The sequence below is a fragment of the Oncorhynchus tshawytscha genome, linkage group LG06 (genome assembly GCF_018296145.1).
Source record: "Oncorhynchus tshawytscha isolate Ot180627B linkage group LG06, Otsh_v2.0, whole genome shotgun sequence".
Lineage (NCBI taxonomy): Eukaryota > Metazoa > Chordata > Actinopteri > Salmoniformes > Salmonidae > Oncorhynchus > Oncorhynchus tshawytscha.
Genome location: NC_056434.1, coordinates 63,817,142 through 64,091,159, shown reverse-complemented (window position 1 = coordinate 64,091,159; position 274,018 = coordinate 63,817,142). Strand labels below are relative to the sequence as shown.

Below are 274,018 nucleotides of genomic sequence, written 5' to 3'. Positions count from 1 at the left end.
TAAGAACAAATTCTTATTTACAATGAAAGCCTTGGAACAGTGGGTTAACTGCCTTGTTCAGGGGCAGAACAACAGGTGTTTACCTTGTCAGCTCAGGGACTTGATCTAGAAACCTTTCGGGTTACTGGCCCAACACTCTAACCACGATGCTACCTGCTCACAGCGAGGGCACGTCTGCATGTTGCTGATGAGGGGCCCCTTGCTGGTCTTCTCCATGCTGTATGTTCGGCTGCAAACTGGACATCTCTCAAGCAACTGCAGCAGGTAATCTTATGAGGTGGTCTAGACTGGGAGGGCCTGTGACAGGGTGATATGATAGACAGTGTTGGTAAACTGCATTTTGTTTAAACAAAGCTTTTTGCTAATGCACTTCATAACTAAAATGACTCTATTGTTGTATCTGCTCAGCTAGGGGAATTAGCCGGCTATTTTATCAAGCTGGTTATTTATTTATACAACTTTTCACATAACGCACATTACCTGTCGTTGTTGATGAAGCCGTCTGTGTCATCAGGGCAGTAACTAAGGTCGCTATCAGAGGCTTCATGATGGCGTGTCCTTTTCATAGGAGTTTGGGGGTGTCTGTTGTATTGGTCACTATTCAAATAAGCCATACATTTAACAAAATGAAATATTCTGCTCAATATTTAATCAGTTCAACCTTTAATAAATTACAAATGCAAATGACATTAAACTCCTGACCACTTTTATTTCCAGTGTCAGATGAATCCCTGGACAAAACAACTTTTTGTTGGAGTTAAACTTGGCCTTTGACTTGAAGCATGGAAACCAAGAGTTCATTAAAAGGGGAAGACTTACTTGCCCCAGGGAAACAGAACCAGTCAGTCATTTTTCTCATTCCAGACATACTTAAGACTGCAGCAGTCCCTTTCTCTGAAGCGGTGCTTTTTCAGCTGAGTTTAGAAGGGGGAGAGAGAGGATGGAGGGAGAGAGATGATACAGTGACGTGTTGCGGAGAGAGAGAGAGAGAAGAGTTTGAGAATGAAAGATGGTCTACTGTATAGTTAGGCCTAAACATTCAAGGCTTACTGCAAGAAAGAGATGGGTCGAAACAGTTATGGAGTTACCACTAAGGGTGCATGAGATGAACTGACCGCTGAGTTGTGTGTAGGGAGTTTGGGGTCACTCTCCGGCCTCCTGTCAAGCCCATTTAACCTGCCATTATCTCACGCTCCACTGACCACATCACAGCACCTTTACGTAACTCGTCTTCAGTAACCTCGCACACACTCAAACTCCTCTACTCATCACAATAGTAGGATGGGGAGATTCCATACTATACTTTGGGCCAGGGGTTTTTCCTCTTTCCTGACCCTGTGAACTGAACAGGAAAAGCTCCTTGCCAGGTCACATGTTGAGAAAAAACTCCAGATCCTCTCTGTACTGTTAGATGGTCTGAAGCTGCTAGAAGGCATTCTGGCTCTAGTGTCTCCCTGTCTCTGACAGCCAAGTGTAAAGTTCTCCTTCTGCAGTGCAGGGCCAGTGACTCAGCCTGAGACAATGACAATAATGAGCTTTCTTCCCAGTAGAATGGAAAAGGACACGTACGCAGCTCACCAGCGAAAAAAAGAAGAAGCACTGCTTGGATGATTAACATACTTTAATGACAGTGAGACCAACTTTGCTGAAAGGCCAAAGGACACACAGACACTAGAGGGTGTCATGTGGGCTAAGGCACCGAGAAGAACACACACACACACACACACACACACACACACACACACACGCTCTGGCAGCAACAAGGAAAGAAACACTGTTTAGAACGCCCTTGAAATTGGACAGGGATAAACACACTATGCACGTTTGCAAATACACCAAACAACGAGTGTTTAAAAAAAGCAAGTGCAAGGCCACAGAAATCACAGCTTTGCCAGGGTTATGTTCCATGTGAACACCATAGGGAGGAAAAGTGGCAGTTTGCAATGCCAGTATGTCTGTAAAAATGACAAGTGAGCTGAAAACCACAGTCAGGCTCTGCCCCTCTGTACCTCCTGTTGGGGCCTGCAATGCCCTACTGAGAATCCTTCACTACTATAAGGCAACATTTTCCCACAGTGCACTACTCCCCTCAACAAGACTAGGGGCAGAGAGGAAGAGGCAAAGCAAGAGGTTTTACTCTGCCCAAAATCTGTCCGCGTAAATAAGGCCACGAAGTAAGGAATTTTTGTACGGAGGTCAATGAGAGAGTCTCAAATTTGTTTAACAAAAAATGTAATTGCTCATTTGCTACGTGTGGCTGTCAAAAACACTATAATGGCACAGATACATAGATTAGTCCTCATACGCATATCTGCCCTCTCATTGGTTAGAATGGTCCCACCTGATCTCGCCTCATCCAGCCGGCCTTCCATCTTTATTTCCATTACTAGAGCAATCGAAGGAATTGATTTAACCGACCTGGAAGACCAGGTGTGTTGACTTTAGGCAATCTCTGAACTGATCAATTAGCTCAGTTGGTCGGGTGTGGTGACTAGTTGGAACAAAATCCTGCAGTACCTGCGGCGCTCCAGGAACAGGGTTGCCTACCACTGATGTAGGCCCTATATAGGCTGGAGAGGCTCTATTTATGGCCAGGTTATCTGTAGCGTTGAGGTCAGCTTGACCCAAGGCACAGTCAGTCATCTGCTCTGACCACACCCTTTTATATATTCTAACATAGATGGTTGGTTGTTTCATAACAACTATTGGGAAAAACAGACGGGGTTGGCTTAGATTTTTGACGACATGTCATTTATATTTAGTCTCCAAACGTTTATTGAAAACATACATGCATTTGCACGAGCACTTGTTGTCTCCAAAACACATCTGTAGAGTTGCTGGTTAGCTAGCTAGCGAATGTTGCCATAATAGCATTGACATGAAATCAGTCAAAACACCTCAAGACAAGACATGGTCTCGAGAACAAGATAAAACTAGCTGAAACAAGCAACCTACAATTCCCCACATGAAAGCTTCTTGTCATTGCTGCTAGCTATCTGACCGTTCAGAATCATAACAAAGCACATTTTTTGTGACATTGTCAGCCAACCTGTCTATTAAATAAAAATTGTAAAAATTGTTACTGACACTTTCGGGTGGTGTGCTACAGAGTGGTTGCACATGGTGGGTGGGGGGTGCAATGTTTCTGAAACTAGTTGTACAGTATCGAAGAGAAATGGAAATGAGGTGGAATGTACAGCGGTTAAAGTGTGGAGTGTCCAGGGTAGAATCACAGTAATGAACTTTTACAACCCATGCCGCTGGAGATTGGGGCACTTGATGAGATAACGGCTGCGGTCAAGGCTTCTGTGATATGATTGGGGCGTTTTAATGCAGACAACCCGCTTTGAGGTCGTGCCAATATGGATCGGAACAGGAAAGTTGTAACCACGGATTAGTCTGCAAAAACAATGGAGGTGATTGGGTTGTCCCATTCCGAGCTCTTTTTTTTGCCCCACTGTATAACAAATATTTAAAGAGTAGCTTTTTTCCATGCCATTGTAGTAGCTGTCAGGGGCACTGGATTGAGTGTGTTAAGAACTGCAACGCTACTGGGTTTTTCACACTCAACAGTTTCCTGTGTGTATCAAGAATGACCTGCCACCCAAAGGACATCCAGTCAATGGCAGGCTAGTGGTCAAAACAGCTACCCAGCACTAAATAAACTTCAGCTAGTGCTAAATAAGGTTGCTAGAATCTTGACTAGAACCAAAAAAGGTAATCATATTACTCCAATGCTAGCTTTCCTCACTGGCTTTCTGTTAAGGCTAGGGCTGATTAAGGTTTTACTATTAACCTAAAAATGCTCCAGAGTGGCGCAGTGGTCTAAGGCACTACATCTCAGTTCAAATCCAGGCTGTATCACATCTGGCTGTGATTGGGAGTCCCATGGGTGGATCACAATTGGCCCCGCATTGCCTGGGTTTGACTGGGGTAGGCTGTCAATGTAAATAAGAACGTAGTTATGAAGAGACTTGCCCAGTTAAATAAAGATTAAAAAATGACATGGACTTGCTTCTACCTATCTCTCTGATTTGGTCCTGCTGTACATACCTACATGTGTGCTGCAGTCACAAGACGCAGACCTCTTTACTGATCCTAGAATTAATATGATTGAGTGTAGTCTGGTCTAAGGGTGCGAAGGTGAGCGGCAAACCATTGGAGTGACAAACCACCCTTGCCATCTCTTTCTGGCCGGCTCCCCTCTCTCCAACTCGGATTCTTTGCCTCTGACCCTATTACGGGGGTTGAGTCCCTGGCTTGCTCGTGCTCTCCCATGCCTTCCCTAGGGAGGTGTAACAGTTCTCTTGTGGTGAAGGAGAGGAGGACCAAAACGCAGCGTGGTGGTTATTCATGTTTCTTTAATGAAGACGCTATACATGAATAAACTAACGAAAACAATAAACGTGAGAACTCAAAACAGCCCTATCTGGTGCAAAAGACAAAGACAGGAACAATCACCCACAAACACACAGTGAAACCCAGGCTACTAAATATGGTTCCCAATCAGAGACAATGACTAACACCTGCCTCTGATTGAGAACCATATCAGGCCAAACACAGAAACAGACAAACTAGACACACAACATAGAATGCCCACTCAGATCACACCCTGACCAAACAAACATAGAAAGCAAACTATGGTCAGGGTGTGACAGTACAGTCAGTCTAGTCACCAAAAGTGTGTCACTATTGGAATTTGTACATGTTTAGAGTGTAGTATACAATATTATACATCTTTTAGAAAATGCCACCAGAGGGTGTTAGAGTTTAAGAGGATATATACATCATCCCACTGGGCACACGCTGGTTGAATCAACGTTGTTTCCATGTCATTTCTATTAAATTACGTTACCAATGTTGAAAAGACTTTGAACTGACGTCTGTGCCCAGTGGGATATAATTCGAATCAAGATTGATGATATTAATAATAATAATAATAATAATAATAATATTAAGTGATAATTATTAATGTTCCACAAAAATACCGAAATAATGTTTTAATACATTTCATTTGTTTGAATAAATGAAGTTTAACATTAAAATATTGAAATGACTCATGTACTCTCATTTCTACTTCTTCACAATAAAGAATTAAGTGTCCCGCTTTGCCAATCAAGGTGTCCCAATTTGCCAGTATCAACTGAAAGAACAATTTGTGTTTGAAGAAGTCATCTATCCTATGTTTAATATTTCTTTATTTTTGTTTAGTAGAGTTCCTAAGCTATTTATCATGCACCATGCTGGGGTTAAGACAATGGGATGATTCTGTAAGGTGTTCCAGAAAGCACATTTTCAGAAAGTATCCCGCCCCAGTTAGCACAATTAGATCCTTGGAAGTTGTGGTAATGTACATTTTTGGTTTCCTATTTGGTATTCTATTAGGATCACCATTAGCTGTTGCAAAAGCAGCAGCTACTCTTCCTGGGGTCCACAAGAAACATGAAACATGACACAATACAGAACATCAATCGACAAGACCAGCTCAAGGACAGAACTACATACATTTTAAATTGGTTCTGGAAATGAAGCCATATGTTTCTTGACCAGTAAAAATGTAAGGTTTTTTAAACATTCTGAGAATGGAAGTGAACATTTTGCCTGTTCCGGTAATGCAAATTCTTAAGTTGCAGGGAGGTTCTGAGAACATTTTACTATGGTTCCCTGAAAGTTTTCCTGGGAGGTTTTAATGTTCTGAGAACGGAAATTGTAGGTTATTTGGTGGTTTTTGAATGAATATTTCAATAAGACTTTTAATTACACTGCTAGCTTAGGTTACCTGTTTTGAACTCAAGCACACATAGGACACATGTACATTTATTTGCTTATTTAAACAGGCACCGTTTCAAAGGAAACAAGTGCTCATTTAGATCAGATGTGGCCAATTAGTGGGCGTGGCCAACGCACCAGAACACACTAAACAAGATGGAGGATGAAGAGACTTTAAATTGACACTGAGAATGGAATGTATATGTTTTTAAATAACATTCTTAGAATAGTGTTATTCCCACAGAAGAACATTGTTTCTTAATGTTCTCTGAGCGCTCTGAAAACATGACTTTATAGAGAACCATGAGGAAACGTTATGCTGAAGTACTGAAACTCCCACCTAAGATACTTATGGTTCTCAGAACGTTATTTGCTAGCTGGGTATCCTGCACCCTTCCCAGAACGTTGTGGGACGGTTGTATGCAGAAAAACCATAGTACAACCATGCTCTGCCAACTCTAAGAAACTTTTCCTCTTCTCTACTCTCCTGCATGATGCTGACCCTATATCTCCCCCCTCTCTCTCTCCCTTTCTCCCAGTGGTGGAGCCAGTCCCTGAACACTGCAACACATCTACTGTAGTCCCTGTAGCTCTACACAGAGACGGATGGTTCACGGATTAGGCCCTGAAATGGCTGTCATATAAACACTACAATGGGAATCCAAAAATGGACACCAGGACTCAGACATATCCATCTGTTCTTGTGTAGGAATTTGGCGTGTCTTTTGTCTATTTTCAGAAACACTGCTGTGTACTCCAGTACTTTCCCTCAGTCATATTTTTACTTTACAGTGACCATTAGGAAGCGTAGTCAACTCACTATTTCACTTATCTTCACCTCCTTGACCTGACTGTTAAACTCATCAGCCTCCCTTTCTCTCTGTCTCCATTTCATTTATGGTTCTCATTCTCTCTGTCTTTTTCTTGCACCGCAATCTCTCCCTCTTTATCTTTATCCTCTCTGTGACTCTCACTCCCTCTTTCCCTCATTCTCTATTTCTCTTCTTTCTATTTCTCAATCTCTTCTCTTGCCTTGTCTTCTCTCTCACTCTCCCATTCCACCCCCTCACTCTCTCTCTCTCTCTCTCTCTCTCTCTCTCTCTCTCTCTCTCTCTCTCTCTCTCTCTACCCCCCTCGCTCTCTCTCTTTCTCTGTCTGTCTCTCTCTCTCAACCAGTGTTAGGGTTACCCGTTACGTAATCGGATTACTTTTAATGAGTAACTAGTAATGTAACTTTTTTAAACTGGGTAATGTAATTATAGTTACTTTTTCAAGTAATGGATGAGTTACTTTCAGAATCATATCTCTACCCGGAGCATGTTTCCATGATCCGATGTTGACTTGTTTCCTCATTTAGTTCTCGAGTGAGCGGGAAAAGGGTGTTTGGAGAAATGTCATGACAGCTGCAGTCCCTAAAAATGTATAGAGGGCACACCTTTGATCTTTGTCATTGATCGCTTCTACGATAGCAAAGCCCATAGAGGGCTTCCCCGTCTAGTGGCAAGTGTGCACTCTATAGATCTCTATTGATCTGTGTACACACAGTCTAACCACAACCTTTCAGTGAGAGAAAGTAATATAATGTGCTACGTTTGTTAAATGTAACAAGTAATATATAATAACTAATTCCAACACTGATCATGAGTTCCGCTTTGCTCTTTTAATCCAGAGTACTATCCTCTTTCTCCTTCCCTCCCTCCTTGTGTGCTTAGCTCTTCTATTATATCTAGTTTGCTATCTCTCCCCCTCCCTCTTCGCTCTGTGTTGACCTGTGACCTGCTGTTGACCCGCGGTGACATCTGTGTGGAGGCTGCTGGGTAGGGCCCTGCTCGCCCCAGAGTCATGGCTCATGTTGGCATTCCTGGCATGGCTGCTCTCTCACTCCGACACCCCCCACTTCCTGACACGGCTCTGTTTATGTTCCAGCGTCCAGTCTAGTGTCTGTCAAGACATACAGTACTCACTCAGCTGAAGCTGTCAGCATCATTCAAAGTGGTGTTGAACTCAATGCCGTGTTGTATTTTCACAGGCAACAGGTTTCGATTTGACAACCGACCTTTGCATTGTCCCAGAGTGTTTGAATAAGGAGCGATATTAGTGCCACCAGAATTGAATCTCTCACATTTTGCTAGAAGGTGTGTATGTGCAGGCATGTGTGTCTGTCTGTCTGGAGGGGCGGAGAGGTGAACGTTATAGGTGGGAGGGTTTATCGGTGGGCTCGACTCAGGGCTCAGGGCTGATGGGCCTGATCTGGGAGAGTTGGAATTCAGCAGCAGGCTGTAGATCATTGCCTGGGATGACAGGTCAATCCTTAACCCAGGGGCCCTGCCCCTCCACTCCTCCAGTCATCCAGGCCTGCACCATGTACTATGCCCCAGCTCACTGACACAGTTCACATCCAGCAGCAAGGCTCTATAAAGAAATAAACACAGGAGGAGTTTAATGAGTTCAATACACACAGAGAAAAATTGCACATAGACACACACTAAAACACACACACACACACAAACACAAGCATTAGGTGCATGCACACACACATACACTATCCAGCTAGCACACTTGGTTCCTTTGGAAGTTGTGGGAACATACCTTTTGGGTTTCCCATTGGTTCTGGGAATAAAGTGATACGTTTCCTGACCCGTAAAAGTGAACATTTTTGTAAACGTTCTGAGAATGGAACTGAGACTTTGCCTGTTCTGGGAACATAAATTGAATGTTTCAATAATACTTTTAATAATACTGCTAGCTTAGTTTAACCTGTTGAGTGTAGGGGGCAGTATTTTGATGTTTGGATGAAAAACGTACCCAAATGAAACTGCCTATTTCTCAGGCCCAGAATCTAGAATATGCATATAATTGTCAGATTAGGATAGAAAATACTCTAAAGTTTCCAAAACTGTCAAAATATTGTCTGTGAGTATAACAGAACTGATATTTCAGGCGAAAACCTGAGGAAAATCAAACCCGGAAGTGCTGTTTTTCCTGAAAGCTCTCTGTTCCATTGCCTGCCTTCGCTCCGTTTAAAGGAATATCAACCAAATTCCTTTTCCTATGGCTTCCACATGTTGTGAACAGTCTTTAGACATAGTTTCAGGCTTTTATTTTGAAAAATGAGCGAGAAAGATCACATTGCGTCATTGAATGGCTGGGTGCCAGCAGTGTTTTGCATGCGCAACAGCTTGGAGCAGACATTTTCTTTCTCTCTCCTATTGAAGAAGCTACAGTCCGGTTTAAATATTATTGATTATATATTGTAAAAACAACCTGAGGATTGATTATAAAAACGTTTGACATGTTTCTACGAACTTTACGGATACTATTTGGAATTTTCGTCTGCCAGGTCGTGACCGCTCAAGCCTGTGGATTTCTGAACATAACGCGCCAACCAAATGGAGGTATTTTGGATATAAAAATAATCTTTATGGAACAAAAGGAAAATTTATTGTGTAACTGGGAGTCTCGTGAGTGCAAACATCCGAAGATCATCAAAGGTAAGCGATTCATTTTTCATTTTATTGCTTTTCTGACTTTCGTGACCAATCTACTTGGCTGCTAGCTGTTTGTAATGTTTTGTCTGCTGAGAGAGATGTCATTACATAAACGCTTGGTATGCTTTCGCTGAAAAGCTTTTTTGGAATCTGACACGCCAGGTGGAACAAGCTAAGCTGTGTTTTGCTATATTGCACTTGTGGTTTCATGAAAATTAAATATTTTTAGAAATTTAATTTGAATTTGGCGCTCTGCAATTCAGCGGATGTTGACGAAAATGATCCCGCTAACGGGATGGGTGCATTGAACTCCAAGGACAGATAGGACACATTTATTTTTAATTTTGGCATGGCATCAGTGAGTTTCAAACTTATGATCTTATGTTCTCTATCCATGAAATTATGCCTCTGCGCCACTAGGTTGAAGCACGGCATTCAAAGCTGTTCAAACAAGCACTCATTAAGATCAGGTGTGGCCAATTAGTGGGTGCAGTCAACACACCTAATCACACTTAAATTCTTAAGGCTAGGGGGCAGTACTAGATCGAGGATAGAGAGAGTTTTGTTGACGCTGAGAACGGAATGTATACTTTTTTAAATAACATTCTCAGAACATTCTTTGAACGTTACTAATGTTTTCTTGTGTGTTTAAAGGAATGTTTTCTTAATGTTCTGAGGACATGACTTCAGATAGAACCATGAGGAAACCTGTAGTAAACATTACATTGAAGTACTAAAATTCCCACAGAAGAATGCTGTTTCTTAGTGTTCTCGAAACAATTTGAGAACATGACTTTAAATAGAACCATAAGGAAACCTGTAGGAAACGTTATGCTGAAGTACTGAAATTCCCACAGAAGAATGTTGTTTGTTAAAGTTCTCTGAACTATTTGAGAACATTCCCAATGTCAAACAAGTTGGAGAACATTCCAGGAACATTACCAAAAAGTAAATGAAATGCAACCATGTTTGAACTAGGTAAAGTTCTGTTAAAGTAATGAAATACCAAGAAAATAACAATATTTTGTCAAGTCCCTTAAATGTGCTGAGAATTCTCCAAAGCCGATCAACTATCCTGCACCATTCCCAGAATGTTGTGGAAAGGTTGTATTCAAAATAACCATAGGACAACCACACTCTCACCAAGCTCTAAGAAACATATGGTTCTCAGAACGTTATGTGCTAGCTGGGTAAACACTCCTCCACTGCCAGCTCGCCTTTTGTTCACACAGCCTTGATTTAACCTTTGTCAGTGCTGGTATCTGCTGTTTTAAAAAGTGCTGGAGTGTATCTCTCCGCTGATAGGGCCTTTCCAGAACCTCTGAGCCTCCACTGCCTCTCCACAGTGTGAATGAATAAAACACCTAGGCCACAATGGCCTATGGGGACAATAATTTGTGTATCTTATCGTTTGGGTCCACATCTACAAGGGCAGAGGAAAGAGGAGCAACCTTCACTATGAGACAGGCCTTGGTTCCTCAGAGAAAACAGGCTCCATGCTAACAGAGAATCTAGCAAAATGCACTGGGAAAGATGGTTAATCGGGAAATAAGGAATATCACGAGTCAATAGAAATAAGTGAAATCAAAGGAAAGTTGAATGGATAATATTTTTTTTACTAAATGGAGAATGTTTTTTGTTGAAACCCAACATACCGTATGTAAGTGTAATCCCTATGATTCCTCCTCCATGATTCCATACTTGGATACTGTGTTCATTTCTAACTGACTATCGTTGTTCTTTCTATTTTTTCCCCACACTTCTCCACTACCTCTGACACCAGGAAGTGTGTAATTTAAAAAAGGTGCTGACACTCGCCGCAGGATCTTCGGTGGACTGACAGGTGTCTGGAGCCAAGATGTTTGAAAGAGAGCGTCTCTCCAGTTGGCCTGGTCTGTGACTCAATGACAACCAGTGGCGATTTTAGCATGGAAATCTTGGTGGGGCAAACAAAAAAAGATTGGGGGGATGCATGCCAGCAAAGCCACTACACAACACAACACTAAACAATACATTCATTGCACTATAACAGTGACAAACTGTGCCCACAAACTGTTAGGGCCTATATAAGCTGTCCCAACAGGAGAGCTTTCTTTTCAGCATCATGTAGTGAATCCTTACCACTGCTACATCTGGTTATCATCGGAGCCTTGTCTGGCAACTAAACATTTAATTCAGCCTCATTTACTGCCTTTTATAAAACATAGCTGATATGGCTGACTTCCTTAAACAAATGTGGATTCTACTGACAATTGAAATGTACAAACTATGGCATAAGGGAACAACGAGCAATAAGAGGCAATCTGTCATTTCAATTAAGACATTCATGAGCGAGCTAGGAAGGACATAGTCAATATGAACTTTTGAAATGTACAGCGACAGAATTCAGAACATGGGCCATTCTTACAGTTTTCTCTCTGTACACCCAGTCAAAACTGTAGGAGAAATAAAGGGGGCATATAAGCAGACAGTGAAAGCTCTTACAATATTCGATGATGACATTTCTCTAAAACAGGCTGTAGGCTACATGTGCACCATCAAGTCAGAAAAATAGGCTAAGTTATGCGGGAGGAAAGGGATCAAATTATTAGGGTGAGGCACATGTGCTACTAACAGCTTACTACACAACATACACTTTCTTGGCTACAGTATACATATCTACCTGGCATATTACATAATTTATACAGTCAGACCTAGTTTTATCCGAGTTCCCAGTTGTCTTGAACTCACTGAAGTCTGAGATTTCCCAGTTCTGAGTTTCCAGTTGTTTTGAAGGAGGCAGAAGTCATGCTAGATTGACTGCTCGCTTAACCCGGAAGCCAGCCGCACCAATGTATCGGAGGAAACACTGTCGAACTGACGACCAAAGTCAGCTTGCAAGCGCCCATCCCACCGGGATGTTGGTAGAGCACTACGAGACAAGGACATCCCGGACGGACAAAACCTCCCCTAACCCGGGCTACGCTGGGCCAATTGTGCGCCGCCACATGGGTCTCCAGGCCGGTCATAGCTGGCTGTGACACAGCCTGGGATCGAACCCGGAACTGCAGTGGCACCTTAGCACTCATTGTTGAATTTGCGATTTCCAAGTTGTTGTGTAATGTTTATGTCCAATGGCCGATTGAGGTTTATCTCTAATTTCTCTTCATATGACAAGGTTTGAAAATGATTTGCCAGTAGATTGTTGACTTGACGCATGATGATGACTGCTTTTCTAGCTTTCTAGCTAAGATTTTGAAAGTACGATGTTGACATTTTCTGTCCAATCAAAGCTACGGTAGATGTTACGTGATTTGACGTCATTTTATCTGTGGCCAATGACCTTGAGCCTTCTTGGATGGGCACTTCTAATGTAAGTCTATGGTGGCACCCGAGGGGCTTGAACTTTCGAGCTCTACCCGTAGATTCTGCCCTGCCCTGAATGACGCGTCGCCACTGATGCCAACCAAGACAGAGTGAGAGTCAAATAGACAGGTAGAGGGCTCTCTAGCTGCTCTCTGAGAGTGTAGAAGAGAAAGCAAGATATTTTATTTTTTATCTTTATTTAACTAGGCAAGTCAGTTAAAAACAAATTCTTATTTTCAATGATGGCCTAGGAACAGTGGGTGAATTGCCTGTTCAGGGGCAGAACGACAGATTTGTACCTTGTCAGCTCGGGGGTTTGATCTTGCAACCTTCCGGTTACTAGTCCAACGCTCTAACCACTAGGCTACCTTTCCGCTACCTTGCTGCCCCAGATAGACAGAGAGAGTGTGAGAAAGAGGGGGAGAGCGCGAGATAGGGAGATGGAGAGAGAAAGAAAGGGAGAGGCAGCTCTCTCGCTCTCATGGACAGGATATGAGAGCGGATGGAAAGACTCCTGAGTGTCTCAGTGGGCCCAGCCTGTGACAGAGAGCTGTCAACTCTGTGTCTCACACACCCCTGTTTCCTCTCTTCCCTCTCCCAGAGAGGGCCACCAATCTGATCAAATGTCAACCTTTCTACCCAGGAACCACCTGTCCCCTCCTGTCTACTCTCGTCTCTTCTCGTGTCCCCTGGGTTTTCAATGGAATCTTTGGTTAATGGGATGGCACATCCGTGAATGAAGTGGTTTTCCAAACTGCACTCTTTTTCCAATGAGCCCCCGGCCGACAGCAAGGAGGAACAGGGAGGGAGTTTTTCATAGTCATGTTCCTTCACGTTGGCCCCCAACGGGGCCATGAAATAACAGTCACTTGTCAGCATCTTGCAGCCATCCAAATCAGAGCTGGGAGCTACTATCATCAAACCTGCCTTCCAGACTGTGTCACACACACATGCACATAGTACAGACTCACGCACGCACACACACACACACACACACAATAAAATCACGCACACAAACATTCACAAAAGCACACACAGACACACACGCGCAAAACCAGACTCTCTGTCTCTCTGACACACACACACACACACACACACACCCTAAGCCAACAGTGTGTTATGTTTGCCCGTTTGTGCTTGTCAGTCAGCCTGCCCATGGTTCCCACGCAGCATGATTGGAGGCCAGAGAAGCACAGCCAGTCTGGCTAATAAACAGGTGCAGAATGTAGCCCCACGGTGATGTCACTTCCTGTCTCTTCTGCCATAAGGCACCTCTTGGCCCAAGTGCTCCAACTCTCATTCTCTCCACTCTCTCCACTCTCAGCGTCACCTTCTGCCATCCTTCCTGTCAAAAGCACATTCATATTAAATATTGCTCTCCTATCTGGCCATTTTCCTGTCTACACAAATAGGAATGTTTATGTTGCTGTCATTTTACCAGTGAGTATTTTGATGGAAGTTGAGTCCTGTCCAACATTGCGTTGGGATTTGATCCCAGCGACAGATGTTGGTTCCTTATCAGTGACCTGGTCCCATATCAGCTGGCCTACATACTGTATGAGGAATCAGGAGACCCAGTGTGTGTGGGGGGGTAATGTTTCCCAAAACATAAAGTGTCTGAAACGAAGCATGACAGGCTGTTTATCTACTACAACCAGCAGCGATGCGTGGGTAAAATCACTGGCGAAGCCCAGCCCCATGCAGAGAGACAGAGGGGCGCTTTTTCGATTGCTCGGATGGTTTCTCCTGTGAGATACATTCAGCCTCTTGCTAATTGTAGGAAAATTAAACACAGAGAGACAAAAGATAAATTATTTTATATATATTTTTTAAATTGTATTGATCATTTTTGGGGGGGAAGCCTAACTTCCCTAAGCATTCATGAACACAACAGCCCATAACCTGATTCAACTATTTATTTTATCTTTATTTAACTAGACAAGTCAGTTAAGAAGAAATTCTTATTTTCAGTGACAGCCTAGGAAAAGTGGGTTAACTGGTCTAGGAACAGTGGGTTAACTGGTCTAGGAACAGTGGGTTAACTGGTCTAGGAACAATGGGTTAACTGGTCTAGGAACAGTGGGTTAACTGGTCTAGGAAAAGTGGGTTAACTGGTCTAGGAACAGTGGGTTAACTGGTCTAGGAACAGTGGGTTAACTGGTCTAGGAACAGTGGGTTAACTGGAACAGTGGGTTAACTGGTCTAGGAACAGTGGGTTAACTGGCCTAGGAACAGTGGGTTAACTGCCTTGTTCAGGGGCAGGATGGCAGATTTTTACCTTGTCAGCTTGGGGATTCGATCTTGCAACCTTTCAGGTTACTAGTCCAACTCTCTAACCACTCCCTAAACAATGACTATGACATATAATCAGGAAATAATCACAAGGGAGGATAAAGCTTCTATTATTCTCTTAACGAATATGAGGCGGATCAGGAATAGTGTCCACATTAGGATAGCCTCAGTCTGATGAACTCCCGCTGAGACTAACGCTGTCCTAATATCGGCACTGTACAAATATGCACTGGATGTGATGGGGGACAGTCAGACATCCTCCCTCCCTGTTAAAGCACATAGCCGGGGTAGTCACATAGTCTCAGCCCTGAGGGCAAAGATGTTCCCAAGTCTGGTCTGGGACTGGACTATCCACAATACAAACAGTTGTCCAACTCAAAGTCCCCAGGGAATGGGTTTTATGTCCCAAATTGGCCTCTGTGGCACAAGTCATAGGCCTCGAGTCCACGGGAACACCCTCCATGAGGTCATGACAGTGTCAAAAAATACAGACACATAGACACACATGTACGCATGCGCACACACACAGAGGCTGCCTGTGTGTGTGTGTGGCACCTTAATTGTGGAGGACAGGCTCATAGTAATGGCTGGAACGGAGCATGTGTTTGATGAGCCTGTCCTCCACAATTAAGGTGCCACACACACACACACACACACAACACACACAATTCTCTAAAGCTAGAATGAGAGAAATCAAATCAGAAACATAAAGCTGAACTGACATCAAATTGTTTTGTCTCTGCTTCCTCTGTAGCAATGACTCCCACATCCACGTAAGATATGTTCCATTAACCAGACACATGAGTATGGATAATGTGGTGCAACAAAAATGATAATCATGCATCGTAGCAATACATGAATAATTTAACAGATTACGAGTGTTGGAGGAGAGGGTCAGACAGGGACAGATAGACCCCAGACTAACGCTGTTGGAACACTGCGACGAATACTGTGGAAGCTTGTCTCGATCACTGAACTCCAGACAGGTCCTTCTGAGGAAGCCTAGGCCATGTAGGTGAAGAGGTGACTTTTTGGTCTGCAGCTGTGCAGACGTACACACAACCGTACAGGATGAGATGAGTCAGAGCTGAAAGGGCTAACCACGTCAACTCCCCCCTCGACAGTTTCAGTGTGTGTTGAACGCTAACACAACCCAAACACACATGTATATGAATAGACCTGTCTGACGTCATGCCATGTCAGACACTGCACAGACACGGCTGGTTAACACGTCATGATGGGGAAAGGGTGGGAAATGGGTTTGCATAACACAATTTCTCTTCTCTCTATCTCTCACACACACCTTTATGCACACACACCAGTGGAGGCTGCTGAGGGGAGGACGGCTCATAATAATGGCTGGAATGGAGTGAATGGAATGGCATCAAACACCTGGAAACCATGTGTTTGATGTATTTGATACCATTCCACTGATTCCACTCCAACCATTACCACGAGCCCGTCCTCCCCAGTTAAGGTTCCTCCAACCTCCTGTGACACATTCACATATCACCACCACAAAGATGATTTCTTAACTGAAATGTTCTTATAGTAGAATATGCTCACGCACACGCACGCGCGCACGCGCACACACGCGCACACACACACACACACACACACACACACACACACACACACACACACACACACACACACACACACACACACACACACACACACACACACACACACACACACACACACACACACACACATGTTGCATGACCCATGGGTCAGTGACAGGGGTAATTTCGGGTCGTAGTCTAGATATGGGGTCTATGATCACTAGCCTGTCTTTGTACTGGAATGCACCACCCAGTTAAAACGATTAAGCACAGTGTTCACCAGTGGTGTAAAGTACTTAAGTAAAAATACTTTAAAGTACTACTTAAGTCGTTTTTGGGGGTAGCTGTACTTTACTATTTATATTTTTGACAACTATTACTTTTACTTCACTACATTCCTAAAGAAAATAATGTACTTTTTACTCCATACATTTTCCCAAAATTACTTGTTATATTTTGAATGCTTAGTTAGCAGGACAGGAAAGTGGTCCAATTCACACACTTATCAAGAGAACATCCCTGGTCATCCCTACTGCCTCTGATCTGGCAGACTCAATAAACACACATGCTTCGTTTTTAAATTATATCAGAGTGTTGGAGTGTGCCCGTGGCAATTTTTTATTTTAACAAGAAAATGGTGCCTTCTGGTTTGCATAGCCCTTTGCGGCAGTCAAATGACCTAGTGGCCTCATGGGTGGAATAGTATTCATATTTTACATAATTTCAAAATGTATTCAAATAAAATAGAAAACGCTGAAAATCCAGTGTTCTTCGTTTACGGTTTTGTCATATTTCAGTCTTCTGTGACGTATTTAAAGTGTGATATTGGGATGCAACACAAAATGTAAATCATTTGAACTCTATATCTGACATGGTACAGGTGTTTTTAAGCCTATAGCCATGTGTGTGAGGTTTATACTTTTGTTTGAAAGTAGATTTGTTTAAGAATACCAAAAATACTTTGTGTGACCCTGATTTAGCCCACTGCAGTAAAAGGTTATTAATATAAGGAATTTGAAATTATTTATACTTTTATTTTTTGATACTTAAGTATATTTTAGCAATTAAATGTACTTGATTTACAAACAAAAATACTATAGTTTACTTGGAATACTATACTTCACACTGTTGTATCCCTCAATCGTGTGTAATACTTACTATTTAGTTATGTAGTATACTGTAGAACACTATACACTGTAGTATACCTTGATCATGTAGTGCTTACTATAGAATTGTGTAGTATACTGTAGAATAAGTCATTATCTTCAACATTGTGACCTTCCATTATAGAGCTTTGCGTTGGTGTGGATTTAGGCCAATAAGGTTTTTCTACATTATATTCACCTTTACTTATTTATACTGTGGATTGTGTTTCTGTGCGCCAATGGAAAGTCCACAAAACTATGAGCAAACCTTTGCATTGAATGCAGGGAATTCGATTGTGATCCTGAAGGAATAATATTCATTTGAGGTGGATTAAATTGTTTGGTGAAATATGCATAAAAGGAGAGTAATTGGGATGAAAATCTGCACCTTTGGATAGTTGTACTTCCAATTTTGATCATCATCATTTTAAAGAAAATGTATTTATCTACTGGGATTTTTAAAACACAGACTAACTTTCTGTTAAGAGAGAAGTATGGTTACGTTAACCGTTTTGCAGGCGGTCGACTTCTTGATGAAGAATGTATTTGCAATTTTGATGGTATAATATCGTTTTTATGAAGGAATTTATGTTTCGAGAAGGCAATTACATTTTGAAAACGCATTTGCTGTTTTGCAATATACCACAGTTGGGTGTCTTGTCAAATAAAATCAAATGGAATTCATCACACGCTTCATAGACTACAGGTGTAGGCTAACAGTGAAATGCTTACTTACGGATTTTCCAACAATGCAGAGTTAAAGATAAAAATAGAAAATAGAAATAGTGACACAAGGAATAAATTGTGAACAACTAATAACAATAATGAGAGTGTGTGTTTGTGTGTGTGTGTGTGTGTGTGTGTGTGTGTGTGTGTGTGTGTGTGTGTGTGTGTGTGTGTGTGTGTGTGTGTGTGTGTGTGTGTGTGTGTGTGTGTGTGTGTGTGTGTTGGGGTGTCTGTGTAAGTAGAGTTCAGTGTGTGTGCGCACAGAGTCAGTGTAGGAGAGTTAATGCAAAAAAGGGTCAATGCAGATAGTTCAGGTAGCCAGTTTTCTTGTCTTGTTTAGTAGTCTTATGGCCTGGTGGCACAAGCTGTTCAGGGTCCTGTTGGTTCCAGACTTGGTGCACTGATACCGCTTGTCATGCGGTAGCAGAGAGAACAACAGTCTGTGGCTTTGGTGCCTGGAGTCTGACAATTGTTTTGGGCCTTCCTCTGACACTGCCTGGTATAGAGGTCCTGGATGGCAGGGAGCTCGACCACCATGATGTACTGGGCCGTGCTCACCACCCTCTGTAGCGCCTTGCAGTTGGTTGCCTTGTAGTTGCCATAACGAGCGGTGATGCAGCCAGTCAAGATGCTCTCAATGGTGCCGCTGTAGAACTTTTTGAGGATCTGAGGGCCCATGACAAATCTTTTCAGCCTCCTGAGGGGGAAGAGGTGCCCTCGTCACAACTGTGTGGGTGTGTGTGGACCATGTTATTTCCTTAGTGATGTGGACACCGAGTAGTGGACTTTAGAAGATCGACGTTGTTCCTAAAAATGCTTGTACAGACAAAACATTTTTTTTGTAGCACTTACTATACAATTTTATACTACATTGTAATAGACTGTCCCTTAAGAAATGTTACCATAGTATACTATAGTATGTACTATAGTTTACTACAGAATAACTCGTAAAAAATGATACCGTCTTTTTTAGAATGTTAGGCTTACAAATAAATGTGTGTACTATGATAACTTTGTGAATAATGGCATTTATTCATCCATATTGCTCTAATGTGCAATGGCCATCATGTACACAAGTAATGTCATCACTAATGTGTTGACCTTAACAAGGGCCCCAGGACCAGTGGATGCAAAATAGTCCCATAACATCAAAGATCCACCACCATATTTTACAGTAGTTATTGAGGTATTTTCTACATGCATGTGCATCTTTCTTTCAACACCAAACCCACCACAGAGGGTAGTGCGTACGGCCCAGTACATCGCTGACTCTGTACCGGTACCCCCTGAATATAGCCTCGCTACTGTTATTTTACTGCTGCTCTTTTAACTTATCTATTTTTTATTTAACACATGTTTTTTCTTAAAACTGCATTGTTGATTATGGGCTTACGGGCTTGTAAGTAAGCATTTCCCTGTTGTATTCGGCGTGGCCAAAGAGCTCTCTTGTCATCTGACCACAGCACCGCCTAAAGTTTGATAAATGGCATTGGCACTGGAATTGGAACCGGTGCTATGGTCAGATTACATGAAGATAGAGCTCTTTGTCCATTTACACCTGTGGGCTGACACTTGGCTGCAAGTGGATCTTCCAGCAAGACAATAACTCCAAGCACACATCAACATCCACAGATAAATGGTTAATTGACCACAAAATCAACATTTTGCAATGGCCATCAGTCTCCAGACTTGAACCCCATTGAAAACCTGTGGTTTGAATTGAAGAGGGCCGTCCATTAGAGCAGACAAAGATATCAAGGATCTGGAAAGATTCTGTATGGAGGAATGGTCTAAGATCCATCCCAACTTGTTGTCCAATCTCATTAAGCATTTTCAAAACAATTGTGGCCCCTATCGTTTTTAGATCGTTTTAAATAAAAATCTCTTTCTCTGAGCAATAGTATTAGTATAAAATAATACAATATCCATTTTATTTTGCATACAGTTGTAGTGGGGTGCGTAATTGGCGGCAGAGAAGTCAGGCACAGGAGAGCAGAACTGAGTAATAACCAGAGATTTATTAAGCAAAACCAACGGCATCCAGAACAACAAGATAAATGGGCACAAAAATAACCTGGCGTGCGCTCACGGGGAACGTGCACAAGTACTACAATAAACAATCCCACATGGGGGGAACAGAGGGTTAAATACACAACAAGTAAATGAGGGAATTGAAACCTGGTGTGTGGAAAAACAAGACAAAACAAATACAAAATGAAAAGTGGATCGACAATGGCTAGAAGACCGGCGACGCCGACTGCCGAGCGCCGCCCAAACGAGGAGAGGACCCGACTTCGGCGGAAGTCGTGACAACAGTATAGCTCAGTATTTGCATTATTAATTTTTATAAAGTATTCATCTTAATCTGACTGTATATTGACAGTGGGCTTGTTGTTACTTTTAGATGGCCCCTTTAAAAGCTACATTCAGGTTGGCAACAAGGCACTCTACACAGGAGATTTACAGTATGTCTGCTGATTATATATATAATATGACTCTGTTGCATGTTATTGTCTATCCTCTTTGGGAGCAGTGCAGGGAGTCTGTGTGTAAGAGACCAGGAGACTAAAAGTCTAATGGGTTTATAACACAAACTAAATCTATTTTATAATCGGTGTCCCTAACTACCTCCCTAACCTCATTCCCAGAGACATTTCCAAATCATTACATATTTCCCTACAAAACCCAGATTCGTCTGTTGGACTGCCAGATGGTAAAGCGTGATTCATCACTTCAGAGAAAACGTTTCCACTGCTCCAGAGTCCAATGGCGGCGAGCTTTACACCTCTCCAGCCGACACTTGGCATTGGTGATTCCATGCTCGACCATGGAAACCAATTTCATGAAGCTTTCCGATGAGACGTTGCTTTCAGAGGCAGTTTGGAACTCAGTAGTGAGAGTTGCAACTGAGGGCAGACCATTGTTACGCGCTACAGTGCTTTGCGAAATAATTCATCCACCTTGGCGTTTTTCCTATTTTGTTGCATTGCAACCTGTAATTTAAATAGATTTTTATTGGATTTCATGTAATGGACATACACAAAATAGTCCAAATTGGTGAAGTGAAATGAAAACAAAATACTTGTTAAAGGAATTCTAAAAAATAAAAAAATGGAAAAGTGGTGCGTGCATATGTATTCACCCCCTTTGCTATGAAGCCCCTAAATAAGATCTGGTGCAACCAATTAACTTCAGAAGTCACACAATTAGTTAAATAAAGTCCACCTGTGTGCAATCTAGGTGTCACATGACCTGTCACATGATCTCAGTATATGCGGCAGGTAGGGTAGCCTAGGAAGGGTAGCCTAGTGGTTAGAGGGTAGCCTAGTGGTAGCCTAGCTGTCCGGTCATAAATAGTATGACATTGTTGCAGCCCATAGCGTTGAATGCAAAGGAAGCCAGTGTGCATTTGGTCTCCCCGAATAAAAAAAGCATAAAATAGCCAATCAGCGTTGAGCTAAACTGAGTGAGCTCAACTGTGAATGATCCTGGAGCACCCAAAAACAATTGTCATAAGGAAGCCAGCTCAGATTTGGCTTCACTCCAATCACATTGCATCAAGAGAAATATGTCATTGACAGAAACAACTAGAATTGTTACATCTCGTTGTGTTGCTGTCCTCCGGTGGCTAGCTAGCTAAAATTGTCCCTTTCCTAAATTAGCCATGGATGGAGAAAGGGATTTGGACTTGTGGTTTTACTTAATTCTCTGTACTGCCCCAATGATTATAACAGCGATTCTGATCCAACCATAAATTCATACTGTGTCCCTGGACTGAGAGGATGTAAGTTCAATATGTACCTAGATGTAGAAAGTGTAGACATTGCCCATGAAAGCAGGTTAGGCTAGCGAGCAAGAATTTTATCCTGGTAGCCTAGGACAGAGTCATAGACCGTTTCGTCAACATGAAAGAGAGGATAACGGCATTGGCGTTTCTCTACAAGTAGTGTGAGTCTACATGCTTTTTCTATTTGGACAAACACACGCACACACAAATCAGTACCATGGACAGCCACATCATACTTAGCTTACGTTGATTGGACTAAATTGTTTTGGTGTCTTTTAATTGTTACTGTATTAGACTAAGCATAGGTGATTTGATGTTAAAATGTTGAAGTTGAAATGGTGCTGGAATAGTGGAGGCAGCTTGTTTTCGTTGCGACTTGGGGTAAGTCTCTGTGGTTCTAAATCAATAGTTGTTTAGTAGTCTGTAAATACTCGCTTGACCATGCTGTAGGTCATGTAACTGTTTGTTACACGCAATATGCTTTGTGGACTTCACAGGTCAGAGGTTGCTCTCCGGTTTTGTGATGAAACAAAGGTGTGGTTGAATGTATTCTGCCACTGCGTCTCCTTATTGTCTCGGCCTTTAGGCCTGTATACATTATCACGGCGTTAAGGCATATGAACTAACAGGGTATAGAGCAAACAACACAATTATCACCACACACAGGTTGTAATATGGCTTGTTTTCTGGCTTGGCTTCCTTCGTGATTTTACCCACACGCCACTACTGAATGCACTAAGGCCTGCTGTTCCTCCAGCCTGACCCCTCCTGTGTTTCCATGGTCTCATGATCAATTAAAACACAGTGGGCCAGAGAGTGGTGGCCTGGCAGTGACGTCCACCCTGACATGGGGTTGCCACGGTAACGGCGGGGCGCAGCCTTTCATTTTTTTTGTTGTTGCCTGAACGGCGATTGAGAGAGGTTGAACGTTGAGCCGTGCTGGCTGCTTAGTCAGAGGGAGGGAGGGATGGAGAGAGAGAGAGAGAGAGAGAGAGAGAGAGAGAGAGAGAGAGCGCTCTTCACAGTATCCCAGGTCCATGTTTGCTCTGCGTCAGCCAGGGTGGTGTAGATCATGTGCTTGGTGTTTATGGAGAAGCGTTGCGGTCAAATGATGTTCAACACCTCTTTATTCAACAGAGCACCTCACCTCTCACTGACACAACAAGCTCCATTGTGATACGGCCACCCAGTGTTACATCGTTCCCCTTATCGTTATACTGTGAATTCTAGCTTTTCAGAGTGCAGTCAGCAGTTTAACCCATTCATCTATCTCTCATAGATCCCATTATCAAAACAAAACATGTTTATTTCTCATCTCTCCCTCGCTGTCCCTGTGTCTGCCCTCATGATGTTCTCTCCCAGTTAGGCAACAGCTTGGTTGTCTTAAGCTGTTCCTCAATGTTTGTCAATGTTTCCTGCCTGCTGAGAAAAGAAAGGGGGAAAAGAAAATGTGTGTGTGTGTGTGTGTGTATCTTGAGGTGACTAAATTGCTGTGTGCAGTGATCAGCTGTGGCCCTGTGGCTAGGAGGAGGAATTCCTCTGAGGTTGAACAGCTCTGCCTGGCTGCCCCTCTTTTTCTTTCTCTCAGTCAGATGAACTCTCTCACCTCTCTCACGCCACTGCGGCACGTCACAACGCCACGCAGGTTCCTTGGGGTGACAACGTGGCAGCAAGGGGGACTGAGGTGACGTGGAGTGGGCCCCTATCAGGTGGCAGGGCCCCTGGTGGAGGTCTGGGGTCTGGAGGGGTTCTGGAGGTGGTGGCTGACAGGCTGGCTAGATTCCAGAGACGACGGTGTTTACCCGGGATGCACCAGGCCTGGTGTTTTTATAGTGGTGACAGCTGCATGGGGTCTCCTGTTAATCCACTTCTTTGAACCCTCTGAAATACCACATGCTGCCTGCCTCTCTGACGCGAATGGAAAGTGTGTGTGTGTGGGTTTGTGCGTGTGTTTGTGTGCGTGCGTGCGTGTGTGTGTTAGCCACGCAAACCATTTAGGGACTGGGTGCCCATTCGAACTAAAATAACACATTAACACCACATTGCATGATTCATGCAATTCTCTGTAACAGCCATTTGTTCTACTGCAGGAACACTTAATCTTGATGGTCCCATGGGCAGCGGTGGACGGAGAATGCAGTGTCTCCCGGTGAATAAACAGGATGGGTCCTTCTGTGCTCAGGCAGCTCTCAGACACAAACCAAGTCTCCCAATCTCTCTCTTTCTCTGCTGGCTCCGTGCTGCAAACTTCCTTCCCCCGAAGCTGCACTAACCAAAATAAAACGCTGAGAACAATCGCTGGCTCTGACAACACTGGGCGCCTCTGGGAAACGTTTCATTGTCCATATGAGCACAGGGCCGCTGTCAACTGTGAAATCTCCACAGATAGGTGGAGAGAGAGATGTCCCCTTCAAGTGATGGTGACACCCAGTGGTCCCGAGGACATTGATAAGTAGATTTGTAACATTAAAGACGAAGATGACATCACCAAGTGAGGGAATTGGGTTAGTTCCCTGATAAAGAAAATGACAAAAGCGCCGGTAAACATATGTTTGGGATATGCATGTCACCCTCCTGATTTCCATAGCAAATTGTAAACCTAGTGTAGAAAGTAAAACAACTACAGTACACAAATACAGCACGAATACGGCAATGTAGCCAATTCTATTTCTAATGGATAACGTACAGGCAGATGTATCTGGCTAGTAATGGCATGGAAGGGTGCAGCAAGGCTATGGGTGAGAGGTTAGGGTCAGGGTAGTTGTTGTGACGTTAGAGAGACAGGATAGTGTAGGTGTGAGGGATGGGGGCGTGTCTGCAGATGTTTCCATCTGTTCTTGTTCCCTACCTGGTGCCCATTTGATTGGGGGAGGAGTCAGCCTAATGACACACACACACAGGGCCTTGACATCACAGGCGGTCATTTATCACCGACGCCCTGGCTTATGTTCTCTACTCCTGCACACACATATTTGTACGCTCAAATATAACAAAGACATAGACACATAGACACATACACACAAAGAGAGACTGCAGGGTTTACATAGGTTCAGATGAAGCTCCTCAGGTCACTGGCTGAACAACACAGATCCTGTGGTGAATCACACATCCCACTCAGACATGATGCCCTTGGGTTCGAATCCAGGCTCTGTCGCAGCCGGCTGCGACCGGGAGACCCATGGAGCGGCACACAACTGGCCCAGCGTCTTCTGGGTTAGGGGAGGGTTTGGCCGGCAGGGATGTCCTTGTCCCATCGCGCACTAGCGACTCCTGTGGCGGGCCGGGCGCAGTGCACGCTGACACGGCCGCCAGGTGTTTGCTCCGACACATTAGTGCGACTGGCTTCCGGGTTAAGTGGGCATTGTGTCAAGAAGCAGGGTTATGTTTCGAGGGGACGCACGGCTCTCGACCGTCACCTCTCCAGAGTCCGTACGGGAGTTGCAGCGATGAGACAAGACTGTAACTACCAATTGGATACCACGAAATTGGGGAGAAAAAGGGGTAAATAAATAATAAAATACATGATGCCCTTAAACCAGTCATATAGTGGCATTTCACAGATAGCATGTGTATGTTTGAGCACTCAACTGTGTGTGTGTGTGTGTGTGTGTGTGTGTGTGTGTGTGTGTGTGTGTGTTTACCATCAGAAGGAATGTACAATATTTGGTAATGTGAAAAGGAACCTCAGTGGTTGAGGTGCGTACAAACACACTCAGTTTTATGGGATGGAACAGTATTTCCAGTGAGCACACACAGGCGGTAGTGCCAGAATTGACTTAGTACCCTAACCCCCAGTCCAAGTCCTTCACATTCAGTAGTATTGGGCATGTACAAGACTATTGCTATTTGGATGTTGCCGTGTTATCTTTAGATAACTAGGCCTATGACTTGAGGCAAGATAGTAATATGTTTGTCGATATTGAGATGAGATTTTCACTAATCCATCCATGGGAAAGGAGATAACAGCTTTATCTCCTGAGGTATTATCCTGTTTTTCATTAATGACAGATAAAGTACAACGTATTTGCAACCTGACTAAACACAAACCTGAACTGATGAGAAAAGAATGAGTGTATTTGTATCCAGTACATAGTAACTTCATATCTTCCAATTCAATCATCTGAATTGATGCAGTACGAGAGCTCCTGTGTAGCCTTGTTATTTCTCGGAGTGCCTGGTCAGAATGGGGTTGTGTGTTGGTTGTGTAATGTTTACTATTACTACCTGTCAGGGCAATGAGATTTTGACTGTAACCTCATAAATATCTTGACATTTTAATTGATGACGGCCTCTCTTTGAAATTGCATATTCAACAACTTACAAAAACAATGAAGCTGAAGTTGGGATTGTATTTTAGGAATAAGGCCTGTTTTCCTTTTGAAGCCAGAAGGAGGCTAGTATCAGCTACATTTATGCCTTTACTAGACTATGGGGATATTGTATTTATGAATGCTTCCGCTCAGTGTTTGATATCAATTGACACCCTTTACCATGACACTTTGAGATTTATTTTAAACTGCAAAACCCTTACGCACCACTGCACTTTGTATACCAGGGTTGGCTGTCCTTCTCTAGGCACTCGTAGGCTCAGGCACTGGTATACTTTTATTTACAAAGTCATTTTGGGTTTACTACCATTTTATTTTGGAATTTTTATTGTTCAGAAATGTGGTGGGTACTCTCTTTGTTCGCAGGATTTTATCCTGCTAACTGTTCCAAATGTCCAAACTGAATTTGGTAAAAGGGCTTTTATGTACTCTACGCCATCGTCTTGGTACGCCTTACAAAATACTTTTCAACTGGAAGAACTTGTTCCGATTGGTGTTTTTAAATCACTGATGAAGGATTTTGAGACCGATTCCCTGACCCGTCAATGTTTATGATTTTGTTATACTCTTGTGAATTCTATGGTTTTTACTAGATTACTTGTAGTTTTTCATGTTGTATGTCTGTAATTGTGTAATGACTTGGTGCTGCCTATCTTGGCCAGGACGCTCTTGAAAAAGTGATTACAAATCTCAATGAGCACTTCCTGGTTAAATTAAGGTTAAATAACAGAACATTAAAAAAAGACCTATCCTCTCATTAAACCTGATAGAGGGAGCAAGAAAACAACTTGACCAGTTCTAGTAGAAGGCCTGTCTGGTAGATCAGAACAGGCCCTAGAGCTGCTCTCTCTTTCTCCACCGTGGGGAAAAGTAGGTCAGTGTCGCAACCCCCAAGGTCTAGCTGCTGCAGGTGAAATATTGGCACAGGGATGAAGACGGGAACTCACTCAACAGGTAACCTGGTTACCACACCGCTCCAGGTTGTCAGGGCAACGTACATCATGAGGCGAGATAATCCCTCTAAATACCACATGGGAGGGACAGAGATAGAGAGAGACAGAGAGAGAGACAGACTGAGAAAGAGAGAGAGAGACAGATGGAGAGAAAGAGAGAGAGAGAAAGAGAGCGACAGAGAAAGACAGAGAGAGAGAGAGAGCAAGCGAGTGAGCACGAGAGCGAGAAGACACGGCAAGAGAAGAGACAGAAATAGAAAGAAGAGAAATAGAGAATGTGGGAAAGAGGGAGTGAGACTCACAGAGGAGAGAGAAAAAGAGGGAGAGGGTTCGCGGTGCAAGAAAAAGACAGAGAGAGAATGAGAACCATAAATGAAATGGAGAGAGAAAGAGAGGCTGATGAGTTTCACAGTCAGGTCAAGGAGATGAAGATATTTGAGATGGTGAGTTGACTACTCTTCCTCATGACTCACACAGTGAACTTGTTCACAGATCATACTGTTTTCCCTTAGAGACCAATGTGCTGACAACCAGGCCTCTTCTCAAACTAGGACTATGTTTTTCCCCTTCTCCAGGAGAATAAAACTCTGTAAAGCCACTGCCATGGAAACGACTCCCATGAACATGACTCTATATCTGAGATATTTGACAGGAATTAATGTTGACCGAAACCAGCCAAAACACTCCACCTGTAAAGAATCAGCTCATATACTTTTCCAGAAATAAAAAAGCAGGAGCATTTTCGTAAACAGTTTATCTAACTCTTCTCTCATAAACACCAAACTGAATGGCAAACTGAAGTACTTCCAGCCTTAAAATGGAAGTAATCTGAAATACATCGCTGGGGCTCGACAGCAGTGTAACGTGCCGTTAGAAAAACATACTGACAGGTTGGAACTTATCGAGGGAGAAATCTCAACCTCTCATTTCCTTAGGCGCCTCAGGAGTCCTTTCGGACCAAACCACTGGGGAAGAAGGGGGGGGGATCAATCAGGGGGAATTTTGGACTGAACCACTTTGAAAACAAGGGGGCAAGGTAAATATGCTTTTTGGCCTTCGGTTGAAACTGAACTAACTCTGTGGTTAGAAATGGTAGTAGCCTACAGTTTAGTCATTGTTACAATGTCTTACAGTGTCTGCTTTGAACAGTCGAGACACTTGACTCCTAGCTGACTAAGGCCATTAACTTCAGTGAGTAAATGGGTTATAGACTCTAAAAACAGTCTGCCAAGCAATTAGACCTTACATACGGTCTGGCTGTAGGTAAATAGACCATGCACTGTACTGTACACGGATACAAAATGTGAGAGATCCTCTGATTCAGGTCAATACATCTGTGAATCACAGTCTAACATTACCACAACGTTAAACAAATGTTCCAAAACCCCTCTTACTCAGTCGGCCTGGCGCAATACGATGGCTGTGAACATTTCCCAGTAACCCCTAAATGATGAATCAAACAAGTCTCGTTCTCAGCCCCCAAGGTGAAACAGAGGAGCACTTCTTCTCCAGAAGTGATGTAACGCGAGAATACATGGGAGTGTATGTTAGAAGGGCCACGCGGCACTGTGTATTTGACCCACTTTGAGCCATCAGAGATCAGAATCTGTCCTCTTGAGGAGAGGGTGAGGGTCATCTTTACTAAAGACTAAATGCACTCTGGACCTCCCATTTATTAGAACGCACAGTGGCACACACCCGTTGGTCAAGGACCCATATTGTACATGCTACATAGACATGTTGTAAACTGTCTGACATCGCAGTGGTATGAGAGAGTACATGTAAATGTTGAGGGGAGTATAGTTTGTTTTAGCTATTGAATTTCACTTTTAATGTGAGTTCTGTTTTCTAAACGTAACGCATCTTTATTGACAGTATAGTTCTGTGATGCTAGTGTGTGTCTGGTTGTGTCCGTGCGTGTGTGTATGTGCGTGTACCACTGAGAGTGTGCAAGCAGCTAAAGGTGGGCTGAGTTCGAGTCCACAGATGGGGGGGTTTATTTGCTCGGTCCACGGCCGGGTGTGTGTGAGCACACAGAGGCCGCTCAGAGTGTGCGCGCCATGGAGTGTGTGTGTGCTCTCCTGCACTGCCATGAATGAGCGGCCTGAACGTGTAGGATAAAGGTGGTCTGTGCCTGGACTCGGCCCCTGGTCCTCTGACCCTTAAAGGCCTTATTGATGGAAGTGCAGCAGTAAGGCTAGATGAGCTGCACGGCCAAGGGAAGACGGCTCCATGTAAGGGAAGAAACACTGTCTGAACCACACAAACTAGAACTAGTCTTGACGTCCCAGCCAGAGGCGGTGGTCGTGTAATACCGGTAATATCTGTGTAATAACACAACGTGTGTGATAGACACAGTCCAAAACGTGACTCAGATTGTAACAATCTGGTTAGTGGTACGGTGAAGGCAGAATGGTGACACCCCCCCACCCACTATACCGATGCTGACTCGTGCCCTTCTCAAAATTCAACACACTTTATATTGTGCGAGGGTAACTCACCCCTCCACCACCAATGTGTAGCACCCATTTGGGCAGAGGTGTTGTAGAGGGTAGACACTTCTCCAGGCACCACTACACCACTGCATTTGGGTGATGCAAAAGGCAGCCATAGTTCACCAAAACACTCACCACATTGTGGGTCCAAAGATAAATATTAGTTAGGCGGATATGGATTTTCCAAATCCACAGACCTGACCACAAAAAAAATAAAAATGTGTTTATATGAATGCTCAACCAGTGTGTGCATGGGTATGCAAAAGCCTAACATAATACTAGCCTACACGTGTGGTTCGGTAGAGAAATGGGACATACCAAAGGAAAAACAGAGGGGAATTAGGAAGAAATATAACATCATTAGCATGTACAAACAGTCATTTCCTGCCCTCTGTAAAGAGATTGTATCAACACAGCCTTTGTTTAAAACCCAGTGATATGAAATATGGACGTGAGTAAAAGCACCGCCCTCTCTCTACCAAGCAGTCAGCCAGTCTCCCCAACCAACATCCGCCTGTAAGACGACCTTTGACCCCTTTAACTTCCTCCCAGATGCAGGTAAAACCTCAAAGGCTGTCTCGCCCCTTTTTATAGAAGCGTCTCTCTGTGGCCCTCGTAAAATATACCTTTCCAGCTGCATGACAATTCCACACAGCCTGCCTGGGTAAATCACTGAGCGGGAACACTTCTTCACGACGAGGCTCTCCTATACCACACCACCCATCATAGCTACACTATTTGTACAGTATAAACATTTTGGATGATTATATGTAATTACTAGCGATGCATAAACACACATCCACGGATGCACGCGAGCGCACAAACACACACACAAGGATTTCTGTTCCATGCTACGAACTCTTTCTTCAGTACTATCGTTTAAGTGAAAGGAGTCATGGACTTAAACGCTGCCAAGAACTCCCCCATATGAACACCACTCATGAAATGTTTTCATACTAAACACTCTCACTTAAGGTGCTATTCCATAATTCTAGTGTGTGTTTGTCTCAGTGTGCTCAGTCCACAGCAACCAGAGTCAGGTTTAATTTACTGAAACAGCACGAATGACCTACATCCTGTTCATTGCGGGCCTAAGGATGCGGGCCTGAGGATGCGGGCCTGAGGATGCATGCAAGATAATGATCATAAGTGGATCCTACATTCACACTCACAGTGACATTCCTTTATAGACCACACACCCAGTCAGCTCACTGACACCTGCATATGGCCATGCTCTCAGGTGTCAATCACGTGGGAGCCACAACCAATCGACGTGAAGCTTCACTGAGGTGGATAGGCCATGTCACATTTTACAGCTTCACCAAATACCCAAGGCCATGACCCTCCCTTCTCTGTGGGATTCACACATACCCATCATGTTTGGCTGTTATGTGTACATGTGTCAAGACGACATGAATAGAACACAGATAGGGGATTATTTTACATTTACTCTCTTATTGGGTCTCCATACAGCGAACGGTGCTGTCTAACTCATACGGGCTATATCATTTGGACTGTTGGGTAATCTGGAGTACTGGTAGCAGAGGGGTGGTAGAGAGCCCTTTTAATCAGCTATGAAAAGCCAACTGACATTTTATTCCTGAGGTGTTGACCTGTTGCACCCTCGACAGCCACTGTGACTATTACTATTTGACCCTGCTGGTCATCTATGAACATTTGAACATCTTGGCCATGTTCTGTTGTAATGTCCACCCAGCACAGCCAGAAGAGGACTGGCCACCCCTCATAGCCTGGTTCCTCTCTAGGTTTCTTCCTAGGTTCCTGGCCTTTCTAGGGAGTTTTTCCTAGCCACCGTGCTTCTACATCTACATTGCTTGCCGTTTGGGGTTTTAGGCTGGGTTTCTGTACAGCACTTTGTGACATCAGCTGATGTAAGAAGGGCTGTATAAATACATTTGATTGATTGATAATAGTTTCATAGCGGTCCTGGATGTTGTCAGCGCTCGATCTGCTCCATCCTCAGTAAACACTACCCTCTCTCAGATGTTCTGGAAATAAGTTCCATGGTAATAGTCATGATGTGGCTCACGCCTTACTGAGCATGACAAAAACAATGCCAGGACAAGCCAAGCTGCTCTCAAGCAACACACTGTTGCAAAAATAGGAACCTCTAGAAGCAGCCATCCCACCGACCCGGTCAGAAGGGGGAGAAAAAAAGAAAAGAAAAAAAGGGTTCGCACAGCAGGGGAGGCGAGGAACTGGCCTCTTCCTGCCGTAATCAGAAGTCCGAGTAGTTCCTGTCATTGTAGGAGCATGCACCCACCCCACACACACAGGTACGTGAACCCTACTTGGCGCAGGCATCATGGGCCCTTCAGCTCTCTTCTTCATAAACACTTCATTATGAAAACCTGAGGACTCTGTAAATATTTGCTCAGCCTTTATCACCCTCCCGTATCTTGGCGTGAACTTTCCGCACTACACAGCTTCCAGGGCTTTATTTTCTTAATGACTTTGTGGGTTCTGATAACTTCCCAGAATCGACAATTGAAAATGGGTGGAGAGTTCCTTGAGGGGCTCCTGAAAAACAAATAGTGCTGCAATAGCTTTTAAAATGGGTTAACAACTCTCACTTACCCTGCCCGTCTGACTTCTATCTACCTGCTCCAGACCTGGCAAACAGGCGTGAGACCTCTGCAGATTTATTTCAAGACTAAATCATAACAGGAGGTTATGGCTACTCTCATCCATACAGATGAAACATACAATGTGGGGATGACATCCACACCTGGTATGATCATCCTAATTTGGTATCCTATTAGTGAAGTCTGTATGGAGACTGCTTTATCACTTAACACTACACCCTACCTACTTACAATTCAGATTTGGTCCAAGATCTGACAAGTATAATAAAACGAAATCACATAAAAAAAGGTAGGTTCCTCAGCCTCACCTCCCACTAGTGTTGGGGTTGGTTGTTGTGCTGTGGAGGGTCTACTCGAGTCAACACAAAGCCCCATTGGCCCCTAGCCAAGACAAGATCAGAGTAGGCCTCTGAGGATAGACACTTGATACAGCTATGCCAGAGATGGGTGCGTTCACTAATGACTCAGGCCTTTTCCCCTCAATGATGCTGGGGGAGGTGATTTATAACTTAGTGTGTTTTTGTTAGGAGCATGGCAAACCTGAACATGCTAGTATCTTTAGGAGGCAGTATCCTTCCTGTATGAATGATTGAGAGGGTGTAGTGTTGAAAACAGATGACACTAGAGAAAGATCTTCCCAGAAATACCAAGACACTTGCTTCATTCTTTCTGTGAAGGATAAGACCAAGCAGCACAAAACTATTTTCAAAATCATTTTATTGGGAGAACTACAAAAGAAAATGTACAGTACAAAGTCTCACACTCAATTTGTAGTGAACTGACTCTCCAAAAATAATTATATTACAACTCAGGTTGTCTTTTTGTCCGTTTTAGTTACATTCAAAAAGCTTTACTTCTGATAAAAGTAGTCAAAAAAATACATAGTGCGCATCCCCTGAACTAGTCAATATCAAACAAAATCAAAAGTAGAGGAATGAGGAATAATAAAATAGTATGGTTGTCCCAGGGTCTTATGATAAGTGGTAACAACCTTCAAAAGTAATTCAGCTCCAACACTACATTCAATTAAAGTTGTGGAAAAGATATGTAGGAAAAATACTTTATTTGGTTAATATTAAGGCATGTAAAGATGGTGAACCCTGTAGGCACTACACAATAATACTGGGGCACAAGGGATTGCTACATTCTTTAGCGCGTGGCTGGAATCACAGTGTGACCTCGTACAAACAGAACACAAAATACTTTTTTGGTTAATTTATTTACTTGGGTTCTTTGTCACCGAGTCTGATCTATGGAGAAAAATAATATATATATGCAAGGCTAGCTCAGGTTTGGACGGTCTGCACAACCACATTGTTTATACATTCTACAGAAACATCTAGATAAGGATTCTCAAAACACCTTCCACAGCTCTTACAAGCAACCTCAGAACAGCAAATCACGCAAACTTTTGTTTTAATAAACGTAAACAAAATTTAGGAAATAAATATCACATACGTTCTCTTAAATTAAGATTTTTTTTTTTTTTTACTAATTTACAATAAAAATAACCAAGTGAAGTTACAAAAAGGAGACCAAAAACAATATATATTACTGTGAAAAGGACATACACTCCACTTTATGCAGATTAATAATGGCGATCATAATTTAAACATAAAAGAATATAGATCTATTGCTTCATCATACTTGATAAATACAGTATGGACAAATTACCAACATATAGCCTACACTTTTCACAAGATAATAAATAAGTTAAATATTTCATAGCCAGTTACGCACTGCTATGTAATCACTCAAAACAGCTAAAAATATATAAAATATATTTTCAACCTTCTGCAGTGATTTCCCCAAACAAACCTAACTCCGACTGCTTCAACTAAGCAACAAACTATACTACTCAAACAAACCACTGCGTGGCGCTGTGAAAAAAAAAGATTAAAGTTCTGGAATGGAAGTTTAAGCTTTCAGAAAGGAACACATACTTAGAAGAAAAAAAAAATGTACATTGTGTCAAGGCATTTCTTGGCAGGATGGAGGAAATATGAATCTGCTTTACAGTCTCGTGTCAAGTTTTGTACACATCTATCCCAGGGAAGTGTGGCTTGCCTGAGACAAATACTGCCCTTACTTGCAGCGCAAAAGTGTAAGTCACCGATGGAATGCCTTCTGTTGATATCTACTTCTATACAACCCTCATTACAAAAAGGAAAAACAACTCATGCCATGTCATGGACAAATTTGATCCATTGAAAATAACATGGGATGTCTAGTCATCAGAAATCGACAGCCTGCTGAAGATTGGCAAACGTTTCCCAGCATCCAAACTCGGAGACTCAGAGCCGCTAAGACTCCCAGAAGAGCTGAGGGACCCGCTCGCATAGCTCTCCCGGTCTGAGAGGGAGTCGGGCGGGCTAGGAGGGGAGTCGAACACCGGTGAATCGTTGAGGCGGCACAGGGACTGCAAGTGGCTCATGTTGTATGAGGGGGGAGAAGGGGGGCACATGTTGGCTTGAATGTTCCCGTAGTAGGCACCATTGAAATGGTTGTTGCCATAGCCGTTTTGCGTATGCAAGGCCAGGGGAGCAAGTAAGGCTTTCAGGTCATGTCCAGGAAAACTGAATGCACTGTTCACACAAGACATGGAGTTGGGAGACCGTACGTCCTCATAATAGTTGAGAGAGCAAGAGGAGTTTGAGGGGGGTGGTGGTGTGCGCGACGTAGGGCTCTCGAGTAGTGGCGACTCAAGTCCGTGGTGGCTGGAAAAGCCTGAAAAACTCAGGCTGTGGTGAAGCTTTGGTCTGTCCCGGTTGTACCCAACTTGCTGCGGCACGTCGCCGTTTTGACCATAGCCGCAGAGCTCGCGAGCCGATTTGGGTTCCCCCTGCACGTTGGCGTTGCTTGGAGCGGGTCTGCGCTCATCCGCGTTGTGGATAAAATGACAGCGGGGACCGTAGGGGCAGAAGCCAATAGTGTGGAAAGTGCGACAGGGCTCGGTTTTATACTTAGGGTGACGAGACAAATTTCTCAGCTCATGGTAGCCGTGCGCGAACTGGCATTTCTCTCCGTATTTGCACGCTCCGTTCTCCTCGAAGGGTCTGCAGAGTTCGGTCTTGTAGCGAGTGGAGTTGATCTGAGAGCCTGGCTTCTGCTGCACGATCTGCAGCTGCTGGCTGCGGTCCCCATTCTCGCTGTATGTCCGGTCGCGGAACTTGTTCTCCTTGTTCATAATGGCAGTGCTGCTGCTCGTTGCGTTCTCCATCAAATTACTGTAGGAGTTGGCAGAGTACTTGTTGCTATTGTTGGTCATTGCTTCCATGTTGGTGGTCGAGCTTCTACGGAAAAATCCCGGTGCGAAAGAACTATTGGAGCTGTGTGTGGTCACTGGAGGCCCCACCGCTTTCTTGTCCAGTATGCTATTGATGTGATTCACAGCGTTCATGTTCATATCTTGCTGTTGAGAGAAAAGACAAATTAGCAATGCATTTCCAATAACGCGGTTTTGGACGAACACATGCATTCTCATTAAAGCAAAACTGCAAACGTACTTTGTTACAAGTAAAAACTGCATGCGCGCGCCAGCAACACGTTATTGCAACCTACTGAAAATAAGTGTGTGCTCTAAGTTAGCTAGCCACCAGACTTGGTAAAAAAAATATTTGCCAACTCCAAACAATGGGGAAACATACCTTGTAAAGCATGTCGATGTCGTAGAAAGCGGACAAGATGGTTGCAGACATCTCTTTTTCGGAAGTTCTGTCGCAGTAACGTTACAGTAGCTCTCATAGAGGACCGACCAGGATCCTTCAATGCACGAGGCAACGGTTATAAAATGGTGCCACGACTGTTTTTTTTTTTTTTAGAGCGTTAGAAGGAAAAACGAATGTGCAATTCCAGCGATGGAGAGGAATCAACAAGTAGGTGAAAGTTCCTTGTGTGTTGCAGGTTCTTCCTTAGAGAAGCGCCGAGCCAGACTGCTTCACTAACTGCTTTCCCTCTGCACATGGATATAAATGCTTCGCGGTGGCTCGCGTGGGTGGAGTTTTCTGAAGTTGTAGCAAAGTTTTCTGCAGGGTACGCCCCCGGTATTCAATCGTCTTCCAGTCACTGGTTGGCCGCCTTGAAATTGTACCCCTCCACAATTCTATCACACCACGAACTTGTGTAAAGTTCCATAGAATTTGTCGTCAGAATACTAATACTGGGAATTAAATAGGAGCTCTATGCTTGAATCTAGCAATAGCGTACAGTAGTAGTTGCTGGAAAAGTTATTTTTTTTTGTACACGTTTAGGCAAGTAAACTGTAAGGACCACTGCTCTCTCGCTCTCTCTCGGTTTCGCACGTTTGAGAGGGACAGCAAGTGTTTGGGGACATCGTATGAATGAACGCAGCATGCCTTTTGGTTGTTGTTTAGGTTTGTACCCGAGTGGTTGCATAATGATAATCCACACCCCCTAATGTATGCCCTAGATCAGGGCTCTAAAACCATGTTCTTGGAAAACTATTGTCCCATAGATTCACTCCATCGCTAATTTCTAGGGCATCCGATTCATATAGCGTGTTGATAAACGGAATCAAGTTAGTAACAACTGGGGTTGGTGCGAAAACCTACAGCTCTCCGGGAGCAGGGTTGGGGAAGCCCTGTGCCTGGTCTCTTATAAAATATTATTTTCCACTCCAACCTGGTGAAATAACCGACTTATTACAACAACTAAAAAAATAGACATTGCATAAAGTTGAATTGTTGTGCAGCACAGTTCATTTACACATAAGATGGCTAATTGAAATATAACAAGGACACACGAGTTCAAAGTAGCACTCATTGAAGCCTCTCGTTAAACACAGAGCGTTCAACCATCTATTCTATACTGTGGCTCAACCGCACACAACCTCAGAATACTGCACCGAGACTTGACTGAAGGAATGTGAATCTCTGTAAAAGAAAAAAAAAGCAGTGGAACACTGCCCCCCCCTGAGAGCAACGCCCAAAATGATTTTACAGACTTGAGCGCCACCTGCTGAGGTGCAAGGCATGATTTAAATTTAAAATAGCCTATTTTGTCAGTGTGATGTAAAACACTAACACCATCCGAAAGCTATGAAAGTGTGAGAATGAAAATACTATAATTTGGAGCTGAACCAAGTTCACAGCCACACCATACAAAGACTGCATAATTAGCAATGAGGATCAGAGCAGCATGGCTATACAAGGGTCCCACAAGGGATATATTTTTGTTTGGAGTATGTTACAATTCTGTAGAAAACGTATCACCAAAAATGGCAGGTTTCTGTGACACCAGTTACCATGTCTTTCCCAATTGCCCAAATCTGAAAGTGCATTGTGCTTCATTCAATAGTCATACTGTGAGTAGTTCAGCTGCTGAGAGCTGGGTATAAAAAAGCCAACTAGCAACAGCCGAAACCAAATGACAACGGGTTGGAATCTGCTACTACGAACCTTTACATTTGAGCTCAAGCGTTTATGATAAATAGTCTAATGACAAGGCAAGCCTCGTAGTTTTGAGAAATCCCTTGATCATGTCCTCATCCTCAAAAACAAAAAACTCCCCCATCACAGTGCTGTTTTTATTGGGGGGTGTTCCAAGCGTTCCAAAAAAAACATGACAGAATTTTTACAGTAACAGGGAACGTTGCCAGTACTACAGAGCGAGACTGCCCAGCTGTCTGCACGGGTCGCAGGCACGGGACAGTGGACCATTGTATTGCCCTCCTAATTACGTAACCTAGGACACAAAGGGGGCATAAAAACCTGGAAAACATGTTAAATATATGAAAATGACCTCTCTTACAACATATCCGAGGACAGCTGTAAACAGAACAAATTGAATTACGAGTGTAATTTAGGGTAAACATCTGCGTTAGCAACCCCATGCATTGTCAACAGATTTACTCCCTCCTCCCCATTAAAACCACACTGTTGGTGCTTCTGTTTTTGAGGACCTTATGACTCCGGGTGTTGTGTGGATTTTATCTAAATGTCCGAAGTGCACAACATCCTTGGAGGCAATGTTTATGTAGGGTAGAGTGCACTGTATACATGTCGCTGGTTCGAATCCCCAAGGCCGGCAAGGTGTATACATTTGCCGTTCTGCCCTTGAGCAAGACAGTTAACCCCCCCAACAACGACTGCTCCGCTGGCGCCGATGACGAGGACATCGATTAAGGCAGCCCGCACCTCTCAGATTCAGAGGGGTTAGGTTAAATGCAGAAAACACATTTCGGTTGAATACATTGTTGTGCAACTGACTAGCCATTTCCCTTTCTCTGTTACAGTGTAGTGTATATGAGAACAGTGCATGAAGCGTTCTTTTTCACATGTAGAGCTAAAGGAATACTATGTCCCAGCACATAGGTTGAAGCCTCAGTGCTCAGTCCTGTTGTACAAGGTGCTGTGAGGACACATACATACACATAACGCCCTGTGGTTGTTTTCAAAAATTACGAGGCACATGAAATAGGCATCTTTAATTTGAAAAACAGAAACAAAACTCGAACATAAACACTTTCCGCAGTACATTCCCTTCTAAAACAAATACAACCGCCGCTAATTAAAATGTTAGTCGTTAAAATGTGTACTGCTTGCATAATTGTTCAAATCAAAATATGTATTGGAGTAGCGAGACCGTTGATGCATTTCCAGGCACTAAGTGATGTCTCATAGCTGAAAAATGTAATTCCATAACTGTGGTTAATAGATCATACTCCACCCCCTTTTCACCATCAGTTATCTTAACAAGTGAAGACTTGACAGAACTCCAACCTGAATATCTATCGAGATGGTTCAATCTACAATACCAAATCCACCTTTACTCTGGTCTTGACCCCGGAAACCGACCAAGAATGTTAACTTACTAGTGGCTATGGTGTCTTAGACCGACATTGATCTTCCCTGGTCCTCAGCCTGACAGACCAGTCTGTCTCAGGGTCCCCAGTATAGCCAGAACCAGTGTGGCCCTCTCCTGCTGTAGGGCCAGCCGGGCATGCTCTATGGTGCAGGAAAACTGGGGCAGGGCTGGGAGGCCCTCTAAAGCCTGCTGGGTGGCCAGGGATAGGGCCTCTGCCTGGGATGAAAGTCTGAGCAACTCTGCCTGGTTCTGGTTCAGAGCCGTCAACCCTGGGGCCTTGAAGAGGACACCCAGGTGTCTGTGTAGTAGCCGTGCCCACTGGACAGGCTCGGCCCAAAGGTTCAGATCGCCCTTCTCAAACAGGAAGTCCTCTTCATCCTGAGCAGAGGAGATGAGTGAATGGAAAATGAGAACTATTGTGTTCAAATGGAAGAGGGTAAAGAATGGATTCAGATTGAATGAAGTACATTTTATTCTTTAATGCATTTCAGAGATTGGGATGGAGAAGATACTCTGCCAAAGGGCATAGACGTCAACTCTCCATTCCAACTAATCTTATCCAGTCGAATCCCAAGTCTTCGGGAGGTGTGTGTGTGTCTCCTTACCAGGCCAGTTGCTTCTGCTGTGGCTGTCTCTTGCTCCTGGTCTCCCAGCAGCCACTCTGTCAGGGTGAGGATGCCCATTGGCACCTGCCCCCACAGCTGGAACAGCTGGCATAGCAACCCCACACCCATGTCCAGGGCAACAGGTGGGCACACCGAGACACAGGCCACATCTAGGGACACAGGGGACAGAGTCAACAACATGAGGTCGGGGTTCACATACCTACTTTCACTCACATTCTGGGAATCTGGAGAGAAGAGACAGGGGTAAGTATGGTTCAGAGAGCAGGGGAGTCTTTAGGGGTAAACAGGCACCAGAACGAGAAGCACTGTTCTAGTACAGCAGCACTGACAACGCTACAATGTGGATGTTCTTTTGGTTCACAGCATCCGTCACCATTAGGCCCAAAGAACACTAAATAAGGAGCAGGAGAAGAAAAAATGAAGTCTGCTCCCAACCTGTTGCCTGACACAGGATCAACGCCAAGCTTATACACAAGATTGATGCGCTTCTGTCTTTATGTTCCAGACCAAGTGTGCGTTCTCTTCTGAGCCTGGAACCTATTATGGGAAAGACATTTAAATAAAAACACACACCAAGGATTGAGCTGGGAAAGAGTATGGGAGAGAGCACAGGAAGAGCGTAAGTGAAGAGAGAAGAGACGGCACTTTAGACGGGAGGACATGACAGTATTAACGCTCATCCAGCAACAGCCTCTAGCCCTAGATGTAACGACTCCACGCATCAATGTGAAAGCTCTCCGCAACTGTGTGTGTGTTTGTGTCTTATTATCCCTTGACCATGCCCAAAGGGGGGTCACCTTAACACCCATCAACATCCCCACACATCATCCCAAACCACTCCTTAACCACCACCACCACCACCCCAACAGTGCTGGGGATAGTGGCTGTTCAGGAAGATTGGTTTTCCCTTCTAAAAGGGGGTGTAAAACCAAGGACTTGAGATTCATGGAAACCCACTCCGAACCTAGGAAGATGGTAATTGTACGGTATTATCAGGGATTTTGTGTGTTGAGCCGGAGTGGCATGTTCCTTTCTCAAACCAAAGTGTAGTGCCGCCCCCTCTCTGGGTTGTCCCAGCTCTGGTGTCATCCCAGCCATTCATCCCAGAGGGGGAGAGAAGGTGACAGGCTTCACCGCTGGACCTGGCCCAGCATGCTTCAAAACACAATCAGCCCCAAACATTAAGGCATAATAGGAAACTAGCCACTTTTCAATTGATGAGCTTTTGGGAGGTTTCACACTTAACACGATTTCCCCTGGTCTGTCCTCGGCTTACAGTACTCAACATCCACTACAATCCTCTCAGGGGATTGGCTTTCCCCTGCTATTAGTCATATGTGTGTGTGTGTGTGTGTGTGTGGTGGGGCAAGAGTGTCGGTGTTAGAGTGTGTTGTTTATGTGAGTAATAGTGTTTATCAAACAATCTTATCGGAGAGAAGACGGGGCAGTGCCACCATCTTCCTGTTGGTTAATGGGGCTGGCAGGGAGTGACTGACCCACCACTACAGTTGGCACACTAAGCCTGTTGGCATTCAGTGGCTAGAATAGAAAGAGTGTAGAGAACAATCCAGGAGTATACACGACAAAGTATATGGAGTCCTACAATTAAAAAATCTCATAAAACCATAACATGAGGAAAGGTACTGTAGGGCATTGTATGAGCTACAGCTGCACTGGAAATAGATTTAGACTCATTTCAGAGAGATCAATGCCTGTTCCAAGTACTGCCCTTCGGTCACGTCAACGGTATTTCGGGGGGTGAATTTTTCCCATCCGCCTCGTTTCTGCACCGTTACGCAGCCAGCAAGCTCTGTGCCATGTTTCGCTATGAAACAGAGCCAAATTCCGGCGGGAAAGGAGGATGCTTAATTCCTGAAATCAATATGTGGTGCGAGTCTTGGGCTGGAACTAATTAAAAAAAAAAAAAAAAAGTTTGGACATAAGGAAAGAGAGAAGGGAGCTTTGGTGTTCCGCAAATCCGGGACATAGTTTCTGCAGCTGGGGGGTGTCGGGTGTACCAATGACAGAGGAGGGCTGTAATGATAGTGGTAAAATAAGAGATATTGGTGGACCCTCCTGCCTTCCTGGCGTCATCATACGGTGTGTTGGAGTGTGAGGGGGGGAGTTACACGTCCACGCTCCATTCAGCTGCTCAGCCACCCACATCAGAGAGATAGGGGGCCACAGTACACCACTTCTATGCCCAGTTTTAATCCACCTGGACCCCTAACCTTGGGAACACACAGGCCCCTGCCCCAGACCCCTCCACCTGCATTTCTAACAAGGCCCTGCTTAATCTTTCACTCCTCACAGATCAGAGAAACACATTTTGAGTGCTGATACACAAAATGGCGACAATCTTGGTTTACGACGGTGTAGGCTTTTGTATACCTGTACCTATATGCTCACACACATTCACTGGCAGTAACACACACACCAGGGATTCGTGACCGAGAAAATTTTAATTTACCGGACCCATATATACATTGGGTGTGTAATCCATTAGAGCATCCACCCAAGGTGCTCAGAACGACAGAAATTACACACTTAGATTATGGTAATCTTCACAGAACATGCAACACCTGTAATGAAGCTGCCACTAAAGTGTCATTTTCAAACATTTGCCAAAATGCAATTCACAGGGAAACACAATTTTAAACAGCGCACCTGATGCAAGCGGTTCCATATGTGACAGAGATGAAAATCTGTTGTGAATCTAAAAGACTCATCAACTAGGATAGTTTGCAAATATGACTAGGGTTGTGCTTTTGGCTTCTGGACAACGAAAGAAAGTTGATACGAAAACCAATAGAACAGGAGATACTGGTTATGGCATATGAGGAAGTCTTTATGAAATAATTGCCTCCAGATTTCAAAATGGTCGGATTTTGCCTAGGCTACTTTGAAGCAAGGTAAGACACGCTTCATAATATGAAGTAAAACGTTCAGGTTTCAAACAATTAAGTATCAGTTCTCAAAATGCATGCCTCCAGATCACTTTGCAAAGGGGTGGGTGACGCGCTGATAGCCTGCCTACCGTTGCCTATGTACATGAATGGTGAATAGAGGCCGCTTCAATTACCAGTTGAGAAATAAAAGAGCCATTTTTACAATAATAATCCATTTAGAATTGCTGCGCAATGACTGGGATAATATAAAAGCACGTTTCACTCCAGCAGCAACGAGGTGAGGAGCTGCAGCAGCAGCACTCACTGAGGTGATATTCCTCTCAGAATAGGCTCTTTATATTGTGCACGTGTGACAAATAAGATACACTACATGACTAAAAGTATATGGACACCTGCTGGGCAAACATCTCTTTCCAAAATCATGGGCATTAATATGGAATTGGTCCCCCCTTTGCTGCTATAACAGCCTCCACCCGTCTGGGAAGGCTTTCCACTAGATGTTCGAACATTGCTGCGGGGACTTACTTCCATTTCGACACAAGAGCATTAGTGAGGTCGGGCACTGATGTTGGGCTACGAGGCCTGGCTCGCAGTCTGCTTTCCAATTCATGCCAAAGGTATTCGATGAGGTTGAGGTCAGGGATCTGTGCAGGGCAGTCAAGTTCTTCCACACCGAGCTCAACGAAACCATTTCTGTATGGACCTCGTTTTGTGCATGGGGGCATTGTCATGCTGAAACAGGAAAGGGCCTTCCCCAAACTGTTGCCACAAAGTTGGAAGCACAGAATCGTCTAGAATGTTATTGTATGCTGTAGCATTCAGATTCCCCTTCACTGGAACTAAGGGGCCTAAGCCGAACCATGAAAAACAGCCCCAGACTATTATTCCTCCACCAAACTTTAGTTGGCACTATGCATTGTGGCAGGTAGCGTTCCCCTGGCATCCGCCAAACCCAGATTTGTCTGTCGGACTGCTAGATGGTGAAGCGTGATTAATCACGCCAGAGTCCAATGGCGGCGAGCTTTACACCACTCCAGCCGACACTTGGCATTGTGCTTGGTGATCTTAGGCTGCTCTGCCATGCAAACCCATTTTATGAAGCTCCCGACAAACAGTTCTTATGCTGACATTGCTTCTTCCAGAGGCAGTTTGGAACTCGGTAGTGAGTGTTGCAAATGAGGACAGACGATTTTTACACACTACGCGGCTCAGCATCCCTTTCTGTGAGCTTGTGTGGCCTACCACTTTGCAGCTGAGCCGTTGTTCCTCCTAGACCTTTCCATTTCACAATAACAGCACTTACAGTTCACCAGGGCAGCTCTAGCAGGGCAGAAACCTAACTTGTTGGAAAGGTGGCATCCTAAGACAGTGCCACGTTGAAAGTCACTGAGCTCTTCAGCAAGGTCATTCTACTGCCAATGTTAGGCTATGGAGATTGCATGGCTGCATGCTCGATTTATACACCTGTCAGCAAGGGGTGTGGCTGAAATATCCAAATCCACCAATTTGAAGGGGTGTCCACATACTTTTGTGTATATAGTGTACATGTAGACGAACTAAAATAAATGCACCAATTTAGTTCCACTGAATTATGCAAATGACCGATAAGCATGACGTCAAACGTATTTACATCGACTGGTATGTCCATTAGTAGCTAGGTTTCTATCCAATTGGGCGACAGATTTTCATGCGAATATTCAAAAATCCGAATAGAGATGCATTTCCATCAAATTGACTTGTGGCAGATAAAAGGCTGTGTGTGATGACGTAGTGCACATAAAAATACCTTGTCTGATTACATTTCCATGTACCCTTTTCCCCTCATCATGTACCAACTAAAAAATACAAGTTAAACAGATTTCCATCACATTTAACTCTACTGATGGTTTTCTCACAAAAAAAAGTGCGTTATGTAGCGAGTACACTCTGGTATTGGTACATCCACTCTAGCCAAGAGCGCACTTTATCTGTGCACAGTTGGCTAGAGCGCACATTTAGCCTACTCGATATGACGGTTATTATATCAATATTTGTCCACCAACATAATTAATTAATTTTAGACACAAAAAGGTACCAACTTGTCTAGTGTATTTAGTTTGATTGACATTTGGAAGGTTTACCTAAAAATGTCATCAGGACTTTATCCGACACGTACTTCACCTGCATAAAAACGTTAGATGCAAACTTGGTTAATTAATTTTAAAAAAGCATTATTTTACAAATGGCAGTGTTTTTTTCTCCCGCTCAATTTGGCCGGCAACTATTAAAATGTATCGGCTTTTCATATAAGATTTTGCTAAAAGCCATCAAGGGAAACCCTGACACACACTGGAGATTGTGCAGAGGTGCGGAGACCAGGACGTGTTGACGTGTGTGTGTGTGTGTGTGTGTGTGTGTGTGAGAGTGTGTGTGAGAGAGAGAAAGAGAGAGAGAGAGGTGTTGGTGTGTGAAATAAAAACACCTTGGAGCCCCAACTTCCTCCTATAGCTCAACGAGAACCAGTGTGCGAGAAAGACTATAGCCTCGCAAGAAGAGCCTCTACTCTAGTAATCAATAACAACAAATCACAACAATCATGAACATATAAAAGTCGGTTGTACTACGCCAGTGCTGGTGGGACTATCTGGCCATCTCCAGACCAGTCTAAAGTAACAGTGACACTCAGGAGTGATTTTAGTTCTAATTGTAGGTGATTTTCTCCGCCTTGCGGTGACAACTACAGAATATTACTTCACCTCAAAGCTTTTTCTTCAGTCGTCGTCAGTAGACTAAGCTGGGCCTCAGATTTGACAGAGGGTGCTTCCAGGCTAAAAGGAGACTTGATAGTTACATATTGGGACGTTCATTTTTATGATGTGTTGTACCATTTTGACAATATACTTATTTTGCTAGTTGGCTTTACCTGAACCAAAACGCCAGGATTTATCCTTCATAGCTTGTTCTCATTTTTCTTTTAAAATAGGCAGTCAATTCGTTTTCAGCACCTTTATTTCCATGACTGATCAAAACTAGGTTGTCATGGCTCTCTTGCCCCCCTGCAGCAGACATATGGTGAGCAATTTGTTTGAAACATCGAGTCGCAAATAAAATCAGTGTCGAATCGCAATACATATAGAAAGGGGACGGGGATACAGTCAGTTGAACAACAGTGCAGTCGGGGGGCTGACTTAATAGATATGCACATCATCGGCCCCCGGGGAGAAGTTGGTGGGGGTTAACGGCCTTGCAATACATATCGTATCGGCACCTAAGTATCGTGATCATATCGTATCGTGAGGTCCCTGGCAATTCCCAGCCCTAATGCATGCTCCATTCATACACTACTAACCCTGGTTTAATGACTGAACGATTCCCAGCCCTAATGCATGCTCCATTCATACACTACTAACCCAGGTTTAATGACTGAACGATTCCCAGCCCTAATGCATGCTCCATTCATACACTACTAACACTGGTTTAATGACTGAACGATTCCCAGCCCTAATGCATGCTCCATTCATACACTACTAACCCTGGTTTAATGACTGAACGATTCCCAGCCCTAATGCATGCTCCATTCATACACTACTAACCCTGGTTTAATGACTGAACGATTCCCAGCCCTAATGCATGCTCCATTCATACACTACTAACCCAGGTTTAATGACTGAACGATTCCCAGCCCTAATGCATGCTCCATTCATACACTACTAACCCAGGTTTAATGACTGAACGATTCCCAGCCCTAATGCATGCTCCATTCATACACTACTAACCCAGGTTTAATGACTGAACGATTCCCAGCCCTAATGCAAGCTCCATTCATACACTACTAACCCTGGTTTAATGACTGAACGATTCCCAGTTAAAACAGAAAAAGTGGTTTATAGGTGAAAAATCTGCATATCCTCCTACCATCATGCTGCTGTAAGTGCGGCACACACACACGACATAATATTGAGGTTAATATTGACATAGGCTGAGAGCGTGGATTCAATGATGGTTCATTGAGAATGGCCTGACAGGTCAGCACAGCCCATAAGACCACTACTGTTGATGCTATTCAGTCTGCAGAGAACCACACTTTATATCTGAACTATAAGGTTGACAGTTCAATGCCACTCAGCTAATAGGTAACTAAATGCTGTACATTCTAAATGGAATAAACAATAACATCCACAACTACAGTTGTCACCATAATTAAGTAACATAATTAAAAGGTGATAGAGACAGGATTTTTTGCATTGTAATTTCAGGAAATGTCTATGATATATCTGGCGCTAATAGTGGAATGATAGTAGCTCACTGGTAATACTGTGAAACACAATGCACAGTACCAGTCAAAAGTTTGTGTTTTTCTTCAATCTTACTATTTTCTACATTGTAGAATAATATTGAAAACATCAAAACTATGAAGTAACACATATGGAATTATGTAGTAACCAAAAAAGTGTTAAATCAAAATCGATTTTATATTCTTCTGGTCAATGCGGTCATCAAAGCAAAAGGTGGCTGTTTTGAAGAATCTCAAATATAAAATCTATTCATGATTCCATGTGTGTTATTTCATAGTTTTCATTTCTTCACTATTATTCTACAATTGAATGAGTAGCTGTGTCAAAACTTTTGACTGGTACTGTACATCCACAAAGAAGAAACCATATAAAACTGCAACGCCTCTTCTCCTGTGAGTTTGGTAGTCCAGTGAGCGATTAAGTGTTGTAGTAGATTTACGTTGTTTGTAGCTAGTGTAATAATACCCGCATAGTACTGTAATAACCACAAGGAACGGTGTTACGACTCATGTGTGGCCCAATCATTTGTGGCCGAAAAACAAGAAGCAAGCAAGCTTTGAAGAAGTCGGGAACAGTTTGTCCGGTTGAAGCGAGTGGATTGGAGTATGGGAACCGTGCGCACGGTTACTTATATGGGGTGCTAATTTCAACCCAAAAGGACTTCGATGGCTTAGTTTAACCAGTGGAAAGCAGGAATCGGAATGAGACTGACTGAATCCAGGTGCTAAGCTGAGTGTGAATGTGAAGCCTGTGACATCAATTTCCTACGGACCTACTAATACATTGCGAGTGTCAGCAGTGATGGAGACAAACCGGGTAAATTCAATGTGGATTTACCTCACTATATTGCTATTGGATTAGCTAGCGGACTCTCACTCTGGAGGACGAGTCTTGGCTCTTTTTTCACTTCACTTGGTAGCTAACTCAGCCGTCAGCCTCTATACTTTCTATCAGCTGTTTTTTGGTGGGTTCCTGCCTGTGCTAGACTAGTTGTTAACCGGCTTACTACTTAGCTATGTCGACATTGGTTGTTGTCTAGCTGGCTAGGCTAGCTAGCAGTATAAAAAAAACTTCAGCTGGCTTTACACAGTTGAAGTCGGAAGTTTACATACACTTAGGTTGGAGTCATTAAAACTAGTTTTTCAACCACTCCACCAATTTCTTGTTAACAAACTATAGTTTTGGCAAGTCGGTTAGGACATTTACTTTGTGCATGAGAAGTCATTTTCCAACAATTTGTTTACAGACAGATGATTTCACTTCTCATTCATTGTAATCACAATTCTGTTGGGTCAGAAGTTTACATACACGAAGTTGACTGTGCCTTTAAACAGCTTGGAAAATTCCAGAAAATTATGTCATGGCTCTAGAAGCTTCTGATAGGCTAATTGACATCATTTGAGTCAACTGGAGGTGTACCTGTGGATGTATTTCAAAGCCTACCTTCAAACTCAGTGTCTCTTTGCTTGACATCACAAAATAGATGGCATCATGAGGACGGAAGGTTAGGTGGATATATTGAAGCAACATCAAGACAGTCAGGAAGTTAAAGCTTGGTCGCAAATGGGTCTTCCAAATGGCCAATGACCCCAAGCATACTTCCAAAGTTGTGGCAAAATGGCTTAAGGACAACAAAGTCAAGGTATTGGAGTGGTCATCACAAAGTCCTGACCTCAATCCTATATAATATTTTGGGGGCAGAGCTGAAAAAGATTAGGCCTCCTTGCTCGCACAAAACCTGACTCAGTTACCCCAGCTCTGTTAGGAGGAATGGGCCAAAATTTAACAAACTTATTGTGGGAAGCTTGAGGAAGGCTATCTGAAACGTTTGACCCAAGTTAAGCAATTTAAAAGGCAATGCTACCAAATACTAATTGAGTGTATGTAAACTAATGACCCACTGAGAATGTGATGAAATAAATAAAAGCAGAAATAAATAATTCTCTCTACTATTATTCTGACATTTCACATTCTTAAAATAAAGTGGTGATCCGAACTGACATAAAACAGGGAATTTTTACTAGGATTAAATGTCAGGAATTGTGAAAAACTGAGTTTAAATGTATTTGGCTAAGGTGTATGTGAACCTCTGACTTCAACTAAGTATTCAGACCCTTTACTCAGTACTTTGTTGAAGCACTTTTGGCAGCGATTACAGCATTGAGTCTTCTTGAGTATGACACTACAATCTTGGGACACCTGTATTTGGAGAGTTTCTCCCATTCTTCTCTGCAGATCCTCTCAACCTCTGTCAGGTTGGATGGGGAGCGTTGATCCACAGCTATTTTAAGGTCTCTCCAGATATGTTCGATCGGGTTCAAGTCTGGGCTCTGGCTGGGCCACTCAAGGTCATTCAGAGACTTGTCCCGAAGCCAATCCTGCGTTGTACTGGCTGTGTGCTTACGGTCGTTGTCCTGTTCGCCCCAGTCTGAGGTCCAGAGTGCTCTGGAGCAGGTTTTCATCAAGGATCTCTGTACTTTGGACCATTCATCTTTGCCTCGATCCTGACTAGTCACCCAGTCCCTGAAAAACATCCCCACAGCATGATTGTGCCAGCACTATGCTTCACCATAGGGATGGTGCCAGATTTCCTCCAGATTGACACTTGATATTCAGGCCAGAGAATCTTGTTTCTCATGGTCTGAGAGTCTTTAGGTGCATTTTGGCAAACTCATAGCGGGCTGTCATGTGCCTTTCACTGTGGAGTGGCTTCCGTCTGGCCACTGTAAAAATGACTAATTGTTGGAGTGCTGAAGAGATGTTTGTCCTTGTGGAAGGTTCTCCCATCTCCACAGAGGATCTCTAGAGCTCTGTCAGAGTGACCATTTGGGTTATTGGTCACCTCCCTGACCAAGGCCTTTCTCCACAGATTGCTCAGTTTGGCCAGCTGGCCAGCTCTATGAAGAGTTTTTGTGGTTCCAAACTCCTTCCATTTAAGAATGATGGAGGCCAATGTGTTCTTGGGGACCTTCAATGCTGGAGAAATGTATTGGTACCCTTCCCCAGGTCTGTGCCTCGACGCAATCCTGTCTCGGAGCTCTACAGACAAATCCTTCGACCTCATGGCTTGGTTTTTGCTTTGACATGCACTGTCAACTGTGGGACCTTATACAGACAGGTGTGTGCCTTTCCAAATCATGTCTAATCAATTGAATTTACCACAGGTGGACTCCAAGTTGTAGAAACATCAAGGACTATCAATGGAAACAGGATGCACCTGAGCTCAATTTCAAGTCTCATAGCAAAGGGTCTGAATACTTATGTAAATAAGGTATCTGTTTTTTGTCATTTTTGGGTAGTGTGTAGATCGCTGAGGAATTTTTATTTATTTATTTTTTAGGCTGTAATGATTCATAATGTGGAAAAAGTCAAGGAGAATATTTTCCGTAGGCACTGTACTTGCGAAGTATGTGGACACCCCTTCAAATTTGTGGATTTGACTATTTCAGCCAGACCTGTTGCTGACAGGCGTATAAAATCAAGCACACAGCCATGCAATCTCCATAGACAAACACTGACAGTAGAATGGCCTTACTAAAGAGCTCAGTGACTTTCAGCGTAGCACAGTCATAGGATGCCTCCTTTCCAACAAGTTTGTTTGTCAAATTTCTGCCCTGCTAGAGCTGCCCCGGTCAACTTTAAGTCCTGTTTTTCTTAAGTGGAAATATCTAGGCGCAACAGCTCAGCCGCGAAGTAGTAAGCCGCACAAGCTCACAGAATGGGACCGCAGAGTGCTGAAGTGTGTAAAAATAATCTGTCCTCGGTTGCGACACTCACTACTGAGTTCCCCAACTGCCTCTGGAAGCAACATCAGCACAAGAACTGTTCGTCTGGAGCTTCATGAAATGGGTTTCCATTGCAGAGCAGCCACACACAAGCCTAAGATCATCATGCTCAATGCCAAGCGTTGGCTGGAGTGTTGTAAAGCTTGTTGCCATTGGACTCTGAAGCAGTGGAAATGCTTTCTCTGGAGTGATGAATCACGCTTCACCATTTGGCAATCGGAAGGACGAATATGGGTTTGGCAGATGCCAGGAGAACGCTGCCTGCCCCAACGCATAGTGCTAAACGTAAAGTTTGGTGGAGGAGGAATAATGGTCTGGTGATGTTTTTCATAGTTTGTACTAGGCCCCTTAGTTCCAATGAAGGCAAATCTTAATACTACAGCATACAATGACATTCTAGACGATTCTGTGCTTCCAACTTTGTGGCAACAGTTTGGGGAAGGCCCTTTCTGGTTTCAGCATTACAATGACCCAGTGCAGTAGCATAGCTTAATCATGATGGGCCCAGGTGCCCAAACAAATTACAGGCCCCCATCCCCACCCATATTTCCCTTAAAATGTAACTAATTTTGCTGGTAAGGCTGTCTGGTAATATTACTAAGCATTGTAACAGCAGAGTAGAACCTAATCTAAGGGCACATTTGAAGCAGTTACCAGAGAAGCCGCAATATAGCCAATAAATTCAGCACCATGGACACTGTCAGAAATTAACCCATATAAGTCGATCAGCACCACAGAAAGCACCAAGCGGTCAAAAAACACCCTATTTTATCTGTTAGTTAAACATAGAATAGGATGACAATGAAATGGCTCAGCGGCTGTGCACCACAACCTGGTTTCCAAAGACAGATCAAGCATAGTCATAGATTGACAAGCAATGTAAATTAATCTCAATAAAGCTTGATTTATATAGGCTGTCTGGGTAGCCTGCCCTGTAACAATATAAGCTATACTCACTCATTTGATTGGCATTCGACGGGCCTTGCGCTCTGCGAAGTTGTTGATTATGGCATTCAAATCTATGGCCCTGGTGTTTTCAATGGACAGAATGTAAAACCCACGCACTCTCTCCTGTCCCATGCTGCTGCTCAGGTATGATTTCATTGTTGTCCGTTTTGAAAAGGAGCGCTCGGCACTGGCTACCGTTACAGCGATGCTCCTTTCTATAACTGCCTGTAACTACTTTCCCAAATGTAGCAGTGACTGAATTGTAATCCACAATGAGCATCTTGGCCAGGTCTCTAACTGTAGTGTGCTTTGCTATTTCCTCCTTACAATAGGCCCTGAAAGAGAGTAAATGGCCAGGGAAGATGTATCTTTGCTGTAATGTTCAGCCAGCCGGCTGGCGGTCTCGTAGAGTTCATCATCTGCGTTGGCCAGGGTAGTGGGATGGATGGAGTCAAACAGACTCAACGTTGCCCGCTGACTTTTAAATCCGTTTGACAGCTGGTGGATAACGATGTCAAGGTTTGCATTAAAGACGTAGACTCTAAAACTACTTTCCCCATCAGACAGTCGCTCATCCTCGCATAGCTTATCAAAATGACGCCTCGCCTTCCTTCTCAGAGTGTCTTCAAATGTGCGCTGAGCTCCCCATTTGTCGGCAAGTGTTTTTGCAGTGACTTTGTCCTTCTCAAAATCCTGTCCGGCCAGGACCCCTATGTCCTTGTGTAGACTGACTGCTCTGTGCAGGTCTGCATTTTTGGCCTGTAGCATTTTGGAGACGACGTTCCCACTTTCTAAAACCTTAGTCTGCAGAACAACAAAACAAAATGTCAGTGCTGCTGCATCCTCCCTCTCGTTCTTCTTGTCTCTTAAAAGCACAATATTGGTGAGGTCCTTCATTACGTCCACATATCTGTATCTCAGGGTGGCAAGGGACTCCTATCTAGATGACCAGCGGGTGGGACACAGGCGTTTTAGTGTTACATTTTCTTTTTCCTGGTGCAAAATCAAATATACCACTCAACATTGATCTCTTTATGCTATGCCCGGAGAAGGTGTATAACAGTTCAACTGTCTCATAAAACTGTTTAAACTCTTGACACATTTTTGACAGAGACATTGAGCAAGGTTAAGATTGTGCGCTACGCAACGCACAACAACAAGCGGCTCTTTTTCAGATATTCTGGCCTGCACACCCGAATAGACCCCGCTTATGTTAGCAGATCCATCATACCCCTGCCCAGGACATTTGGAAATATCCCGCCCATTATCCTCTATGCTGCCCAGGACTTTAAATTGATGCTCAGCCGCTGATGTGTCAGCAGCCTCCAGAAATCCTGAAAACGACTGACGGTCAGATCTGTGGCGACATTATCAACATCCCTTATCACTCTCACAAAGCGATGAACTTGGTTTAACTGGTCTACGTTGGATACATCCAGTGTCCATAATAATAGAAACAAAAAAATGGGGCATCCTGCATCTCTCACTGGATGTCACACTTCATTCGCTCGGTTAAGATATAAATCAGCTCGTTTTGGATTTGAGGACTGAGATAGTTAATTAACAGATCCTGCGGGCCGTTCTAAAAGTTCAGAACTGGGTCGTAAAATGACAGTTCAATTATACTGAGACGATTCCTGTCCCAACTATGCGGTGCCCCTCACGGTGCCCCTAACTATGCGCTCAAACAAATGTGCTGCATTTCTGCATCAATAGCGCCATTGAGCTTCCATTGCTCATATACAAAACAGGCACCCATGTGAATCTGGGATGTCTCATGACATGCTATTTTTTTTTATTTTTTTTATTTTGTATGTTAGATGGCGCCAATCTCTCATCCCATTCACCCATTCATCAGAGAAGGGGCACTCCGATCTCCGAACAGCCAGCAAGGCTCACAATACGCCCAATCTAGCCTGGCCGAATAACATAGCCATGTACGTGGTCATTTGATTCCAGACTTGGTTGTTTTAATTTTTTAAATTTTATTTGACCTTTATTTAACCAGGCAAGTCAGTTAAGAACACATTCTTATTTTCAATGACGGCTTGGGAACAGTGGGTTAACTGCCTGTTCAGGGGCAGAATGACAGATTTGTACCTTGTCAGCTCGGGGGTTTGAACTCGCAACCTTCCGGTTACTAGTCCAACACTCTAACCACTAGGCCCTGTAGTGGTGTAATACGACTCGGAAAAACACCGCCTTTCTTCATCTCTTGGGAATGGGCCAGTAGGCTTACACGGGCCTAATGCAATAACGTGCCGTTTAACCTTTGCATCCATATTTGTTGCATAATGCCCCCTGTCAGTTGAATAGGTTAAAAGGCCATCAGCCCCACTTCCACCTGTTTCCTCAGCCGCCACGATTCTAGCCTTGCCCTGCTCCTCTTCCTCCCTGCCCGGCCCAGGGATAGTCTGGCTTGTGCTCAGGGTCATATCCGCCGATACCTGACAACCTGTATCCTCCTCTGTCAAAGTTGCCGTTTCTGGCATGATGGAACAGCTTTGCCTTGGCTCACTTGACCTGCTAAAAGCTGCTGCTGGCGATGACAAACCTACATCCTCTACTGGTCCCGCTATATTGCTTGTGCTAGCAACGGCTGCACTTGAACTGCATTTGAAAAAGGAATCTAATTTAACAAATTTTGATACCTCCTTTGCTTTCTCATTTTTGGCCTTCCTCTTTTGGGCTCCACTTTTGTGTTGATACATAGCTGATTTTTAAATCCATAATTTTCTATTCTCTACTTAATTTTTCCCCCGGCCATTGTCTCTTGATAGCTAGCTCAACTGTTGCTTAAAACAATGACAGAAACAAGGCTTTGGAGAGTATTTGCACGATGAATCCCAGAATGCATTTCACTATCTTAACATGGTATTGAAACTATTGAATAATGTGATTTATTTAGCAAATTAATTTGTCAACTATACACTAAAATATCATGCTGACTTTTTGTTGGTGAAACCATCAGTGGGATCATCTATCATATAGCCTGTGTTAAAGAAAGATCTTCAACATATCTTAGAGTTGATGGACCCACGTCAACAATTAATACTTGAGCATGGTAGTGTGGTATTCAAATGACAGAGGGGGCCCGCGGCTCCACAGAGCCGGGCCCACTGGCTGCAGCTACGGCACCTACCCCGTGCACAAAGCAAGATCCATATAGAAATGGTTTGTTTGTGGAAGAACTTGACTGGCCTGCACAGAGCCCTGACCTCAACCCCACCGATTACCTTTGGGATGAATTGGAACGCTGACTGCGAGCCAGGCCTCATCGCCCAACATCTGTGCCTGACCTCACTAATGCTTTTATGGCTGAATGGAAGCAAGTCCCCCAGCAATGTTCCAACATCTAGTGGAAAGCATTCCCAGAAGAGTTGTCTGTTATAGCAGCAAAGGGGAGCCAAACTCCATATTCATTCTCATGATTTTGTAATGATATGTTCCCTGAGCAGGTGTTCACATACTTTGTCACTTAGTGTAACTGCATATACCGATAACATTATTTGATAACTGGTTAGATGGTGTTAAGTATTTCCAACACATTTTAATTTGACATTATAGGGAATAGGCTGGATAACCAGGCCCTCCATATAACGTCACATCCCCTAAATGTTTTTTTCCCGGCATGACGTCAGCATTCTTTGGAATTCTGATCAGTTTTATGAAATAACTCCAACAGAAAAAGGAGTAACTTTGCATTGGGACTTTTGAATCATAATCTAATAGAAATCCGTTGTAGTGGGCGTGGCCTATGGCACGGTTTTAGATGCCCTCCTCTTGGCCGCCGTTACAGTTTTAAAAGTTAGTTTCCTGCTATTCTACAAATTTTGCCATTGGGCAGAGAGAAACATTCTAGTTTCAAAGCTATCTTCACGCAATTATACACATTTCGCCATTGGCTTGCGCCTTGTTCTATCGGTTTTGGAATTTCATATTCTCCCTGACTGTCAAATTTTTATTTTGGTTATTGTTAGTTCTCAAAGATGGTCTTATTAAAAAAAGATGTGATGTAGCAATGCATCTTTTCTACATACTTTATCTGGTTTTAGTCGTCCGAGTTTACACTGAAAACATTTTACCATCCTGATTATTTTGTTTTCAGTGGCGGCCATGATTTATGCATATAGGGGAAACACATGGCTCCACTGTAGTTCAGCCTTATCAGGCTGCAAGGACTGTATAATACTATAGAACAAAATGTTGAAAGGTTGTTCTCTCTTTCATACTTCTAAATGCATAACTAACTTGTAGAAGAAAAAAAAGGAGGGAAGTGCTGCTAGGATACAAAATAGTAGATCTATGTAGATAGAGAATGTGCTCTTTGGTGAATGGATTAATTGATCATTTTAAAAAACGAGGACATGACTAACTTTCCAAGTCAATTGACCATCTACTGTGGTTGACAATCTACCATACCATCTATTGTACTACATTGTAAGTACACCCTATGTTTTTGGGGTACTAAGTCAAGCCCTCTTCCTTTATATACCACCCCTACGTTGAAATACGTCTGTGGATATGAAGTAGAGGTAGAATACCTACTTGGGTCTACTGGGGTGAAAGGATGGAGTCTGATTCACTTCCATATCAAAAGGCAGAGAGCTGGTCATTACATGGCCTTGGCTTGACACCACCACTACTTTACCCTGCCACGTTAGGTCGTAAACATGCCCCCATCCCCATTACAGTACTCTGTAGGCAGACACGGTGGCTGAGCTGAATGTAGACAGGACATCAACACACAGTGTCCCTTTGGACAGCAGAATAATGTATGCTCTGTAGAGTCCATGAAGAATTCTGCCGCCCACACATCAGGGTTGAACTCTCAGGAAATGACTAGTGTGGTGAGGAGGGAGAAATGACAGGGGATCCCCAGGACACACACACACACACACACACAGCAATTATGTTCATTTTATTCCCATCCTGTTGTAGAAAAAGCATATCAGTCTTAGTCCTCTGGTTCGTATCTGACCCTGCTCGGCCCCAACGTACACATTGATGTATAGACATGGATGTTCTTTTTATTAGAGAACAATGAGGTGATGTTATCACTGGAGGAAGATGCAGCGACAATAAGGGTGGCTCCTGTGTTTTCACCAGGAGAAGAAGCTGGGAAAATAAAAGAAGTGTGTCTTGAGGAGAGAAAGTCACACTGAGCAGACAGATGTCAATACCAGAGGTTGGAGCTGGTTCAGGGAACAGAACAAAACATATTTTTTTGAGGAACAACTGATAACGAAAGTGATCTACACTGTTCGGAACAGAACAGTTATTGAAAAAGCATGAAAACCGGTTAATCTTTTTAAATTGAACCTTTATTTAACTAGGCAAGTCTGTTAAGAACAAATTCTTATTTACAATGACGGCCTAACCCGGCCAAACCTGGACGACGCTGGGCCAATTGTGTGCCGCCCTATGGGACTCCTAAACACGGCCGGATATGATGCAGCCTGGATTCAAACCAGGGACTACAGTGACACCTCTTGCACTGAGATGCAGTGCCTTAGACCGGTGTGCCACTCGAGAGCCCCGGCTAATAACGTTATTTTACGGTTATTTTTTTTTTACCCAGTTCCACAAAAACAAAACAAAGTGCATATGTAAACCCTGACTGTCACTCAGAAACATATTCCAGTGTCTGCCTGCCAGCTGAAAATCTTCACCAGTGTGTGTGTGTAGGCTACCTGTTCCTCCCCTCCGACCGAGAAATGAATGGTCTACTGTAGCTACTGACGTTACAGGCATGATTCAGAAATTAGGGAAAGAACATTTTCTTAAGAGACAACGAATACACTTTTTTCAATGCTAGTTAATAACCCTTTAGAACCCATTGCGGCTGTCGACGGCCTTTCTTTAAAATTAATATAGCGGCTTCGAAAGCCCTTGTTTTTCTAACAATTTTCTAACATTTTTGCCCAGTCTCTTTCTTATAGTTGAGTCATGAACACTGACCTTAACTGAGGCAATTGAGGCCTGCAGTTCTTTAGATGTTGTTGTGGGTTCTTTTGTGACCTCTTGGATGAGTCGTCGCTGCGCTCTTGGGGTAATTTTGGTAGGCCGGCCACTCCTGGGAAGATTCACCACTGTTCCATTTGTGGATAATGGCTCTCACCGTGGTTCGCTGGAGTCCCAAAGCTTTAGAAATGGCTTTGTAACCCTTTCCAGACTGATAGATATCAATTACTTTGTTTGTCATCTATTCCTGAACTTCTTTGGATCGTGGCATATCTTGCTTTTTGAGATCTTTTGGCCTACTTCACTTTGTCAGACAGGTTCTATTTAAGTTATTTCTTGATTCAACAGGTCTGGCAGTAATCAGGCCAGTAATCGTGAAATTGAACTCTGCTTTCAAAAAAATGTGATTAACCACAGTAAATTCATGATTTAAAAAGGGGGGGCAATTACTTTGTCACAAGGCCATGAATACTTTTTCATGAAATAATTGTGAAATACTTTTTCACAGCACTGTATGTTTGATGCAGTCGATGTTTGATGCTGTGAAATTTGGGGAACAGGTGTCGTGCAGCTGTCACGTTAGGGTAAATGCCCGCGCAATGGAGCTCATATGATAAGTTGGATATTTGTTTACATAGCCAGCTAACAAGTTGCTTGTTTTGTCCCGTTTCTACCGACGCAATTCATTTGGAAACTGTCGTAAATAATCAGCTAACATTGGCAAACTCTGTAGTTAGTCTGTCAGGCGAGAAAGAAATCGTTGATTTAAGGGGAGAGAAAGAGAAACGAATGGGAAGCGTGTAACATTTTAATATGGAAACCCCTTGTTAGGAAGAGTATGTGAATGGTTGAGAAAAAGACTGTGAGAGGGAGATGGAGATCATTTTCCACCTACAATTGTATCCTATTTGTTGCTCCTCTCCCTCTGTTACTCAGTTCCTCTGGGTCAGTGAAAGTGAGGGACGTGATGTGGAGAGTCAGGGCTCAGGAGCAAACGGCAGGGAGGAAGAGGAGTTCGAGATGATTGGAGGGTTAGAGATGTGGAGGAGGGAGGGGTGGAGCGAGAGTGGAGGGAGAGAGAAGAGGAGGGAGAGTAGAGGGAGAGAGGAACATGGAGAGGAGGAAGAAGAGGGAGGAGGAGGGAGAGGGAAATAGAGGAAGAGGCGGTGATATTGAAATATTATTTCTGTTCCAGAGCTTGCAATGGATTATAACAAGAAAATGGGTGGGGTTGACCATCTTGACCAACTGAGGAACTATTACAATGTTGGACGCACAGTCAGAAATTGGTGGAAGTAAGTGTTTTGGGGGATGCTCAACATTGTAATTATAAATGCATTCATTGTGTAGGGGACCCTGCAAAGGCTCCTCCCAGAAACCTCAGGCATTGGTCCCCGAAGGCATTCAAAATGCAGCTTGTGCATTCACTTTGTGATAATGCTACAGTGGCAGGAAGAGGGGAGCCAAGACTGTGGCACCAGGGCGTGTGAACCGATATAGAACTCATTGGAAAGCAGGTGAAGTTTGAAGGGCACAAGAGAGGGTGTGTGGTGTGCATCCAGAGGTGATGCTGCAGGTCAAAGAGTGGGAGATGTTTAAGAAACCTCCTTTGGGTGCTCTTTGTGTCTGTGCCACTTTACAGGAGGGGGCAGTTCTTCCAGAAGTTCCATGACATGTTGTAAGCTAAATGTAAGCCATCTTACATTGTAGGAAACAATGTAAGATGGCGCCGACAGACATGGCAGCTCTGCTTCTAGCTCCTAAGCAACTTTGTTTTTGTGTGTGTTATTTCTTACATTGTTAGCCCAGAACGTTTTTTTTGTGATATTACATACAGCCAGAAAGCACTTTTGGATATCAGAGCAGCTGTAACTCAACAGCATGACGACCAAGAATACGACTTCTCCGAATTGCATCCTTAGTTCGTACCCTTCAGGGTAATTTAACTTATCCCAGAGGCTGCTCCATGATGCCACCGGCGGAGAAGAGGTATTCGAAGTTTACTTCTAGTCCGACTCAGGAGGCGTGCACACCATCCACCGCTTCCGAGTATATTACTTGCTAATTCAGTCTCTGGACAATAAAGTAGACGAGCTCAGGGCGAGGATCTCCTTCCAGAGAGACATCAGGGACTGTAACATGCTCTGTTAAACAGAATCATGGCTCTCTCGGTCCCCGTCCATACAGCCAGCTGGATTCTCAGTTCATTGCGGAGACAGATTTTTTTTTTTTTTTTAACTCTCCGGGAAGAAGAAAGGTGGTGGTGTATGTTCCATCATTAACTTCAAGCTTCCCCCTACTTTTTCTGAAATTCTGTTAAAAATCGCGCAACATTTTGGCGTCCTGCTACTCAGGCCAGGAATATAGTATATGCATATGATTAGTATGTGTGGATAGAAAACACTCAGACGTTTCCAAAACTGTTTAAATCACGGCTGTGACTATAACAGAACGTCTGTTTCATCGAAAAGCGCAGGAAAATCTGATCACTGGAGATGGAAAAAAGTATCCATGCGCCACTCCCATGAATTGTTAAAGGTGAACCGTAATATATTTGGCCAAGCTTGCAGTACCTACAGCTACCACAGGATCTATAGAGTCTCCTCATTTGAATCTGAATTGATTCTTGGTAGATCCGCCAGGGAACCGATTCTCTCCGACCACCGACCCGAGGCATTGTCTGCCTTTTTCTCCGGACATTTTCCACACGGCAGGCTATCGAATTTACATCATGATTTTTATAGCTTATTAACGTGTAGTTATACCTAAAGTTGCATTAGAAAGGTATTTCGAAGTGTTTTGTAAAAGTTTATCGTCGAATTTTTAACTTTTAAAAAATGACGTTACGTTATGAAACGCTCTTTTTTCCGTTTTCCACACAGTCTTCATAGATCGATATCTAGGCTATATATGGACCGATTTAATCCAAAAAAAGACCCAGTATTGATTATGGGACATCAAGGTGTGCAAAGAAAGAAGATGGTCAAAGGAATGTTTTATATTTTATTGTGCGGTTTGTGTAGCGCCGACTATGCTAATTCTTTTGTTTACATGCCCTACGGGTCTTTTGGGGTGTTGCATGCTATCAGATAATAGCTTCTCATGCTTTCGCCGAAAAGCATTTTAAAAATCTGAAACGGTGGCTAGATTCACAATGACTGTAGCTTTATTTTAATACCAAACATGTGTATTTTAATGAACGTTTGCGTTTTAACTAATACCATTAGCATATAGCGTCGCGCATGTGCATTTCTAGAGCTCTAGGTGAGACGTCTGCGTCTCACTCAAGAGGTTAACTACTCATGGTGTGATAACATACAGAAACTCAAGTCCTTTTGTTCACCCGACCTAGAATACCTCACAATCAATGTATTACCACCCAAGAGAATTATCTTCGGTTATAGTCACAGCCGTGTACATTCCCACTCAAGCCGATACCACAACATCCCTCAAGGAACGACACTAGACTTCATGCAAACAAAACCACATATCCTGAGGCCGCAATTATTGTAGCTGGGGATTTTAACAAAGCAAATTTGAGGAAAACACTACCGAAGTTCTAGCAACACATTGACTGTAGTTTTCGCTCTGGAAAACCCTAGAAAAGCAGTGTGGGGGGGGGGTGTTATCACCCTTTCGAGATGCCTACAAGGCCTTCCCCCGCCCTCACTTCGGCAAATCAGATCAAGACTCCATTTTGCTCCTCCCCCTTCCTATTAGGCAAAAGCTCAAACAAGAAGTACCCGTGCTAAGGTTTATTCAGCGCTGGTTTGACCAATCGGAATCCATGCTTCAAGATTGTTTTGATCATGCGGACTGGGATAGGTTCCGGGTAGCCTCTGAGAATAACATTGATGTATACATGGACACGGTGACTGAGATCATCAGAAAGTGTATAGGGGATGTTCCCACAGTGACTATTAAAACCTACCCAAACCAGAAACTTTGGATAAATTGCGCAAAACTGAAAGTGCGAACCAAGGCATTTAACCATGGCAAGGTAACTGAGAACATGGTTGAATACAAATAGTGTAGTTATTTCCTCCGTAAGACAATCAAACAGGCAAAATGTAGGTACAGAGACAGAGTGGAGTCGCAATTCAACGGCTCAGACACGAGAAGTATGTGGCGGGGTCTACAGACAATCCCAGATTACAAAGGGAAAACCTGCCACGTCGCGGACACTGGCGTCTTGCTCCCGGACAAGCTAAACACAGTCGCCCGCTTTGAGGATAACACAGCGCCACCGATACGGCCCGCTCCTTAGGACGATAGGATCTCGTTTGCCTTGGCCCCTAAGACCCTCACAATTGAAAGTATCACTGCCTGGTACGGCAACTGCACCGCCCGCAACCGCAGGGCTCTCCAGAGGGTGGTGCAGTCTGCCCAACGCATCACCCCACTATCATCCAGAAGGCGAGGTCAGTACAGATGCATCAAAGCTGGGACCAAGAGACTGAAAAACAGCTTCTATCATCAGACTGTTAAATAGCCAACACTAGCCGGCTACCACAGAGATTTGTATAAACCTTGCTGTCTGTCCAACATTGTTTCAATATTGAAATTCGGTCGCCAGCTGGTCCATAGTAATGAACGCGTCGGGAGACGGGACGAGACAGACAGCCAGTCGAAATCATGAATCAGCTGGGATCATTTTTATGGATATAAACAATGAAATGTCAATAGAAAACAGGTACAATGAAATGCAGATAGTTTGCAGTCTTTCCAGCTTCAGTTTGAAGTGATTGTGTTAGCTGTGTTGTTGGCTAGCTCCTCTGAACAAGTCTCCTGACGAGAGAACACATTTTCTATACCAGGCGAAATCACGCATCATTAGATCATTGTTATGGCTGTAACTACAAAATAGTAAGATGTTTTAATTTTAATATTGGTGCCACTCTGCACACACAAGCTTGTTACCAAATAAATGTCACTAGAAAACAGCTTAAACTAATGCAGCTACTTTGCTGTTATTCTGGCTGCATTGTTTGACGTGACTAAGTAAGCCGTATTTGGCTGGCTAGGGAGCAAGGGAAAAGAATGTTGCCAGCCAGTATGGTAATTGAACATTTAGAACGAACGACTGGGTCGTGTCTCTGACTTGTGGAAGTATGAAATAGTATGAATAAATTCACCAAAATAACATTATTTGAATAGGTTGGTAACCCGTTGTATAAAATTGATAATACCCTCGAAGTCGGTGTTGGCTGGATATACTGGGCCTAACACCAGTGCCAATATATCCTCCAAACACTGGCTTCTCTTGCATTATCACTTAAACAGTTACCACGTTTCACATTGGATTTATTAACTACAAAATGGTAAGATGTTTTGATTTTAATTTTGGTGCCACTCTGCACACACAAGCTTGTTACCTAGCTAGGTTGTTGGCTAGCTCTGGTCTAGCTCTCAAACTCTAGGAGGCATTGTGTAATGTGATGGAACTGAGAGTCATGATCAAGGGCTAGCGCTGGTCCAATGTTAAGACAATTCTCTGAAATTAAAAGACATTCAAAGTTCCTTCATAGAAGCCGCTCATCCGCAGGCCTAATTCAGATAATGCATGTCATAACAACAGCTTGCCAGCGCTCTCCTCACCAGCAAAGATTTCAGCAGCATGTCGCACTCTACACTACACTTGTCTCTCCAATGCATGTACATAGCTTTGCCTGTTCCATAAAGCTGCTCTATCGACTGGTGAAGTAATTTCATGTTGGGATAAATGTGAAATAAAAGAAAACATTAAGACGTTTTGAAAAAACCCCAGAAAGGAATAATATAAACTGCTAGTTTTTTGTGTGTTTTGAACCGGTTGAGAACTTTATTCTGCTGGATGGAAAAGTGGAACTGTACACCAAAAAAGTGGTTCTGTTCACAGCGAACCAATTGGAAAATAAGTTCAGCTCCAAACCCTAGTCAAAACTCTGGTGCTATGAGTGCCTGCCTGCGTGACAAAAGAGGTGTTTTTGAGCGGTCTCATATTTCAGTGAGTGGGGCAGCGTGTGTGTTAGTTTGAGAACGCAATGTGGAGGCGAATGAAACGCACACCTGTTTAGGCGAGGTGCTGGCTATCAGAGTAAAACACTTGAACAACGAAAGGAGAGCCGCACACTCTAGGAGCTGAGATGTAATCATTTAATAACCTAATATCCAACGTTTCACCTGATGAAGACAGCCCGTCTGTCGAAACGTTGGATATTAGGTTATTAAATTACTGCATCTGAACTCCTAGAGTGTGCGGCTCTCCTTTTCAAGTTTGAGAGCGCATCCATGTCCCAAGAGCTGGAGTCACAAAATACTTTGCAAAACAAAGAACAAACGCTTCAGAGCTATGATGAATCACCACACACACAAATGATACCCAGCACCGGTGTAACCCCCCCGCCAAACTAGATTTAGCACCCCTCATTCCGGGAACCCTCCCCAATCTTAGCGAGAAACAGCGTCAGTGCCCCTCCCCAACATGTGTGTGTGTTTGACACTGTGACAGAGACGGTAATAGAAAGATTATGGAGTAACTGTATATGACCTCGATATCTAATGTATTTACAACACATCCACTAACTAAACATGATGTAGCAGCTGAATGTAGTGCTACTCAAGCACTAAAATGTTCGATTTCGAATCAGATGGAATTTGGTTAAGCAGCACTTGTGTGTGTTTTAGTGCGTGCGTGTCTGTGCTGAGGTGGTGAGCGTACCTGGGTTCAGTAGGTGTGTAGGGAGGTTGGAGATGAAGTCAGCAGCTCTGTCTCGGACATCCTGGTCCTCGTCCTGCAGTAGAGTGAACAGACCTCTCCACAGAGACACTGTGTGGGACACACCTGGCACAATCAAAACTTCATTAGGACACAGAGAGATGTATGAAAATGCATTAAACTACATTCGCATTTGTCATAGTCCGTTTCTGCCTTAAAGTTCAACTTATCTATTTTTTTTATGGACGGGTTGCATATGCACAAAGGTTTTTTTGGCGGACAATAATCACCGTTGTCCAGCATCCTTCCGCGGATGACTCAATTCTTTTTTTAAAGCATTGTCTACCTGTAATTTTCATACACACAATCTTTGTGGCTGTGTCCTTAAAATCACAACCAGAAAATACCAACACAAACCAAAAACAAAACAACTGTAGCTCCCACAAATACATTCAACTTCCATATAGACCTACTCACCCAATGGTAGGTTGGGGCTGGTCAACAAGGTGGGTGTGGCATTGACCAGTACCTCTGCAGCCATCATCTTGACCTCTGCATTTTGCTCCACACCGCAGGACTGAGACACCAGCGCCCCCCAGCGCCCCAGACACGCTACTGCAGCCACACCCTGATCGGAGAAGGACATAAACATAGACAAAACTTATGTCACTGCAGGGCATGGTAAACGCACACAATTTCCCAGCTGGATCATTGGTGGTTCTTACCTGAGGGTCACTGTGTACTAGGTGCACCACCAATCTAGAGGCCAGGGTCAGGGAAGCACAGTGCAACTCCACACTGGAATACAACACACACAACAGTAAAACACAAGGACAGTGTGAGATCTTTATCAACTCAATACTGCAGTAACACACTGCACAAAGAAAATGAGCCCCTACACAACACCATTCAATAAAGCTGTGTGTAAAAACATTCACACAGAGCTAACGTATCAAATATGTGTCACATGCGCAGAATACAACTGATGCAGACTTCACCGGGAAATGGTTGCTTAAGAGCCCTTCCCAACGGCACTGTTTAAAAATAAATCATAAAATAGTAACACAAGAGGAATAAAATGAAAGACACTGAACAAAAATATAAAACACAGCATGTAAAGTGTTGGTCCATGTTTCATGAGGTGAAATAAAAGATCAGAGAAATATTTCACATGCACAAAAAGCTTATTTCTCTCAGGTGTGGCATATCAAGAAGCTAATTAAAACAGGATGGTCATTACACAGGTGCACCTTGTGCTGGGGACAATAAAAGGCCACTAAAGATGTGCAGTTTTGTCACACAACACATTGTCACAGATGTCTTAAGTTTTGAGGGAGCGGGCAATTGACATGCTGACTACAGGAATGTCCACCAGAGCTGTTGCCAGAGAATTGAATGTTTATTTCTCTACCATAAGCCACCTCCAATGTCATTTTATAGAATTTGGCAGTACGTCCTTCAAGCCTCACAACCGCAGACCACGTGTATGGCAGACCACGTGTATGGCAGACCACGTGTATGGCAGACCACGTGTATGGCAGACCACGTGTATGGCAGACCACGTGTATGGCAGACCACGTGTATGGCAGACCACGTGTATGGCAGACCACGTGTATGGCAGACCACGTGTATGGCAGACCACGTGTATGGCAGACCACGTGTATGGCAGACCACGTGTATGGCAGACCACGTGTATGGCAGACCACGTGTATGGCAGACCACGTGTATGGCAGACCACGTGTATGGCGTTGTGTGGGCGAGCTGTTTGCGGATGTTAATGTTGGGGTTATGATATGGGCAGGCATAAGCTACGGACAACAAACACAATTGCATTTTGTCTACGGCAATTTGAATGCACCGGGATGCCGTGACGAGATCCTCATGATTCTGCATGATAATGCACAGCCCCATGTCACAAGGATCTGTACACAATTCCTGGAGGCTGAAAATGTCCCAGTTCTTCCATGGACAGCATACCTCAGACATTGGGGATGATCTAGATCGACGTGTACGACAATGTGTTCCAGTTCCCACCAATATGCAGCAAATTCACACAGCCACTGAAGAGGAGTTGGACAACATCCCACAGGCCACAATCAACAGCCTGATCAACTCTATGCTAAGGAGATGTGTCACACTGGATGAGGCAAATGGTGGTCACACCAGATACTGTGATCCACACCGCTACCGTTAAAAAAAGAAGTTCTGTATTCCCAGTCATGTGAACGCCATAGATAGGGGCCGGATACATTTATTTAAATTGACTGGTTTCCTTATATGAACTAACTTAGTAAAATCTTTGGAATTGTTGCATTACCAATCAATGTGCAGAGGTATGAAGTATTTGAGTTACAGTGCCTTCAAAAAGTATTCACACCCCTTGACTTTCTCCATCTGACACTTGTAGCCAGAAAGCTGTCTAAGAGCAGGTTTAACCTCTACTGTTAGAAAGCCAGATCAACTAAGAATACCTAAGAGTGAATTAAACTATTTTGAAAACGCAATTAAGGGAATTAACTGGAATGATCTCGTGTCCTATAGAGACATGGAAGCTGATAGTCAGGTTTTTCTATCCACAATAAATAGTTTCCTAAAGAAAATCAAATCCAAACCTGGCCAGAACAGCATTCTTCCTTGGAGAAATCTGGAAATTGATGAAAGAACGTGATTATGCTCTAAAAATAGCCCTAAGACCCAAATTAGAGCAGGACAGACGTAGGTTTACCATGTTGAGAAATCAGACAGGCCAAGGCAAACTTTTTTATGAACATAATTGGTGAAGCAAAGGGAAATTCTAAACTGATCTGGGAGAATCTAAAAAAGTGAAACAGGGAAAGACCATAGTAACACTGCAAAAAGACTAGAAATCATGGTGAATAACAATCTAACACAGGATGCAGTCGAAATAGCAATAGCCTTCAATTCCTACTTTACTGACTCTGTCAGGGTACTGACACAGAACCCCTCCACTGGTTTCTTGGGCTCAGTGCTAGTAAATGACACTCAACCTGTCTTCATCATAAGGGAGGTTTCTGAGTCAAAGGTGAACAAGGTGATTAGCTCACTAAAGAACTATAAATCCAAAGATGTTTGGGCTGGACTCTACCTTTCTTAAAAACTTCAAAGAGTCACTCATTGGCCCCATTACTAAGGTCACCAACACAACTATTGTCTCGGGGTGTTTCCAAGGGTATCGAAGTCGACCATAATAAATGGCCATCTTAATGACCCTGCTGACGTGAGTAACACCTGTGGTGTCAAAGGTTGTTGAAAAGTGCGTAGCAAAACAACCGATTGCCCACCTCAACAACAGCCCCTTCACATTACACTCCATGCAGTTTGGCCTCAAGAGCGAAACACTCCACAGAAACAGCTAACTGTTTTCTTCTGGAAAATGTGAAGTCCAAGATGGACAAAGGGGGCGTTGTTGGGGCTGTGTTTCTGGACCTAAGGAAGGCTTTTGATACTGTTAACCATGAGATTCTCATCACAAAATTGTCCAACTTCAACTTTTCCCCCGATGCCTTGATGGCAGAACTCAGAGTGAGCAATGAGCTGTTGCCCACTCTTAGCTATGATAATAATGTATGCAGATGATAGTGATATATGTGCATGCAAAGAGCAAACAACAAGCTGCACAAGAACTCACTACTGTAATGGTCCAAGTTACAAAGTGGCTCAGTGACTCGTGTCTGCATCTCAATGTGAAAAACAGTTTGCATGTTCTTCACAAAGAGGGCAACAGATGCTACTGAGCCAGATGTCTGTGTGTCAGGGGAGAAGCTCCAGGTGGTATCTGATTTTAAGTACCTTGGCATACTTGATTCCAACCTCTTTTAAAAAGCATGTGAAAAAAGGTAATTCAGATAACCAAATTCAACCTAGCTAATTTCCGATTTATACGAAATTGTTTGACTAGAGGTAGCAAAACTGTACTTCAAATCTATGATATTCAACCACTTAACATACTGCTCGACTAGTTGGGCCCAAGCTTGCTGTACAACATTAAAACCTATTCAGTCTGTCTACAAACAGGCTCTCAAAAGTGCTTGATAGGAAGCCCAATAGCCATCATCACTATTATATCCTCAGAAAGCATGAGCTCCTGAATTGGGAAAATCTTGTGCAATACACCGACGCATGTCTTGTATTCAAGATCCTAAAATGGCCTGGCTCCCCCTCCACTCAGTACTTTTGTTAAACAGAAAACCCAAACATATGGTAGCAGATCCACAAGGTCTGCCATGAGAGGTGACTGTATAGTTCCCTTAAGGAAAAACACCTTTAGTAAATCCGCTTTCTCTGTGAGAGCTTCCCATGTCTGGAATACACTGCCATCAGACACACATAACTCCCCCACATATCACACTTTCACAAAATGCATGAAGACATGGCTAAAGGTCAATCAGCTTTGTGAACATAATCCCTAGCTGTGTATTGCCGCTTTCCATGTTGTCTGTTGCTTGTGAGGTGTGGAAACACTGTTGCTTTTATGAATTTTGTCTTGCTGCTTTTTGTTCTATGTTGCTCTGTCTGTATGCTACGTCTTGCTTGCCCTATGTTGCTCTGTCTGTATGCTATGTCTTGCTTGTCCTGTTGCTGCTCAATGATGGTCTATATTGTAATTGTTTTTAATATCCTGCCCAGGGACTACGGTTGAAGATTAGTCGGCTGGCTAAAACCGACACTTTTACTGAAACGTTGATTAATGTGCACTGTCCCTGTAAAAATAAAATAAACTCAAACCTTTGTGTTACAGCCCGAATTTAAAATGGCCTACGCACAATACCCCACAACGTCAAAGTGGAATACTATTTTATTTTTTACAAATTAATAAATAATGAAGAGCTGTAATGTCTTGAGTCATGTATTCCAAGTATACCCCTTTGTTACGGCAAGCCTAAATAAGTTCAGGAGTAAAAATGAGCTTAAGTCACATAATAAGATGCATGGACACACTGTGAGCAATAACAGTATTAAACATTATTTTTGAATGAATACCTTATAGCTGTACCCCCCCACACAACTATCTGTTAGGTCCCTCAGTCAAGCAGTGAATTTCAAACAGATTCCACCACAAATACCAGGGTTGTTTTCCAATGCCTCACAAAGGGCACCTATTGGTAAAAAAAAAAAAAAAAGCAAGACATTGGATATCCCTTACAGCATGGTGAAGTTATTTATTACACTTGGATGGTGTATCAATACACCCAGTCACTAAAAGATACAGGTGTCCTTTCTAACTCCGTTGCCAGAGAGGAAGGAAACAAGGGATTTCACCACAGTGACTTTAAAACAGAGTTGAATGGCTGTGATATGAGAAAACTGTGGATGGATCAACAATATTATAGCTACTCCACAATACTAACCCAAATGACGGAGTGAAAAGGAAGCCTGTACAGAATACAAATATTCCAAAACATGCATTCTGTTTGCAACAAAGCACTAAAGTAATACTACAAAAAATGTGGCAAAGCAATTAAACTTTTGTCCTGAATACAAACATGTTTGAGGGCAAATCCAATACAGTACACTACCAATCTCCAGGTTGCATCATGTTACAGGTGTGCTTGTAATCGTTAAGGAGTTTCAGAAAAAAGAAAAAAAATGGAATGGAGCTAAGTACAGGCAAAATATTAGAGGATAACCTGGTTCAGTTTGCTTTCCACCAGACACTGGGAGGTTAATTCACCTTTCAATCATGTCCAGCTTGTGTCGGTCATAGCAGACGGTAGCAGCAACATTATGTACAAAATTAGTTAAAAACAATGCGAAAAAAAAATAACAAAATTACACAGTTGGTTAGGAGCCCGTAAAACAGCAGCCATCCCCTTCAGTGCCACTATTATAAGCAGGACAATAAGCTAAAACACAAGGTGAAATCTATACTGGAGTTTTGGTAAAAGTTTATTTATTTTTTACCAGAAATATCACAGTTACAGTATTCAGACCCTTCTCAGTACTTTGTTTTAGCACATTTGGCAGCGATTATAGCCTCAAATCTTCTTGGGTATGACGCTACAAGCTTGGCAGACCTGAATTTGGGGAGTTTCTCCCATTCTTCTCTGCAGATTCTCTAAAGCTGTGTCAGGTTGGATTGACAGTGTGACCGCTGAACAGCTATTTTCAGGTCTCTCCAAAGATGTTCGATCGGGTTCAAGTCCGGACTCTGGCTGTGCCACTCAAGGACATTCAGAGACTTGTCCTGAAGCCACTCCTGCATTCACCCCAGTTTGAGGTCCTGAGCACTCTGGAGCAGGTTTTCATTAAGGATCTCTGTACTTTGCTCTGTTCATCTTTCCCTCGATCCTAACTAGTCTCCCAGTCCCTGAAAAACATCCCCACAGCATGATGCTACCACCACCATGCTTCACCGTAGGGATGGTGCCAGGTTTTCTCCAGATGTGACACTTGGCATTCAGGCCATAGATTTCAATCTAGGTTTCATCAGACCAGAGAATCTTGTTTCTCATGGTCAGTCTTTAGGTGCCTTTTGGCTAACTCCAAGTGGGCTGTAATGTGCCTTTTACTGAGGAGTTGCTTTTGTCTGGCCACTCTACTGTAAATGCCTGATTGGTGGAGTACTGCAGAGATGGGAGAACCTTCCAGAAGGACAACCATCTCCACAGAGGAACTCTGGAGCTTTGTCAGAGTTCTTGGTTCTACATCTGCATTGTTTGCTGTTTGAGGTTTTAGGCTGGGTTTCTGTACAGCACTTTGTGACACCGGCTGATGTAAAAAAGGGTTTTATAAATGCATTTGATTGATTGGTCACCTCCCTGACCAAGACCCTTCTCCCTGATTACTCAATTTGGCCAGTGGGCCAGCTCTTGGAACAGTCTTAGTAGTTCCAAACTTCTTCCATTTAAGAATGATGAAGGCCATTGTGTTCTTGGGGACCTTCAATGCTGCAGTCATTTTTTGGTACCCTTCCCCAGATCTGTGCCTCGACACAATCCTGTCTCAGAGCTCTACGGACAATTCCTTCCGACCTCATGGCTTGGTTTTTGCTCAGACATGGATTGTCAACTGTGGGACCTTATACAGACCAGTGTGTGCCCATAAATTTAATTTACCACAGTTGGACTCTAGTCAAGTTACAGAAACAGGAAGGATGATCAATGGAAACAGGATGCACCTGAGCTCAAATTCGAGTCTCATAGAAAAGTGTCTGAATACTTATGTAAATAAGGAATTTGTCTAATTAAAAAAAAAAAATGTTATAAAATGTTTTTTTTAAATAGTTTTTTTTGTCATTATGGGGTAGTGTGTGTAGTAGATTGATGAGAAAATGATTTCAGCAATTTTAGAATAAGGTTGTAATGTAACAAAATGTGGAAAAAGGTGTCTGAATACTTTCAGAATGCACTGTAGAATGCACTCTATTGAATGTGCGTCACTGCAAGATAGTCAGTGCAGATTATTTGGGTAGCATTAATTGACTATTTAGCAATCTGGGTATTTAGCAGTAGTATGGCTCTGGGGGGTAGAAGCTGTCTCTGAGCCTGTTGGTCCGAGAACCGATGTCCGGTACCATTTGCCAAACGGTAGCAGAGTGAAAAGTCCATGGCTTGGGTGGTTGGCGTCTTCGGCAGTTTTTCTGGCCTCCCTCTGACACCACATGATATAGAGGTCCTGGATGGCAGGGAGCTCGGCCCCAGTTATGTACTGGGTAGCCAGCACCTCCCTCTGTAGTTCTTTGCGGTCAAAGGCGGTGCATTAGCCATACCAAGGGGTTTTGCAGCCAGTCAAGATGCTCTTGTTGGTGCAGCTGTATAAGTTTTTGAGGATCCGTGCCAAATCTTTTCAGACTCCTGAGGGGAAAGTGGTGCTGCTGCGCCCTCTTCACGACTGTGTGGGTGTGTGTGGACAATGTTAAGTCCTTAGTGATGTGGACGCCAGGGAACTTGATGATCTTGACCCAATCCACAACAGTCGCTGTCCGTCAGCCACAACATGCTTCGTACAGATTGTGGCCTGGCCATTTTATTATATATATATATATATATATTAGAGGCAAGTCTTTGTAACCCAATCGTTATTTTCCACTCTCATTCTCTCACTGTTAAAACAGCGGTGTGTGTGTACAGAGGTGTGGGGTGTCCCACAGGTACTGGGAGGGGGACACAATTCAATCCCATTCAAAATCCTATTTTCCCTAACCACTAACCCCAAAACCTAACCCTAATTCTAACCTTAACCCTAAACTTGGAAATAGCATTTGACCTTGTGGGGACTAACAAAATGTTGTCAGTTGGTAAAAATGTTGTTAATTTACTATTCTTGTGGGGACTGGTCCCCACAAGTATAGTTAAACACGTCAACGCACACACACACGGATGAACACACACAGTCGGACAGAACTCCACACCTGTCGCCAAGTGCACGGGCCAGTTGGGCAGCTAACATAAGACCCGGAGTGAAGGGAGTGCTGGGTAAATCTATCTCCTTAATCCAAGGCTTTGGCTCCGAATACACAAATGGCATCCTCACAACCACAGGTATGTGGGTCCTTTCATAGACGGACAGAGAGAGAAGAGGGAAAGGAGGGTGGCTGCACGTCACCTACTGTTCTCCCACCTCTCCATTCAAGACTGTACATCAATCATGGATGGCTTAGGGCCGTTTTGACAGCCGGTTTTCACTGCTAGTCCACATCTGTTGTTTACAAAGCATGTGACAAATAACATTCGATTTGAGGACAGGGCCCCATTACCAGCGGCCATTTTGAGGTCATTCCTAAAGTTCCCTCACCTCCCTCTATTTCCCAACCTCCTCATAACATACAGTGCCTTACAAAAGTATTCAGATCCCTTGGATTTCTTCAATGTTATTGTGTTACAAAGTGGGATTAAAATTGATTTGTCATTTTTTTGTCTTCAATCTACAAAAAAATATATATTTTTAAAAAGATGAATAAAATTTGATAACTAAAATAGTCAACCCCTTTATTCAGGCAAGCCTAAATTAGTTCAGGAGTAACATTTGGCTTAAGAAATCACATAAGTTATATTGACTCGCCGTGTGAAATAATAAGGGTTGACATGATTTTTGAATGCCTAATCCTTCCTCTGTACCTCCTACAGTCATCTGTAAGGTCCCTTAGTCAAGTATTTATTTTAAAAACAGACTCGGCTACAAACACCAGGGAGCTTTTCGAAAGCTTCATAAAGATGGTGATTGGTAGATGGTTAACAATAACAAAATCAGACATTGAATACAATGAGTGTACAACACATTCGGAACACCTTCCTAATATTGATTTGTACCTCTTTTGCCCCGAGAACAGACTCAATTCATCGGGGCATGGACTACAAGGTTGTCGAAAGCCTTCTACAGGGATGATGGTCCATGTTTACGCCAACGCTTCCAACAGTTGTGTCAAGTTGTCTGGATGTGTTTCGCGTGGTGCACCATTCTTGATACACACGGGGAACAGTTGACCGTGAAAATCCCAGCAGCGTTGCAGTTCTTGACACACTCAAACTGGTGCACCTGGCACCTACTACCATACCCCATTCAAAGGCACTTTACTCTTGTCTTGCCCATTCACCCTCTGAATAGCACACATACACAATCCATGTCTCAACTGTCTCAAGGCTTTAAAATCCCTTCTTTAACCCTTCTCCTCCCCTTCATCTACACTGATTTAACAAGTGACTTCAAATAAGGGATAATAGCTTGCACCTGGAGTCACCTGGTCAGTCTATGTCATGGAAAGAATTCCTAATGTTTGTGCATTCAATGGATATCTTTAAGCATGGTCGAGTTAATTATGCTATGGATTATGTATTAAACCACCCAGACACATCAAATATGGTGTTTATTCTGAACAGAGCTACAGGACAGCAATGAAACTGCTCAGGATGTTACCTCACCAAAATTGGTGATTCTCAAACAGTTCCCGTGTTCAATGGCTGTGATAGGAGAAAACGGAGGCTGGATGAACAACATTGTAGTGGCTCCACAATAACGACGTAAATGACAGAGTGAAAAGAAATGTACAGAATACAAATATTCAAAAACTTGCATCTTGTATGCAACAAGGCACTAAAGTAATACTGCAACAAACAAAAACACAGCAAAGGAATACTATTTAAAAAAATCTTAAATGCAAAGCCTTATGCTTGTGGCATATCCAACAACCCATCACTGAGTAACTGCCTCCTTATTGTCAAGCATTGTTGTGGCTGCATCATGGTATGAGTATGCTTGACGTCGGCAAATAGTGTGTTTTTCAGGATAAAAAGAAAATGGGGAGGCGCTAAGCACATGCAAAATCCGAGAGGAAAACCTGCTTCAGTCTGCTTTATACCAGACACTGGGAGACGAATTCACCTGAGCAGGACAATAACCTACAACAAGGCCAAATCTACAGTTGTTGCTTACCAAGAAGACAATGAATGTTTGAGTTACCAAGTTACAGTTTTTGACTTAAATCTGCTTAAAAATCTATGGCAAGACTTGAAAATTGCTGTCTAGCCATAATCCCCAACATCTTGATAGAGCTTGAAGAATTATGAAAAGAACAGGCTAATTTTGCACAATCCAGGTGTGTAAAGCTCTTAGAGACTTATCCAAGAAAACTCACAGCTGTAAATCGCTGCCAAAGGAGACAGCGACTCCACTGCCCGCAAGGTACTACAGAGCGTTGTACGCTCATCCGAACACTGCCTACCCTCCGGGACACCTACAACACCAGGTGTCGCAGAAAGGCCAAGCAGATTGTCAGGGACTTCAGCCACCTGAGCCACAGCATGTTCTTCCTGCTTCCATCACTCAGACGTGGGCAGTACAGGAGCATCATGTCTACAACAAACAGACTGGCCAATAGCATCTACCACCGGACCATCAGGCTGTCAAATAGCCACCACTAGTCAGCTACCTGCTCCCCTTGCCCCCCCCCCATACACTGCAACTACATCTGCAAACGTGTGCGTTTCATTCTAAGGTATTTTCTTTTCTATTGACTCAGGAAGCTGAATACTTATGCCATGACAAATTTCTATCCAAAATCTAACCTTCCACTTTGACAGAGTATTTTGTGTTGATTGTTGACAAAAATGTACAATTAAATCCATTGTAATCCCACTTTCTAACAATAAAATGTGAAGAAATCCAAGGGGTATGAATACTTTTTCAGGGCACTGCACAGCTGGAAGAGAGTGTGACCTATGTCACAACGTCTCACAGGCTGGACTGGGAGAAGTTCAAGAGCACTACGCCTGATATTGAAAGTAATGGAATCGTAGTAATGGAATCTTAAGCTGATAAGAAGAGAAAGCACTCAATGACTCAGTGTTGTGGACGTGCTGAGGCTTACTGACGGAAATCCTAACCCATCCTAAACTCGACTTTTGTGAAGGACTGTGCGGGTAGACCTGATTCACACTAGCGTGCCGAGTCCGCTGACCTGAACCATTACTGTGCTGGTTTTCCACATTGCCTTACAAGCATGGCTTCAACAACTGTGGTGGTGGATGAGCAACCAGGCCAGCCTGGGTTTGATTGGCTTGACTCAGCTCAGTAGTGTGAAAAGGATAATAGTGTATTGATGTTTCAGGCCCTTGGTGGCTGGGCTCACCTGTGGGCAAAGCCTTCAGCCAGAGTGAGAACCCGCTCCAGGACCTCGGTCTGGGTCAGATTCCGCAGACCGTCCCTCCACAGCAGGTCAGAGTTCACGCTGAGGACAGACAGCACCTGCAGCACCTGAGGAAAGAGGGATGGAGTGGGAGAGAGAGCGAGAAAGAAAGAGAAGGAAAGAAATAGAGTAAGAGGACTGAGCAGCACCACATCTGAGTATTAAAATACTTGATTCAAGGTTTGTATTCGATTACTAATAATTGAATACACGTCATCGAAATTAATGGTTCAATCCCAGGCTGTGTCGTGACCGGGAGTACCATAGAGCGGCGCACAATTGGCCCAGCGTCGTCCGGGTTTGGCCGGGGTAGGCCGCCACTCTAAATAAGAATTTGTTCTTAACTGACTTGCCTAGTTAAATGAAATAAATAGAGGTGAAGTGAGAGCAGGATTTTTTCCTGACTAATGTCTAGTCTTGAACATGAACTACTGGGTCCTAGCTTCAAGCCCACAGCTCTGGTGTCTGTCCTGTGTGAGTTGGCACTCTGCCCTGGAGATATTTTTACCCCTCTGGACGTTCAGATCCTCCCAGCTAACCCAAACCACGGGCACACAGCTGACACACACACATCCTGTACCTCTGTGTGTCTCTGGCTTTCATCCCTTTCGCTCACTCTCTGCCTCATCGCTAGATCTGTCAACCCGTCTGTCCTTCTCTCCCTTTCCCCTTATCCACTTTCCAGGACCTGACTACATCTACCTTCCTCCAGTCCCACCTCAACCTGAGGAATCAGCCGAGCGAGTCGAGGGAAGAAGGAGTTGTTTTCCCTCAGAAACCCCAACACCTGTTGACATTCCTCCTGCATATTTCTTTGATGATCATTTATTTTTAAAGTATGGAGCTGTTATTGAAGCTTTAAAACAATCCCTGTATGGGATTAGAGGGATAGCAGTGAGAGTGGGTGTCAGTCTGGACGGGACGTGAGCAGGTTCTACGGCTTCTGTGTCCCTCAGCTTGTGACAGTGCTGCAGTCTCAGACAAATATTAAAGTAGTACGATTTTTAGCCTCTGGTCTCTCTGCTGCTCCTTGGCTTTTCATTTTTACTACCCCCTTTAATGGGTTCCTGTCTCAACATGCCCTGAAATCACACACTCCTAAAACACACACAACAACAGACAAGCTCACAACCTCCCTGACACACACTAGGGATGTGCACGGTTATTTGAATATCTGAACAGACGTTAGTGTGAGTACTTGGGGTCAAATTAAAAATAATAAACATAAAAATGAACACGTTTTCTCCAAATGCAGTTCTGATCTCATCGCTGCAACTCCACAACGGGCTAAGGAGAGGCGAACGTCGAGTCATGCGTCCTCCGAAACATGATCCGCCTAACCGCGCTTCTTAACATCCACCCGCTTAACCCGGAAGCCAGCTGCACCAACGTGTTAGAGGATACACCGTTCAGCTGACGACCAGAGTCAGCCTGCAGGAACCCGACCTGCCACAAGGAGTCGCTAGAGCGCGATGAGCCAACTAAAACTCCTCCGGCCAAACCCTCCCCTAACCCGGACGACACTGGGCCAATTGTGCGCCGCTCTTTGCGACTCCCAGTCATGACACAGCCTGGGATTGAACCTGGGTCTGTAGTGGGGCCTCAAGCTGCGATGCAGTGCCACTCGGGAGGCCCTTTATAGGCCTATTTTAACACTGAAACGGCTTTTTCTAAATGAAATGAAAATATCCATGTGACACGGATACATACAGTGGGGCAAAAAATTATTTAGTCAGCCACCAATTGTGCAAGTTCTCCCACTTAAAAAGATGAGAGTGGCCTGTAATTCTCATTATAGGTACACTTCAACTATGACAGACAAAATGAGAAAAAAAAAATCCAGAAAAATCACATTGTAGGATTTTTAATGAATTTATTTGCAAATTATGGTGGAAAATAAGTATTTGGTCACCTACAAACAAGCAAGATTTCTGGCTCTCACAGACCTGTAACTTCTTTAAGAGGCTCCTCTGTCCACCACTTGTTACCTGTATTAATGGCACCTGTTTGAACTTGTTATCAGTATAAAAGACACCTGTCCACAACCAGTCACACTCCAAACTCCACTATGGCCAAGACCAAAGAGCTGTCAAAGGACACCAGAAACAAAATTGTAGACCTGCACCAGGCTGGGAAGACTGAATCTGCAATAGGTAAGCAGCTTGGTTTGAAGAAATCAACTGTGGGAGCAATTATTAGGAAATGGAAGACATACAAGACCACTGATAATCTCCCTTGATCTGGGGCTCCACGCAAGATCTTACCCCGTGGGGTCAAAATTATCACAAGAACGGCGAGCAAAAATCCCAGAACCACACGGGGGGACCTAGTGAATGACCTGCAGAGAGCTGGGACCAAAGTAACAAAGCCTACCATCAGTAACACACTACGCCGCCAGGGACTCAAATCTTGCAGTGCCAGACGTGTCCCCCTGCTTAAGCCAGTACATGTCCAGGCCCGTCTGAAGTTTGCTAGAGAGCATTTGGATGATCCAGAAGAAGAAACCAAAATATAACTTTTTGGTAAAAACTCAACTCGTCGTGTTTGGAGGACAAAGAATGCTGAGTTGCATCCAAAGAACACCATACCTACTGTGAAGCATGGGGGTGGAAACATCATGCTTTGGGGCTGTTTTTCTGCAAATGGACCAGGACGACTGATCCATGTAAAGGAAAGAATGAGTGGGGCCATGTATCGTGAGATTTTGAGTGAAAACCTCCTTCCATCAGCAAGGGAATTGAAGATGAAACGTGGCTGACAATGATCCCAAACACACCGCCCCACATCACCCTCGCGCAGCAGTGCTAAGGTTAAAACCCTAAGTAAAAGTAACTGAACATGTATTTTGAAGATCCAGATATGTGATTTTGAAAAGTGGAATTATTTCAACCCCCCACACACACACACACCTTACTCAGCAAATAGCCGTTCCGTCTGAGACTTTTAAAGCACTCTAAAGCTGTAAAGTGAGAGACTGGGCTGAGGATGATTGCAGGTCAGTCTCACAGGAAGCGGAATGCCCTGCTCCCGCTCTTTTAAAGGCCAACAGATCCAACCCACAGAGGAAGTCAGGCCCAAACACAGTGTTTCCTTCCAGAATGCTTTACTGGAGCAGAGGGCTAGCCATGGAAACGGTGTCCTTGGCGCGGAGAGATGCGGCTTAACGGACCGGCTGGTTAAACATTAACGGCTGGGCAATAAAACAGCTTTCAATGAAACACACACATGCGCGCACGCACACACCATTCCCAGTAGTGACAAGTCCTGTCAACTCTTACACAGCTTAATGATAAAAATGGCAGGGCAAAGATTTGGGTAATGGATGGCTGTCCAGTGTTTATGAGGAATTGAAATATGATTCTAGCTGGGATAAACAGGCTGCCTTTTCACTTAAACCTCCACCGTGGTGCAGGAGGTGCTGCCTGGTGGAGGAGTGGAAAGTTACCAAACCTCAGAGGGACCGAGGAGGGAGGGAGGGGTTCTCTTGGCGTAGCCATATGGCGCTTGAAGACTCTCACGCAATAATAAGGAAAACAGATTACTACATGTAATTGATTTGTTATAATTGTCTTGAGTTTGTCACTGGGGAGCGGGAGGTTGAACACAATTGAGATGGGTGGAGTTGTAGGTTTGATCCCCCCCACGGGCTTCATAAAACACCAGCTACATGACCAACTACCAAATAACCATATCAACATGTTTAAGAGCCCTGGAGTTTATACTTAAAACATGACCAGACATGAGGGAAAAACTATGGTCCTAGTGGCCCTCCCCATGGTGTCTTACCTTGGCCAGAGACTGTGGGTGGGCCTCATGCAGGGCCAGGGTAGTGAGGTTTGAGATGATGGTCTTCTGGGGCCAGTGAGAGCTTCTCTCCCCCTCCCCCTTCTCTTCATCCCTCTCTCTTTCCAGCCTCCTCAGGACCTCTCCCAGGGCCAGTTCACGGACTTCGTAGTGCGGGCACTGCAGGAGACACCCCAGGAGCAGGGGTCCTCGCGATGTGTTGCCATCCTCCTCCATGCCCCACAGCAGTGGGCTCTCCACGCTGGCGCTGAGTGCCAGGCGTGCCAGGCTGAGGAGATACTGGGTGGTGCCGGGGGGGCCACACACAGCAGAGGGGCCTCCAGGGGTCACCAGCTCAGAGGCCATCAGAAGTGCCAGCGTTTCCTCACGCAACTCCTTTAGCTCGGAGTCTAAGGAGAGACGGAAAACAGGTAGAGAACATTCGCATGCACACAAAGACACACACACACTTGAGGGAGGTGCTGCCAACCCTCTGGGGTGTCCAGGTGACGGATGTACCGCCTCTGTTGTACTCTGTTGGCCTGGCTCCTCATTGTGCCAGTCACTTCACACCACACTCAGTCCGTCTGTCCTGTCTTGGCTCCAGTGGTTGATAGACGTACAATGACCACACACGTACCCACACCAGTTCTCCCTGAAGCACTGCTTTACCGCGCTACCAGGAAGTTTTTTGGTAACCAAATATCTTTCTGTAGCTACATTCCCAACCCCCTCCCCTGCTACAATGCTACAATGCTCCAAAATCCAAGACATCTTCAGAGGGCCTCCTTTCACAGCCAGCTTAATATTAATACACACCACCTCCTCCACCCCCAGAAAGAAAAAGTGCAACTCAACCTGCCCCCCGAGCACCACTCAACATGAGCCAGACAAAAAGGAAGGGAAATGCTGCATTCCCCGGGGACGGTCTAGGGTTACCACGGAGATGGGCCGGGTTACCGTGGAACGAGATCCTCAAAGAGTCCGGCGGCCAAATGAGCGGCCCGTAATGGCCATAATGGGAGGACAGGAATGACAACGGGACAAGAGAGAAGGGACCGGTGGGATGAGGATGACTGGAGACAAATGGGAGCTTGTCACACAGAGAGCGAGAGAGAGAGAGAAGGGCAGCCTGTCTGCATTTGGGGGAAGGACACTGCAACCCTATCTGGGTTGCCAGGCCTTTCCTCTCCAGTTAGACCCCATGTAGAAGTATCCACACGTGCACAAACACTCAATCTAGATCGTACAAAACTGCACCGTACCAGTGTTCCACAACTCCAGAGGCCGGCCGGAGCAGCAGGGTGACAGCAACAACCCAAACAGAGCTGGAGGGAAGTGAATCAAGTCAAACAGGGAGCAGCCCAAACTCCTAACTTCCCTTTCAACTAGGCCAGGAAACTGATGTTAGGGAGAGGGGGAGAGAAATAGTGAGAGAGGGAAAAAATAATTAGGCTGAGAGCAGAGCTGTTTTTATAATGGCATTCATCAAAATAGCCGGGATTCAGTGGGGAAATTAAAGGCGGTCCACCACAAACTGGCTGTGTGTGTGTGTGGACACTGGATGCCAAAGGCCAGTATCTCTGTGTGTGTGTGTGGACACTGGATGCCAAAGGCCAGTATCTCTGTGTGTGTGGACACTGATGCCAAAGGCCAGTATCTCTGTGTGTGTGTGTGTGTGTGGACACTGGATGCCAAAGGCCAGTATCTCTCTGTGTGTGTGTGTGGACACTGGATGCCAAAGGCCAGTATCTCTGTGTGTGTGTGTGGACACTGGATGCCAAAGGCCAGTATCTGTGTGTGTGTGTGTGTGTGTGTGTGTGTGGACACTGGATGCCAAAGGCCAGTATCTCTGTGTGTGTGTGTGTGTGGACACTGGATGCCAAAGGCCAGTATCTCTGTGTGTGTGTGTATGTGGACACTGGATGCCAAAGGCCAGTGTCTCTGTGTGTGTGTGTATGTGGACACTGGATGCCAAAGGCCAGTGTCTCTGTGTGCACTGTGTGTCTCTGTGTGTGGACACTGGATGCCAAAGGCCAGTATCTCTGTGTGTGTGTGTGGACACTGGATGCCAAAGGCCAGTATCTCTGTGTGTGTGTGTGGACACTGGATGCCAAAGGCCAGTATCTCTGTGTGTGTGTGTGGACACTGGATGCCAAAGGCCAGTATCTCTGCACTGGAGTATCTCTGTGTGTGTGTGTGTGTGTGTGTGGACACTGGACACTGGATGCCAAAGGCCAGTATCTCTGTGTGTGTGTGGACACTGGATGCCAAAGGCCAGTGTCTCTGTGTATGTGTGTGTGTGTGACACTGGATGCCAAAGGCCAGTATCTCTGTGTGTGTGTGTGTGTGTGTGTGTGTGGACACTGGATGCCAAAGGCCAGTATCTCTGTGTGTGGACACTGGATGCCAAAGGCCAGTATCTCTGTGTGTGTGTGTGTGTGTGTGTGTGTGTGTGTGTGTGTGTGTGTGTGTGTGGACACTGGATGCCAAAGGCCAGTATCTCTGTGTGTGTGGATGTGGCCAGTATCTCTGTGTGTGTGGACACTGGATGCCAAAGGCCAGTATCTCTGTGTGTGTGTGGTGGACACTGGATGCCAAAGGCCAGTGTCTCTGTGTATGTGTGTGTGTGTGTGTGGACACTGGATGCCAAAGGCCAGTGTCTCTGTGTGTGTGTGTGTGTGTGTGGACACTGGACACTGGACACTGGATGCCAAAGGCCAGTGTCTCTGTGTGTGTGTGTGTGTGTGTGTGTGTGTGTGTGTGTGTGTGTGTGTGTGTGTGTATGTGGACTCTGGATGCCAAAGGCCAGTGTCTCTGTGTGTGTGTGTGGACACTGGATGCCAAAGACCAGTATCTCAGTGTGTGCGCGCGTGTCTTTCTAACGACTTGACACATGACCAGACAGCAGTCAGAGGAAACACAGTCGGTCATACAGAAAAACCACAGTACGACAGTCGACTCAAAACAGCCCCGGGGCACATCGACTGATCACTGGTTCTAAAATGACTCAATAGCCTGTCCAGTTTGGCAGTGGGTCTTACAAATACTAAAACATAACACAATATAACCGAAATATCCACGATACGCCAGCTCGCAATTGTAAATGAGAACTTATTACCAACTTTCCTACCTGGTTAAATAAAGGTGAATTTTTTTATTTTTTTAAAACACCATTTTTCAAAATAATGATTTTCCATCAAAAACTTGCATTGACAAACCTGAAACAAACTGAACGTGGAAATGGGAGAGTTTTTGAGAGCGAGTACGTGAGAGAATTATATCGGCACTATGTGGTGTGGGTCTACTCAAAACACGTCAAATATTTAAACAAAAATGAAACCACATTTGGTTTAAATAAACTTTGCCGGGGTAACACTGCACTGCTTTAAAACGTGTAAATATCCATCCGGTGTATTTAGATTAAAAGTAAACAAACTTCTCGCTGTGTAGACTTTCATAATCCAATCCAAGATGTATCGTAAACGCCCAGTCCAACTCACAAACCATTTCCTTTCGCTCCCTCTTAGAAAGTGTCTGTGTGAGAGCAAACTTGTGTGAGGCTTGGAGGTTATACGTGTTTGTTATGTTATGCACTGGGAAGGTATGTGTGTCAGAATAAATTATTGTGCTGGTGTGTGAGTGTCTGTGTGAAATATATCCTGATATATGCAAGCCCACTATGTAAGAAAGAGGTGTGTGTGTGTGTGTGTGTGTGTGTGTGTACTGCTGGAGTCATGGCCCGTGTTGACCCTGTCCAGGGTGTGTATATACATTAGAGCCTAGTTAAAACAAAGTTAAGGGTAGAGTACCGTGCTGACCCACTCAATACGTGTGTGTGTGTGTGTGTCTAGGTATGTCCGTACTTCAGTTTCTTAAGTTTACCAGTACACATTCACAGCTGGATTTTACATCATGCTCCCCCGTCATTACCCAAACTGTGAAAAACAAAACCCCAGACGGTGTGTGTGTGTGTGTGTGTGTGTGTCTGTGCTGCAGATGTGCTCTTTCCCATGATGGAGGAGCCTGTACAACCTGCTGGCATCACTCCCTCTAATTATCTTACAGGCCCTGAGTGGGTGGGTGGGTGTGTGTCGGAGCATGTTTTTGAGACTGTGTGTCTATGGGAATGTGTGTGTTGATGTTGATGATTTGTGTGTGATGGACACAACCCTTTCCAGAAAAGCCAAATCCTCTAGTAATACAAATACATGTGATTCAACACTAGGATCAGCTCCAGATGGTGCTAACGACTTTGTGTGTGTGTGTGTGTTTAACTGAGATCATTTAAGGTGGATTGAGTCAAGTGAATAACCCATCTGAGAGGTAAGGATAGTGCTGGCCATGGAGTCAGTGGGTTTGGATTTCAGAGAGAGAGACAAAAAGCCAGAGAGCTCCTACAGATGGAGACAGAGCCAGAGAGAGAGAGAGCTCCTACAGACGGAGACAGAGAGAGAGAGAGAGAGCTCCTACAGACGGAGACAGAGAGAGAGAGCGCTCCTACAGACGGAGACAGAGAGAGAGAGCGCTCCTACAGACGGAGACAGAGAGCGCTCCTACAGACGGAGACAGAGCCAGAGAGAGCCAGAGAGAGCGCTCCTACAGACGGAGACAGAGCCAGAGAGAGCCAGAGAGAGAGAGAGCTCCTACAGACGGAGACCGAGCCAGAGAGAGCCAGAGAGAGAGCTCCTACAGACGGAGACAGAGCCAGAGAGAGCCAGAGAGAGAGCTCCTACAGACGGAGACAGAGCCAGAGAGAGCCAGAGAGAGAGCTCCTACAGACAGAGACAGAGCCAGAGAGAGCTCCTACAGACGGAGACAGAGCCAGAGAGAGAGAGAGCCAGAGAGAGAGAGAGACAGCTCCTACAGACAGAGCCAGAGAGAGAGCTCCTAACTCCAAAATGTGCTGCTGCTGTTTTTACTGGCTTGGTTGGAGCAGAGGGGAGAGGTGGAGGGAGGGAGGGAGGGATCAACTGTGCCGCCGTCGAGCCCCCCCCACCCTCCTCCTTCACCCCTCAGAGATGTGTTGGTTACACAGCGATGTGAATGTCTGCAGGAACTGCCCAATGCATTTCCAGTTCCTACTTAGTGGATGATGCCAGTAAAAGTGAAAAAGGATGATTTCTCATCAACCCATGCCCCCCCGGTAAATGGCACTCTAACCCAACAGTCTAAGCCAGGGGAGGGATATTTTGGGCCTTACTGCTATTAGCCCATAAAAACATACTGAATAACAGATTCACTACATGAACCAACAGATAGTCCAATACAAAAAAACTAAAAGATTTTATGGATTTTTAAAAATCATTATGCAAAAAAAGGTAGAGAAGGACAGAGGGTTAGGGCAAAGTTGGGCTGAGAGGGGTTCAGAGGCTGCAGTGTATTTGTTATGCAAGGTTCCAGCGGGCAGGCTGAATGCAGACTTGTTTTAAAAACAGCCGTAAACGTTTGCACTGGCCGGGACATGTGTTGAGCACATGGACCAAAAACACACACAACACCCCTCCTCCTTTAACTGGGTCACAGGCACAATCCCGCCATCTGTCAGAGGCTCGCCTTCGGTTTCACATTCTTCCTTTGTGGAGACCCTGAACACGCAGACGAACACACACACGCGCGCACCCACTTCCCTAAATCACCCAGGCCACAAACCAACCAACAGTTCTGGGAATCGGTCAAAATGGAGGACAGTTGGACAGGCCATGCCAACACACGTCAGTTATTATCATTAAGAAAATGGAGCGGTCATGCTAAGTAATCGAAGTGAACTCTCCAGACCAGAGAGATAAGCCAGACGTTTGTTATGGCACAACATTCACCAGGGTATAGAAATCACCTTCAGAAAAGGCTAAGCCGAAAATGTGTAAACCGCATTTTACCGCTATTTGTACTCTAGGGTTTTCTTATGTCCTTCCCTCCACCTCAAACCAAAGTTGTTTCCATATCAAACCAACTCAAATGTGTTCCATGCCACACTTGGAAGGGTCACATTCAGTTGGCATCAAACGAGAGAAAACCATTAGAAAAGGAGGCAACTGTAAAAACCTGGACTTGAAGCACTTCTCCGTTTTCTCCATTGTCTTGCCTAATGAAGGAATAGGGAGGCAGTGCAACACATCAGTTGTCTGTCTGGTTCACTTACCTCCAACAGGAGCAGCCAGGGGTCCACACACGGCCCTCAGCACGTCCACAAACACCGCTCGGGTCACTAAACACAGGTTCTGCCTGGAAACAGGAGGAAGATATTGAGGAGGAAGGGGATGTGCGAGAGGATGGAGGGAGGAAGGAGAGAAGAGACCGAACAATCAGGTTTCACTGTTCTTTGACTTGAGGCGTATTTTCTGCTTGATTCAAAAGATACCCATAACAAAACAAGAGGCATCTGTTGACAAAATTTAATTCTCACAATCAGTTGTCTTGACAAAGGTGAGCGTTAGCACTGAGCATTGCGCTAGACGTGAGTCACTGTTATTTGGATAAAATATTCAAAATTGTTACTTTAAGCTAATTTATGACATTGCTGGGAGTGTGTAAACTTACATTTTTTTAATACCATATCATTTTTTTACATTCTCCATAGTTATGTATTTAAAATGTATTAATTGACCAATTCGGCACATTTGGGCAAACGTGATATAACATTTTGAACAATAATGCAATGGTTCATTGGATCAGTCAAAACATTCTCTCACACACACACACACACACACACACACTGCTCAAAAGAATAAAGGGAACACTAAAATAACATCGTAGATCTGAATGAAATATTCTTATTAAATACTTTTTTCTTTACATAGTTGAATGTGCTGACAACAAAATCAACAAAAATTATGGAAATCAAATTTATCAACCCATGGCGGTCTGGATTTGAAGTCACACTCAAAATTAAAGAGGAAAACCACACTACAGGCTGATCCAACTGATGTAATGTCCTTAAAACAAGTCAAAATGAGGCTCAGTAGTGTTGTGTGGCCTCCACGTGCCTGTATGACCTCCCTACAACGCCTGGGCATGCTCCTGATGAGGTGGCGGATGGTCTCCTGAGGGATCTCCTCCCAGACCTGGACTAAAGCATCCGCCAACTCCTGGACAGTCTGTGGTGCAACGTGGCGTTGGTGGATGGAGCGAGACATGATGTCCCAGATGTGCTCAATTGGATTCAGGTCTGGGGAATGGGCAGGCCAGTCCATAGCATCAATGCCTTCCTCTTGCAGGAACTGCTGACACACTCCAGCCACATGAGGTCTAGCATTGTCTTGCATTAGGAGGAACCCAGGGCCAACCGCACCAGTATATGGTCTCACAAGGGGTCTGAGGATCTCATCTCGGTACCTAATGGCAGTCAGGCTACCTCTGGCGAGCACATGGAGGGCTGTGCGGCTCCCCAAAGAAATGCCACCCCACACCATGACTGACCCACCGTCAAACCGGTCATGCTGGAGGATGTTGCGAATTTGCCAATCTTGGTGTTCTCTGGCAAATGCCAAACGTCCTGCACGGTGTTGGGCTGTAAGCACAAACCCCACCTGTGGACGTCGTGCCCTCATACCACCCTCATGGAGTCTGAGCAGACACGCACATTTGTGGCCTGCTGGAGGTCATTTTGCAGGGCTCCTCCTGCTCCTCCTTGCACAAAGGCGGAGGTAGCGGTCCTGCTGCTGGGTTGTTGCCCTCTTACGGCCTCCTACACGTGTCCTGATTTACTGGCCTGTCTCCTGGTAGCGCCTCCATGCTTTGGACACTACGCTGACAGACACAGCAAACCTTCTTGCCACAGCTCGCATTGATGTTCCATCCTGGATGAGCTGCACTACCTGAGCCACTTGTGTGGGTTGTAGACTCAGTCTCATGCTACCACTAGAGTGCAAGCACCGCCAGCATTCAAAAGTGAAAAAAACATCAGCCAGGAAGTGTAGGAACTGAGAAGTGGTCTGTGGTCATCACCTGCAGAACCACTCCTTTATTGGGGGTGTCTTGCTAATTGCCTATAGTTTCCACCTGTTGTCTATTCCATTTGCACAACAGCATGTGAAACTTATTGTCCATGTTGCTTCCTAAGTGGACAGTTTGATTTCACAGAAGTGTGATTGATTTGGAGTTACATTGTGTTGTTTAAGTGTTCACTTAATTTTTTTGAGCAGTGTATATGCAGTGGGGCAAAAAAAGTATTTAGTCAGCCACCAATTGTGCAAGTTCTCCCACTTAAGATGAGAGAGGCCTGTAATTTTCATCATAGGTACACTTCAACTATGACAGACAAAATTAGGGAAAAAAAAATCCAGATATTCGCATTGTAGGATTTTTAATGAATTTATTTGCAAATTATGGTGGAAAATAAGTATTTGGTCACCTACAAACAAGGAAGATTTGTCTCTCACAGACCTGTAACAACTTCTTTAAGAGGCTCCTCTGTCCTCCACTCGTTACCTGTATTAATGGCACCTGTTTGAACTTGTTATCAGTATAAAAGACACCTGTCCACAACCTCAAACAGTCACACTCCAAACTCCAATATGGCCAAGACCAAAGAGCTGTCAAAGGACACCAGAAACAAATTTGTAGACCTGCACCAGGCTGGGAAGACTGAATCTGCAATAGGTAAGCAGCTTGGTTTGAAGAAATCAACTGTGGGAGCAATTATTAGGAAATGGAAGACATACAAGACCACTGATAATTTCCCTCGATCTGGGGCTCCACGCAAGATCTCACCCCGTGGGTTCAAAATGATCACAAGAACGGTGAGCAAAAATCCCAGAACCACACAGGGGGACCTAGTGAATGACCTGCAGAGAGCTGGGACCAAAGTAACAAAGCCTACCATCAGTAACACACTACGCCGCCAGGGACTCAAATCCTGCAGTGCCAGACGTGTCCCCCTGCTTAAGCCAGTACATGTCCAGGCCCGTCTGAAGTTTGCTAGAGAGCAGTTGGATGATCCAGAAGAAGATTGGGAGAATGTCATATGGTCAGATGAAACCAAAATATAACTTTTTGGTAAAAACTCAACTCGTCGTGTTTGGAGGACAAAGAATGCTGAGTTGCATCCAAAGAACACCATACCTACTGTGAAGCACGGGGGTGGAAACATCATGCTTTGGGGCTGTTTTTCTGAAAAGGGAACAGGACGACTGATCCGTGTAAAGGAAAGAATGAGTGGGGCCATGTATCGTGACATTTTGAGTGAAAACCTCCTTCCATCAGCAAGGGCATTGAAGATGAAACGTGGCTGGGTCTTTCAGCATGACAATGATCCCAAACACACCGCCCGGGCATGAAGGAGTGGCTTCGTAAGAAGCATTTCAAAAGGTCCTGGAGTGGCTTAGCCAGTCTCCAGATCTCAACCCCATAGAAAATCTTGAGGGAGTTGAAAGTCCGTGTTGCCCAGCAACAGCCCCAAAACATCACTGCTCTAGAGGAAATCTGCATGGAGGAATGGGCCAAAATACCAGCAACAGTGTGAGAAAAGACTTACAGAAAACATTTTAACTCTGTCATTGCCAACAAAGGGTATATAACAAAGTATTGAGATAAACTTTTGTTATTGACCAAATACCGTATTTTCCACCATAATTTGCAAATAAATTCATAAAAAATCCCACAATGTGATTTTCTGGATTTTTTTTCTCATTTTGTCTGTCATAGTTCAAGTGTACCTATGATGACAATTACAGGCCTCTCTAATCTTTTTAAGTGGGAGAAATTGCACAATTGGTGGCTGACTAAATACTTTTTTGCCCCACTGTGTGTGTGTGTGTGTGTGTGTGTGTGTGTGTGTATATACTTAAACACAATGTAACTCCAAGTCAATCACACTTCTGTGAAATCAAACTGTCCACTTAGGAAGCAACACTGATTGACAAAAATGTCACATGCTGTTGTGCAAATGGAATAGAAAACAGGTGGAAATTGTAGGTAATTAGCAAGACACCCCCCATAAAGGAGTGGTTCTGCAGGTGGTGACCACAGACCACTTCCCAGTTCCTATGCTTCCTGGCTGATGTTTTGGTCACTTTTGAATGCCTACGGTGCTTTCACTTTAGTGGTAGCATGAGACGGAGTCTACAACCCACACAAGTGGCTCAGGTAGTGCAGCTCATCCAGGATGAATCATCAATACGAGCTGTGGCAAGAAGGTTGGCTGTGTCTGTCAGCGTAGTGTCCAGAGCATGGAGGCGCTACCAGGAGACAGGCCAGTACATCAGGAGACGTGGAGGAGGCCGTAGGAGGGCAACAACCCAGCAGCAGGACCGCTACCTCCGCCTTTGTGCAAGGAGGAGCACTGCCAGAGCCCTGCAAAACGACCTGCAGCAGGCCACAAATGTGCATGTGTCTGCTCAAATGGTCAGAAACAGACTCCATGAGGGTGAAATGAGGGCCCGACGTCCACAGGTGGGGGTTGTGCTTACAGCCCAACACCGTGCAGGACGTTTGGCATTTGCCAGAGAACACCAAGATTGGCAAATTCGCCACTGGCGCCCTGTGCTCTTCACAGATGAAAGCAGGTTCACACTGAGCACATGTGACAGACGTGACAGAGTCTGGAGACGCCGTGGAGAACGTTCTGCTGCCTGCAACATCCTCCAGCATGACCGGTTTGGTGGTGGGTCAGTCATGGTGTGGGGTGGCATTTATTTGGGGGGCCGCACAGCCCTCCATGTGCTCGCCAGAGGTAGCCTGACTGCCATTAGGTACCGAGATGAGATCCTCAGACCCCTTGTGAGACCATATGCTGGTGCGGTTGGCCCTGGGTTCCTCCTAATGCAAGACATTGCTAGACCTCATGTGGCTGGAGTGTGTCAGCAGTTCCTGCAAGACAAAGGCATTGATGCTATGGACTGGCCCGCCCGTTCCCCAGACCTGAATCCAATTGAGCACATCTGGGACATCATGTCTCGCTCCATCCACCAACGCCACGTTGCACCACAGACTGTCCAGGAGTTGGCGGATGCTTTAGTCCAGGTCTGGGAGGAGATCCCTCAGGAGACCATCCGCCACCTCATCAGGAGCATGCCCAGGCGTTGTAGGGAGGTCATACAGGCACGTGGAGGCCACACACACTACTGAGCCTCATTTGGACTTGTTTTAAGGACATTACATCAAAGTTGGATCAGCCTGTAGTGTAGTTTTCCACTTTAATTTTGATTGTGACTCCAAATCCAGACCTCCATGGGTTGATAAATTTGATTTCCATTGATAATTTTTGTTGATTTTGTTGTCAGCACATTCAACTATGTAAAGAAAAAAGTATTTAATTAGAATATTTCATTCATTCAGATCTAGGATGTGTTATTTTAGTGTTCCCCTTATTTTTTGGCCAAAATCTAAATTGCGCCTGGACTCAGGAAAAAAAGAAACGTCTTTCATAACCCCATCTTTCATAGATCATTTGTAAATTTCTGAAAACATCACAGATATTTATTTTAAAGGGTTTAAACACTGTTTCCCATGCTTGTTCAATGAACCATAAACAATTAATGAACATGCACCTGTGGATCTGTCATTAAGACACTAACAGCTTACAGATGGTAGGCAATAATGGTCACAATTATGAAAACTTAGGACACTAAAGAGGCCTTTCTACAGACTCTGAAAAACACCAAAATAAAGATGCCCAGTTTCCCTGCTCATCTGCGTGAACGTGCCTTAGGCATGCTGCAAGGAGGCATAAGGACTGCAGATGTGGCCAGAGCAAAGAAATTGCAATGTCCGTACTATGAGACGCCTAAGACAGCGCGACAGGGAGACAGGAAGGACAGCTGGACATCCTCACAGTGGCAAACCACATGTAACAACACCTGCACAGGATCGGTACATCCGAACATCACACCTGCAGGACAGGTACAGGATGGCAACAACTTCCCAAGTTACACCAGGAACACACAATCCCTCTATCAGTGCTCAGACTGTCCACAATAGACAGAGGCTGGATTGAGGGCTTGTAGGCCTGTTGTAAGGAAAGTCCTCACCTGACATCACGGGCAACAACGTCGCCAATGGACACAAACCCACCGTCGCTGGACCAGACAGGACTGGCAAAAAGTGCTCTTCACTGACGTGTCGCGGTTTTGTCTAACCAGGGGTCAAGGTCGAATTCGCGGTTACACCGAGGACTGTACTCTGGAGCGAGATCAATTTGGAGGTGGAGGGTCCATCACGGTCTGGGACGGTGTGTCACAGCATCATCGGACTGAGCTTGTTGTCATTACAGGCAATCTCAACGCTGGGCGTTACAGGGAAGAAATCCTCCTCCCTCATGTGATACCCTTCCTGCAGGGTCATCCTGACATAACCCTCCAGCATGACAATGCCACCAGCCATACTGCTCGATCTGTGTGTGATTTCCTACAAGACAGGAATGTCAGTGTTCTGCCATGGCCAGCGAAGAGCCCGGATCTCAATCCCATTGAGCACGTCTGGGAACTGTTGGATCGGAGGGTGAGGGCTAGGGCCATTCCCCCCAGAAATGTCCAGGATCTTGTAGGTGCCTTGGTGGAAGAGTGGGGTAACATCTCACAGCAAGAACTGACACATCTGATGCAGTCCATGAGGAGGAGATGCACTTCAGTACTTAATGCAGCTGGTGGCCACACCAGATACTGACTGTTACTTTTGATTGACACCCCCTTTGTTCAGGGACACATTATTCCATTTATGTTAGTCACATGTCTGTGGAACCTGTTCAGTTTATTTATCAGTTGTTGAATCTTATGTTCATACAAATATTTACACATGTTAAGTTTGCTGAAAATAAACGCAGTTGACAGTGAGAGGACGTTTCTTTTTTTCCTGAGTTTATAATGGCCTCTTGCATTTCAAAGGTGATTAAAAAAAAGAAAGCAAGTTGTTTTCTTTGTATTATCTTTAACCAGATCTAATGTGTTATATTCTCCTACATTCATTTCACATTTCCACAAACTTCAAAGTGTTTAACTTCAAATGCTATCAAGAATATGCATATCCTTGGTTCAGGTCCTGAGCTACAGACAGTTAGATTTGGGTATGTCATTTTAGGCAAAAACTGGAAAAAAGGGTATCCCTAAGAGGTTTTAATCGCTACAGAATAGCCACATGCCACAGAATAGCCACATGCGCACTCCCTCAAATCGTTTGGAGAAAATATCATTTCTATTTCATTCAGCTTTGTTCATTTGTATTCTTCGTACTATAAAACAATATAAAATGAATGCCATGGAATTCTAAGCAAATCTTGTCTGCTAAATGAACTAGTGTAGCCCACAGTCATATGGCATAGCCAGATCAGGGCCTAACATAAGGACAACTCAGAGTATGCTATTTTGTTCTTCTGAAATAGGAAACATGATATGAAGAAAACTTAGTCTGAGACCAGTCTATTGTGATGGTGTAGGCTATATTACATGGATTTAGACTTTTAAAAATGGAACATCAGCGGCTTGTTGGCTATACGTGGAAACCAGGAGAAGCTAAATGTGTTTATGTTGATTAACAGTCAATTACCGTGAGAACGGCAGTTATTTGCTTGACAATCACCGGCTGATGAAACTTGGTGACCGCCACATCCCTATTCATGAAGATGAAAAATCCCAGGATAGAGGCAGTCACATGAGATGCCAAAGGGCCTACAGAGTCCCATCATCTCCATGGTGTGTGTGTAATATGTCAGTGAGTCACCAGACAGACTTCTGTAAATATACATGAACGTAACTGTGTGTATGTACAACAGACACCAGAGCAGCTTGTGTGTGTGAGAGAGTGAGAGTGAGAGTGAGAGTGAGAGAGTGAGTGAGTGAGTGAGTGAGTGAGTGAGTGAGTGGTGAGTGAGTGAGTGAGTGAGTGAGTGAGTGAGTGAGTGAGAGAGTGAGTGAGTGAGTGAGTGAGTGAGAGTGAGTGAGTGAGTGAGTGAGAGAGTGAGAGAGAGAGAGAGAGAGAGGGGGTGTATGTGTGTGTGCTCGTCAAGCGTGTGACCACAGCGTTCGACCTCAGCGCTGCGAAAGCCCACAAGCGCGTGTGTGAGAACAAGGGGGACAGTGTGTGATGTTGACGTCACATTTTCATCACTCGGATATTAAACACACACACAGGAAGAGAAGAGTGAGGTTTAAGTTAGAACAGATTTGTAAAGGGATGAGCCTCATCCCAACCTGGCTGTTCCAGCACTGTGAAGCTGTATTTAAGATCCTGAAGTGTCAGGGTCCTGGGTGAGGCAGCGGTCAAAAGCACTGCACTGCAGTACTGGGGCACCACTGACGGGACCGGGAGCCCCCATAGGATGGCAAACAATTGGCCCGGCACTACCCGCGGTAGGAGAGGGTTTGGCCCGTGGCTTTCCTCGGCTCATCATGCTTTTGCGACCCTTTGTGCCAGGGTCGGGTGCCTGCAAGCTGACTCAGGTAGTCAGTCGAATGGTGTTTCCTCTGACACATTGGTACAGCTGACACCCGAGGTTAAGCGAGCAGTAAAATAAAAAGTAGGAGGCTAGGTGGGTCATGTTTCAGAGGACACGTGACTCAACCTTCGCCTCTCCCGAGCCCATTGAGGCGTTGCAGAGGTGAGCCAAGGGATCTAATTCAGGAAGATCCGCTTGTGGCCATACCAAACTGAACACACCTGTTCAGGGTCGGGCCTCGATCCTTAGGCATTAGTAATGGCCACATCCAGGTAACTGCCCCAAAGAAGGCAACACCAACAAAGTGTCTTCATAGGGTGTTGGGTCACCACTAGTTAGAACAGCTTCAATGCACCTTGGCATAGATTCTACATATGTCTAGAACTCTACTGGAGGGATGCAACACCATTCTTGCCTTATAAATTCCATCATTTGGTGTTTTGATGGTGGTGGAAACCGTCGTCTCAGCCGCCACTCCAGAACCTCCCATAAGTGTTCAGTTGGGTTGAGATGCGGTGACAGACGGCCATGAAATACGGTTCACATCGTTTTCATGCTCATCAAACCATTCAGTTGCCGCTCATGCCCTTTGGACGGGGGCATTGTCATCCTATCAGGCCATAACCATGGTAGCCAAAATAATGGCATGCCCAGCATTAATATACATGACCCTAAGCATGATGGGATGTTAACTTCAGGAACCACACCTGTGTGGAAGCACCTGATTTCAATATACTTTGTTTCCCTCATTTAAGTGTTTCCATTATTTTGGCAGTTACCTGTATGAAGACACTGGTATGGTGAACCATTAAAAAGTGTGTTAATATGGGCCTCTGTAGTCAACGTTGAATACACTGGGAGAGCAGGCAGCCATTTTGACGGTCAGTAGCCTGATGCCGACTCATTCTAGCATATGAAAACTTTTGTGACCGCAAGCCTAAAAAATTGGAGGATAACAACTGACTCAAGCTAGAATTCAATGGTTATGCACTCATACATTGACATCCTATGGAATTGTTTTACTGTGTGTGCACTTAGGGCGTTTTCACACAGTTTTGAGCTATAAATTTGACTCAATAGTTATTTGTAACATTGTATTAAATTAACCAGAGTCGCGCATTAATACTGTTTTTTTGACTGCAAGCACTTTGAGATGCACGCAGCATCATTACTTGAGACATTCTGTGAGTAGCTTCATGATAATCATAAATGGATTTAAATGTGAGCGTGAGCATTTTTGTCCACTAAATAAATGACTTGCATGACTTGCAAGTGGTTTTGTCTAGGAATTTTTGTTTGTTTTGACATTTGGCAATGTGAAACCAACCAGACGAAAAAACAAAAAACAAATACAATGCTACAAATAGTCAAACTGATTCGACCTATAGCTCAAAACCGTGTGTGTGAAAACGCAAGAGTTGTTTGCAAAGTTTGAATTCCTATTTGACAATGCCCACATCACATTCGCTAGTGTTAGGTAAAGGATGCTTCAAATGAGCTCAGTTGTAGACTGCCCCTAGGACTGTTTCCACTAGGGGTGGGGGGAGTAGAGTCTCTCTGCCCCACCGCGTGCGTCCTGTATCTCTGCAGGGGGTTGTGAAGCGGCAAGCGATCAAACGGACAGATGGTGCAGCGCCTGAGCGAACAAGAATCCACCTCGGCATCTTAATAAGGAGTCACTGGGACCAAGCACAGCAAGCTAGCTAATCCCCTACACACCCCTCTGTGCTATCTCCTGCTTACCTGGTCAGGACCTGGTATGGGGCAGAAAGACTGGTGGTTGTGGTGGGGGGGTTGCTTCCTTTGAAATGGAAGCCTGTGTGGGGTGTGAAGGGAACTCAGCCAAAGAGAGGATGGGCAGTGGAAAAAGAAGCTATTCTTAATATCAGCAACGGATGGTTATCTGTGTTGCGGTGTGTGTGAGAGAGCGAGCAAATGAGTGGTGACCTGGAGGCGAGCCACAGTCGTGGGCGCAGGGCTTGGCTGATGTCACTTCCTGCCGCCTGGGGTCTGTGTGTATCCGTCTGGTAGGAGCGCAGCAGGAACAGCACCTGGACCACACACACACACACACACACACACACACACACACAACCATTTCAACTGGTTAAGTAATAACCGTGTGTGTAGCTGAATGACTGAGGCGTGAAGTGCCGTGCGTTCGACAAGGCAAACAATCGCTGAGGTTCGGAGACGTTCACAAACAAAGTCTAAGTAGTTTACATTGGTCTGAAAAACGTTGTGTGCAGTTACCATGTGGCTGTTTGGGACCAAGAAAGACATAACGTTTTGTTTCGTGCATTACAAAATGGCCTAATGATAATATTACTTGGTTGAGATTAGGGATGCACATTTTGGGGAATATTCAGAGGTGGAAACTTTCCATGGGAATTCACGGGAATTAATATTAATACCATTTAAATGTAGATGTTTCCGGCATTGGATATATTTAACATATCATATAGAGACAGAAACATAACACTTTTACCTTGTCATAAGTAGACATAATTGCAAATGATTAAATCCTTCCAATAGAAATAAAAACATTAATTTTGTAATGAATTGAACTTAAATTAAATGAGTTGACTCTTCACATGGGATGATTTCACTGAACAAAATAAAAGGAAATATTGAATGATCCATCGCATCTCCCAAAAACGTTTTTACAGATCTGTAAAATTATAGTCTAGAAACTAAAGCTTTGGTTGTCTTCCTCTCAGGCTTTCATGTCTTCTCCCTGGACTTCCTCAATGTCCACCTCTTGAACATCAGACTGAGGCCTCATCTTCACTGTCACTTTCCAACCTTGTTGAGGATGGCTCGTCGTCAGGCTCAAAAAGCCTCAAATTTCCCGGATGGCCAGCAATTTTTCAACCCTTGTATCGGTCAGCCTGTTGCATGCCTTAGTGTGTGTGTGTGTGTTCCCAAACAGGACCAGTTGCGCTCTGAGGCAGTTGATGTTGGGAGGATGATTGAGGCAACAGGGGAAAGAGTTTCAGATACACAAAGTCCCTTCCACCAGGTGGCTGATGCAATATGGCAGTCGTGCCAACATATCTTATCTCCAACCCAAAGCTCTTGCTTGGAAGTGTACTTCAGACTGCCAAGAACCTTGCCCTCATTCAGGCCAAGGTGGCGAGACACAGTAGTGATGACACCACAGGCCTTGTTGATTTCTGCACCAGACAGGATGCTCTTGCCAGCATACCTGGGGTCCCACGCTGCGGCATGTATGGGATTCAGGCAGAAGTCGTCACGCTTTTTGATGCATTTCAGAACTGCAGTTTCCTCTGCTTGGAGCAACAGTGAAGTGGGCAGGGCAGTATGGACTTCTGACACCTGCAGCAGTCTGAACAACAGACAGGATGGCATTGTCTCCCTCAATCCATGTAATGGCTACTGCTATAGGTTTCAGGAGTTTCAGGCTGCTTACCACTCTCTCCCAAAATACATCATCCAGGAGGATCCTCTTGATGGGGCTGTCAAATCAAATATTGTATTTAATATTTATTTTACCTTTATTTAACTAGGCAAGCCAGTTAAGGACAAATTCTTATTTTCAATGACGGCCTAGGAACAGTGGGTTAACTGCCTTGTTCAGGGGCAGAAAGACAGTGTTACCGTGTCAGCTAGGGGATTCGATCCAGCAACCTTTGTCACTAGTCCTACACTCTAACCACTAGGCTACCTGCCGCCCCGTATATTGGTCACATACACATGGTTAGCAGATGTTAATGCGAGAGTAGCGAAATGCTTGTGCATCTAGTTCCGACAAGGCAGTAATATCTAGTTTGATTATCTAAAGTAATCTAACAAACTATAGTTTTGGCAAGTCGGTTAGGACATCTATGTGAATGAAAAGTTATATTTCCAACAATTGTTAACAGACAGATTATTTTACTTATAATTATTACACAATTCCACAATTCCAGTGGGTCAGAAGTTTACATACACAAAGTTGACAGTGCCTTTAAACAGGTTGGAAAATTCCAGAAAATGATGTCATGGCTTTAGAAGCTTCTGACTAATTTACATAATTTGAGTCAATTGGAGATGCACCTGTGAATATATTTCCTGGCCTACCTTCAAAGTCAGTGCCTCTTTGCTTGACATCATTGGAAAATCAAAAGAAATCAGCTAAGCAATTTCCAAACGCCTCAAGGTACCATGTTCATCTGTACAAAAATAGTATGCAAGTATAAACACCATGGGACCATGCAGCCATCATAACACTCAGGAAGGAGACACGTTCTGTCTCCTAGAGACGAACATACTTTGGTGCGAAAAGTGCGAATCAATTCCAGAAAAACAGCAAAGGACCTTGTGAAGATGCTGGAGGAAACAGGTACAAAAGTATCTATATCCACAGTAAAATGAGTCCTATAAGCGACATAACCTGAGGAAAAAGGGGGAGGCTTGCAAGCCGAAGAACACCATCCCAACCGTGAAGCACGGGGGTGGCCGCATCATGTTGTGGGGGTGCTTTGCTGCAGGAGGGACTGGTGCACTTCACAAAATAGATGGCATCATGAGGGAGGAAAATTATGCGGATATATTGAAGGAACATCTCAAGACATTAGTCAGGATAATGGCTTAATGACAACAAAGTCAAGGTATTGGAGTGGCCATCACAAAGCCCTGACTTCAATCCTATAGAACATTTGTGGGCAGAACTGAAAAAGTGTGTGCGAGCAAGGCGGCCTACAAACCTGACTCAGTTACCCCAGATCTGTCAGGAGGAATGGGACAAAATGCACCCAACCTATTGTGGGAAGCTTGTGGAAGGCTACCCGAAACGTTTGACCCAAGTTAAACAATTTAAAAGGCAATACTACCAAATACTAATTGAGTGTATGTACACTTCTGACCCACTGGGAATGTGATGAAAGAAATAAAAGCTGAAATAAATCATTCTCTCTATTATTATTCTGACATTTGACATTCTTAAAATAAAAGTGGTGATCCTAACTGACCGAAGACAGGGAATTTCTACTATGATTAAAAGTCAGGAATGGTGAAAAACCGAGTTTAAATGTATTTTGCTAAGGTGTATGCAAACTTACGACTTCAACTGTACCTTTATTAAGTCAATTTATTAAAGTGGCCAGAGATATGAGTATATACAGGGAGGGAAAAAAGTATTTGATCCCCTGCTGATTTTGTACGTTTGCCCACTGACGAAGAAATTAGTCTATAATTTTAATGGTAGGTTTATTTGAACAGTGAGAGACATAAAAACAACAAATACAGAAAAACACATGTCAAAAATGTTATAAATTGATTTGTATTTTAATGAGGGACTCTGACAACATATCCCATTGTTACAATCTCTGATGTCTCTCTGGAAGGCAACTTGTGCCCTAATTTTGTCCACCTTGTTATCTAGAGATTGGACATTGGCGAGTAATATGCTCGGAAGCGGTGGACAAGCGGTGTGCTCGCCTTCTGAGTCTGACGAGTAGGCCGCTCCATTTGCCTCTCCTGCGGCGACCGCGTTGTTTTGGGTCGGCCTATGGGACAAGATCCCATGTCCAGGGTGGAGGTCGGAACAAAGGATCCGCTTTGGGAAAGACGTATTCCTGGTCATAATGTTGGTAAGATGTCATTTCTTTTATATCCAAGTTCTTCCCGGCTGTATGGAATAAGACTTGAGAATTCCTGGGCTAACAATGTAAGAAATAATAAATAAAATACATAAAAAAATAACCTAAAGCGAGGCGACCATCTCTGTCAGCGCCATCTTGTCCATATCGGCAGACTGTGATATGGCCATTTCTTGGAGAGACTCCTTCCCCTCCAGGAGACTATCAATCATGATGACAACACCACCCCAACGAGTGTTACTGGGCAGCTTCTTCTCACTTTGCTGCTATAACTTGATGACTCACATACCTAACCATTTCCTTGGCTCTCTTGTAGAGTGTATCCATTGTTTTCAGTGCCATGATGTCCTTGAGGAGCAGATTCAATGCATGAGCAGCACAGCCAATGGGTGTAATGTGATGGTAGGACTTTAGACCAAGCAGCCTTCATGTTTGCAGCATTGTCTGTCACTAGTGTCTTCAGCTCATCTGCAATGTAGAGACCGGTGTGTCTGTTGTCCCTTGTGTCTGTGCTCTTGTAGAATACTGGTTGAGAGGTGGAGATGTAGTTAATTATTCCTTGCCCAAAAACATTCGACCACCCATCAGAGATGTTTGCAATACAGTCTGCTTTCTCTATAATTTGCTTGACCTTCACTTGAACTCTGTTGAACTGCAACCAGCAAATGAGTAGATAAAGCATGTATGGTTGGAGGCGTGTATGCTGGGCGAAGAACTTTCAGAAATCACTTCCAATACACATTGCCTGTGAGCATCAGAGGTGAAAGAGTTGCATACACAGCTCGAGCAAGACATTCATCAGGATTTCTGACTACATTCCTCCATTGAGTCAAAAAACTTCTGATTCCAGGAGGACCATGAGCTGTTGCTATCGATAAGGTGTCGGATTCATCATTTTCACCTTGAATAGAAGTAGAGGGACTTTTGTCAGAGGTTGATTGTTGTGAGCGCTGAGGGAACTTTATGCACTTGGTCAGATGATTCTGCATCTTTGTTGCATTCTTCACATATGATTTGGCACAGTATTTGCAAATGTACACAGCTTTTCCTTCTACATTAGCTGCAGTGAAATGTCTCCACGCATCAGATAGTGCCCATGGCATTTTTCTGTAAAGATTAGGAAAAAAAATGAGTAAAAAAAACAACACAAATACAATTCCATGTACAGATAAATAGTTAAGCAGTTTAAACAACTAATTTGTAAGATTGATGTTTTAAAATGAAACATGTTTGGAAACAGGTGAATTAACACTCCTCGGTTATCAGGCTCAAGCAAGCTAAAACCAACATGGTAGCAAAAACTAACTAGCAGAAATTGTTAACAAGTTAGAAATGATTTAAACACACTTTGCTGTAGGCTACTATTTACTAGTTAACAAAAAAATAATGTCATATAAAATATATATTCGCCCCACCCAGTATTGTACTCAAAACTTACCAGAAAGCATGTCGTCCTTGGCTCAGACAGTGTAATAGTGTGGGCTCAATAGCATCTCATTAGTGTGCAAGATCTTGAGAATCAGCTGTACATGTGATGGAAGAGTAGAATGCACTGTGCATGCAGAGGGTTGCAATTCCATTGAATTGGGGATAGTTTAACCAAAATATGCCACAAGACGTAGAATTGCCATGTGTATCACACAAAAAAGGTTCACGGTCATAAGCTAACTTTTTAAAAATGAATTTAAGCAAAATTCCCGGGCTTAACTTCCCATTGAAAATTTCCAGAAAAATTCTGGAAATTTCCTGGAAAGTTTCCGACTCTTGCAAACCCTAGTTGATATATTGCCGATGCTACAATGGAGAGACCGATATTCTGAGGCTAGGTCGGATGATGTGTAGTCTGTATAGGATGTATTCTGACGCAGGGCCTGTGTACTCGGCATCCTCGGTCCTCTGTGTACTCTGTGTATTCTGGGCCCTAGTAAGTATACTCTTTAGCTGGGCCACAGCCACAGTGGAGGAAGCCATTCATTACACCATGCAGGGAAGGCAACAGGGGAAAACCAGGCAGACCACGTAGCACCAGACCTGGCTCCCAGCCAACGCCCACTGGCCTTCACAAACAGCCCCCACCACACCCCTCTATTCTCCCTGTCGCCGTCGTTCCCTGCCCCCTCCAAACTCTGAACTGGGAAGTCCCTAGTGGGAGTCTCAGCCGGATTAATCCGGACTCGATCCGAGGAAACAGGAATATTTATAGAACCCAAACCGTCCTACAAAAAGCATGAGACTGAGCAAAAACCAGAGGCGGGACGAGAAGGGAGATGGGATGAGACGGAGCTAAAATAAAGAAGCCCCAGTCAGATGAGATCCATAAAGCAGAGGGGTCATGGTCCGATGTTTTAGCCCAGGAAGGAGAAGGGAGATGGGGGTGAGAGGTCACTGTTGTGTCCCTGCCTGGAGATGGAACCGTGGTGGAGGTGGACCTATCGTTTGACCTGTCGTTTTGATGAGGGACACCACCTCTTTGGGGAAACTTTATGGGAATGGTTTGGCAACGTTTGAGATGAATACAAAACAAAATCAAACTCTTTGTAAGGTTTGTTTTTTTGTGAGGCGTTTTACAGTCAGTGTTGAGTGTGTGTGTTGGGTGAGTGTGTCACTTTTAGCCCGGTAAAAATAGTGGTGGTGTAGGAGGACTCTTCAGAGCCTGTTATCAGGCTGCAGTCCCTCCCACATCCACAACCAGGGCCTGACCACAGGGCACGGCTAGACACACACACACAAAAGTACAGCCTTATGCAAGGACCCACCAGAAAACACAAACCACACACAAAAACTTACTGAATAAGATGCTTACAAAAAAAAGCATACCCTCTATTAATTTTGTCACATTTACACACAAGCATCCAAACGACACACAAACAAAACTCAAAACCAATGATAAACATGGCACCACCGACACACACACACACACACACACACGCACACACATATATATACACAAACGTTCTGAGACAAACAAGCAAGCCCAGACAAACAAGCCCATCATCAATCATCAACTGCACCCCGTGGACGTGTTGTTTATTTCCATTTGTGCAGACGGTGGAGAGACATGAGCAGTGTGTGTGTGTTTGAAGGGTCCGAGCAGACCTGAGCAGCTGGGGTCGTTGTATTAGAACATTGAGCCAGAGAGAGCATGGAGTGGTGACCTGTGTTCTCGTTCATCAGTCACGTAAGTAGGCTTGGGCGGTATCTAGATTGTCATACCTTTATACCTACTCCACACGACCGAAAGTATGTGGACACCTGCTCGTCAAACATCTCATTCCAAAAATCATGGGCATTAATATGGAGTTGGTCCCCCTTTGCTGCTAGAACAGCCTCCGCTCTTCTGGAAAGGCTTTCCACTAGATGTTGGAACATTGAATGGAATCAAGTCCTCGCAGCAGCCACAAGAGCATTAACGAGGTCAGGCACTGATGTTGGGTGATTAGGCCTGGCTCGCAGTCAGCATTCCAATTCATCCCAAAAGGTCCTCGATGGGGTTGAGGTCAGGGTTCTGTGCAGGCCAGGCAAGTTCTTCCACACCGATCTCAACTAAACCATTTCTGTATGGACCTCGCTTTGTGCATGGGGGGGGCATTGTCATGCTGAAACAGGAAAGGGCCTTCCCTAAACTGTTGCCACAACGTTGGAAGCACAGAACCATCTAGAATGTCATTGTATGCTGTAGAGTTAAGATTTCACTTCACTGGAAATAAGGGGCCAAGCCCAAACCATGAAAAAATGCCCCAGACTACTATTCCTCCACCAAACTTTATACTTGGCACTATGCATTGGGACAGGAAGCATTCTCCTGGCATTCGCCAAACCCAGAATCGTCCGTCGGACTGCCAGATGGTGAAGCGTGATTCATTGTTTCCACTGCTCCAGAGTCCAACTGCAGCAAGCTTTACACCACTCCAGCCAATGCTTGGCATTGTGATCTTAAGCTTGTGTGTGGCTGCTCGGCCATGGAAACCCAAACTCATTTCCCAACAAACAGTTCTTGTGCAGACGTTGCTTCCAGAAGCAGGTTTGGAACTTGATAGTGAGTGTTGGAACTCTGTAGTGAGGACAGACTATTTCTACGCGCTACACACTTCAGCGGTCCTGTTTTGAGAGCTTGTGTGGCCTACCACTTCGTGGCTGAGCCGTTGTTGCTCCTAGACATTTCCACTTCACCATAACACCACTTACAGTTGACCGGGACAGTTCTAGCAGGTCAGACATTTGACAAACTGACTTGTTAAAAAAGGTGGCATTCTATGAAGTTGCCACATTGAAAGTCACTGTGTGCTTCAGTAAGGACATTCTACTGCCAATGTTTGTCTATGGAGATTGAATGGCTTAGCGTTCAATTTTATACACCTGTCAACGAGTGTGGCTGAAATAGCCGAACCAACTAATTTGAAGGGGTGTCCACATACTTCTGTATATATAGCGTACATTACACAATACCGGGACATTCGGTAATACCGGCACTGAACACAAGGGCTATTTTCAAACCCCACTGAATCTTTGTAATATCAAGATTAGTAACGTTAATAAGTATATGTAAACATATGTGAACCCTTTGGAATTACCTGATTTATGCATAAATTGGTCATAAAATTTGATCTGATCATCTAAGTCACAACAATAGACACAGTGCTTAATTAACCTAATAACACACAAATTATTGTATTTTTCTTGTCTATATTGAGTACATAATTCAAACCTTCACAGTGTAGGTTGGAAAAAGTATGTGAACCCATAGGCTAATGACTTCTCCAAAAGCTAATTGGAGTCAGGAGTCAGCTAACCTGGAGTCCAATCAATGAGATGAGATTGGAGATGTTGGTTAGGGCTGCACTGCCCTATAAAAAAACTCACAAATATGAGTTTGCAATTCAAAAGAAGCATTGGCTGATGTGAACTACGCCTCAAACAAAAGAGATCTCAGAAGACCTAAGATTAAGAATTGTTGACTTGCATAAAGCTGGAAAGGGTTACAAAAGTATCTCTAAAAGCCTTGATGTTCATCAGTCAACAGTAAGACAAAGTGTCTATAAATGAATAAAGTTCAGCACTGTTGCTACTCCCTCTAGGAGTGGCCATCCTGCAGAGATGACTGCAAGGGGCGGCAGGTAGCCTAGTGGTGGCAGGTAGCTTAGTGGTGGCAGGTAGCCTAGTGGTTACAGCGCTGGGCCAGTAACGAAAGATCGAATCCCCGAGCTGACAAGGTAAAAAAGCTGTCGTTCTGCCCCTGAACAAGGCAGTTAACACACTGCTCCTAGGCCGTCATTGTAAATAAGAATTTGTTCTTAACTGACTTGCCAAATTAAAAAGATGAAATTGTTTTTTAAATATAAAAAGAGCACAGCGCAGAATGCTCAATGAGATTAAGAAGAATCCTATAGTGTCATCTAAAGACTTAAAGAAATCTCTTGAACATGCTAGCATCTCCGTTGACGAGTCCACGATACATAAAACACTAAAGAATGGTGTTCGAGGGAGGACACCATGGAAGAAGCCACTGCTGTCCAAAAAAAAATAAAAAATTGCTGCACGTCTGAAGTTCAAAAAAAGCACCTGGATGTTCCACAAGTGGATAAATATTCTGTGGACAGATGAAACTACAGTTGAGTTGTTTGAAAGAAACATAAAATGTTGTGGAGAAGAAAAAAAAGGCAGAGCAACATCAAAACCTCAACTCAACTGTTAAGTACGTTGGTGCATCATGATTTGGGGCTGCCTCAAGGGCCTGGACAGGAGAATGTATTCCCAAGTTCATCAGAAGAATGGAAGGCTATCAAATGTGTGCAGGTACAGAGTCAATGTGCGGGGGCACAGGTTAGTTGAGGGAGTATATACATGTAGGTAGAGTTAAAGTGACAATGCATAGATGACAACAGAGAGTGGCAGTGGTGTGGAGGGGGGGGGGCAATGTGAATAGTCTGGGTAGCCATTTGATTAGATGTTCAGGAGTCTTATGGCTTGGGGGTAGAAGCTGTTTAGAAGACTCTTGGACCTAGATTTGGCGTGCCGGTACGGCTTGCCGTGTGGTAGCAGAGAGAACAGTGTATGACATGGGTGGCTGGAGTTTGACACATTTTCAGGGCCTTCCTCTGACACCGCCTGGTATAGAGGTCCTGGATGGCAGGAAGCTTGGCCCCAGTGATGTACTGGGCCATTCGCACTACCCTCTGTAGAGCCTTGCGGTCGGAGGCTGAGCAGTTGCCATACCAGGCAGTGATGCAACCGATGGTGCAGCTGTAGAACCTTTTGAGGATCTGAGGACCCATGCCAAATCTTTTCAGTCTCCTGAGGGGGAATAGGTTTTGACGTGCCCTCTTCACGACTGTCTTGGTGTGCTTGGACCATGTTAGTTTGTTGGTATGTGGACACCAAGGAACTTGCAGTTCTCAACCTGCTCCACTACAGTTCCTTCGATGAGAATGGGGGTGTGCTCGGTCCTCCTTCTACTGTAGTCCACAATCATCTCCTTTGTCTTGATCACGTTGAGGGAGAGGTTGTTGTCCTGGCACCACACGGCCAGGTCTCTGACCTCCTCCCTATAGGATGTCTCGTTGTTATCGTGATCAGGCCTACCATTGTTGTCATCGGCAAACTTAATGATGGTGTTGGAGTCGTGCCTGGCCGTGCAGTCATGAGTGAACAGGGAGTACAGGAGTGGCCCAGTCAGAGTCCTGACCTCAACCCGAGTGAGATGCTGTGGCATGATCTCAAGAGAGAGGTTCACACCAGACATTCCAAGAATATTGCTGAACTGAAACTGTTTTGTAAAGAGGAATGGTCCAAAATACCTCCTGACCGTTGTGCAGGTCTGATCCGCAACTACAGAAAATGTTTGATTGAGGTTCTTGCTGACAAAGGAGGGTCAACCAGTTGTTAAATCCAAGGGTTCACATACTTTTTCCACCCTGCACTGTGAATGTTTACACGTTGTGTTCAATAAAGACATGAAAACGTATAGTTTGTGTGTAATTAGTTGAAGCAGACCGTGTTTGTCTATTGTTGCGACTTCATGTCAAAATCCAGGTCATTCCAAAGGGTTCACATACTTTTTCTTGCCACTGTAGTAAATTAGCAAACCAAATGTACAACTGCAGAGCATTGAGCACATTTTAGACAGCTAACTGAATAGCTATAAGATATCCAGCTGGCAAACATTTAGTTGTGAATTCCATACTCTAACTAGATCACCTGGAGAGGGCTGCAAAACATTGAGTGACTCACAAGGCTCCAGTCTATCGTCGTTGTGTGCTTGTAAACAAACACCACGACTGGATACTACCGGTAAGCTTCATAACGAAACATTTCGACAGCTGAAACACATTGCACAAGTTAACTGCAGGTATTTACTTCAAAAGTAGCTACAAATATTCAAATGTATGAACAGTTTCAAAAGGTATTGAAAAACGATCCAGTGACTATTTCCAAATACCCCAGTATAAGTGGTATACCGCCCAAGCCTACATACATGTACGACTCACTACAGACCCTGTCCAGCGACAGTACAGCCTGGTCCCAGATCTGTTTGTGCTGAACTAGTACTACTCCCTACAGACCCTTTCTAGCTATAGCCTGGTCGCAGATCTGTTTGTGCCGTCTTGCCAACTAACCAACTCCATGGTCAACCATAGGACTTGGTAAGACAGCACAAACAGGCCTGGGTACAGATTTCCGTCTCCTACAGAATAGCGCTGAGGCTACAAAAACCTTTAAAAAAATAATAATAATAAAAATCCATGAGAGAGTCTAGAGTTCAACTCCGGATTTGTGATGTGAAAATACACAAAAGGATTAATTCCCCACCGCACAACCTCAAAACACTACTGACCGCGCCAGGCGTACTGGGTAGACAGGCCTACATGGCGTCACTGGAGCGTGCAGGAAGGGACGTCGTGTTCTGTTAGTGCTGGTCCGCCTGTTTCCTCGCTAGGCAGGTCCAGGGGAACCCGGGTTGCGTCAACAGAAACGTACTGGGTAGACCGGAGCGCTGCTGGCGAACACGGTGTTCTGTGGTGCTTTAATCAAATACCCATCTCTCCAATAAACTCTAACCTGCCTGCTGATGCACGTTTCTCTGGGGACCGTCTCCTGAGGACACTGCAGGTCACACAGCTAGGGGTGTGGGAGAGAAAACCGGCAAGAGTGGGTCAATGTACTAGTAGTGGGTATCGATGGGTCTCGGCAGGTATGCTGTGTGCACTGTCGATGGAGGTGAGAAGGGGCATTCTGGATAGCAACATGTTAAATCTTCAAAAATGAAAGCCAGGAAGGTTTTTCCAATAGGGAAGAAGAGTCTCCCACATCTGCTACACACACCAACTGACTCCCTGACAGTGGCCAGAACCCATTAACATACATTAGCCATACCCTGCAGCTGAACGCACTGTCCTCGTCATTTCAGCAAAAACAGGCCCGCAGTATCTCCGCTATCTAGTGGGCCCTGGGTGATGCTCCGGTCTACACGTACGCTCCGACTATCTCTACCTCTCTCCTCCACAGTGTTTACGCCTGCATACAACCACGGCCCTCCCCCCCAGCCAAACACGACCCAGCATATCCAAACACTCCAGTTTATCTGGGGCGCATCACGGGAAAGACACCCCTCCGCATTCAGATATACGAAGCGGGACCTGACACGCTGCGTTCCTGCCCAGTCTATATCTGTGGTGCATCGTCTGAAGTGAAGTGCCTGGCTGCAAAGAGGCAAGAGCAGGCACGCAAACAGATAGATGTGGGTATGTAGCCCATCGCCGCTCTCTCCTCTCTGGCCACAGAGAGAGGGCTCCCCCTGTCATCTTCCACAGAGAGAGAGACACACACAGAGACAGACAGAGAGACAGCGAGAGAGAGAGCGAGAGAGCGAGAGAGAGAGCGAGAGAGAGAGCGAGAGAGAGAGCGAGAGAGAGAGCGAGAGAGAGAGCGAGAGAGAGAGCGAGAGCGAGAGAGCGAGAGAGAGAGCGAGAGAGAGAGCGAGAGCGAGAGAGAGCGAGAGCGAGAGAGAGAGCGAGAGAGAGAGAGAGAGAGCGAGAGAGCGCGAGAGAGCGCGAGAGAGAGCGCGAGAGACAGAGAGAGGGCTCCCCCTGTCATCCTCCACAGAGAGAGACACACAGAGAGAGACAGAGAGAGAGAGACACACAGAGAGAGAGAGAGATCTGTGGAAGCTCCACATATGACCACCATGACATGAAAGAAAACAAACCCTGCTCCTCCAAAGCCTCACATAAGCCTCTGGGAGTGCACTTCCCCTGCCATCCCTCACTTTCCATCGCTCTCTTTCTGGCTCCCTCGCGCCCTCTATCTCCCGCTCACCCCCCCTAACAGTTTCCATCGCTCTCTCCCCATTCCTCTCCCTCTATCCCATAGACCTCCATGAAACCCAGCCAGTATTGAATACAAGAAACCACTATCAAATCGTAACTGTCAGATCACGGAAAGAAAATACTAAACAAAGCTGTTCATTCCTCCCCCTGACTCTGCACCACCCCTGATTTGGGCCACACTGTCCCCCCATGTCCCATTAGGAGTGAGCCCAGCGCCAATGACTCATCAGTCTGTGTTGATATTACTGTGTGAGTGTTTGGTTGTGTTGTCAGAATGTGTTGATAGTACTAAATATGTATTTACCCTGGACTGTCACAGTGTGATAATGGGGCTGATGGGATGTGCACTGTGTTGACAGGATGTGTTGAGCGCTGTGAGTGTGGGTGTCTTTTTTCAGTGTGTCGCCAGTATCAGAGAGCGGAAATGGTTCTAGACCTGGAGCAGGATTCCGTGGATGTGGTTCTGCTGGGTTCTAGGCCCGGCTTCCAGAGGCAGGTCCTCCAGTAGAGTCTGGATGGTGGAGGGGACCTGGGTTACCATGACGAACGGGACCAGGGCCCGGGCGGCCATCTCACGGGTCCGGTAGACCGCAGAACGACCACACCTGGAACAAACAGGGCAGGTTAGAGGAGGAGGATTCTATAAAAAGCCATACTAACTGCCCACACACACACCCCTGTGTTTGGGTGAACAGTATACTGTATGAGAATAACTCCAAACCAATGAGTGGATTGATGTTGGAGACTGAATAAACATCCGTTATCTAGCTCTCAGGGAAGCAGGACGACCCTCTTTCACACACACGGTCCTCTTCTGTGCCGTGCATGAGAGGTGTCAGGGAATGTGGTCCCTGTTCAGTCACCCTTAACACCTGCTAAAATTAGCCTTGTTTACTAGTGACAGTCCGCCCGTCCCTCTCCAATGTCAAAGCTTGCATGGAGGCGGCGTGGGCGGGACATGGGTGAGACGTGTGAGGGAGGTGGGTATGAGGGCCTTTCGGTTGACTTTTGAGGACCGATTGACAGACTGATTGACTTACATTTAACAGACAGACATGGCCCCTCCATGCAATGTCTGAATGGTGAGAAGCAAGTCTCACTGGGGCTTTTTCAGCATCTTGTGCCCCAGCCAATATGGGGGGGGATTAAGAGGTGAGGGGTAGGAAAGACAGGAGAGTTACGGGGTAGGAGAGTTAGGGGTAAGGGAATTTAAGGGTGAGGTGACTGGGAGCTACTGCGACGTTGGCTGTTTGTAGCCAGGGCCTGCTGCGTCACACTGCGTGTGTGTGTGTGTTTACGGGGCCGCAGAGGAGCCGAGTGCTTTACGAGCGGCTCAAGCCAAACAAACAGCCTTTCGCCATGCCGCTCTGGAAACTCCAGAGGAGCGTCCATCCATCACCGCGGCGGCTTATGGAACGAAATGTCTCAATTAAGACGTTCTGCTGCTCTGAGAGTTAGCTTGGCCTGGAATATACGTTTCCAAACCCCACAACTGTCCCTCCCCCTCATCTACCCATACACTAGAATCACACACACATACACTGTCAACAAATGGCCCTCCACCTGCTGTGTCATAACTCGCAGACCAAAACAAGAGGCCCTGTGTCAAACAGATACAACAGTTATAATTCCTCTGCTCTGAACTGTCTCTCACACACACACAGCCTAATGAACAACCCCTCTGCCTGCCCCCTACCTCATCAACCCCCCCAGCCCCATATGTTAACGATCAGTGCTAATTTGTCCCATTAAAACTCTGTAGAGGAAATGACCGTTTGGAGGGGTGTAATTTTAGAAACAGGGCCGTCCGAAGCCGTCTCCAGGGGGTCAGGACACAGACTGGGGACGGGAGGACTGAGATCTGCTCTAAACACCAGCCAAGAGGGGGGGAGGGCCGTGGGGGCATCTGGGGCTCATTTGGGTCCTGGCAGTCCAGTTTCCTCCCTAGTGACTGTCTCTGTTAACACTAAACTAGCTCCACTCTGAGCCTTAATGGAGCCCGTTAGGGAGGAATGGATACTGACTGTTACAGTGAAATGAGATCGGCAGAGGAGACCACAGCGAGAAAGAGAGGGAGGAACAGAGGGAGGGAGGAAGGACATGCAGAGTCAGAGACGCTTGGTCTGGATAGTGGAAAAACAATAAACGGTATCAGGTTAGTCAGAAGCAGTGCCAGTCAGCCAGGGGCACAAAGAGAGGGAGAGAGAGAACGAAAACAGTCTGTTCATCTTCCACAGATGGAGGGAGTCACGGGTAGGGAGGGATGGGGGAAATATTGCGACCCAATCACCCTTACTGACGAGGGCAAGGCTGAGCCGATAGAGGAACGCAAGAGATGGTGAGATCGGTCAGAGAGAGGCAAATCAGAGGAAGGGAGCTGGGGATGAGACGGATGGCGGGAGATCGGATTGGAAAGGTGGATTAAGACTGCTGGGATAAGAGTGGAGATAAGTCCTGGAGGTAGGGGAGGAGGTGGCAGATCGTTATCACCCTCCCAGACACATCCACACGCGCCTGGGGGAGAGAGAGAGAGACAAGGCCTGAACCAGAGCAGCCAGGGCCCTGCTATATTTAACATCCTCAACATGTGGGTTTCATTTGAGGGGGATGTGCACTGCATACTTCCACTGACAAGAACCAGCCAGCCAGCACTCTGGCCTTGGAGCGGTTAACCCCCACTGTACCAGACCAGCAATCCTCTATCCATCAGGCAACATAGGGAGTTGAGCCAGAGAGGTGACTGAGCACAAAGCATACATTACGTCGAGGGGGGAAATAAATTGGGGTTTAAATCTTTCAGGACAAACACCATAAAACATACTAGAAAACAAAGTGAGACCCTACTCACAGAGTAAAGCAGCTTGGTCAGTGTCCTGTTGCATAACATCTTAGAGGGTGTCATTATGTCTTCAGACAGCTTTTTCTCATTCAGTGGTTATTACAGTGGAACTGTGTGCACTTGGGAGTGTGTGTGTGTGTGCGTCAGCTCCTCCGCTGAACGTTATCTGGCCGGTCACAGAGCATTCCAACCTCAAGGCCCTGTCCTCCCTGACCCTGTCCTCCCCCTGTCCCAGGCACCGAACACACAGCCCTCCTCTCCTCGTCCTCCCTGCCTACTTATGGTCTACGGCAGTGTTTCCCAGCTCCAGTCCTGGAGTAGACCCAACAGCACACATTTCTGTTGGAGCCTGGGACAAACATACCTCATTCAGGGCTGAAGGAGAAGTTGAGTACTTTTGGGGTTACACTGGTCTAAGGGAGTACCTCTTCAAAAGAGCATCTTAAATAAGACATCTGTCCCCCAGCACGTAAAAACATCGACTTGCACTTGTATTTTCATACTAGTACAGATTTTGCTGAGTACTACTTTATTGGTGGAAAAATACTTCATACGACTGTGATATGGATGGGCGTGGCCTCCGGCTCCTGGGCGGTTTGCAGGTGCTGCGGGGGAACATGTTCCAATAATATTTTTACGCCTTTTCTTCCAGCTCCAAGAAATGAGAAGAATGTGCGAGCCGATCCGCAGTTTCCCATGAGTCTGCCCCCCCCCCACACACACACACACACGACGCGGTCAGAGCAGCAGCGATAAGGGAGTGGGAATCTGGGAACGCCGTGAGACGTGGCGAGTACACGAGTACCCTCACACATGCATCCTTTGGCACACGCACACACGCACGCAGCCTCCACACCCGGCTAAACACCGTCATAAACACTTTATAGACCAGAAATTAGGTCTATTCTTGGCACCGTTAGGGTTGGGGACAGCTATGGTTGGTTAGATGTAGATAAGACATCGTTCCGGTGTGGTACCGTCTACTCACATATGCCAAATACATACCTTATTGTGTACAGTATCAACGAAACACAGTGGCCCATGTGTGATCCAAAAGAGTATGACTTTAGCTAATCACAGTGGGAGGACAGTGAAAGACAGTACCTCATGTGAGTTCTAACATCCAATAGCTGTGAGTGTGTCCTTACCTGATGATGAAAGGCATGAAGGGGGCTAGGCCCAGGGGGGAAGAAGACCCGTCCATGGGCGAGGGGAAGAGACGCCCCAACACCAGCAGCAACAGGAACAGGCTGGGGTGCAGAATCACCTGACCCCTGTCACTGGAACAGACGAACAGAGAGTTTCAGTTATTATCCGCCATCTGTAATACTTGGGGTACGCGGATTTAACAGCATTTGGTCTCTCGTGACTGAAACATAAAAATGTTATGTCTTATCGGGCTGTGATCATCAAAGATGATTCCGGTGTGCTGGTTTTGAACTGGTTTTGAGATGTCACAGAGGTGCCCCCACAGTTGAAAGGGCTTTTTTTTGTTCTCGTTTTTTTGTCGTCACTCGCATTAGTCCCAAAGTAACATCCTCCTGTCCCAGAAGCAAATCCAGTATCCAGACGCGAGGATTGGTTTTGGCTTGCCGAGATTAAACATTCGACTTCACCTTCATGCAAGAAAAAGGACGGGGTGGGGTCATTTAAAAAAGAGAGCAAGGAAAAACAAGGAAAGGATCCCCTAGAATAAGGGGGGGCAGAAAGTGGGAGTCGGTGAGCTTCATTGTAATGCTTTACTTATCAATGACCCATCTGGGGTGACGGGCTCATTGTGCAAGCATGCTATTGTGTTCAGACAACCTTTACACACACCTCTATTGTAGTTTCTTCCCATTTCAATCCATCTCTCCTACTAGCCCCTGTATCTCTTCCACTCTAATCCTACATCTCCCTACGCTCTCCTCGACTCCGAATAAAAACCGTCCCTGTGAGCCAGTGGTAACTATTTCATGGTTGGCAATGTCAATCTGAAACACCTAGAGAGAGAGAGAAAAGTGGATGAAAGAAAGCAAAGGCCATAGAAGGTCCCAAACCAGAACCCCTTCCACCCCACTCTGCCAGCTGGGCCTTATGCTTTTCATTATTCCATTCAACAATACAACCCCCTCCCCCCCACCGGCTCCTCTGGGAAGGCCTGGCCAAGCATTAGGAAATGTTACAGTCCACTAATTACGGCCCTGCGTAATGTGTTTAGCATCCGATTTCAGTCAGGCACGGCCACGAGTGATGTCATGTAGCACCAGAGAGGAATTGTTAACATATGAAGCTCTGCTGGAGACGGAGAGAGAAAGAGAGAGACCTGCTGCCACAAGAAAAGAGCAACCAGTGAAGAACAAACACCATTGTAAATACAACCCATATTTTATGTTGATTTATGTTCCCTTTCGTACTTTAACTACTTGCACATCGTTGCAACACTGTAGAAAGACATATGACATTTGAAATGACTCTATTCCTTTGGAACTTTTGTGAGTGTAATGTTTACACTTCATTTGACTTTTGTTTATCTATTTTCACTTGCTTTGGCAATGCAAACAAATGCTTCCCAATAATGCCATTTGAATTGAATATAGAGAAAGAGTGGTTTAGTAATTGTTTTTACATTTCGGTACTAATTTGTCTCACAGAGCAAGCCTGTCAACCCACGCTGCCGACACCCTTACTGTGGCCCGCACCGTACCGGCTCCACTTACTCATTACTAGCCTCCACTGGGATTCTAGGCTGCATCAGGTTAGTTCCCTACTCATGCCGGACTAAGTTAACACACTTGAACAACTTGACACGGCACATCGCTAGGAAACGTTGAAACCGTTAATTACTGTGCGCAAAACATACATGGCCATGGAGGCTAGAGAACTTTACAACACAAGAAGATACAGCTGGCTTCAGGCTTTGCAGGCTAACTTCCCTTGCTAGCTGACAGATAAAGCCAATTCACATTATTAATCCACTTACTCGGTCTCTCTCACGTCTCTCCCAAAGATTATCAATTGTCTTAGCCAACTGACTGCGCTCCGACATCATTACTTGTTACGAGACATCATTTATTTTTTTAAAGTCCCAAATGGAAGGGAAACGCATTGTTTGTAATCTGTAGCCTCATGAAAATCAGACAAAAACAAAGTCAATTTATCAAGAGATTTACCAATACAATACATGATTACCATTTTTGTTGTGTAGTTAGATTGGTAAAAACCACATTGATGGTATAAATGTATAATTGATTCATTAATGCATATACAGCTGTCTGAAAAATGTTGACAAGACAATTCAAATGTAATTGAACAGAGCAGCTGCCGAGTTTCTGTCTGGATCAAGTGCCATTCTGTGACTTTGGCTAAAGTGGCCTCTTTTTTCTATCGTTTCAGCATCGTCGTGGCATCGAGTATTATGATAATAAACCTGGCATCGAAGTTAAAATTCTGGTGTCATGACAACACTACAAGAGATGGAGGGATTGAGAGGGCCAGAGAGAGAGGGGGAGTGATGGAGATGGAAAGGTAAGGGGGATAAAGAAAAAAAGGGTAACAGGAAATGAGAGGAAAGAGAAAGGGTAGGGGTAGGGGGTAAAAGAGTTCACGAGCCTCGCAAATTACCCTGATGTCAGAGTAGGACTGACAAGCAGGCAGGTTAACAGAAGAGATGGGTCTGGATGGAGTTGGGCCTGGGAAGCTCTGGTTTGTCACGCCTCTTACTGTGAAGCACTGCACCGCGCCCTGTACGGGCTCCACAGAGCAGACGACCCAGCTCTGCTCCATCACCGACTGTAATATATGACCTAAACAGACGGTACACATCTGAGAGAAGTTTACAGTCCCGGTCTTTCTATTTGGAGGTTGAGGGGGCCGAGGGTTTAGTTTCGTGGGAAACTTAATGACTTCTACGAGAGGCAATGGAGGTACTGGGAGTGAAAGGTGAGAGTGATAGAACAAAAGAGAGAACAATATAGAGGGAGGGAGGAAGAGAGTCTGAAAAAGCATCCAATTCATTTGATCCATGTTAAGATAACATTGACTGGAGAGCCTGTTCACAGTCCAAAAGCTTTTAGGGGGAAGCTAACTGGTAGAGATAAGAAGGCCAAGAATCTTCCAGAGAGTGGAGGAGTCTGCCCATTCCTCCTCCGAATCGCTCCATCTCTCCCAGGAAACTGTCCATCAGCCCGGCCAATAGCCTTAACGAGCTTCACGGGCCTAATGAAGCAAGGGTTTCATTTAGGGTCCCACAGAAACCAGAGGAGGGTGAGAAGAGGAGGAGAAGACAAGGCTGCTGTGCTGTCCAATGGTGGGGGGGGGGGCTGTCAGCTTTAATTTGAGGGTATTTTCATCCATATCAGGTGAACTGCTTAGAATTTGCAGCACACTACACCAATTTACACCAATAATTTATGTGTATTAAAGTAGTAAAAAGTTCAGTATTTGGTCCCATATTCCTAACACGCAATAACTACATCAAGCTTGTGACTCTACACATTTGTTGGATGCCTTTTCGATTTGTTTTGGTTGTGTTTCAGATTATTTACTGTCTTATCAGAAATAAATGGTAAATAATGTGGAGCTCACAGTATACTGTGCTGGCTTGTATATTGGATTTTATTTTCCATCAAATTCAAGTAACTTTCTGGTGGATGTGGAACCAGGCCAGCACAGCTCAGCTTGTCCTCTCGGCATGGCTCTGTAGTGTGAATCAGACATGAACCTTAACTCTCACCTGTCCACCGACGCTGCAGCCTCCTCCAGCTGGCTCAGGAGGAAGGGATAGAGCGCCGGGAAACGAGTGAAGAACTCCCGGCCCGTCATCCTAGGGAGAAGGAAAGAGGGATGAGGAGGAGAGAAGTTGTACAGGAGTATTTCAACTGATGTATCTGTGTACAGTAAAACATCTTCAGCCACATACTAAATACATCTGTCTTATTTGAACAGTTGTGTAACATCAGCAGTGGGTGCACCCTACCCAGCTCTGTAAACCATTTGATAATTACATAAGTTCCCTGTGCAGAGAAAAGCAAAGGAGAGAGAGAAACACACTTGTATAGAGAAAGAAAACAACCTCTCCAGCGCTGTCTGGCTTCTAAACCACTTCCTTCCATTTCAAAGCATTACAAGCCAATAAAAAGCTAATTAGGAGCCGGCCAGCAGGGTCGGCTTCTCAGGAGGCTCATGCCAACTAGCAACCACCCCAGACCCAGAGGGAAACACACTTCATTTCAGCCTGCATCGTTTGTTTATCCCCAAGACAGGCAAGGCAAGCAGCGTGTCTGGAAATAAATGTACTGTGGACACTAGTCTGACTTGGTCACTTTATGTGCGTGTTTGGAGGGGGGGGTAGTGTGTGTGTGTGTGTGGGGGAAAAGTGTGCGTGCCTGCATGTGAACGGCATTCTATGCATAAACTGACAACATTGAACTTTGGCAGTGTAATCTCCAAAAGCTAAATGCCACCATTCACGTCAAGCCAATATTTTTTTGTAAAAGCCTAACGTCTAAATCAAGTGCCATGAAACGTAAGGGGACGGAACAGTTAGGTTAGCCTGCAAAGCCAAACAGCGTAACCCAACAACGTAAAGAGCAGAGCTCACATAAACTTCCGCCAAAACTGCGACAAATACACCCCCCCCCCGAAAGGGATACACCCCTCCTTTCCTCCCTCCCTCCCTCCCTCCCCACCAGGCCTGGTCCGAGTGAGAGCCGGGGCACCGTCGAGGTAACGAGGTGTGTCTGTTGTGTCGGTGGGGCCCGCATGTGGCGGCAGCGTCAACGCGCAACACGGAAAACGCTCCCCCGATTGCGACTGAGGTGGGCCAACGGGGTAGAAGTTACATGTTGCACAAAGACCTGTATTCTTTCACTTAGGGTTAACGTAGTCTTCCTGCCAGGCTGAACGGCATGAACACATAAAACGGTAGAGCAGACGAGGACATGCCTACAAAACCGGTCGATTGCAGGCCTCTGACCTATTCACGTAAATCACCTTTGACCTCTAGACACATGCACAAGCACACACGGCTGCGCGAATGCACACACACTAACCCCTTACAACAGTACGACTCGTCTTCCTTCTGTAAGCCTTGAGGCTTTTCTAAGATGTCAGCTATCTCACAGGGAGATAAAAACCCGGCTACCTACAACATTGACTTGCACTTCTAAGTATTCGAAGAAGAGGGCCTTAGAGATGGCAGAGGACTAACAGTAGACAGACAGGCCTCTCCTCTCCTCCCTCTCTCCCTCCATAATGAGGCCCTCTCAGTGGGACGTCTCACTCCTCCACTCGACCCTTCCATGGGGTCAGAGGTTAAAGGTCATGTCTGGGCAGATTAGCCAGGTCAGGGTCAGTGGGGGTGAAGGTGTCTGAGGACAAGCTCCATCTCATCTGCCTGCCAGGGCCAGCAGGCCTCACAAAATAACAATGATGACTTAACAAAAGCAGGAGAGAGAAAGGGTGAAGACTGAGAACACGGATATATTGTAGCTGTTGGCTTGGGTTTGCAGACAAAAGTCTCTTTATGAACTTTGAGGAGTGTTTTCCAAATAAAATCCAGACGCGGAACGGATATAAGAAAAAAAACAAAGAAATAACCATATTATAAAACACAACAAACAATCACCTTCAGATTCAAACGTCGTACAAATAAATCTAACACACACACAGGCCAGTGGTCAGCTGGCCTGACGGGTCTGATACACTTCACCTCCACTGGAGCCATGGGAGCCAACCCAACACACACACACACACAGCAGTCTGACCAAACAGACCAGCAACCAGCCAGCCATTGGAGTGGACAGCCTGTCACATCGCATCGACTGTAGCCAGAACACACAGCCAAATAATCACAGTAATAACACGAGCCAGACCCAGAACACAAGAGTAGTATAGACACAGCACACACACACACAGAGACACACACACGTCTTTCTCGCTCCCACACATGCGTGCACACAGCAACATGAGACAGACTAACATACAGCGAAAAAGTAAATAAAAAGCCTCCAAAAACAATTGACTTGGCCCGGAGGGATCAGAAGGCTTCTGGCCACACAAGCAAATTAAACTAAATGAAAACAGACTGTGCGGTTGGACGGGCTAAAACGACCTTGATTGGACTTCATCATGAGAAGGAAAAAAATGTCTTCAGATCAACTCCTCTGCCCCCATGGGTACCTGTCACTGTGGATAAGAGCTCAAAATAACCCTATCACACACACAGCATCTACACAGGAACGGGCTTTTAACCCAGGACTGTAAGACTATCACTGTAAACAAGCAATCAAACCCTTTCCTCTAAGCCTCAGCAAGTCTCTACCTACCCTTTTGCTCTCTCTCTCTCTCTCTCTCTCTCTCTCCCCCCCTCTCTCTCCCTCCCCCTCTCTCTCCAATCTCCACTCACTCAAAATGTGAGCTCTCTGTCCATATCCACAATGCAGTGTTCTGACGAGGCACTCGCTCGGAGCTGTCCTCGGCGGCTAATCTCGCCCTTCACAGGACAGAGTCGAACGAGCGCCCCCCCCCCCACCATCTAAGCACTGCATTGTGGGTATGGACAGAGGTCACATCTGGAGTGAGTGGGGATTGATGACAGTCGAGTAGGGTGGAGGGTGAACAGAGTGAGCGCTGCAAGGGGTCCTGTCAAAGACTACCCTCCCCCACACAGTAACAAACACACACAGGTCAGAAGTGAAGGCCAGTGGAGCAATGACTGGAGAGCACGTAGGGGTGCGGGAGGTCGGTGCTAGACAACAGGAGCTTTGCTGTCAACTGGTGGAGGTGTAATGCTGGGGGGAGAGAGAGAGCATGTCTGTTTTGTGTGATTGTGTACCACTGATCGTGCATGTCCATCTGTAGATGGGTGTACAATGTAGCCTACATGCACTAGACTTGATTGAAACAAAATGTCAAAATCCTTCCAGAGCCAAGAGTCCTGGATATCACACTGAGAAAAAGCATGAGTGTGTGAAAGAGCAGAACGGGGGTAAAAGAGAAGGAAAGCAGAAGGGGAGTTGGAGAGTGCAGAGCATCTATCCTCTCTGAAGACAGTGTGAGAGTCTTGCAGCGAATAGCAGCATTCAACTATGTTCCTGCCATATTCTTCAAGCAAAGAGAGAACGAGAGAGTAGAGTAGGCCTGAGGACTTTTGACCTGGGGCCTGCCTGGCGTGGACACACTGCCCCCTGCTGGTACGGTAGAGAATCCACAGGGCAGAGCACAACATGCCAGGTAGAGATCAAAGGTCATAATCATAACTCACAATACCCTTTGGCTTTTGTGTATAAACCGTGCATAAATGCCAATGGGAGATTTGCACTAAAATATGTTAGCGAAGGTCCAATAGAGAAGGACTGATGGTGAGCAAGCAGGTGTGGGATACTGCTGCTTTACTACGGCAGTCAGAACTGTTGTCTAGGAGACTCTGTAGGGATCCAGACCTGTTCTCTTTGGAGTGCTCGTCCTTCCCTTTCTTCACTCCAAAGATCCTCGTGATCAGAGTGCTGAAGAGCAGGGTGGAGGAGTTCCTCACCTGAGACGGAGAGAGAAGGGGAAGAAGAGAGATGACATTCAGAAGACTATCATCTTGCAGGACAGTCAGACGAGGGATGACGAAGAGGAGTGGGTGGTATCGTCTTGCAGGACAGATTCAGAGTGGAGAGAACGGGGGAGGGGGGGGAAGAGACTCACAGCCCAGACGGGGGAGGTGAAGCCCAGGACAGCAGCCTGCATTCCCTCAGAGACAAAGGGAATGATGTTCTCCCCCAGACGAGTGTCTCTGTACAGAGCCCTCAGGATGTTGAGAGCATGAACCTAGAGAGACAAACAGGGACGTCACTATACTGCACGTGCAATCATACATGTAACCGCTGCAATGTATATTATGCAATTTGATATTTAGCAGAGGCCTTTATCCAAAGCGACTTAGTTATGCGTGCATACATTTTCCGTGTGGGTGGCCCCAGGGGGAATCGAAACCCACAAACCCTGGGATACAGTACAGGCACTTAGCCTATAGTTACTGTACTGAATCAGTGCTAGGCTCAGAATCTCAAAACAGTTCAAAATGTCACCCAGGGAGGATTCCAAAATCGACAAGCTCAGGTAGAGCCGAAATCAATTACAACCACATTGTAACGCGTGATCCCTCCAGTAATTGTTGCCTCAGGTGACAAACTGTGTTCAGCAGTAGTGTTTAGTACCTGAGGGACAGTGGTCTGGTCAGTGGCTCTGTCAGGAGAGGGCATGGCCAGGGCGGTCAGCTCTCTCATGGTCATCTTCAGCAGGCCGCAGCTGGACGACTTGGGCTCGGATGACAACAGGGCCTGGACAGGAGACAAGACCGACACAATGAGGTCAGACAGGCCACAGATGGTGCGTCAGCCTGCATGCCAATAGTCTGGACTATAAAAGCATCCTTTCCTTCAGCAGCAGCACTAATCAGGAAGTAACTGGTTCATGGAATAGCGGCCCTCTGACAGATCTCCACTGTGTTGCCATTGGTGCAGAAGAGGGAAAAGTGACAAGGAAAATAAGTCACTTGGGCTACGTTTACACAGGTAGCCCAATTCTGAACTTTTGTAGCACTAATTGGTGTTTTAACCAATAGATCAGCTCTTTTGCCCTTAAATTAGGCAAAGGATCAGAATTGGGATCACTGCCACTACAGTCATTAAGTAACACAAGCCTTTGTACAAACATGGCGTGGTGACATCATCCGCGTGCTGGCCGGCTGTGGGTGCTGATGAGAGACAGCTGTGTCTCTGGCCTGTGGGCAGAGAGTCTGGGCTGGTTCCTGTGACGTCTGTCCCAGGCCAGCAGCACACCGGCCAGCCCTTTCTGGATTTCACCGCAGGAATGGAATGCACAAGCCTGCCAAGGTGCAGAGATCAGCCTCCTCTCTTTACCCTCTCCCTAATATTGCCCTCTTCTCTTGCTACCTCACAGTACCTACTTAATCTTCAATCTCTCTCCCTTCCTCTCCCTCATTCTCTCCCTCCCGACCACCGCTCTCCCTAAAGTATCCCTCTCCCCCCTCTAATATGTGATAATGACAGACAGACACAGACAGAGAGACAGAGAAGGATGACTGCTTTAGTGGCATGAATGCTTTAGAGGCATGCCAAGAATTTCCTTTCCAAACATAAACACACACCTGGATGTAGAACGGGATGCCTGCGCTGCGGCGCGTGGCACACAGTTTGGAAGAGGGGTCGCTGGACTTGACCTCCTGTAGGACCTCCGTGAGCCAGCGACCAGGCAGCTGCTGCAGGGTTCTGCTTCCACTCCTAACAAAAAAATAAAATAAAAATCTCATTAGAGGCTCTTAATTAGCCACGGCTGAACGGCGATGTCAAAAACATTTACAGAACACACGCACGAACACATAATATCTTGCAAATATCCTGTATGTGGCATTAAGCTGTATAATGCACACACAAAAACATTGTTTCACTAAAATCCTAACAGCGACTACGTTGCGGTTCTTTAGTCATGTAACTCTCTCTGACAACAGAGTGTATTGCTGTTCCAGAATAGTTTCAGACCTAACATTAAGTCATATCATGATAAATGTCACTATTTTGTATGATAACAAAACACAACAAAAATGTTTAACGGACAGTTAGTTAATATTTGCGGCAGGGCTCTAGACACATTTTTCCAGTGACAAGTTAGACAATTCAAATGGCAGCCTACGATTCAAAAAGTCAGCTATTTCATCCAACACATCCAGGTAATGCATGATTGATATTTTGATGCTCGACCTGTCAAAACAGGACCCAGAATGACACCATTTAGGCTCGACTCGTCGACATATTTGTGCATACTGGCCTATAGCAGGGCTCGCCAACCTTTTCTAGCGCGAGAGCTACTTTTAAATTAGGAAACATGCCCTGAGCTACTTATTCATTTTCCCATAGCTTTCAAATAGGCACTCTGTATTTTCCCGAGATTCTGTTTTCTCCGTTGTATTTTTCCTGGTTTTGGATGTTTTTGTTTTTCACTCTAAAAATGACAATTATTTACAGAGGAACAATTCCATTTCTGAGCCCATGTCAATGCTTAAATAACATCAGAAGACAATTTGAGGGCAAAATAAATTGAAAAATAACCCTTTAAATTGTGCATTTTGCAAGAGTTTGAAAACAAAAACCCACCTGAATGATACAAACAAACGTGATATTATTCTGCCAGGTACTTTGCAGTTGACATGTAAATTGAGAAGGTTTTGGGGAAAGTCTGTCTACCCTGAAGACAGTTAGTGATAATGCTAACAGCCTACACAAAGTAAATGATAGACAAACTCCAACCACACAGACATACAAGTGAAACAGTGCTAGAAATTAATTGCCAGATGTTTTACTTTTTAATCCAATTGTGCTTAACTAGGGTTGCAATCATGTCAACGTGGATTTGATTGGATAGTAGGCGGGAGCTTAAGGTGTCTGATACTTGTGATATTTGTTCATGACAGTTTGCGGTGGAACACGTGAAGTAAAAAATGTTTTGCGAGCTGCTCAGGTGGGCTGCGAGCTACTCGTAGCTAGTGACCGATCTGTTGGGAGACCCCTGGGTATAGGTTATATTGTTAACCACCTGAGGAAGTGGGAACTTAAGACAATTCACTAGATTTCAAACGCTAAATACATTGCTGCTAGCCATGTAGGCTTAATTGATTAAATTGATCAGTAAATGTAGATCTTTCCAGCTCTTGGTCGAGGCTACTTGATAGGCAGCAAATGGCGCATTCCGCTCGGCGGGCGCATCAAATCTACACTTACTTCAGCCTACTCTGGTTGTAAAGTGGTGCCACGCACTCAACATTAAGGAGGTGAGAAACACATGACATACTCACAGAAAGCTGTGACTCTTTTCTGTAACTAGAGCAGTAGTTGCTTTGAAAACGATCTTTTAAGCATTTTAAGCAATATGCTTGCGCTTCTCAGAACGCATCTCTCCCTCCTCCGTGCGCACAGTGAGGAGAGGGAATTTGTATTTTTTATTTGACCTTTATTTAACCACGTAAGCCAGTTGAGAACAAGTTCTCATTTACAACTGCGACCTGGCCAAGATAAAGCAAAGCAGCGCGACAAACAGAGTTACACATGGAATAAGTAAACATACAGTCAATAATACAGCAGAACAAAAGTCTATATACAGTGTGTGCAAATGGCGTGAGGTGGTAAGGCAATAAATAGGCCATAGTAGCAAAGTAATTACAATTTAGCTAATTAACACTGGAGTGATAGATGTGCAGATGATGTGCAAGTAGAAATACTGGTGTGCAAAAAGTAAATCAAAACAATATGGGGATGAGGTAGTTGGATGGGCTATTTACAGATGGGTTGTGTACAGCTGCAGCGATCAGTTATGTTTAAAGTTAGTGAGGGAGATAAGTCTCCAACTTCAAATTGGTTCCAGTCATTGGCAACAGAGCTGGAAGGAAAGGCAGCCAAAGGAAGGTGTTGGCTTTGGGGATAACCAGTGAGATATACCTGCTGGAGCGCTTGCTTCGGGTGGGTGTTGTTATGGTGACCAGTGAGCTGAGATAAGGCAGAGCTTTACCTAGCAAAGACTTGTAGATGACCTGGAGCCAGTGGGTCTGGCGACGAATATGTCATGAGGGCCAACAGACGAGAGCATACAGGTCGCAGTGGTGGGTGGTGTATGGGGCTATGGTGACAAAACGGATGGCACAGTGATAGCAAATTGGATGCAGTCTGAGTAGAGTGTTGGAGGCCATTTTGTAAATGACATCGCCAAAGTCGAGGATCGGTAGGGATAGTCAGTTTTACGAGGGTATGTTTGGCGGCGTGAGTGAAGGAGGCTTTGTTGCGAAATAGAAAGCCGATTCTAGATTCCATTGTGGATTGGAGATGCTTAATGTGAGTCTGGAATGAGAGTTTACAGTCTAGCCAGACACCTAGGTATTTGTAGTTGTCCATATATTCTAAGTCAGAACCGTCCAGAGTAGTGATGCTAGTAGTGCGGGCAGCGATCGGTTGAAAAGCATGCATTTAGTTTTACTTGCATTTAAGAGCAGTTGGAGGCCACGGAAGGAGTGTTGTATGGCACTGAAGCTTGTTTGGAGGTTAGTTAACACAATGTCCAAAGAAGGGCCAGATGTATACAGAATGGTGACGTCTGCGTAGAGGTGGATCAGGGAATCACCCGCAGCAAGAGAATGAATCAGCAGCCGAAAGCAAAACGGGGACAGGCAGATACTTTCATGGCAGGAATCAATATAATGTATAGTCTATTACTGATGACCAAACTACGGTTTTAGAACAATCTACAGGACCGTTGTGTAGCTAAATCACCGGAAATTACAGACGTAAGTAAGCCAGATGCTTCGGAAAGAGGAAGGCAATGTCAGTGTCGGTCATTTTACATTTTTTGTCCCAGCTCTATTCTATTCGTTTAAAAACTGCTCCCAGACCAGATCTCCTATCGGTTCGATTTTCTGCCATAGAGCGAAGCCCTGAACCTGAAAAGCTTTGGAGAACATCTTGCCCTTTCAAAAGCGAAGCGCATATGCTGAATAAATACATCTAAGGGGAATGTTCTTGTAGGTTGGTGTCAGAACAAGGGTGTGTGTGTGTGTGTGTGTGTGTGTGTTGTGAGCCAGAGTGCTAGGGTGGAAACAGTAGTCTGGATTAAATACACAGAATAGGGTTTTGGGGTTGTTGGTTATGGGGTGCCTAACTGCCCAGCTTTTGAAGCTCGGTTTTGTTTCTGGGTTGGTATGTTCTACTGGGCTCTAGGATATGGCAGGGTGTGTGTGTGTGTGTCTTGTCCTCCGCCCATCCTACACAGTGGATTGGTTTGATCTGGCCAGCTTGGTCCACTGCCCCTGGAAAAACAGCAGCCCTTTTCACAACAGGAGGGCACATTCCTCCCCAGCTGCACCTCCCAAGTGTGCGCTTTGGTATTGATGTAGATAGAGCGTGCACACAAACACACAATCTGTCTCTCTAACTCACCTGCGCAGCATGTCGGTGAGACGTACAAAGCCCACGTAGGCCAGCTCAAAGGCCCCTCGGTGACGAGACTGGAGGAGCTGCTGACGGAAGTACAGGCCCACCCCCTCCACCTGGGATAGGAGAGCGGTATGGAGCGACAGCGAGGTAGAGCGAGAGTAGAAGGGAAGAGAGGCATGAGAAGAGAGAAAGAGGGTGTGGCGTATGGAAACATAACATTTCTTCATTCCTCTGGATGATTTAAAGTGGTTTGGTAAACAAACACAGAAGTTAGTCTTGATTGACATTTCACTAGCATTAAAACAGATAAGTCAGTGATTAGCTACAACATAAAATGACATGTGGTCATGTAATTAACTAAACCGTCATAACATTACAGCATATCAACACAGCCCACACGTGTTGGTGTAGTTAGTCAACATATGGGGGTAAACCAGGTGAGGTAGAGCAGGGTGGAGCAGGCTGAGGCCTCCTCGCCCTGTCATTACACTGTCTCTACCACAGGCTGGACCCAGGCACTATGCAAGCCTGGGGTGGCACAGAGGGCACAGGGAGAGACGGAGGGGTGGGTTTGGGGGGGGCGCAGCTAAGCTGTGGTGGTCATGACAATTTTGTCAGCCGGTAACTGTCACGCAAATACCTGCCAGTTCTCACAGCAATTGACCTTTAATTAGCATAAATACGTTTAGCACTTTCTGGGTCCACGCATAGCCTACACTGATGTGGTCGTTTGGAAACCTACATTTAAAAGAAGTCAAATGAAACCATTTAATATGGCCTACACCATCACAAAAAAATCCATTCTTTATTTCAGGCAAATCTAAAGAAACATGATATGAAGAAAATGTTTCCTATTTCAGAAGAACAAAATAGCATATTCTGAGTCGTCTTTATGTTAGGCCCTGATCTGGCTATGTCATACGTCTGTGGGCTACACAACAAAAAAATCCATGCGGTTTCTTACCTTACGCCTCCGGTCACACCTACAGTGTCATTGCGCAAAATAGTACGCAGCATCTGGATGTGTGTGCAACAATTGTTCAACAATCACCTTCTGCTGCCAAGCCGTCTATACATACAGTTTGAAGCATACGGTCGATAAATCCAACGTATGGACCACACAGAACGCAACTGCCTCTGCAACGCAACACTGCAAGGCAGACACAGCAGTCCATTGGAAATGAATGTACTTCTGGTGTACCAAAACGCAACGACGCTGCAGAGGTGTGAGAGAGGCACGCGCTGGGCATCATTCACAAGTGCTAATATTCTCACCCGTCAGACTATTCTCAATGTAATCTCGTCTTTACATATACTAAATGATGTGTGTGAAATTCGTTTTGATCATGCACCGGTCAGAACAGGGGCAGGTGGTATAAAAGACTTGGCATCTGCATGCACTTGAAAAGCGAACGGAGGACGCTTTTCCCACGGTCAATTTTCATGCCAGCCAGGTAAGCTACTTCGGTTGTAAAGCGAAGCAATGTGGTTAATATTAAGGAAGTTGAAAAATAAATATAGCAAGCCTGTAGAAAACGGATGGGACCCTCTTTTTAATAGAGACCATCAAAACTGTTTTCTTACGCAATTGCAAAGCCTATGGAAATGTTGCGCAACATGGGCTTGGGCTTATAGAAACACTTATTTCAATCTATTCAGCAACCAGCCATGAAGAGCTGGATCTCGCTGCAAAACAGCCGATCCTATTCAGTTCGAACTCTAAATGCTAGGGCTCTCATGAAATGTTTGATTTGATTTTTGATTGCATTGATGTCTGATCGATTAGGGGGACAAGAACGCTAGTGGCCTGGTACTCAGCGACTGGCCTTTGCAAGTTTGGTAGGCTACTAATGACCATCCGCGGCATCAGAACGCAGTTTTGGAGAAGCCCAGTTATAATGACTCAACGGCGACATGGAATTTGACTGCGGTCATGACTCGTGACCGCCAGTGTGGCGGTAATAGTATCACCATACCAGCCCTAGGGGCAGCTCTGTGGGAATGAGAACGGGGTACTTCTAGAATTCCACACACAACCTGGTTGGGATTATCGCCTCTAAAGCCAGAGATTTGGACAGGCATCTTTTAGCACTGCCCCAAATAAGGACCCTAGTCCTCTCTCATTTTCACACGTTTATAAAAATCAGACCCACTACAAAATAATCCCCAACAACATCCCAGGCCAACTTGTTTTTCAAGTGCATTTTAAAATGCCACATCTCAACTGTAATACACTAAGTTTCACACATATTTTACATCCTAGTTTAATGGAATGAATAGTACCAATTCTGCTCTCTCTCTGGGATGAAAGCTCTGTGACCTGGTGTTGGTCATCTACACAACAGCCCCTATGGAATTTCCCTGAACCTTGACCCTGACTTAAGTTGTCCTGCGGTCAACATTGTATGTGGTGTAGCGGATCGCCAAACCCACGGTTCGGTACATATTGCGGTTTTGGAGTCACGGTTTACGGTTACGGTAAAGCGGAAAATTGAAATTCCAACAGTTACTGTAATATTTTGTTTATTTGGCAAATACGACCAATTTAAAAGCATACTATTTGTGGCCCAAAAACAGTTTGTGACATTATTCACAATGTTCCTGGCATTGTTTGTTGTGACAGGGACTGTCATGTTGGGCCTCAAGTAGAGGTTCAAAATGCCGAAATGGACCTGGGGATTTCTGAACCGGACAAATATGCACAACACACATTTTTCAATATAGAGACCCGTTCCGAACGGACTCGAGGACGACCAGTTCCATATATAGATGTGGTCGGATAAGATTGAGGGAAGCAGCAGAAAAGTCCATTTGTAAGATATTCGATTAACCATAGCCAATACAGGACGAGGGAGGTTGCCTTGCGGTATGTGTACTGTGAGCGAGTGAAACAGAAGCCAAAAGGGAGGGAGAGGTAGCAACCAATCCGACTTGCGCTAGTAGACTAACTTCTAGCTTGTCATAGCTCGGATATTTATCATCCAATATGATAAAGTAGTACACCCGTCTTGACTGCATCAAACCTGGAGAAGCGAATTGGCTAAAATAGCTATCTACGCTAGCTAGCCAAATTGAGTCTGCATGCACTTTCTTCCTCTCCTACAGTTAAACAACAATACCTTTATTCAGATTTTTAAATAGCAGCATAACTGTTGGTTCTTGTTCGTTGTAGCCTAGTTATCATAAAACATTTTATTCCAGAATTTTTATTCTAACTTGCTTTGCCACACACGGAGGCCAACAACAAGCTCCACACGGCACTCTGCAGAGGCTATTCTCGTTGAGCAGTGGAAAACATGCTGTTAACTTTTTATCCACAATCTCTGTCAATCGCAGTTGTAATCAACTGTGAAGCCAAAATGTTTCCAAACTTTAAACGATGGTTTAATCGAACCCCGCCACCTACAAAGTTCCCGGGCTGCGCCTCACACAAGGACAGTTTGAAATCGCCAGTTAAGATTAGAATTTTGATTACATTGTGTGCATAGGCTGTACTTGTTTTAACGGAATAGCCTTCAAAGTTGCTTTTTTCAGCTCAGATTTACTGACGAGGCAATAGCATACAACGCAGTGTAGGCGGAGCCTACAGGCCTAGTGTTATGTATTCATTCGGGTTTCACAGTGAGAACAGAGGTCCCCGTACCGAACGATTCAATACCAATATACGTAGCATTACAGCCAATGTCAACGTTGAGTATTTCTATGGTCTTACTTCCTTGATTGCCCCTGTTCTCTTAGCCTGTTGCATAATCCCCACGGGCCCTGCAGTCAATGGCATCAGATCAACAACAGTAGCAGTAGCGCATCAGCAACAGTTTTCCCTCCTTAAGGCTCTCATACCCACCGCCAGTCCAGGCCCGGCAGCCTGCCCAGTCGTCAGGGGGAAAAGCAGCTATTTGGGTCACTGATACAGCCCTGTGTAATTAGGACGTTGGGAGACAAGGTTAGCTTTTCTGAGAAATGGGCCCGTTGCAAACAGGAAGTGTCCCATCTAAATTAAGGTCCCCCCCACCAACCAGGAACCCCAGTGGAAATGTAACGATTACACAAAACGCCTTGCACCTTAAATAGCTGCCCCACTCTCGGCCACAGCGAGGGCCCAGCTCAGCACCGCACGGCGGTTAGGTCACTGCCCTCCCTTAGTGGCTTTCACTAGAGTTTTACTGCAGTGAGGTCAGCTCTGTCCTCAGGTTGCACTCTAGACTCAGAGTTGTGAATGAGCAGATCTGATGGGACACTCATTGGATTGGTACTGCAGTGGTTACATTGGTAATGCACTGCTATACAGCAGGGTGTAGGATCACAGTTTGGGGCAATGAGGTCAGATGAGTTGATGGCACATTCTTGTATTGGGTTTGTCATTCTTGGGTTGGGTAAAAAAAAAAAAAACATTTCAATGAATGCGCATGATGGAGTATATGCAATGCTTTAAAACTATGTCTTAGTGTGGATAATATCCCACCAACTCTGTCCACAACACTTCCAGGAAAGCAATGATCCATACTCCCACCCACCCTTAACCTTGTTCCTGACCCTTACCCTTGTTCCTGACCCTTACCCTTGTTCCTGTTTCAATTTTTTTTTAAAGGTGTCTGGGGAAACATGAGCCACACAATAAACAGATGTTATCAGCAATAGTAAAATGCTAAAAGAGAGAACGAGGGGAAGTGTCACAGTCCAGAGAGGCCGCATTGTTGGCTGTGTCTCCACTGAAGACCAAACGGTCCATCTATTCCAGGCCAGGACAAACAAACACTCCAGCTGTAAAACCACGAAGGACCTCAGATTCACACCGGCACCAAGCACACAGAAAGACGAGCAGTCACATCGCCACCAGGGTCCCATTCCACTCTGTCTCACAGAACACATCTCTATAGAGTACGGGGGCCTCCCAAGATGGAGACGTATCCCAGAATGCTCCCCAGGGTTTAAAACGGTCCTGGCTCTGTGGACCGTCTCAGTCTACCATCTGAAGCCCAGGCAGTCCCATGAATATGAAGGATTAAACACCATCGGCCAGCCACTGTGACTAATGTTTAAGTTGCTATGGCGCCGACCAGGCACAGAAACATCTGCCACGTCGCCATGGCAACCGGAACGCAAAACAGTGCGCTGCCGTAGGCCAGGGGAGGTTGACTACACGTGTTAGAAAGATGTATCACACACACACACAGTAGTATTGACTGAGCGTTCCAATCTCTGTGGCAGGTTAGACAGGGTTCTTTCTGTCTGCGCAGACAAGACCCATTCTACAAACAAAGAAAACTGGATTGATCCTAAAAATCTAGATTTTTTCAAACTTATTGGCAATATTCGCTCTCTTGGCTGTCCTTGACTAAAAATATCTTGGTCCACCAAGAGTCGTCCCGTTCTTGACAGCGAGTGCCTGTGTGACTGGCGCATGTAGTCTCCCTCTCCTCCCTACTGCAACAAAAAGGCACCACAGCACAGCTAGTGTTTATTGCTCTGTCCGTGCTGAAGCTGCTACATCAAGACTAAACAGGACGGGTTCTTAGTCCTACAGCTCAAGGGTGGTTATACAAGGATACTATACCAAGCCTACTAATGATAACGACTGACCTTCATGTCTTAAAGTAATGGATGGACTGTCGTTTCTCTTTGCTTATTTGAGCTGTTCTTGCCATAATATGGACTTGGTATTTGACCAAATAGGGCTATCTTCTGTATACCCCCCTACCCGTCACAACACAACTGATTGTCTCAAACACATTAAGGATAAAAGTCCACAAATGAACTGTTAACAAGGCACACCTGTTAATTGAAATGCATTCCAGGCGACTACCTCATGAAGCTGGTTGAGAGAATGAGAAGTGTGTGCAAAGTAGTCATCAAGGCAAAGGGTGGCTACTTTGAAGAATCTCAAATTAAAATATATTTTGATTTGTTTAACTCTTTTTTGGTTACTACATGATTCCATGTGTTATTTCACCATTTTGATGTCTTCACTATTATTCTACAATGTAGAAAACAGTACAAATAAAGAAAAACCTTGAATGAGTAGTTGTGTCCAATCTCTTGACTGGTACTGTATATTTAAGCAATAAGGCACGAGGGGGTGTGGTATATGGCCAATATACCACGGCTAAGGGCTGTTCTTATGCATGACTCAATGTGGAGTGCTGCATCACATGACCTGGCCTCCACAATCCCCGACCTCAACCCAATTGAGATGGTCTGGGATAAGTTGGTCCGCAGAGTTAAGGAAAAGCAGCCAACAAGGGCTCAGCATATGTGGGAACCAACTGTTTGAACAGCATGCTAACCTGTCCACTTCAGATGTCAAAATCAAGTGGCCTACATGTGTGGAGGTGCCAAATCCTTATATAAATGTGTTTTATACTTACTGCACATTTATAAAACACTGCTAAACACTAAAATGCTGCTAGCGGTAGATGGAACCGCAATGCTGCGGACGTCAACCTGAGCATTCATTTTCCAGAATCAATGTTCATTAAAACTCGTTTTAGTAGTGTCTACGCTGCGCACTATTTGAGTAGTTGAGACAAACAGTTTATCCTCTCATCTATAACAGTAAAATAATGCCTCAATGTGTTTCAGGGTCCATGTGACCGACTCTGTTGGACCAAGCCTCAAATGCAAGTAGCGGGTTGAAACAGCTAGTCAGAGAGGAAGAAGTGACCTTTCAACTTTGTTGGCGTGAGTGGCAGGGGGAGGGACTTGGTGTGTGTGTGTAAACAGAGGAAGAAGCAAAGCGAGACGTTTCTCTCGACCAAAATCTGTCTGAAATAAGCCCAATGTGTTTCTATGGGCTTGTTTTGGAACTAAGCTCGCCCCCTGCATTCCCGCCTTTGGGATGACTCCCATTGTTAGGACGTAGACATGAGCATATCTTCATTATATTCAGATCTCTGGTGTAAATGGGAAGGTGCACATAGCACAGAAGGAGACAAGACCAAAAAGAGACAACATGAGATCAAGCGGACATAAACACTACAGCCTATTTGACAGTGCTGGCCTGGGGTAAGGGAGTGAGGTAGGGGGTGTCTGAGCACTGAGCAGGCTGTCTGTTGGTGTTTTGCTATGTGGCCAGAGAGAACAGGGGGGGGTGTCGGATTGTTTTTGGCATTTATCTATTCAGGAGCGGGTCGGGTGGTAATGGAAGTGATTTGGAAAGAATGCGAGGAAAGTTGGGAAACGAGGCAATCGTGGCCGTTAAACAGGAGGTCGTCCTAAAATGAAAGCGTTCCGCTAATGAGGGCGGATGCTAATTGAAGATTTTCACGACAGTAAACATGCGTTGCTATCCCCAAACACGACCTCCAGGCCCACATCCATGCTGGGAAAAGCGGAGTGTGTTGGCGTGTGTATGTGTCTGGATATAAACAACAACATACAGTTAACTGGGATTGTGTGTTCTACTGGTATTTTGTTCAAGCGTGTATCCACTGGGTGTCAGGCTGTCTTTACATATTCGGGTAAACGAGATGGCATTGAGTTCACATTTAAGTGTGTGTCTGTCTCGCACCTGCTCCTCGGTGATGAGCCCCTGGTCAGAGTGTTTGCTGGAGGTCTGTAAGGGGAGGCTCTGACACACTTGACCCAGCACCATGGACACCTCCTTCATACTCCTCCAGCAGCACACCAACACCATCTGAGCGGTCACCCTGTAGCCCTCACCACTACCACCTACAACACACGCAGATGCACACTGAAAATACACTGGACACCACAGCACACGACCCACCCAAAAGCTTTCTGGAATGGGTAATGACAAATTGTATTTTCACTGTTGTATCCACTAATAGTGCATAACAACTGTCCCAGCAGGTGAGGGGTGGTGAAACACAGATGGCTGTAGTATCGGTTCTGTCCTGACGGGGTCGGTGTTTCACCCCTCATCTGCTGTGTCTGAGGAGTCTGATAGAACACAAAAGACACAGCAGCAGCACAACATGACATGATATATCCTAGTTCAGTGAGTGAGTGGAAATGTGTATTGCTGACCTGTGCTGTCATGCTGTGGTCTGTCTGTGGGGGCCGCAGGTCCGTTCTCCTGTCCAGACGGCTCGGTGTCCAGTTCTCTGACGCTGGTGAAAAAGTCGTTGGTGTCGCGAGGCTGTATCTCCTGCAGGATCCTCTGCAGACCAGCGGACGTTTCTGAGAACAGGCACACACTGTTAATACACCATCTGCCTTGTGCAGGGTCAGGTGTTTTTCCCTTACCAAAAACCAACTCTGGGCACTAGTTATGAGGCATCATCACTCGCTAATCTAGGCCAGAGGTGCTGACCTGAGTCGGTATCCATGGGGATGAGGCCTTCGGGGGAGGAGCTCTGGACGACAGGTGACACTACGTCAGACATCCTATAGGACACTGTGATGAGCTCTGACATCACATTCCTCCACTGGCCTGTCAGAGTCAGACACCTGGACACACAAACGCAGGGCAACAAACAAGATAAACAATACACACAGACTGACTAAGACAAGAGTGTGTGTGAGCACGCGTGTGTCCTCACCCGGTGTTGAGTTGCTGTAAGGCAGCAGTGATACAGTGGGCTCGGCCGTAGAGAGGGTAGGAGGCTGCCGCCAGCAGGAGAGACGACTCTGCCTTCACCACCTCAGCCTTCAGACACAGCAACAAGTACTGCACCACTGAAACAAAACACACAATCACACCACAGTATAGCATGGTCATGTCAATTACTGCAAGTGTAACAGTACAGACTTTACGCCCATCCCCTCGTCCCGACCTGGACGCGAACCAGGGACGCTCTGCACACGTCAACAGTCACCCTCGAAGCACCGTTACCCATCGCTCCACAAAAGCCGCGGCCCTTACAGAGCAAGGGGAACCACTACTTCAAGGCAAGTGACGTCACCGATTGAAACGCCACTAGCGCGCACCAGTGCTAACTAGCTAGCCATTTCACATTGGCTACACAAGCACAGAGCCATATCTGTGAGATGAGGAATATAACAGCCGGTGCAGTTAAAATAACTTCAATGCAACCCCATACAATGTAAAGTGCTTTGATTTTAAGAAGAGAAACCAAATCAATATCAGCATTACCTGCCAGAGTGTTCGTCTCCAGGGTGAGGGCCTCAAAAGCCTGGGTTAGAGCAGGAGGCTGGAAGGAGAGTCCCTGCTCCTGGGCACAGAGCAACAGGGCCTGGGGCAGGGCAGGCTGGCGAAGGAACAGGTTGAAGAGGTGGGCAGCCGTGACACTGTCAAAAGGCTTGGTGCTGGTGCTGAGGTCCAAAGCTGCCTGGAGCAGAGTCTGCATCCTGCCTGGCTCCTATATGGGGGGGGTAATGGATAAAGCAGCCATTAGTACACCACAACTTCAATCTGACACACACATTCAAGATCTCCAGTCGGCCAACTCTTTGATTAAACCATCTCTAAGTTTAGAGGTACAGGTTAATGTCCCACTAACCACACTGCAGTGTGAAGGTGTATGTGTGTACCTAAAGTGAGATATAGCATAGAGTACACAACTCTGCACGTAGAGTGACCAAGTGCAGGTCTACGGAACCATCGAAGCTCGTCTCACTGACCTGCAGCCCCACGGCAGACGGAGGGAGTTGCCGTAGCAACGCGGAGGCCAGCTGCTTGACCTCCAGGAAGTTGCTGGCGACGCAGTAGAGGACATTCTGCGCTTGTGCAGGGGTCACCACCTCTCCCAGAGCAAACACATCATCAGACCCTGAGCACGACAGACAGAGCGGTGTATGATTACAGTGATAAGAATGATAATGATGGAGAAGTAATTGATGATGAAGATGATGTAAAGTGTGTGTACAGTACCAGTGTTGAAGGTGAAGAGGTGGGCCAGCTGGCACAGCAGGTGGAGGGCTGTCAGGCAGGTGGAGAAGGAGGCCCCGGGGAGAAGCACACCGAACAGGCTCTCACACAGCCAGCACAGGAACTCCTGAGCACACATTTACACACGTTGTATACAGAGCATTTTAGGTTGAAACTCTCCCTCCCATCTCCCCAAACATTGCCATCAGTGTCTTCCCCACTGAGGATACATGGTACAGATCATTGAGCCCTATATAACTCAACCCGTGATCAGTGTACCTTGTACGTGTCCAGGATGTGTTGGTCTCTGTCCTTCTGTCCCTGGTCTCTCTCCTGGACCAGCCTCTTCTGCAGTGACTGACCACTATCCTTCACTCTGCACAGCAGCTACACACACAAATCAATAGATATCTACTTGTCAGTCTACACCTAGACTAAAAAGGACTTTCAATAGGCAATTCATTGAAAGTACTTTAGTCCAGGAGCATGCGTAATCTCAATCTGGGTCTCTGCAATGCCCATTAATGTATAACACAATGGATTAAAAAGCAGTGTCTGACCTTTTTGAGCAGGCTGACAGTCAGCTGCCTGACTCCTGGCGATTGGCTGTTTAGACTGGAGGGCAGGAAGTGATGAAGCAGCTCCATTTCCTGCGAGGTCAGAACCTCTGTGCGACGATGACTCTCGCACAATAACCCAAGAGCGTCCATTCGCACCTAAGACAAAGAATGACGTTATTAACACACACACACAGTGTATATGTACGTATATATAGTTGAAGTCAGAAGTTTACATAAACAAGTTTTAATGACTCCAACCTAAGTGTATGTAAACTTCTGACTTCAACTGTATGTATGTATGTATGTATAAATATACACACACAGCTCTCTCCTCACCTGGTCGTGTTTGTGAACAAGAGCCTGACGGAGCAGAAAGAGGGGTACAAGTCCACCCCACAGCCCCTCCTCTGACTGGACCACCCCCTGAGCACGTGCTGCACGCAGACACGTCATCAGAGCACCCAAAGCACCCCTACTGCCCGGAGGTCCTAAACATACACCATGACAAAAATTCTATCAATGTTTCAAAATGTTGTGTATATATAGGGATGTGTGCCTTTTCAAAACACAGACCAACAGAATAACCTTTGTTATAAACTATTTTTTGGCTTAAATAGAGTAGTAAGGGGTGTGCGTCTATAGTTTTCCTTCACACAAAATACATTAAGCACAACACATTCGGCAGAAAATCGTTTTCAACAGATGACAACAGAAGTGCAAAGCTATTTGGCTAGCAGCCACACAAATGTACTTACGATGAAAAAGCAAGGTATTTATTTTTTGCAAAAACGATTAATGGCCATCATATTTCTAATGTTTATCATAGAAAGAATTTAGCCAGCTGCATTTCCTGATGTTTTGGTTGAAGTTACCTGCATTTTAACTTGCTACCCAAGAAAAACTACACCGGAGAAAAGTAGCATAGAAAAGTATCCTACACGTGATGAGAGCTAATATATTTCATCTCTGTGGAGAAGTGCAACTGAAGCATGAAATTAGTGCTTCTACATTTACGATGGGGAGTGAACTCTGACTGAAGCCAAACAGAATTTACAATAAGAAACATTTTATATTTGCGTTTATAAAAACACAGCAACATATATCTTTCCCTTTGAGTGAAAAACACAGAATCCTGCATTAACACGACCCCTGGTATGCGTGCATGTGTACATTTATATCTACCTGCACTGCAGGGTGGGGTGACCTGTAGGGCCTGTACCATGTGGGCCAGACTGGAGGGGGAACAGCGCAGCAGCTTGGGAAGGAAATAATCCAGGATATAGGTGGTCTGGTCCAGCCTGGCTCTACACAGCACCTGAAGCAATGGGGTCACCCAGGTCTGGTGCCACCTCTCCATGCCCGCCTCTGTGCCCCCTGTGCCACCTTCCTCAACCAGCTGGGCCTTGTGACTGACAAACAGCCTCTCTAGCAGGTCGCTAGCGTAAGGTGCCAGGGTCTGGTCCCCCATCAAGCCCAGGAGACGTGAGGGCAGCTGGGGGTCCAGAGCCAACAGGTACCCTGCCCCTAGGAGCTCCACCAGGCAGGCCAGAGAGCCATACTTCCCTCTCTGGTGCCACTCCAGGCCCAGCAGGTTGTGGGTTAGCTGGGTAAAGTATGGGTCCCTGTAGGGGTCAGAAAAGGCTAGAGGGCTGCTGTGCTGGTGCAGGAGGAGGAGGTTCTTGAAGAGGGCGCGGGTCTGGTGGCGGACCCCATCCAAGGGGTGCTCCCAGTGGGTGTAGACGTGCTCTAGCAGGTGCCCCTGGAGCTCTGAGCCCCCGCGGAGGGAGTCGTGAAGCAGGCCTGGGGGAGACGACAGCCCACCCTGCAGGCTTTCCAAGGCGGCTCCGCTCCACAGGGTCAGCACGCGGGCTACCACCATGGCTGTGCTGGACTCCTTTACACTACAAACACACACAGAGACAGACAGAACAATAGTCAACCAAAATGACAACCATTTGGGTGTTAGCAATCGCACAAGTGTGAGTACGTTTGCATACGTGTGTGTCTGTGCGGCGTGTCTGCGTGCATGTGTCTAACCTGGTGTCCAGCGCCAGCAGTGTGTGAGGAACCAGCAGCAGCAGCTGTTCCCTCTGTGGCCCCTGGGTTGCCCCTCTCCAGTTTAGCATAGCCAGGGCCCCATGACAGAGGTAGAGGGACACACCCGCGGGACGGCCACTGTCATACAGCCCCGCACAGCTCTGTGTCAGCCACACGGGGGCGCACTCACCACTCTGCTCTGAACCTTGCAGGAGACCTGCCACCTGGACAGGCAGATGGACGGAAAAAACATACAGAAATAGACAGACAAAAAGTTCCATCATTCTACATCATGGCCATTACTAGTATAAATGAACAACCCAAAATAATTAATTCAGGGTACTTGTGAGTGTTTTGGGTGTAGGGGTCACTCACCACTGCAGCCACTCTATCTCCACTCCCCATGACAGACCGGGTCAGCAGGACCACTGCCATGCCAGCCGTGCTCTGCACCGCCTGCAGGAAGTTCTCTGGTGGGGGGGGGGGACAGGACAGACGAGAGAGAGAGAGAGAGGGGAGATAATGAGATATGGAATGAGTCGGATGCTCAGTGCCCAGACTTTGAGCTGATGTTGAGTAACGAGGGCTGTATTCATTCAGACCAAGCCACAGCAAACAGTTGCAAAACGTTTTTCAACAGAAACAGTTTACTCCAAACTGACAACGTTTTGCAACGAAAACGAGTTTATTGTAAAAATTCAGGTAGGTCCCTCCTTGTTTCGTTCTGTTGGCTTCCGTTTGGTTCCTTGTGAATAAACCCCTAGTGTAACACGGTCCTCACCATCTGTGAGGATGTGTGTGTAGCAGTCCAGTAGGCCACTGAGGGTGAGCTGCAGGGTGCAGTGAGGATGAACTGCCTGTAGGGCGGCGCTGATGAGCTCCTGGGACCTCTGCACCACCAGCATGGAGGCCTTCACCGCAGCCAGACACGAGTGCATGAGCTGGGCCTGGACCACATGGCGACCTGCTAGACCACTGAGGAGACAGCAGGGGGCGACAAGCACACATCAGTCAGTCAGAGGGCATGCGCTACGTGTGTGTGTGGGGGGGGTGAAGGTTTTGGTGTAAGCCCAGCACTAACACAGCTAATTTAACTAATCAACGAATTAAGTCCTTTATTAGTTGAACCAGGTGTTTTCGTACCGGTCTGGAAGGCAGGTCTGCCGTCCTGTGGGATTTAGCAGCACAGCCGCTCTTACCTGTTGAGTTGGAGGTATTCACTCAAGGCCTTATGGAGGAACGGTAACACTGGGGAGAACAGGAGAGGCATATTATCCAAAGACATCAACTACGTTTCTGTGTTTGAGCTCACCGTCCTGAGCAGGCTTGATATAAACCTAAAACTGATCCACAAAGCACTCACCCTCTGCTAGCAGCCTGTGTATACACCTCTCACCTGAAAGGCAATAGAGCATTAAAACGCATATCTTATTCAAATTATACCAAACACAAGAGACAGAGTAAACGAGGGGATTCCATACGTACCGAGAGGGAAGGCATCTAGACAAGCTGTGATAGAGTCTATTAGGTGCGAGTATGAGCTGTGGTCTGAGCCCACAGTGGACAGACTGTCCGACAGGCACGCGGACAGACAGATGACAGTCTGCTCCTGCAGCCAGTCCGGTACAGAGCTCAGGGCACTGCCGAGAGAGAACAAGTAGATTCCGTGTTTACGTTACTGTAGCGATTCTATACCTTGTTTGCTAGTCTTCTATAAAAATAAAAGTAGATCCGTGTTCACAATAGTTGGTCCTGGATATGTGGGCTTTTGTCCCACTTCCAACCCAGCACTAACACACCTGTTCAACTCATTAAGGTGTTGATCAGCAGTTGAATCGGTTGTGGTTGTGCTGGGCTGGAACAAAAGAGTGCACACCCTGTAGCTCTCCAGAGACTGAGGGAGAGGAAGATGTGCTGAGGAGAGGAGGTGTACCTGGCGCTGGCCCTACGGAGGGGGTTCTTAGCCAGCAGGGAGGTGTAGATGAGGGCCATGGTGTGCAGACAGGCCTGGAGGAGAGGCCCACGGGAAGTTTCCTCCTCACTCAGCAGCTCCAACTGAGATCCTGCCTGGAGAGAGACACACTGACATGACTAGACCAGCCAGGAGAACCGGGAAGGGGTCGACAAACATGCAGAGATGAAAACACATGTGCAGGAGTTAATTGGATGACAGTATTCTAGGCCTAATGGTCTGTGTCATGTAGGACTTGTGGTTGACAGTCTCATCTCAATATTGGCGTCTTCTCTGTTGCAGTGCAGGTCGAGTTGACCTGTTGACCAGTTCTCACATCTCTGCCTGTTTATGTCAACTCAACCCACAGACTACCAGAGGTGTGACTAGGCCTGTGACGATACTACTATTAAAATATTTTCTTCATGGCAAAAATGAAAACAAAGCAGACCAAACTATTTGGTCCTTTAAAAAGCAGCTGCGTGTAAAATATTATGCGCTATAGCTTGGAAAATAAATAAATACTGCCCCAACAGATCCACAGACGACGCAATCTCTATTCCACTCCACACTGCCCTCTCCCACCTGGACAAGAGCAACACCTATGTGAGAATGCTGTTCATCGACTATAGCTCAGTGTTCAACACCATAGTGCCCTCCAAGTTCATTGCTAAACTCAGGACCTTGAGACTAAACACCTCCCAATGCAACTGGATCCTGGACATCCTGACGGGAAGCCCTCAGATGGTGAGGGTAGGCCACAACACACCTGCCACACTGACACTCAACACAAGGGTGCATGCTTAGTCCCCACCTGTTCACCCACGACTGCGTGGCAGTGCACAACTCCAACACCATCATTAGGTTTGCTGAGTGGTTGGCCTGATCACCGACGACTATGAGACAGCCTGCCATCCAAGAACTCTATACTAGGCGGTGTCAGAGAAAGGGCCTAAAAATTGTCAGACTCCATCCACTTAAGTCATAGCACTACACCAAGTCTGGAACAAAAAGGATCCTGAACAGAGTCTACCCCCAAGCCATAAGACTGCTAAATATACAGAATAAAAATATATATAAAAACCATTTCAAAGATTTTATTGAATTACAGTTCATACAAGGAGATCAGTCATCAGGCCCTAATCGATGGATTTCACATGACTGGTAATGTAGATATGCATCTGTTGGTCACATACCTTTAAAAAAAAACAAAGTAGGGGCGTGGATCAGAAAACCAGTCAGTATCTGGTGTGAACACCATTTGCCTCATGCAGCATGACATCTCCTTCTCATAGAATTGATCAGGCTGTTGATTGTGGCCTGTGGAATGTTATCACATTCCTCTTCAATGGCTGTGCAAAGTTCCTGGATATTGGCGGGAACTGGAACATGCTGTCATACATGTCGATCCAGAACATCCCAAACGTTCCTAATGGGTGACATGTCTGGTGAGTACGCCGGCCATGGAAGAACTGGGACATTTTCAGCCTCCAGGAACTGTGTACAGATCCTTGCGACATGGGGCTGTGCATTATCATGCTGAAACATGGTGATGGCGGCGGATGAATGGCATGACAATGGGCCTCAGGATCTCGTCACTGTACGTCTGTGCATTCAAATTGCCATCAATAAAATGCAATTGTATTTGTTGTCTGTAGCTTATGCCTACCCACACCATAACCCCACCATCGGGAACTCTGTTCACAACATTGACATCAGCAAGGCGCTCGCCCACACGATGCAATACACATGGTCTGCGGTTGTGAGGACGGTTGGACATACTACCAAATTCTCTAAAACGGAGGTGGCTTATGACACTTCACTCAGTACTTTGTTGAAGCACCTTTGACAGCGATTACCGCCTTGAGTCTTATTGGATATGACACTACAAGCTTGGCACACCTGTATTCTTCTCTGCAGATCCTCTCAAGCTCTGTCAGGTTGGATGGGGAGTGATACTGCACAGCTTTTTTCAGGTCTCTCTAGAGATGTTCAATCGGATTCAAGTCCGGGCCACTCAAGGACATTCAGAGACTTGTCCCGAAGCCACTGCTGCATTGTCTTGGCTGTGTGCTTAGGGTCGTTGTCCTGTTGGAAGGTGAACCTTCGCCCGTCTCAGGTCCTGAGCGCTCTGGAGCAGGTTTTCATCAAAGATCTCTCTGTACTTTGCTCCATTCATCTTTCCCTCAATCCTGACTAGTCTCCCAGTCCCTGCAGCTGAAAAACATGCTTCACCGTAGGGATGTTGCCAGGTTTCCTCCAGACGTGATGTTTGGCATTCAGGCCAAAGATCAAATTATATTTGTCACATGCGCAGAATACAACAGGTGTATAGTATACCTTACCGTGAAATGCTTACTTACAAGCCCTTAAGCAACAATGCAATTAAGAAAATATTTACTAAATAAACTGAAGTTTAAAAAAAATGTAAAATGTAAGAGCAACAATAAAATAATAACGAGAGTCAATGTGTGGGAGTACAGGTTAGTCAAGGTACTTGAGGTAATTTGTACATGTAGGTAGGGGTAAAGTGACTATGCACTGATAACAAACAGCGAGTAGCAGCAGCGTAAAAAAGGGGGGTGTCAATGCAAATAGCCCAGGTAGCCATTTGGTTAGCTGTTCAGCAGTTTTATGGTTTGGGGGTAGAAGCTGTTAAAAAGCCTTTTGGACCTAGACGTGGTGCTCCGGTACCGCTTGCCGTGCGGTAGCAGATAGAACAGTCTATGACTAGGGTGGCTGGAGTCTTTGAAATTTATTTAGGGCCTTCCTCTGACAAAGAATCTTGTTTCTCATGGACAAACTCCAAGCGGGAGGTCATGTGCCTTTTACTGAGGAGTGGCTTATGTCTGGCCACTCTACCATAAAGGCCTGACTGGTGGAGTGCTAGAGATGGTTGTCCTTCTGGAAGGTTTCCCATCTCCTCAGAGTGACCATTGGGTTCTTGGTCACCTCCCTGATCAAATTATGCCCTTCTCCCCTGATTGCTCAGTTTGTCCGGTCGGTCAGCTATGGGAAGAGTCTTGGTGGTTACAAACTTTATCCATTTAAAATGGAGGCCACTGTGTTCTTTCAATGCTGCAGAAATGTTTCGGTACCCTTCCCGAGATCTGTGCCTTGACACAATCCTGTCTCGGATCTCTAAGGACAATTCGACCTCATGGCTTGGCTTTTGCTCTGACATGCACTGTCAACTGTTGGACCTTACGTAGACAGGTGTGTGCCATAATAAGTTGCATGGACTCACTCTGTGTGGGCTGTCCTGTGCCTTTTACTGAGGAGTGGCTTCTGTCTGTGTGCCCTTCCAAATCATGTCCAATCAATTTAATTTATCACAGGTAGACTCCAGTCAAGTTGTAGAAACATCTCAAGGATGATCAATGGAAACAGACTGCACCTGAGCTCAATTTCAAGTCTCATAGCAAAGGCTATGAATACTTGTATAAAAAACAGAAATACCTTTTTACAAATTTGCAACCATTTATAAAAACCCTTTTTTGCTTTATCATTATGGGTTATTGTGTGTAGATTGATGAGGAAAAACATGTATTTAATACATTTTATAATAGGGATGTAACGTAACAAAATGTGGAAAAAGTCGAGGGGTCTGATTACTTTCCGAATATATCAACCTCCATTACCTTGTACCCATGCACATCGACATACCTCGTGTATATAGCCAAGTTATCATCACTCGTTGTGTATTTATTCCTTGTGTTATTATTTTTCAATTATTTATATTTTTTCCTCTGCATTGTTAGGAAGGGCCCATAAGTTTACACCTGTTGTTTACGAAGCATGTGACAAATACAATTTGATTTAATAAAGGTGACTGGATAATGATGTGTTTCCAACATTCGGGCTGTTTTCCTAAAGAAGTTAAATACGCTTTGTGTTTTGTTTCCTTGCCACGATACTAACGAGCATCAGCATATTGGTATCGACCCGGCCCTAGGTGTGACCCAAATCTAAAATACCAAACACTATCAGTTAGTTGAGGTAATGAGAGGGAGAATGGACACAAACCTTCTTGACCAGTTGGATCTGCTGCATTGGGTCAGTCAACGCCAGACAGTCCTGCAAGGTCTGGGCAAGCTGTCTGATCCACTCATCTCCTCCATCCACAGAGAGAGACACTGAAAAACACACATACAGAGAATCACTTTACACAGCAGAAACAAAACACCACCACAGTTACAATAATCAGTCGCTAACACCAATTCCATCATCTCACCTATCAACTTGTCACGCCTGTCCTTGTCCAATACCACAGCCTCCACTTTCACCGTTTTCTTCTTTGTCACCATGGCTCCCCTGACAGGACAACCAGGTGAAGAATGAAACAGACAGCACAGTGCACACTCTGGATGTAGCTCTCCAGGGACAGGATTGGTGACCACTGCCATACATTGGAAATGCACCCAGACACTTGCTCGAGAGCGACTATCCTGGTGAATAATGCGGTGTTCATAACCAAGTGGGAAGTTGGTATTTACCTCATACAAATGGGAAAGATAAATCCTCATTCACGCCCCTCCAACTGGTAATTATTAGTGGGAAACGTATCTATAATTCCCCGAGCCCTGACTTCTCCCACATGCTGACCTCTGACGTCAACTACTAAGGGAATGATCTCAATAACAGCATTTTTTAAAATAAAAATCCATCTATTATTACGGTTTCTGAAGACTGTCATTTATTTACAAGCATGATAGTTGTACTTTCATTATGGTTGACGCAGCTTGTTGACCATTAGACAATCCGCGTTTCTCAACCGAAAACAAACAAAGCACGTGAATGCATTCAACTGGTATTTAACGCTTCACAACTTGGAATTACCACCTTCCCACAACGTTATAAACGCAGCACAACTAGCTAGCTAGCTAGCTAGCTAGCTAGCTAGTCTTCTTAATTGCAAGTATAGCTATACTTTTCCGTAACATGTTATAGTTGATAACTTTAAAAAAAACTATTGTCGTTAGATAAACATAGCTAGCTAAATTATGCTCAATGAAACATACATGTAAGTTCACTTTACCCATGAGCTAGAGAGGTAACGATAACGTTACACGTTAGCATGCAACAAGAGAGGGAGCTACTAAAGCTAACGTAGCGTAAAATAACGACTCACCAGAATTTGAGTGATTTCACGTTTAGGGAAGGACTTTTTAATAAACATGCAAAATTGCAATTAACAACCTGATAACACAAATAATATTTTATGTAGCTTCTCTCAGCTGCTGCTAGCAACCATCATGCTACACGTGTATAACGTCAATTCCGCAGTTTCTATAACCCCGCCCTGAGGATTCTCTTATTGGCCAATAATTTTGTTGGAACAAAATTGATAGCGTTCATTGGTTGAAAAATATGTCGATCATATTGGATACATTACTTGTTTAAATTTACATGGCCACGCTTTTACAACATTCGATTGGACGAAGTTGTTGGAAACCACGCCTTGGAGCCAGAGCCAACCCTCTTTCAACTTAGTGATGAAATGAAAACTTGGAAAGGAAGAAACTCTTCGATTTTATTTCGTAATTAGGATAATACGACATGAACAACAAGGGGAATATGGATGGAATAACTAATATGGAGTAACATCTCTCTCACCGTCTGCTTTCGTCAACCACTTTCAGGGTAAGACAAGAATGTAGAAGAATATTAATGCTTTTTTTCTCTTTATTGGAGAGATGGAGGGAGAGCTATCAATCTGAGTGTCATTTGCTCTCTAGCTATATCTGGCATTGTAGAACTGTACTGTAGGAATTAAGTTTTGACATATTTATTTTCATGATCACAATATCATTAATTCTAATGAGAATTATGTAGTGCCTTCAGAAAGTGTCCATAACTCTTGACTTATTACACATTTCTTTGTTTTACAGCCTGAATTCTAATTGGTAAAAAAATATATATATATACATATATATATATATATATATACACACACATACATTATCACCCATCTACAAACAATATCCCACAGTAACAAAGTGAAAACATGTTTTTAGAAATGTTTGCAAATGTATTGAAAATGAAATACAGACATATGTCATTTATATAAGTATTCACACCCCTGAGTCAATACTTTGTAGAGGCACCTTTGGGGGCGATTACATCTGTGAGTCTTTTGAGTAACTCTGTAAGAGCTTTGCAACACCTGGATTGTACAATATTTGCCCATTATTCTTTAAAAATACATTTTCAAGTCACTTGAAAGTACAGTTTCAAGTGCCATAGATTTAAGCCAAAACTGTAATTAGTCCACTGAGGAACATTCAATGTCATCTTGGTAAGCAACTCCAGTGTAGATTTGTCCTTGTGTTTTAGGTTATTGTACTGAAAGGTGAATTCATCTCCCAGTGTCTGGTGGAAAGCAGACTGAACTAGGTTTTCCTCTAGGATTTTGCCTGTGCTTATAGCTCTATTCCATTTATTTTTATCCCCAAAAATTCCCTAGTCCTTGCCGATGACAAGCATAACCATAACATGATGCAGCCACCACCATGCTTGAAAATATGAAGAGTGGTACTCAGTGATGTGCTGTGTTGGATTTGCCCCAAACATAACGCTTTGTATTCAGGACAAAAAGTTAATTTCTTTACCACATTTGTTGTAGAATTACTTTAGTGCCTTGTTGCAAACAGGGTGCATGTTTTGGAATATATGTTTTATTATGTACAGGCTTCCTTCTTTTCACTCTGTCATTTAGGTTAGTATTCTGGAGTAACTACAATGTTGTTGATCCATCAGTTCTCATATCACAGCCATTAAACTCTGTAGCCGTTTTAAAGTCCCAATTGGCCTCATGGTGAAATCCCTGAGCAGTTTCCTTTCTCTCCAGCAACTGAGTTAGGAAGGACGCCTGTATTTTTGTAGTGACTGGGTGTATTGGTACGTTACACATAAGCTAAATTAATAACTTCCATCAGGCTCAAAGGAATATTCAGCATCTTTTTCTATTTTTACAAATCTACCAATAGGTGCCCTCGTTTGTGAGGCATTGAAAAAACTCCCGGGTCTTTGTGGTTGAATCTGTGCTTCAATTTCACTTTTCGATTGGTAGGTTGGTTGGTCGATAGGTAGGTTGGTTGGTCGATTGGTATAATTGTATGTGTGCAGTACAGAGATGGAGTAGTCATTCAAAAATCATGTTAAACATTATTATTGAACACTGAATCCATGCAATTTCTGTAATTTGTTAAGCACATTTTTATTCCTGAATTTATTTAGGCTTGCCATAACAAATGGGTTGAATAGTTATATTGACCTAAGACATTTCAGCTTTACATTTTGTATTAATTTCAAAAATGTTCGACAAACAAAGTTCCATCAGTGAAAAAAATAATCTAAATTTAATCAATTACAAATTCAGGCTGTAATACAACAAAATATGGAAAAAGTACGGGTGTGAATACTTTCTGATGGCAATGTATAGCACTGAAGCTGCCGAAATGTTTAAATACCCTAAATCAAAAGTGATTTGACATGACTAAGTAACTAAGTAACTTTTATTTTTTTTTTTAACTGTTTTTAATTGGGTTTTGCTCGTGTTTTATGACTTACTGTAGGATGCCCTATGGATTCAATATAATAAAACGCAATCCAATACAAAATGATTGTTCACAATCATTAGATAGTCATCATAGTCAGTAGAGACAAATGTTATTCTGTAAATATTATTACATGATACTTAAAATTTAAAAAACGTTGCCGTACAGAGAACGTTCTTCAATGACATCTTGGATCAATGTAAGCACCAGATCTCTAACTGAAAACTACGAACAAGGCCTCAGTATGTGCACCGATGTCACTAATGGTGTACTACATCATCACTTGTCTTTCTCTGGGCTGCTCTGGCTCTCCTCACAGGAAGCGAGTGGAGATAGAGACAGCTCTCCTCCCTTTCCCTGGGGGCCGAGGGTCAACTGTCCTTTGATGTCCTCCGCTCCCCACATCACCTCATCACACACATACACGCAATGTGGAATTGAACGAGGGAGTGAACGAGAGAGGGAAGGAGTAAAGGAGAGAGGGAAGGAGTAAAGGAGAGAGGGAAGGAGTAAAGGAGAGAGGGAAGGAGTAAAGGAGAGAGGGAAGGAGTAAAGGAGAGCGGGAAGGAGTAAAGGAGGAGAGAGCAGCGGGGAGTGAAAGAGAGAGGGAAGGAGTAAAGGAGAGAGGGAAGGAGTAAAGGAGAGAGCGCCAGGGAGTGAAAGAGAGAGGGAAGGAGTAAAGGAGAGAGCGCCAGGGAGTGAAGGAGAGGCAGATTCAGTGAGATGCTGATGGAGAGGAGGCAGACATATGGAAGACAGATTTGTGATGTGAGGCCAGATATGGGAAGCAGATATGGGAAACGTCATAGCTCTTTGGGGAAATGGGCTTATCAGGCTCATCAGAAAGTATTACCAAGCGAGAGCCATGTGGAGGCCAAGGATTATTATGGATTGTTTTAAGAGGTGCAGGCCTATGAGAGAATAGGATTTAGGGTTTTCTGTAAGCGCTTTTAGGATAATGAGTTTTTAGATGTTGGTAATACACACTAATTGTTCTTCTTTGATACAGAATAACAGAAATGGTATGTTATTCTTCTTTCACTGGCACATTACGTTGTTTTCTTTCAGACTGATACAGACCCAAAGTCCGGGTCTTAGTCATTGTTTACCACAACATACACCCAACAAAAACAGCCAGTGGAAATTAGTTAATTGCCTTCCACACATGTTTGTGCTCCCTGTGTGTGGAGCCCAAGGCTATAAAGAGAGGTTATTATAGTATAAAAGTTAGTCTTTCATACTCACTCTCTCTTTTTTCTTTCTTTCTCTCTTATTCTCTCTGTCTCCCTCTCTTGCTCACTCTCTCTCAATCCCTCTCTTTCCCTCCCTTGTTTATCCCACTAACATGTGTTTTTCATGATAAGGGTATTTCCATCGAAAAGGACCAATGAGCACCAACATATGATATGCTTCTATGAACTTCACATCGGGTGTCAAATTAAAGCTAAGAGTCAATGTTTTTGGAAAATGAAGGCGTAGTTACATTTTTCAATAATTTCCCATCTTAAAAATGTGATATAAGTAAAGGCTTTGATTTCTGGATAAATACTGTAGATGGAAAAGGTCTTAAAAGTTATCAGAAATACATCAAAACACAATAATGTTGACTTAAAGACCCCTGCCAACTAATATCAAAATGTATATTTTATTTTTGGAGAAATTTTTTATTTGTGTAAGTTTAAAAAACATTGCCTTGTGCCTTGTAGTTCCGTTACCAGAAACCCACAAATCTTTAATATATTATTTTGTTTCTCTCCCTCACGAGGAGAGAGGATAATGAAAGTTCACAGAAGTAGCACATAGTGGTACACCTACCAATTAGTTAGTGATTTTACTGATATCAATTTTGTTTATGAATTATTAAAACTCGTAATTCCGTTACCAAATTGGTACCCCCCCAAAAAATCAGTAACGAAATTACTGCAAATTAATTGTCTACAATGGGAAATCCTAGTAGTCACATAGCACAGTTAGGTCACCTGCTACTGTCTTACATTCCACTGGTTAATGTTAATCTCCATTTTCTTTGTCTTTGTTGTCTAGTGGTCAAACCAAGAATGTTAGTCTGATTCTGGACAACCCCTCCCTCTCTCACTCTCCAGTGAATGTCACCTCTCCCAGCTCTTGTCATGCCTACCTCTCTTTCCACTTACTGTAACCAGCATCCTCACCCACTGACTGGCACTGGATGTCCATTGATGTTGAAAAGTATTGGCAATTAGACGTATGTTTCGCAAGTTTGGATTAGGGCTGGGCGATATGACCAACATATCATATCATGGTATTTTTCACATTTCTGCCTGTATTTGACGGTATGTGCTTTATGAGTAGTGCGTGACCCTAGGGTGGCAACACATATATTCTAAATTATTTCAATGGGTCTTTCTCCATTCCAATTGTTTTATACTGTTCAATTCAACTTCAACCTCAAATTATTTCCTGCATTTCCATCCATTTCTGCATTTCCTGCACTCATTTGAGATCATTTCCACACTGCCATGATATGGGGAACAAATACTGGGCCTTATTTTTAACCAAATGTTGCAATTGCGAACACTTAGGTGAACTTTTGGAATCATTGAAATAGAATGTTTATTCTATTTCTAAAGTTAGAATATAAATAATAGTGGGTTCTTTGAATACAGTGTTTGACATGACAACGAATGAAAATGCCATGGACGAGTTATTGTGACAGGGTAGGAACCAAAGTGATGTTCCGTGTTTCCTGGGGGACCCTATAATCTTTGGCTACATTTCATCTATATCCATGTAGGCAAAATATTGATGCTTCGGCTATTCCTCTTTGATTTAGAAGATACTGTTGCACAAACATGCAGATTTAAGCCCCCACCAGTATTGGTATCAGGCTGTATTAGATAGCGACATTTGCGACAGTCCTTTTATTAGCTAGCGAATAGCATTAGTGGCTAACACGATTTAGCTTAACTTGCTAAGAAAGTGCAAACTAGCTGTTTGCAGATGTAAGAAACACAAACTAATATTGTAATTATAGAACGCTTGTGGATTGATATTAAGATCAAAGTAGAAACAACATATTTGTCATCAACGTTGTTGCATGTGCTGCACTGAACATGCAGACTGAACGAAAGTGTCTCGTGGTGGAGCAACAACAAATGCTCTTGTGGGACTAGGTCTGTGGAAAGCGGCATGGAGAGAGCGGAGGGATGCCTTAAGTAGCGGAGTAAACTATACAAATGGACCTTACACACGGCGTCTCACATTTAATAACAAACCAAACATTTAAATACAATTATAGAAGATAAAGTTAAAAACCCAAACTGGTCAGTGCATCAATACCGGTATATAGTAAAATACGGTATACTGTCCAGCCCTAATGTGGACAGTACAATACAGAACAGTGAGTTTAGCACAGTAGAGTACTATAAAGTGAGTACACAGTACTATAAAGTGAGTAGAGTCTGCAAACATGCTGGATGATTCAGAATCCATTGAAGAGCATGAACGATTAATTGACGAGAGATACTTGAGAGCTCAAAGAAACATGTTGCTGGTTTCAGAGGATTCAAGAACTGTTAAGGACAACAAACCCAAGTCAACACACCAAAACCAAGTTGGCCAAGCGGTATCAACGATGGCATCAAACCTTCCCCAAACAAGAGGGCGCGCGTGGGGAGAGGTTTACAGATATGGATGTTGACTTGTTGAAATCCATCAATGAAAGGCTTGCCAAACTTGATATCTTGGATATACTACGAGAGGACCTCAATGCATTATGTGCCAGTCTAGAATTCAGCCAATGTCAGATTGATGATCCAAGGAAAGAGAACACGGAGCTGAAAGGGTACTGTAGACTCTATTCATGGCAAGGCGGAGGTGCTGAAAAGGTACTGTAGACTCTATTCATGGCAAGGCGGAGGTGGTGCAAAGGGAGAACAAACAACTTAAAGAAACCTTGCTTGATGTACAGTCGATCAATCAGGGATACTGGAGAATGACAACAGCCGAAGCTGTGAGGACACTGCCCGAGACTGTCTCGACTCAAATAAAACTGCCCACAGATGTCGTGCGTAATGTCACTTTCTCCAGAGTCCATAGAATAGGTAAGGCCTCTAGAAATAGGCCACGGGCTATTATTGCATATTTTGACCATTTTAAGTAAAAGGAAATGATGAAGAGCAGGGGCAGAGAACTCAGAAACACTGATTTTGGAATGAATGATCCCTTCCCCACTGAGATCAGTGAAAGGAGAAAAAACTGTATCCCATCATGAAGGAAAAGCGTTGCCTGAATCAACGAGTCTCCATGGTGATGGATAAACTTTACATCAACGGGCAACTGTATCGGGACTCTAGAGTACCTCCCTGGCTATTTTAATTTAATGTTGAAATCTGAGTTTGTGTTGTAGTGAATCATGACAACTTCAACTATAATGAATACATGATCTATTGATCTCCACTATAATTATTACATGATCTATTGATCTCCACTATAATGAATACATGATCTATTGATCTCCACTATAATGAATACATGATCTATTGATCTCCACTATAATGAATACATGCTCTATTGATCTCCACTATAATTAATACATGCTCTATTGATCTCCACTATAATTAATACATGCTCTATTGATCTCCACTATAATTAATACATGCTCTATTGATCTCCACTATAATGAATACATGACCTATTAATCTCCACTCGACAAGGAAAGGGTTGCATATAGCTCAGGTTAATGTATGTAGTCTTCCTAACAAAATACATGAGGTCTTTAACTTGGTCAACATAAATAATATTAATATTTTAGCTTTGACCGAAACACATTTGGATGCATCTGTAAATGATGGGCAAATGAACATTCATGGATATAGTCTACTTAGAAGGGACAGGAATGGTGGAATCCTATATCTTTTTAGAGGAGGGATGACCTTAATGTAGGTCAAATAGAGGCACTATGGGCTCAAGTACAGCTGTCTCACCAGGCAGCCATATTGGTATGATGTGTGTTTTGACCTCCTTGCTCTAAGGTGTCCTATCTGGGTTTGAACAGGCCACAGATAGTAACCGATATGTATTTATCTTGGGTGATTTTAATATAAATTGGAAGGATCATAATAATGATCAAATATAACTAAATTGATGAGATATGCCGAAGGCTGTGATTTGAAACAAATGGTTAATGATACTACTAGATCACAAACTAAGTTAGTACACATGCATTGATCTGACCTTCTGTAATGTACCATTGCAATGGTTAAAAGCCAGATCAATGCCAGTGGGCTGGACAGACCATAATATTATGACCATAACCATAAACACCAAGGTTCCAAAGAAACCCCCAAGGATTGTGGTCAAGATACATTTTTAAACATTTAATCATGAGCTATTTCTAAATGATTTGGCTGCTGTACCCTGGGAGCTGATTTATCTAGAGGATTATTTAAGTCACGCAACAGAATGTTTTATTGATTTGCTCACTGAGGTAATGGACCATCATGCACCAGTCTGAAAGAGTACAGTTGGGGCTCATCCATCTTCATGGATTGATGATCAACTGCATGATAGAGGCATTTTGTCAAAGAAATCTTGCAAAAGTCTTAGCAGCCAAATCTAAACCAGAAAATGATTGACAGAATTGTAGAACACTGTGTGATCATGCAGTTAAATTCAATCGTTAGGGAAAAAAAGTACTTTTTTCAAAATGCTTTTGATTGTCAAGGGTTTACTTGGCACATCTATTTCATCATGCCCATCTAATGTGGAGGTTGACGGGAGAACAATAACAAAACCAGCTGATATTGCCAATCATTTAGCTGATTTTTCTTTCTTTTTTTTTACAAAGAAAATGAATTGACTGAGCGATAATGTAAACACCCATTCTTCCAAACAAGCTATTGTCCAATAGATTGATCATATTATGAGCAACAACAACAACAAAAAATGTTCTTTTAGTCTATAAACAGAGTCAGTAGAGGAGGTGTTAAACCTATTGAAGGCATTACCCGATGGTAAATCTACAGGTGATGAACTTATGATCTTACGGACAATGTTTTAACTTCGCTGTGCTGCTCCCCAAATTGCAGCTCCACGGAATATTTCATTGGTCACTGGAAAAGGGGACATTTCCAAATGCATGGAAGCATGCTAAACTGTGTCCAATCCCGAAAGACAGCAAAGAACCCATTACTCCTGCCAATAGTCGACCAATTAGTCTACTCCCTTCACTCAGTAAGATATTTGGAAGCTATTGTGAGTAGACAAATATGGGAGTACATGGAAAAGAGTAGTCTGATGGCAGCCAATCAGCATGCTTATCGCAAAAAAAAATTCTACTACCATTAAATTGGTTGACACGAGTGACCAGTGGCTCAATGCTATAGATAACGGCAGGTTTGTGGGTGAATTATTTTTTGATTTTAGCACAGCATTTGATTTAATGGATCATTTAAATGATTTTGAAAAAAATGATTGCGTTATGGGTTTAAGGAGGCAGCATTGAATTGGGTACAGTGATATCTAACAGTCAACCTATATCAATGGGTTCTTTTCTTCCCCTCATGCTTTAAACTGTGGAATACTGCAGAGCAACTGCCATGGGCCACTTCTTTACTTAATATATACAGCTGAAGTCGGAAGTTTACATACACCTTAGCCAAATACATTCAAACTCAGATTTTGCCACAACTTTGGAAGTATGCTTGGGGTCATTGTCCATTTGGAAGACACATTTGTGACCAAGCTTTAACTCCTGACTGATGTCTTGAGATGTTGCTTCAATATATCTACAGAATTTTCCTACCTCATGATGCCATCTATTTTGTGAAGTGCACCAGTCCCTCCTGCAGAAAAGCACCACCACAACATGATGCCACCACCCCCGTGCTTCACGGTTGGGATGATGTTCTTCGGCTTGCAAGCCTCCTTTTTCCTCCAAACATAACAATGGTCATTATGGCCAAACAGTTCTATTTTTGTTTCATCAGACCAGAGGACATTTCTCCAAAAAGTACGATCTTTGTCCCCATGTGCAGTCGGAAACCGTAGTCTGTCTTTTTTTATGGAGGTTTTCACACCAAAGTACGTTCATCTCTAGGAGACAGAACACGTCTCTTTCCTGAGGGGTATGATGGCTGCGTGGTCCCATGGTGTTTATACTTGCGTACTATTGTTTGTACAGATGAATGTGGTAACTTCAGGCGTTTGGAAATTGCTCCCAAGGATGAACCAGACCTGTGGAAGTCTACAAAAAAAAAAATCTGAGGTCTTGGCTGATTTCTTTTGATTTTCCCATGATGTCAAGCAAAGAGGCACTGAGTTAGAACGTAGGCATTGAAATACATCCACAGGTACACCTCCAATTGACTCAAATGATGTCAATTAGCCTATCAGAAGCTTCTAAAGCCATGGCATAATTTTCTGGAATTTTCCAAGCTGTTTAAAGGCACAGTCAACTTAGTGTATGTAAACTTCTGACCCACTAGAATTGTGATACAGTGAATTATAAGTGAAATAATCTGTCTGTGAACAATTGTTGGAAAAATTACTTGTGTCATGCACAAAGTAGATGTCCTAACGGACTTGCCAAAACTATAGTCTGTTAACAAGAAATGTGTGGAGTGGTTGAAAAACGAGTTTTAATGACTCCAATCTAAGTGTATGTACATTTCAGACTTCAACTGTACAAACAACCTTCCTTATGCCTGTGTTATCCAGACAGAAAAGAGAAATAGGCTAACATTTAGATTCTGAGCAATAAAGAAATTGAATAATTTATCTGAACAAACCAGAAACCTTTCAATATATACATTCAAAAAATACTTTAGAACCATTTAAATATACAGTTGAAATCGGAAGTTTACATACACTTAGGTTGGAGTCATTAAAACTCGTCCCCAACTTATTGTGGGAAGCTTGTGGACGGCTACCCAAAACATTTGATCCAAGTTAAACAATTTAAATGTAATGCTACCAAATACTAATTGAGTGTATGTAAACTTCTGACCCACTGGGAATGTGATGAAATAAAAGCTGAAATAGATCATTCTCTCTACTATTATTCTGACATTTCACATTCTTAAAATAAAGTGGTGATCCTAACTGACCTAAGACTGGGAATTTTTACTAGGATTAAATGTCAGGAATTGTGAAAAACTGAGTTTAAGTGTATTTGGCTACGGTGTATGTAAACTTCCAACTTCAACTGTAATACATTGGAAGGTTGAGCAGGACTATGGTAGATGAAGGAATCAGTCTATCTTTTCAGACTGTTAGAGTATTCATCTGGTCAATATGTCAGTGTATTTTGTCTGTTTGTAACAGTGTGTTATATGTGAAAATGTGATCATATTATAAATTGTATTTTAATGTCTAAGGACTCCTGGAAGATTCGTCCAAATGAGGACTAAAAGAGATCCTAATCAAATCACAGTAGAGTACAATACACTACAGTACTGTGAGTAGGCCACCGTAGAGAACAGTCTAATACAGTTGTACGGTTCAATACAGTACAGTAAATACAAGTAGTGTAGAGTACAGTATATTGTACTGAATTATCTACTTTACTGAACTCTACCGTACTGTACTCTACTGCACTGAACTCTACCATAGTCTGCTCTGCTGTATTGTACTACACTGTACTCCACTGTGCTCTGCTGCATTGTACTCCACTGTGCTCTGCTGTACTCTACTGTGCTCTGCTGTATTGTACTCCACTGTGCTCTGCTGTATTGTACTCCACTGTGCTCTGCTGTATTGTACTCTACTGTACTCCACTGTGCTCTGCTGTATTGTACTCCACTGTATTGTACTCCACTGTACTCCACTGTGCTCTGCTGTATTGTACTGCACTGTATTGTACTCCACTGTACTCCACTGTGCTCTGCTGTATTGTACTGCACTGTACTCTACTGTGCTCTGCTCTATTGTACTCCACTGTACTCCACTGTGCTCTGCTGTATTGTACTCCACTGTGCTCTGCTGTATTGTACTCCACTGTGCTCTGCTGTATTGTACTCCACTGTACTCCACTGTGCTCTGCTGTATTGTACTGCACTGTACTCCACTGTGCTCTGCTGTATTGTACTGCACTGTACTCCACTGTGCTCTGCTGTATTGTACTGCACTGTACTCCACTGTGCTCTGCTGTATTGTACTGCACTGTACTCCATTGTGCTCTGCTGTATTGTACACCACTGTACTCCACTGTGCTCTGCTGTATTGTACTGCACTGCACTCCACTGTGCTCTGCTGTACTCTACTGTACTGCACTGTTCTCCACTGTGCTCTGCTGTACTCTACTGTACTGCACTGTACTCCACTGTGCTCTGCTGTACTCTACTGTACTGCACTGTTCTCCACTGTGCTCTGCTGTACTCTACTGTACTGCACTGTACTCCACTGTGCTCTGCTGTATTGTACTGCACTGTTCTCTGCTGTATTGTACTGCACTGTACTCCACTGTGCTCTGCTGTATTGTACTGCACTCCACTGTGCTCTGCTGTATTGTACTGCACTGTACTCCACTGTGCTCTGCTGTACTCTACTGTACTGCACTGTTCTCCACTGTGCTCTGCTGTATTGTACTGCACTGTTCTCTGCTGTATTGTACTGCACTGTGCTCTGCTGTACTCTACTGTACTGCACTGTTCTCCACTGTGCTCTGCTGTACTCTACTGTACTGCACTGTACTCCACTGTGCTCTGCTGTATTGTACTGCACTGTTCTCTGCTGTATTGTACTGCACTGTACTCCACTGTGCTCTGCTGTGTTGTACTGCACTGTACTCCACTGTGCTCTGCTGTATTGTACTGCACTGCACTCCACTGTGCTCTGCTGTATTGTACTGCACTGTTCTCCACTGTGCTCTGCTGTACTCTACTGTACTGCACTGTACTCCACTGTGCTCTGCTGCACTGTAATGTCCAAAGTTGTGAAACATGAGGAGAATGACATTTATTTGCATAATTCATCATTTCTGTGTAGTACAATCAGGCACCCATGATGTAATTTTGTTCCCATAATTCCGTTACCAGGTGTAAATCCACTTCACTTACTGTAGTTCAATAACCAAAATAGATGTTTTCAAACTCAAGATGCCATGTCATAGCTGAATATCTGACCTCCCATTCTTTCTGCAGACATCTGTGAATCTTAATTCAGAGCAGATATTTAACAGTTTTGGGAAAATATGGTCGCATAAAAACCTGAGGGAGATTTTACAATATTTCTCTTACATATGTTCTGTGTTGGACTGTGATGTTATTCCTTTCATAAACTCCTGGTATGTCTGCACCCTGACACAAGGCCATTTTGTTCCTGAACTGTTGCTTGTATAAAATAACAATATGATTGTATGATCACCTCCCACTATATAAGGGACATGTGACCATTTACTCTTGGAGTTCTTCCCTGTGAAACCAGAGATACTGTAGATCTCCCTCGCAGCTGCCTGATTTAAAGAGTTTTCTACTATGCAATTGAATAGTCTCTTCCTTAATCTTTGTATCAAGTTTTTTTTTGTTGTTAAAAGTAGTCCTTTGTTTGGTGTACATTTTAAATTTGAAGAAAAAAAATGGAGTCAAAGTGTAATTCTGTTGGAATTGCCCATACACGTTTCTCTCACATTGCTCTGTTTGACTACCATTTGTGTCCAGTCCAGCCTAGTCAAGCCAAGCCTTGGAACATTTGAGGGGTGCCAGATGGGGAAATACAGTTACAGTTTCAAAACAACAGCTACTCTGTGTCTATCCGTCTCAGCTGCATGCATCTCATCCACCCTCTTATCAGAATTCCCAAGTAACAATACTAAATAGACGTGACCGCACCATTGTCATTCATGTATCTTTCTCTTGTGTTCCACAGGGGCTGGAGGGGGCAGGGACAGGGGCCATGGCAGAGGCAGAGGAGGCTCTGGGACAGGAGGACTGGAAGGAGAAGTGTTTCGTCCTGGAAGCCCTGCTCATGAAGTTTCGGGTGCAGATCATCAAGATCAGAGAGCTAACGGCAGACAAGGTTGGTCCTAAGTAACAAGTTGTATCAAATTAAATGTTAAATGATCCCAAGTAGCCTTACATCCCAGGCTCTCCTATCGGAAGCAAACTAAAGCAAACACACCAGCAGTAACGCATTGGCTAAAGAAGACCGTAACACTCTCAACCCCCCAAAAACAGTCATCTGGAATATCATCCTTTACCATTCCAAGCAGCCAGTCCTTCATCCTTTCTCATTAGCACACTTAACTGACCGTTTCACAGCGTATCTCATGCTGACTGAGCAAAATATTCCATCTCAACCACATTCCCTCATTTGGAGCTGTTATTAACTGTTACTGTTACAGAACAAGGAAGTGGTTTCATCCACGGGTTTCCTCCCACGTTGGAGAGGCACATCCTCTTGCCCGAGGATCTCTGTTCGGAGCCTGACTCTAAATGAACTGCCACCTCTATTAAAGTCAGTCAGACTTGAAGCGTCTGTTGAGTGTCTGCTGTGGGGAAAGGTCAGTTGGGAGAGCTGTTCTTTCCTAGGCTCTCTCTCTCTCTCTCTCTCTCTCTCTCTCTCTCTCTCTCTCTCTCGTACACAAACACACTCTCTCCATCTCTCTCTCTCTTTGTGTTGAAGTGCAGGATCTTCTTAAACACCAGTCCATGTATGGTGTGGAATAGTGTTCTACTATCTAGGTTATGGAGTGGTGGGGTATGGTTTATGTGTGCTTGTGTGTGTGCAGTAATGTAGAACTGTGAGAAAGGTAGAGGGAGAGAGAGCAAGAATGAGGTAGGATGACGAAGACTTGGCTATGTGACAGGCGGCAAGGCTGTGTGTGTGTGTGTGTGTGTGTGTGTGTGTGTGTGTGTGTGTGTGTGTGTCATTCCAGGAAGCCATGACACCCACCATCTCAGAATGTTCTGAAATTGTTTCTATAGTTAGAAACAGATAAGATTAGCATTCCTGCGACATTATTTTGTTGAAATATAATTTAATATCTGAGATTGGTTGGAGCCAAATTGGCCATTTTTAATTCATAGGATTCATATGATAGTCAAATATTTTAACATCTGATTTGGACCAAACTTTTTCTTACAATGAGTAAGACACAAGGAATTCAAAGAAGTTGTAAAAAGCCACCCACGGAAACCCCCCACGTCAAACCAACAGCAACCTCCCAAACCAACAGCAACTAGACCGTATCAATTCTCTATGTCTGACTAGTAGTATGGAGCTGTGGCTCGGAATATTGTTTGTTCATCCTATGTAATGTAGTGAATTTGGTGATGTTTTTTTCCCCCACCTGTTCAGAGAAATTTGTCATTGAGATTGTTAGGTTTATGTCCCATTCTACATGCTGATATTACCAGGTTCTGAGCACTAAATGGTGATGTTCCTGCTATTATGTGTTTGTTTTTTTAAGAACCCCCCCCCCTCAATGTTAAAGGGATAGTGTACCCAAATTAGTTTCCTTCAAATGCGAACGTTTTAGCCTTTATCTAATCTAATTGTATTTGTCACATGCTTCATTAAACAACAGACGGTAACAGTGAAATGCTTACTTACTGGTCCTTTTCCAAAAATGGGGTCACTTAGAAATGTCCTTGTTTTTGAAAGAGAAGCACATTTTTTGTCCATTAAAATAACATAAAATGTATCCAAAATACAGTGTAAACATTGTTAATGTTGTAAATGACTATTGTACCTGGAAACTGCAGATTTAAAAAAACAAAAATTAATATCTACATGGGCGTACAGAGGCCCATTATCAGCAACCATCACTCCTGTGTTCCAATGGTATGTTGTGTTAGCTAATCCAAGTTGATCATTTTAAAAGGATAATTGATCATTAGAAAACCCTTTTGCAATTATGTTAGCACAGCTGAAAACTGTTGTTCTGATTAAAGAAGCAATAAAACTGTCCTTCTTTAGACTAGTTGAGTATCTGGAGCATCAGCATTTGTGGGTTCGATTACAGGCTCAAAATGGCCAGAAACAAATTACTTTCTTCTGAAACTCGTCAGTCTATTCTTGTTCTGAGAAATGAAGGTAATTCCATGCCAGAAATTGCCAAGAAACTGAAGATCTGGTACAATGCTGTGTACTACTCCCTTCACAGAACAGCACAAACTGTCTCTAACCAGAATAAAAATGGAAGTGGGAGGCCCCGGTGCACAACTGAGCAAGAGGACAAGTACATTAGAGTGTCTAGTTTGAGAAACAGACGCCTCACATGTCCTCAACTGACAGCTTCATTAAGTAGTATCCGCAAAACACCAGTCTCAACGTCAACAGTGAAGAGGCGACTCTGGGATGCTGGCCTTCTAGGCAGAGTTGCAAAGAAAAAGTTGTATCTCTGTCCAGTGTCTGTTCTTTTGCCCATCATAATCTTTTATTTTTATTGGCCAGTCTGAGATATGGCTTTTTCTTTGCAGCTCTGCCTACAAGGACATAAACCTATCAACTTCAATGAGTAACTCTTCTGAACAACAGGAAAAAAACATGACCAAATTCACTGAGAATACATTACAGAGGATAAGGAAACAATACTCTGAGCTGCATCTCCATACTACTTGTCAGACAGAGAACTGATACTATATACTTGTTGGGGTGGGATATGCGTGGGGGGGGTCCGTGTTTTTTTTTTGTTGACCATTCCTTATGTCTAACTCATTGTTAGAAAAATGTTAGGAACATTAGGAACACCTGGGTCCAGGTGAAAGCTATGATCCCTTATTTGATGTTGCTTGTTGAATCCACTTTAATCAGTGTAGAGCAGGGTTGCCCAACCCTCTTCCTGGAGATCTACTGTCCTGTGGGTTTTCAGCCCAACCCTCTTCTTGGAGATCTACTGTCCTGTGGGTTTTCAGTGCAACCCTCTTCCTGGAGATCTACTGTCCTGTGGGTTTTCAGTGCAACCCTCTTCCTGGAGATCTACCGTCCTGTGGGTTTTCAGTCCAACCCTAATTTAGCACACCCGATTCTACTAATTAGCCACTCAATAAGACGTTAACTAGCTGAATCAAATATGCTAAATTAAGGTTGAACTGAAAACCTACAGGACAGTAGATCTCCAGGAAGAGGGTTGGGCAGCCCTGGTGTAGATGAAGGGGAGGATGCAGTTTGAAGAATGAATTTTAAATCTTGAGACAATTGAGACATGGGTTGTGTATGTGTGCCATTCAGAGTTTTTTTTTTTTTTTTTTACGGTACAGCCTTATTCTAAAATTGATTAAATAGTTTTTTCCCCTCGTCAATCTACACACAATACCCCATAATGACAAAGCAAAAACAGGTTTTTATTTTTGGGGGAATATTTATAAAAAAATAAAAAACTGAAATTACATTTACATAAGTATTCAGACCCTTTACTCAGTACTTTGTTGAAGCACCTTTGGCAATGATTACAGCCTCAAGTCTTCTTGGGTATGACACTACAAGCTTGGCACACATGTATTTGGGGAGTTTCTCCCATTCTTCTCTGCAGATCCTCTCAAGGTCTGTCAGGTTGGATGGGGAACGTGGCTGCACAGCTATTTTCAGGTCTCTTCAGAGATGTTAGATCCGGTTTAAGTCCGGGCTCTGGCTGGGCCACTCAAGGACATTCAGAGACTTGTCCCAAAGCTACTTCTGCATTGTCTTGGCTGTGTGCTTAGGGTCGTTGTCCTGTTGGAAGGTGAACCTTCGCCCCAGTCAGAGGTCCTGAGCGCTCTGGAGCCGGGTTTTCAAGGGTCTCTGTACTTTGCTCCGTTCATCTTTCCCTCGATCCTGACTGGTCTCCCAGTCCCTGCCGCTAAAAAACGTCCCTGCAGCATGATGCTGTCATCACCATGCTTCACCGTAGGAATGGTGCCAGGTTTCCTCCCGACGCTTGGAATTCAGGCCTCAGTTTGTCCGGGCGGCCAGCTCTAGGAAGAGTCTTGTTAGTTCCAAACTTCTTCCATTTAAGAATGATGGAGGCCACTGTGCTCTTGGGGACCTTCAATGCTGCAGAAATGTTTTGGTACCCTTCCCCAGATCTGTGTCTCGACACAATCCTGTCTCGGATCTCTAAGGACAATTCCTTCGACCTCAGGGCTTGGTTTTTGCTCTGACACTGTCAACTGTGGGACCTTATATAGACAGATGTGTGCTTTTCCAAATCATGTCCAATCAATTTAATTTACCACAGGTGGACTCCAATCAAGTTGTAGAAACATCTCAAGGATGACAAATGGATGGAAACAGGATGCACCTGAGCTCAATTTCGAGTCTCATAGCAAAGGGACTAAATACTTATGTAAATAAGGACTCTGTTTTTTTTATTTGAAAAAATTCTAAAAACCTGTTTTCGCTTTGTCATTATGGGGTATTGTGTGTAGATTGATGAGGAAAACATTTAATCTAATCCATTTTAGAATAAGGCTGTAACTTAGCAAAATGTGGGAAAAGGGAAGGGGTCTGAATACTTTCCGAATGCACTGTAAGTGCCTTTTGAACTGGGAATGGTAGTAGCTGCCAGGCCCACTGGTTTGAGTGTGGGTTTTTCACGCTCAACAGTTTCCCGTGTGTATCAAGAATGGTCCACCACCCAAAGGACATCCAGCCAACTTGACACAACTGTGGGAAGCGTTGGAGTCGACATGGGCCAGCATCCCTGTGGAACGCTTTTGACACCTTGTAGAGTCCACGCCCTGACGAAATGAGGCTGTTCTGAGGGCAAAAGAGGGTGCAACTCAATATTAGGACACTCAGTAGGACACACACTACTATTAGGACACACACTACTTATTGAATAACCTGTCAATTAAAATGGCCAATTTGGATGCAATCTATTTGCTTCATTTCTCAGAGATCAAATGATATTTCAACAAAATAATGTTGAAGGAATGCTAGCCAATCTTATCCGTTTCTAAGAACAGAAACTATTTCAGAACAATCTGAGATGGTGGGTGTCGAAATTCTCTTTCTTATGCTTTTGAGGTGGAACGACCCAGAGAGATACAGAGTGAGCGAAAGAGAGAGACGGCCCAAGCCATGGTCTGGTCTGGCCTGCATGGTGGGGTGGGCCAGCTTGGCCCCTGTAGTTCGCTGGCCTAGTTCTGAGGCCTGAGGTCTCCAGGGAGGCCTGATTAGAGGTTAATGTAAACAGCAGCCTGACCACAGGGCTCCATCATGCAATGCATTCTGGGATGCCACTGACTTTTTATTGAATTACAGTTACCGCTCAGTTGTTGAGCCAAACAATCTTTAGGAAAATGATTGTGCTTTTGTTTAGGCCTATGGTGTATTGAAGTTGATTGGGTGCATTTTGAACAATTTAACTATTTGAAAGAATGATATCTTTCCCATATTTCATCATTAACCATGTAATATACAGTGGCCTGCGAAAGTATTCACCCCCTTGGCATTTTTCCTATTTTGTTGCCTTACAACCTGGAATTAAAATTAAGGGGGGTTTGTATCATTTGATTTACACAACATGCCTACCACTTTGAAGATGCTTTGTGACATTTTTTAAGATTTATAAGATTTTTAGTGAAAACAGACAAGAAATAAAAAGGTTCAAAAAAAGAACATTTTAACCTTCATAACTATTCACCCCCCCCAAAGTCAATACTTTGTAGAGCCACCTTTTGCAGCAATTACAGCTGCAAGTTTCTTGGGCTATGTCTCTATAAGCTTGGCACATCTAACCACTGGGATTTTTGCCCATTCTTCAAGGCAAAACTGCTCCAGCTCCTTCAAGTTGGATGCGTCCTGGTGATGTACAGCAATTTTAAGTGATACCACAGATTCTCAATTGGATTGAGGTCTGGGCTTTGACTAGGCCATTCCAAGACATTTAAATGTTTCCCCTTAAACCACTTGAGTGTTGCTTTAGCAGTATGCTTAGGGTCATAGTCCTGCTGGAAGGTGAAACTCCGTCCCAGTCTCAAATCTCTGGAAGACAAACAGGTTTCCCTCAAGATTTTCCCTGTATTTAGCGCCATCCATCATTCCTTCAATTCTGACCAGTTTCCCAGTCCCTGCCGATGAAAAACATCCACATAGCATGATGCTGCCACCACGATGCTTCCCTTTGGGCATGGTGTTCTCGGGGTGATGAGAGGTGTTGGGTTAATGCCAGACATAGTGTTTTCCTTGATTGCCAAAAGCTCAATTTTAGTCTCATCTGATCAGAGTACCTTCATATGTTTGGGGAGTCTCCCACATGCCTTTTGGCGAACACCAAATGCGTTTGCTTATTTTTTTCTTGAAGCAATGACTTTTTTTCTGGACACTCTTCTGTAAAGCCCAGCTCTGTGGAGTGTATGGCTTAAAGTGGTCCTATGGACAGAAACTCCAATCTCCATTGTGGAGCTTTGCAGCTCCTTCAGGGTTATCTTTGGTCTCTTTGTTGCCTCTTTGATTAATGCCCTCCTTGCCTGTTCCATGAGTTTTGGTGGGCGACCCTCTCTTGGCAGGTTTGTTGTGATGCCATATTCTTTCCATTTTTTAATAATGGTTTTAATGGTGCTCTGTGGGATGTTCAAAGTTTCTGATACTTTTTTTATAATCCAACCCTGATCTGTACTTCTCCACAACTTTGTCCCTGACCTATATGGAGAGCTCCTTGGTCTTCATTCATACCCCTTGCTTAGTGGTGTTGCAGACTCTGGGGGCCTTTCAGAACAGGTGTAGATCATGTGACAGATCATGTGACACTTATATTGCACACAGGTGGACTTTACTTAACTAATTATGTGACTTCTGAAGGTAATTGGTTGCACCAGATCTTATTTAGGAGCTTCATAACACCACTTTTCCATTAGATTATTTTTTTGAAGTTATTTTTTTCACTTCACCAATTTGGACTATTTTGTGTATGTCCATTACATGAAATCCTAATAAAAATCAATTTAAATTACAGGTTGTTAATGCAACAAAATATGAAAAACGCCAAGGGGGATGAATACTTTTGCAAGGCACTGTATATGTAATGTAGGCCTCATAACAATGTAGGCCTTATAACTTCTTAATTGTAAATACGATTTTTTACTGACTTGCCTAGTTAAGTAAAGGTTAAATAAAAATGTAAAATGAAAACACCATAAACGTACGCCAGGGTTCAGGGGTAGGGTTGAATATCGGATAACAGGTTAACGAGATATACCAATATTTTCCCGCCCAAACCCACTCCCTTTTCCCCGGGATAAATAACAGCGAGAAACTGGTAAATTACAATAAATTATTTCTATGAACAGCATAATGTGAAATGGAACTGTTAAATTATATAAAATGTCTAAATCTGGCTTCTCTACAGCCTTCTTTTTGCATGATCAATCATCAACGCTGAGGGCGGGACAGACAGCTTATCTCAGGCGGAGCGCAGTTCACAATGCATGTTTCATCTCGTGTTTTTTTCTTGTGACAGGTACGCCTATATTTGCTGCAAGTACTTTTTTTTCTTCTCCACTCGAATATAGTTGCTTTAAATCAGTGCATACGGTATTTGGTATTTTATTAGGGGGTCCACACAAAACATGACATAATACAGAACATTAATAGACAAGAACAGCTCAAGGACAAAACTACGTAGATTTACTGGAGCACGCTCTCGCAGTCTCTCTCTCTCTCCAACAATTCCATTCCAACAATTCCATTCAGAATAGATCATCCTTTTCATATAGATGTCCTAGCCTACCCCTTTCAGGTAATTCATTCAATGCGGTATTAGCCATATATCGAATGAATGATGGGCTATGCATAGGTGTATAGCCTCTGTCTCTTGTGCAATATGCACCTGTGCACCGCTGGCCTTAAAAAAAATGCTCCTTAGCTCTTAGTCCCACGACAAGCTAGACGAGAATAGTTTGCTGGAATTTGTTTGTGTGCCTTTTATTATATCCTACTAAAAGGCTATTCGAAAAAGGATGCAAGCTCTTGTTTTCAGCAGCCAGTAGAACTCATAGGGAGAAGAGCAAATGCGTGATGGCTGTGTCAGTTATTTATTTAGACCCGTCACCCATAACCATGCAATCTTCGTGAAGAGAAGTGAAAGCCATCTGCATCTGGTTCTAGTCCTAGTCCTTAATTATTCACGCATGTCATTACGACGATGAAAATGAGGACCACGAAACTTATTTCATTTAACTGTTAAAAGCGATGTCGCACAGTAGGGGAAATATTATGAAAGGTGCCGTAGATATGCGTCAGCCTACTAATTATACAAATGTAAAATAGGCCCTATTATATTTCCAAATGAAATCAAATTTTCTAGCCTTATAATTGTAACTTTGTAGGCGCATGTCCTGCACCATCTTTGCATGTTCTCTCCCAGCTTGATGGTTTGGACGAGGTAGTAATTTCAGTCATATAATACAGTACAGTAATACAGTCCACCTTCAAATAGATTAGCCTACTGGAGTTTGTATCATTTATTTACCCAAGAGAGCATAGCTACATCTATGGGCTTCTATGTTTTTCTGTTGTATCTTGTGTGTGAAGTGTGGTAGCCTATATATTATAGGCAATGTAGGCCTATTGGATAATGGCACAATCATTTGGGCTTTTTTGGGCTTGGACTCATAAAACATATTTAAATGTATGGCTCAGGTAGCATCAGGCTTGAATTTTCAAGCTGACAAAAGCTCAAATCAAAACCCAGATATATTTATATGCTTTAGAATGACACTTGGTTTTGGTGGGAAATACTGGGTTACCCGGGGGGGGAAAGTGATTTATTCTCGGGATGGAACATTTGTAAATTATCAGGGAAATATTCAATCAGCCCTAGTCAGGGCTGACAGGTCACTCTCACTAGTAGAGTCTGACCTCATTATCCTCCTTCCTTCCCTCTGTGGTCTGGCCCTGAGTGGAGTCAGCCTGGTTTTCCTCCTGTGACCTTTGACCTCAGTCCTACTGGATTTCCTACTGTGGCGAGATGAGCTCATCAAGTGAAAATCCCCATGCAGTCATCCCAGTGTGTTTTTGTTCCTCTGTACTGGGCTCGCGGTGCGTCAGCGCCTGTTGTTTTAAACCATGCATCAGTGTGTGGGGGTGCACGTATACCTCAAAGAATCTCATTAATCTCCCACTTTCTCATCTGTTTGGTGAATTGCAGGCACCTAAATGGTGTGTATGTGTGTGTGTGTGTGTGTGTGTGTGGCTCTGCATTTTTATATTTAGCAGACACTCTTATCCAGAGTGACTTACAGGAACAATTAGGGTTAAATGCCTTTTCACCTTTTCCGACCTTTTCACCTTGTCAGCTCAGAGACTCTTATCCTGTGACCTTTCGGCTCTAACCGCTAGACAACCTGCCACCAGGTTGTGTGGGGGGGGGTGAGCTAGTTTGCTGAGTGGGCAGTGCAGTATTATTGTGACCCATGCCGAAGGTGTGTTTCTTTTTGTGGTACAGTGCTCTACAGTTGTGTTAGCGAGACGCGAGTAGAGTTGAGCTTTTCTCTCGTTAATAGAGGACTTGAGATCCGGAGTGGTGTGCTGGGTAGGTGAAACGAGATGAAGCATCAAGATAAAGAAAGACCACCAACCACACTGATGTCATCACCGCTACCAGAAAGCTCTGAGTATCTCACTAAGGGAATAGAGAGAAGGTACAAATTTGTAGGAAAACCTGGGACGTTGGTCAAGTAGTAGAGAGTGAAGGTAAAGAAAGAGGGAACGGAGAGACGGAGTAGAAATAAACGCTCTTGTAATCATTTGGCGGCCCAGGGGAGGAAATTCCTGGGTTTGTAAACAGAGAGCGTGTTGCACAGGAAGTGACCGAGGCAGAGAGAGAGACAGTCTACACTTCTCCATGTTTGGAACGATGGAAGGATGTGGGTCACAACTAGTTTTTCTCTCTCTGTCTCTCTCTCTCAGCCTCCCACACTTACGTTTTCTTCTCACTCTATTTTGACTCAACTTTCCCTCACTCTCTCCCTTCTCTCACTCTCTGTAATGGTTTCCTTTCACCCACACCTTGCCTGTGGTATTTTGGGGAGGTAGTGGAAGGCTAGGTGGGGCGTTGGTTTTGGCCCCTGAACTAGCCAGCTGGAACAGTGGTCCACACAGCTCATACTGGAGACAAAGAGACCATGTGTGTTTTATTTTCCCAGGATGCTGCTTTGCACCCTCTCTCCCTACCCCCTTCAGTCTCTCTCGCTCTCCGCTTCTCTCTTGCTCCCTCTCTGTCCCAGACTATTTTCCTCTCATTCTTTCGCTCTCTGTCTCCTATACTCAGTCTCACTCTCACTCACAGGCCCTTTTAATACTACTCGTGCTGTCGCCTTTTTACTGAGTAAGTCCACTCACCACTACAGTAGAACCCTGAGCAGTAGAGTCGACACAGAAAGGGAGGATGAAGTATTTGGGACCTGGACGTTCAGTGGCCTATTTTTATGGTCCAGATCCCCCCACACACACACACACACATGTTAAAAGACAGGAACCACATTTGGGGTGGAGAAATGTGCTCTGGTTTTAGCGTTCCCCCCACTTCCTGCCTTTCACTCCCAGATTGATTCCACATTTATGTGGGTGGTGGCCTCCTGTGGGGGTGTTGGGGTTAAATGTCACGTGGACCAATCATCTCTCTGACAAGGGCATGTCAATCACACGCAAGGCTGTGAAGTAAGTAGAGTGGACCACCATAGTTTTACCTTACCGATGGCCAGACTGTTGTACTTACAGTAGGATGGCAATAGCATCCGCAAACTCAGTGGCAAAAGAGTAGTCTGTTATCGTAGGCACACACATTCACACGCACACACATATAAACAAACATGCACACGCACTAACACAAACACTCAGAGAGAAAAGCCAGTTGTATCTCTTTAGTAAGACTGTGCTGCCTCTCCACACCCCCTGCAGTGTTCACACAGACATATGCTTCCGATTTCAGAGCAGGCCCAGCCGCCACCAATCTCAAGATGGGATTCCGCCTACGTCTCTAACCTTGAGATATTTGCTTGGTTCTCCACCGGTTTCCTCCCCATGACGTGTGTGTGTGTGTGTGTGTGTGCGTGTCTATGCATGTGTGTATGTCTATGCATGTGTGTGTGTGTGTGTGTGTGCTCGAATGTGTGCGTGTGCAGGCATATACTGCATGTGAGCACGGGCGAATATATGAGCGTGTGTGTGCAAGTGTGTTTGTGTGAGCATATGACGTGTGTGTTTGTAGGTGACTCAAAGGGGCTCTGTGTCTGCTGTAATCACTGAGATGTGTGTGAGGGCTACAGTTCCATCCCTTCAGCACAAGTCTCCCTCTCACCAGTAGTCAAGTGTCTGCTGTGTGGAAGGACTCTATATCTGATGGAGCCACTGCACGGAAATCAGTTATTACCATTGCTTTACTGTAGTGTTCAGCTGCTGTAATGTTGAGCTACTGCGGAGTAAATATATAGGCCTGGTGTCTACAGAGGGAGGCTTTGTGAGCTGGTTAGGCTGTGGATGGAGGGTTGTGTGTGTGTGTGTGTGTGTGTGAGTGGGGAGGGTGTGTGGGGTGCTGGTTGGCTGGCCACAATGAGGCAGGCCCGGAATTCCAGGAATGGTAGGCAAACTGGAGTTTGGATCCAGTGAGGATGTAGAAGGGTGGAATGATGGAGAGATGTTAGGGGTTATGTGCATTGACATGGCTTCTGTTGAGTCCTTTTTTGAGTGTGTGTTTCAAGTGTGTAAACATTGTGTGTTCATGTTATTTCGACGTTGTCATTCTAGCTGTCTGACTGGGAGTTTATTTCAGGGACTTGGTAATGGACCATAACACAGATTACCACAGTGTAAATTCCAGTAACAAAGTCCCATTAGAGCTGCTCAGGAAATGATGGACAGTGATGTATCCTTACACACAAGTGTGTGTGTGTGTGTGCGTACAGTACAGCTGTACTCGCTATATGGCCTGGGCACATCAAATTAGGTGTCAATCAAATGAAAGCTAAGATTATTTTTTTTTTTAAGGCATATATAAATTCTTCAACCATGTTCCATCCTACAGAAATCTGTAACAGACTGACTGCAACTGAATTGACTACAATGGGGAGTCATAGTAGTCACAAACCAAAGTGGGTTCACCTGCTACCAGTGTTGTAGGAGTCCGGTCTCAAGACCACTTTTGAGGGTCTTGTCTGGGAGCCAGGCGTGTTGTGGCAGCCCAACCAACCCACAGAGAAAAGGAGTCCCCATCGTATGTTCGAGTCTAGGGTGAGATGGTGGGTGGAAGAGCACGCTTGTTTAAAATGGAAAAGCGTCACAGTAGCTTTTTGGAAAAAGAAGAACCTCAAGACGAAGCAGCTGCGTTATAAGTGGGATGCCTTGTTGAGCGCTACATCCCAAAGGGTTCGTTCTGATTGTACAGAGATTGTGACAGCCAGTTAAATGGTGTCCCTTGAGAAGCCCAGAACAAGATTTATCACAGGAGAGGTGCAGTATTATCATAAGGAGACGTATACTTGGAGTACAGTGGAGGAATGGACGGGGAAAAGAGAGGCAGAGGAGGTCTAAGAGAGAGAGGGAGGAAGAGAGAGTGAGCTTGAGTCGGTTAAAAATGGTGGGGGAAAAAGGTAGATGTTTGTTAAAGAGGAATGGTAGAAAGTGTAAACTGAGTGAGTGAAGACAGGAGGAGAAATGGAAGTGAATGATGTTTAAGTATTGGACGTGGTAGGTGTGAGGAAGTTCTCGAGCCCGAGGCTTGTACCGAGGGTCAGGATAAAGATGAGCCAGTGACAGTAGGAGTGAGGTTTTTGGAAAAAGTGGACCCTTGGCTTTTGGCTGATCCATTTGTGGTTTCAGGGTGGGTGAAAACAAAGTTGGGTGCTGTGGAATCGCTGAGGGTAACCAGAAGTGGTCTTGTAATAATTGTTTGTGTTTCTGCTGGTCAGAGGAAGAAGGCGCTCTGCATTAAACGAATGCGGGCAAGAAATGTGAATTGTTTTGCGCTCAAGAAAATGGCGCCATTGAAAGAAGTGATTACTGGGGTAGCAGTAAATGTAGAAGTTGACCAACTGAAGGGGAAGATTGCCTGTGTTTGTTTTGCTCGTTGTTTGGTGTGGAGCAGACAGGGTGGCGTGAGTGGTGAAACAGAAGAGTCATTGTCTGTTCTTTTGAGTTTTGATGTTCTTAGGATATATAAGTTATCCTGTATGAGCTTTTGTGCCGAATACGTTACATTGTTACAGGTGTCAAGCTTATGGGCATGTGGCAGCAGTGTGTAGGAGGGAGGTTCCTAGGTGTGAGAAGTGTGCAGAAGGGCATGAGACAAAGGAATGTGTAGCATTGGGGAAAGTAGTGGTATGTGTTAATTGTAGAGGTGCCCATGTGGCTGGTGATCAGAAATGTTCTGTGTGAGAGAGGCAGGTTGAGATTTCCACGGTTAGAGTAGTGCAGAAGTTGTCATATGCTGATGCAGTGAATTTAAAAATAATAATAATTGTACCTTTTTATTTAGGCAAGTCAGTTAAGAACAAATTCTTATTTACAATGACAGCCTACCAAAAGGCAAAAGGCCTCCTGCGGGGAAGGGGGCCTGGGAATAAAAATAAATAAATACAATATTTATTTGACCTTTTATTTAACTAGGCAAGTCAGTTAAGAACAAATTCTTATTTTCAATGACGGCCTAGGAACAGTGGGTTAACTGCCTGTTCAGGGGCAGAACGACAGATTTGTACCTTGTCAGCTCGGGGGTTTGAAATTGCAACCTTCCGGTTACTAGTCCAACGCTCTAACCACTAGGCTACCCTGACGCCCCAAAATACAGTGCCTTGCGAAAGTATTCGGCCCCCTTAAACTTTGCGACCTTTTGCCACATTTCAGGCTTCAAACATAAAGATATAAAACTGTATTTTTTTGTGAAGAATCAACAACAAGTGGGACACAATCATGAAGTGGAACGACATTTATTGGATATTTCAAACTTTTTTAACAAATCAAAAACTGAAAAATTGGGCGTGCAAAATTATTCAGCCCCTTTACTTTCAGTGCAGCAAACTCTCTCCAGAAGTTCAGTGAGGATCTCTGAATGATCCAATGTTGACCTAAATGACTAATGATGATAAATACAATCCACCTGTGTGTAATCAAGTCTCTGTATAAATGCACCTGCACTGTGATAGTCTCAGAGGTCCGTTAAAAGCGCAGAGAGCATCATGAAGAACAAGGAACACACCAGGCAGGTCCGAGATACTGTTGTGAAGAAGTTTAAAGCCGGATTTGGATACAAAAAGATTTCCCAAGCTTTAAACATCCCAAGGAGCACTGTGCAAGCGATAATATTGAAATGGAAGGAGTATCAGACCACTGCAAATCTACCAAGACCTGGCCGTCCCTCTAAACTTTCAGCTCATACAAGGAGAAGACTGATCAGAGATGCAGCCAAGAGGCCCATGATCACTCTGGATGAACTGCAGAGATCTACAGCTGAGGTGGGAGACTCTGTCCATAGGACAACAATCAGTCGTATATTGCACAAATCTGGCCTTTATGGAAGAGTGGCAAGAAGAAAGCCATTTCTTAAAGATATCCATAAAAAATGTCATTTAAAGTTTGCCACAAGCCACCTGGGAGACACACCAAACATGTGGAAGAAGGTGCTCTGGTCAGATGAAACCAAAATTGAACTTTTTAGCAACAATGCAAAACGTTATGTTTGGCGTAAAAGCAACACAGCTCATCACCCTGAACACACCATCCCCACTGTCAAGCATGGTGGTGGCAGCATCATGGTTTGGGCCTGCTTTTCTTCAGCAGGGACAGGGAAGATGGTTAAAATTGATGGGAAGATGGATGGAGCCAAATACAGGACCATTCTGGAAGAAAACCTGATGGAGTCTGCAAAAGACCTGAGACTGGGACGGAGATTTGTCTTCCAACAAGACAATGATCCAAAACATAAAGCAAAATCTACAATGGAATGGTTCAAAAATAAACATATCCAGGTGTTAGAATGGCCAAGTCAAAGTCCAGACCTGAATCCAATCGAGAATCTGTGGAAAGAAATGAAAACTGCTGTTCACAAATGCTCTCCATCCAACCTCACTGAGCTCGAGCTGTTTTGCAAGGAGGAATGGGAAAAAAATTCAGTCTCTCGATGTGCAAAACTGATAGAGACATACCCCAAGCGACTTATAGCTGTAATCACAGCAAAAGGTGGCGCTACAAAGTATTAACTTAAGGGGGCTGAATAATTTTGCACGCCCAATTTTTCAGTTTTTGATTTGTTAAAAAAGTTTGAAATATCCAATAAATGTCGTTCCACTTCATGATTGTGTCCCACTTGTTGTTGATTCTTCACAAAAAAATACAGTTTTATATCTTTATGTTTGAAGCCTGAAATGTGGCAAAAGGTCGCAAAGTTCAAGGGGGCCGAATACTTTCGCAAGGCACTGTATATATATATATATTAAATATAAATATAGGTCAAAACACACATCACAACAATAGAGACAACACAACACTACATAAAGAGAGACCTAAGACTGCAACATAGCAAGGCAGCAACACATGAAAACACAGCATGGTGGCAACATAAGAACAACATGGTAGCAGCACAACATGGTAGCAGCACAAAATATGGTACAAACATTATTAGGCACAGTCAACAGCACAAAGGGCAAGAAGGTAAAGACAACAATACATAACACAAAGCAGCCACAACTGTCAGTAAGAGTGTCCATGATTGAGTCTTTGAATGAAGAGATTGAGATAAAACTGTCCAGTTTATTGAAGAAAGTAGAGGAAGATGGGTCAAGGGGGAGGGATCCTGAGAGGAGTGGTGTGAGAAGTATATCTGTACCAGTACAGAGGGATAAACCAACAAGTGATAGATGTTTCAATAAGATTGGATTTTTAGCATTTATAGCAATGGTTATCAACTGTACTGCAGGGATGGAACATAGATCGCAGAAAATGTAGGTTGTGGTGGCAGCAGCAGAGAGATGTTTGGGTGTGCGAGACTTGACATCAGAATAGTTACAGGGTGTGTTGAGTGGTGGTGTCCCTTCCTTTCAGGTTGTTGGCCTGTGGTAGGTCTACGTAGATTTAAATAGTGGAGTAGGATGGTTTCTAATCTTTACAGGAAAATGCCACGGGCATTATCTGATGTGTGGAGACATTTCACTGCAACTAATGTAGAAGGAAATGCTGTGCACCTTTGCAAATACTGCGCCAAATCCTATGTGAAGAATGCAAAGACGCAGAATCATCTGGCCAAGTGCATAAAGTTCCCTCAGCGCTCACAACAAGCAACCTCTGACAAAAGTCCCTCTACTTCTATCAGAAGTTTTTTTGACTCAATGGAGGAACGTAGTCAGAGAAATGCTGATGAATGTCCTGCTCGAGCTGTGCATGCAACTGGTTCACCTCTGATGCTCACAGGCAATGTGTATTGGAAGAGATTTCTGAATGTTCTTCTCCCAGCATACACCCCTCCAACCAGTCATGCTTTATCTACTCATTTGCAGGATGCAGAGTTCAATAGAGTTCAAGTGAAGGTCAAGCAAATCATAGAGAAAGCAGACTGTATTGGAATCATCTGATGAGTGGTCGAATGTTTCGTGAGCAAGGAATAATTAACTACATCATCTCCACCCCTCAACCAGTACTCTACAAGAGCACAGACACAAGGGACAACAGACACACCGGTCTCTACATTGCAGATGAGCTGAAGGCAGTCATCAATTACCTTGGGCAACAGAAGGTATTTGCACTGGTGACAGACAATGTTGCGAACATGAAGGCTGCTTGGTCTAAAGTGGAGGAGTCCTACCCTCACATCACACCCATTGGCTGTGCTGCTCATGCCTTGAATCTGCTCCTCAAGGACATCATGCAACTGAAAATAATGGATACACTCTACAATAGAGCCAATGAAATGGTTAGGTTTGTGAAGGGTCATCAAGTTATAGCAGCAATTTACCTCACCAAGCAAAGTGAGAAGAATAAGAGCATCACATTGAAGCTGACCAGCTGTCATGTTTGACAGTCTCCTGGAGTCTCTCCAAGAAATGGCCATATCACAGTCTGCCCCATCAAGAGGATCCTTCTGGATGATGTATTTTGGGAGAGAGTGGTAAGCAGCCTGAAACTCCTGAAACCTATAGCAGTAGCCATTGCACAGATTGAGGGAGACAATGCCAACCTGTCTGATGTTCAGACTTACACGCCGCAGCGTACATGTTGGACACCAAGTATGCTGGCAAGATCATCCTGTCTGGTGCAGAGATCAACAAGGCCTATGGTATCATCACTACCGTGTCTCGCCACGTTGGCCTGGGTGAGGGCAAGGTTCTTGGCAGTCTGGCGAAGTACACTCCCAAGCAAGGGCTTTGGGATGGAGATGCAATTTGGCAGTCATGCCAACATATCTCATCAGCCACCTGGTAGAAGGGACTTTGTGGATCTGAGGCTCTTTCCCCTGTTTCCTTCATCATCCTCCAAATCCCACCAACATCAGCCCCCTCAGAGCGCAACTGGTCCTTGTTTGGGAACACACACACCAAAGCACGCAACAGGCTGACCAATACAAGGTTGAAAAATTGATGGCCATCCGGGCTAATTTGAGGCTTTTTGAGCGTGACAATGAGCCATCCTCAACAAGGTTGGAAAGTGACAGTGAAGATGAGGCCTCAGAGTCCGTTGTTTAAGAGGTGGACATTGAGGAGGTCCAGGGAGAAGACATAGAAGCCTGAGAGGGAGACAACCAAAGCTTTAGTTTCTAGACTATCATATTGCAGATGTATGTTGAAAACATTTTTGAGAGTTGCGATGGATCATTGGGGCTCATTCAATATTCTCTTTCTTTTGTTGTTCAGTGAAATCATCCCATGTGAAGAGTCAACTCATTTAATTAAAGATCAATTCATAAATAATTATTAACTTTTTTTTATTTTGGAACGATTTAATCATTTGCAATTATCTACTTATGATAAGGTAAAATGTTTATATTTGTCTCCATATGATATGGTAAATATATATAATGCAAATAAAATCTACATTTAAATGGTATTAATATTCATTTGCATATATTTCCGCTAATTCCCTTATATTCCCGTTAATTCCCACGGAAATTTCAACCTCTGAATATTCCCCAAAATGTACAACCCTAAGTATAATAGAGAAATCATGCACAGAGTAGCCTACACAATCGCAAAGCACGTGAAATATATTCAAATGCGTTCAGCACACACAGTCTAGTTTCAGCGGCATGTCATCTGCTGGCAGCAATAGTGTTTGTCGAATTTAGCAGCTCACAGAAGAATCACATCGGTAGGAAAGACGTTTCACCCTATGATATCTACCAGTAAATGCTAACTAAGGCAACAATGGCTATGGTATTGAAACCAGGTATTGAAAAATATTAGTCCTTAGTCTTGGCTAGTAGTCTATTTGAAATGTGCAATCCAGTCATCATGCCCTGTTTGCATGAACATTTCTAAAGGCTTTCCCAAAAAACCTTCCCAATGAAATGTTGACTGAAAATGTAGGCCTACCTGTCAGAATGATATAATGCTGATTTGTATCAATGGGGAGGGAATTTGTTTTGCTCAATTAAAAGGGCAACTACACCCTCCCAGACATTTCTTCTTTTTGTTCTCCCCCAGACGGTCTGCTGATGTGGTTTAAGCATGGTTGTGGACTTAGAACTTAACATTTTAGTATATTTTTTAAAGTGTGATTTTTGAGAATGGAAATCTGACAAATCTAAAGGAAAACAGCATTTTTCACACAGGGTGCCATTCCTTCACACAGGACCCACTTCTCCAGGCACCACTACACCACTGTATAGGGCCGATGGAAAGACATCAGTCCATTAACTCTGACATAATAAGCCAGTAGATCCCAATCAGAAGAATACAAAAACACAACCAATAGGCTAAGCATTTCCCAATCGAAATGTACAACTATTACTTCCCGTCGCAAAAAAACATTTCACGTTTAGCACACAAAGTAACCGGTGATCTAGAGTTTAAATGCAACAATGTTTCACACACAAGTTATTTTCAAAGAGATGTGAGCTCCAATAAGAAATTACAGTTCCACTCACCAGATGATGATCATTTGAAACTTAACTTTTTGTTGAAAGTTATTCTTGAAAAGGGAGAAGCTAACAAATTAGCAACAATATCCTCTTCGATAACACCTGCTGCAGCCGCTGCAAACTAGCCGACAACAAAAGCTAGCTAGCTGGACCGTGGGAAAACAAACTGCTCCCTATTGCACAATTACTTTTTGGCCTTCGACCTGTTGGCCTTTAGAAGTCAATGTGATTGGTTGATTCCACTGTCGCTCTAAAATTTTCCCCATATACAGTTGAATGATAGATGCCTTCTATCAAGCTTCTGATGGCCTAGCCAATGGCTAACTTAGCTAGCTAAATGTATCTACCCAGAGACTGCCAAAGAAAAATTCTGGTTGAATATTTTTTGTCTTCAACGTTGACCTTTTCCTTTCTAACAAAAACTGAAGAGATTAAATCAGAACATAATTGAAACGAATAATATATCATTCTAATTATTTGTATTATTTTATAAATCCTTAGCCTTAGCCCCCCTCCAGTCTTGTCCTGAATCGGTCTCACTTTAGATGGTCTCGAACACAACACTGCATCCTACTGTCCTGCCTTCCACAGGGATACTGTTATTTTCAGCTCATAACGGTTTTCTTTCTCTTTCTGTCACATGGTGGTCAAAGAAAGTGTGTGAAAACAGTTTGAACAACCCCTCCCTCTCTCTCTCCATGTCTCTCTTCTCTTCAGTTAATGTCACCTCCCCCGGCTCTTACTGGCACCTACCCATCAACCCTCTCTCTTTCCATTCACTGTAACCAGCCCTGTCACCCACTGAGCACCAACCAAAACCAGACGTCCATGGACATTGAAAAGTAGTTGACATTTGGTCAACCCAAATCTGAACCAATCCAGGACTTCTTTTTCACAAGTTTGGACAGCGCAGTACAATAGAGTAAAGAAAATGATAGCTTAATACAGTATAGTACAGTACACTAGAGTAGAGTACAGTATAATTTATTGTACAGTACTGAACTATACTCTACTGTGATGTGCTGTACTGTGCTGTACTGTGATGTCCAAGCTTGTGAAACGTAGACGTCTATGATTGGTACAGATTTGATGCCGTCCGGACCAACCAGATTTGGTCTTGTTTTGGGGGAGAATAACACCAAAACATGCAAAGGAGGATATTGCATTTTTCTATGTTTGTGTACCCATTCAGGATACATCACCATGAAGAGACATGAATTGACATTCATAATTATGCATTTGTGTATGGTATAGATCAGGGAGCCATGGTGTCATTTTGTTACCAGGTGTTAATCCACTTCTCCTACTGTAGTTCAACCAAAATACATTTTTAGAAACGTATGTCATGTCATAGCTGACACCCCATTCTTTCTGCAGACATCTTTGAATCTTAATTCGGTGTAGATATTTAACAGTTCTTGGAAAACGTGGTCACATAAACAACTGAGGGAGATTTTCACTGGAAATTGTTAAAAGCAGTGCTTGTGCATGGAGTTGTGTGGCTCGTGCATGGAGTTGTGTGGCTCGTGCATGGAGTTGTGTGGCTCGTGCATGGAGTTGTGTGGCTCGTGCATGGAGTTGTGTGGCTCATGCATGGAGTTGTGTGGCTCGTGCATGGAGTTGTGTGGCTCGTGCATGGAGTTGTATGGCTCGTGCATGGAGTTGTATGGCTCGTGCATGGAGTTGTATGGCTCGTGCATGGAGTTGTATGGCTCGTGCATGGAGTTGTATGGCTTGTGTAGCCCTTTATACTCATACCCATATACGACTTGAAAATGGCAGATTTGGGCGCTGATAAATGCAGTGGCTGTACAGTAACATGCTATACATGACACCAGTGCTCTGACTGCGCTACACAGCGCTGGATGGGTTTTGACTGACAGCTGTTCTGAACTTGAGCACCTCGTGCGTCAAGAAGTTGCCACCATCCCTCCCGCTAATTGGGCAACTTTTGCACGTTTTGTTGTCTGAGTGAGGAAAATGCTGTAAATTAAGAGGATGTATTTTAAAAGATGAGACATTGTGGATCAATAAATACCGATTTGAAGTCATGCAAGCAAGCCAAACACCCGTGAGTCCAAATGTGCACTTCACATTTCCATATCATGAAACTAATGTTATATACAGTGTCAACGTTTATGATCACCATGTGTGATGTAGAGTTACAAGATGACATGGCGTCATACCCTGCGTTGTTCTGAACAGAATGAGCCTATGTTTGTCTATTTGCGAAGGACATTTGCTGAATGCAGTCACGTCTTCATTCTATATGCACCAAAATGTTGATCTGTTTCCCTGAATTGCATTGTGAAAGCTTAACACTTTGACATTGTTTTTTAAATAATTTGACAATAGAACAGGCTTTTTGGAGAGGTGTGTGACCACTTGGAGACACCAGTTAGTCCTTTCACTGAGAACCCTTGTAATTATTTTGTCTTTTGTTGCACCTACCCCACATTTTCCAGGAATATCCTTATCATGTTACTGAATGTATCCAGATTATTTTCTGATTTCTTTATCAACAAATGCAACGAAGGGTACAGTAAAATTGTCAAATGAACAAAATCAAAAGTGTAATTTTTGGATTCGGTCTTGTGTCAGGTGAACTGTTGTGTTCTCAACTTTTGGTCAAATAATTTTCCTATAATCTCGAAACTGTTCCTTTTCAATTGCTACCATGTTTATGCATATGCTTTTTATATTTATTCTGTAAGAAGCATCTCAATTTAGCCCTTTTGCATATCGGCCAATTCCCACGAGTGTAAAGGGTTAACTTTGCAATCGATGGTTTGTGTTTGGCGTACTTTTAAAGTGAAAAATCAGAGTCTCAGCCTCATTATGCCACCATGGAATTGCCTGCCTGTAATTACAGTTCTATTCTCTGCCTGATGCTATATCTGTGCATTGAGAGAAAGCTGTGGGTTGTCATTTGTGGACGGCCTTGGGTTCTGGAGAATCCTTCCTAAGAAGGTGTGTGTGTGTGTGTGTGTGTGTGTGTGTGTGTGTGTGTGTGTGTGTGTGTGTGTGTGTGTGTGTGTGTGTGTGTGTGTGTGTGTGTGCCTGCCTGCCTGCCTGCCTGCCCCTTTGTGTGCATGTGCGTGTCCATTTGTATGTGTGTGCAAGACTGACCCTAAGCGAGATTTGGTTGGGGGGCCTCCAGCTAGTGGGCAAAACATTTAAGTGGCACCCCTCTTGACAAAGTTTTAGCTTTAATTTCCTGCAATTCTTCATATTTTGTCATAGGGCATGGATAACATTTTGCACTTTTAAAGCAAGTTTTCTGAAGTTCTACATATTTTGCCATGGGGTGGGAGAACATTTAGCAAATGTATAACTCATGTCATGCAATTATACTCTCTATATACTCTATATCTAGATAAATGAGCAGTTTTACATCCAATTTCCTGCACTGGGGAGAAATTGTTGAAGTTTTAAAGCTAATTTCCTGAAATTTTGCCATAACTTATGCCATATTAATGTGATATCGGAGTGAGAATGACTAACAAAATCATTCAGGGCCCCTGGAGATTAGGGCCCCTGAGCACGTGCCCGGTCTGTAAATCTGCCATGATTACTTTTAGATAGATAAATTAATCTAGCCAGCTATCTAAAAATGAGTTGAAACCCTGACCGAGTAAAAATAAGTAACAAAAAAAAGGATGTCGCTTATGTCCTGTGTGTGTGTATGGTGCCGTATTGGAAAGGGGAAAGGGTTCAGTTGCACAACTCAATGCATTCAACCGAAATGTATCTTCCACATTTAACCCAACCCCTCTGCAGGTTTCATGTGTGTTTTTGATCTGAACACACCCTTTGGTCCAGCTGGCACACCACTGGCCACAGTTAGGGTAGTGTGTGTGTACAATTGTGTACAGTCTGCCCCTGCTGTGAATAGGCTCCAGGCCTTCCTTCCCTCAGCCGGAGTTGGAAGACAGAGCAGACCCGACTGGTTCAGACAGGATTTGCTGTGTACCACTGGCTTCACTGACTGCCCTTTTTAAAATATTTCACTAGGCTTTTAGGTCTACTGAAATATCCATAAAACAACGTCCTTGGTTCTTGCTCCCTATGTACACACACACACACACACACAGAAAACCCATACATTACAGTTTTGATCCACATGGCGATCCACAAACGTATTATTCTCCTGCAATGGAAACTCTGAGTGTGTGTGTGTGTAAGGGCATAGCATCAGCTAACCTCTGGGTCCGGCTGGGCTGGATCCATTTCCCAGTTACTAGAACTAAAGGGAAACACATTGCTGAGTAGAACCAGTGCCAGAGCAATGAGAGTCAAACAGCAACTCTGGAGCCAGCTCTCCAGTCTATACAGGCTCCACTATAGCCTCAACATGATGTCATGATCCCAGAATACTGGACTGTGTGTGTGTGTGTGTGTGTGTGTGTGTGTGTGTGTGTGTGTGTGTGTGTGTGTGTTTGGATAGAATGCCGCTGCTGTAATGGGACTTTGTTGCGGCACATTCAAAGGCCGTGTTTGTCAGAGGGCTTGGGATTCTTTGTGTGCCTCCTCAGAAGACATTGGTTTCTCTGCCACTTCCGCCACTTTGAGCTGAGGCATTTGACAGGAATGCTACTCATAAGTTCTTCCACATTCCCCGTTCCCACAAAGCTGTGTCTGTGTGCGCGTCAATGCGTTCTTTCCTTTGTGTGTGTGTGTGTGTGTGTATGCGTGCCCGTGCGTGCGTGTTTCCACTGTAATTGTGACCAAGTGGCGTGCGAAGTGCACTAGATCTGTTTGGCGTCTCGTTGCAGTGTAAACAGTGGTGTTCTCTGGTATTAATGGCGCTCTCTGTGTCTCTGTGGTTTAACACGAGCCTGACAGCTTTCTTAGAGTCCTCTCTGGTCAGGGCACACAAAGGGCCGGCTGTAACCGTGAGACTTGTCACCCGTACACTTTCACGTCCAACCAGACTTCCGTGTAACACACTGTAGCCGTAACCAAGAGGGGCAGTACAACAGGAGTCAAGTCTCACATAAGTAGGTCTTTACTATACAGGTTTAGTGATGACATAGATGCATTTTTGTTATTAGTCACATTTAAAAAAAAAAAATCGAATACAAAAGATATTTGACAATGGATGCTCAAGGCAAGAGCATTTGGGGAATGTAACGGTTCCCTTTTCCATTTAGGAACATAAATCAGGATGTGTTATCAGTAATGACACTCACTATGTCTAGTATGCACCACCTCCCATTCTTTATTTGGATGTAGTTGTTGCATTTGGGCTTGAGCGGAGGTTGATATTTCTCCTCTAAGACTGTATAAACATTGTTTTAATGTGCTAGACCAAGAGGGGAATGAAAGGTCTCGTTCACATCATTCAGTGCAAGTGAGGGGAGTGGGACTGAGGATGTAGTCAGTGACTGTGTATGTAAACATGGAACATAAGCATGTCGTCCATCATTCTCCCCCTTACAGATTCAGCAGCTGGAGACGCAGGTGGTAGAGGCAGACAAACGTGCCTTCAAAGCTCACCAGCAGGTAAATGAGGTGTGTGTGTGTGTGTGTGTGTGTGTGTGTGTGTGTGTGGTAAATGAGGTGTGTGTGTGTGTGTGTGTGTGTGTGTGTGTGTGTGTGTGTGTGTGTGTGTGTGTGTGTGTGTTACATGTACAGGTAAATGAGGTGTGTGTGTGTGTGTGTGTGTGTGTGTGTGTGTGTGTGTGTGTGTGTGTTAAAATAAATGGCAACACCAACAAAGTGTCTCCATAGGGTGTTGGGTCACCACTAGTTAGAACAGCTTCAATGCACCTTGGCATAGATTCTACATATGTCTGGAACTCTACTGGAGGGATGCAACACCATTCTTGCCTGAGAAATTCCATCATTTGGTGTTTTGATAGTGGTGGAAACTGTCTTCTCAGCCGCCACTCCAGAACCTCCCATAAATGTTCAGTTGGGTTGAGATCCGGTGACTGAGACATGGCAAATGGTTTACACGTTTTCATGCTCGTCAAACCATTCAGTGACCACTCGTGCCCTGTGGATGGGGGCTTTTTCATCCTATGGGGCCATAGCCATGGTAGCCAAAATAATGGCCTGCCCACCATTTTTATACATGACCCTAAGCATGATGGGATGTTAATTACTTAATTAACTCAGGAGCCACACCTGTCCTTTTGACATACTTTGACATACACCTCATTTACTCAGGTGTTTCCTTTATTTGGGAAGTTACCTGTATATTTCTTGAGCTCATTCTATTATGTGTGATGTGTGCATATGCATACTCTTTGTAACAGTGTGTGTGTGTCTCTCTCAGGTGCAGTGGATGGAGGAGAAGGAGAAGGCTCCAGACGGTCAGTCAGGTGACTCTGAGGTGCGGTTGTTCAAACGCTGTCAGGACCTACAGTCTCTCCTACAGGAGAAGGATGATGTCATTACCCTGCTGGAGACACAGCTGGAGGAGCAGGTAAACAGTTGTCCCTAGACTTTCTCCCTTAATGGTTAAGTTTAGGATTGTGGGAGGGTAAGCTGATCCTAGAACAGTGTTTGTGACTACAGCTGGAGGAGTAGGTAAAGAGCTGCCACTAGACAGTGATCTAAGGTCAGTTTTGTTCTTTCCCCCCGTAATGGTTAAGGTTAGGATTGTGGGGAGGGTATGCTGATCCTAGATCAGTGTTGATATCTGTCTCTCTCCCTTACCAGAAACAGATCCGAGCCCAGGATGCTAAGACTGTGGAGGAGAAAGCAGCGAAGATCAAAGAGTGGGTGATGCTGAAGCTGTGTGAGGTACAGTACATAAAGTGTATGTCCTCACAAGGATAACAAAACAAGGAAAACATTTTGCCAGTCTCCACAAGGAAAAATGCTATTTTAGGCTTAGGGTTGCAATTAGGGTCAATAGAAATAGGACTTTCAATGGGAATCAATTGTTTGGCCACCACAAGGAAAGTAAATCAAGCGTGTGTGTATTTGTATAGTATTAGTGTTGATGCTTTTTGGTGTTACAAGAGTTTGTGCTGTTCCCAGTTTGAGGTGGAGAATGCTGCTCTGAGAGAGACCAACATTCAGCAGGAGGCTCAGATCCAGGAGATACAGAAACAGATGCAGGGTAAGGACCACAGGAAAGACACACACACACACCCAAGTCCCCTGGCTAGACATTTTAAAGTCTCCGTCTCATTGTATGTGTTCCAGCCCTGGAGCAAAAGCGAGGAGTTGGTGTCCAGTCTAAGCCCGGGGAAGCCCAGCGTCTCAGCAGCCTGACGTTTGGCTGTTTCCAGGTACGAGGGAAGAACCCCCAGGTCCTAACAGGCCCCGAGCCCGTCCAGAGGACCCTCAGAACCCAGCCCGAGGCCGAAGGGGGGAACAACACTGGTCAGTCCCTACCTCCTCATATCTACTGGATGACCATCACTGATAATTTCTATGACTCAATGTCGTACTGCAGATGTAGGATCTTCATTTGAGCCTGTTTTCTACAGCAGGAAAATGATCCTGCAGCAACAGGAAATGTGAATTATAATTCATGGAGATTTTTGTAGGTGTTGATACATTTTTTGTTAAGGCAAATCATGTCTGACATTTAAGTGGAAATTACAAAGTTTGAAAACCTTTTTAAACTTTGAATATACTACACGTTTGCATTTCCTGCTCCACAGGACAATTCTTAGCATCAGAAGACTGATCAAATTAAGATCTTACATCGTATGTTCTTCACTTCTGGTCCAGGAGAACCACTAGTCCAGTGTATAGGTGAAATGATTGTTCCATTTTATGATACAAGTATCAAACTTGGTACATTAATACTAGATATCTTAAGGAATATATTAAAGATTGAGGCTGTCTGGGAAGCCTGTCAGTCAATCAGGGTGGCCATTTTAATAAAATGACTGCCATGGGGATTTCCTGGTAGAAGAAAATATGGTAATATCATGCCAAACTAATGTTATCTACCAACTAAAAAAAACACAGATAATATAGACAATTCTGATTGTGACCTTTAATAGGTGTCATTTTGACCATAGTCCAGCGGCTACATATTGTTATTTGTCATGGAGCCACCAAATTGAACACATCTGTCAGCACTCTGACAATGGCATCGGAGGGGATGGCTGCCGTTTTACAGGCTCCTAAACAATTGTGCTATTTTGTGTTTTTTTGCCATTATTTGTAACTTATTTTTTACTTCTTTTGTACATAATGTTGATGCTCTTATGACCGAAAAGAGCTTCTGGATATCCGAACAGCAATTACTCACCTCGAACTGGACGAAGGTATTTTCTTTAATGAGTTGGACGCAAAGGATATAATGGCCTTAATCCCCGTCATTCACATGAAGGAAATAAAGGGGGCGGAGATCAGGGTGCCTTGTGAGAATTTGTTGGCGAGTGGGTAACCCACCTGTACCGTCCGTTCTATTGCTAGCACAGACTAGAATATGGCATTGAGGAGTATACCACCTCAGTCACCGGCTTCATCAATAAATGCATCGACGACGTTGTCCCCACAGTGACCATACGTACATATCCCAACCAGAAGCCAACATTCACAAGGCCGCGTGTTTACTCCCCTCCTGTACTCCCTGTTCACCAACGACTGCGTGGCCAAGCACGACTCCAACACCATCATTAAGTTTGCTGACGACACAACGGTGGTAGGCCTGATCACCGACAACAATGAGACAGCCTATAGGGAGGAGGTAAGAGACCTGGCAGTGTGGTGGCAGGACAAGAACCTCTCCCTCAACGTGAGCAAGACAAATGAGATGATCGTGGACTACAGGAAAAGGAGGGCCGAACAGCGCCCTTCACATCGCCAGGGCTGTAGTGGAGGGGGTTCAGAGTTTCAAGTTCCTTGGTTGCCACATCACCAACAAACTATCATGGTTAAACACATCAAGAAAGTCATGAAGAGGGCATGACAACACCTTTTCCCCCTCAGGAGACTTGATTTGTCATGAATCTCCAGATCCTCAGAAGGTTCTACAGCTGCACCATCGAGAGCATCCTGACCAGTCGCATCTCCGCCTGGTATGGTAACTGCTCGAGTATCCGACCATACGGCCCAGTACATCACTGGGGCCAAGTTTCCTGCCATCCAGGACCTATATAGTAGGCTGTGTCAGAAAAAGGCCCAAAAAATTGTCAACGATTCCAGTCACCCAAATCATAGACTGTTCTCTAATGCTACCGCACAGCAAGCGATACCGGTGCACCAAGTCTAGGTTCAATAGGCTCCTTAACAGCTTCTACCCCCAAGCCATAAGACTGCTGAACAATGAATCAAAGGGCCACCTGGACTATTTGCAATTACACTCTGCTGCTACTCGCTGTTTATTATCTATGCATAGTCACTTTATCCCTATCTATATGTACAAATTACCTCGACGAATCTATATCCCTGCACATTGACTCATATTATTTTATTGTGGTACTTTTTTTGTTTTTGTTCCAGCACAGATTTTGTCCATATTTATTAAATTACTTGTGGTTGGACATGGTAAAGTTGCATTTGTGTGTGGATCTGCAACAAAGGAGAGACCTTGTAAGCAGGTTGCATAACGTAAAGGTGATGAGGATGAATCTATTAAACCAATATATCTCAAATAAGGAAATTACATGACCTCTTAATGTTATAACTTAACTAAAATAGACATGGAAAATAGGAAACAAACGTACTCTTAACTTGGACGCACACAACTGGAAAGAAACCTGAGGAATGGCTTGACAGGATTTAAATACCAACTGAAGGTGAATGAGCCTGTCAGGGCAGGCCTGATAATTAGTGACAGGTGTGTGGCATTGAGAGAGAATCAACAGGAGAAATCGACTTGGTTGATCAAGTTCATCTCAGTAGTATGCTGCTCCACTCAGGGCTTGTGTACAGCTGCCAACCAGCTGCATTTGGCCATATTGGAAAAGATTCACAAAGCAAAGCCATATCTCCATAAAACTCTACTCAGCAAACTGGATGTAGTCTGTCACAGTGCCATCCGTTTTGTCACCAAAGCCTCATTTACTACCCACCACTGCGACCTGTATGCTCTCGTTGGCTGGCCGTCACTACATATTCGTCGCCAAACCCACTGGCTCCAGGTCATCTATAAGTCTTTTCTAGGTAAAGCCCCGACTTATCTTAGCTCACTGGTCACCCAGCAACATCCGTAGCACACGCTCCAACAGGTATATTTCACTGGTCGTCCCCAAAGCCAACACTTCCTTCGGCCGACCTTTCCTTTCAGTTCTCTGCTGCCAATGACTGGAACGAATTGCAAAAATCACTGAAGCTGGACTCTTATTTCTCCCTCTCTAACTTTAAGCATCAGCTGTCGGAGCAGCTTTCCAATGGCTGTGTACAGGTACAGTGAATCTGTAAATAGCACACCATACTACCTCACCCCCATATTGTTATTTATCCTATTGCTCTTTTGCACCCCAGTATCTCTACTTGCACATTATCATCTGCACATCAATCACTCCAGTGTTAATGCTAAATTGTAATTATTTCGCCTCTATGGCCTATTTATTTCCTTACCTCCCTAATCTTCTACATTTGCACACACTGTACATAGATTTTTCTATTGTGTTATTGACTGTACGTTTGTTTATGTGTAACTCTGTGTTGTTTTTTTGTCGCACATAAAAACAACAATTTGCAAATAAAATCATTAAAAATCCTACAATGTGATTTTCTGGATTTTTTTTTTCTCATTTTGTGTGTCATAGTTGAAGTGTACCTATGATGAAAATTACAGGCCTCTCTCATCTTTTTAAGTGGGAGAACTTGCACAATTGGTGGCTGACTAAATACTTTTTTGCCCCACTGTATATATAATTTGTACCAAAACAGTGCTTGTATGATAAGTAATGGTAGCCTTAGTATCGTGTCCCATACATTCCATTCAAAAAGGTAGAGTTCTATTAGAATGGCTTCATGTCAAAAGTTTGGGCACACCTACTCATTCAAGGTTTTTTCTTTATTTTATAACTATTTTCTACATTGTACAGCTGAAGTCGGAACTTTACATACACCTTAGCCAAGTACATTTAAACTCAGTTTTCACAATTCCTGACATTCAATCCTAGTAAACATTCCCTGTCTTAGGTCAGTTAGGATCACCACTTTATTTTAAGAATGTGAAATGTCAGAATAATCGTGGAGAGTGATTTATTTCAGCTTTTATTTCTTTCATCGCATTCCCAGTGGGTCAGAAGTGTACATACACTCAATTAGTATTTGGTAGCATTGCCTTTAAATTGTTTAACTTGGGTCAAACGTTTCGGGTAGCCTCCCACAATAAGTTTGTTGAATTTTGGCCCATTCTTCCTGACAGAGCTGGTGTAACTGAGTCAGGTTTGTAGGCCTTCTTGCTCACACATGCTTTTTCAGTTCTGCCCACAAATTTTCTATAGGATTGAGGTCAGGGCTTTCTGATGGCCACTTCAATACCTTGACTGTTGTCCTTAAGCCATTTTTCCACAACTTTGGAAGTATGCTTGGGGTCATTGTCCATTTGGAAGACCCATTTGCGACCAAGCTTTAACTTCCTGACTGATGTCTTGAGATGTTGCTTCAATATATCCACATAATTTTCCGTCCTCACGATGCCATCTATTTTGTGAAGTGCACCAGTCCCTCCTGCAGCAAAGCACCCCCACAACACGATGCTGCCACCCCCATGCTTCACGGTTGGGATGCTGTTCTTCAGCTTGCAAGCCTCCCCCTTTTTCCTCCAAACATAACGATGGTCATTATGGCCAAACAGTTCTATTTTTGTTTCATCAGACCAGAGGACATTTCCCCAAAAAGTATGATCTTTGTCCCCATGTGCAGTTGCAAACCATAGTCTGTTTTTTATGGCGGTTTTGGAGCAGTGGCTTCTTCCTTGCTGAGCGGCCTTTCAGGTTATGTCGATATTGGACTCGTTTTACTGTGGATATATATACTTTTATACCTGTTTCCTCCAGCATCTTCACAAGGTCCTTTGCTGTTGTTCTGGAATTGATTTGCACTTTTCGCACCAAAGTACGTTCATCTCTAGGAGACAGAACGCGTCTCCTTCCTGCGTGGTCCCATGGTGTTTATACTTGCGTACTATTGTTTGTACAGATTAAAGTGGTACCTTCAGGCGTTTGGAAATTGCTCCCAAGGATGAACCAGATTTGTGGAGGTCTACAAAAAACAATTCTGAGGTCTTGGCTGATTTTCTTTTGATTTTCCTATGATGTCAAGCAAAGAGGCACTGAGTTTGAAGGTAGGCCTTGAACCACATCCACAGGTACATCTTGAATTGACTCAAATTATGTCAATTAGCCTAACAGAAGCTTCTAAAGCCATGACATCATTTTCTGGAATTTTCTAAGCAGTTTAAAGGCACAGTCAACTTAGTGTATGTAAACTTCTGACCCACTGGAATTGTGATACAGTGAATTATAAGTGAAACACTCTGTCTGTAAACAATTGTTGGAAAAATGACTTGTGTAATGCACAAAGTAGATGTCCTAACCAACTTGCCAAAACTATAGTTTGTTAACAAATTTGTGGAATGGTTGAAAATGAGTTGTAATGACTCCAACCTAAGTGTATGTAAACTTCCGACTTCAACTGTAGAATAATAGTGAAGACATCAAAACTATGAAATAACACATATGGAATTATGTAGTAACCAAAGCTGACATGAAGGAAAGGATGGCTACTTTGAAGAATCTCAAATATAAAATATATTTGATTTGTTTCACAAATGTTTTGGTTACTACATTATTCCATGTGTGTTATTTCATAGTTTTGTGCTAACACACCTTATGAAGCTTAACTAATCATAATTCAAAAGACTGCACAGCATCGTCTGTGCGTCCACAGTACCAGGGTTGAAGAACATTGACTTGGTATGTTATTTGGTACATGATATTGACACGGAGTGTGTTTGTTTACTTTGACAGATAACGGCACTAACCAGACATCATACTCCTCCGGGGCAGAGAGTGGAGGCCACAGAGCAGCGGATGCTACCTCAGAGGAGGAGTCTGAGAGTGTGTGTGAGAGCGCTGGAGGGCCAGAGTTTCGCTGTGTGTCCTCTGTGCTCTCCAATGCTGCTTCAGAGGGCGAGGGTGGACGTTTCAGTGAGGGAGGGGGGTGTCCTCTGAAGTACAGCCGTCCCGGCAGCGATACCTACCTCACGGCGTCCGATGACAGCAGCTCTCTGTTCGATGATGACATGGAGCGTACTAAGCGCCCCCACTTCCACCTGCCGGGGTCTGGGGAGGGGGGGCTGGCGGAGAAGGACGGGGTCAGGGAGAGGAAGCTTGAGGACTGCTCCTCGGACGAACTCAACAAACGCTTCCAGTCCCAGAGACTAGACTCTTCGTCCTCCTCCAGTGACCCCTCCAACACCCCTAGCCCCATCCTCACCCCCACCCTCACCCCCAAGCGCCCCACCTCTACCCAGGACTCCAGAGACCTCCCTGCCTCCCCCAAGCAGCCCCGCCTGCGGACAACCGCTGGATTTGGAGTGATGAGCGTGGCCCTGGCCAAGAGACACCTGAGCCAGCCGCCAATCAGCACGGAGGCGGCTCATGGACGGACACGCAATGCCATCAGCATGCTCCGCCCCCTTAGGCCCCAGGAGACCGACCTGGATCAGGAACAGGAGGTCAGCATGGAGACAAGTAGAGACACTCCACCTCAGCCAGCCACCAAGCCAACCTTGAGCACCTCACCAGCCTCACTCGCCACGGACGAAGAGGAGCCCCCAGAGAACCCAGACCCCCCTCCCACGGTGCCAGGGAGCAAACCACCAACACCCCCTCTACACAGGTTCCCCTCCTGGGTGAGCACTAAGTTCTATCTACCTTTTATTGTACATACTTTGAGTGTTTTATGCTTTGCTTGTGTTGACTGTTACTTTAGGAAAGCCGGATATATGCAGTGGCAAAGTCTGGCATCAGGCTGTCAGAGACCTCATGTACAGACCAGACAAGCAAAGGTGAGCGAGAGAAGACGAAATTACTGGGTCAGTACCGTTCTGCCATTGGCCCTGTGTTTTGTAGAAGGCTCTGTGATTGGCTGATTGAACTGTCATTTCTGTTCCAGACCCCTCCCTCCAGTCCTCATACCCTGCTTTTGTGCTCTACACATCCCTCATCTATAAGAACATGACCACGCCTGTTTACACTACGCTGAAGGGGGTAGGTGTGTGCATGTGTAGGTGTGTACGTGTGAGTGTGCAAATATACTGTGTGTGTGTCACCCACAGAAGTCCTGTTTTTAATGTGACCCTCTAGTGTGTGTGTGTGTGTGTGTGTGTGTGTGTGTGTGTGTGTGTGTGTGTGTGTGTGTGTATGTGCGTGTGTGTCAAGCTGATGGTGTGTATTACCTTCTCTAGAAAGCCACTCTGCTGAGCAGTAGTCCATTCTCAGAGTCGTGCAGCTCAGAGTCGTCGTCCAGCTCAGAGGAGTCGTCCAGCTCAGAAGTAGAGGAAGCATCTAAATGTAGCTCACACCCCTCTAGATCCGGCTCCCGCAAGAACAGCAACCCCGGCAGCCCCCGCTCCCTCAAGAGAGGTACTGCGCACACACACAGACTCTTCATAAATACGGACACACACGGTCAGACACCTCACACACATACACACACACCCACTACAAGAAAACTCACACAAGAGTACGCATCTCACATTGCTTCATATTAAAACCAAATCCATACGTGTTTATTACCATGTTCTCATGACTGTTTGTGTTGCCCCTGCTTGTCCAGCAGTGTCCATGTCGTCCATGACATCAGAGAGTGACTATGCCATTCCTCCTGATGCCTACTCTACTGACACAGAGTGTTCTGAGCCAGAGCAGAAACTGCCCAAGACCTGCTCCAGCACCCGCGACAACGGCAAGAGTGTAAGAACATTGTCTTTTTGTTGAGCACAAGCCACGTTTCTCTCTCTATAGTTAGGTTCTGTCTGGCGAGAGATTTTCATTCCAATATTCTAAAATCTACATGATACTATACGCCACCAGAGGGGTGTTTCCATCAAACTGACTCGTTGCGGATAAAAAGGCGCTGCGTGATGACGTACTGCACATAAAAAACACTTTAGCAGTTAAGTTCCCATGTATGTACCAAATTAAAAAATCAAAGTTATATGTGTTTCCATTGCATTTTCAACTCTACCGATGGTTTTGTCTCATCAACTGTTCCAATAATACAGCGAACTTGCCCAATCTGGTTTTGGCGCACGCTCTCTTGACAAGAGTTTGCTGATAACGTGGACAGGTTATATGATGAAATTATGGATAATCATTTTATTTGATAATTGGCAACCAAGCACCGATCATCATGTCACCAGCAATCAAATAATAGCCTACCCTCGATATTTAGCCTATTGAAGATTTGTATGATCAACTATATTTAATCACCATGTGAAGTCCATAGCTTTTTTTCCATCTGCTGATAAACTTTTCATGCGTTTCCACATCATGGTGGTAGGCCGACTCCTTGTGGCGGGCCGACACATTGGTGCAGCTGGCTTCCGGGTTAAGCGAGCGGGTGTTAAGAAGCGCGACTTGGCGGGTCATGTTTCGGAGACGCATGACTCGACCTTCGCCTCTCCCGAGCCCGTTGGGGAGTTAGAGCGATGAGAAATTGGGGAGAAAATATTTTTTTCTATACAAAATAGATATGTAAATAAGTTTTATTTTATTTTATATATATAAGTATTCAGACCCTTTGCTATGAGACCTGAAATTGAGCTCAGGTAAGGGTTCCACCAGGGGTAGCTGAACATTGACGGAAGACCCGAATGAGTCCTGGGTCCAAAATGTCCCGGGCCAGAACCCAGGAACGTTCCTCAGGCCCGTAACCCTTCCAGTCCACGAGATACTGAGTCCCTCGCGGAACTGACGACTGGAGAGGATGCGTCGCACCGTATAGGCTGGCTGTCCCACTATCATGCGAGGCGGAGGTGGAGGCCGAGTGGCTGGAACCAGAGGACTGAACACCACAGGCTTAAGTCTGGAGATGTGGAAATTAGGATGAACCCTCATGGACCGGGGAAGATGATAGACCACTGGATTGATGCGCTGTAGAACCTTGAATGGCCCAACGTACCAGAGAGCCAACTTCCTAGATTCCACACGTAGAGGCAGATCTCTAGTAGACAACCAGACCATCTGGCCTGAACGCAGGAGGGGACTCAGGCGGCGATGACGGTTGGCCTGTCGTTGAACCCGAGCTGAGGACCTCAGGAGCGCTGACCGAGCCCTCTTCCAGGTCCAGCGGCAACGAGAGATGTGTCGTTGAGCGGAAGGAACCGTCACTTCAATCTCCTGATCTGGAAACAAGGGGGGCTGGTAACCGTACAACACCTGGAATGGTGACAGGCCAGTGGAGGAACACTGGAGAGTGTTGTGTGCATACTCCACCCAGGGAAGGTGCTGACTCCAAGTGGGGGGGTTGGCGGACACACAGCACTGTAAGGTGGTCTCCAGATCCTGGTTCACCCACTCAGTTTGACTGTTGGACTGAGGGTGATAACCCAAGGACAGACTGGCTGATGACCCCAGAAGAGTACAGAATGCCCTCCAAAGTTTGGAGGCAAACTGGGGGCCCCGGTCGGAGACTATGTCCAGAGGAAGTCCGTGGAGGCGGAAATAATGCTGAATGGCAAATGGAAGCTTAGGCAGCGGAATGAAATGTGCCGCCTTGGAAAAGCGGTCCACAATGACCAGGATGACCGTGTGTCCCTCTGAGGATGGAAGGCCCGTGATGAAATCCATAGAGAGATGGGACCAGGGTCGAGAAGGTGTTGGCAGCTGATGAAGAAGCCCCAGAGACTGCTGACGAGAAGTCCTGTACCGGGCGCATGTCGGACAGGCAGCCACAAAGGTCTGAGTGTCCGCCTCCGCCGAGGACCACCAAAACCTCTCCTCAAAAACTCTAGCATTCGCTGCCCTCCCGGATGAGAGGTGAAACGCGACGAGTGAACTGAAGTTCCTTGGACCGTGCCCCAAGAGGAACAAAAAAGTCTGTTAGGTGGACAGCCGTCTGGAACTGCCTCCCTACCTTGCGCCTCCCTCACTACAGTCTCTATACACCAGGACACCGGCGCGAGGATTAGCAACCTGGGAATGAGGGATTCAAGCGGCCAATCCTCACTGGAACTGGCGAGAAAGGGCATCCGGCTTCACGTTCTTAGACCCCGGACGGTATGATAACATGCATCTGAACCAAGTGAAGAAGAGAGCACAATGAGCCTGTCGGTGGTTGAGGCGTTTAGCCTCCTGGATATAGGCCAGGTTCTTGTGGTCAGTCCAAACCGTAAAAGGATGTTCCATACCCTCCAACCAGTGTCGCCATTCCTCCAAAGCCAGTTTGACCGCAAGAAGCTCCTGATTAACGACATCATAGTTCCTCTCCGCTGGAGTGAGATGCCTGGAGAAGAAGGCACAGGGATGAAGCTTGGTCTTTCACTGAGACAGAACTTCCCCCCCACGCCAACATCAGAGGCATCCACCTCTACCACGAAGGGGAGAGAAGGATCTGCAAGAACGAGAATGGGTGCAGGAAGAAAACATCGTTTCAGGTCCTGGAATACCTTCTCAGCAGCAGGGTCCAGCATACATGCCCAGCCGAGCCCTTGTTGAGCGTTGTCAATGGCGCTGCCACAACACTTAAGTTTGTCACAATTATCTGGTAGAAATTAGCGAAACCCAAAAAAGGCTGAACTTCCTTGACCGTGCTGGGTCACGGCCAGTTGACCACCGCTCCTACCCTTTTGGAGTCCATCAGTACACAGCCCTGAGACACAATATACCCAAGGAAGGAGATCTGAGGAATGTGAAACTCACACTTTTTGGCCTTCATGAACAGGTGATGAGCGAGGAGTCTTTGAAGAACCTGCCGGACATGTTGGACGTGTTCAACCATGGACTTGGAGAAGATGAGGATGTCATCCAGGAACACAAACACGAACTGGTGAAGGAAGTTGTGATGCACATCATTGTCCAGGGCCTGGAAAACAGCTGGAGCATTAGTAAGTCCAAACGGCATGACCCGGTACTCATTATGTCCATTAGGAGTGTTGAACGCTGTCTTCCACTCTTCTCCGTCTGATGCGCACCAGATTGTATGCGTTTCGTAAATCCGATTTAGACAAAACCGTAAATCCGATTTAGAAAAAAACTCCCTGGAGCCTCTCAAAAGCTGATGACATAAATGGAAGGGGATAACGGTTCTTGATGGTAATATTATTTAAACCCTGGTAATCGATACAGGGACGTAATCCCCAATCCTTCTTCCCAACAAAGAAAAAACCCGCTCCTGCAGGTGAAGTGGACAGCTGAATAAAATCAGCTGCCAGCGCCTCCTCAATGTAACTGTTCATGGCTGCAGTCTCTGGACCTGAGAGAGAATACAGCCCTCTCTGAGGAGTGATGGCGGACAAGAGGTAGATGGCACAATCATAGGGCCTGTGAGGAGGTAGTTTGCTGGCCCTCTGTTTGCTGAAGACCTGACCCAAATCCCAGTAATCCTGAGGTACGCGGGAAAGATCAGGCATGTCATTCCCAGCCAGAGGAACAGGAGGATCAGAAGTCTCCAGACGAGCAGGACTGGAAAGGTGTGGAGAGAGTTGCTGGCAGGTGAACTGGCATGAAGGATTCCATCCCAGAACTCTTCCCGAAGGCCAGTCAATTTGAAGATTATGGGTGGAAAGCCATGGATGTCCAAGAACCAGGGGAAGCTCAGGAGAGTCCACCAGATGTAACTGGATAAGCACCACATGGTCATCCAGAACTTGTAGCTGAATAGGCATGGTGAGTTGTTTCACCTTCCCAGGCCCTAAGGGTTGACCATCTAGCACAGTGACCGACAACGGAGTGTCCAGCTTAGTGAGTGGCAGCCTCTTTTGGCGAGCTAATGTGCGAGGTGCGTACCGTATCAGTTGTAAGAGACTGTATCTGACTCTCCAGAGCGGAAAGTGTGGTGCCTCCCAATTGCATTGGCTCCTCTGAAGGAGAACCATAGCCAAATTGAGAACCCTGTCGTGGACAGGCTCAGCATATGGCAGTGGAACAAATGAAGAATCGACTCCCTCAGCAGAGCCCGAAACACTGGAACCAACTCGGGACCCCTCCATCCGCTCATGACGACATTCCCGAAGCCGGTTGTCAAACCTGATGGCCAGTACGATAAGCTCCTGTCACAAGTCAGGTTTTCTCCCTTGAATGTACTACCTGTGGTTGCCACTGGAGTGGATCCCTGGGTTTCTTCTAGTGTCCAGGTGACCCTAATTGGGATCACCTGCTGGATGACTATTTAGGTTCCTCTGTGGACTGGGCCAGTGGCTCAGGTCTACTGTGATATTAGGGCTAGTACGAACTTGGACCCAGGCGCAGAGAAACACTGCAGGCAGAGGTAAGGGTAAATCCAGAATATTTACTTAAGGTCTTCATAGCAAAACAACAAAGCAAGGGCACACGAGAACATTGAACAAAACATGAGAACTGAGCAACTGGCACAGTCCACAAAGGAACCTAAATAGTCATCCAGCTGGTGATCCCAATAAGCCCAATCAGGATCACCTGGATACTAGAATAAACCCAAGGGTGCTCTTCAGTGGCAACCACAGGTAGTCCACTCAAGGGAGAAAACCTGACCTGTGACAATCTGGGGAAGGGTACCAACACATTTCTGCAGCATTGAAGGTCCCCAAGAACACAGTGGCCTTCATCATCCTTAAATGGAAGACTGAGCAATCGGGGGAGAAGGGCCTTGGTCAGGGATGTGACCAAGAACCCAATGGTCACTCTCACAGAGCTCCAGAGTTTCTCTGTGGAGATGGGAGAACCTTCCAGAGAGTGGTCAGGCAGAAGTCACTCCTCAGTAAAATACACATGATAGCCCACTTGGAGTTTTCCAAAAGGCACCTAATGGACTTTCAGATTATGAGAAACAAGATTCTCTGACCTAATGAAGATTGAACTCTTTGACCTGAATGCCAAGTGTCATGTCTGGAGGAAACCTTGCACCATCCCTACGGTGAAGCATGGTGGTGGCAGCATCATGCTGTGGGGATGTTTTTCAGAGGCAGGGACTTGGAGACTAGTTACTCTTGGCATTCAGGAGACTAGTTACGCCGGGAGACTAGTTACGCTTCTAAAAACCTGTTTTTGCTTTGTCTTTATGGGGTATTCTGTAGATGGGGGGGAAACTATTTAATCCATTTTAGAATAAGGCTATAACATAACAAAATGTAGAATAAGTCAAGGGGTTTGAATACTTTCCGAATGCACTGTATACCCAACAGCTGATACTATACTCACACACCACTCCCCGCCTTGTGGGTTTCTAGGAGCCCATGGAGAAGTCAGGGTACCTCCTGAAGATGGTGAAGACGTGGAAGAAGACATGGAAGAGGCGCTGGTTTGTCCTTAAAGATGGAGAGCTGCTCTATTACAAGTCACCGGTCAGTTAAAGAAAGTCACACAGTCACACACACTCGCTCAAATCATGTATACCAACTGTCCTCAAGAGTTTGCTTTGAAATGAATGTGGACTGACACTGTTTGGATCTGTTATTTATGGGTTTATATATAGCTGAGGTTATATTTAGTGTGTGCTTTTCTGCCATGTCTCCTTGTACAGGCTCAAGTCTACAGAAAACAGATCTTAATTTGAGCCAGTTTTGCTCAAATAAACCTGTAGCAACAGGAAATGTGAATTATTATGTGGATTATAATTAATATACATTTTTTGTTGAAGTCTGACATTTTAAAGTGGAAATTACAAACTTTAGAAGCCTTTTTATTAAACCTTGAATACAATACACGTCAACAAAAGAGTGATCAAATGAAGCTCTACGTCTGTAGCTCTCATGACTGCTCTGATGATTTGGTTTAGCGAACTGTAACACTCACTTATGTAATTTACTGAACAAGCCCATGTGATTGGTCTTCCCAGAGTGATGTCATCCGGAGACCACAGGGTCAGATTGAGGTCAACGCCACCAGTAGCATCGCCCGCGGTGACGGGAAGCAAGTGCTCCAGGTACTTGTGTGTGTGTGTGTGTGTGTGTGTGCGCGACAGAGAGAGCAAGAGTGTGTTCATGTGGATATTTGCCTGCACATTTTTAGCATTAACTATCATTTCCTGTATGTGTTTGTGTGCGTGCCGTGCATGTGTGTGTGATCTCAGATTGTTACAGGGAAGAGGGTATACTATCTGAAGGCAGACTCTCCCAACCTGCTAGAGGAGTGGCTGAGGGTTCTACAGAGTGTTCTGAGGGTCAAAACAGCCAGCCCACTTTTTGCTCAGCCTGAGATACGACCCGGGATGAAGGGCCACCTCATTAAGGTTCTGACTTACATCACTAAATATCCCTGATAGCCATGAACTTTAAAGGGGCTACATCCGTTTTGTTACTTTTTAAAATTCATAATATATATCTATTGGTTCTTGAGGAATATAACTTAGAAATGCCTCATGAGCTTAGTTCAACTGTCTAACCCAATCAGAACCTGAAATATAAGCTTTTTTTTACTCCTTTGTTTATAAACAATGTCATTGTAAACAAACCTTGTACAGCCTCAAAATGTTGTTTAAACTAGCATATAATGGATGATCAGCCCTTGCATCCATAGCTCTGTCTATACATTTTAGAGTGGTTACATTTCTTCAGCCCTACCCCTCATTTCTGCATCGCTGTTTACCAAAACAGTGGCCAGGTGAAGGCTTTGTTATTGTTTGAACTGCAGATTGACCCTTAAACTCTCTATTTGAACGATGACTCTATCAGTTGACTGTTGACATTTGGTTGACTAAGGTGGTTACCAATGACCAGTGCCTCATTGAAGTGAAGGTAACTTTTTTTGTATCTCTGTCAGGTGAAACATGGCTACTCCAAGCGGGTGTGGTGTGCCCTCATCGGTAAAACACTCTACTACTTCCGCAGTCAGGAAGACAAGGTATACAACTCATTCACTAATACTCACACACTCTACTCTCCTCTATCTTCCCATTCACCATACCAACGCACAGTGTGCATGTGTGCGTGCTTGTGTGCCCCATCAGTTCCCCCTAGGTCAGATCAAGCTGTGGGAGGCTCGGGTGGAGGAGGTGGACAGGTCACATGACTCGGATGAGGAGCTGAAGTCATGCGGGAGGGGCTTAGAGGCCCCGCCCCACACCATAGCTGTCCATCCCCAGGAGCAGGGCCCCACCTACCTGCTCATTGAATCCCGACATGAGAAGGTATGAGAGGAGCCAAAATCAGTATGGATGCATGGTAGAGAACATCCCATGATAAAAAGCCAGTACAGTATGGTCACACAGACACAAACATTACCAACAGTGAATACATTTTAGTACGTGTTCCACATGCTACAATTAAACCCACAACTGAGGTGTTGCAAGCACCATGCTTTACCCATGCTTTAAGTGGTAGATACTGCTAATACTGCCGTATTTAGCCAATATACTGTACAGTGCCTATCGTAAGTCCCCCCTCGCCCAGATTTCTTAACATTTTATTGTGTTACAAAGTGGCCCTTCTTTGCCAGGCATTGGAAAAGCTCCCGGCCCTTTGTGGTTGACTCTGTGCTTGAAATTCATTAATCAACTGAGGGACCTTACAGATAATTGTATGGGTGGGGGTACAGAGATGGGGTAGTCATTCAGAAATCATGTTAACCACTATTATTGCACACAGAATGAGTCCATGCAACTTATGTTGCTCCCAAGTGGCGCAGTGGTCTAAGACACTGCAGCTCAGTGCTATAGGCGTCACTACTACAGACAACAGACAACCTGGTTCGAATACAGGCTGTAAAACAACCGGCCGTGATAGGGCGGCGCACAATTGGCCCAGTGTCGTCCGAGTTTGGCCGGTGGGCCGTCATTGTAAATAAGAATTTGTTCTTAACTGACTTGCCTCGTTAAATCCATTTCATTGTGAAAAAAATCCAACGGGGATGAACACTTGGTAGCCACACCGCTAAAGCTACGGTGCCTATGTGAAAGTTCTGTCCTGTCTTCTGGTTTCTTTAGGATGCTTGGCTGTACCACCTGTCGGTGGCAGCGGGCACCACTTTGGGCAAGGTGGGCACAGAGTTTGAGCAGTTGGTGGGCAAACTGCTCAATGTGGAGGGAGAACCAAGTGAGTGTCATACTGCTCTTCCTGACTTTTGTCTGATTCAGTATCTCAACAGTTAGTCACTTTCAACAGCTGAAGAGCCTGTAAGTTGGGCGTGCAAGACCTCTCCTCTGTATGTCAATAGTTTGGACTGCGCTTTCCTAACTTGCTATTTTTCTCTTGCTCTTTCGTTCAGACTCTCAGAGCTGGAGACACCCCATGCTGTGTTTCAGTAAAGAGGGTCTGGTCTCTGCGCTCACCACCCTGCCCTCTCAGGCCCTGCAGACTGAGGCCATCAAGTTGTTTAAGGTAGGATACACACAAACACTCACGCACACACACCAACAGACATGTATGCGCAAATAGAGTTAGTTAGCATTGCAGTCGTTTGACAATAAATGATATTCAAAGAGCTATGTCCGTTTTTTCCAAGGACTCTCTCCTCCTTTCTCTTTCTATCTCCTCTCTCTCTTTCTGTCCCCCTTTCTCCCACTCCTCCAGACATGCCAGCTCTTCATCAATGTGGCCATCGATGCTCCAGCTATTGACTACCACGTGTCCCTGGCCCAGAGTGCTTTGCAGGTGTGCCTGACCCACCCAGAGCTACAGAACGAGTTATTCTGTCAGCTCATCAAACAGACAACCAAGAGACAGCCCCAAGGGCAGCCCTGGCCCTTACAGGTACACATACACACTCTTACACCATCCGAGGGCAGCAGGAGTCCATGAAAAACTACATACAGTCCACACCTGACAAACACAATGGCTTGTGGCGGCCATGAATAGATTGTTGCGAATGCGTTAAACTGTAGCATGCAGAGTATGTATTTGAATATGAACTAGTGAACTGCAAAGGATTTAAACAGAGTTTGCCCTTATGCCCTTAGTGAATAGACAAGACAAAAGATTTAAGTGCCTTTGAACTGCGTATGGTAGTAGGTGCCAGGCGTACCGGTTTGTTCCGGATGTTTAGTATACAGAGTTAACAAATCGGAGTGTATGTGTGTATGGTCTTCTACAGGGCTGGCAGTTCCTGGCTCTGTGTGTGGGTCTCTTTCTGCCCCAGCACCCCTTCCTTTGGCTGCTGCAGGTACACCTTAAGAGGCATGGAGACTCAAGGTGAGCACCCACACACGCCCACACACGCACGCATGCAAATTGTCCCTAGTCTGACTTCCTAGTCGCTCATTTGCTCACCCAACCCTGTGTTTACCTGCGATCTGACTGTACTTTCCCCTGTGTCTCTCTCAGAACAGAGGTGGGTAAATACGCCATCTACTGTCAGAGGTCGGTAGAGCGGACACAGCAGAAGGGTGAGCGCCAGGCCAGGGCGTCCCGTATGGAGATCCTGTCTATCCTTCTCAGGAACCCATACCACCACTCACTGCCCTTCAGTGTACCTGTTCACTTCCTCAACAACACATACCAGGTACAACACATAATCTCTCTACCAGTTGGTGTACACAGGGAGAGAGGCACGGGTGTGCATGCTAGGGTTGCCGAGCTAACCGGTAATTTACCAAAGTTAACGGAATCTTCTGTAATTTTGGTAATTAACAGGTCATATATGGCAGTCTATGGTGGCTTTGGTCATTTATACTTAAATCACTTTTTAAACTCTGCAACACTTTCAACTATTTAATTTTTTTCACAACGGCCACCAGTTTGGTATTAAAACATTTACAACAAAGAAATTTGACATGGTAAAATATATCAAATATATTTCCTGCTGAAACCCTCATATTAAACACCAGTGGTATTCACAAAATAATCTTATTTGATTATTTTAGATATTCTACATGTGATAAGGCCACACAGTGAGATAATTACAGACACCTGTGATAATCTGAAGTACCCAAAAGGCAACTAGATGTAATCTGATAAAAAAAATAAAGTTTCAAGTAATATACCTTTCCTATGCAACCCTAGTGCACACACACACACACACACACACACACACACACACACACACACACACACACATTTACAGTGTATTTACAGTGTATTGTACCCCATACAGGTAGTGGGCTTTGATGCCTCTACCACAGTGGAGGAATTTCAGTGCAGACTGAACCAGGACACAGGCATGAGGAAAACTGGTCAATCAGGCTTCAGCCTCTACACGGACGACCCTACTGGACGAGAGCTGGAGCACTGTCTACAGGGGGGCATCAAGGTCAGACTGAATAGCTGGCCGCGTTCACAGAATGAACACACAAATAAAATGAAGGAGTTTTCTCCACTTAAAAATGTGGGACAATATCTGCTGTGTTTATTAGAAAAGCACTTAAAGGGCAATTCCGACACTTTTCAACCTCATATTCATTGTCTTGAGCACCATACCAGTGTCTACATATGTAAAAATGGCGTGTTTCTATGATCTGTGATCAAAAAGATGAGATTAAAGGTCCTATTAAATGCTCCTCTAGGGTTTTCTCCAGAGTTTCTAGCCAGAGGGAGGGTATTTTCTTGCTCCCCACATCAACGCGAATCTCATTGTGTTTGAAAATCACCGTTTTTACAATGTTTCAACTTTTGATAATGTCATCGGGCAGAACTTCTTAACCTGATATTTGTTTGTACAGAATGTAAAAAGGTGCCATTTTCACATATGTAGACACTGTTATTGTGCTGAACAAATTGGTGGAATTGCCTTTTCAGGGTTCTTTATTCATTTTTCCCCCCCCAACAAAGCCTTCATCACAAAAGTTGCATGTCTTCCTCTCTCGCAGATCTGTGACATCATCTCCAAATGGGAGCAGGCCTCCAAGGAGCAGCACACGGGCAAATCTGAGAACACCAGGACTGTCAGGCTCACCTACAAGAACAGGTAGATTTGACACTTTACATTCACATACTGTTTGTATGTAGAGATCTCATTCGCCACCAGTCAACCTTTTGTAACACTCTACCTGTGTCTGGGTGTGTGTTTGCAGGCTCTACTTCTCTCCTCAGGTGAGAGGTGAGTCCGAGAGAGAGAGGCTGCTCCTGGTCTATCAGGCCAACGAGGCCATCGCAGCAGGACACTTCCCTGTCAACAAGGAGCTGGCTCTGGAGATGTCTGCCCTGCTTGCCCAGGTCTGTGACGTCCATATGCCTACTGTATATCATCACATAAGTTACACACATCATTGGTGTCTTTTCTCTCTCCTCACTGTCTGCCCATTGTAAATGACATATCATCTATTCTGCTTTTGTCTATGTGTTGAATGGGGATTTTGCAATTGTATTGAATGCCATTGCAGTACCCCTAGCCTGGGTGTGAGCAGTGTCATTGTTTTTGGTCTCAGGTGGAGTTTGGAGATTTTGAGCGTCCGTTCTCCACCCCAGCCAGCCCCAACTCAGCCCAGACCAAGTCCAACCAGACCCTGAAACAGGTACTGGAGAGGTTCTACCCAAAACACTACCGCAGGACATCCACTGAGGAACAACTCAGGTAAGCTGCTAGAATGTGTTACATTATACAGACCTGGGTTCAAAAACGTTTGTCTGGACTTGATTGACGCAAAGGAACCAATAGAATAGTTTTAAAAGTGCAAAGCCCGACCATATGACACTCAAGGGCACGCTAAAGCAAATGCTAAAAGTATTTGAAAGATTTCAAATAGTATTTGGACCCAGGTATGATATTATTTCCTTCTTTACCCAAGTTTCACACACCTCTTGAAGGGTAATTATTACTCTCTCTTGGTCTGATTCAAATACTTTCAGTTATTTATTCATCCCCCTCACACACACTCTGTCATTGATAAACTACCCTCTCCCACCCCCCCAGGCAACTGCGGCAGCGTCTGTCCACCCGATGGGCATCACTCAGGGGTCGAAGTTCATCCGAGTGTGTACGCATCTACCTGACTGTGGCTAGGAAGTGGCCCTTCTTCGGGGCCAAGCTGTTTGAAGCAGAGGTGTGTGTGTGTTTATGTACTGGACAAAGACTAATGATTTTAATTAAAAATACTTCCACATACACATTTACCTATTTGTTGACATTTCAGACGACCTCATCATTGGCCACACTGAGCATTGGGTTTTTTCTATGATCTGCACCACACGAAGAGACAATGTGGTGGTGCACACATTAATATTGGCTCTTTTAGAAACAAAAAAACACCACAGAAATGGCTGTGTGTTGGCTGTGTGTGTGTGTGTGTGTGTGTGTGTGTGCTGGCACAAAATGAAACCCATACATCAACCAGCTGGACAATATACTGCAGGTACACACTTAGCCTTACATAGTACAAGTTAGCCTTTATAAAAAGCCATGATTTAGTCAGCAGTGTGTTTTATCGTCCAACATCAAATCAAATTTTATTTGTCACATGCTCCAAATACAACAGGTCACCTTACCGTGAAATGCTTACTTACAAGCCCTTAACCAACAGTGCAGTTCAAGAAAGAGTTAATAACATTTTTACCAAATGAGCTAAAGTTTTAAAAAATTGACACCCCCCCATCTGTTTTATACACTGTTGCTACTCCCTGTTTATTATCTATACATATAATCACTTCACCCCTACCTACATGTACAAATTACCTTGACTAACCTGTATCCCCTGTATCCCCACACATTGACTCTGTACCGATACCAAATAATAAAAAGTAACACAATAACGGAACAATAACGAGGCTATGTATTGCCTTGCGGTAGCAGAGAGAACAGTCTATGACTTGGGTGACTGGAGTCTTTGACAATTTTTTGGGCCTTCATCTGTCACCGTATATAGAGGTCCTGAATGGCAGGAAGCTTGGCCCCAGTGATGTACTGGGCCGTACGCACTACCCTCTGTAGCTCCTTATAGTCAGATGCCGAGCAGTTGCCATACCAGGCGGTGATGCAACCGGTCAGGATGCTCTCGATGGTGCAGCTGTAGAACTTTTTGAGGGTCTGGGGACCCATAGCAAATCTTTTCAGTCTCCTGAGGGGGAAAAGGTTTTGTCGTTCTCTCTTCACGACTGTCTTGGTGTGCTTGGACCATGTTAGTTTGTTGGTGATGTGGACACCAAGGAACTTGAAGCTCTCAACCTGCTCCACTACAGCCCCGTCGATGTTAATGGGGGCCTGTTCAGCCCGCCTTTTCCTGTAGTCCACAATCATCTCCTTTGTCTTGATCACATTGAGGGAGAGGTTGTTGTCCTGGCACCACAAGGCCAGGTCTCTGACCTCCCCCCTACAGGCTGTCTCATCATTGTCGGTAATCAGGCATATATATATATATATATGTGTGTTCCTTGCATTGAATGAAGATGTTAACCACCTATCACTCTTTCTCTGTGCTCTCCCCTGATTTGTCTCTCTGACCATGTGATCGTTCAGTCCATCACGCCCTCTCCTGAGCAGGGTGCCCACCTGTGGCTGGCAGTGCATGAGGATGGCATCAGCGTGCTGGAGCACAACTCCATTGTAAGCATTTCTACTACCATCTTTTCATCTTTTGGTTTATGCATGTTTTCCTGTGGTTTCCCACTAGTCTCTCTGCTCACTACGCCCATCACTCTCCATGTTCCCCTTTACTGTGTAGAAACTGCTGGTGTCCCACCCTTATAAGAACCTGATGACGTTTGGAGGCTGCAGGCAGGACTTTATGCTGGTGGTAAGCCAGAGCATTGGCAGTAATGCTACCAAAGACAAGCCCACAGAGAAACACCTGTTCACTATGGCCACCTCCAAGGTTAGTGTGTGAGGCACACAAGAACACACTCTCCCTATCCTCCTCTCTCTCTCTCTTCTTAGTCTCCCTCGCTCTCTCTCTCTCACTCTCCGACTCTCTCTCTCTCTCTCTCTCTCTCTCTCAACAGCCATTTCTGATTTCAGAGGCTCAGCTGAACTATGTGCAGGTAGATTTGCACTTATGTAAAGAGATGAAAAGGTTCTGTTTTGTTTTGCAGAACAGGGAGATGACCCTTCTCATCTCCAGTTACATCAACAGTGCCCATCAACAGAAAGCCGCCACCCACCACCTCTCTGCCCCTGCCTTGCTGGTGGCTCAGCCTGTCAATCTCAAGAGCAAAGAGCTAAGGAGTAAATCACCACCAGCGGCGGGCAGACCTAGCAAGGCACCTACTCTCCTGTGATCGCCCTTCTACAAGCTGCAAGAACAGCTACATACATTTATATCAGGCCAGGGGATCAGCGGAGTACGTGGAATCAGGGTTGTGTTCAGTAGGTACGAAATGGAGTGAAACAGTGGGGGGTACAATCTTAACCTGTCCAATAAGAAACAGCCATTTACTTTTCCCATTGCAAAACGTTTTGACACGTTGTGGCATAATGACGCCACCCAGTCTCGTCTCTGATCACGTGACAGGGGAGTGACGAACTCCAGTGCAGAGACTTATGGCATGGTACAGTGGGTACATGGTACAATGGTCCATAGTGAGCTTTTTCTCATCCCTGTGCACTTTAATTCATCCGCTGTAGATCCTTCTGTTCGCTCACCAAAGAGCAAGGTCAGTGTTATTTATTGACAGACAGCCTTAAATTCTAAAGCCTTCTCTAGTTTAAGCTTTTCAATATTTTCTATTGCTTGTTTTATATTTTTTGTAACTTTGTACACAGTTTACTTCCTGCCTTTAAAATTTTGTACCTCTATTATTATAATAATACTTTTAGGGGTGCTTATATTTGTGCTGTTACACACTAATGTGTACTCCAAATGTTTTTTGTTTGTTGCATATCCCAACTCCCCATTAGACACCCACAAGGAGTGGGGTCACGGCCAGGGTCGCCGTTGTATAGCGCCTCTAGATATTTTTCTTCTGTTTTTACTGCGACCTATAATGCCAGTTTCCAACAGAGGACCTTTTTTTGTTGTTCATATTTCTGGGTGTGAAATAAGGTAAAGGAAACCAACACGATCAGCCTATGATATAGCCTTAAATACAAGTGCCATGTAGAACAGGATTATTGAAAGGATATAGGATGACGTTGGGGTTGCTGTTTTAGCCAACTGGACCACTATGGTTGGAGTGGAGAGATGAATAAGCTTCCTTCGTGCAAAGTTGGTTGCATGGACAGTACAGAGATTGAGGAAAGGGAGTGGTGTAAGTGGCTAGTTTGTGGAGACGTTGGAAAGAATGCAATGGAAGTGATTGATGCACATGATTGGGTAAGTGGAAGTGACACAGTACAGTATTGAGAAAGACCGCTTTATGAGTAGTTGGTATGTTAAAAGTCCAATGCAGCCATTTAAAAAAAATCTCAATTCCCATTTCTGGTTAACAATTAAGTACCTTACTGTGATTGTTTTCAATTAAAATGGTCAAAAGGGAACAACAGCAGCTTCTTAGAAAAATGATATTTCTCCAGCAAGAATGTTGCTAGGACTGTCTGAGAGTGGCCTGAGTGAGGGGCCTAATCGGAGGAGCCTAATGGGAGGGAAGTGTAACCTTAAAACCAGCTTTTATTGACAGAGATGAGGGCAAACTCTCTTTGTTATTGGTCTATTAACTTATCTCGCTTGGTGATGTCGATTGGCGGTCCAAAATTCCACCCAGTCAAACAAGCTGAAATGTCAGGCACCCTTTTTAAACAGCCCGTACACTAAAAGGGCATTTTCACAATTTCACAGTATTATTCCAACCTTTATAGTGGGGAAATATATATCAAACACAGGAAAATCATGTTTTAGACTGCACTGCCCCTTTAAAAGATGGTCGAGCCCTATGAAGTGGTGAGGAAATACTGCATCAACTTCAAAACTCCCTTGCTAGTTATACAATCATGTTACTAAGAAATTTGCTGGAAAGTAACTTCAAAATGATTTATTGTTTTGTTGAATAGTCATGACTGGTTTAAGATATCTGTCTTAAGATGGCGGTGACGAAGGATATCAATTGCTGCATTCCAGTGAATTTCTTAACTAAATGATTGTATCACTAGCAAAGGGATTCTGAAGTTGCATTATTTATGGGCTCCCGAGTGGCGCAGCGGTCTAAGGCACTGCATCTCAATGCTAGAGGCGTCACTACAGACACCCTGGTTTGAATCCAGGCTGTATCACAACCGGCCGTGATTGGGAGTCCCATAGAGTGGCATACAATTGGCCCAGCGTCGTCCGGGTTCGGCCGGTGTGGGCCGTCATTGTAAATAAGAATTTGTTCTTAACTGACTTGCCTAGTTAAAATAAAATGTATTTATTATGAAGTTTGGCAATGAGGATCAAAACTAGCATAGTTTAGCCAGGGAAAACCAGCTCGGGCCAGTTGCACATGTGCGCCAATGCACACTAGGCTAATTCAGGAGACTGCGGAAATGTTGATTAAACAGTTCAGAGACTGAAACCATTTTTAAAACTTTTTTTTTTACATTGAATCTTTATTTAACTACACTGAAATGAATAAATCGGATGATTTATATTTAAAGAAAGCGAATCGATATTACAATCCTTAAAGGAGTGCAATTTTTGTATTACAGTGGAAGGAGTTTGGGAGGGTGTGACAGTTGACAAATTGAATTTAAACCAAAGCACAACCCATTTGTTCCATTTTGCATCACGTTACTATGAAGATGAACTGGAAAGCATATTTTTAGATCAGTATGATCATTCATTAGAATCTGAACCCATTTTGAGCTGTATGTTCCTTGTTTCTCGTGCGTGTTTTGCTGTTCATGCTGCGTGTCATTCCCAAAATACAAGCTTATACTGTATGACTTAGGTATTTATTTTGATATGCCATACATTTTTATAAATATATGTAGAATGCATCTTTTCAAATGGTCATTATTGTACAAATATTTAAATAAATGCCATTGGCAAACGGACACCCTTGGAGTTGTGCTTCAGACAGGCATTTGGAATCCCCATAGAGATGGGCCAGGGTTAACCGACTGCCTGCAGCCATTTAAACAGTGTAATTATCCTATTAAAACAGACTTATTTAAAAATATATATATATTAAAAACTGTTCCAAAATATATCTCCCAGTAGTATTGACTGTTGTTCTCTCTTTGGCTGATGCTGTGGAGCTTTCAATAGGGCCTGTCGGGGAACTGACACCCTCATTCCAGGAACAGTGGGCGGAAGGGGAATATCTGACACCCAAACCTGTCTAAACTAGTTAGAGAGGCACTTTGTGTTGCTCAGGAGAGGAGGAAAACAGTAGAAGGAAGAAGAGTTTGAATGGGAAACATAGGGAAAACAATTTGTCATGACTATTGAAAATAGCAATTATTAATTTTTAAGGCTATTTTTGTATATTTGTGTAGTATTTTAGTTTTTGTTTTAAAGAGTAAGAGAAACTCCAGTGAGAAAGGAAATCCTTTGTCAATAAGTAATGTACCAAATGCATGATTATAACACTTAGACAGACAGGTGTCCAATTCATTGGTTAATCGATGTTGACACCTGGAAACATCCAAAAATGCTAATTATATGTAGCCATACTGCTAGTAAAAGAAGAATCTCCAGAAACAAACACCAAACCCAACAATGTGAGTAAGCTGAGACAGGTTTTCAATAGTTAGCTTCTGGTGTTCATAATGTGGAAATGATCTCTTGCCCTGCACCTTTCAAATACAACAAACGTAACCCTTGTCGATTTGGCTAATAATCTCTCTCTCAGATGTAGATATACTATTCAAATCAGATGTTATTTGTCACATGCGATGAATACAACAGGTGTAGTAGACCTTACAGTGAAATGCTTACTTACTTAACCCACAATGCAGTTTTAAGAAAAGTACAGAAATATAAATAAATTAACAAATAATTAAAGAGCAGCAGTAAAATAATAACGAGGCTATTTACAGGGGGTGCTGGTACAGAGTCAAGGTGCGGGGGCACTGGTTAGTTGCGGTAATTGAGGTAATATGTACATGTAGGTAGAGTTATTAAAGTGACTATGCATAGATAATAACAGAGAGTAACAGCAGCGTAAAGGGGGGGTGGGGCAGGCAATGCAAATAGTCTGGGTAGCCATTTGATTAGATGTTCAGGAGTCTTATGGCTTGGGGGTTGAAGCTGTTTAGAAGCCTCTTGGACCTAGAATTGGCGCTCTGGTACCGCTTGCCATGCGGTTGCAGAGAGAACAGTGTATGACATGAGTGGCTGGAGTCTTTGACAACTTTTAGGGCCTTCCTCTGACACCACCTGGTATAGATTTTCCTTTGCACCCCATTATTTTTATTTAAACTTTGCACATTCTTCCACTGCAAATCTACCATTCCAGTGTTTTACTTGCTATTTTGTATTTACTTTGCCACCATGGCCTTTTTTTTTGCCTTTACCTCCCTTATCTCACCTCATTTGCTCACATCATATATAGACTTGTTTATACTGTATTATTGACTTGTGTTTGTTTTACTCCATGTGTAACTGTGTCGTTGTTTGTGTCGAACTGCTTTGCTTTATCTTGGCCACCTGGTTGCCAACTTGCCTACCTGGTTAAATAAAGGTGAAATAAAAAAAATAAAAAAAATAGATGTCCTGGAAGGCAAAAAGCTTGGCCCCAGTGATGTGCTGCAACCTGTCAGGATGGTGCAGCTGTAGAACCTTTTGAGGATCTGAGGACCCATGCCAAATCTTTTCAGTCTCCTGAGGGGGAATAGGTTTTGTCATGCTCTCTTCGCAACTGTCTTGGTGTGCTTGGACCATGTTAGTTTTAGTGATGTGGAAGCCAAGGAACTTGAAGCTCTCAACCTGCTCCACTACAGCCCCTTCGATGAGAATGGGGGTGTGCTCGGTCCTCCTTTTCCTGTAGTCCACAATCATTTCCTTTTTCTTGATCACATTGAGGGAGAGGTTGTTGTCCTTGCACCACATGGTCAGGTCTCTGACCTCCTCCCTATAGGCTGTCTCGTCGTTGTCGGTGATCAGGCCTACCACTGTTGTGTCATCGGCAAACTTAATGATGATATTGGAGTCATGCCTGGCTGTGCAGGGAGTACAGGAGGGGACTGAGCACGCACCCCTGAGGGGCCCCCGTGTTGAGGATCAGCGTGACGGATGTGTTGTTATCTACCCTTACCACCTGGGGGCGGCCCATCAGGAAGTCCAGGATGCAGAGGGAGGTGTTTAGTCCCAGGGGCTGCGGTCCAAACACTTAAAAGACACACCCTCGTCCACTTACCCTCGCCTTATTCCCTTGGGGGAATCCCCGTCACCATCTTGGAGGGCGGTCCAAATGATTAGCCATGATTAGCCCTCGTTTTTAGTCGGCTTTGCTCGTGTAGAATTATATTCGCTCCGGGGCCTGAAACTCCCCACTGCGACGATCGTACATCCGCTAAGAAAAGTCTGTGAAAACTTAAAAACATCAATGGAGAAGTCAACATACAAGTGTAAGTAAAAATTAATGCAAGTAAGTTCGAAATTGGGCTACTAATGCACATGATGGCACAAACACATCTCGTAAAAAGAAAATATGTTTTTGTTAGGCATCTTTTGGAAATTGTAGAAATAAAAACATCCTTCAGAAGTTCCGGCTAGGCAAGCTGACCTTAGATAGATAATTAATTTGCTAGCAATCATACAGTAGGGATATCTTAATAATGATATATTTAATATAAATAGACATGCACTCATAATTGACTGTAGCGCATATAAAGCACCCACAAGCTACCGATAGCTGAAAACACAACGCGAGATGAACGAGTGACGAATATCCAGCCAAGGGTGGTCCATTTAAATATCATTCCTTCCTCCCTCGCCCTGCAAGTGTATACTCGTCATGATACGACATCAGAAGTGTCCACTTATTTTGTGGGCTGAGGGGATAAGTCGTTTAAGTGTTTGCACCGCAGACAGGGTCCTGAGTTTTTAGGGCACTATGGTGCATAGAGAGACTGGTTACCTACAATTCCACTGATGTGCTTTGACCTTAAGGTGTTTGACTTGACATTCTGACACCAACAGCTCTGATAAGAGAGCAGTAAATACAGTTTACCATCCTGAGATGGCATGCCTCACACAAACTCAGTCCACCTATTGGTTAGTAATAGCGTAGAGAATTATGTGGACCTAAACTTAACAAACAGGGCTGATGTGATGCCAAACAGTTTCAGAGCCGAGGTTGACTAACCACATCCATTTTATCCAGAGCAATAAGGGTTAAGATTACAAGATGCTCAAGATTACAGACAGATTTATTTTTTACCTATTCAGCTTGGGGATTTGAACCAGCAACCTTTCGGTTACTAGCCCAATGCGCTTAACCGCTAAGCTACCGAGTGCCCCATGAAACAGGTGGTGTCATATCTACACATAGGCCCTTCTCAATCGACTGGCATGAAAATGCATTCTCAATGTAATGCAATTTATATTAATATGAACACAAGCTCAGAGATAATAGATCTTTCATAAACAATTCAAACATTCAAGCATTCATGGTCATAGCTCATCTGTATGTATTGAATATACCTGGAAAAAATACAGGCATACTTTCAAAAGCCGCTACAAAAGGTATCAATGATCCCATGATAGTAAGTAAGGTCTATAGAGACCAGACACTCAGTGGCATTTCTAACAGAGTATAAACAGATACTGAACGTGTGACTCACATGGAGCAGAGACCAGAGGTGACCACGCCCTATTGAGTCTTTTCACCTGGGGAGAATAACAAAACTGTCTCTGAATGTAAACAAAGTGAAATCAAACCATAGTTGACTTTCTACTGGATTGACTGACATACTCGGGACTTGTGGGCAGTGGGGTCAGAAAGAGAAATACGGGCACGACAGAGAAACTATAGAGAAGATGGAAGCCATTTCCACATAACATGGATTAACAGTCCTATTTGGCAACATATCCAAATACACACCCAGGCAATTAGTTTGTACAGTGTTCAAACATGTCTGATGTACACAATGTGTGTAAACATGCTCAGTGGTTCCCGTTCTTCACTGCTTGAGCTCAGCTGGGATCAAGTCAGAGATGTGTAAATGGGCATGGCTGAGGTTCAGTAAAGTGCCATCACCAATACTAGCCATACAATTATGTTTAGGGGTAACAATGTTTACATATACTTAATAGTATAAATGCCTACATGCAACAATTTCTATGATTTTAGTGAGTTACAGTTCATATAAGGAAATCAGTCAAATTAAATAAATAAATTAAGCCTTTATCTATGGATTTCACATGACTGGGAATACAGATATGCATCTGTTGGTCACAGATACCTTAAAAGAAATGGACCTCAGGATCTCGTCATGGTAGTTCAGTGCATTCAAATTGCCATCGATAAAATGCAATTGTGTTTGAAGCTTGTCTGCCCATACCATAACTCCACCGCCACCATGGCCAACTCTGTTCAAAATGTTGAAATCAGCAAACCACTCACACCCATGAAGCTATACACAAGGTCTGTGGCTGTGAGGCCGGTTGGACGTACTGCCAAATTCTCTAAAAGGGTGGCTTACGGAAGAGAAATGAACATTCAATTCTCTGGCAACAGCCCTGGTGGATATTCCTGTAGTCAGCATACCAATTGTATGCTCCTTCAACTTGAGACATTGTGTTGTGACAAAATTGTATATTTGCTACATGAGGTTTATTTGATCAAATAGAAGTTTTGTAATATTTAGCTTGTGTACTGATACAGGACACTAGACATCCTGGCAACTTTGAAAAGATTGTCGAGATGCCTATGCATATTCACGTGGCTAGTAGCTCTCCACTGAATACAGGCAGCTAACACCCCTCAAATATTCCAATAAGATGTATCCACCAATCCAAAGGAATAGGCAAGCGCTTGACAGCCCGCCATTCTGCTCTGGACAACAAATCCCCATTGCTAGGGTGGCGACAGACAGCATTAAATAGAGTTGAAGTCAGAAGTTTACACACTTAGGTTGGAGTCATTAAAACTCGTTTTCAACCACTCCACATATTTCTTGTTAAATTATAGTTTTGGAAAGTTGGGTAGGACATCTACTTTGTGCATAAGTCATTTTTCCAACAATTGTTGAGTATTTCACTATCACAGTTCCAGTGGGTTAGAAGTTTACATACACCAAGTTGACTGTGGCTTAAACTGCTTGGAAAATTCCAGAAAATTGTCATGGCTTTAGAAGCTTCTGATAGGCTAATTATCGTAATTTGAGTCAATTGGAGGTGTACCTGTTGATGTTTCTCAAGGCCTACCTTCCAACCCAGTGCCTCTTTGCATGACATGGGAAAAAAAATCTATAGAAATCAGCCTAGTCCTAAAAAAAAAAAAAAATTGTAGACCTCCACAAGGCTGGCTCATCCTCGGGAGCAATTTCCAAACGCCTGAAGGTACCACGTTAATCTGTGCAAACAATAGTACGCAAGTATAAACACCATGGGACCATGCAACCGTCATACCGCTCAGGAAGGAGACACGTTCTTTCTCCTAGAGAGGAAAGTACTTGTGTGAAGAGTGCAAATCAATCCCAGAACAGCAAAGGACCTTGAAGATGGAGGAAACAGGTACAAAAGTATCTATAGTGACATAACCTGAAAGACCGCTCAGTAAGAAGCCACTGCTCCAAAACCGCCATAAATTTGACTACGGTTTGAAACTGCACATGGGAACAAAGATTGTACTTTGGCGATATGTTCTCTAGTCTAATGAAACAAAAAAAAATTAACGGTTTGGCCATCATTACGTTTGGAGGAAAAGGGGGAAGCTTGCAAGCCGAAGAACACCATCCCAACCGTGAAGCACGGGGGTGGCAGCATCATGTTGTGAGGGTACTTCGCTGCAGGAGGGACTGGTGCACTTAGATGGCATCAGGAAGTTAAAGCTTGGTCGCAAATGGACAATGACCCCAAGCATAATTCCGAAGTTGTGGGAAAACAGCTTAAAGGACAAAAGTCAAGGTATTGGAGTGGCACTCACAAAGCCCTGACCTAATGCCCATAGAAAATGTGTGGACAGAACTGAAATGCATGTGTGAGAATGAAGACCTACAAATCTGACTCATGTACACCAGCTCTGTCAGGAGGAATGGGCCAAAATGCCCCCAACTTATTGTGGGAAGTTGGGGAAGGCTACGTGAAACGTTTGACCCAAGTTAAAATGTAGAGGCAATGCTACCAAATACCATTTGAGTGCATGTAACCTTCTGACCCACTGGGAATGTGACGAAAGACATAAAACTGAAATAATCACTCCTATTATGCTGACATTTCACATTCTTAAAATAAAGTGGTGATCTAACGGACCTAAAACGGAATTTTTACTAGGATTAAAATGGTCAGGAATTGTGAATAACTTAGCCAAATGCATTTAAACTAAGGTGTCTATAAACACCACACACCTCTAATCTGACTCTGCACAGTAATTTTCCATTGACACCTTAAAAAGTAGTACCTGGCTCAAATGCTGAATCTCTTGGCTTAGAAGAAAAGCAATTGACAAATAGGATCATTTTAAAATCCAGTTTATTTTTAAAAAATCATCAAAAACAAAGTTCATATGAAACCGTACAACCTGCCGGTTCTGTTCTACCTGATACTAAAATTGCACCTACCTGGTGCCCCAGGTCTAAATAAGTCCCTGACTAGTGTGGAACATTTTATTATTGAAGTGGAACTGGCGTCGATGTCCAGAGTCAAGTTTGCGGGATCTACAGCATTCAAACATCTTCATTTAAATCAAAAGGTTACGTTTAAATCAACAGCTCATAAATAAAAATGCTGGGTAGTAGTAATAGTGCTAAATAGATTTGACCAATCCTTTACAAAACGGCATCCCTCAAGTAACAATTGCAAACAGAATGTTATAAAAGGCACAATACAAGGTGTTAATATTTCAGCGTAGAACCAGCTCTGTGGTTAACATTTGTCTACATGGCCTCCATCTCTCTAGGCTGAAAGACACAAGCAACAAAACATCAGGCGGCAATTGTTTTTTTCCAACAGGTTAGTACGGTTTTGATGATCGTAAACTAGTAATGATAGAGAGGGTTGCATTAATAGAACCATGACCACTTTACACATTTCAAGCGCTTAAAAATCAATGAGACCTATTGGACCACTCACCTCTGCTTTGCTGTACCCCCGCTCTCGCCTCCTCGCAAGGTAGAGGACCAGCAGTCCGGCGGCCACAGCCAGGATGACCACCACGATGACGGCGATGACTCCCCCGGTCAGCCTTTTCATGGTGAAGGTGGGGCCCTCCTCGTCTACATAGTACACCAAGATATCCTCCATCTCCAGCTTCTGACCGTCCACACTGGGTTCAAACTTAGCCTGGTCCTTGAACAGTGGCAGCACCTTAACCTGGGAATAACATGGAATATTCACAGGTTAATCTGGGTTTTGACAAAGTTTATTTTAACTGGGAAGTCCCATTGAGGTCAGAAGGCATCTTCCCAACCTTGATCTTTGTTACTTCAGTGAAATCCCAAAGCAAAGAGAGGTCATGCTTACGTCTTTCTCCATGTAGTAAGCCATACGAGACAGGTCGGCCTTGCGGTCTCCCTTCTCCTTCTTGACATCGACAACGATCAGGCGAGCCTCAGGGTCGTACTCTACCTCCTTCACAAAGGTCTTGTCAAAGCTGTAACGGTTCTGGATGGCAGTTGCTATGGCACTGCATTAGGACAAAAGTTCAGTTATTCCACGCAGCAACAATTTACAAGTGCTGTAATATTAAATTCTAGAAAAATAGACATCTACTTACGCCTGCAACTTAGCAGCATCCACAGCGTTGTTCACTGGCTTGTGCTTGAGCTCCAGGCGAACCCAACTAGGAGAAAGGGACAGGGGGTAGATTAGATTTAAATACCTGGTACAATGGCCTAGTCATCAGAATTGAGATGAAGCCTATCACTCTTTGGCATCTCTACCCTTCATATCTCAACTTACTCATCCTGCATGTATGGTTCACATGTGTAGCATAGGCTGTACGGCAAGGCCAAAAACACATCTCGCATGAATGATACTAACCCTTTATTCTAAAATGCATGAGGAATGACAATACACGATAGGCACTTACTATGTCTCCACCAACTTCTCACACCGAAGGCTCTCGTCTCCCTTGTCGGTTCTGCGCACGCCAGCACTGTTGACACACCAACACTCCTTTGTGTTATTGCACTGCTTGGCCCGGAAGGCACCAGTGGTCTCACAGTCTGGGTCGTAGATGCCATCGTTGTCCACAAAGGCAGTCTTGACTGGCTTTCCTCCAGTACGAGTGGACAGGCCTTTCCTAGCACGGTACATCTCTGCCTTCATCAGGAAGCATTTGGGGACCACTGACAGGAGAGGGATAATAAATATTGAAAATAGCACCATCCAAGGACTGACACTTTTCTACCCGTGAACACAGACTGTCGTTGCAGTATTCAAAACAGGAAGTATATAAAAATGTCCAATGCAGTCATCGCAATATCAAATAATTTATGGCTAACAAGTGTGTTCAATTAAATGGTCAAAAGAAACAAATAGCTTCTTAGGAAAGAGCAATTTCTCAGGCAAGAATATAGCTACAACGGTCTGGGAGTGGTGAAAACTGAAAAGTCTTTATTGGCAGAGGTCTTGAAAGCAGGAATCGTTTGAAGACGGCGGGGGGAAAAGGGAGGTGGTTTGTCAAATGGTGGAAAGTGTAAGCCACACACCGGCTCGAGGTCAAATTAAAGTGAATAAGGGTAAATTAGAGGTGGCGAGTGTGGTGAAGTTCTCAGAGCCCGAGGCTTGCACTGATAAAGATTAGTGACAGTAGGAGTGACGTTTTGAGAAAGTAGACACCTGCCTTTAAGCTGATCCACATGTGGTTTCAGGGTAGCTGAAAATGAGTTGGTGCTGTGAATTCTGAAGGTAACCTGAAGTGGTCTTGTGATAGTTGCTTGTGTTTCTGCCGGTCAGAGGGAATGGTTACTGCAGTTGACAGGCTTGATTACTGGAGCAGCCATAAAATGTAAAAGTGGACCAACTGAAGGGGAATATTCCCAGTGTTTGTGATGCTCGTCATTTGGTGCGATGCAGATTGGGTGGCGTGAGCAGTGAAACGGAAGTCTGTTGGATCTTTTGAGTGTTGATGTTGAGTTATTGCCCAACAAAGTGATGCAAGGATATTTCAGTTATCCCATACAAGCTTTTGTGCCAAATCCATTACATTGTTACAGGTGTCAAGGGGGAGGGATCCGGAGAGGATTTGTGAGTAAATCTGTGCCAGTACAGAAGGATACGCTTCAGTAAGATTTGCTTTTTAGCATTCAAAGCAATGGTTATCAACTGTACCACAGGGATGGGACGTAAAGTCGTAGAAAATGTAGGTTGTGGTAGCAGCTGCAGAGAAGTATTTGGGTGTACGAGATTTGAGGTGAAATCTAAATTTGTCACGTGCCGAATACAACAGCTGTAGTAGACCTTAGTGAAATGCTTACAAGCCCTTAACCAACAATGCAGTTAAGAAAATACCCCCCTCCAAAAAAGAGATCACAAATAAAGAGCAGCAGTAAAAAAATAGCGGGCTATATACAGGGGGTACCGGTGTCGAGGTAATAGTACATGTAGGTAGAGTTAGTGACTGCATATGCAAATAGGTCAGAAGAGTTAGTGTGTGTGTTGGTGTCCCATGCTTCCAGGCCATTGGCCTGAGCTGGACCAGACAGGTTTAAAATAGTGGAATAGGGTAGTGGGTTATTAATGTGTAGGGTCAGATGGCAGGGAATCCCCTTTTCTCCAAACAAAGTATAAAATAGTAATAACCTAGTAGGTGGTGGTAATGCAACATTTATTGGTTGCCAGCCACCGTGAAACAGCAGAGGGGTTTGGAACTCATTGGTCAATTAATAACAAAATGTCCTGCCCGGCAGGCCAAAACAGGCTGAATTGTCAGGCCATCTTGTCAAACATCTCTTACATGGGCATTATCATTTTAACCGAGGGGGGGGAAAAAAAAATCATGTTTGACTGCACCTTTAAAAAGTTCCAAATATTAGATGAACGTGGCCTGTTATTGATGAGGTACTTACATTTAGAGCAGTTCAGGTTCTGCATCTCACCAGTTCCCACCATAACGCCACACTGACAAGGGGTGCCATCACATGTAGCCCACTTAAAACTCTCACATGTGCCTGTGGAAGACAAATTAAACAGGTCAAGTCTACATGAGGCTAACCGGTGAAGTAATTGACCTGTCTGCTAGAAAAAAAGCCATTATATGCTAGAACGAAGTGACAAAGGAATCCCCATGGAGGGTGTAATTAAGCCTACCGGTAGAGAACTCGAACCGGTTACACAACAGACCGCTCTTTGCGCACCGAAACTGATGGTTTGAGTGTAACTAAAATTCATACAATTACGTCATTGTAATATTTAAGCAAACGGTGTTATACCGAAAAGCTTGATTAGACCCGCCTGTCTATATGTAGGCAGTTCTGAGCAGAGGGCAATACAATTACCCACGCAATTTACACATTTTAGCCAACAGCCTCCAACTTTTGAAAGTTGGCTAGAGGTCAGGGCTACCAAACATTACTATATGCATTTCTGTTAGAAAACAAAATTATTAGAATACATTTACCTTGTTAAAAATGCCTATTTTAAAAAGCAACTTACATTGAGCTGATGCACCCACTGCGAAAGTCGCAAGAAGAAGTGCAATCCAAATCTTCATAGTTGAATTTGAGAAAAACCGAGAAAAGAAAAAAATGGAGTAAACACCTGAACGACACAAGCGTACTCTCTTCCTCACAGCTACGGCTCGTTCAACCAGTTTACACACTCCAATGATTCCTAGTTCACCAAACGAGCAACGGTATGTCTGCGCAGCACCTGTTTAAACGCTTTCTGCAACAACGTTGTAACGTCTATTGCTATATGATGCTATAGTTAAGAATCGTTTGATTTATAAGAAAGGTCAGTCTCACGACGTCAGCTAATTTACATAATGGGAAAGGGGTGTATTGGGGTATTACCTGGCTCACCTTTTTTTCCGTCTTGACCATATTAGGAATCAATCTCTCTCCCCAACCCTTCTCTCTCTCTCTCTCTCTCTCTCTTTCTCTCTATCTGTGTGTGTGTGAGAGAGAGAGAACAACATGAGTCAAGGGGGAGGGATCTTGAGAGGACTCATGAGAGTAGATCTGTGCCAGTACAGAGGGATATGCCAACAAGTGTTATATGTTTCAGTAATATCGGCATTTTAGCATTCATAGCAATGGTTAGCAACTACCACAGGGATGGAATGTAAAGTCGCAAAAAATAGGTTTTTGTGGCAGAATATATATATATATATAATCAAACTAATAGCAATGAAAAATAAGATGAGGTAATTAGAATATCTAGGCTTTATTGGTAAACTGTTTTGAGGAAATAATCAAGATTTGTAAAAAAATTAAAAAAATTATTTCCCCTACAATGCTCATCCCCTGCTGTTCTCTTCTACACATGCCTTGAAATACCAGCTGTACAGGAAGTTTTCAAACTACAGGCTTCATTGTTGATATATATCATTAGATTCAGTATCATTTAAACAACCCAGGTAAAGTTTTCACACAAAACTGAACCAAAGCTTGAAACAACACTGATCAGTTTTGCTGATGCACTGACTCAAGTCTCCACGGTGATGACTAATTTGTCTATGAGTCACATTTCTCAGATGCATCAGTAAATGCAGTGTGGAAAAGTATTTACTGATCCACCAGTGACAATGTATTTTTCGATGTTAAATTAGAAATGTATTGTACAACTATTGTACAGCATGAATAATCATGATATTTTTCTGAAATAAGATCATATCAAAGCTTTTTATTGACCAGACAATAAAAATATATCAAAACACTCTATTCAAGTGATTGCTCCACCTGGGAATGGAACTGATAAACCAGACAGGTAATGTCCCTTTAAATGGCCTTATTAACACAGTAGACTTACTTTATTACTTTATAACCGAGCATATATTATCTACCTGTAGCCTTTATCTCACCACACAGCTGATTAGCAGGTCTACGAGTGAAGCACCTGCAATGTATCCACAAAGCATCTCAGAGTAGGAGTGCTGATCTATGATCTGTCCTGATCTTATTCATTATGATCTAAAAGGCAAAACTGATCCTAAATCAGCACTCCTACTCCTACTATTTGGACTCCTGGGGCCGTATTCGCAAAGCGTCTCAGATTAGGAGGACTGATCTCAGATCCGTTTTGCCTGTAGACCTTAATGAATAAGAAGAGAGACCTGGTAGCCTAGTGGTTATAGCGTTGGGCCAGTAACTGAAAGGTTGCTAGATTGAATCCCCGAGCTGACAATGTAAGAAGCTGTCCTTCTGCCCCTGAACAAGGCAGTTAACCCACTGTTCCTAGGCTGTCATTGTAAATAAGAATTTGTTCTTAACTGACTTGCCTAATTAAATAAAGGTTAAAAAAAAATACTCTGAGATGCTTTGTGAATGTGGGTCCTGATTCCTAGAGGCACATTCTGTATAGTTTATGCAAAGGCCTTCCTCCGAGAAAACAATAAGTAATCATGATAAATGTAGAATGTAACCCAAATGTAAAATGTCCACATCATATAATTGTGAACTATTCTCCGTAGAATAACACTGTAAAACTCTTACACTTCGTTACAGATGAACCTATCCCGACCAGTGTTCCTTGTCTATTTGAATCTATCCCTTTACAGTGAGGAGGACAAATGAATGCCTCAGGGGACTTGTCCAGTTATTGTGAGAGGAATGATACATAATGAAAAATATGGGTGTTCCCCTTCTCAGCGGTTTAAGATGTCAGAGGGCTCTCAGGTATGTTAGAACTCCTATTGTTTTGGGTCCCTCTGGGAGACAAGAGACAGGAGTGGAGGAACTGGCACACAGCCTGGGTAAGGAAGGAGGAGAGGACACGGTCACATCCATCTCAGAGAGACGGAGAGACACACACCTTACAGCCGAGAGAAGTCTGCACTCTCAGCCCCAATGAAAGCCTCATAGACTCTGAGAATATAGAAAAATATGCGGTGAGTAAATCTCTGCTATGATACCTGTAAATGTCTGATGTCCTTTTTGAGTCATATACATATATTTTTATGCAAGTTGTTGGTGCACTCTGACTTTTAGACACACAAGGGTTTCTAAATGATACATTTTGGAAAGGTTCCTAATGGGTCGTTTCATACTTATTTTCTGTGATTTAGAAACATTTTTGATGGTCATTTTAATAACATATTGCCAAATTCTTCATGTGCTCCGGTGTCTGTGACACTGAGCAGGAAACCCAACATAAAGACATTGTCTGATGACACACTTTTCCCTAGCAAGGTGGACAGAACATTTTCAAAGGCAATCCTTACATAGATTGATTTAATAACATGGTCTATGATGGCTGTGATGTTAGGGTTGTTCTGATGTAATGTACTTGCGACTGTATCTTGCTATATATTTTTCATCTTTTACTTTAAGGTCTCAGGGCACCACTGAAAATGAGAACCTGGTCTCCCCTGATTAAATAAAAGTAAATGCATAAAATTGGTCCTTGACCATATAGTCTTCTAGATTTTTTTAACAATCTATACCCGTTCTTTGGTACTCAGTAAACATATCCGTAACTGAAGGCAATGGTACATGCATGTCTCGTTCACCTTCATTTGCCAAGTTGTGATATGGGTTTGAAACATTTGGGTTTCAACATTGAAACTGGAATGTTGTATTAGAGCAATTACATTCTAATAGATTTCAACTTGAACCATTTCTGGACCTGAAAACAAATAGCCTACACTTCATGGCCCAGTAATTTACCCATAGAGTACAGTGGTTACTGCACCTAATGTTGAAATGTAGGGGTTTGGTAAGAGGAAAACATGACCTTTTAGTTCACTGTAACTGTATAACTTTACTGTGTAAAATAAGGTCCTCTGGGACTTACAGGAGACTGTATTTTTATGTAAAACAACTCACCCCCACCCAGGTTTATACGTATGGAGCTCTGTCCCCACAGGCCTCCACACGGACACACACTAATTGAACCTGGCCTAGAGGGAGTCTTAGCATTTAGCATGTAACCCAATCAGAAAACAGGGATTATTCTTATCCGTTTCCTCTATTCAGTGGGATATTGTTAGGGGACTTGTATTTCCAACCCCTCTGGACTTAGACGTTTCACCTATTTGGATGCTCAACAATACAGTCAAGGACATTCTTTGCACAAACACTAATGGATTCCAGTTCAGTGTCCTTTTTTTTCTTCTAAGGTTTTTCATTTTGTGGACTAATCAAAGAAACAGCAGTTAAAGCCAAATGATTAGTAAAAACATACAGTAGCAGTCAAAAGTTTGGACACACCTACTCATTGTCACGCTCGTCGGAAAGGACGTACCAAGGCGCAGCGTGAGTTGAGTTCCACATCTTTTATTACTGTGAAACTTAAACAAACTACTACAACCGTGACCGCCATAGTGCACAAAACACAAACACAAACAATATTCCACAATGCAGGTGTGAACAGGGACTCCTTAAGTATGATCCCCAATTAGAGACAACGATAATCAGCTGTCTCTAATTGGGAACCATACTCAAACCCAAACATAGAAATATAATTGACTAGAACACCCCTTAGTCATGCCCTGACCTACAACACCATATAGAACCAAGGGCTCTCTATGGTCAGGGCGTCACACTCATTCAAGGGTTTTTCTTAATTTTACTATTTTCTAAATTTTTTGAATAATAGTGAAGACATCAAAACTATGAAATAACACTTATGGAATCATGTAGTAACCAAAAAAGTGTGGCTACTTTGAAGAATCGAAAATATAAAATAGATGTTGATTTGTTTAACACTTTTTTGGTTACTACATGATTCCATATGTGTTATTTCATAGTTTGATGTCTTCACTGTTATTCTACAATGTAGAAAATAGTAAAAATAAAGAAAAACCCTTGAATGATTAGGATTGTCCAAACTTTTGACTGGTACTGTATACTCAAAATCACGTTTTATCACCAGATAATATCAAATACTTTTTTGGAATATGTCTTGACAAAATTATTATATTTCCAACCCAATTATGAATAGCAGCAACCTCTATAATTTTGTTTAGTTTACTCCCTATTTTATCCCATCAATGTTTAATAATATTCCGGTTATAATTGGATAATAATATCAGTACCTTTTCACTGATCTCTTGTGGTGGGATGATTCTTGTCTCAAAAATAATGTTAAGGTCATAGTAGACCTTGCACCATTGTTTGGAGTGGAAGAGGGTTACGCAAACAAACAAAAAGGATCCCCACAAATTTATAAAATTCCCTACCACCATTAAGCAGAACAAGGAATTGACCTACTTTCCCCAGAGTTGAGCTCTATGATATAACGGCGTCTCTGCGACTCATACAAATTCAAGGGATGAAGGTTAATGCACTGACAAATAACAGGACTTCCAGACCCTCCGAATCACTCTCAAGGCGGTGTCAAATACATTTGCAAACTTCTATGTTATGCATTTCAATGTCACCATTTTCACTCTACTTTGTTTCTTGCAGGTTGCCACTGCTAAGACTGGTGTGTCTTTGTGCAGTGCTGGGACACTGCTCTGTGGGTGAGTCTGTCCACAATCTGGTTGCATGTCATCTTGACTGTGGTCATCTCTCTCTTTATCAATTACATTTTGTTCCGGTGTAGTATAGTATATGAGTTCTAAATAAAGTCATTGCATAAATACATTTATCTCTATTCTAACAAGTGCTTCTTTCTCCTCCTTCTCCCTTTCTCTCTAGTTGCCGATCTGAGTGACTGTGAAGCGGTGGGAAGTAAATGCCACACCCATGCCGAGTGCCTCAAGGCTAAAGGCAATAGCTTTGTATGTGTGTGTCGGTTTGGCTACCATGGAGACGGACTACTGTGTGTGGACATTGACGAGTGTGTTACCGGCCTCCACGGCTGCCACCCAAAGGCCCGTTGCTTCAACACACTGGGCAGCTACAGCTGTGTGTGTCTGGATGGCTACTTCGGCGACGGAGTCCAATGTGAGGATGTCAACGAATGCCAGACGAAGAACGGCGGCTGCCACCCCGGTGCCCTCTGTACGAATAGAGAAGGAGGGCGAGACTGCAAGTGCAAGGGAGGCTTCAATGGCAATGGGTTTCAGTGCACGGACATTGACGAATGCACAAACAGTGGCATCTGCCATTGGAATGCCACCTGTATTAACAACCCTGGCTCCTATGTGTGCACCTGTAACTCAGGCTATAAGGGCAATGGGAACTACCTGTGTCTGGATTTAGATGAGTGTTCAGAGACTCCCGGTGTATGCTCGGCCTCCTTTGGCTACAAAGGCTGTAAGAACCTGCCTGGATCGTACCAATGCACCTGTAGTATTGGTTACCAGAGCAATGGGCAAACCTGTGAGGACATTGATGAGTGTGCTGGTAACATCTGTAGTTTCTATGCTGACTGTGTCAACACGCTGGGCTCGTACCGCTGCGCCTGCTTCGATGGATTCATTGGGAATGGGCTGGCATGTAGGGACATCAATGAGTGTAATGGGGAGAATACATGTGACCCCAACGCTGCCTGTGTCAATGTGCTGGGCAGCTATGACTGCTCCTGCCGCACTGGATATCTAGGGGATGGAAGGAAGTGCACCGACATCGACGAGTGCGCCACCCTTAATATCTGCCCTGCTTCGGCCGCGTGCGTCAACACCAGGGGGTCGTTCTACTGTGACTGCGGCACGGGCTACACCTTTAACGACTCCAAGTGTATGGACCTGGATGAGTGTACCATCGGGCGCTGTAGCCCCTTCTCCACCTGTGCCAACTTCCCGGGCTCCTTCACCTGTGAGTGCAGGGCAGGGTTCAGGGGCAACGGCATCACCTGCGAGGACTTGGACGAGTGCTCCTTGGCACAGCAGTGCCACTCCAATGCCCTCTGCACCAACCTTGCGGGCACGTTCAACTGCCAATGCCAGGTAGGCTACTCCGGGGATGGGGCGATCCAGTGTGCGGACGTGAACGAGTGTCTGGTGGACAACGGAGGCTGCCGGAATAAAGCCACCTGCGTCAATAGTAAAGGTTCCTTCTCCTGTCTGTGTTCGCCTGGGTTCAACTTGGTCAACCGCACCACATGTCAGGATATAGACGAGTGCCAGGCCATGGAGAAGCCATGCCACCTCAATGAACGCTGCTCAAACACTGAGGGGGCGTATGAGTGCCCCTGCCGGGTGGGCTTTGCCCGCCCCACAGCGACCAAGGCCTGTACGGATATCGACGAGTGCAAAGTCAACAACCCCTGCCACGTCAACGCCACATGTTTGAACACAGTGGGCTCCCATACCTGTACCTGTAAGCACGGATTCATAGGCAACGGCTCCAGGTGTGAGGATGTGAACGAGTGTGCTGAAGAAGGCACATGCCACTCACGGGCACTGTGTGCCAACATACCCGGGGATTTCTCCTGCTCCTGCCAGCAGGGCTTCTTTGGGGATGGCTTCCGGTGCCAGGATGTGGATGAGTGTGCCCTTTCCAACGCCGCCACCTGTCCCCCCATCTCAAAGTGTGTCAACTCCCCCGGAGCCTACGTCTGCTCCTGTATGAATGGCACAGTGGCCTATAATGACACCTGTGTGGCCCCCAGTCCCCGGTGTGCCCCTGCCTGCCACCGTCATGGGCTCTGCCACCGCTCGCCCGCTGGCTTCCAGTGTGTGTGTGACCTAGGCTTTGAGGGGGATGGACTCGCCTGTTCGGATATAGATGAGTGTCAGAAGAATGTGTGCCCTCAGAATGAGACAAAGTGTGTGAATATCCCAGGCTCTTTTTCCTGTCTCTGCAAAGTGGGCTACAGACAGAACGGGACAAACTGCGTTGGTAAGAGGATTTGATTTAGTCACAAATACTACCAGAACCACTCAATATTTCTCAATAAACACCTGTTTGCAAAATCTTATGTGTTTTCTTCCAAATCTGGTGTTACAAATTATTTCGAATATGTTGTACTATAAAATTGTAAGATGTTAATCAGGTGATATTCTCTCTCTCTCTCTCTCTCTCTCTCTCTCTCTCTCTCTCTCTCTCTCTCCCTCCCCCCCTCAGATGTGGATGAGTGTGTGTCTGAAGACAAGGAGTGCAGTGAGTTTGCCCAGTGTGTGAACACAGTAGGGAGTCACCTCTGTTTCTGTCTCAGTGGCTTCACTGGCGATGGGAAGAACTGTTCTGGTAAGCACAACATTTCTCTTAGAATTTCTATCATCAGTTTACATCACATAACTCTGTTAAGACTGTTCATGTATACCGTACCTGCTCTACTTTTGTGTGGATTCTCTTGTGAGCTTTCTTTTAGCAACTTGTGGGGCTGTTTTCCTGACACTGTCCCATTTTGGATGAATTATAGACATTGATGAGTGCCAAAACCAAAATGGAGGATGCCACCCCATTGCCAGCTGCTCAAACACTGCCGGATCACACAACTGTATCTGTCCGTCTGGCACCGAGGGCACTGGCATTGAGTGTCAGGATGTTGACGAGTGTGCCGACAACTCCACCAAGCCCCACAACTGCAGCCGCCTGGCCCAATGCAACAACACGGACGGCTCCTACCTCTGTCTGTGCCAGGAGGGGTACCAGGGGGACGGGTTCGTCTGTGAGGACGTGGACGAGTGTCTCTCACCCTCCACCTGTGGGAGGAACTTGACATGCCACAACACCCCCGGGGGGTACAACTGCACCTGCATTCTGGGACTAGCCTACGAAGCAGGCACGTGTGTGAGCGTGGAGAACTGCCTGAACGCCAGCCGGGCGTGCCACCCTCACGCAGCGTGCCACCACACCAAGGGCTCCTTCTACTGCCACTGCCAGGGTGGTTTCCATGGCAACGGGGTGGCCTGCTGGGATGTGGATGAGTGTAGCCAATCGGGGCGGGAGTACTGCCCGGAGTTCTCCTACTGCTTCAACACAGAAGGCTCCTATACGTGTGACTGTTGGGATGGTTACCAGGACAATGGGACACACTGCATGGATGTGGATGAGTGTGAGGCGGGGAACTACACCTGTCCTGACAACAGCACCTGTACCAACACAGAGGGCAGCTACCGCTGCCGCTGTGATCTGGGCTTCCTGGCTAGTAACAACTCTCAGTGTCTGGATATTGACGAGTGTGTCTTGGGGCTGGCGCGATGCCCGGATAGCTCAGATTGCCAGAACACACCCGGCTCCTTTGTCTGTAACTGCTGGGACGGTTACCAGGGCAATGGCACAGGCTGCCAGGATATCGACGAATGCCTGGACAACTCCACCTGTCTTGAGAACAGCACCTGCGTCAACACCTATGGCAGCTTCCTGTGTCCCTGTAACGTAGGATTCCTCAGTATAAATGATCGGTGTGAGGATATCGAGGACTGTTCGGACCCCGACCTCGGGCCGCTTTGTATCAACGGAACATGCATGAACACCATTGGTTCATTCTTCTGCTTATGCTACGTGGGCTTCTGGAGCAACGATACTGAGTGTGTGGATGTGGATGAGTGTTCTGAGGTGTATTCCAACTCCTCTACCTCGGTCTCTGTCTGCCAGCCCTCCTCCACCTGTATCAACCTCCCTGGCTCCTATCAGTGTCCCTGTAATAGTGGCTTCCTCCTGAACGGCACAGATTGCCAGGATGTAGACGAGTGTAGCGACCCGGAGGGCGCCCCCTGCCCTGATCACTCCGTGTGCAAAAACACTATTGGCTCCCTCCTTTGTCCCTGTCTGGACGGGTATGAGCCAGGGGCAGAAGGCAATGACACGGTGTGCGGGGATATTGACGAGTGCCTCTTTAATACCACATGTCGCGTTGACCAGGTGTGCACTAACTTGCCCGGGACGTACCACTGTGACTGTCCCGGGGGGTACCATGAGGATGTGGGAGCATGTGTGGATACGGATGAATGTGGGAATAGTAAGGGTGCCGAGGTGTGTCACCCCTCGGCGCGCTGTTGGAACACTCCAGGCTCCTACACATGCCTCTGCTCCCAGGGCCACGCGGGCAACGGCACCTGGTGCGAGGACGTGGATGAGTGCTCCGTCCTGACGGCGCCCTGTCACAAACGCGCCCTCTGCTACAACACGCCCGGGTCATTCCTGTGTGTGTGCCACCCAGGACTCCTGGGCATCGGGGCCCTGTGTGTGGACCTGGACGAGTGCCAACAGAACAATGGAGGATGCCACTCTGCTGCCACCTGTTCTAACTCTGCGGGGGGGTTCCAATGCCACTGTGCCAGTGGCTGGGATACCAGGGGGGAGAGAGGGGGGCATGGGGACAGAGGGTGTGTTGACCAGGACGAGTGTGTGTCGCCCTCGGCATGCCCCGCCCACACGTCCTGTAGAAACTACCCAGGGTCCTTCAACTGCTCCTGTGCCTCTAACAACACTGTTTGTATTGAGCTGGCTAAGGGTGGGCTATTCCTTCATGAAGCTACGCTGCAAGTTAACTTTGCTCTGTGTTCTGTATGTGGTTCGGGAATGAATGTCTCTGCATGCACACTACCGTTCAAAAGTTTGGGGTCACTTAGAAATGTCTTTTTTTAAAGAAAAGCACATTTTTCATCCTTTAAAATAAAATAAAATTGATCAGAAATACAGTGTAACATTGTCAATGTTGTAAATGACTACTGTAGCTAGAACAGCTGATTTAGAATGGAATATCTACATAGGCGTACATAGGCCCATTATCAGCAACCATCACTCCAAATGTATCATTTTAAAAGGCTAATTGATCATTAGAAAACGCTTTTTCAATTATGTTAGCACAGCAGAAAACTGTTGTCCCGATTAAAGAAGCAATAAAACTGTCCTTCTTTAGACTAGTTGAGTATCTGGAGCATCAGCATTTGTGGGTTTGATTACAGGCTCAAAATGGCCAGAAACAAAGAACTTTCTTTTGAAACTCGTATTCTTGTTCTTGTATTCTTGTTCTGAGAAATGAAAGCTAATCCATGCCAGAAATGGCCAAGAAACTGATGATCTGGTACTACTCCCTTCACAGAACAGCGCAAACTGGCTCTAACCAGAATAGAAAGAGGAGTGGGAGGCCCCGGTGCACAACTGAGCAAGAGGACAAGCACATTAGAGTGTCTAGTTTGAGAAACAGACGCCTCACAAGTCCTCAACTGGCAGCTTAATTAAATAGTACTCGCAAAACACCAGTCTCAAAGTCAACAGTGAAGAGCCAACTCCGGGATGCTGGCCTTCTAGGCAGAGTTGCAAAGAAAATCTCAGACTGACTAATAAAAATAAAATATTAAGATGGGCAAAAGAACACAGACACTGGACAGAGGAACTCTGCCTAGAAGGCCAGCATCCCGGAGTCGCCTCTTCACTGTATTTCTGATCAATTTTATGTTATTTTAAAACAAGAACATTTCTAAGTGACCTCAAACTTTTGAACGGTAGTGCATGCTGAACACATACTAAATGTGTTGAGTGTACACTTGAAGTAGTTGAAGTGCTAAATAGTGTAAAGAGCTTGTTTACTTCTTCGAATATTCTTGCAGCATATATAGTAATTGGCATTTTGCTGCATATTTTCTATGTGTGAAAAGTGTATAAAAATGTCACAATTACAATGATGTAATTCACAGAGAGTGATTTGTACCCGTTTGGTGATGAGGTGGGAGATATAGGAGTGTGGTTGGACACAAAAGATGGGAACTCTCCTTACATCACACCACCTATGGGTTTCCCCTTCATAGGCAAGTTGTATGATCGGGTCTATGTAAGTATCCACATCTTTACTCACAACTCTGAGACTGGCAACCCTGAACTGAAGACAGCAAGATAAATGATTAGTACTATTTTTTAATTAAAAATATTAAAACTGATCTACCCCCCACCCCCCACCCCCCCACCCGCCCCCACCCCCCACACACACAAAAAAAACAACAAACAAAACACTAATATATGTGCAAAACTACAACACATACATTCACCAAAATAAAATAATCACCTTTGACGGAACTAAGGATAAGCAATACTCAAAGAAGCCAAAGGATTGGTTCTACAGTACCGTATAAAGCCAGACTGGGAAAGACGTATTCTACCACAATATTGAAATGTATTAATATGACAACAAAGATGTGCACCATTACAGTGACAATCTGCTTGGCCAAGTCAGTACCAATATTTTGATCGATAATGCTTTCTCATTGGTCAAATTATCTTTCCAAATGTTATAGTAAAGGACAAATCAGAATAGTTTTGACTAGAATGCATGTTTCATAAGACATACTGTAGGTTTGGCAATTAATATATATATATAAAATAAATAAATCATTCTCTCTCTGGTTTAGTTCTCGGATAATGGACTCATTCAGTTCCAGTCTATCAGTCAGAACGAGCAGTTCCTGCTTCCTGTCCCTTTCCCTACGGGTTTCCGTGGCAACGAGGGCCTGGCAATGCTGGCGGTGTTCTGGGACGATGCTGACCTCACCCTCGGGGAGGGGAAGCTGTTCTATCAGGTGAGATTTCAAGGGTTAGGGGTGAGTTTGAGTTTGAGTCAGAGTGGAGTCAAAGTGGGGATGACAGTCATTGGACTAATCTCATCTAATCTGAATTATTTTTCTCTCTCCTAGGAATACCACAAGCTGAATATGTCAGATAGATATTCCCAAATTGTCTTCAGCCGTACAGCGGACGATGTGACGCGGTTTGAGGAACGGAACGACAAACCTGCGTTCACCCCAGCCTGGATTCTAAAGATCACTTGGGATCATGTGATGGCTGTCTCCTATCAGAAAATCAACTACTCTGAGGTATTGGTTCAATGTCCATGTCCCAATCAGGTCAATCTCCAATAGAGGCATTTCCTGTAGGTGTCTATTGGCGCTAAACATAATTGTACGTCTAGCAGGAAAGTGGGTTATTGGATGCGACAGGGTGTGGTAGTGTATGCCCGGATGTCTGTCCTAGATTAGCATCCATTGTTGCTCAAGTGTTAGCTGGGAGAATGTAACCTACCTGATTTATCAGTCCTCACATATCACTTCTCTCCCCGTCTTTTTGTTCTTGTGGTGCCACCTTGTGGCCTGTTCCAGGCTAACACCTTCCAGTGCATCCTGACTACGGACGGGGAGCGCTCCTTTGCTCTGCTACGCTTCGGGGAGATGTACTGGGGTCCTGGCCAGAGGATCCACCATGACACCCTCACTGGCTACACCGACGGTGGAGCCCACTTTTTCAACGAGACCACGGATCCAACAAATCTGTTTGGCCCAGGGGGGCGGTATAGACCTCAGGAGGTGAAGGGGAACACAGGTCAGCTGGGTCAGCTGGTGTATGACCTGACAGGGCCCACAGAGCGCGAACAGGACCCGAAGATGAGGTGCCAGGTGTGGGCCCTAAAGGAGCCCGAGCCGAAGGAGTGGGCCAAGGGGGTGTCCTCATGCCCCTGTACCCGCGCCCAAGCACTGGAGGACTTGGCCTTCGGGCCTGAGACCCTGCCCCCCAACCAGCAGGATCGGGTACGGGTGACAGAGCTACGGGGGCTACGTTGGGGGGGCAGTGGGGGTCACGTATTCCAGTCCATCCTGTCCAATCGGCACGGCTCAGGGAAGAGATGTGTGTATGACCCACAAGGTCCCCTGTTGGCTGGATACAGTGAGCGCTACTTCTCTGGAGCCACTGCACAGAAACACATAGGTACCGTCTCAGTTACGTCATATAGTGAAAGCTCAACCTGCCATTCGGGATGCTGTTCAAATCAATAACGGCATTCATCGAAGTAATCACCAGTTGCATGTCTTTTAAAGCAGCAAACTCATCCCTATGGCCTGTTGTTGTCTTATTTCTCCCCCTCCATCTCTAGATGAGGATCTCCTTCCGTTCCAGTGGTGTTGTATCCAGTCTCCTCTGTGCCACCTCTATCTGGCCAAGAGACCCCTGGACCGTTGCCAAGGTTACGGCTGGGTGAGCCCCGACTGCTGCATAACCGCGGCCAAGGCAACACAGGGCATTGGTGAGAGCTTACCTATACTCAGCGGAATGGGGGTCATTTACTTTCAACTCCTGTCAACTCATTGAATTAATTATTATTGACTTGTGTCACAGACATATCGGACCGTATATATCGGACCGTATACCACGGGTATGACAAAACAGTTATTTTTACTGCTCTAATGACGTTGGTAACCAGTTTACATTAGCAATAAGGCACCTTGGGGGTTTGTGATATATGGCCAAAAATACCATGGCTAAGGGCTGTGTCCACGTTGCGTATGAATAAGAATATGCATAAGAACAGCCCTTAGCCGTGGTATATTGGCCATATACCACACCTCCTCGGGCCGTGTTGCTTAATAATACATCATTTTGTCACTGTTTGTGAATGATATATAGCCCACATGTTTGGTCCCATTATGCGATAGTAGACAGATCCTTCACTGTGTGCCTGTCTGCTTGGACCCATTAGTGTAAATGAGTGTAAATGTCCTGTGTAAAGTCTCGGTTAGTGAATTGTTTCCTTCTCATACAGTACGTACCTGTCTTGTCCGCAGGCATGGTGTACGGCAGCCTTCATTTCATCACCTTCGATGGGACTGAGTACTCCTTCAAGGCCCTCGGCGAGTTTGTCATTGTGCGCCTCTCCTCCTACACGGGCTCCAATATCTTCACGCTGCAGGGTGAGATGTGCGAGCTGAAGACGGACAGACAGGCTAGACGGGTCCCCACGGTGGTGAGGATGGCTGCTTTTCACCAGGGCATCGGCAAGGTCAGTGTGTTGTGTGTGTGTGTGTGTGTGTGTGTGTGTGTGTGTGTCTGTCTTATGGGTTGAATTATGGGCTTGATTGTCCTTGCCTCTGTGTGAATGTGTGTGTGTTCAGGTTGAGTGGCGGTGTGCAGAGTCAGGAGAGGGACTGGAGGTCCTGGTGGATAATGTGAAGGTCCCAGTCTTTGTCGGTAAGAAATCTAAGCGGTGCACAGGCCTACACTTGGCCTACCATAGCAAACATGGCACAGAAACAGGACAATTACTATTAAACCTTTTACTACTATTCTACCAGACTAGACAATGCAATTTAGGAATATAGTAAATCTCTATACAACTTTACAAACAACCTGGAACATCATTCTCCAACCCTTGTTACATACAATATTACAGTAGCGTCTTCTTCTTCTATGATATCACGGCGGTTCCGCAAACAAACGCTGAAGGTGCATGCCGCCACTTACTGGGCCGGAGTGTGTGGTCAATCAGAGTTTACAACATTAAGCTCCACATTTCTAAATCCTCCTACCTAACACAGTACCAACGCAGTCCAATCTCAATGACCCTACACTTCAAGCTTTCCCTCTCTTCAACATACTTACGACAATATGACAACGCGTGCTCCACCGTTTCCTCGACCGTACACTCCCGACACAAACCATTCACATGCTGGCCAGCCGGATGTAACACCACCTCTTCCTTCCTAATCTGACCTTTGAATCTTGGTCCACCGACCTTTCTATCGAGGGCACATAAATGACACTCGGCCCTTGGGCTCAGAGTCCCATCTCTTCTGCCACATGTCCATCAAAATGGTTCTGATCTTACATTTGACCTCGTCTTTAACCAGTGGAAGATTAATATTAATTATATGGCTATCTGGTCTGCAATTTCATTCCCTTCCACACCCAAGTGGGCTGTGACCCAGCATATTGCAGTAGCAATGGATCACTATCCTCATATCCCTTTAAGATGACATAACAGTGCCCTCTGCTGTCCTTGCAGGTGTGGTGCACATGGGCAAGGAGGGTTTTGCGGTGCGCTGTACTTCGGCCAGTAGCTGTGCGGCAGTGTACGCCGGGGGGCTCCACGTGGTGGTGTGGAGGGTGGGTGGAGGTGGTGGTGCACAGCAGTTGGCCGCCCTGGTGGAGGTCCCCCAGACCTTCTACAACCGCACAGTGGGCCTCCTGGGCTTCTGGAGCTCCAACCGCACCGATGACTTCCTGCAGTCAGACGGGAAGCTGATGATCTCCCCCAAGAGCAACCTTCCCCCGGAGGAGAGCCTGCGCCAATTTGGTCTGTCCTGTGAGTGAGGCTTAAGTCAATATTTCACATTGAAGGAGTTGGCGGCACATTGAATGTCAATACTAACATACCACTTAGAATCCATGTCCAATACATTGCTTCATTCTAGGTAGCGTGCTAGTGTGGTCCCTCTACCCTAATTCAAATATAGTGTATCACGCAGATTAAGTACCCCTAACTCCACTCATGTGTAAGTAGCCATTCGCAGACATTGCTAGGTGTTTAAAGGAGCGGCCTTTCACCCTTTCATCCTTGGTCTGAAAAGTGGGTACGAATTCACACAGAGCCACTCGGTTACATGTAAGGTCATGTCTGTACGGTCACTTTGTCTAATGTCAAATATGGTGAGATATCTTGATGGGTTCTGACGGATGTCTTGTAATGTGTTCCATAGGGGCTGTGCCCGTTCCAGAGAGCCTGCTCTTCTCCATCCCACCCACTGGTCGATTTACTCTAGCCTCGACAGAGGAGCTGATGTCAGTGAGTCCAGCTGTACAAGACAGACTGAGGAGGACATGTCAGGGCAGTTTGCAGTGTGTTCATGACATCCTGGCTTCTAACGACACTGGACTGGGTTTGCAAAGTCTGGAGTCCCAGGAGCTGTACCACAAGCTGGCTACGGTGTTTGGTGAGTCAACTGTTATGTCAGCCAGAGGATCAAGAATTTGTATCTTTATTGTAGATGTTGGCACTTCCTCTTCGAGTCACATGCTCTGGGTCAAAGTTGCCCTCTGGACAAAGATCTAGGATCAGTTTACCCTCCCCAATTACAGAGTCTAATCTTCAAATATTAGCCTAGTTGGGCTAGTTTAGGGGGGTAAACACAAAACTAACCTTATATCAGTGTCTATCAGTGGTGTAAAGTACGTAAGTAAAACTACTTGCGTATATTTACTTTACTTTACTATTTATATTTTTGTCTACTTTTACTTCACTACATTCCAAAAGGAAATAATGTACTTTTTACTACATACGTTTTCCCTGACATCCAAAAGTACTCGCTATATTTTGAATGCTTAGAAGGACAGGAAAAAGGTCCAATTCACATACACAGTACCTTGCGAAAGTATTCGGCCCCCTTGAACTTTGCGACCTTTTGCCACATTTCAGGCTTCAAACATAAAGATATAAAACTGTATTTTTTGTGAAGAATCAACAACAAGTGGGACACAATCATGAAGTGGAACGACATTTATTGGATATTTCAAACTTTTTTAACAAATCAAAAACTGAGAAATTGGGCGTGCAAAATTATTCAGCCCCTTTACTTTCAGTGCAGCAAACTCTCTCCAGAAGTTCAGTGAGGATCTCTGAATGATCCAATGTTGACCTAAATGACTAATGATGATAAATACAATCCACCTGTGTGTAATCAAGTCTCCGTATAAATGCACCTGCACTGTGATAGTCTCAGAGGTCTGTTAAAAGCACAGAGAGCATCATGAAGAACAAGGAACACACCAGGCAGGTCCGAAAACGTCCCTAGTCATCCCTACTACCTGATCTGGTGGACTCACTGAACACAAATGCTTCGTTTGAAAATGATGTCTGAGTGTTGGAGTGTGCCCCTGGCTTTCCGTAAATACATAAAAACTAGAGAATGGTGCTGTCTGGTTTGCTTAATATAAGGAATTTGAAATGATTTCTACTTTTACTTTTACTTTTGATACTTAAGTATATTTAAAACCAAATACGTTTTTACTTTTACTCAAGTAGTATTTTACTGGGTGACTTTCACTTATACTTGAGTCATTTTCTATTAACTACAGTATGACAGTTGGGTACTTTTTCCACCACTGGCCTAGTATGTGCAACTTCATCCTACTCCACAGCATTCTGCCAATCGCTCCGTAAGAATTTATTGAATGCAGCGTAGTGTTGATTGAGGTCAATTGACATGCTTCTCTATAGGTCAGGGGTGTTCAACTCTTAGCCTACAAGGTCCAGAGCCTGCTGGTTTTCTATCCTACTGATACTTAATTGCACCCACCCAGTGTCCGGGGTCTAAATCAGTCCGTTATTAAAGGGGAACAATGAAAAAAAGCAAAGGAACTGGCTTCGAGTTCCAGAGTTGAGTTTGACATGCTTCAATTTCTCTCCTATGTAGGGAACATGCCTCCCATAGTGACTGAGCCCACGGTGATCCGTTGTAAGGTCAAATCCACCGTTCGCGTGCAGATCAGCACTCAAGACTCCAACCTAGACCCTATAAGCTTCTCACTGCTCTTCCCCAGACCACCACAAGCATCTGTTGGGAAAAGTGAGCTAGAAACACACACACGTACACACACGCACACGTACACTAACATACACACGTACACGTACACTAACATACACACGCACACGTACACTAACATACACACGTACACGTACACTAACATACACACGTACACTAACATACACACGTACACTAACATACACACGTACACTAACATACACACACTAACACACACACGTACACGTACACTAACATACACACGTACACGTACACTAACATACACACGTACACGTACACTAACATACACACGTACACGTACACTAACACGTACACGTACACTAACATACGTACACGTACACTAACATACACACGTACACGTACACTAACATACACACGCACACGTACACTAACATACACACGCACACATGCAACCCCCCTTGGCAAAGTTTCCTATAATTCCTTAATGTGTCTTTTCCCTATAGGTGATGGTATATTGACCTGGACACCACTCAACATCCAGCCAGTCTACCTGACCATCAGAGTTGATGACCAGCTGTTGAGCTCTCAGTTCACCCCCATCCTGCAGGTGTGCAACTGCCTCAACGGTGGCACCTGCCAATATAACAGCATAGTGGACAACCATCTGCAGGGGAGATTTCTGGTAAACAAACATGCAGACAGACAGACTGACAGACAAAACAGTAAGGGGAGTATTTCTACATGGGCTTGGGTGTTTTCTCCCAGAGCGCAATATGAACTAGTCCTTTTTTGAGTGTGAGATGATGTTCCCATGCCGATCAACCCACGCACCCTTCCTTTGTGCCTTGTCCTCCCAGGTGGTAGGGTGTCTGTGCCCTAAGGGTTTCAGTGGGAAATTCTGTGGGAATACCACCGACGTGTGTAAAGGGAAGCCTTGCTTCCCAGGAGTGCAGTGCCAGTCCCAGGGAGAGCCAGACCAGTTCACCTGTGGAGAGTGCCCCTCACCCACCATCTACGGGGACAAGCAGGGATACAAGTGCTTTGAGAATGGTTGGTATACGTTGGATAACAAGGGGTGTGTTCATTAGGCACTAAACGGGAGAGAAAACAGGTTGGGGCTACCTGCTCGCTTTGTGTTGCCTGCCTGAGCACGACTCAGCTAGCAACTTCTTTACCTGAATTCAGGAAATTATTCATTACTACTAGTCAGGAGTTTTTCCTCATCCAGATAAACTCATGGCCCTATTCATTACCATTGAGCTGTTCTCATTCATGTTTCTCCTTCTTTTCCTCTCAGACCTCTGCCTCCCTCCCTTCCCCTTTCCCTGTCACACGATGGCCGACTGCCTCAGCTCAGGGTACAACTACACCTGCAGGTGCAAGCCTGGCTTTACTGGGGACGGACGCAACTGCACAGGTACTGACCCCTGACCTCTGACATAAACATACTGTGTTGTAGCAAAGTCAGGGGGTAGTCCTGACCGGGGCTTGAACCCTGGACTTTGTGAAAGTCAAGCCAACACCATAGCTTTCACGACAAGAGATCCAAACCTCTCAATGACGTTGTAGGTGTTGAGTTAAGGTCACTACAGTATACATACATTCTGAAAACAATGTAAAATACACTACATGGCCAAAAGTATATGGACACCTGCTCGTCGAACATCTCATTCCAAAATCATGGGCATTAACATGTTGGAACATTCCTGCGGGGACTTGGTTCCATTCAGCCACAAGGGCATTAGTGAGGTCTGGCACTCATGTTGTGCGATTATGCCTGGCTCGCAGTCGGCGTTCCAATTCATCCCAAAGGTATTCGATGGGGTTGAGATCAAGGGGCTGTGCAGGCCAGTCAAGGCCAGGCATCCGTCAGGCCAGGCATCCGTCAAACCCAGATTCATCCATCAGCCTGCCAGATGGTGAAGCGTGATTCATCACTCCAGAGAACGCATTTCTACTGCTCCAGAGTCCAGTGGCGGCGAGCTTTACACCACTTCTTCAGCTCTCGCCAGTCCCGTTCTGTGAGCTTGTGTGGCCTACCACTTCGCGGCTGAGCCATTGTTGCTCCTAGATGTTTTCACTTCACAACAACAGCACTTACAGTTAACCAGATCAGGTCTAGCAGGGCAGAAATTTGACGAACTGACTTTTTGGAAAGGTGGCATCCTATGACAGTGCCACGTTGAAAGTCACTGAGCTCTTCAATACGGGCCATTCTACTACCAGTGTTTGTGTATGGAGATTGCATGGCTGTGTGCTCGATTTTATACACCTGACAGCAACGGGTGTGGCTGAAATAACCCAAATCCACAAATTTGAAAGGGCGTCCACATACTTTTGGCCATTTAGTGTATCTCTGAGCCATATTGCAGTTGTTTTCTGAAGAGATTACAGTACATAATGGTAATATTCCTCCTGACTCAGACATAAATGAGTGCCTGGACCCATCGGCCTGTCGTAACGCTAAGTTTGAGTGTGTGAACACGCCAGGGTCCATCCGATGCTCCTGTCGCTACCAGAGCACTGAGGAAACCGATGGCTGTGGTACGTACACAGAACGGCCCAGTTACTGTTCCAGTATAGTACTGCATGAAACAGTATCTTCTGCAGGGCATTATTGATCTTTACACTATGTCAGGCATGTAAAGGCTCTCTGTATAATGATGATACCATTTCATTTGTTCCTTTGCAGGGGACTCTGCCAATCCACCAGGTAAGCCTTCTATTTTTCAAAAGAAATCCCCCAATACTGCACAGCAAGACATGACTACTGTGTCACCATGGTGATCGTGACCACATTGTGGTTGTGTGAGGTCATCTTCGGGTCTAGGCCCCATCTTATTGATGTTGTTGATGTTGTTGACAGGGTTCAATGTCTTCAACGTGTCCTTGGGCTGGAGGAACCAGGGTTCTGGAGGAGAGGGGCTGAGGCAGGTGAGAGAGAGAGAGGGTGTGTGTGGGCTCCAAATGAAGAATTGCTACATTTGTGTGTGTGGAACACATAAAAAGAGCTATAGGGCCATACGGTTTTCCAGACCACATGACCTGACCAGGGATACCAGTCCAGAAATGGAAAGGGGAAAACTCTGGCTCCTAGGATTGTGTGTGTAAATTTAGATCATGGCTGAGCGGTGTGATATAATGATGTGGTGAGATATGTGTATTTATACCAATGATGACAAACTTCTCTGTCCTACAGCTGGAGGAGATTCTGTCAATGGGCTTCCAGAACAAGTTCTACAACGCTGTGACGAAACGGCCGATGCAGGGCTCAGGTCTGGATGAGTACAGGATCAACGTGTCCAGTGACACACCCCACTGGTACATCAGAGACTACCTGACCCGCGTCAGTGCTTACTACAGCATCAAAACCGCTGAAGTTGGAGGTAAAAGGAAGGCGTTTCTCTGTTAAACTCTACTCTACAGTCACGAGGAGTTGTCAGACGGAGAAATGATTGATTGCAATAGTAGTAGGAAAGCGTTATTATCCCTGACAGGTGGCAGTGCAGGCGGCCGTCACACTATGTAATGTAAAACAATGCTCTCGGGGGACGTAACTTGAACCGCACATTTTGCATTATCATGTCAACAATGATGATAATGGTGATTATGATTAATGCTGTTGTCAAAGATGCAGTCCTAAGTCGGTGTTTGCCAGCAAGAATTGAGATGGTTTTGTATTACAAATGGTTTGTCTCTTTTATCCTCTCGCCTCTGTTATCCTCTCGTCTCTCTCTCACAGACTTGGATGAGTGTAAATCAAATGAGGCTGTGTGTAGGCAACCTGCTCTTTGTGCCAACACTTACGGAGGGTACAGGTGTGTGTGTAACGGGACCACCGACGTCGACTACACCCAATCCTGCATTTTAGTAGGTGAGGCTGTGGGAAAAGATGGGTCGTTGACCGTTTACCATTTTATGCAAATACCCAGTGTGTGATGCTTTTCCTGGTCATTTCACGTGGTCATTTCATACCATGGTTATGGAAAGGAGTTTCCACTAAGCATGTATTCTCTGAACCCAGAACCAAATGCACTGGCCAGCTACTAAATTTAGTTAACTTGGGAACTGACCAAGATTTTTTGGGGGGGCCCTAAGTATGACACAATAATGTGTTAATGGCCTATTAAACCTAACGTTCCACTGTTGGCCCACTATTTAGACATGGGTGGTTTGAACAGGACGGAGATAGCGGTGGCCCAGATGGCGGAGGATAAGAAGCCCCTGATCCTGGGCCTGGTTTTAGGCATCGGGATCCCTGTCCTCCTCCTACTGTCTGCCCTCGCCTGCTTCTGCTGTTCCCGCAAGAAGACCATCACAGGAGAGTGAGTAGCCTGAATATCCTCACAGACAGTTACATGGTGTATACAACATTCACACAGACCTAATGGTATATAGTACCTTCCTGAAAGATACTGAAACCACAATATATATATATATATATATATATTTACAGTAACAGATGCATAGTTTACCCTCAGTTCAGTTCACAATGTTTACTGTTATTGCAGCAGAACTACAAGGCAGTACATAATCACAAAAACACAAGATTGGGTGGAAACACGACACCAAGTTTGTAACAGGGAGTGAGTGAGTACAGGGAGTACAGGGAGTGTACAGGGAGAGTACAGGGAGTGAGTGTTTTAATAAATAAACAAAACAATGAACACGAACCACAAACAACACACCGATATGATCAGCAGCCTGATGACCTAGAGGCCGGAGAGGGAGTATACGTGACAAACTTCATGAACCGACAACCTCAATATACTAGCTAGACACTAACTGCACTGGTAATCGCATCAAATGAATTCCACAGTAGTTCTCAGAAGCAGAACAAAACCTTAACACTGTGTTGGTCTACCTGACCTCTGCAGGATAATAGAGGTACATCTGGTGTCCGTATGTCCATCAGCCCTGTTTGTGTATTATCTCCATGACTGCAGTGCTACAGTCTGCAGATGTACAGCATCTGGAGCAGGTGGCAGTAGTCTAGAGACACGTAATCCTGCTGAGTCATGGCCCTGCTTTATACTGCTTTATACTTTATACATGGCCCTACTTTATACTTTATAAACCACAGTGTAATGTATGAGTCATTCTATTTTAGTTCACTTTTTGACCTCACCCCTTTTTGAACTTTCCATACATGGTAAAAGTGGTCAGAAAGTGACTTTTTGAACCTAAATACCAAGATATTCCCGGAGGTAGAGGTGCTCAAAGTTGACCCATTTTGCATATCCCACGATACCAAGAGACAAGTCGACATCACTGGATAAAAGTGTACAGTTGAGCTTGATATAATTTAAAAGCTTGCCAAACAGGATTGTCAAACTATTTTATATCTTAAAACGTCTTAAAACGTTTTTTTACGCATATGTTGTAGCATAGACCCTAATGTACATAACCTGAGGTGTTTGTGTTGTACCCGCCATGCTCTTGAATACGGGGTGGGTGTCATTTCAATCATAGAAATAGAATGTATAGAATGGACCTATCCCTTCAGACCACTGCAATTTAGCTGATACACCATTGAAATGTTGGTAACACTTTACTTGACACCCAGCGTCATAACACATTATGACCCTGTCATAACCATGTCATAATACACTATATATACAAAGGTATGTAGACTCCCCTTCAAATGAGTGTATTTGGGGGGTTTTCAGCCACACCCATTGCTGACAGGTGTATAAAATCTGCCATACAGCCATGCAATCTCCATAGACAAACATTGGTAGTAGAATGGCCTTAGCGAAGAGCTCAGTGACTTGCAACGTGGCACCGTCATAAGATGCCACCTTTCCGACAAGTCAGTTCTTCACATTTCTGCCCTGCTAGAGCTGCCCCGGTCAACTGTAAGTGCTGTTATTGTAAAGTGGAAACATCTAGGAGAAACAGCGTCTCAGCTGCAAAGTGGTAGGCCACACAAGCTCACAGAACAGGGCCGCCACCTGCTGAAGCGAGTAGTTCCAGCAGAATGCTATCTGCCCCAATGCATAGTGTAAAGTTTGGTGGAGGAGGAATAATAGTCTGGGGCTGTTTTTCATAGTTCGGGCTAGGCCCCTTAGTTCCAGTGAAGGAAAATCTTAACGCTACAGCATACAATGATATTCTAGACGATTCTGTGCATCCAACTTTGATATGTTTGAAGAACAGGTGTCCACATACTTTTGGTCATGTAGTGTATGTCATAACAGCTGACATAACTTGTCATAACCATCCATGGCTATATTATAAACAGGTTATGACACCTACATAAGAGGGTAAAAACTCACACAAACTACCACACAAGGCAAAACATTCCAAAACACCATAGCCTATATGTCAATAGTATGTTTGCTACATACAACAACAACAAGAATTTACCATATTAAATTATCATTGTTATTGCACACACATCAGACATGCACCTACCCCAATGCTCTGTTGCTGATGACTGGGATAAATGCAGGAGCAAATTTCAGGAGCCGGACAATACACCCTCTTTTTGATTGATGACTGATATAAGGGCATGTACGTACGTAGGCCTATCTGGCTTATATGATTATGATGGTCATAATGCTTCTTGACAGTGTTATAAAGTGACGTAGGCCTTTCTGGCTTATATGATTATGATGGTCATAATGCTTCTTGACAGTGTTATAAAGTGACGTAGGCCTTTCTGGCTTATATGATTATGATGGTCATAATGGTTCTTGACAGTGTCATAGATTGCATTTTCTTAGTCCAAGTAAAGTGACAGAGGATGGTCATAATGCTTCATGACAGTGTCATAAAGTGTCTTTTCTACAAGTTGCTTAAAATTAGGATGAAAAAAAAACATGACTGTAAAGAATTGATAACAACAACAAAATATTTAAGAAAATTTCAAGTTTACAGAAACTTCTTGGGGGATAAAACTCATTTGAATAAATGTGGGTTCTGACCCTCTTAAGTAGGTGTCATAACAGCCATAACATAACGCAATATATGTCACAACAGGTGGAAATATATGGGTCATGACAGTGTTATGATCATATTATGACAGGTTATGACAAGTTATGCCAGCTGTGTCATAACACGCCCAGTGTCATAACACCTTATGACACTGAGCGTCAAGTAAAGTGTTACTGAAATGGTAATTGAATTGAAATGTTAACTTCCAATTATTACCACAAAGATGGCCATCAGTCCACCCACCGTCGGATGTCAATTTAAATGGGAACGTCTATTCTATGATCTATATTTCAATAGGTTCCCTATGGAAGATTGACAGTATAATTTCAAACAACTGATCTTTACACATTTTATCATCAACAACAAAAATAATTAAACTCCATCTCCTGAACGGGGGTCATTGGGGATGTTGTAGAATTAGGTTATTATAATGATAGGAAATAGGCCATTATCGCACGGACACACATAGTGCTCTTCATCTGATAGAGATTATGCAACATATTTGGATTATGTCTGTGTTACTGTATTCATGTCTAATGGCATAATGGCCTTTTTTTTTAAGTCAGTACTGAGTGTGCCAGATGTACTGTGTTATTGTTGGACAACTCTCATTCCTTTGTGTTGTTTCTGTGCAGAATTCCTCAATTGTTACCCGAATATGTTCAGGAGCAGTACAACCCTCCGCCCTTCAACTACTCGGACCCGGCTCTACACTACAACGTCCACGTCAGCCCGCGCGTCATCGACGACCTTACACCCAGGAAGCATCGCAGTACAAACTTCACACACGCTTGACAGCGCTATTATGATTCTACATGTCAAAAATAAAACAAAGTAAATATATTATTTGTACCTGTAATAACCAATTGCTTAAAGCTGAGGGACTTTCAAAGTCCAATGTATTTCAGAAAAGAAGAAGTGGACACAGAGAGAAGCTACGCATATCTCGTGCTGTGATTCTGACAAGCACTCCTAGCAAGTACATCGAAGAAAAGGCTGGACGGCTCTGGGCGAGGGAACTTAATAAACCCGTAGACATACAAACATGGAGCCATTCATGTGCCTTAAGTATTTCCCATGTGACACCTAATGCTTTCTGTTCATTATTTGTTATCATAGTTATTATATGCATGTGTAAAGCACATTTGTATTCATATTACAGCGTGAGCTTTGCCACATATCTGTACATGCAACGGATTAACACAGAGAAGATTGTAGTCATTTCATTTATCAGACAACATGTTGTGGTCCATCAGCTGTTTTACTTTAGAGCATAATGTCTACCGCTTTGTGTTGGACTTCGCACTGTGGTGGAGGGTACTGTAGGGTTCTGAGTCTTGATGGTTATGAAGAAACAGAGAACGAACGAGAAGCACTTGAATCCAATTCAAGGTTTCCTTAACGACCGGTCGGTAAGAGTAGTATACACCGAGCATACAAACTTTGTCATACATGGGTCTCAAACACCCTTATATAAGTTATGAACGGCCTGTCACCATTATCCTGAGTGGAGAGCTCAAAAACCAAACCTCATATCGATCTACAAGACCAGAGAGAGTCCGCGGCTACAGAGAAGTCGCAGTCATGGCTGGGATGGCGAGGCATCGGTGAGACGCCTTGTTTACCACATCCTCCCTCTACTCAAGCCATGTGGTTCCCTCTTGACTGTCACTCCATCTTTTGGTAGCTTGAAATCTTTTTAAAAAAACGTTAAACTCTGGCTGAAAATAGTAATCCAGACCCGAATCTATTTAGCTGTTTTATTTGATTCTTGTTTGTTCAGCTTTTTCAAGCGCTTTGAGACTCATTCTGTAATGAAAAGCGCTATAGAAGTCAAATAAATTATTATTGTCATGTACATTGAAGAGAGGAGTCTCCTTTGCCTCAAACCTATGGAATGCATGCAATATTAATAATGATACATCTCAATGTTCTAAAAGAAACTAAATGCATGATCCCTTGGAGACGATGTTTTAATCGCTGAAGTCACGAACCAGACAATGGCATGCCCTCGATTCAATTAGAAAATAAAAAGGGGGTAGCATGTTTACAAGGGGATACATGTTTCACGATTGCCACCCATGTTACAGAGAGGCACAGATGGTGAAACATACACTACATGGCCAAAAGTATGTGGACACCTGCTCGTCAAACATCTCATTCCAAAATCATGGGCATTAATATGGAGTTAAGTAATGAATATGGTCCCCCTTTGCTGCTTTAACAGATTCCACTCTTCTAGGAAGGCTTTCCAATAGATGTTGGAACATTGCTGTAGGGACTTGCTTCCATTCAGCCACAAGAGCATTAGTGAGGTTAGCCACTGATGTTTGACAATTAGGCCTGGCTTGCAGTCGGTGTTCCAATTCATTCCAAATGTGTCCGATAGAGTTGAGGTCAGGGCTCTGTGCAGGCCTGTCAAGTTCTTCCACACCGATCTTGACAAACCATTTCTGTATGGACCTCGCTCTATGCACAGGGGCATTTTGGGGCTCAGCGGCCTAAGGCACTGCATCTCAGTGCTAGAGGCATCACTACAGACCCTGGTTCGATTCCAGGCTGTATCACGACTAGCCGTGATTGGGAGTGCCATAAGGCGGCATACAGCGTCGTCCATGTTAGGGTTTGGCCAGAGTGAGCTGTCATTGTAAATAAGAGTTATGCTGAAACAGGAAAGGACCTTTCCCAAACCATTGCCACAAAGTTGTAAGCACAAAATCGTCTAGAATGTTATTGTATGCACATGGGGATCTTAGGCTTGTGTGCGCGACTGCTGGGCCATGGAAAACCATTTCAAGAAGCTCCCGACGAACAGTTCTTGTGCTGAAGTTGCTTCCAGAGACAGTTTGGAATTAAGTAGTGAGTGTTGCAACCAAGGACAGGGCATTGTTCCGTGCTTCAGCACTCGGCGGTCCCGTTCTGTGAGTTTTTGTGGCCTACCACTAAGCGGCTGAAACGTTGTTGCTCCTGGACGTTTCCACGACAATAACAGTACTTACAGTTGACCGGGACAGCTCTAGCAGGACATACATTTGACGAACTGACTTGTTGGAAGGTGGCGTCCTATGCTGGTGCTACGTTGAAAGTCACTGAGCTCATTAGTAAGGCCATTCTACTGCCAATGTTTGTGTATGGAGATTGCATGGCTGTGTGCTCAATTTTATACATGTGGCTGAAATAGCTGAATCCACTCAAGGGGGGTGAAGGGGTGTCCACATACTTTTGTACATATAGTGTATCTGCTTGGCTATATATTACCATCAATATTTTACAGTACCACCATACTTTGACCATTCCCATCCTGTGGAGGTGTTATACCTTTTCCAATCATTAGGTGTCAGCAGCGAGTCACCCAGACAGGGGCAGCAGAGAGGCTGATCAATCACTGCTTGTGGGAGGTTGAGTTGAGCTGAGTAGCACAGCAGTCACCTGCTCAAACTGCAGCCCTGGCTCCTTGGAAAGTGGCTGCAGCATGCCGTGTGGTGCCCCCTGCAAGATGAGATCATCTGAGTGCGGTGCACAGCGCAGCTCTGCAGTTCCCAGCACCGCAGAGAGGCAGCAACACTAGGGTCAAGGGCAGGGCACTGCCACCGCACTACCCAACCCACTTCCTGAATGTGGATCCCCCTCCACCCCGCCCACCACACCTCTGCAGTGCCACAGTTCCTCTTGATTTCATCCTTTGGAGGAAGCGAACACAGATAAGGTCAAAGTCCTCTTCAGAATATGCATAGGAAAAGTGCTATAAAGAGTCATTGAGAGATGACATGGCAAGCAACACAGCTGACACCTGTGCATGAAGAAACATCAGGTCGAATGAAGAAATACCAGAATAACTCACCTTTGTAATAAATGGAATTAAGCATTGAAGATGAAAATATGACAAGCACTTAGCCTACTTCTATCCTGCATAGTTTAGTCTGGAGCTAAACTGAAGGCTGCAGCGTTTGAACAGGGATCCTACTCTGACTGCAGCAGACACCTGGAGGTACGCCAGAAGGAGGAGAGAGAGAGCTGAGCGCTAAGATCAACAGCAGGGATTCGGTTTGACAGTTTCTAAGTGGTGGTGTCCTTCTGAGCACCTCAGATTAATTTTTAAAAAGCCAGCCGATGACTTGAGCTACAAAGATACTCACAGATGGACAGAATTGGAAGGATTCATTTGGATTCAACACTGTTCATATCCATTTCATCAGAACATGATTGACTTAGCTTGGGAATACCAGCAATGCTAAATCCTCTTATCAGATTTGGCTCATGATAATGCAATTGTGACAACAACAAGTCATTGCTCTGTAAAAGGTAGCTATGTATGGATCTGCTTACTGTTTAGCTTGTATAGAAGGACAATAACAACTTTTATCCAGGCATGATGTCACGGTACATTGAGCAGTGACACTAATTAAAATGAAGTGGTGGACACAGTGCCAGAGTCCCTGACTACAGCCCGCCTCCCCTACACATGACCCTGATCTTGTGGTGCGTCACCAAGAGCTTGTGGTGTAAAGTACTTAAGTACTACTTTTTTTTTTGGGGGGGGGGGGTATTTGTATTTTTTGCCAACTTTTACTTTTACATCAATACATTCCTGAATAAAATAATGTACTTTTACCTTTTTCCTGACACCCAAAAGTACTCATTATATTTTGACAGGAAAATGGTCCAGTACACACTTCTCGAGTGAAAATCCCTGGTCATCCCTACTGCCTCTTATCTGGCAGACTCACTAAACATAAATGCTGTGTTTGTCACGACTCCCACTGAAGTTATCCCCTTTCCTTGTTTGGGCGGCGTGCGGCGGTCGACGTCACCGGCTTTCTAGCCGCCACTGATCCATGTTTCATTTTTCCTTTTGTTTTGTCTGTTTTACACACCTGGTTCCCATCTCATAATTATGTTTCTTATTTAACCCTCTGGTTTCCCTTTCTGTTTTGTGCGTGATTGTCTTTTGTTCATTCCGGTGTGTTGGATTTTGAGTCCTGTTTTGTTCCTTGTTTGGAACGGGCTTTTGTTAAGTTTTGATGGAGTAAATCCGTGTTTTGTTACTCTTACCTGTGTCCTGTGCCTGACTCCTTCGCTATCTTCTAGATATCTAGTACATTTTAGAAATTCCATTTACTTTTGATACTTGAGTATATTTAAAACCAAATACTTTTAGACTTTTACTCAAGTAGTATTTTACTGGGTGACTTTCACTTTTACTTGAGTCATTTTCTATTATGGTATCTTTACTTTTACTCAAGTATGACAATTTAATACTTTTTCCACCACTGCCAAGAGCAGCTGTCTGGAGGAGTGTGTTCGGGGATGGGTTGCCTGTTGCAGATAAGGTCTCACTCTCCGGAGCAGTTATATATTCACACATGCTAGCAATGCTTGACTTGGCTGAAATAGGTGCTGGTACTGTTTATATTTAGGTGCAGGAGCTCCACAATACTTTTGAGGTAATATTATGTAAGAAGAACAGGAGCTCAAGCAATAGAGGTAACGATACTCAGCTCCTGTGAGCTCCTGCCCAAGTCAAGCATTGCACATGCATACCATACAGATGAGAGGTGGCATGACAAGAAAGGGGAGTTTACTGGGCTAGCGCATAGGCATATATGTGCACATGTGCACACTCGCGCGAGCACACACACACACACACACACACACACACACACACACACACACACGCACACATACATAGGCACACACACGTACTCCCTCTCCCTCCCCTCTAGGACCTGAGCCCTAGGACCATGCCTCAGGACTACCTGGCCTGATGACCCCTTGCTGTTCCCAGTCCACCTGGTTGTGCTGCTGCTCCAGTTTCAACTGTTCTGCCTGCGGCTATGGAAACCTGACCTGTTCACCGGACGTGTTACCTTTTCCCGGAACCTGCTGTTTTCAACTCTCTCTCTCTCTACCGCACCTGCTGTCTCGAACTCTGAATGTTCGGCTATGAAAAGCCAACTGACACTTACTCCTGAGGTGCTGACCTGTTGCACCCTCTGTTGCACCCTCTACAACCACTGTGATTATTATTATTTGACCCTGCTGGTCATCTATGAACGTTTGAACATCTTGGCCATGTACTGTTATAATCTCCACCCAGCACAGCCAAGAAGACTGGCCACCCCTCAGAGCCTGGTTCCTCTCTAGGTTTCCTCCCTGGTAGCTGACCACCGTGCCTCTACATCTGCATTGCTTGCTGTTTGGCGTTTTAGGCTGGGTTTCTGTACAGCACTTTGTGAGATCGGCTGATGTAAAAAGGGCTTTATAAATACATTTGATTGAAAATTTGATTGACATATACACACAATGTGTCACGACTTCTACGGAAGGTAGCTCCTCTCCCTGTTCGGGCGGAGCTCGGCAGTCGGCGTCGCCGGTCTATTAGCCATCACGATCCCTTTTTCCTTTTCTGTTTGTTTTGTCGTTGGTTCTTTTTCACACCTGGTTTCATTTGCGTTAATTTCTGTGTGTATAATTGTAACCTGTTGCCTGCTTAAGTTTGTGCAGGATTAGTTGTTGATTGTGAGGTGCTCAGTTAAGTATTACCGTTATTTATTTTCACGGGTTCTGAAGTATAGGAGTGTCGGAACTTTGTTTGTTCCTCCGTACGTTTGTACGGGTTTTCTATTGTTGAGGGCGCTGTCCTTTTGATTGTGCCATTCCTGTGTTGGTAGACTTTCTTATTCAACACGCTTCTCAGACATCCCTGCTCTCCTGCGCCTGACTCCTACACCAACCACCTAGACGCACGTTGTCACACAATGAGTAAACTATTGCATGTAAATCTATTGAAACCAACCAATAAAACCCATACATATATATACAGTGGGGAGAACAAGTATTTGATACACTGTTCCTCCAATCAAGTTGTAGAAACATCTCAAGGATGAGCAATGGAAACAGGATGCACCTGAGCTCAATTTCAAAGTGTCAAGCAAAGAGTCTGAATACTTATGTAAATAAGGTATTTCTGTTTTTATTTTGCATACATTTACAAACATTTCTAAAAACCTGTTTTCGCTTTGTCATTATGGGGTATTGTGTGTATATTGATGAGGAGAATAATGCTGCAACGCAATAAAATGTGGAAGAAGTCAAGGGGTCTGAATACTTTCCGAATGAACTCCGTGGATTCTAGATGCAGCATACCACCCTGCATCCCACTGTTGGCTTGCTTCTGAAGCTAAGCAGAGTTGGTCCTGGTCGGTCCCTGGATGGGAGACCAGATGCTGCTGGAAGTGGTGTTGGAGGGCCACTCTTTCCTCAAGTCTAAAAAAATATCCCACTGCCCCAGGGCAATGATTGGCATTGCCCTGTGTAGGGTGCCGTCTTTCAGATGGGATTTTAAATGGGTGTCCTGACTCTCTCTGTGGTCACTAAAGGTCCCATGGCACTTATCGTAAGAGTAGGGGTGTTAACGCTGGTGTCCTGGTTAAATTCCCAATCTGGCCCTCATACACCATCATGGTCACCTAATCATCCCCAGTTTACAATTGACTCATTCATCCCCCCTCCTCTCCCCTGTAACTACTCCCCAGGTCATTGCTCTAAATGAGAATGTGTTCTCAGTCAACTTACCTGGTAAAATAAGGCTAAAATAAAAATAAAATACGCTAGATGAGATAATAGGTCAGACATGAGTGCAGAGGTTAAACAGTCATGTTCGAGTTAGCTGGCTCTACTCAACTCCACGATTTACGATGGAGTTGAGCGGAGACTAGTGTGGGCAGACTGGAGCTCCAACATCACATGAAATGAAGTTTTCATCAATAGAAATTCCTAGTTTTTTATAGACATACGTGTGTTTGTGCAGGTGAGTGTGTGTGGGGGATCTGATGTGTGATAACAGACGTGACCAGGTGTGCAGCAGTCAGTGGCTGTCAGCTTACTGTGGATTCTCAGGGCTAATTGCGTTGGTAGTGTGGATGGGAGTATCTGATAGCCCGATTTAATATGCTTGGCTGCTCTCCTGTCTCCCACTGGCCACCTGTCTCTGTCCCTGTCCCACAGGAACCACAAGGCAGGGGGAAGATGGAAACTCTTAGGCTGAGGAGGATTTGAATAACCGTTGAGAATGTAACAGAATCTATCTCTCTACCTCAAGTCACCTTTCTCAGTCTCTTTCACTGACAGTCAAAGGTCTAATGAAGTTTCTTCTTCCTAGCAGTGGTGTAAAGTACTTAAGTAAAACATACTTGAAAGTACTACTTAAGTCGTTTTCTATGGTATCTGTACTTTACTTTACTGTTTATATTTTTGCCAACTTTTACTTTTACTTCACTGCATTCCGAAAGAAAAGAATGCACTTTTTACTCCACATATTTTCCCTGACACATTTTCCCTGACTCTCAAAAGTATTCGTTACATTTTGAATGCTTAGCAGGGCAGGAAAATGGTCAAAATCACATTCTTATCAAGAGAACATCCCTGGTCATCCTTACTGGCTCTGATCACTAAACATGCATGCTTAATTTGTAAATTATGTCTGAGTGTTGGAGTGTGCCCCTGGCTATTCGTGAATAAAAAAAACTGGAAAATGGTGCCATCTGCTTAATATTGTTAATAATTTATACTTTTACTTTTAAGTATATTTTAGCAATTACATTTACTTTTGATGCATAAGTATATTTATAACCAAATTAGACTTTTACTCATGTAGTATTTTACTGGGTGACTTTCACTTGTACTTGAGTCATTTTCTATTAAGGTATCGTTACTTTTACTCAACTATGACAATTGGGTACTCTTTCCACCATTGCTTCCTAGAGAAAACATTGAGATCATTTCCTTATGAATGTCACACCCTGATTTGTTTCACCTGTCTTTGTGCTTGTCTACACCCCCCTCCAGTTGTCGCCCATCTTCCCCATTATCTCCTGTGTATTTATACCTTTATTCTCTGTTTGTCTATTGCCAATTCGTTTTGTTTCGTGAAACCTACCAGCGTTTGTTCCCCTGCTCCTATCTGTTCTTGCACCTGTTTTCTAGTCCTTCACGGTTTTGACCGCCGTGACCCTGAGACTGCCATTCTATACCTTGCTGGATTATTGACCCCTGACCGCCCTGACCCTGAGACTGCCTGCTGTCTTGGACGTTTTGCACCCTCTCTGGATTACTGACCTCTGCCTGCCTTTGTCCTGTTGTTTGCCAGTCCCTGTACTAGAAATAAACATTTGTTTCTTCGACACTGTCTGCATCCGAGTCATACCTGAAACCTGACAAGGAACATAAATGCTGCCTGTTGTCTCTAATAGTCCTCTGTTAGACCCTTTGGGTTGGTGACATACTGTAAATGAAAGCAGAAAGAGCAACAAATGTCTTCTCTATTGTCTTTCATTTCATTCTGTTCACAGAGCTTTAGTTGTAGATGTGATGTGTGATCTTGTGAGCAGATTCAATGTCACCTCCCAGGCTTTTCTCTACCTAATCTGGAACATGTGTATTCAGTGAAAGGTCTTTTCCTGCAACAGGATTTTACTCTCAGTGCAGATTATGTCAATCAGAAGGAGACGGCGCAAAGGCTTAAATCTGTCACAAGAACCAGATAAGCTGGGATCTGTGTGTGAGTGTGTTTCGGTGTGAAAATGCACCATATGAGGCGTTTATAAACTTTGTGATGAAAATGTTTGCCTCCGTATTTTAAAGGAACTCGGTGTGACAAATGATGTTCTGGTTAAGTATTGTTTAATTTATAATGCTGCAATTATGTTATTGCAAACCAAAGATATTAATGGCCACAATGTGGGCACAGTCACACCATTATGTTTTTCCATCTCTATCCCATCTAGTGCTTCCCATACATTTGTAGAATCAGCTGGGTGGTGGTTGGTGACATGCCCTCTCGCTCCCCCTGGGTCCCTGTAGACTTGTTCCGAATCAAAGGTGATGGTAGGTTAGAGGTTAATATGGATGGGCCTGATTGGAACCCTGGAGAAATGAGTTCATGGTCTTTAAAACAGTAAACCAACTCTGTGATGTAACTTGTGAGGAGTTCATGGGGGGATGTGTGTGTATACTGAATATATATATACAGTGCCTTGCGAAAGTATTCGGCCCCCTTGAACTTTGCGACCTTTTGCCACATTTCAGGCTTCAAACATAAAGATATAAAACTGTATTTTTTTGTGAAGAATCAACAACAAGTGGGACACAATCATGAAGTGGCACGACATTTATTGGATATTTCAAACTTTTTTAACAAATCAAAAACTGAAAAATTGGGCGTGCAAAATTATTCAGCCCCTTTACTTTCAGTGCAGCAAACTCTCTCCAGAAGTTCAGTGAGGATCTCTAAATGATCCAATGTTGACCTAAATGACTAATGATGATAAATACAATCCACCTGTGTGTAATCAAGTCTCCGTATAAATGCACCTGCACTGTGATAGTCTCAGAGGTCCGTTAAAAGCACAGAGAGCATCATGAAGAACAAGGAACACACCAGGCAGGTCCGAGATACTGTTGTGAAGAAGTTTAAAGCCGGATTTGGATACAAAAAGATTTCCCAAGCTTTAAACATCCCAAGGAGCACTGTGCAAGCGATAATATTGAAATGGAAGGAGTATCAGACCACTGCAAATCTACCAAGACCTGGCCGTCCCTCTAAACTTTCAGCTCATACAAGGAGAAGACTGATCAGAGATGCAGCCAAGAGGCCCATGATCACTCTGGATGAACTGCAGAGATCTACAGCTGAGGTGGGAGACTCTGTCCATAGGACAACAATCAGTCGTATATTGCACAAATCTGGCCTTTATGGAAGTGGCAAGAAGAAAGCCATTTCTTAAAGATATCCAATAAATGTCGTTCCACTTCATGATTGTGTCCCACTTGTTGTTGATTCTTCACAAAAAAATACAGTTTTATATCTTTATGTTTGAAGCCTGAAATGTGGCAAAAGGTCGCAAAGTTCAAGGGGGCCGAATACTTTCGCAAGGCACTGTATATACAGTGGTGAGAACAAGTATTTGATACACTGCCGATTTATTTTTATTTTATTTTAATTTTATTTTTTTCCTACTTACAAAGCATGTAGAGATCTGTAATTTATTATCATAGGTACACTTCAACTGTGAGAGACGGAATCTAAAACAAAAATCCAGAAAATCACATTGTATGATTTTTAAGTAATTAATTAGCATTTTATTGCATGACATAAGTATTTGATACATCAGAAAAGCAGAACATAATATTTGGTACAGAAACCTTTGTTTGCAATTACAGAGATCATATGTTTCCTGTAGTTCTTGACCAGGTTTGCACACACTGCAGCAGGGATTTTGGCCCACTCCTCCATACAGACCTTCTCCAGATCCTTCAGGTTTCGGGGCTGTCGCTGGGCAATACGGACTTTCAGCTCCCTCCAAAGATGTTCTATTGGGTTCAGGTCTGGAGACTGGCTAGGCCACTCCAGGACCTTGAGATGCTTCTTACGGAGCCACTCCTTAGTTGCCCTGGCTGTGTGTTTTGGGTCGTTGTCATGCTGGAAGACCCAGCCACGACCCATCTTCAATGCTCTTACTGAGGGAAGGAGGTTATTGGCCAAGATCTCACGATACATGGCCCCATCCATCCTCCCCTCAATGCGGTGCAGTCGTCCGGAGGAAACCTGACACCATCCCTACGGTGAAGCATGGTGGTGGCAGCATCATGCTGTGGGGATGTTTTTCAGTGGCACAGTTTTTGCTTTGTCAACATGGGATATTGTGTGTAGATTGATGAGAATAAGGCTGTAACTTAACAAAATGTGGAATACTTTCCGAATGCACTGTGTGTGTGTGTGTGTGTGTGTATATATCAATTATTATTATTGATTTTTTTGGGGGGGGGCAAACTCAATATACTGTAAAATGACAAAAAAAATAAAAAATTGTGTAGAAATGATAATGGACCTACATTCATAATGTTTCCAGCTCGCTAATAATCACTGAAATGAAATCTAGACAGTCAGAGAGCATAGAAAATTCAAAAAATGATGGCCAATTTTGCCAATTTGGACATTTAAGACTAACTGGGCCTGATGGGATAGCAGAGCTGCTCTTTTCTGTCCATATATATGTAGTTCTCTTGGGTGGGAGGAAGATGCAAGGATCAAGGAGGGAGGGCGTGGTTAGATCAAGACATTTCTCTGCTTAAATGTGTCTTTAAATGTCATTTTAAATGTGCTCTAGGGCATTGGTTACCAACCTTTTTCGGTTACTGTACCACCAACTGAATTTTGCTCTGCCCGGAGTACCCCTGAAATACCCCCTCATGTGCATTTTACCCATAGGCCCATGGTCTCATGAGTCTTCTCAAGTACCCCCTGTGGATAGACCAAGTCCCCGTAGGGGTCCTAGTACCCCTGGTTGGGAACCACATGATTTTATTTTAAACAAACTTTAGAAGGATAAAAGATAGTAGATGATTATAAAGTCAATAATATTAGATGAATAGGGAGGGGTGGGGGAGAGGACATGGACCGGATTGGGGTAACGGGCGGGGGTAGGTTTAGAGCAGGTATTCCCAAACTGGGGTACCCTTAGGGGTACACGCAATGCCGTCGGGGGTACGTCAAATAAAAATGTGATTCACATTAAAACATGATTCACATATTATTAATATTTTTTCAATGTTTTTTTCTTCACGTTTTCAAACGGTACATTTATATTTTCCAACAGGACTTCTTGCCTGAGTAGCCTCGTTTCACTTCCAAAAAATAAAATTCAACCGTCTAGTGTTCAACAAAATAACAACACAATGTCATATACAGGTAGCCTAGTCAAATAATTAACATCCAATCACATTAATCGTTACTCTCTCGCGGGAAACCTTCACTCTTGCACAGACATTTAGAAATGAAACATGACAATTAGAAAAATAAGCCACAGGATTTTTTTGAGCGAGAATAAAGACAACTTTGAGTAGTAAAACATGTATAAAAGCAACAGAAGTCTCTTGGTGAGCTACCGAGTGGTTAGGACAAGCAAGCCCCATACCATTGTGGAGGACTTAATTCTTCCTGCTGCCGCGGCTATGGCTGGGACAATGCTGGGGGGAAAATACCAAAAAACTATACAGACAATATCTTCATCAAACAACACTGTTTCAGGACGCATCAGTGACATGGCAGGAGATGTTTTGAAACAATTACTGCTTCGCTTACAAGCCAGTGAATTCTATGCATTACAGCTGGATCTGTCAACAGACGTGGCGGGCCTGGCACAGCCCCTGGTATATGTCCGTTACGTTTATGGGGGGGTCAATTAAGGAAGACATCCTCTTCTGGAAACCAAGACAACATGAAAGGATATTTTGAAAGTACTGGACAACTTTGTGACATCAAATGGACTTTGATGGTCAAGATGTGTTGGTATCTGTACTGATGGCGCAAAAGCCATGACAGGGAGACGTAGTGGAGTGGTAACGCGTGTGCAAGCAGTTGCTCCCGATGCCACTTGGGTACACTGCAGCATCCACCGAGAGGCTCTTGCTGCCAAGGGAATGCCTGACAGTTTGAAATACATTTTGGACACTACAGTGAAAATGGTTAACTTTGTTAATTCAGGGCTCTTGAACGCTCATGTATTTTCTGCATTATGCAGAAATGGGCAGCGACCATGTAACGCTTTTACAACATACAAAAAGAAGTGCGCTGGTTATCAAGGGGCGAAGTATTGACACATTTTTTCACTTGTCTGACCGCATGCATAATGACGAGTTTCTCTCGCCTGAATGATCTGAATCTAGGATTACAGGGACTCTCCGCAACTATATTCAATGTGCGGGACAAAATTCAGGCTATGATTAAGAAGTTGGAGCTCTTTTCTGTCTGCATTAACAAGGACAACACGCAGGTCTTTCCATCATTGTATGATTTTTTTGTGTGCAAATGAACTCAAGTTTACGGACAATGTCAAATGTGATGTAGCAAAGCACCTGAGTAAGCTTGTTGCGCAATTACGCAGGTACTTTCTCGAAACGGATGACACAAACAACTGGATTCGTTATCCCTTTCATGCCCTGCCTCCAGTCCACTTACCGATATCTGAACAAGAGAGCCTCATCGAAATTGCAACAAGCGGTTCTGTGAAAATGTAATTTAATCAGAAGTCGCTGCCAGATTTCTGGATAAGGCTGCACTCAGAGCTTCTTGCCTTGGCAAATCGCGCTGTTAAGACACTGATTCCCTTTGCAAACACGTACCTATGTGAGATTGGATTCTCGGCCCTCACTAGCATAAACTAAGTACAGGCACAGACTGTTTGTGGAAAATGATTTAAGACTGAGACTCTCTCCAATACAACCCAACATTGCAGAGTTATGTTCATCCTTTCAAGCACACCCTTCTCATTAACCTGAGGTGAGTTATTGTCATGCCCTGACCGTAGAGAGCCTTTTAATGTCTCTATTTGGTTTGGTCAGGGTGTGATTTGGGGTGGGCATTCTATGTTTCGATTTCTATGATTTGATGTTTCTATGTTTTGGCCGGGTATGGTTCTCAATCAGGAACAGCTGTCTATCGTTGTCTCTGATTGGGAACCATACTTAGGTAGCCCTTTTTCCCTCCTTTCTTTGTGGGACGTTAACTTTGTTTGATGGCACATAGCCTTAAGCGGCACGGTTTGTTTTGGTATTGTTTATTGTTTTGTTGGCAACATCTACTATTAAAAGTATGTACGCTCACCACGCTGCACCTTGGTCCTCTTCTTTTAACGGCTGTGACAGTTATTCACAATTGTTGATGAACAAATAAGGCTTTATATGTAAGATGGCTAAATAAAGAGAAATGATTGATTATTTGTGCCCTGGTCCTATAAGAGCTCTTTGTCACTTCCCACGAGCCGGGTTGTGAGAAATTCACACCCATTCTTATGTTTAATATATGTATCATATAGTGTGTGTGTGGCAGGCTTACAATGATGGCAAAAAACAACATTTGAGAGTGCACTGACCCTGGTGCTAAAGGGGATACGCAGCTGGAGGTTGAATGTTTGAAGGGGTACGGGACTATAAAAAGTTTGGGAACCACTGGTTTAGAGGATAAGAACCTGTATTAGGGTAAGGGTAGCAAATATGGGGAAGGGTTAGTTATATTAATTACCACACAGTTTAGTGCTAAAGGGATAAATAGCATGTTTAAGATAGTTGTTGTAGGCCCTAAATAAATGTAAAGTAGGGAAATTAAAGATAGGTAGTAGCCTATCTAAAATATAAGTTAAGTGAAAACGAAATAAAATATAAAGAGGAAAAGATGGTCATGTGTGGTTGGAGTCAGTTCTGTTTGGCTTGGTGGGGCTATATTAGAGAGAGGGGTTTGTGTTGGTTGAAATTTTGACAGTGAGGAAATATAACACATTTTCAGTGCAGCCCTCTAGACCTCGTTAAAGACCTGATGCGGCATCCTAGCGCAACATGAGTTTGACACCCCTGATCTAGAATCTCTTTCCCAACATGTTTCACTGAATTGGAGATGCAATAAAATATAATAAAATGTGTTGATTCTGAAAGCTGTGGCACTACCTTTTTTGAAAACGGTCCCCACCAGAAAAAGTGGATCATGGAGTCTGTGCAATGTATATTATAATGAGCTGCTCTCTGAAACGGAATGCATGTCACTTCCATCTACAGCCTTATGTATGATATTCAATCTACGAGATCATTCCTACACTTCTATGCTGTGCCCGTGGCAATTCCATGTCTGTGTGGACTACAATGCAGCCGCAGACCAAATCCAAGCAGTGACGCATTGCAGGTACAAACCCACCAATCAGAGCTAGCTATTTCATCCAACTACGTCTTGTACTTTTTCACTGACTAGCAGAAAGTATACATGCGCACTTAGCTAGTTCAGTATGCTACAGGCACTTTTTTGTTTAGATATTGGGATATAAATTAATATCGGGGAAATATTTACAGAGTCGAGGTCATTTTACATTTCATACCATTTTTGAATGCTAATAAATGCGTGATTTTACTAATTGAGAAAATGACGAGAAACGAAGTTGGCGGAGGGATAGCACATGGGGGAGGAGTTAAAGAACAACCGTTAAAGGCGAGTCAAACTGTCTGCCAGACAGTGCGTTCGGCGAGGTTGCAAGTTTAGCGACCAAAAAAAATTGTTTTCTATATCCCGCTGTTACTCCGTATATCGCAATGGTAAGTGAAGCAAATCACGTTATTTCTAGTTTATGTTTCAGTGTTTATCCTTACGTCTTTTTCTTGACAAATGAGTGGTTGCTTGACAGCCATACTGCGTTTGAATGGCCAAACCTTGTTTTGTCGCCGCGGAAATTAATTCATAGTTACCGGCGTTGTCGTGAGTCAGTTACTAAAGCAATCTAATATCTTAGTATTATACAAACTGGTAGTCACTGTGCAATGTTGATTGTTATTAGCCAGCTAACTGGTTAGAAAATACTTGACGTTCGCAAAGATTGCCGCCAATTTCCTGAAGCTAGGTAACGCTTTCATGTACAATGTAATCAACCTTGTAGGCATCAAAACGAGAGCGACCTGGCTAGGTCAAATAGGAGTACCTGGCTGACATGCGAACTACTTGAGATGTTAGCTACAGTAACTAGATAACTTTAACAGTTACTGCAACTAGCTAGCTAACGTCATATGGATCACGGCCGATAGAACAGCTAACTTAACGTAGCTAAAGTAACGTTAGCTAATGTTTCCGTGAACCTTGGCGATGCTCTCGCAAGTCAGCAAAAATGTGATTATTTTACTTAGTTTCCAGGAGTGTTTTATAGCTAGTTGGCTAACTACTAACCCAGCCACTCAAGGGTTGAAGTATAGATCATGCTAAAGTTATTCTATGGTTGAAGGTTGCTTCTGGCATTGGGTAGCAAGCTGGATAAGACATGTTAGTTACGTTCTAGCTTCATAGCTAGCAGTAGCTATATTTCTGAATGTTGGCTAATGTGACTTTTCTGCAGCATAACTTCGTAGATGGCCAGAGCTAACGTTAAAGTTGACTCAGTAGTCAACTAGTCTTAGCTACTTCACATGTGGCCCAGTTTTAAATTCCGTCTCCTTTCCCCCCAGGCTGATCAGCTAACAGAGGAGCAGATTGCCGGTAAGACAGCATTGTATTCATCTGGTCCCTACCCTGACACGTGGCCCACTGTGGCTCCCCCCACCTACCCGGCATTGGATTTATATTTTTGCCTTTTAAGGCTTTCGTTGGACAAGCTGGTCATAAAACAAGAATTAGACAGGCCTTAAACCCCAGTCTACAGGACTCACTCATGGAACGTGACACACTTTGCATTTTTATGGTTTCCATGTCACAAATTGTGTAATCAGAAAGTGATCATAAGGTCCCATGCCTTGAACAACTGCCAGACTGTGCTGGCGGCAGCCTTTGACATGGGTGTGTCCTCTCGCTGTTGCATGGAATGCGGCTAGCTAGTTAATGACAGGAATGCTGACAATCGTGCCTTTTCCGCCAGTAAAAATAAACTTTTGCCATAAATGCCGGTATCGAGGAACTTAAACTGGTGTGGTCTTCTGAGATTTCCCTGTAGTGGCTCCCCTCCAGGACAGTGATGAATCATGGTGAAGTCATGCCTCGGTTGTAGTGGTTTTCACTTCACTAGCCACTTAAGTTGCCATGACACCTGTTTTGGTCTTCAGCTTTCAGAAAATGCTGACGGATTTATTTCATAGCAGTAAAATGTGCTTCTCTTTACACTACTAACTGCTTAGACTCAAAATAAGGCTGTAGAAACGGACTGTTAGTCAACCTTTTCCTCTTCCCCTGATACTATGCATGCATACAAGTACTGCACGTTTTTCATTAAGAGCTTAATGGAAACGTGCTGGCTATTGTTTTACAGTCAAGGCTATTATTGAGCATGCAATTTGTAAATTTCAAACATTGCCAAAAATGCAACTTGTGGAACCCTGGTCTAAATTGTGACTAATGCTAGCAGTTACAGATGAGTCTACTGAAGAGGTGGAATCTAATAGCAACTATGATGGTTTTTTAATAACTATGAAAGAAAAGAGAAAAAACTACCAATAACAGGACAGACCTGCTGGTAGTGGCATGAGGAAGTCTATAAAATTGTTTCTATGGATGGATTTTCGCATGGTAGCCTGTGCATTTGACTAGGAGGGTTGCTTTACGAGTTGACATTCAGAAGTAAAAATGGGTCCTATAATCGTGGCCACAAGTTAACACGTGATAGCATTTTAAATTATTTGTTGTGCAATGACTGGGCTTACAAAAGCAGATTTCACCCCAGTAGGCATTTTGAGGAGCTACTCGAGCTGTTGGACAAATCATAGGCTATTCCTCTTCAAACTAGGCTCTGTTTGCGTGTGGTAAATAAAATGCATGACCACTAACAAATACACACGTGCCAATTTAATGCCACAATTATGAAAAATAACCTATAGGCTGATAAGCATGGCTGGTCAAATGTATTTTTCAGTGGTTAACCACTAACATCCCTATTGGTGTAAGCTTTCAAAGTCTAAATCCTGGTTCATGGTGTTTGCCGAGGACATGCTGCCTATCTAGAGCATCATTTGAAAATTGTAATCTGTAGGAAAGTGTCCCCTGACATACTGTCTTTTACAGTGTATTTCAAAGGGCTTCACTAACTTTTAGGCTTATTTTTCTGTTTGGTATAGTGGAGGCAATTAGGGTGTTTCTGTTTGTAGACCCATAAGGATTTCTTGACAGTGGCAGAAAGTATTTATTACCCAGTACCCCTGCAACAAAGAAATATCCTCTATCACAAAGTACTTTCAACTGCAGGCCACGTCTTGGTTTTCACAACTCTGACATGCTGCAACTGCTCAACAAAGCTCCTGGCAAACAGCTTGTCATTCATTCTGCTTCCAATCCTGCCTTTGCTGTTTGTTCATGCCGTCGGTCCTTTGTGTGTAAACAAACGGCGCAGTCTGTGTTGGAACACCCAAACGCTTATGGTAATGCAGCTAGCTGGTTTGTCATCTGGAACATGAGTGATGTATTACGTTTTGGGTGTTGAGCTGACAGGGTTCAGGGTGGGGTGTATTGATGCAGAGTTTTCAAGGAGTTGATATTTATTCAGAACATTCTCCCTGTTAATGTTGAGTTTTTAATAGTGCCTTTTTTTTTCTCTTCCCCCCCCTCAAATGATCTTTGTTTCCTGTGTCACGTCTTCCTCTTGAACTGCCAACAGGGGACCTCACTGTTTGTTTCTCTCTCTGCAGAGTTCAAAGAGGCTTTCTCGCTCTTTGATAAGGATGGCGACGGCACCATCACCACCAAAGAGCTGGGAACCGTGATGCGCTCTCTGGGCCAGAACCCCACAGAGGCTGAGCTGCAGGACATGATCAACGAGGTGGACGCTGATGGTGAGGAGCCAGCTCTGACGCAACACCTCTTATGGCACTACACACAAGATATTCTTTAAGCCCATTTGTTCCCTCTCCAGGTAATGGAACGATAGACTTCCCAGAGTTCCTGACCATGATGGCGAGAAAGATGAAGGACACAGACAGCGAGGAGGAGATCAGAGAAGCGTTCCGTGTCTTTGACAAGGTAACTCTCCCATCTGCCTTCGTCCTGACAACGTTTGGGTTAGTGCTCTTCAACCAACGTGTGCTCTGCTCTAGGATGGGAACGGTTACATAAGTGCTGCTGAGCTGCGCCATGTGATGACAAACCTTGGGGAGAAGCTGACCGATGAGGAAGTTGACGAGATGATCCGAGAAGCAGACATTGATGGAGATGGCCAGGTCAATTATGAAGGTTGGTACAAACTATGAATTAAACAGGTGGAAGAACCCACTTTTGGACATAGAAAGAGTAACATTGGCTCTTTATTTCTCTCCCTTGCAGAGTTCGTACAAATGATGACGGCGAAGTGAAGGCCTTGTACAGATGTTGTATAAATAACTTGCCTTTTTTTTCTGTGGAATTTATCTGTAAAATCTTAATATCCCCCCTCCCTGCTGTCCAAAGGAACTGCATGTAAACTGCATAGGCTCCGAGTCCCCATGTCCCTTTCTTTTGCTGTCCTCGTGTTTTGGAGTGACGGTGTGGTTGTACAAATGGGTGCCTGTCGCAGCCCCAGGGGTTGGCGAGCGCTTAGAATCGTCACGTCGGCTCCGTTCTGGACGCGTGGCAACATTGGTGACCTGTCACTTGGGGCAGCTATGTTGCCATGGAAATGGCCTAGAGGAGTAACACTGCATGGACTACGGACAAAGTGTATATGGAAATCTCTCAGCATTGCACTACTGCAAAGAATTTTAAACTACACAGGTGTATCTTGTAGGTACACTTAAACTCTTTTTGTATCTGCTGTTCTTTACCAGAAAATTACTTTGTTTTAATCTTACTATGCTTTTTAATGTTTTACTCACTACTTTTTTATGGCCTTTGGCCATGCTTCAAATAATCCATTCCAAGTTGTATATTTTTGTTTTCCAATAAAATTTACAATTTACCCAGATTTGAAAATTGTCTTTTCTCAACCGTAATGGATTGTTGCCGTTGTGTAATAGTATCTTTTGTATGAAGGAAAGCTGTTTGTTTTGATAAACATTAATTTTGCATAGGCCTTGATATTTACTAAAGTGATCAGGTAAATTCCATGAGCACAATGCCTCTTAACTTTCAGCTGAGCTCTGATCAAATTTGTAGTCCTTTAAAAATAAATTGACTTGATGGATCATCTCTATTAGTTTATCAATTTACTGTCCAGGTCTTTTGCTAACTGGCAGCATTATCTGATCATAATGGCTTGGTACTAGGCAGACACGCTGCCTCGTGTCTTTGGCACAAGTCTTCATGAGATGCTTGAATCGCAGGTATGCATGTTGGCACTAAGGCTGTAAATGGAACAGAGCTCATTTGTTAAATGTTGAACTTGTTAATTTGCAGAGATGCTAAGTTTGACGATGAAATAAAGCTATTGTGTAACTCACCTGTGCTTCTTGATCCTCTGTACTGGTCACCCTGCATGGTGACTTACTGAAGTTCTAGTTAACGGTCAATCAGGAATTACCATACAGCACTTTGAGTGGGCATGGAAAGGTTGCTCTTTGCCAGCAAGGCAATAGGATTACTCAGGGTTCTCAAAAGTATGTTCTAAGTATTATGACAAAGTGCACAAAAATGCATTTGACACCTGTGTATCTCACCTTGAGAGGGTAGTATATGGTGAGAACGGCTCTAAAAATGATCAACTTGTTTTTCCTTCTCAGTAAGGTGTTGAATGTGTGACTTGTTATCCAGTTTAATGAGATGCAGATGGTCTTGACAGATTTGACAAGATTAAACATTGGATCGTGTGTTCCTTTTTTAGTCTCATAACATTGTGCCGACCCAGATTTGGTGATCTTACTCTCCGAGGCCAAAGTAAGTTAAGTCTAATCGGGTCAATACCCCCCCAAGGCCGTGGGCAAATGAAGGCTCCTCAGAGGACGGAGAGGACCATCAGTGAATTTCATAAATGAGAAACTAAAGTTAACCTTTTTAGAGAATACTATACCAAATATAATTGTCACCAAATAACACTTGAAATAAACGTCTACATTAGCCTCAGCAGCACTCTGTAGGGTAGCACCATGGTGTAGCTAGAGGACAGCTAGCTTCTGTCCTCTGGTTACATTGACTTCAATACGAAACCTAGCAGGCTCATGGTTCTCAACCCCTTCCGTAGACTTACATACTAATTATGACAACTTCAGGAGGACGTTGCAGCATAAGCTCTTGCAGCATGAACTGACATGTCCTATTCAAAGGATCAGATAATGAATATAGTACTGAAAGCATAAGCTAGCTAGCACTGCAGTGCATAAATTGTGATTATTTCACTCAGAGAAAGACTGTATTTGAGCAGTTGTGAAAATTTCAATAGCGAGAGAGCTTGGTTGTATTTTTTAAACTTTCACTTAGCTAGTGGATAGCCAACAGTGGAACTCTAAGTCAAAGGAAGCTTTTGGTTTTATTAATTTATTGCCACTGGGGCCAGCCGCTGTAACTGATATACTGCTTTCTGACTACACCGTACTGCATGATTGTAGCGGGGTTACTAACGTGTTAGTGCTAGTATGTTGACTATGACATGACAATCATGTAGGCTGTGTGTGGCTGTTAGCGGTCATGATATTAAAATACCAAGTATTAAGGTTTGGAAAGGTTTTTTCAACTGGTCACAGACAGCTGATGTGTTGTGCATTGAAGTCCACAATTGAAGGGAAAAGGTGAGAGGAGAGTGCATAGATAGTTGCAAATTATATATTCAACGAGCAGTGATCATGTTTTTATGTGGCTGCTATGAAAGTGAACTGTGTTTGTGTGTGATCAGCGGTGTATTCACTATGCCGATTCTGTTGAAAAATGTAAATAGTCCGGATAGCCATATGATTAATTGTTCAGCAGTCTTATGACTTGGGGGTAGAATCTGTTAAGGAGTCTTTTGGACCTAGACTTGGCACTCCGGTACCGTTTGCCGTGCGGTAGCAGAGAGAACAGTCTACAATTCATGTAGTAGCCTAAACCTAGCGATTGACAGTCATCCAATATGCTGATATAGAAATAAGGCCATGCTCATAAAAAATATATACAGTGGGGCAAAAAAGTATTTAGTCAGCCACCAATTGTGCAAGTTCTCCCACTTAAAAAGATGAGAGAGCCCTGTAATTTTCATCATAGGTACATTTCAACTATGACAGACAAAATGAGAAAAAAATTCCAGAAAATCACATTGTAGGATTTTTTATGAATTTATTTGCAAATTATGGTGGAAAATAAGTATTTGGTCAATAACAAAAGTTAATCTCAATACTTTGTTATATACCCTTTGTTGGCAATGACAGAGGTCAAACATTTTCTGTAAGTCTTTTCACACACAGTTGCTGGTATTTTGGCCCATTCCTCCATGCAGATCTCCTCTAGAGCAGTGATGTTTTGGGGCTGTTGCTGGGCAACCAGGACTTTCAACTCCCTCCAAATATTTTCTATGGATCTGGAGACTGGCTAGGCCACTCCAGGACCTTGAAATGCTTCTTACGAAGCCACTCCTTCGTTGCCCGGGCGGTGTGTTTGGGATCATTGTCACGTTTCATCTTCAAGGCCCTTGCTGATGGTAGGCTTTGTTCTTTTGGTCCCAGCTCTCTGCAGGTCATTCACTAGGTCCCCCTGTGTGGTTCTGGGATTTTTGCTCACCGTTCTTGTGATCATTTTGACCCCACGGTGTGAGATCTTGCGTGGAGCCCCAGACCGAGGGAAATTATCAGTGGTCTTGTATGTCTTCCATTTCCTAATAATTGCTCCCACAGTTGATTTCTTCAAACCAAGCTGTTTACCTATTGCAGATTCGGTCTTCCCAGCCTGGTGCAGGTCTATAATTTTGTTTCTCGTGCCCTTTGACAGCTCTTTGGTCTTGGCCATAGTGGAGTTTGGAGTGTGACTGTTTGAGGTTGTGGACACGTGTCTTTTATACTGATAACAAGTTCAAACAGGTGCCATTAATACAGGTAACGAGTGGAGGACAGAGGAGCCTCTTAAAGAAGAAGTTACAGGTCTGTAAGAGCCAGAAATCTTGCTTGTTTGTAGGTGACCAAATACTTATTTTCCACCATAATTTGCAAATAAATTCATTAAAAATCCTACAATGTGATTTTCTGGATTTTTTTTCTCATTTTGTCTGTCATAGTTGAAGTGTACCTATGATGACAATTACAGGCCTCTCTCATCTTTTTAAGTGGGAGAACGTGCACAATTGGTGGCTGACTAAATACTTTTTTGCCCCACTGTATATCATCCTCCCTCATCTTAAACAGCACCAACCGCCACTGCCGCAGGCCCGATGATATTCCAGGGTGAACTCTAAGGCTTCATGCCACATTGACTACCGTCCTGTAGCATCCGTAAGTGCTTTGAGAGGCTGGTTATAGCACACACCAACTCCATCATTCCAGACACCCTAAACCCACTCCAATTTGCATACTGCCCCAACAGATCCATAGACAACACCATCTCAATTGCACTCCACACTGCCCTCAACCACCTAGATAAGAGCAATACCTATATGACAATGATTTTGCATTGGCTACATCTCAGCGTTCAACACCATTGTCCCCTCCAAGCTCGTCACCAAGCTTAGGACCTTGGGACTGAACACTTCCCTCTGCAACTGGATTGTGGACTTTCTGATGGGCCAACCCCGAGTGGTGAGGGTAGGCAACATCACCTCCGCCACACTGACCCTCAACACGGGGACCCCACAGGGGTGTGTACTTAGTCCCCTCCTGTACTCCCTGTTCACTCACGACTACAACACCATCATCCACATCGACGGGGCTGCAGTGGAGCTGGTCGAGAGCTTCAAGTTCCTCGGTGTCCAAATCACACACAAGTTCTGAAGCTGTACCATTGAGAGCATCTTGACTGGCTGCATCACTGTTTGGTATGGCAATAGCACCTCCCTCGATCGCATGGCTCTACAGAGGGTGGTGCGGACTGCCGAATAACATCACTGGGGCCGAGCTCCCTGCCATCCAGGACCTTTATATCAGGTGTTGTGGAAGGAAGGCCTGGAAAATCGTTAAAGACTCCTACCACCCAAGCCATAGACTGTTCTCTCTGCTACTGCAAGGCAAGCGGTTACCGGCGTATCAAGTCTGACACCAACAAGCTCCTGAACATCTTCTATCCCCATGCCATAAGACTGCTAAGTAGCTAACTAAATAGCTTCAAGGACTATCTGAGTTGACCTTTGTATTTTATTCTTGATTTTGCACTGTCTCTATGTATCAGTGTGTCTTGCGTCCCTCCCCTTGCCCCAGTGACAATAGTCACCTTCAAAGCATCGTTATCTTTCGCCCCACAAAAACCGCAACCCTTGCAGAGCAAGGGAAACAGCCTCCTCAAGGTCTCAGAGCATGTGACATCACCAATTGAAACACTGTTAGCGCGCATTGCTAAATAGCTAGCCATTTCACACCGATTACATCTATCCACTCATAGGGCCCTACACGCTATGCACACTGATACTCCAACACAAATACAAACACTCACTCTATAATTTGCTGACACACACACATAAAACGCACATACATTTATACTGACTCTACACACACCCACTCACATACAATCATCATATAGGCTGCTGCTACTCTGTTTCTCATATATCCTGATGCTTAGTCACCTTACCTCTATACATATCTACCTCTATCGATCCAGTATCCCTGCACATTGTAAATATGGTACTGGAAATGACCCTGTGTATAGTATGTTTACTTACTTTATCGTGTTCTTCTGATTTCTTATATTATTTCTTATTGTGTGTTTTTGTTCTACCTTGTTATTTTTAGTCTTACATTGTTATTGATTAATGCATTGTTGGGGTTAGAGCTTGCAATAAAGGCCTTTCACTGTACTTGTGCATGTGACATTAAAAACATGAAACTTGAAACATGACATGAGACTCCCTTGACAAGCAGTGTAAACATGAATTCCTGGCTACTTGAAATCATATGCTCCATGTAGCTTAGCAACGGGGCAGAACATTTTGCTTCTGCTCCCACAAATATCTTAGCAGGCTCTCCAATCTAGATTATGTTTTTTAGTTCTGGTTCATAGTGTGTTGCACAGCACTTACACTGCATATCACTCAGCTGTATGTGCTATGAGGCGAAGAAAGTTTGGACTAGGCCACTAGAGACAAGTGCTTATAATATAGGGGGCCCCTTACTTGAGTTATTCAACCTGGCCATAACCCTCTGAGAAGAAATCTGATATAATGTCTAATAAGAACTACTAACTTTATTTTACGATGGGTTTTCATACATACATGATGTGTCTATATGACCACCCAAGTTTGTTGGGTAGAAGTGCGCTATGCATCTAGTAATAGCTGCATACCACTCATTCTCACGGATACTCTGTGGCTGCGTTTAGACAGGCAACCCAATTCTGATCTGTTTTTCACAAATTGGTATTTTGACCAATCACATCAGATCTTTTTCAGAGCTGATCTGATTGGTCAAAATACCGATTAGTGAAAAAAATATCAGAATTGGGCTGACTGTCTAAGCACAGCCATTCACACTTATTTAAAAATCCAGATGGGATTACAACTAACCTGCCAAAAAGTAGCTTAAAGATAATTGTCACACCATAACATATTATCCTATTGTGACATGCCACTAGGAAACCATTTATGACACATTTTTAACCTGGTCGTGCAGTAGGCCTGTGTGACGTTACAAAGGGAACTCTGGCACAGTAACTATGACAATATTAATTTGTGTCATTATCAACATCTTAAACTTTGACCTGGGTCACACAGTGTCTGCTGCATCTCACAGTGTCAGCCTGTTGAAAAATGGATTGTTGGTGGGGCTGCTACTAGTAACAGTCACGGTCTGAGAAGCTGTAACTTTATCTCTGTGAGAGCAAACAGCCGACGGCGAAGTGCATACACACAGTACTGGGAAAACAATGACCGTAGGAAAAAATATGTCCAAAGTTAGTGACATATCCCGCGATGGTGCATCATGCAGGACAGAGGAGAGGGTAAGCTTGATACTAGTCAGTGTTATTTTGTATCTTTGTCATGAGAAAAGAGGTTTGTTGAGAGCAGAAATAGCCTGTGAAGTGTTATCATCTTTGCAGTCAGGAGGAGTTGGCAGTCATAGGATATTATGACTGTACATTGAAGTTGGATTCAGTCTCTTGGCAAAGAAATACAGTAGCTATAGGTATTCATGACTAAAATGTCACTAAAATGTAGAGGTAGATGTAGAAATAAATTAAGTTGGTTATTTTGTCACGTATTCCTAAAAATACAGTCCATAAACAAGCCTTTTTAACTGTTTGGTCTATCTTGCATCTACAGGGCAATGAGAAAGGGGACCAGTGTGACAGAGGCAGATGGTGGATGGGTACTTTGAAAGTAGGTATTTTCAGAGGGGAAACAACAACAGTTGGTTTCAGTCAAGCATCTTCACACAGTTCTACTATTAAGATTATGGAATTATGTAGAATTTATGTAATATTAAAAGATTAGATAAAACTCTCTATCCAGTGCATTTAAAGATGATGCTGTCCAAAAATGCCTTCTCAATCTCCTTTTCCTGTATATGTGGGAAATCATGTGTGCAGGAGATATTTTTCAAAAAATAAATTTTCCTCTCATTCGCATCCCTCCAGGATACGCCCATCCCTGGGAGTTACCACATCCGGGACTTCATTGAGGAGGCTGGTCTGAACCCGGTCCATAGGACGTATGGCTTTAAGGGTACGGGGAGAGACACCAAGATGCAGATGCGTAAAGGGGACTTACTGCTGCCGGGAGCCTATTGCTTCACTGATTCCACCCAGGAGGCCCTCCAATGCCAGGCCTCCTACTCCTTTAAGAGCTGCCCCCGCCCAAAAAACTACACTCTGGGTATCTGCGACAAGGTGGGGAGAGGATGGGAAGGGGACAAGAGGAGGGGGACCAGGGGAGGTGGTGTGGGGGAAAGGAGATGGGGAGGCGTGGAGAAGGGGCTGTTATCAGCATTCATGTATCTTCTAATAATGCAGTTTTATTTGACATTTTAACCTGCATGTTTTATATTGTCCATCTTTGTCCAGGAAATAGACCTTTCACCATGCCACTACAATGTGACCCAGAAACCAGTGCCCAAGATACCCTGCAAGTAAGCACCTGTCCTGCACAATCTATCATCATTTTTACACTTTCAACTCATCCTTTGAATCACAGCAAGCAGACTGCCTCTGATTCATCTCCTTGATATATGAATCATCCCCTTGATATCTTTTTCCTGTACAAATAACCACCTGACCTCTCCTTTCCAGTACCACACAACAGGTCTGGCCTCTTCTCTACAGCACCTATTCTCCTCTCGAACCACTCTCTCTCTTCTCTCCTTGCAGACACGTGATGTTTCGTTCGGCAGTGCAGCGTGCCAGCTTTCTGCCTGTGAGTATCTAGTCTCCACTAGCTATGACTAAGCCAATTACGTTGCCAACAAGGGCCTGCAGACCTACGTGTTTCAGTCGGTTTGGTTATGACACCCATAACCGAGTCTGTTAGAGACCTACAGTATGTTATGGAAGTTACGGTATATTATCTCTGACTGCGTTTGATGCCTATTATGGCACTGTGTTGATTAATGTTTCATGTTCGGTTGCACTGTGTGTGCTGCAGTGTGCAGCAAGTGCGTCCGCACATATTTGAGCAGTGTTGGCAGCTCTCTCGCGTTAACAGAGAAGGAAATGTGTTGGGACATCTCAAGGGTGCCATTACTATGTAGTAGGGAGCTTTTTTCACCGCTACTGGTGTGTCAGGGCTAGTCCAAAGCAAGTTTATTGTCAAAGGTTAAACAGTTCAACAAGTCCCGTGGCAATCATATTTGTAGCCACAGCCATTCAGACAGCTGTCTGCTTGACGAATTGAAGCAGGTTCGCCATATATCAGGGGGTCAAGGGTCACAGTCTTAATGTTTTACACTGAAAATAGTCAGCCAGCGAATCCCTATCAATCTCATTGAAATGAGCAACGGAGGATTTTTTTTGTGATTTCTCTTTGCAGGCTCCAAATGTGAAATAGATTTTCAAATATTCACATAGAAATATCCCCAGGGTTTAAGGCATTGCAAACTCAACAAAGAGGGGGGTTGTTTTTTTTCTCGTGATTTGACTTAATTTCTTCATCCTCGGGCCTAAATGTGCCCCAGATTTGTTTGTGTGCACTGTGCAGTGTCTGTGCAGATGCAACTCCGAACAAACCATGTTTGGAGACTTTATTTCCGCTTTATTTTATTTATTCCTATCTGGTATCATCTATATAAAATCTTTATTGTTTGGCCATGGCCTCTGATAAAGTTTTGTGGTCGAAGAGAACAGCTCGGGGTATCTGCACTATGCACACGTGGCGTATCTATGGGAATAGAGGTGTCGAGGACCTTCGCTGCGGCATGGTCCTTCTTGACACACATAATTAATGTGTGGCATGGGCCAGTTATCTCTGCCACACCGGGAGAATGTGGCGCTCGCTCCG

General features: G+C 44.3%; 7 protein-coding genes across 10 annotated transcripts in view; 4 read left to right on the top strand and 3 right to left on the bottom strand.

The window, feature by feature from the left end:
- Positions 1-33,199: 33,199 nt before the first annotated feature.
- Positions 33,200-36,436, bottom strand: LOC112252867 (mRNA decay activator protein ZFP36L2-A). Its single transcript, XM_024424542.2, has 2 exons — positions 36,147-36,436; positions 33,200-35,911 (listed from the first exon to the last, which is right to left on the bottom strand). Exons 1-2 carry the CDS (start codon positions 36,195-36,197, stop codon positions 34,727-34,729), a joined length of 1,236 nt encoding a protein of 411 aa, XP_024280310.1. The 5' UTR covers positions 36,198-36,436; the 3' UTR covers positions 33,200-34,726.
- On the bottom strand, positions 36,296-145,671 carry thada (THADA armadillo repeat containing). 2 transcript variants are annotated; one of them, XM_024424541.2, is made up of 38 exons: positions 145,518-145,671; positions 144,621-144,700; positions 144,413-144,522; positions 140,369-140,502; positions 139,921-140,075; positions 139,799-139,831; positions 139,635-139,683; positions 139,217-139,410; positions 138,811-138,905; positions 138,436-138,659; positions 137,581-138,299; positions 136,735-136,886; positions 136,399-136,554; positions 136,118-136,225; positions 135,842-135,965; positions 135,592-135,740; positions 135,104-135,329; positions 134,550-134,685; positions 134,321-134,457; positions 134,035-134,187; positions 133,556-133,716; positions 126,052-126,161; positions 122,223-122,355; positions 121,270-121,392; positions 120,758-120,880; positions 120,508-120,599; positions 116,799-116,888; positions 113,233-113,364; positions 109,682-109,850; positions 96,267-96,370; positions 86,094-86,176; positions 79,955-80,361; positions 76,112-76,236; positions 65,253-65,325; positions 65,005-65,155; positions 64,531-64,653; positions 39,930-40,099; positions 36,296-39,702 (listed from the first exon to the last, which is right to left on the bottom strand). In XM_024424541.2, exons 2-38 carry the CDS (start codon positions 144,691-144,693, stop codon positions 39,376-39,378), a joined length of 5,823 nt encoding a protein of 1,940 aa, XP_024280309.1. In that variant the 5' UTR covers positions 144,694-144,700; positions 145,518-145,671; the 3' UTR covers positions 36,296-39,375. The 2 variants fall into 2 exon arrangements, with proteins under 2 accessions (XP_024280309.1, XP_042179432.1); XM_042323498.1 differs by lacking the exon at positions 145,518-145,671 and adding an exon at positions 145,425-145,476.
- A 200-nt stretch (positions 145,672-145,871) lies between these two features.
- Positions 145,872-209,754, top strand: plekhh2 (pleckstrin homology domain containing, family H (with MyTH4 domain) member 2). Of its 3 annotated transcripts, none has more exons than XM_024424540.2 (30): positions 145,872-146,029; positions 158,791-158,940; positions 183,350-183,412; positions 184,191-184,340; positions 184,577-184,660; positions 184,901-184,982; positions 185,069-185,248; positions 190,813-191,699; positions 191,780-191,855; positions 191,963-192,057; positions 192,255-192,432; positions 192,626-192,762; positions 198,216-198,329; positions 198,824-198,910; positions 199,058-199,216; positions 199,747-199,827; positions 199,934-200,113; positions 200,909-201,017; positions 201,190-201,302; positions 201,495-201,674; positions 202,015-202,112; positions 202,245-202,422; positions 203,014-203,169; positions 203,726-203,823; positions 203,930-204,071; positions 204,284-204,429; positions 204,769-204,898; positions 206,308-206,394; positions 206,513-206,662; positions 206,880-209,754. In XM_024424540.2, the coding sequence occupies exons 2-30, from the start codon at positions 158,818-158,820 to the stop codon at positions 207,063-207,065; spliced, it is 4,449 nt and encodes a 1,482-aa protein (XP_024280308.1). In that variant the 5' UTR covers positions 145,872-146,029; positions 158,791-158,817; the 3' UTR covers positions 207,066-209,754. The 3 variants fall into 3 exon arrangements, with proteins under 3 accessions (XP_024280308.1, XP_024280307.1, XP_024280306.1); XM_024424539.2 differs by having other exon boundaries at positions 191,780-191,882; positions 192,629-192,762; XM_024424538.2 differs by having other exon boundaries at positions 191,780-191,882.
- A 6,569-nt stretch (positions 209,755-216,323) lies between these two features.
- On the bottom strand, positions 216,324-220,764 carry LOC112252863 (tumor-associated calcium signal transducer 2). The gene is made up of 7 exons (XM_024424537.2): positions 220,466-220,764; positions 219,880-219,981; positions 217,899-218,157; positions 217,584-217,649; positions 217,331-217,493; positions 216,941-217,180; positions 216,324-216,768 (listed from the first exon to the last, which is right to left on the bottom strand). Exons 1-7 carry the CDS (start codon positions 220,521-220,523, stop codon positions 216,745-216,747), a joined length of 912 nt encoding a protein of 303 aa, XP_024280305.1. The 5' UTR covers positions 220,524-220,764; the 3' UTR covers positions 216,324-216,744.
- A 4,849-nt stretch (positions 220,765-225,613) lies between these two features.
- Positions 225,614-246,886, top strand: si:ch73-105b23.6. Its single transcript, XM_024424535.2, has 23 exons — positions 225,614-227,703; positions 227,929-228,051; positions 228,227-230,263; positions 231,450-231,640; positions 232,158-232,325; positions 232,440-232,619; positions 232,902-233,505; positions 233,672-233,821; positions 234,360-234,574; positions 234,687-234,762; positions 235,577-235,876; positions 236,271-236,504; positions 237,984-238,136; positions 238,577-238,755; positions 238,931-239,123; positions 239,371-239,490; positions 240,498-240,617; positions 240,766-240,786; positions 240,940-241,007; positions 241,273-241,459; positions 241,816-241,947; positions 242,236-242,398; positions 245,648-246,886. Exons 1-23 carry the CDS (start codon positions 226,602-226,604, stop codon positions 245,805-245,807), a joined length of 6,876 nt encoding a protein of 2,291 aa, XP_024280303.2. The 5' UTR covers positions 225,614-226,601; the 3' UTR covers positions 245,808-246,886.
- Positions 246,887-260,997: 14,111 nt separating this feature from the next.
- Positions 260,998-265,453, top strand: calm2a (calmodulin 2a (phosphorylase kinase, delta)). The gene is made up of 6 exons (XM_024424534.2): positions 260,998-261,146; positions 262,044-262,074; positions 264,207-264,350; positions 264,431-264,537; positions 264,612-264,747; positions 264,838-265,453. The coding sequence occupies exons 1-6, from the start codon at positions 261,144-261,146 to the stop codon at positions 264,864-264,866; spliced, it is 450 nt and encodes a 149-aa protein (XP_024280302.1). The 5' UTR covers positions 260,998-261,143; the 3' UTR covers positions 264,867-265,453.
- A 6,398-nt stretch (positions 265,454-271,851) lies between these two features.
- stpg4 (sperm-tail PG-rich repeat containing 4) overlaps positions 271,852-274,018 on the top strand; it is a 3,612-nt gene continuing 1,445 nt past the window's right edge. Inside the window, exons 1-4 of the mRNA XM_024425385.2 lie at positions 271,852-271,906; positions 272,164-272,415; positions 272,590-272,654; positions 272,893-272,938. Of these exons, the coding sequence (XP_024281153.2) occupies positions 271,892-271,906; positions 272,164-272,415; positions 272,590-272,654; positions 272,893-272,938 (378 nt within the window). The 5' untranslated portion in view covers positions 271,852-271,891. The remainder of the gene's footprint in view (positions 271,907-272,163; positions 272,416-272,589; positions 272,655-272,892; positions 272,939-274,018) is intronic.

Coding starts and splice junctions, on each gene's coding strand:
- LOC112252867 (XM_024424542.2), bottom strand. CDS start 36,197: ATGTCTGCAACCATCTTGTCCGCTTTCTACGACATCGACATGCTTTAC. Junction 35,912..36,146: donor ACATCGACATGCTTTACAAG/GTATGTTTCCCC, acceptor TTCTCTCAACAG/CAAGATATGAACATGAACGC.
- thada (XM_042323498.1), bottom strand. CDS start 145,465: ATGCTAACGTGTAACGTTATCGTTACCTCTCTAGCTCATGG. Junction 135,741..135,841: donor CCTCTTCACCTTCAACACTG/GTACTGTACACA, acceptor TGTCGTGCTCAG/GGTCTGATGATGTGTTTGCT. Junction 133,717..134,034: donor ACCACAGCATGACAGCACAG/GTCAGCAATACA, acceptor CGTGTGTTGTAG/GTGGTAGTGGTGAGGGCTAC.
- plekhh2 (XM_024424538.2), top strand. CDS start 158,818: ATGGCAGAGGCAGAGGAGGCTCTGGGACAGGAGGACTGGAAGGAGAAG. Junction 191,883..191,962: donor AGAGAAGACGAAATTACTGG/GTCAGTACCGTT, acceptor TTTCTGTTCCAG/ACCCCTCCCTCCAGTCCTCA. Junction 198,911..199,057: donor ACGGGAAGCAAGTGCTCCAG/GTACTTGTGTGT, acceptor GTGTGATCTCAG/ATTGTTACAGGGAAGAGGGT.
- LOC112252863 (XM_024424537.2), bottom strand. CDS start 220,523: ATGAAGATTTGGATTGCACTTCTTCTTGCGACTTTCGCAGTGGGTGCA. Junction 219,982..220,465: donor AGTGGGTGCATCAGCTCAAT/GTAAGTTGCTTT, acceptor TGTCTTCCACAG/GCACATGTGAGAGTTTTAAG. Junction 216,769..216,940: donor GGGGGTACAGCAAAGCAGAG/GTGAGTGGTCCA, acceptor TGTGTCTTTCAG/CCTAGAGAGATGGAGGCCAT.
- si:ch73-105b23.6 (XM_024424535.2), top strand. CDS start 226,602: ATGGACCTGGATGAGTGTACCATCGGGCGCTGTAGCCCCTTCTCCACC. Junction 228,052..228,226: donor CGATGGGAAGAACTGTTCTG/GTAAGCACAACA, acceptor GATGAATTATAG/ACATTGATGAGTGCCAAAAC. Junction 231,641..232,157: donor GCAACCCTGAACTGAAGACA/GCAAGATAAATG, acceptor TCTCTGGTTTAG/TTCTCGGATAATGGACTCAT.
- calm2a (XM_024424534.2), top strand. Junction 262,075..264,206: donor AACAGAGGAGCAGATTGCCG/GTAAGACAGCAT, acceptor CTCTCTCTGCAG/AGTTCAAAGAGGCTTTCTCG. Junction 264,351..264,430: donor CAACGAGGTGGACGCTGATG/GTGAGGAGCCAG, acceptor TTCCCTCTCCAG/GTAATGGAACGATAGACTTC.